This window comes from Lissotriton vulgaris, chromosome 9 (assembly GCF_964263255.1).
Source record: "Lissotriton vulgaris chromosome 9, aLisVul1.2, whole genome shotgun sequence".
Taxonomy (NCBI): Eukaryota; Metazoa; Chordata; class Amphibia; order Caudata; family Salamandridae; genus Lissotriton; species Lissotriton vulgaris.
Window position 1 is genome coordinate 770,633,506 of NC_141697.1, and position 288,358 is coordinate 770,921,863.

The following is a 288,358-nucleotide window of genomic DNA, read 5'->3' on the forward strand; positions in this document are numbered from 1 at the left end:
TTGTGCATAGATGTGTGAGTGGGTAATTCACAGTGTTTATGGGTTCAAGAGTACATCTGTGAAGGGCTGTATGGGTAAGTGAGTATATGTATGGGTTCATTGGTGAGTGTTTAGATCTCTCAGTGGTACATGTGTGAGTACCTACATATGTGAAAGGCAGTATATGTGAGTGTTGGAGTATATAAATGACTATATGTGAGAGTGAGTAATTGTGAGAGTGTGTGCTTGTGTTATTTATTGTATAAGAGTGTAAGTATGTTTTAGTATATGTTTGAATAAGTAAGGTGGTGTATGTATTACTGTATATGCAAGTAAATGGGAGTATGATTGATTATTTGCATGACTGACTAGGTGTTTGCATAACTCTATGGATGAGTGGCTGTGTGTGGGTGTCTTTATAGGTATGTGAGCGCATATAATAGTGTTGTATTGATGGTTGACTGCATGGGTGAATGAGTGGACGTGTGTGTGTGTGTAGACATAGGAATCAGTGAGTGGGTATGGAGTAACTGGTATTGGTGTATCTATGGTTTTGAAAATGGTAGTCTGTATTTTAGAGTGGGTGTATCAAAGGTTAATATCAGAGTATGAGGAGGTACATCAGATTACCACGTGGATAATGTCATAAGTGATGTCATCAGTGAGGTCACTGACCATGTCATGAATGAGGTAATATGTGAGGTCATCAGCAGTGCATTCGGGGGTGCGAGTTCTAGTTGGCTGAACTAACTATAACAGTCGAATTTCTCTGGTTTTGTACGAGTGAAATGTCCAACTAACTATAACATCCCTGAAACCTATGGATTTTTCAGTGGATTTCCAAGGTTTTTTAAATGCTAATTTCTAACTATAACATCACTGAAACCTATGGTTTCTCAAGTGAATTTCAAAGGTTTTTTAAATGTTAATTTTGAACTATAACATCCCTGAAAACCTGTGGTTCTTCCAGTGATTTTCAATTTTTTTTTCAAATGCTACTTTCTATCTATACCTACAGAGGTAGGACATGTGCAGAAAGAGGAAGAAAGGCTCAGAAAGAAGCAAGAGAAATGCAGAAAGAGGCAACAGAAGTCCAGAAAGACGAAGAAAGGTACAGAAAGATGCAAAAGATGTGCACAAAGAACCAACAGAGGAGCAAAAAGAGGCCTTTTTGCAAAGTTATCCAGTGCCCCCAACTGTTTGCTGACGGGTACTGGTGGTAACTGACTCTGACTAACCAGGCCTAGAGACAGTGCTATGCTAAAATACACTTAAAATACAGTGAAAATACCTACATACACTAGGGAACACTATGTGTTGGGGTACCCCTGTGATTGGCATGACCCCTGTAAGGCCCTAGTACATAATAGGACAGGTGGATTAAAGCTACCTCTAAGTCAGAGGTGCAGAAAGATGTATTTTTAACTAGTAGTCACGTTTGCAGAGTGGGGGAGAAAGGGTGCTGGGCCTCTGACCAGCGCTCAGGAATTCCGCTGCATAGGACTTAAAGGAGGTACCAAGAGGGCTTCTTGGCCCCCAAAGTCCCTCAGGCGTAAATTGGACTTCATCCCCTATCCCCTAGTCTGCCAGTAGGCATGTTTGCAGAGTGGTGGAGAAAGGGTGGAATGTCATCCTTAGACGTCCTAGCAATCCTACTGTGTGGGACTTAGTACAGGTAACAAGAGGGATAGTTGGCTCCCAACAACAACCTTGGGGGCCAACTACCCCTCCAATTACCTCCAGTAAGTCCCACACAGCAGGATTGGTAAGTTCTTATAACAGGCCATGCCCCTTTGCCCACCACTCTGTAATCACGTTCCCTGTTGCACTCTTGGATGGGGATTGAAGTCCCCTTTAGGGATGGGACCAACTAGCCTACCTCTTACCTCCAGTAAGCCCTACACACAGTGGGATTGCTGAGAGGTGGACACAGGCCATGCCCCCTTTCTTTACCACTCTGCAAATGCACGCCCTGGCGCGATTTAAATTGGGTGATTAAGTCCCCTTGAATACTGACTGTCCCTGGGGGCCAACTAGCGCCCCAGGTACCTCCGGTAAGCACCACACAGCTGGATTGCAGAGATGTGGTCCGAGGCCACGCCCCTTTTTACACCACTCTGCAAACACGTCTTTTGGCACACTGCTGGTAGGGCGATGATGTCCTCGTGTGTCCTGAGGGCCCCCGGGGCATGACCAGAATGTTTTTTTTAATTTATATTTGGAGGGGGCCACGTGGCCCCACTCCTAAGGCCAATTATGGCCCCGGTGACCCCATCCCTTGGGGCTGGCCTTTCCGTTTTTTTTTAAATAATTTTTTTAATAATTGGGGAGGGGGGCCGTGTGACACTCATCCCAGGCCACTTCTGGCCAGGCCCCATCCCCTGGGGTCTGGCCTCACCGTTGGTGACCGTGGCGGGATCCCCAATGCCCTCACGGTCCCGCCGGCTCCCCACCTGACATGCAGCTCCCCTTGCTCAAAAGCAATCCTGCTTTCGTTCATTGAAGCGAGAGCAGGTTTTCCTGTTCTCGCTTCAACAAAGCAAACCAGTGTTTGCTATGGCAGGGAGGGAGCCGTTCTTCCACCCTGCCATAGCAAACAGCAATGTCCCAGGGGTGGGAACCCCAGGACATGCAGGAGCTGGGGGTTGGCGGTCCAAAGGGCCATCCAGTGCTCCTGGAGGGGGGCCACGTGGCCCCCCTCCCAATGTTTCTAAAGCCCTGGGGAGGAGGGGGACCCGGGGCTTTGGGGGGCCCACGAGGCCCCCTGCAAATAACTGACAAAAGCCCTAGGGATGTGGTGGCCCCCACGGCTTGGGGGGTCATGAGGCCCCTATACCAATTTATTTATTCATTTTTTAGCCCCCGGGAGGTGGGGGTCCCCGGGGCAGCAGGGGCCTTGTGCCCCCGTGCCTATGTAAATAAAGCCTCGGGAGGTGGCAGTCCCCAGGGCTGGGGGGGGACCTGAGAGGCCCACCGCCTCTTACTAAAACAAGCCCAGGGGAGGTGGCGGTCCCCAGGGCTGCGGAGGCCGTGTTCCCCCACATATAAGTAGTACATTCCCAGGGAGATGGCGGACCCTGGGGCTGCGGGGGCCCCAGCAGGCCCCTTGGCCCCCACTATAGAATTTGTCCGTGCCTCCGGGACCTGGTCCACCCAGGGACTTACAAATAACGAAGCACACCCAGCAAGAATTCTGCTAATTTGTATAAAAAGAAAATGCTTTTTTGGGCCTGGGGGTCCATGTGGGACCCCATGAGCAGGCCTAGTAGCTATGGTGTTTCTACCCTGCCCCCTTTTCTTGTTTTTCAACATTTTTTAACCCTTTTTCTTGTGACTCAGTTACTAAGTCATAAGATGGCTGCCAATACTTCCTGGTTTGGAGTGTTGGCAGCCAAATCAGAACTCAGCTCGTGCACGGGAGGAGCCGCGACTCCTCCTTGATGCTCAGATATTGAAAGTTTACTTTCTGTAATTTCTCAGGAACTATGGAACAGATTTACAGCATTTAAAAATAGGGCACTTTCTGAACCAAGAGCTACCTTTTTGCCAAATTTGGGGTAATTCTGTTCAGCAGTTCAGGCTGTAGCCTTGTCGAAGCGCCCCATTAGTTTTGAAAATGTTGCGAAGATTCGTCTAACGGCTCCAAAGATATTGGCAAATCAAAAAAACGCTTTCCCTATGGAAAATAGGTTATAACTATAACTATAACTATATATATATATATATATATATATATTTTTTTTTTTTTTTTCTCGGCCCCCCCTTGACGAAACCCCCCCAAATTTTCAGGGGCTGCTCAGAAACAAAATGTGCCATTTTCCTGAAAATTTCAGTCAATTCCGTCCACAAACACCAAAGTCATTCGACATAGAATTTTCAGAAATCCCATAGGAAAAAAAATCCTAACTATATATACCTACTGGCGACCGCCAGTAGGTAATATATATATATATATATATATATATATATATATATATATATATTTCCTACTGGCAGTTGCCATTCCATTTGCCAATAACTTTGGTATTGTTTGATGAATCCTCATGAAATTTTCAAATCTAGTTTGGCAATCACTTCAGCTGGTGATCCGTCTAGTGGGGACCGAGAAAAAGGGGGGGGGGAGTCCCAAAACGCGTTTTCCCCACTGGAACTTTAGACATGGCTACAGCCAGAACTGCTGAATGGAATTACATCAAATTTGTCAGAAAGGTAGATGGTGGTTCATGGAAGTAGCTTTTTGTGATTTGGTGTATATCTGTTCAGTAGTTGCACAGCAATTTAAAGAAAAGAAATCTCCAATTGTATATATAGGGATGCAGAGGATCTTTGACCCCTTCTGATCTCGTGCTGAGATTTAATTGGCTGCCAACACTTCAAACCAGGAATTGTTGGCAGCCATCTTGGTACTCGGCTTGAGCCATGTCCCAGAAAAAACATTTAAAAAAAATAAGGGGCAGGTTAGAAATATCCTGATGCCCTGGACCGTGCAGGGCCAAAAAAGCATTTAAAAAAAATTCAGCAGAATCCGCAGATCCTGCCAAAATCTTTTTTTAAATGAAGTACAGGCTCCTGCTCTTCGTTAATTATCAGCCCCCTGTTGAGCCAGGTCCTGGGGGCATTTTTCAAATAGGGAGGTGCATGGTCTGCCCCTCTTTGGGACCACCACCTCCCAATAACATGTTTAATGATGAATGGGGGTCCTCTTGGACCCCCTGGGGACCACTAACTCACCTGGGCAGTATACAAACAACAAATTGGGGGCCCTCAAGGACCCCCTGTGTCCAGGGGACCACCATCTCCTCAGGGTTTATGCATTCTATGAGGGAAGCCTCTTGGACTGCACCCTGGCCCAAGGGACCACCATATCTCCTGGGCCAAGTTTTTTTTTATGGCAAGGGGGTGAGTGGGCCCTCTCCTGGGTTGTTCTTATCCTGGGGACTGCCACCTTCCCGGGGCAAGCCCTACAAATTTTAAAGTAGGGGGCTGTGTGGCCCCCCTACTGAAGCCATAGATGGCCCTGGGGACTGCCACCACCCAGGGATGGCTCCTGCTATGTCCGGGGTGCCCACCCCAGGACGTAGCTGTTTGATATGGCTTGGCAGAAGGGGTTAGCGCTCCCTCCAACCCATAGCAAATGCTCCACTTCCAGCAAGCGAGAGCATTAAATGTGCTCTTGCTTGCTGGAAACAGAGCAGAATTGCTTTCACAGAGAGAGAGAGCTGCAAGTTTAGCAGCTCCCTCTCTCTGAAAGCAATGCCGGCTACCGCAGGAGATGTGGAGCTGGCAGAGACTGCGGGGTCCTTTAGGCTTCCCAGTGGTCCCTAACAGTTGTGAGTTGGTGCCCCGGATGAGACAAGGGCACCCAAAATAGAGGCCAGGTCCCAGGGCAGAAATTTGATTTGATTTAAAAATAAATAAAAAAGCTGGGCCCAGTGGATGGGTCCCCGGGGCTGAAATCAGTCTAGAGAAGGGGGATGCCATGCCCCCCCTCTCATTAAAAAAGGCCTGGCCCTGGGGGATGGGGTCCCTGGGGCCGAAATTGACCCAGGGAACCGGGGCCATGCAGCCCCCTCCATTAATAAATAAGTGTAAAAAACACAGCTGAACTGGCAAGTCGTAGGAGGCCCTCTTTCACCACCACTCTGCACATACGCCTCTTGGCACACTACTGTTTGGGGTATGAAGTTACTCTACCCAGCAGCTGCTATGCCTCGCAGCTGCTTCGGTAAAGAGCCCTTCCATTCGCAGGGTTTGCTCCGGCAGCCCGGCACTGCGCCTCAGGTTTTTCCACTTGCCTGCCGTTCCTTTCCTATATCCGCATTGTTGCTTATTTGTGCCTTTTGAGCTTACTGTATTATAGTTATTCCCCCGTAATTTGGTGTCATTGTTGTGCTTACTGTAGTATTGTGATTCCCCAGTATTTCTGTGGTCACTCTTCCTGCGGCTGCTGCCCCTACAGGCCCTCCCCCGACACAGCCCTGCTCTCGCCTCCCTCCTCTGGTGCCGCCCCCTCCCCTACTTTATGAAGACCGCTGCTGGGGAGGGCGTGTAAAGCTTTGACCCCTGGCCAAGGCCAGCACTCTCCCCAGCAGCTGCTCCACCTCACAGCCACTTCAGTAAAGAGCCCTTCCAGGCGCAGGGTTCGCGCTGGCAGCCCGGCCCAGCACCTCAGGTTTTCCCACTTGCCGGCCGTTCCTTCCTTATATCCGCCTTGTTGCTTATTTGTGCCTTTTGTGCTTACTGTATTATTGTGATTCCCCCTTAATTTGGTATCATTATTGTGCTTACTGTATTATTGAGATTCTCTCATATTACTCTGGTCAGTATTCCTGCCGCTGCTGCCCCTGCGGCCCCTCCCCCCAACACAGCCCTGCTTCCGCCTCACTCCCCTACTTTATGGCGACCAGTGTGCGGTCCCGCAGCAGATGCACCGAAGGAGAGCCTAAGACAAGCCCATCTGCGCCTGTCCCCGTCCGGACCGCAGCCAGTGCCAGGAACCATGGCTCTCCCAGGCTCCACCGCTACGATTCCACCACCTTCCACGTACTTATTGCCGGAAGACACTCTGCCTATGTAAGATCCTCGCCGAGCACCACCCATGGACACTTCTCGTGCAGACCCTGCCACAGATCCTTCACCATCGACAAAACCGCCACATCCAACGAAGGCCCACCTGATGCATGCACCACCGAGTCCCTGACTTGCATCCTCCTCAACGTGCGCTCCCTGCTCCGACACGCCGTAGAGATCTGGGACCTGATCGACTCCCTCTTGCCCGACATTGCCTTCTTCACGTAAACCTGGAACAACGCCACTGCCATCCCCAATGGCTACAAGATCCAGAGAAAGGACTGCCCCCACCGCCCAGGTGGAGGACTCACCATCACACACAAGAGGCCCCCCCAACTCCCCACATCCAGCACAAATGAACCCCACTCCAACACAGAACACCTTCACTTCCAGATCCACACCAGCCACAAGAACACTCTACGCCGCACCCTCATCTTCAGACCACGGGACCTCGCTCCCATTCCTTGGCCACCATAGCCGAGCTCGCTGCACCCCACGCCATCACCTCCATGGGTAACATTCTACTCGGGGACCTGAACTTCCACCTCGACAATTGTAACGACCCCGACTCCACCACCCTCCTCTCCAACCTCGGACTGAAGCAGCTGGTCAACATGCCCACTCACAGTGCTGGACACACCCTTGACTCTATCTTCACAGAAGGGACAAACATCTGCTTCAGCGCACCACCCTGCCCAGCTGGACGGACCACCACTGCGTCCACTTCACATTCAACACCACCACTGCACCCAAGCCCATCCAGCGCCCGCCACGACAAAACTGGAGCAAAGTCACAGAGGAGGACCTCAGTGGACCCCAGAGCCATGACTGACACCAACTCTGCAGCCACTGAACTCCATCGATGGATCTCCTGCTGTGCCAACAAGCTCGCACTACTCTGCCATCCCGCCAAACAACTCCCTCTGAAGGCCGCCTGGTTCACCACGGAACTGCAAGAAGCCAGATGCTTCTGCAGATGCCTAGAGCAAACCTGGTGAAATAGGAAAACCACGAAGCATGGGACAACCACAGGAGCACCCTGAAGGAATACCATCAACACCTAGGAGACACCAAATGGACATTCATAAGAGACAAAATCCAGACCAACGCAACCAACGCAAAGGACCTGTTCAATGTCATACAGCAGTTTTCCAAACCCCCAGCGAAGCCACAGATGTCACACCCTCCCAGGAACTCTGCAACAAGCTCAGCTCCTACTTCCATCTGAGGATTAAAGTCCTCTCGGACAACTTCAGCGAACAGATGCTGGACACCCCCCCCCCCCAATGCAGCCGTTAAACCAACCATCCCGGTCTGGAATCCCACCGCCGTTGAACACATCACCCCAATCATAAAGAAAACCCACTCAGGAGCCCCAATGGACCTGTGCCACCACAAATATTCCACAGGGCCGCCGTAACCATTGCACCCGAACTAGGACGGACCATCAACGCCTCCTCCTTTATGTCCGACATCTTCCCAGCCAAGTGGAAACGAGCAGAGGCTAAACCCATCATCAAGAAACCAACGGCCGACCCAACAGACCTGAAAAACTACCGGCCCATTTCTCTCCTCCCCTTTGTGGCCAAAGTCTCAAAGAGACTCGTAAATGCCCAGCTGACCGCCTTCATCGAAGAGAACTCTATCCTAGACACTTCCCAGTCTGGATTCTGCTGCAACCAAAGCTCCGATATCGCCCTCCTCGCCACCACAGACGACATCCGCATGCTACTTGACCAGGGACACACTGCGGCCCCCATCCTTCTAGACCTCTCGCAGCCTTCGACAACGTTTCAGATTGCACGCTCGCAACCAGACTTTACGATGCGGGGATAAAAGGACTCAACCTCGACTGGATCCAATCCTTTCTCTCCGGCAGAGCCCAGAGAATCAGACTCCCTCTCTTCCTCTCCAAACCCACTGATATCACCTGCGGAGTACCCCAAGGATCATCACTCAGCCCCACGCTCTACAACATCTACATGACCCCCCTCGCCGCCATCGTTAGACAGCATGGGCGAAACATTATATCCTATGCTGACGACACCCAGCTCATCCTCTCTCTCACAAAGAATCCTGAAGACACCAGACTCTGCTTCCAGGAAGGAATGAAGAATGCGGTAGCCTGGATGAAAAACAGCTGTTTGAAGCTCAACTCAGGGAAGACCGAGATCCTCATCCTTGGACTCTGCACCTCCACCTGGAACAACACCTGGTGGCCCCCCGCCTTCGGGATTCCACCCACCCCTACAGCCCATGCACGAAACATCAGCATCATCCTCGACTCCTTCCTCTCCATCAATTGGCAGATCAACGCAGTTGCTTCCACCAGCTTCAACTGCCTGCACATCCTCTGCAAGACCTTCAAATAGACCCCCCCGACTTCAGAAGGACCGTCACCCACGCACTCATAACCAGCAGACTGGACTACAACAACGCCCTATATGCTGGAATCAACAGAACTATTCTACACAAACTCCAAACCATCCAGAACGCCGCAGCCAGACTCGTCCTAGGGACACCGCGTCACAAACATGTGACCCAACACCTACGAGACCTCCACTAACTCCCCGTCGAGAAGAGGGTCACTTTCAAACTCCTCACCCACGCCTACAAATCCCTTAACAACATCGGGCCCAAATACCTCAACGACAGAGCATACTTCCACGTACCCAGGAGAAACCTCTGCTCCGCCGACCTTACTCTGGCCGAGGTCCCCCGCATCCGCATTAACATAACAGTCTGGAAAGCCTTCTCCTACATCGCAGCCAAGAACTGAAACGAGCTCCCAGTCAACATCAGATGCTCTCCAACCCTGCACATGTTCAGGAAGGACCTACAGACCTGGCTCTTCGACTGACCCAGAGCTGGCCCCCCTTCCTGCGCCTTGAAGCCCTCATGGCTGAGTAGCGCACTTTACAAACCCCTGATTGATTGATTGATATGAGGTGGGACCAAATGGGCAGAACTTCTAGGCAACTTTACATACTTCTAGTTTTTTAATTTTAGAACAAGATCTCTAGTCTCAGCAGTAGATGACTGCCAGCACTTCCTGGTTGAAATGTAGGCAGCCTATCCAATTTGAGCAAGGGGTCTGTTGTATCCTCTGAGGAACAACGTCACTAGATATACAATTTTTTTTGTATTTCCCCAAAACTACTGAACTGATTTATATGAAATAACAAAAAGCACTCTTTCTGGACCAAGAGCTAGCTTTCTTCCAGGTTTGGTGTTTCATCCAGCAGTTCAGGCTGTAGTTGTGTTAAAGATTTCCTTCGGAAATGAACTGTGGAAAAACACTTTTTACCCGGGCCACTTTTTTTCAGCCCCTTCTTGACGGATCAGACTGAATCTTTCCATGTAAAAAAAAAACTTTCTGAGACAATTTTTGGGGATAACTTCTTGAAAAATTGTGATGTGGTGCCAAGTCAAAAAACGCTTCTCCTATGAAACTAGGAGGCAGTTGTATCAACAGGATTTTTTGTCTCAAACGCTGCAATTCGCTAAAAAGCAGAGTTTGAGACTAAAAATCAGGAAAACTGATGTATGAAGGAAAAGGCATCGCAAAAGTAAGGAATCGCAAAATTTGCAATTTCTGAACTTTGTGTAAGCATTTAAGGAATCGCAAAAAGTGATTTCTTAAATGCTATGTAAGAAACACTTAAGTTTTGCGAATTCACCTTAAGAAATCGCAAATTACCATCAACTTCAAATTGGTGTTAATTTGCGATTTCTTTTACAAATGTACTTTTTGGCGTTTGTAAAGGTGCATTGTGGCGCGAATACATGCCCTTGCGCACACATGTAAATTTCAGGGGTGCAGCAGAGTGTCCTAAAGACACCCTTGCACCCTTGAAATTATTCTCAATTTGCGATTCGCAAATTGCGAATCGCAAATTGAGAATAACTTCCCGTTCCTTCCTAGGGGCCTCCTGGCCCATAGAAATGAATGGGAAATATTCCTTAATTGCGATTCGCAATTAAGGAATATTAAGAAATTGCTAAAAGAATTCGATTTTCTACATACATCCCATTTTGCAATTCTCAAATAGCGATTCTCAAAAAATCGCTATTTGAGAATCGCAAACATGGATGTTGATACATCTGCCCCTAGGTCCTAACTTTAACTACCTGCTGGCAACCACCATTAGGTAACATATACATAATTTATTTATGCATTACAGAGATGTCAAAAATGCCTCTGTAGTTATGGTTATATCAGAGTTTGCCTTCAAAGGGCATTTTATTGGGGGTTTCTGAATAACTTTTGCTCCTGAGTCAAAATTTGCACAAAAGTCTCCCAAAAAAAAGCACATCCTCTTGGTTCTTCGTGATAATAACTAACATACCAAATGCATGCTTATGATCTTAAAATGTTTATTATACTAAAATCAACACTTAATAGCAAAATGTAATTAAACAACAACGCACACTCCAACCAATAAATTATACTTGATTTATAGAAGTCTCTGTTAAAGTGGCAATAGTAATGTGATATATAATTTCATCTGTATTATTTACAACAATTGTAATACTCTATTTCATTAAGGGTGAGGTTCTGAGCATTGCATTTGGCATGCAAGTTATGGACTACATGGCTGTTCGAGTTTATGGATTATTAATTTATGAATTTCAGTGGTTTATCGTTTTTTGTTTGCAAACATAACTGCACATTAATTATATTTTTAAGTGAATGTCAAAGATTCTTTTTAAACATGTGTTAATGTTTTATAGTCACAGTTAAACCCAACTTCACCTAAAGGGTATGCAGACAAGTAATTGTGTTATATGGTATATTATTGCCATTGAAGGGGTCTGATGACATCATAAAGCACAAGTCGCATAGTTTTCAAATATCGCCAGAACCCCAAGATGGCAATATAGGACCGTAGTACACGTTACCGCTTACGTATTTTTTTTATTTTAGTTATTTTTGGGGGTGGTTAGCTTGAAAACTTAGTTTTCTTCAAAGTGCAGCTCACAATTATCATGGGTTGCAATTAGAATGTTTAACTTTACCACTTATGAATATATTGGTGATAAAATATTGGACAATGGGCAGGGTTAGTAGATATATATAATTCTGTGGCTGCACTAAGGGCCCGATTCACAGAATGAATTTAAGACTAAATCCTAAACTTACTACTATTTGGTATTCACAGAATGCACTTACTACTTTCGGGATTCACAAAGTGAACTTACTACTTTCGGGATTCACAGAATGAACTTACTACTTTCGGTATTCACAGAATAGATTTAAGACTACTAACTTTACGTCCGAACTCGGGCCGTAAATTCCGGTCCGGAGGCGGAGTTTCTGGCTTGGGGGCGGAGCTTACGGCCCGGAGGTGGAGCTTACGGGCCGGGGGCGGAGCTTGCGGCTTGGAGGCGGAGCTTCCGGCCCGGAGGTGGAGATTTCAGCCATGACTAAATACCCACCTCTGAGCCGGAAGCTCCGCCTCCAAGCCGGAAGCTCCGCCTCCGGGCCGTAAGCTCCGCCCCCAAGCCGGAAACTCCGCCTCCGGGCCGGAATTTACGGCCCGAGTTCGGACGTAAATTTAGTAGTCTTAAATCTATTCTGTGAATACCGAAAGTAGTAAGTTCATTCTGTGAATCCCAAAAGTAGTAAGTTCACTTTGTGAATCCCAAAAGTAGTAAGTGCATTCTGTGAATACCAAATAGTAGTAAGTTTAGGATTTAGTCTTAAGTTCATTCTGTGAATCGGGCCCTAAGTAATTATCTTATAATTATGGATTTATATTTACCACAAAAATTGCCTCACAGTTTGCATATTTTGCCAGTTTATGAGACATTACTAGCTCAAGGTACATATAACACTTCTAGAGAATGCTCCTCATAGTTGTGCTTGTTTAGATAACATTGGTGCATTATTCTTGTGGCCCCTACAATAGTAAACCTTTGAAGAGTGATTTAGTGGCTGTCTTAAAGATGATAAAATTCATATTACTCAGGGAACTGTACTGAGTACCTGCATTTCTTAAATTGATAAAGGAGAGTGCCTGCACTTACCAGCGGTGCCGTACTTGCAGTGGGAGAGTAGACAGACTGCATGGTAACAAACACGTTCTCTGGAGCATTTTCTAATTCCATTTCAAGCACAGCCACAATCAATACATATTCCCTTCGTACTCACCCTCTCTGGCTTCGATTTTGTCAACTCTGGCGTCTCACAATTTAGGGTCCTTTCTCTCTTTGCCTTTCTCACTTAGACACTTACCCATCTATTTCTCACCCTCCCTGTGTTAACCTCTGTTTCTCCACCTGTCGTTCTCATTTCTTGCCATATGAATGATGTTCCCTTTACTCTGTTACACTTATCTCAGTCTCCTTTTTCTAACGCCCAGTCACTTTGCCTCCTACTCACTGATTCTGACCCTCTCACTCTGTATGCCTCGCACACCTTTTTTTAAAGTCTTGCCTGCTGACAACATACGTGCTGTTGCTGTAAGGGGTATTATTTACTATAACGGGTTTGTAGCCCACCCACTGCTTATCTTTCATTGGCACTCTTGTTTGCTGCCTCCTAATTGGTCAGTGTAGGCCATGTGTCACTTACTTTTCTTTGTGTGGAGCATGGACCTGATTGAATCATCTTAGTAATTGTATATCCGCTGTTCTTGTTGTGATTGAGGTACTGATGCCTCTTCCCCCTCTCAACCACTCACTCTCTGTGTTGCCTCTTCCCCCTCCCATCCACCCCGTCTCTGTGTTGCCTCTTGCCCCTAACACCCACCCCTTCTCTGTGTTGCCTCCTCCACTACCCATCCACCCCTTCTTTGTGTTGCCTCTTCCCTCCCACCCTCCCCTTCTCTGTGTTGCCTCTTCCCTCCCACTCACTCCTTCTCTGCGTTGCCTTTTCCCCTCCCACCAACATCTTCTCTGTGTTGGATCTTCCCCTCCCACCCACCCCTTCTCCATGTTGCTTCTTGCCCTCCCAACCACCCCATCTCCACGTTGCTCCTGGCCCTCTCACCCCTTCTCGGTGTTGCCTCTTCCTCTTCCTCTCCCACCCAACCCTTCTCGGTGTTGCCTCTTTGCCCCACCTACCCCTTCTCTGTGTTACTTATTCCTCCCACCCACCCCTTCTCCATGTTGCCTCTTTCCCACCCACCCCTTCTCCGTGTTGTCACTCCCCCACCCACCCCTTCTCCGTGTTGCCTCTTCCGCTTCCCACCCACCCCTTCTGTGTTGCCTTTTCCCTCCCAACCACCCTTCTCTGCGTTGCCTCTTCCCCTCCCACCTACCACTTCTCCATGTTGCATATTCACCTCCCACCCACCCCTTCTCTGTTTTGCTTCTTCCCCTCCCACCCACCCCTTCTCTATGTTGCTTCTTACCATTCCAACCTCCCCATCTCCATTTTGCTCCTACCCCTCCCACCCCTTCTCTATATTGCCTCTTCCTCTCCCAACCACCCCTTCTCAGTGTTGCCTCTTCACCTTACTCACCCCTTTTCCGTGTTGCTTATTTCCCCACCCACCCCTTCTCCATGTTGCCTCTCCCCACCCCTTCTCAATGTTGCCTTTTCCCCACCCACACCTTCTCTGTGTTGTCACTCCCCCACCCACTCTTTCTCTGTGTTGCCTCTTCCCCTCCCACCTACAGTTTCTGTGTTGCATCTTCCCCTCCCACCCACCCCTTCTCTGCATTGCGTCTTCCCCTCCCACCCACCCCTTCTTTGAGTTGCCTCTTCCCTCCCACCCTCCCCTTCTCCGTATTGCCTCTACCCCACCCACCCCTTCTCTGTGTTGCCTCTCCCCCACACCCGTCCCTTCTCCATATTGCCTCTTCCACCACTCACCCCTTCTCTGGGTTGCCTCTCCACCACACCTGTCCCTTCTCCATGTAGCCTCTTCGCCCCACCCTCCCATTCTCCATTTTGCTTATGCCCCCACCCACCCTTTCTCCATGTTGTCTCTCCCCACCCACCCCTTCTCTGTGCTGCCTCTACCTCCACCCGCCCCTTTTCCCTGTTGTCACTCCCCACCCTCCCCTTCTCCATGTTGTCTCTCCCCCACCCAACCCTTCTCTGTTTTGTTACTCCCCCACCCAACCCTTCTCTGTGATGCATCTTCCACTTCCCACCCACCTCTTCTTTGTGTTGCCTCTTCCCTCCCAACCACCCTTCTCTGTGTTGCCTCTTCCCCCACCCACTCCTTCTCTGGGTTGCATCTTCCACTTCCCACCCACCCCTTCTTTGTGTTGCCTCTTCCCTCCCACCCAACCCTTCTTTGTGTTGCCTCTTCCCCCACCCACCCCTTCTCTGTGTTGCCTCTCCCCCACCCAGCCCTTCCCCATGTTGCCTCTCCCACCCCTTCTCCATGTTGCCTCATTCTCCATGTTGCATTTACACCCACCCACCCCTTCTCCATGTTACCTTCCCCCACCCACAGTGCTACTCCATGCAATACATTGCAACTTCAATTGATGCCACAGAATGCCACTACATTATATGCCACTGTACACAATGCCACACCACTCAATGCCATCCAGTCCTCACAATGCCATTCCAATCCATGCCACACAATGCCTCTCCACTCTACAGCACTCAACTCCACACAATGCCACTCCAGTCCAGTCACCACAATGCCACTCTGCTCCATGCAATGCCCCTGCACTCCATGCTCCACTCCACACAATGCCAATCCCCTCCACACCACATAATGCCACTGCTTAGCTCTGCATGCCGCATTATGCCACTCCACTCCACACAATGCCACTTCACTCCCCACCAAGCCACTCCACTCCACTCCAACAAAGCCAATAGATCTCCCCTAGACGAGACCTATTAGCTTTGTTTCTCTGTTTGTGGCCTCAACCCAAGTTGTGAAGAGGATGTGGCGTAAGGCTTCAATGAGAGAACTTCTTACTGTGGAACTAGGGAACCAGGTTTGAGTGTCTGCCTCAGCTCAATATTCTGTGATTCTAGGCAAATCACTTAGGGCGTGAATACGAGTCTGGTGGTCCATGGATCACCAGACTCATGGGGGCGCAGCGGTGCCAGTCACCCAATAGTCTTCTTAGGAGTTGGGCAGTTGGACTGCCACAGCCCCGCCACAGCTGCCGGGGAACTGCTGTTCCCTGACAGTGTTGAGGCAATTTTGATCAATATGCTTGGCTGGACTGCCACAGTCCCTCCAAGTATATTAGGAGTTTCCTCTCGGCCAGGGTTTTCATGGCGGTTCCTCTTCCATGAAAACCCTGTCAAAAAGGAAACAAAGGGGGCCCTGGCACCTCTGCGCCCTGATGGGGGCACAACATATGCTCCTGTACGTTTCAGATCACGCTGTGCAGGAACTGTTTTTGGCGTTTCCTTTAACACCTTAGCAGCTATGGAACGTCCAGCTCCAGTGCTGAACGTTCCATTGCGCAGGTGAGGTTCGAACGTCCAACGGCCGATGGCAGCACTCCCGAGGTAGTGGTGCCGTCAACCGTTGGACTAGGCGCAGCACTTATGAGGTTAACGTGCCTGTGTTTAGAGGCACCGCTGTGGGAACGCCAAGAAAAAGCCCGCCAGACAGGGGGAAACTTCTAGTCTGCCATGCGACCCAATCACACCGCCAAAGTCGTAATCAAGGGCCCTTAATCTCTCCCTGTCTACCAAAAATGAATGTGTCCTTGTGTGATGTAACTGATGCTCATATAAAGTGCATCAATACCTTCGGGTGAGTTTGCACTATACAAAAACCTCATAAGAAACGAAACAAAAAAAATCACTCTCAAGCCTTTTCTGTTTATTTCTCAAATTGCGTTCACTGTACTGTATCCCCATTTCTATACCTCTCCGTTCCATGTGTCCTCGTGTCTGCCCTGTTCTCTAACTAATCCCAAACCCCTCCTGTCTGTGCAGCTTTCTACCCCTTTTAATATGAAGTTCACACTCTGCATTTCAGCTGTGCTTCCCCCTGTGGGATCTCACGCCCCACGCAAGTGAAAATTAATATGTTCTGAGTGAATAAAACCCCGGCTGCCTTCTTTTCTTTAATAGCTCTGCTAATGACTTCTGTTCTCCAACTCGCAACTCAAAAATAACTTTATTCAACTCAATTACCGTCAAAACAAAATCACTGCTATCAGCACATCTCCAAAGACCTGCTTTTAGGGCCGAAAACCAAACTCAGTGAGGTCGAACCTTTCGGGCACTGATAATAATAATAATCTAATAACACTTTTCGCCGTTTATTGAGGACAGAAAAGAAACTGAACTTTGTCCTGACGTTTAATTAAAAGGTGTTTTCGTGACCCACCTACATATTGCTCATGGTATCAGTCCAGAAAGGCCGAAACATTAGTCACAGCACTGACAGATCACTGCATACGATGCATTAACCCTCAAATATACCTTTCCGATTGGAGGTGTAAAAACAGACCTACATTGAGTTTATTTGGATGGTTTTTGTATTGCCACGAAAGAAAAAACCTTAGTACCTAGAAACAGGAAAAAGAAAAGAACTTGGGGACATATTATCCAGGGGGTTTATCTCCGCTTTTTGGTTTAAAAGCCAAGAAAGCGGAGATGAAATTATCTCCCTATTACCAAGCTGTCGCTAACTGGTGTTAGCTAGTAGGAGATAGCGACCATCTTGGGCTCCGCTTTGCATGTCAGTGATATTTATCACTAATGACATGCAAAGTGGGCGTGCCAAGATGTTAGCGACTGAAAACAGTTGTTAACATCGCTATCTCCTATTACCAACTTTTGGAGATATTCGCGCTAAGCGCAAATATCTCCAAAAGCTAACACCTGCCCCTGAGCAGTTCTTAGCCATGTTATCCAATGGTAGGTGGATACCATGGCTAAGAGCATTAGCACGGTAATGCATGAATATCGCTGACTTATCATCGATATTCATGCATTTCGGCCGATTTTTATCGCTTAGGAGATATACCTTGATAATAGCAAGGTTCCTAAGCGATAAAAATTTGTCGCTAAACCAACATAGCGATAATTATCGATAGTTGTTGGTAATATGCCATCTGGATTTTTAAGTAGTTTCTCATGCCCCATTCCTGCCATGTCTAAGCGCTGAAAATGATAATAATATACTGAATTTATTTATTTATTTATTTTTTATTTTATTAAGTTTTATATAGCGCGAACCAGATCCCGAGGAATAGATCTTAGGAAGAATGAAAGAACTAGACCCTCATTACGAGATGGCTGATAATTATCCATATCTGAATTGAGTTTTTTTTTTCTTCACCTGGAATATATCAAGTCCGATTTAAAAAAATAAAAACACATCCCCTGTTAAGTTTTGACAGGTTAAATCCGCCGGTATTTAAAGGGGGAAATGCTCAGTATTTAGTGATCATGGCCAGACTGGCTGTAGCGGGCACCGGGCGTTTTCATAGTGGGTCGGAAGGGTGGGGTGTTTGTTTTGTGTTCAGTGCTGCAATATTGGCCCCCTGTAACAAAAGCAGCAGCAGCGCTAAAGCAGCCGGCATTGCTTCTCACAAGCAACCCTTCCCCCCCCACTGACCAGTGCTGGTCCAATTGAATTGCAAGGGCTGGTTTGTGTTCCAAGTCTGGCCCTGTTAATGAGACGTGCGTATTTCACCAAAATCTGCATGTTATACCACACCTTAGTGAAAAAACTCATGGTAGATGCTTTTTATCACACTCAGTAAAAAACGTACCCTGCGGTATTGTTATTGTTCAGGTGCGATAAATAGCACACATATCACTGGGACACTCTTCATGAGGGCCTATATGTCATTGTTTCGATCCATACTTGTGATCTGGAGATTACCTTACATTTAACCACAGGCATTCATCTCACCATGCCCTCCTGCACATACAGCACTGCTGGCTTTTGTATTTTTATTATTTTTATTATTACTATTACTACTATTATTATCCCCTTAAGCGCTGCCGTCCGCCAACGGTCGTCGCGAGCACTACCTTGCCAGTGCTGCGCACGACCGTTGGCTGACGGGCCAGCGCTCGTTATTCGTTCGACGCAGCTAAGAGGTTATTATTATTATAATTATTATAATTATTATTATTATTTTTATTATGCTTGGATCACTTTTGGTAAGGGAGTGGCGGGGAAAAAGAGAGTAGAGACATTAAGAACGAGACAGAGAAGTAGCTAGAAGCAGGCCAATTGTGCTTTAAGTCATTGAAGGCAACAGCCTTACAGAACCAATGCAGATGGCCACCAGAGGCTGCCATAATTGCTACTAATTATTTTAAAAATAGCCTTGTTGCTAGCAGAGAGTGAATACTCAAATAGAGGGCCTGATTGCAAGTGCCCAGGGAAATTGTGATCCCTGTGCGAACACCTGCCTGCGCAGGAATCGCAGTTAAAAGTAATACGATGTTTATTGCACCCAATAAAGACCAGAGGGCCAGATGTATCAAAAGGTTTTACCCATTCTGTGTCTATGGGAAAATGGGTTTGTACATATGGACCAGAAAGTGATAAAGTTCACACCCTCCCATAAATTTAAGCGGGGTAAACCTGCTGGAATTTAACTAGGGAAAAAGACCTGATATTTAATGACACGTGCAGATTTTGGTGCAGCACTAACATCCACAAGTTAGTCCTCATTAAAGGGAAAGTACTTGCACTAGGTACTGTTAATCACACTAGATAATTTTTGTACTTGGGTTGTCAGATTCTATTTGCTCTGTTAAATTCTATCCAGCCCTCCTGGACACTCATAATCAGACCCATAATATAGCTGGTCTGAAAATTCATGGACCAGAACTGGCTATGTGTATGTGCTGAGAGGATGAGGGAATAGAGGGTTGAACAGGGAAGAGAAGAGGGGCCAAGATTAGGAGGCACACAAAATGAATGAGCTAGAGATGCCCTGTTCAAGAAGGAGGTGGAGAGAAGTTACACAGAGGGTGAGGTTGTAACACTAAGACCCACATAGTAGGTTTTCCACTTTTGTGGCAGGTGAAACATGCTGAGATTTATTTTGGTGAAATCCAGGAAAAAGGCAAGGCATGCATAATTGACTGTGTTAATAACAGATTCTGCATGCCAGCGGTGGTTCCTCCGTGGCAGTGAAGGAGCGTCGCACGTAATACCAGCCCCCGCCTCCCCACCCCCACTACTGGCCAGAAAGTGACAAAAACGAAATGGTAATAAAATTATTTAATTACTATTTTATTTTTGACACTTTCTGCTAGTAAACAGAGTGCGAGGGCAGGGCGGTGACAGTGTGGCACTGCTGTCAATGGTTGACAGCAGCTTGGAGTGGCCACTTAAGTTTGGACATGCATAATTCAAATCTCTCTAACCCGGCTGACTTGGACAGTTGGGTTGGAGACCAGGCACAGGACTATAGTGCCTTTTGGAACACAGAACCAACCCTTTCCATCCAATCAAGATGCTTTAGAACAGCGTCTTGATTGGCTGAGAGTTGGCTATGGGCTTTGCACTTGGAAGACGTGCTGCAGAACAACCAGGAAGTATTGCCAACGATCAACAGTGTAAGGAAAGTGATACATTTTTTAAATATGTATACTTATGTTAATCTGTATATTAATGTGTGTTTATTATGTGTTTGTGTATATGTGTATGTGAATATATATATGTATATGTGTGTGTATATATATATATATATATATATATATATATATATATATATATATATATATATATATATATATATATATATATATGTGTGTATATATATATATATATATATATATATATTCCAACAACGATTTCCGAAGAAAACCAATATATATATATATATGCTACCTACAGGTAGTTATAGTTAGGACCTATTATGCATAAGAAATCCGCAACATTCTATTGCCAATAACTTTGGCGCTGATTCATGAATCTTTTGGAGATTTTCCAAACTTTTGGCCAGCTCAGTTCCGCTCCCTCCCTGAACGTTTGGGGGTGAATCATCAAGGGGGGGGCCAAGAAAAAAGGGGGTCCCAAAATGTCTTTTCCCCATGCAATTTCCCATAGGACCTTTAGCCACGGCTACAGCCCAAATTACACCAAATTTGGCAAAGAGGTAGTCCTCAGTTCAGACTTGTGCCTTTTGCTTAAATGGTGTTAATTTGTTCAGTAGTTCCTGAGAAAATTATGGTTAAAGACATTTATATATTTATGGGCGCGGGGGATCCGCGGATTGTGTGAGGATTGTCATCGTATCATAAGCGCACTGTCCCAATCACGCGCTCAATGCTAATTGGCTGTCAAGCGGTTGTGAACATTCGAAACCAGGAACCTTTGGCAGCCATTTTGTGCATCGGTAGAAGCAAGGCTGAGAAAGTTAGTGGAATATGTGTTCAAAACTGAGAAAGGGGCAGGGTAGGAATACATGTACCCTCTAGACCTGCTTAGGCAGTCCCAGAAGGACCCCCAGGGCCCACATTTATTTATTTTTTTAAACCGGCAGGTGCGTGTAGGGTGCGTGGACTGTGCCGTAAAATAAATAAAATAAAACAGATTTTTTTTAAATAATTCGTCTCCGGAGGGTTAAATACCGTGGGAAAATTTATTAAATTTTATGTTGGGGCCCAGAGGGCCCCCCCACTATTGGGGATCGTCAGCCCCCGGGTTCTAAAAAGATAAAAATTGTGGAAGGAGGGGTCAAAGGTCCTCAATGCCGCGGGGACCATCACCCCTCTGGAGTTTATGTATAGTGGGAGGGGGACTACGTGGCCCCCTCCTGGAGCACTCGAGGGCCCCGTAACCCCTCGGGCTACAAAAAAAATCATGGCTGGGGAGGAGGGCCTGTAAGGTCTTCAAAGCCCCGGGGTCCATCCCGGGGCTTTATGTATTGTGGGAGGGCCGGCTTTTGCAGTGTCCCGGGGTGCCCATCACGCCCTCTCATAGCAAGGAAATCTGTTCTCTGTTTCAAAATCTAAATTAGATTGCTTTTCCACATGGGGAGCTACATGTTAGTAGCTGTGTTGTGCATCAAAGGCACTGGAGTCGCGCACCCTACAGATTGTGAGTCGTGCATCCAGGGCGTGCACACCAGGGGGCGGCACTGAGCGCTGCGCTGGGTGTGCAGATTTTATTTTTTTGTTTAAAAAATAGCCCCTATCAGTACTTTCTAATATTCCCGGGGATCGTATAAAAAATGTTGGGGACCGTGAGGGGAGCCACTATGCCCCCACGGTCCCGCCAGCTTCCCGCGTTCTTCGGGAGCTGGCATTGCTTTTCCGCAAGGGGATATGCTAACTTGCATGTGGAAAAGCAATCTCGTTTGGAATTTGAAAGTGAGAACAGATTTCACTGCTCTGTCTTTCAAAATGCAAACTAAGTTTGATATGGGAGGGCGGGAGCCGTAAGAGTCCCGCCCTGTCAAAGCAAACAGCAGTGTCCCGGGGTAGGCACCCCAGGACACTGCAGGAGTGGGCCCTCGGGCGTGGCGGTCCCCAGGGCCCTCGAGGTCACCAGGCGGAGGGCCACTTTGCCTGCCTTCCACAATACACAAATCCCCGAGGGGGGGCGGGTGGTTCCCGCGGCTTGAGGGGTGTTGTTGAGGCCCACACACTTCTAATTTTGTAGGGGGGCCTTGGATGCGAAAGTGGTGCAAGGGGGTTATAAATCTGGTACAAACTTTTTGTTTTACTTTGCTTTCTTTTTTTTCTTGTAGAGGATCCAGGGTTAATATAATGGTTTTTGTACAGCCAGTACCTTTGAACCCTACCCCCAAACGGCTTACTGCCTGTTACCATAGTAACAGTTCATTAAACACTTACATGAGCATAGTGGTTAGAAGTTCGCCATACTATGTTGTTAATGGAAAAAGTTACTGTGCTGGAGTTTTAAAACTTTTCCATAGGAACCGTTAGTCGTAGCTATAGACTCTGGTAAAGAGCTGGTAAAGAGTTAGCCTCAGAATTATACTTCAAATTATAAATATAATTTCTATTGGGGACCGCTACCCCCCCTCAAAAAAAGACGTATATACTTTTTTAAAAATTAACTTTAATTATAACAATAAATAACTGGAAACTTAACTTAAAGATAACAATATAATAAATACCTAGAAACATAACTTTAACAAAACAATATAATAAACAACATGTGATATGAACTCCAATAGTAGTACAGTAGGTAATATGCAAAACAAAAAAGAAAATTAGTGTTTAAAATTAGATCGATGTGACTAAATGAGGTCAAACATTACAAGTCAAAGTAACACTTGACGATATTTCCTTATTTTTACCTGTGCAGTGTGCCTGATGCATTTCACTTGTCTTATAGGCCCACGTTCAGGCGGTGTCTGTATGGAAGTGCCTACTGTGTCAGATTTGCATTACAGATCAACAGGTCTTTAAAATGATTCAGAGATGAGACAGAATTAGGTGAGAGATCAAGTCATTATGCAGGACAATATTCTATAGGGCTTATTTATAAGACTGTTGCGCCACTTTTGTGTTACTTTTCTCATGTTAAAAGTGAGGCAAAAGTGGGGCAAGGGGCTTGTAAATAAGCTCTTTTAATTCTAATGCATTTAATCGGAGGGATTGTAAATGTAGGCCGCTCTGCTTACCTTGTGTAAACACTATGACCAATTGAGTTCACAACTTGAACTCAGCTTTGGTTCTACTCATCAAGGTGGACAGCAGTGTCCATAACTTTAAAAAAGAGAGAGAAACGATGTGAGAGAAAGTGAGCGAAAGAAAGAGAGAAAAAACTACATTAAAAGTGTGAGAGAGAGAAAGTTATAGATGGAGCAGTTAATACTGGAGAAAATACTCGTAGCTTACCTTTTGCCTCCATTCTGTGTCCAAGGACATGCTGCTTCATAGTGCACCCTCCAGTTTAGATACACTCAGGATATTATATTACAACAAGTTCCACTGTAAGGAGGTATCTGTGCACTGTTTTTTTCCAAAGTACTATATCCCATGCACTCCCACTGCATAGCAGTGAGTTCTCAATATTGGGTATCTAGACTGTTGCACCCCATTGACTCGCAGAGTCCGGAGGTGAGTGTTTTTCTTGGAAAGTCAGAGGCAGATTTAGAAGCTCCTTGCACCACTTTTCCCATGTTAAAAGTGACCCAAAAGTGGCTCAAGGGGCTTGTAAATCTGTCCCTCAGACTGTTGGAACCTATATATTCTCACTGCTCAGAGGTAATTGTACATCCCTACGCAGTGAAGCCGCTGCACACTACCCACTTTCTCCTTTTACTGATGACATGTGGTTGTTTCGTAAACAAGCTTTTTTGCTCACCTTGTGCCATTTTCGTGATTCAAAGAGGGTGCACCACGTGTCAAAGCAGCTTTCTCAGAAGTTGTTACGATGGCTACGCATCATCGCAGAATCCTTGTACGTTGAGTTTTAAAGGTGTGGGGGGTGCGCCAATTTGTGAAACACAACCTGTAAGATAAAAAGGAAGTTAACATTGTGTGTAATTTTTCATCAAAGGAGAGAGGAAGTGAGAAAGTGACTGCAAAGAATATTCGCAGCTCAACTTTCTGTCATCAGTGTGTTTTTCACTACGTGCTGGGACATAATGCACCCTGAAGCTCTACATCTAAAAGATAGTAAAAGAAAGATGTTATGATTGGTAATTGTTACTATCTTAATGTGGAGTTGAATAACATCGCCCTTTCACACACGTTCCCTCTCATATTTAAAAGAACTATTTGTATTGTTTATATTCTGGACGTTCGAGCGATTATAAAAACGTTCCTGCTATTGGAAAAAAATATATACATGTCATTTGAAACACTTTATAGGACTGCGTTCGTCTAAATCACTGCGTCGCTTTTTTGTATCCAGTCTGCGGCACCCCATCGACTCCCTCCGCCACCCAGGCCTCACTGCTCGCCTTTTTGTGGTTAGGACACCTTCTACATCATGTAGTCCTGATCTGCCACTAAGAAGTCTCACATATGGTGCAGAGTCTTGATATCGGTATGGCTAACACCATACTCGTGCTCCCATCACCATCATCGCAGGTTCTTCACCCAGTCAGTCCTTCCGGCACCACTAACTCAGTGACCAAAAAGGTCACGCATGTAGTGGTGAGCCCACTGTTCGGTATTTCGGGTCTACATGAGACGTCCGAACCACAGGACGGGCCATCACAGCGCATGCGATGGGAGCAACCCTAAAATGGCATAGAGTACGTGCGCCCCGTCTTTTTAATAGGTAGGGTCACGTGTGTAGTGACGGATGCGTTGGATGGGTGTGGTGTGGGTGTAAACCAGCCATGAGGGAGTGTGTGTGCCGTTCTGACAACTAGACCAGGAACTAAGAAATCACTACAATGGAAGTCTGGGCTATGTAGCGATGTTGTGTTTTCCTGGAAGCATAAGTGCAGTGGGCTAGCCTGATGTATGCCAGTGCTGCGTGAGTCTCTGAACCATGACTCTGGAGCTATGGGAGTGGTCCCATTAGTGAGCTATATGAGAAATTAAGTTATTTGGGTATCCCTTTTGTAGTGCTGACCTCACCCTGGTCTCAAAAGCGAATGTGTCATTATATCTGTAAAGTTCCACAACTTGGTCAACATGGAAGGTACAGGGTATCACTGACTCTATATTTGTTCATAGTTGCATACATAAAAGATGGTGGACATGACGCATTTCTGTGATTATGAATGTTTGTTGTACATTCCATAGAGTGTTGTAGCTGTAGTAATACAGGGCTGTGAAAGGTTTAAGTTGTACTTTTTGGCACATGAAGGGCAGCTAATTTATATACGTATGTGGTCATTCAGGTACACTGTACAACTTGATGCTGAAAATCAGTGTTCGAGTCTCAGAGTTGCATGCACATCCTGTTATTGTAGAGTAATGATGTAACGTATGTGTCCCTGAAAATGTATTGTAAATATGGTGCTTATGTAAATACCTGGTATAGTTTTGGGTTGATATTGCGCTATATAAATATACTTTAAAAAAAAGAGAAATAGCCCACATTGACTGTCACAGGTAAGTTTGGTTGCATTCGCTATTTAAATTACAATATAAAGTGATAGGGCGGAGGAGCAGCATTTTACAAACACAATAAATACTCAGAGACAGATAGATAGTTGAAGTGGGTACGGGCAGGTGTGCTCGACTCCATTTAATTACTTTGTTGGTGGTAACAAGTAGAATAGTAATCATGATATCATATACAGATATTTAATCATTACGGTTTATGACTTCTGTTGTACAAAGGTAGGAATATTGTATGTGAAATAATGTTAAAACATTCAATTGTAAAGGGTTCATAAGTTGTGGCGCACTGAAGTAGGTGCGGTTTGTGTAGAGCCTACGATGATGCGTGGTTCAGGCAGACCGTACTGGCAAAAATGTGTTTTTACTATTGAATTTTGCCTTAACAAGGGCACTGGCGATTATTTACGGTGTACTGAGTTAGTGGTACGTGTGGTGTTTATGGTGTGCTCACCCTGCGATGATGCGTGGTCTGAGCGGGCTGCACTCAAACCATTCAGTGTTGCATACTGGACTATATGAACTTTGAGGGGGGGAACTAGCATCAATGGTTATCAATTGTTCTGTAAACTAGGTCTACTGATTGCCCCCATAACCAATTAAACAATTATATTTCACGTAATGCATTCTAACTTTCTCAAAATGGGGACGTATGTCTGGTGGCGATGTTGAAGGTGATGTCCCAGAAGTACTTGGTATTGCCGGTGGTGGAGGTACGTTTTGCCGCAATTTTCTACATTCTTTGTTATCATAGTTCACAGAATGCAACGATTGAAGGAGCTTTTGCATATTAGCATTGCAACAGCACTATGTTTTTCTCTACTTTAAATTAATCGAGGCTGAATTTAATTCTGTCTGTAGTGTAGATGAAAAGGTAAATTCAAGTTGTGAATCCTACTGTGCACAGTGTATAAGGAAGCTAGTAGTCAGAACAGTTATAGAACAATGCTTTTTTTCACCTGTTTTAACAAAATCTGAATGCATACAGTATAATTGTCTCTGCATTAAATAAATCAAGGTTGAATTTCGTACTTTCTGTAGTGTAAATGCAAACGTGAATTAAATTTGTAAACCCTGCTGTCCGCAGTGTATATCTTAGGGTGGAGTGCATCATCAGCAATCATAGTGGATGTGGAAGATCGAACATGTATGCAGCATGCATTTGATTATTCAACTAAATCTATAAGTGATTTTTTTTAAAAAATTGAAGGAAGCATACTAAAGGGATATTGTCTTGGTGTTGATAGGTGTTATACTTATTTTGGTTTCCACTGAGTTAGTGGTACCTGAAATAACAAGGTTCTGTGGAGTCTGCGATGATGTGTGGACTGGGCAGGACGTACTGATAGTAATGTTTTTTGTCTTGTATATTCTGGCTTAGTAAGGGCAAGTGGCGATTTTGTGTAGGTTTGAGGGAGGTTACATTATTTGGTACTGCACTTTATACATAATGAATGAAGAATCAGGTAAATTCTGCCTGAATATGGCACTCAAAGAATTGAATGTTGCATACGGGATTATATGTATTTTGAGGGGGGAAAAAAAGTGCTATAGATGGTTATGAATTCTTCAGCAACAAAATTAACAGAATCAGATGATTCTTCCAGTGGTGTAGCCATTTTTGTCTCCAAAAAAGAAATTCAGGTTTCCAATGAAGAAAAAGTGAGGTTCAAATTGTGACCTATGCTATCCACAGTGTAGACTATCATTAAGTGTACATTTGCACTTGCAGCATGAAATGTATTATTCAAGAAAATCTATATGTGACATAAAAAAAGTTGTTACAGGAAGCATAATAAAGGGATATTGTATAGGTTTTCATAAATGGTATACTTAGTTTGGTATTGTAGTCTGCAAATAATAAATCAACAGTGGAATTAATTGTAAGCTCTGATGACCGCAGTGTAGGCAGGAAGCAGCGCTTCGCAAGAGCCCACGACTATGTGACATTGATTAGAGCTGCACAGTATTGGAAATTTAGTACGTGTGCACACAGCGATAAGTGGTGGAAAGAGTTAGTGGCACCTGAAGCAACAAAGTTCTGTGGAGTCTGCGTTGATGCATGGTCCAAGGAGGACGCACTGGTAGCAAAGTCTTTAAAATCAAGTTTTCTAATAAATATTGGTTGTCCATTCAAAGAAGTAAGTTGAAGTATATCTCCAAAAACTATGATATATTTTCTTCTAAATAAGTAATCGTATTCATTATGGTCACGTGGCGATGATTCCTGGTGCACTGAGTTAGTAGTACCTTTGGCGCTGAGCTTGTAAATACCCGGCGATGATGCGTGGTTGGGGGGTGGGAGGCACAGTAATTGAAGTAATGTCTTTTGTCGATTGAATTCTGCATGAATTCCATTTAAAAGTGACAGTATGCCTCACTGTGACATAAAACTGTTCTCTCTTCTTTGCAATGATTTTTGGTGGACTGAGTTAGTAGTATCTTTGGCGCTAAGCGTACCCTGCGATAATGAGTGGTAAAGGGGGGGCGGCCTTCTGACCAATGTCTTTTCTCTATTGAATTCTGAAAACGGCCACATGGCGATGACTTATGGTGCACTGAGTTAATAGTACCTTTGGGACTGAGCGTGTACGTAACCTGCGATGATGCGTAGTCCAGGCAGGCCGTACTGGGAGCAATGTTTTTTGCCTAGTGAATTCTGCCTTAATAAGGCCACGTAAAGATGACTTGTGGTGCAGTGAGTTAGTGGTACCTAAAGAACTCAGCGTATGCGCACCCTGCGATAATTCGTGGTTCGGGTGGGTCGCACTGGTAAAATGTCTCCTGGCTATTGGAATGTGTCATGTGCAATCCCCATTCCACCTGAATCATGAGCCCTCACAATGTAGATCGAAGGCAGTTGTTACAGACGGGAGACTGCACACCGCACACAGAATTTGTCGAATGCTGGGATTTTGCTGCAGTCGGCGAATAATGCCAGATATATCAATTTATGGTGAAAGACCGGGACGTGACGTGAAAGTGAAAGGAATTGTGCTTTTGGATCCATTGTGAAACGGACTAGAACCCATGTGTGGGTCGGACTTAACACCACATTTAAAAATCACGTACTTGGACAGAATAGCCTTGAGGAAGTCGCGGGATCACACCCTGTTGCGACCAGACACGTGTTGGTTGTGGCTGAAAACACTAGAATAAAGCGTGAACAAGAAAACTGAAAGAAATTGTGTATATCCTGTCTATATTTTATTGTATTTGCTTGTTACTAAGAGGGAATCCCAGCTATATTTTGAAACGTCTGCTTGGGAGTAGAACTTTAGTTGAGAACTTCTCGCTTGCCCTGTGCAGTTTAGTAGTTCTCCACACCTTTGAGCACCATTAACTTAATTAGGAAACAGAAAATAATAAGTGCAATTCAACCCTGTGGCGCCAAATTCCCTATACGCATAATCACTTCTCTTGTATTCCGAAGGCAGTTGTTAGCACAGATATCGACGAATAATTTTTGTGACTTATGTATAAAAAATCTGAACATATACAGCAGAATTGTCTCTACATTACATAAATCAAGGCTGAATTCCCTACTATTCATAGTGTAGATGGAAAGTTGAATTCAAGTTGTGAACCCCGCTGTCAGCAGAGTAAATTTTGGCAAGTGTCCACAGAAACATCGACGAATGCTTTTCTGACACATATGTTAACAAAATCTGACAACACAGTAGAATTGTCTCTGTCCTCAATAAATCGAGAATGAATTCAATGTTGATTGTAGTGCTTCACCGCTTCTGGTATCAAGTGGTGAACTCTGTTTGGTTCGCAGTGCACACGTGAAGGTAGTACTTAGTACAGACATAGATGAACGTTTTTTGTGGCATCCATTAATAAAATTGACTCTTCCTTTCATAAATCAAGGCTAACTTGCATGCTGTCCGTAATTATCTCTGTATTAAATCAATGAAGGCTGAATGTCCTACTGTTCAAACTTTAACAAAATCTGAGGAAATAGTGCAATTGTCTCTGTTTTAAATAAATCAAGACTGAATTCAATGTTTTCTGTAGTGCTGATGCGCAACTGGTATCAAGTTGTCAACTCTACTGACCGCAGAATAGATTGAAGGCAGTTCTCAGCACAGATACTGAAGACAAATTTAGATCCAAAGGTGAATTAAAGTTGTGAACCCTGCTGTCCGCAGTGTCGATGGAAACCACTAGTCAATACAGACATAAGTCTGCGGTGTTTTGGCGCTGAGTTCGCAATCGGCCTGTATCAAGGAAGCACACGGTCATGACGTCAGCCACGGGGCAGGGTTGGAACCTTCGCTGCGGCGTAGTCTCTTCTCTTTGCAGAAGTGAACCACGCCCAAGGCGTAGCCTCATTTTTTATAGTCTTACGTTGATGTTGTTTACGTTGGACTAGCCCATTCCACTTCTGTTTCAAAGGAGGGGGGTGAACACAGGTACATGACCGTAATATTCCCCAGTGTCTGAGATAATATGGTTGCTTCCACTATTCAGTACACTACACGTATCAATTGTATATGTACACACTGAAAAGTTTTTGATTTCTATAGTGAATTGTGTATAGTATTTCACCGATAGTCTTAGCATTGTGTACATTATTGTTGATGTTTGAATTCCTTCCCTTATACATACTTGATTGCCACTTCTCTGTAGATTGAGCTAGTGTGCTGTTGAGGAGATATATTATTTTGGAAAGGTCCGTAGTACTGTTTTGCGCTGCCTCTGAGGTAGTAGGGGGGAGGGCTCCGTGGGTATGGTTGTGGTGATCTTGGCGCTGGGTATTTTGATTTTGTTGGGTGTGGGAAGTGTATCATTAGAAACTCTATCACATATTGCTCTTTAAACATGGGTGTGAGTTGAATGCAATTCAAGCAGTACATACTCGAAGGTCTTGCAGTACTTAAATGTTGATGTTAATTTGTTAGTGGTAAGTGGAACTATTGCCTGATTTTTAGGTAGCATTGTAGATTTGGTTACTTGTTGAAAATATGGGAAAGTGGTCAACATTATAAGTAGGAATTGTCATTTAAAACATCTTCGAAATTCACTGAAAAAACCATAGGTTTCAAGTAGGTTATAGTTAGGAATTAGCATTTAAAAAACCTTAGAAATTCACTGAAAAAACTATAGGTTTCAGGGGTGTTATAGTTAACTGGACATTTCACTCATACAAAACCACTAAAATTCCTTTGTTATAGTTAGTTGTACTAACTGTAATTGTCGCGCCCACAATGCACTGGTGATGATGTCACATATTACATCATTCATGACATGGTCAGTGACATCACTCATGACATCATCCATGTGACAACCTGATACATCTCATCATACACTAGTGTAACCTTTCAACACTCATTATAAAATATGGAGTACCATATTTGAAACCGTTGACACATCAATACAAGTTTCTAAAAACCCACTCAGTGATTCCTACATCTATACACACATCTAAACACTTACCTATATATTCACTCATACATGGTAACAGAGATCAATAGAACACTATTAAATATACTTATACACCTACATCAACATTACACACCAGCACACATCCTATTCACTTATGCAGTCATCCTACTCACTTATGCAAACAATTGATCATACTTATATTTAATAAGCTACATATTTATACAAAAAACACTTTATTTATTCATATAGATAGTAACCCATTCCTAGTGTGTTATAAAATCACTATTACAAGTTTACAGTTTTCGCTACAGTCACTCATACAATCACTGAGTCTTATGTATACTTATTTATATACAGCAACTGTCACATACACTGCCTTTTATATTTCTACTTTGTTGGACATGTATCATTAAGAAATATATTTACTCATCACCACACCCATAGAGTTTCACTCACCCAAACAACTGTTTCCACATGCAGTCTAAACCTCATATACCTACTAAGCCAACTATTTACACATCTTTGGACAGTCACACACCTCCCACCCAATCACACACACATTCACCATACCAAACTATTACTCACTTAAGTATTTATTAACTAATATAGACTTTTACATAGCTAGTAACCAACTTATGTAGTAGTTTACACAACAAGAGATAGAGTGATACAGATATGCACACAGTTTAATCACTATCCAATATATTTAGTGAGTCACTTTAAATTAGTCACTTAGACAGTCAATCACACTGCTACTAAATTCTCCATCCAGACACTTATACATCCACTCAGTCTTCAATGCAGATTGCTATATATATAATACTTGTTTAAATATCGAACCAAACCACATTCACTGGATGATGTCATCAGTGATGTCATTTGAGATGTCATCAGTGATGTCATCAGTGATGTCACTGACTATGTCATGAATGATGTAACATGTGACCTCATCACCAGTGGATTGCGGGCGCGAGAGTTACAGTTAGTACAACTAACTACAACGGGGGAATTTTAATGGTTTATATGGGTGAAATGTCCAGCTAACTATAACACCCCTGAAACCTATGTTTTTTCAGTGAATATATATATATATATTTTTTTTTTTTGGAGGGGGCAGGGGGTCTGCCAATAAATCACTTTTGAAAACGGATTACCAGAGTGCTGTCTAATTTCGTTGCGTGGGAAGGAAACGGAATTGTTACGAAAATTTATCGCGGCTCACCACTGCAAGATACAAGCACCCAGGACCTAGGAGGAACGACGGTGGTGACGAGGATGGTGCACCAAGCTAATTTGGCCGTTTGCCCCGAGGCACGCAGGAGATAACTATCGGAACACGGATCAGTGTTAAACGACAGACAAACAGAGGAAAACTGACTGTGCTGAAGCCGGACTGAGAAGGACCAGGGGCGCCGAAAGGAAGACTGTGGGACTCCAGTCCGGGTGAGTGTTGCATACATGAACCCCTCCAGAATTGTATCTTTGATTTATCGTGCCACAGTCCCGAATTGTGGTTCCGTAGTGGCAGACCCCTGTCAGTTTTTGCCCCAGAAGTAAAAACAAATAAACGCTGAGTGTGCATATCGGCTCAACTGAATCTGCTAAGTATGTCCAGCATGGACGAACGAGAAAGAGAGGCGGCTGATATATTTAAAAGTATTTCGGAGATCACGATAAGAGCGGAAGGAATGGTGATTGCAACTGCTCCTACCAGCAACCTACATATCCTATTCCAACAACTTGAAAAAGCCCAGGAACGGGAAATCCGAAAGTGGTGGGTGGCAACCTCTTTCCAAAGATACGTGGAATGCAATAGAGTACCAAGAGGGCTCCGCATATTCACAGTACCATCATAGGAAAATCCGGACCCGCAATTATTAAAGGACTGGGCAGCATATACAGCGTACTCTGCCAAAGGGATGTTACAGATGCTCATTAAATATGCCTGGAGCTACAGGGACAAGGCCCTGGCAGAGATACAATGACTGGAGGACAATATCAGTAAGGACAAGGACACAAAAACTGGCGAAGAACTGCACAAGGAAATGAAGAAACGATTGAACGATTATGAGTCAGGCATTAAAAAGAGATGAACAAGATTATCTGACAGGACGAATACTAACATTCGCACGAAAGCTTGATGCCACAAGAAAAAGACTGGCACAAGGTACCCAAAACCCTTCTAGCAGAGATACCTCAGAATCAGAGGCGGAAGCCTCAGAATAAGAAGAAGCCAGTAATAAAGGAAAGCTCAAGGGCACAGAGAAAACATCTGTGGTTCCTTTTTTAGACGAATATCAAGTAATGAAGGAAACACGGCAGCGGTGCCAAACAAAGACACAACAACCTCAAAAGCCAATACAAAAAAGAGGAGGAAAACAAGGCGAGGCAGGAGAAGGAGGCGCAAAGGAAGCTACCCCGATGGTTACTCGCAGCAAGGGCAGGAGCGGAAGATGGTGAAAAAAGCGAAAAGACAATCATAAACCTCTCAGATAGAAAACTCACTACAGATGAAGAAACTGTACTTAAAAGAGGTTTGACTTTTTGCCCAACAGCGAAGTACGACCATGTACAAAAAAAATTCGTAAATTAAAACTACAAAAAATATTTGCAATAAATCCTACAAGTGAAATAAGAACAACCTCAGAACAAAATGACAATGAACAACTTGGACTGAGAGATAATGGCCCAGAAACTCTGATGGCGGCGCAAAATCTGGCTGGTAGGGAGGACATCCCTAATTCTATTGAAGCATTGAGAACAGAGGAGATCAATCCGGAAAGAGATCCCACTAATCTCAGGAGAAAATCACGGGTTCTCCTTACACCACACATGATGTAGTGGATGTCTTCAATGATGCAGTTCTCTCAGATCTCCAAAAAATGGCGACAAAATCTACAGAAATAAATAAGAGGAATTTTAACATCACAAGAAAAGAATGGGAAGCCATCAGATCTTAAAAGCTGGACACTAATATTGAAATCAAACCCTCCGATAAGGGTGGAAATATAGTGATCTTTAGCAAAGACAAATACAAACAAGAAGCAATGAAGCAATTACAAAATAAAGACTGCTATGAAATAATCAACAGGATGGACTATGTGAAATGTACCCTAGAGTATCAAACTTTGTTGGAGGTATGGAGAGATGAAGGCATGATCAATAAAAATGAATTTGACTTCTTACAGTCTCACAGAAACATGGTTAGAGGAATCTTCAGCCCCTGACATCATAGAGACGATACCTTTGAGTTATAGCCTTCTAAGAATCGATAGACCTAAACAACGTGGAGGTGGGATTGCACTGATTTGTAAAAAGGAATTACAATGCACACTCACTAATACAGTTATAACAAATAGTGAATGTGGAACCTTCTCTATAAAAATGACTCCATCGTTGACTATTACTGGCCTCCTTATATATTGCCCCCCTGGCAATGCAACTTCTTTCTGCAATCAGCTTATAGAATCAGCTACTCAACTAGCTATAAAACACAATAATTTCATGATTTTAGGTGATTTGAACCTTCATTTTGAAGATAACAACGCCAAAGAAGCTCAAGTACTTAGGACTGCTTTACACGCGATAGGAGTAACATTGCTATCAACCTCCCCCACGCATCAACAGGGTCACCTTCTTGACCCCGTTTTTGCTACCTGGGAGGGCATTGAAGTGTCCCCCCCAATACCAATTATATGGTCCGACCACCACCTAATAACTTTTAATATCCCCATTAACAAAAGTAAGTTAGCCCCCAACAAACCTTTGTTTACAAAACGTCGAAATTGGAAAAACTACACCCCTGAACGCATGACCAGCGAATTACTGAAACACACCCCGCCTACAGGAGATTCCCTACAAGACACTTGGAATAAATATGAAACATGGCTGAGTAAGGCACTAGATACAATTGCACCTTGGACTTCCAAGCCCCCAGTCAGAAGAACCAAATCTGAACCTTGGTACACAGAAAAATTAAAACATGCAAAAACACACTGTAAAGCGACAGAACGCAAGTGGAGGAAAAACTATTCTCCTGAACTTAAGGAATTATACAAACTGGAGTTAAAATCATACCAGAAAATGGTTAGAGAGGAAAAAAGCTCCTTCTATCAGACAAGAATTGAAGAGGCAACCAACCCCATGAAAGAACTGTTCAGCATTTACAAGGAACTAACAGATACCACCACCTTAGATATGCAGGACACATATTCTAATGACATATGCGAACAGATAGCTGATTTCTTTGTCAATAAAGTTGAGAGAATACACGCCACTTTTCCAAAATCTGTTTCAGAAGGAAATAAACCACCCCTTACCCAAAAGAGCATTCTTACCTGCTTTACTACTCCTGACAAAGAAAATTTGTTCAGCATTATCAATAGTATCCACTCAGGATCCCCTAATGATGTGTGCCCTTTAGCTAAATGTAAAGACATCATGAACAATGTTCTTATTGATCAAATTAGACACTTGATCACCCTGTCCTTCCAAGAATGCCATGTTCCTGAGGCTTGGAAGACAGCACAAGTTATCCCTCTCAAAAAAAAACCTAATATTCCGGTGACCCAATATCAAAATCTTAGACCCTTCTCCCTCTTGCCGCAATGCGCTAAAATTATAGAAAAAATAGTCAACAAACAACTAATGGCTTTTTTAGAAGAAGGAAACATACTTCATTCCACACAATCAGGTTTCAGACGTGGATACTCCACGGAGTCTGCGGTTCTTTACTCCACAGAGTGTATTCGCAAGATGGTAGATGAGGGGGAGACAGCTGCACTTGTCATGCTAGACTTAAGTGCAGCTTTCGATACTGTGCTACATGACACTCTGCTGGCCCGACTCTCGGACATTGGAGTGAGGGATCATGCTCTTGCTTGGTTTAAATCTTTCCTCTCCAAAAGATCATTCCAGATATATTGCCCACCCTTCCAGTCATCCTCTCGCGACGTCAGCTATGGGGTTCCACAGGGCTCGAGCTTGAGCCCTACCTTGTTCAACATCTATATGGAACCCCTGGCTCGAGTCGTAGAGAACTTTGGGGTGGGCATTGTCAGCTATGCTGACGACACCCAGCTCATGTTCAAGCTCACTCCAGATAGCGAGACATTTGCCATCAATTTCTCTAGCTGCATGGCTGCGGTCGCCACCTGGATGGATAATAACTGCCTCCGTTTAAATGGTGACAAAACGGAGGTGCTAGTGGTAGGGAACAAAACCTCAATATGGTCCCAGGCTTGGTGGCCTACTACACTGGGTGAGTGCCCCCACCCAGTCGAAAAAGTCAAAAACCTAGGGATCATGATTGACTCGGATTTGTTGGGAAAATCACAAGTCAATAAAACAATAGGCAAATGTATGGGCACGTTAAAAATCCTGAGAAAAACTATCGATCTTATTCCCATTGAAGCAAGGAAAACTCTGGTGCACGCACTAATAACACCTCACCTGGATTACGGAAACGTTCTCCTGTTAGGTGTGAACCAAAAACTACTACACCAGCTTCAATGCATTCAAAATGCTGCCGCCCGCATGGTACTGGGTTTACCAAAAAGAACATCTTCCATAGCGGCCTTGTCTAAGCTGCATTGGCTCCCAGTGAGAGAAAGAATCAGATTCAAGAGTCTTTGCTATGCCCATAAAATTGCACACAACAAAGGTCCTACCTATTTAAGAAATCTTCTCACTATCCATCGTCCTACCAGAAACCTCAGATCCTCGGGTATGTTACAATTTAAACTTCCCCGGATCTATAGAGCAAAATTGGGTGGCCGCTCCTTTCGATTCCTTGGAGCAAAACACTGGAATGCCCTCCCAATTCATCTGAGAATGGAGCCGTCAGAAACTCTTTTTAGAGCTAAACTAAAAACCCATCTCTTCCCCCATTAATACTTTTCTGTACTCTGTTCCGGTAGGCCGTAGGGAGTTTTGTCAGCAATTAGCGCGGGGATACACAGTTGTGCAGCCATGCGCTTTATAAAACGCTTTATTATTATTACAGTGAGAACATCCAGTGATCCCCACTTTCTATCACCTTCCCAAGGTACACAAAGACACCAAGAACCCCCCAAAGGCCGATAGTCTCTCTCTTCGATAGGCAGTCTCTTGGAGAATACATCCAGATTTATTGACACATACTTGGCACCCTTTGTGAAAGATCTGTCCTCCTATGTGAGGGACACCCACCCAAGACATCCTCAGGTTGATTTATGACATCAGGTGGGACTCAGACATGCTTCTGATCACCCTTGATGTCGCCAATCTATATACCTGTATTGGCCATAAGGATGTTATCTCCTCTGTGAACTGGTTTCTAGGCAGAAAACCGCTTAATCGACATAACCGCATGCTCCTAAAAATGACTGAATTCTGTCTCGAAAATAACATGTTTCTGTTTGCGTGTACCCTGCACAGACAGACGAGGGGGACAGCGATGGGCACGTGCTTCGTCCCCAGCTACGCAAACTTGTTAGTGGGCTGGTGGGAGAAGCACGTGGCCTGGGGTGGGACCAACAAAAAATGGTTGGATCAAATTATGATCTGGGCCAGATACATCGACCATCTCTTTGTTGTTTGGCGCAGCGACAGGTTCTCGGCTGAGGAGTATGTGGCTGTGCTAAAAAATAATGAGCTAAACCTGAGGTTCACTAGTACCATCAGTGAAACCTCGGTGTACTACCTGGACCTAGGGGTCTATGTGGCAGGAAACACACTTCACACAAAACTCTACAGAAAGCCCACAGCAGGCAATACCGTGTTACACGCGGCAAGCCACCATCCCAAAAGCTTGATTTGAAATTTTCCATTTGGAGAATTACTCCATCTAAAATGTAATTGTTCAGGCAAGGAAGATTTCATGAAAGTCAGGGATGACGCCACAGCAAGATTAAAAAAAAGAGGCTATTCAAAAACAGTGCTAACGAATGCAGAAAGTAGAGTTGGCCTGATTGACAGATAAGACCTTCTGAAAGAAAAAAAGAAATCTGAATCAGAGGGTATAATACGGATTATCACCAATTTCAATATGAGATCGGGTGAACTGGTACAGGTATTTAATAGAAATTGGCATATTTTACAAACTGATGCCATTTTAAAAAACATCATACCTGTACATCCGTCCATAACATACAGGCGCTGTCAGTCTTTAAATGACCATTTGATACACAGTCACTTTGAGGTCCCACCAAAAGCCAGTATGATGAAGCCCATCAAAGGTTTCTTTCCTTGTATGCACTGCAAGGCGTGCAAATACAGCAAAAAAAGAACTAAGTACGAAGGGAAACCCAATGACCCACGTGCCACTAGAGAAATGATGAAATTTCTCATTTGCAACTCAGACTTTTCTATATATTGTCTAGAATGCCCTTGCTCCCAAAGACTATTGTGCATTGCTGCCTTTGCCTGCTTAACTTATTTGTGCCTGATTGTGCCGGTGCCACTGCCCATTTCATTGCCATTAATAAGCTTGTGCCCCAATCTCGTCCTGTTTTGGCTTTTGGCTAGCTGCCATTTTGTTGTTGTTGTTGTGCCTCCCAGCCCGGCTCTCCACCCCGCTCCCGCCTCCCAGCTGCTCCTCCCTCCCACTGAAAGTTTAGCCTCTACCCTCCAGAGTAAGCGCTGTGACCGTCCTGAGTTCCTCAGAAGCGGTCGCTCCCCACGCTGCTCCCTGCTGAGAATTTGGTATCGTAGCGCTATTGTGCAAGACAGCTCTTTGCTTTTGAAATCAATAGCGCATTGCTCGCATTGCTCCTGAATTAATTTGTGCCTGATTCCTGATTCGATTTATATCGTAGCGCTATACTGTTAAACTGCGCATTAATTAAGATACTATTGTGCATTGCTGCCTTTGCCTGCTTAACTTATTTGTGCCTGATTGTGCCGGTGCCACTGCCCATTTCATTGCCATTAATAAGCTTGTGCCCCAATCTCGTCCTGTTTTGGCTTTTGGCTTGCTGCCATTTTGTTGTTGTTGTTGTGCCTCCCAGCCCGGCTCTTCACCCAGCTCCACCCTCCCAGCTGCTCCTCCCTCGCTCCGCCCCCTCCACTATCCACTTATGACAGATGCATCTGCGCGCAGCGTTCACGCTCAGCGGAAGCGCCCCATGCGCGCCAAAAGTGCGCCAAAGGTAAGCCCGTCTATGCCCGTCCGCGCCTGGACCGCACCCAGCGCCATACCCCCTGGCCCCCGCAAACTCCACTCCACCCGCAGATCGTACGACGTCGCAACCCTCTCTGCACTTAACCCTGGCCGACTCACAAACTGCAACCAAGCCGCTCCAGGGCACACCCATGGACCCTTCACCTGCCACTCCTGCAAGTTCGATTGCATCAAGATCCACACCAAATCCACAGACTCCAAACAGAACTCCGACACTAACCACCTGAAGTGCATCCTGCTTAATACCCGCTCGGTCCACAGACACGCCATTGAACTTTGGAACCTACTCGACACCACATCGCCGGACGTCGCCTTTCTTACTGAAACCTGGATGAACGCCTCATCAACGCCCGACATCGCCATAGCCATCCCGGAAGGCTACAAGATCATCCGAAAGGACCGCATCAACCAAACAGGAGGAGGCATCGCCATCGTCCATAAGAACACCCTCCGCATAACGACCAGTTCCGATGACAACCTCACAACCGCCGAACACCTTCACTTCCAGATTCACACCGACCCTAAGACCACACTCAGAGGCACCCTCATCTATAGACCACCTGGACCCCGCACACAATTCAGCGAAGACATGACTGACTTCATCAGCCCTCACGCCCTCCCCTCAGAGGACTACATTCTACTGGGAGACCTCAACTTCCACCTGGAAAAGAACAACGACAGTAACACCACCACCCTTCTGGACAACCTCGCCAATCTCGGACTCAAACAACTTGTTGACACCCCCACCCACAATGCCGGGCACACGCTCGACCCAATCTTCACCTCCAGCAAGCACATCTCCTTTAATCACACCACAGCTCTCCATTGGACGGACCACAACTGTGTTCACTTCAACTACAAAAAGACTAAAACCCACAACCACCCACAACCAATTCCCCAGAGAAACTGGAACAAAATTACCACCGACCAGCTCTTCACATTGCTTCACCAAAACCCACCTGCAAAATCTTCGGACCCAAACCAAGCAGCCACCAACCTCACACAATGGATCACCCACAGCGCTGATGAATTAGCACCCATGAAAAACCATCAAATCAAGCAAGGCAGCAAAAAAGCCCCCTGGTTTAATGATGACCTTAAGAAAGCCAAGAAGATCTGTCGCACCCTCGAGAAAGCCTGGCAAAAAAACCCAGCCACTGACAACCTGGCCACCTTCAAGAACGCCACCCGCAAACACCACCAACTGATCCAATCCACCAAGAAATCAGCATTCAAGGATCGTCTCGACAACAACGCCCACAACGGCAAGGAACTATTCAACATCATCAAAGAGTTTACCAACCCCACCGCCGGCAACAATGACATCACTCCTTACCAAGACCTCTGCGACTCTCTAGCCTCGTTTTTCCACAACAAAATTGCTGACATACATAACAGCTTTGGAGACCAGTCCACCCCACCCACCTCCGAACTAAAACCCCCCTCCAACAACCTTTACGCCTGGAACCCAATCACCACTGAAGACACCATCCGCCTGATGAACACCATCCACTCAGGATCACCAACCGACCCATGTCCCCACCATATTTTCAACAAAGCAGACTCCATTATCGCACCCCATCTCCGAGACGTCATCAACTGCTCCCTCAACTCCGCTACCTTCCCGGATAGCTGGAAACATGCTGAACTCAGCGCCATCTTGAAGAAACCCACAGCAGACCCCACCGAACTCAAGAACTACCGCCCCATTTCGCTCCTCCCTTTCCCTGCCAAAGTCATTGAGAAAGCCGTCAACAGTCAACTCGCCGCCTTCCTCGAATCCAACAAATCCCTCGACCCTTCACAGTCCGGCTTCCGAGCCAAACACAGCACCGAGACCGCCCTCATCGCAGCAACAGACGACATTCGAACTCTACTGGACAACGGAGAAACAGCCGCCCTCATCCTACTTGACCTCTCCGCAGCCTTTGACACAGTCTGTCATAACACCCTTATACAACGCCTCAGCAACGTCGGAATACAAGGAAAAGCATTGGACTGGATCATCTCGTTCCTCGCCGGAAGAACCCAGAGAGTCCGCCTCCCCCCTTTTAGATCAGAGGCCACCGAAGTCATCTGCGGCGTACCTCAAGGATCTTCACTCAGTCCCACCCTCTTCAACGTATACATGAGTCCCCTCGCATCCATCGCGCGCCAACACAACCTCAACATTATCTCCTACGCAGACGACACCCAGCTGATCCTCTCCCTCACCAAAGACCCTAATACCGCCAAAACCAACCTACACGAAGGGATGAAAGAAGTAGCCGAGTGGATGAAGAACAGCCGTCTAAAACTGAACTTGGACAAAACGCAAGTCCTCATCTTAGGATCATCCCCCTCCGCCTGGGACGACTCCTGGGAACCGCACCCATACCAACGGGCCACGCACGTAACCTGGGCTTCATCCTGGACTCCTCCATCTCGATGACCAGACAAGTCAACGCCGTCTCATCATCATGCTTCAACATCCTACGTATGCTCAAAAAAATCTTCTGTTGGATCCCCACCGAAACAAGAAAGACGGTCACCCATGCACTGGTCACAAGCCGACTGGACTACGGAAGCACCCTTTACGCCGGAACCACAGCCAAACTACAGAAGAAACTCCAACGCATCCAAAACACCTCAGCGAGACTCATTCTAGACATTCCCCGCCAAGCTCACACTTCCAGGTCACCTGAAAGACCTCCACTGGCTCCCCGTCAACAAGAGAATAACGTTCCGTCTCCTCACCCACGCACACAAAGTCCTCTACGACCTAGGACCCGAATACCTCAACACGCGCCTGTCCTTTTACACCCCCACCCGCCAACTACGATCGTCCAATCAAGCCCTCGCCGCAATCCCACGCATCCAAAGATCCACCATGGGGGGAAGATCCTTCTCCTACTTAGCGGCCAAGACCTGGAATTCTCTCCCCACCCACCTCCGCCTTACACAGAACCACCTCTCCTTCAGAAAACAACTAAAAACTTGGATAAGTAAAAGTTCCCCCCTCCTTCAAGCGCCTTGAGACCCTCTGGGTGAGTAGTGCGCTATACAAATTTAAACTTGACTTGACTTGACTTGGCAGCACAATCAACCAGGCAAAAAAACAAATATTGGGGCACATGTGTGCAATAACAAACCGGGACAAGAATTATCCTGTGGCACGCCACTTCGAAACACACCACAATAGTAACAGAGATCTACTCCCTTTCTTCTGCCTGGATGTGGTAGATAGAAAAGAGAGAGGTGGGGACCGGGTCAAAGCCTTAAGGGTGCTGGAATCAAAATACATAATAGACTTACAGAGCAAATATCCAATAGGGCTAAACAACGATGAGGAACTGTGGGTCCACTTAGAATAAAAACGAGATGTCTAAGACAAAAAGACATAGGATCCATGCAAATGAAAAGATCAGTGAAACACAAGAACTGAAAATTGGTTTTCAAGTCGGACCACATTGAAAAACTGAAACTCAATAGGATAGAGCAATATTAGTATCACAAAGCTTTATTCGATTTTAAGAATTAAAATCATAAAAGCATACAGACAAATACCACAATACATTCTAAAAACATTTTAAAATAAATCTCATAATAGCTTTAGATTTGCACAGTTAACGCATTAAGCATACTTTACACAACCTTTAGGCAACGTTATAGGTCACAGTATTCTAAAAGATTTAGTAATTACGACACAAAGAACTGTAAAACGACGGTTTGGGACAGTTAGGAGCCAGTGAAAAACTACTGCCATTACTTAAATGGGTTCCTCTGCCCACTGGGATGTTAACAAAGCTCCGGGTACTAGGTGAAAGCTTATAGGGCGTATAAGGGTAAAAATCATATAGATCCCAAATAGAGATAACACCATCTCCATTTTGAGGTAGCCATGTTTGCAAGTGTGGCACAATGTGTCTGCTCCTGAATCGTATCAGGATCAAATCCCCCAAGATGTCTTTTTTAAGGCGTCCAAGCCATCCCACCCTCCGGACACTTATTATACGGCCATCAAGGTGGTAAGGCAGAGGTCTGTTTTTTGATAACCAGAACTTGACATTATTCATAAGTTCATTGTGTCTCTCAGTTTTGCCTTTTGTTAGTTCAGGGACTTCCGATAGAACTATTACAAAAGGCGCTGCTTCTGGCGGTAAATGTATATGGGTGGTTCGCACGTGTTTAGGTGGGATGTGGCGTGGTGTTGTCACTTTCTGGGGGCCTGTGGGATTGGTGGGCAACAAGGAAGTGGTGGTTGAGAATTGAATAGGCGCCGCATCATAAGGAGTAATCGGGTTAGGTAGATTTGTGAGGGCGGTTGTCGGCGAGCAATCAGTAGTTACAACGTGGGCTGTTGGTTTCAGGAAAGATTCAATGGAGTTCTCCAGCCCCGTGAGCTTATTCTCCAGCGTATTAATTTTATCCATCAAGGGGTGTATTAAAGATTTCAGCAATTGCTCGATCATGGTCAGGAGGGCCTGATGGGGAGGTGGTGACAAATCGTCCAGATGAAAAACAGGTGGCACAGTAGAAGGAGAATTAATTAAAGGTGGAATTGGACTTACAGAAAGTTTATCAGATGTTTGAGATTTAGTAAGACTCCCATTATCTTTGTCCCCCTCGATCTTCCTTTTGGCCGGCGTGACCCTGAAAGGTATAGATTTTGTATCCGGAGGAGATTTCAGCTCCCTTGTAGGTGATAGTAAGCTGCTGCGTTTTCGCGTGGGGGAGAGTGCTCCTGGAACATATTTAACCTTGCACAGACTATTTAGGTCATCCAGCCATGGGAAGTTAGATGGAGAATGTGCGAATATATCATCTGGGATTGTATTAGGCATTTCCCCTGCTTTGGGCTTGGGCATGTGTTTGTGAAATACAAGTCGGTAAATTACCTCAGCAAACAGCCAAAAGGAGTGGCCCGTCCCCGTCCTCCTATGTCCGATGAGGGCCGTAGAGGGCCCGCCCTTTGCCCGGGCTTAGCCCGGCGCCCGCCCGCGCGCGCGTCCCGCGGGGCCGGAAGTGAGGGCTGACTGAAATAGGCTCCGGTAGTAAGTGGGTGTGGCCGTCGCCTCCCGAGTCCTCCTGCTGCCTCCACGAGTATCCGTGCACTTCACTGTGCACGCGCTGCGCCTCCCGCGAAGCGGGAGACGCGAGGTCTGTTTTGAAGTCCCCCGGTTGCAAGGGGGTGTGGCCGCCGCCTCCCGAGTCCTCCCGCTGCCTCCACGAGTGTCCGTGCACTTCACTGTGCACGCGCTGCGCCTCCCCAGAGCAATAATAATTATCCACCAGTCTCTGAAACAAAACGATGACAACAGATTTTGAATTCACTAATTAGCCAATTCCATTCTCGCAAATCCGGTGACCTAATACATTTGTACAACTGGTCCATACAGGTCTCCAAAAAACAGTTGAGCTGGCCCATGCAGGGCTATATACAGAAACATACACAAACAATACAGATGGGGATTAATATATGAATTTTTATATATCCTGAGCCAGTATGGCAATAATATATGCAATGGTACAGATATTCATAATTTCATCAATGAAAGGGTAACGTATATTTTTTTCATAAAAAAAGATACAAGTGAACTATCCTATTAGAGAATACTGTCTTTAGGAATCAGTACGTTTTTACAGAAATGAAATGCAAATTATTATATTTTTTTTTCCCCTAGTATGATCTGTGTTGATTGTATAAGAACATAATTAACAAAAAGATCTGTGTGAAAAAACATTGTTTTTAACATTGCACTTGCACTTTTTGAAACCATTATTTTTATGTAACCAGTGAACCCATGTCCTACCTTCTAGTACACTGTAAGATGGCCACTGTTGAGGATATGGAGGGGTTGTCCGCTCTCACTTTCTATCAGAGAGATGGGGTAATGGCGCACAATATAATGGTTTCTTTATGACACACTGGCCGACACTGACAAAGCTGCAAGGCGAAACGCGTCTGTTGGAGGGGGCAGGGGGTTTGCCGATAAATCCCTTTTGAAAACGGATTACCAGAGTGCTGTCTAATTTTGTTGCGTGAGAAGGAAACGGAATTGTTATGAAGAAAAAAATAAATAAATAAATGAAATATATATATATATATATATATATATATATATATATATATATATATATATATATATATATATATACATATATATACATATATTATATCTTCACGCCCTCCAATGTGATTTGCCAATAACCGCCACTAATGCATGCTATGCCATCTTTCTGTTGAAAACCGGCAGTAGGACGTAATTACCACACATGGTTAATGTGGGGCGTGCCCCCCTGGGGGCTGTGCCAGTGTTCTGCAGGGGGTTGCTAATGCCTCAGCAAAAACTTGTAAATGAAAATGGCCTGGAAGCACACATTTGTTTATTTATTGCGTTTCCAGGCTGTCTTCATTTACAAGCAGCAGCTGAAGTGCATGGCAGGGTCAAATACATTATTTTAAAACAACAGAATATTCTGTAACTATTTTGGTCTGTTTTTTCACCTGCAGGTAACTGCAGATAAAATAACACACCCCTTAAATGAAAAAAGTTACAAGTTATTACTTATGAAACCTCAGTTGGTTAATGCAATAACTGCAGATGTCTCTGTGTTAGGCCTAAGAGTTACAGAATTAAATAATGATGGGCGCAGTGGGGAAAAGAGGCTTGTGTTTATATAGTGCTATGAGGTCCCAGCCTGTAACAGAAAGCACTGTGAATGTGAATATGTAAATCATTATTTTAAAACTATATGACACACAATTTAAGATAGGCAGCTGCAGAATGGTTTAGTCAGAGCCACTGGAATTATGCAGCAAGTGAGCACCAAATTATGCAGCAGGGTTGATGAAATTATGCAAACAGAAAGGCAAATCCCACAGCATATTTTCTGATGCTATTGCTTCAATATTTTGTACATTTTACACATGGTAATACTATTTGGACAAATATGTTACCTCATTAGTACCAGTTTAACAACAAAATACAGAAATAAGCAAATGAAAGGTGACCAGTTAACCTTTGTGAAGGGCCTTCCACTGCATGTGAATACGTCATCAAATTTTAGTAACTTTTGATGTGACTTAGCTAGAAACTATTTTTGTCTAAAATCTGCAACCTATGCACCAGATGATGGATTATGAGATCCATAATTATGCGAAAAAGTCCACAGAATTATATAATTCCAGTTGCTCTGGGTTTAAGGTCACATGTATCAAAATTGGAAATTGCGATTACCTAATTGCAATTTGCTGAGAATCGTAATTAGGTAAGCGCAATTCCAATGTATGAAACTCCATGAGTTTCATATACCGATTCATAGTGGGTCGCAAACAGACCTACCTCGTTAATATTTATGAGGTGGATCGCAATTTGAGACCCCTGGCAATTGCAAAATTCACAGTGATGGTGGCCTGCTGAGATCAGCAGTCCACAATGTCTGTGATATTTTTAAATAAAGCAATCTTTTATATGTAAAGCAGCATGTTTTCCTTAAAGTAAAACAGGACGCTTTACAAAAAGAAAAATTAAAATGTTTCATTTAAAAAAATGCTTCTACAAACATTCACAACGGGAAGGGGTCCCACAATTTGCGAATGGGTTAACACCTACTTGAAGTAGGTGGTAAAATGCGAATGTTTTGCGACCACATTTCGGTCACAAAACATTTATTCATACTGATGCAATTCAGTATTAGGAAGGGACGCCCTTAACCTGCCCCTTCCTAATGCCGAATCGTAAAATCCAATTTGTGATTCAGTAACAGGTTGCCGAATCGCAATTTGGGTTTGGTGAAAAGCCTTTTATGCATTTGCAAATGGGCCGATTATCAGAATCACCTGTTTGCGAATTCAAAAAGGCTTCATACATGTGGCCTTTAGTGTTTTAAGATAAACATGTGCTTTCAATCAAAGCATATATTTAGCAATAGGTAATCAGAGTGTACCTAGTGCAAGTATTTTTATAAGTATCCATTAAAAGGACACTTTCCAGAAATCAACACCCTTATGTCACTTGTCATCATGAAACTTGAAGTGACTCCACCAATTAAGGTTTATACTAGGTCCCAAACAACCCTTACATTCACTGATTAACCACTTGCACACATTTACATTTCTTTTAGGTAGCAGCACCTTGGTCTGTCCCGCTCTCAGGTTCACAACACATGGCAGCCCAACCCTGTCCCTTTTCACTTCACCCAGAGGCACTGTCAGGTCCAAATTAATCTTTCAAGGTTGATTGTTACTTTTTTATTTAGCAAAAAATATGGACACTGTTTTTGTGAAATAAAAAAAACATAGACACATCGGCTCCCACAGACCCTGCTCACTTTGACATGCAAATGTCTTTTCAGGTACGTTGAAGAGTAGCCAGCATAGTCACGTTCACAAGCAGAGCCCTGATCATCCAGACCCCTGGGGCCTTAAAGTAATGGCCCAGGTGAAAGAGGAAAAGAGCGAGTTCTATGGATAACATCAAAGCCTTGGCCGTTGGAGGGGTGCTATCTGGGGGTTAATTTTCATCTATACATGGACAGACACAGCTCTTTCTTACAGAGATGACCATAGGAAGGCGAAAACATATAAGGGCTATTTTTAATGAAAGCCAGCACTACCATTAATGGCCAAGGGTGTGAGGAGGGGGCTACTGCACCGTAGTTATAACTGTCTTACTTGCAAAAAGTGGAGTGGAAACCCATTTTCCTTGCTAGTATTAGGGTCTAGGTCACCATTGTAACACAAGAAATGAGACCCAGCACCAGGTAAGGGAGGGCAAGGGGTGGGACTTTGTTCCCTTTTTCTATTACACTAGCAGCCCGTCCCAACCTTGTCCGGGAAGCAATGAGGCTTCAGGGCCCCCGCCCCGACATTGTCCGTGGGTCCCCCGGAGTAGAAGCCAGGCCCCCGCCCGCCTGCCCCGACATTGTCCCTGGGTCCCCTGGAGCCTTACCTCAGCCGCCGCTCCTCGCAATGAGTCTTCAGGGCCCCCGCCCACCCCGACATTGTCCCTGGGTCCCCCGTAGTAGAAGCTCGGCCCCAGCCCACCCCGACATTGTCCCTGGGTCCCCCGGAGCCTTACCTCAGCCGCCGCTCCTCCCCCGCGCTCTTCAGTTCACCGCTCCACCGCTCCTCGCCGCTCCTCCCCGCGCTGATGTCTGCCGCTCCTCTTCCACTCCTGCACACCGCTCCTCCCCGCGCTCCTGATGTCACCACGCAGGTCGCGGCCGGCGCTACTTGCAAGGGACAACTTTTTTTTTATCTTCAATTTTTTAAATAACGGATATATATATTTTTTTTTTATATATAGCCTATGTCCATCTGCACACCCTGACAATTACAATGATGTATCAGGTGTGTGGATTGGCGCTGTGGTTCCCGAGTTTACCCGCCTCGAACGTCCAAAGTTCTTGCTTTATTATAGTAGTATAGATAAAGGGGCAGACAGCATACTGTGAGCCTCGGGCCTGGGAATAATGGCTCTGTGTAGTGGGCATAGGACAAAGCCTATTTCGTAGGACTGTGGGGTATCATTGATGCTGCATTTGCAGTGGGACTGAGGCCCAGTGGTGTGAGGGGCCAACTAAACCCAAATTATGTGTGTTTTACTATCCATCCTTGTTTACATTAGGCCCCAGATCACCTTACCTTTGCAACTGTTTTTGGCCTCATGCCAATGGCCCAAAGTAGGTGAATATTGAAGTAGAGGAGACAGCTTAGCGTGGGCTTCGGAGAGATGACAGTAGGGGTATGATGCAAAAGTGAAGCCCATTTCTTAACAAAGAGCAGAGGAGACTGCCTGTTTCGCAAGGCAGTAGCTATCATTGATGCAGCAGGTAAGTGGCACTGGATCCCAGGTATTTGAGGGTCCCACTGCATCACAATCATGAGCAGGGGGCCTTGCTAGTATTAGAACGAAGAAAACTATTGCTGAGAAGTGGGGGCAACGCGTGGGTGCTAATTGTTTTTTAAAGGTCAGAGAGTCTGTTCCAGGACTTGAGTGACTGCCAGGCATGAAGGGAAAGGCAGAGAGCAGCCTGCTAATCAGTGTTGCAGATATAATTACTGCAACAGGTACAATTGCATTGGGGCGCAGGAGTGTGAAGGGCTCACAAAACCCTAATTATGTCGGGTAGAGTTTTTTGGTCAATTTTTGTTTTTGTGAGACATATTTGTTCTTTTATACTGCTCTCATTTAGTTCAGAATTAGAGCTACAGAAAAGAATCTCTGAAATGATCTTGTACTCTGAGCCCCCTGTGCTCAGCCTCACCACTCCAGCTCCCACAAATCTTGCCATAATGTTTTGGAGGTAACTGACTCCAAAATATTTTCCTTAGCGGGGTTCAAATCAAAACGGTTTGAAGGCCTCTGCTCTAAGATAAGGACTCAGATTAGTTAGTAGGAATTAGTAAACTGCCTATTTGTAGTCGTGGAACCAGTGAGGAAAGATGTACAGTGTAATGGCATATACAGTATGGAATATATAATTATCCTACTGAAAAGGTGACATGCTCACATAAAAACCGTAAACTTATCTATTCAAAACATCTCACAGAAGCGTTTTGACATAAAAAACATAAGGACAAACGTAATGTTCGCTGCAAAATATCAAAATTACAAATCCCATAAAAGACAGGTTGATGGATTCTAGGGGGCATATTACCAAGGGCCTTATCGCCGCTTTAGCGGGAATTTTTCCCGCTAAAGCGGCGATAATTCTATCGCCCTATTACCTAGCTGTCGCTAACACCAGTTAGCGACAGCTAGTAGGAGATAGCGATCATCTTGGGGCCCACTTTGCATGTCAGCAATATATATCGCTAACGACATGCAAAGTGGGCATGCCAAGATGTTAGCGACTGGAAACAGTCGCTAACATCGCTATTTCCTATTACCTACTTTTGAAAATATTCGCGCTAAGCGCGAATATCTCCAAAAACTAACGCCTGCCCAGAGCAGTTCTCAGCCATGTTAGCCAATGGTAGGTGGATAACATGGCTAAGAGCATTAGCTCGGTAATGCATGAATATCGCTGACTTTTCAGCTATATTCATGCATTTTGGCCAATTTTTATCTCTTAGGAGATAAACCTTTATAATAGCAAAGTTTCTAAGCGGTAAAAATAGGCGAAGCACGGCGATAAAATTATAGCCGCTAACCAAGCTTAGCGATAATTATCGCTTATGCTTGATAATATGCCCCGAGATTATTTTCCTGTGGAGTTTTTTCAAAGTGTCTAATACCAGTTCTTGACTAAAGGTAAAAGGATCACATTGAAAGTTCAACATGGGACACTGTGCACAACCATGATGCTGTGGAGTAAATCCCCTCAAACACGGAAATGTCCATGCTGATCCGTTTATCCCAGGAAGGGCCATATTGTCAAGAAAGGGCGATACATTATCGCCGCTTTTATCGGCAGGAAACTGCCGCTAAAGCGGCGATAATGGGCTTGATGATATGCCCTTGTGAATTCCCATAGAAGCCCAGGTTAACACCAGAACCTGGGCTTCTATGGGAATTCACAAGGGCATATTATCAAGCCCATTATCGCCACTTTAGCGGCAGTTTCCTGCAGATAAAAGCGGCAAAAATGTATCGCCCTTTCTTGCTAATATGGCCCTAAGTTTGTTAAATGGGAGCTTTAGTTTACTTGCTTGGTCTGGCCTGGTCAAAACACAGGCGATGATTTATCTACTGGTACAAAATTTGCATATGAACACCCCTGTCCAGTGCTCACATATTGCCTATCAGATACAACAAGCAGGAAGAAAGTCTTAAATGACAAGAAGTGGTGAGGCACTGAATAGGACCGGTTTCACCATTGGTTAAAATGAACCAGTAGGCTGCTTCAGTTTTACAAAATTGAGAAACACTTAACTCGGGGCAAATCGTCAGTTAAAAATCATATTAACGTTCCTTTACAGTGATTTGTCTTACTTAGGAAAGAAAAAAGCTGTTGACAAAAATAAATAAAATAACAGCAGCCTGACTTCAAGGCCAGTCTTAGTCTTTGAAGTTACTGAAATTTGCATTTTGATTAGTTTTGCAGGGACGCATGGAAACCGGGAAACCACAGCACTGGTGAAATTTCATTGCTGTTTGTAATGCGGCTGCCTCCGGTGGCTACCGCGCCCGAGGTTGCTTGGAGGCTCTTGAAAGGAGATGTCGAGTGACAGGCTGTTCCCTGAACAGCAGTGATCAATACCAGATGAACCAGTACATGGCCAGGCAGCCCCACCGTTTTCAAAACGAAGATCCTGCTTATGAGAGCAGCAGCTGCTTCTTAACAGCACAACTAGCTGCCTTCCTTCTTTGGAGCCACAACCTCATCTGACACTTTGCGAAACGTTGAGCTGCGTTTTGATTTCAGTTATCTTTCAACAATTAACCCCTTAACTGCTGAAGCCTTTTGACCCTAGTATCGAGCCTTTTTTTTTTGCTATTTGGGGGTACTTAACATGAGACCTCCATAACTTTTTTTTTCCCACATAAGATGATCCACAACAAATGTGTGTCCTTTTTTTCCCAACATCCCGGGTTTTCTAAAAATGCTCATAGTTTGTGGATTCCCATAGAGGGGACTGGGAAAACAGAGAAAATATAGCAAGATTTAGAATTTTTGGGGAAAAATAGGAAAAAAAATGTGCTGCAAAAAATTGTCTGTTTTTTTTTCTTTCCTAATAATGGCATCAACAAACAGTGCTAAAAACACCATCTTTCCAGCTTTCAAGAACATGCAGAGCTGTATAGGAAAACCAACTTTTTTTTACCTCAGTTTTGTCGTTTTTTTTTGTAGCGGTAGTTCATTTAACCAAATTTTTGTAGTTTCAACCTACTTCCACTTTGTGGTGGATACCGAAGTGAAACCCATGGGGCATCCCAGAATGCTACACAGATGTAAAAGTAGACAACATTCTGTATTCAGCAAGGGGTCATTTCTGTAGATCCCAAAAGGTCTTTCCAAAAAACCTGAGGGCCTCATTTATGAGGCCTTACTGTCACAATTGCGCTGCCAGAACACCACTTTTTTGATGTTCCGGTGACACAATGTGCCACTGGCATATTTATACGGCCATCTAAAGCCATGTTACATGGATTTTGAGGGCCTTATAAACATTTGTACCTTTCATGCAGAAAACTGCATGAAAGGGGCGTTCCATGGGTGTACACTCCCAGCAAATATCCATGGCTTTTCGACACTGCCCCAGATTTACAAGAAATCGTAAGTCTGAGGCAGCGGCAAGAACTAACGCTTCCCCAGGGGAGGCGTAAGGGAGGGGCAACGAGGAGAAATATATTTATTTCTCCTTGTTTTTCCTCTTTATATGTGTGGTGTGCTCTGCACTACACAGAGAAAGAGGAAAAAGCCTCTTGTGATTGTTTTTATGCAGGAACGTTTGCCATTCTGCACAAAAATAATGATTCCCCCAACGCAGGCACCCTTGCACCACGGTGTAGAGGTGCCTGCGTTGGCTCACGGCAGCCCATTGTTCGCCAGTGGAGTGGAAAAGGCCAGGAATGTGCCATATCTAATAGATATGGTGCATTTCTGCCCTTTTATTTTGCCACAGGGCAGTGCAGCAGCAAGGCCCCCTTGCACCACGGTGTAGAGGTGCCTGCGTTGGCTCACGGCAGCCCATTGTCCGCCGGTGGAGTGGAAAAGGCCAGGAATGTGCCATATCTAATAGATATGGTGCATTTCTGCCCTTTTATTTTGCCACAGGGCAGTGCAGCAGCAAGGCCTGCTGCACTGCTCTACAGCAAAAAAAACATAAATGAAGCCCATATGGTTTGTGGGTTGTCCAAGAACCTGAGGTACACAAAGCTAACTAAGCTGCACCTTACGATGGTTTTTCATTGTGAACCGAGCATAAATCGCTAAGTATGGTAAAATATAAAGAATGAAAAATGGATATAAAGTAAGCCTATGTATTTCTAATTGTACACCAGATTCTGAATTTAGGAAGAGTGATTATGCATACATCTCTCAATTTGCGGGTACCCATTCTAGTATGTGATTCAGTAGACTTTTTTTAAATGTCTTCTTTCCTACACACATTTTCTTACATTTGGAAGGCAGAAATGCACTTGGTAATAATAAATATTCTACTATTCTCTATTTCCAGGTCTTGCAATAAAAATGGTACCTCAGTTGTGTGGGTAGGGCTAGTGCCCACAAGAAGAAAGGGCTCAACTTGCAACAAGGGCACCTCACACTTTTCCAATAAAAACGGACCCATTTTTCCAAAGGGATTAGCTGTGGATTTTGGGCACTAGCCCAAGTGGCATTTAGGGAAACCTAGCACACTTGCATTTTTGTGTGAAAACTAGACGCCCAGGGGAATCCAGGGTGGAGTGACCTACATGGCTATCACCAGGTTTTCCTCCACAGAAGCCATTGCAAACCTCAAACGTTGACAAAAAACCCACATTTTTCTCACATTTCTGTGGGGAAAACTACTGGAATCTGTGAACTGACAAAATTTACTACCACACAGCATTCTCAAAGCTTCTTAATAAAAATGGCACCTCACTTGTGTGGGTGGGCCTAGTGCCCGCAACAGGACAGGACAAAAAACTTAACATGGACATGTCAAATGTTTCCATTGAAAACTGACCTTTTTTTGCAATGTGGGTAGATGTGGACTTTGGGACCTAGCTCAGCCAGCTCCTAGGGAAATGTAGCAAACCTGCACATTTTTTAAAACTATATACCCAGGGGAATATAGGATGGGGTGACTTGCTTAGCTCTCATCAGATTTTCTTATCTCCGAAGCCGCAAACGTTGACAAAAACACACATTTTCCTTGCATTTCTGTGAGGGAACCTTCACAAATCTGTATGGAGCCATAAATTGCATACCACACAGAGATCCCACATCTCTCGATAAAAACAATACCATACTTGTATGAGTGTGCCAAGAGAACATAATAGAAAAGGCCATAAAGCGTTACATGGTGAGATCAGCGGTAGGGGTAGTTACAGTATTTGGGGCCATGCTTGGCCGCTACCAATGGAAATCTACCAACCTTGGAAATTTTTAAAAACTGGACATCTAGAGGATTCCAGGGTGGTGTGCCTTGCATGGATCTCACAAGACTTTCTTAACCACAAGTCCTTTCAACCCTCAACCTTTGTCTAAAATCACACATTTTTCTTACATTTCTGTTAGGGAAACTTCCTGAATCCACAGGGATCCAAAAGATTCCTGCCACCAGTGTTCCCCCACTTGTCCGTATAAAAAGCTGCCCTACTTGAGTGGCTGAGCCTTATGCCGGCATTTTTATCAGAACAATCAGGGGAAAGGTCATTGGAAGGAATTTTCATCTAGAAAATGTAAGGAAAATGTATGATTTTAGGCAAGTTTTGAGGTTTGCAGGGAATTGTGGTTAAGAAACTGCCATGGGATTCATACAAGGCATACCACCCTGGACTCCCCTTAATGTTTAGTATTCAGAAATGTCTGGGTCTGGTCGGTTTCCCCAGGTGGCGGCCTACTCAAACCCAAAAAGTGTGCGGCAATTAACCATTGCAATTAGGATGATATTGTCATTTAGCTTCACTCTCCTGGCCCATATGTAAAAACACCACTCAAAACAATCAAATGTCCTCTTACTTGCGAATTGGATAGCATGTTTTAGTCTGCAGGTGAGCAGAAACAATGTTGATGTTTAATGAATGAGGGTGAGGCCACATGTCAGTATGGACCAGCCTCACCCCCATAATATTATAAAAAAACAATGTATTCTTGCCATCCTCCTGGCTTTCAGACACCGGGGGCAAATTAACACAAACTCCCTGTCCGCCCCTGGGGGGAGGGGGACAGAAACACTGTTTTGTCCCTTTTGGGTTGGGGTTATGGCCAAAGGCCAGAGTGCAAAGCCCGCACCCATTTCTTTTGCCCTAAATACAAAATCCCTGGTGTCTAGTGGATTTTTGGTTTCTCCCCGGGTAGATTTGAGGGCAGCCTTCCCAACTGGGAGAAATCTCTTATCTGCCCCCAGGGTGGCAGAAATACACTTTTGCCCTTCTGGGGCGGGGCCAGGGTAGGCTGTCCCACAATTTTTGTTTTGGTGATATTTCAAAACCCCCAGTGTCTAGTGGGCTTTCTGCACCCCTGGGGGAGGTAGATTGGGGCAAGTCTCCAGTCTGCCCCCAGGGGAGGCAAAAAGGCTGTTTAACCATTTTTTTGGGGGGGAAGGCATGGCTATCCCAATAGTGGGCAGCTCCCACCCCTATGTTTTTTTTAATAACTGTTCCCTGGTGTCTAGTTGCCAAGGGAGCCACCCCCAAAAAATAAAATACTTCATAAATGCAGTCAATGGTGTCTAGAAGGCTTTCTGCACTGGGAGTGAGGGTAGCAGAAGGTCCAGTTGACCCCAGGGTGGGAAAGCACACCCCATGACCACAGGGGTACCCCAACGCCCCCTATAAAATATTGTGAAGCTGCAGTCTCGGGTGTCTAGTGGGCTTTCTGCCCCCCAGGGGGGGCCCATTAGGGATGACTACCCCTATACTATACACCTCATGGGGGCAGCAAGTTTAATGGGCCATCGGTGGGGCAGGACGCGGGCCTATACCCAGGTGACTGCTCCTACCCCCCCCAAACAAAATTGGATAATCTGCAGTCGGTGTCTTTGACCAATTTTGCACGGGAGCAGAACGGAGGCAGTTCACACTGCCCCACTACAATTCCCAGGCTCACACGTTTTAACTCACGTGAGCAACCACAAGAACCACAGGGGGAAAGGGGATGGGAAAGAGAAGAGACAGCCACCAAATATACTATTGTTCTTCCATCAACGATTAGCCTTCTCTTGTTTCTTTTCTGCTATTTTGTCTTGGCTGCAATGAACTGCAAAGGAAAATGTCATAAACAACTGATCTTACTCTAAACAATTTATCTTAAGTAAACTATTCTTTTGGTACATACCCAGTTCTCTCGTGACCTATGCCTCTTTTCTTTTTAATGTTAGTCTTTTTCCTTGTTACTTGCTTACTGTAAATGAACGTTAAACAATTGTTAATTTGTTTGTTTCAGCTCTTCCCTATCTAATTTCTTTTGCTTCTCTTATTTATTTTCCTAGGAATTCTCACCTTAATATACAGACGATTCTACTGGACTTCAACTCTGGCACTGGTAAATATTAATTTATTATATATTTTTTAATCCTGTGCGTACTTTGCGTAGTAGCGCTACACGTAGCTACGCGAAGTGCACTTTGCACTACGCGAGCTACGCAAACTGCGTAGTGCACTGTGCGAAATGCTGTTCGCATTGATTGCAAAGTGCCGGATGCTTGTCCGCACTATTCAATCAGTGCAAACCGCATCTTCCACAGTGCAAGTGGTTGTTTTCTGTCGCTCAAGTAGATTTCTACTCGAGCAGCATTTTTCTCAACGCGGATTGGTAGTTTCTCATCGCCAGCGGTTGCGAGCATACGCGCACACTCGCAACGAGAAACCTGACCTCCCGGTGTTGAGAATCTCGCCGGGAGGCTTATTTTCCATGCTCGCAATCGGCAACTTGATGTTGCTGATCGGGAATGAGGAAAGAGTCTCGCCGGGATGTCATTTTGCTCGCTCGCTGTCGCCAACTTGCCGTTGAGTACCTCGAGCAAGTTAAAAATTACTGCTGTACTACGCTACGCGTGTTTGCTCTGTGCTACGTGCAATTCGAGTAGTGCAAAGCAGTGCAAACTTCGCAAACTACATGAGCATAGCGTAGTGCTTTGCACAGGGTTAATCTTTTTACATATATATTCTAACTGAGTGCAACTACTGGAAAAACTCCCAAAACTCTAGGAAACCCAATAGCAGACTCACTCCAACGCTTCTCAGGATTTTCTCAGAAAAAGGTAAACAACCGCTATTGTTGCTTCAATACTATTCACAATTGACATTCCCAACAACTGGGAACCGACAGGCTCTTCAGTTACCAGCTGTGAATGCCCCAAACAAGACAACAAATGCTTACTAACAGATAAGTGTAGACTCTGCTGCTCTCACACTAGCTCCTGAACTCAAAACGCGACAAACGCGTTGAACAAACACCCTACACTTATTTTCGCTGCAAGACTATAGATACTTCCTATCTTCCTCGAATCTCAGGTGAAGTGCGCGCTAATGCAAGCTCTTCACCTGAACATTCCAAACTAAAATACAAACTTAACCCGTTAACCGCGGCGGTAATTCCGCCGCGGTGCAGGCGTTTTCGTGCAAGGGTGGGGCGCCGTCGGCCAATGGCTGACGGCAGCACTGGGGAGGTAGTGCTGCTGTCGGCCATTGGCTGATGGCAGCAGGGAAAGGGTTAAAGATCGTTTTCTGGCAGCCATCTTGTGGGGTGCTTTTCCTCCTGCATTTATGCAGTAAATGAGCTTTCCTTGCTTTCAAAGAAGCTGTGAGGCCAATTACACTAACTGAGAAGCCTTTTCTCCTGGGTGGCTGACTGATCCTGGATCTTTCCCACTTGGGTTTGTTAGTAGATTTTCTGTGAAAGTCCCTAATTAATCGAGGAGCATGTACATCAGAAAATAGCTCCCAAGACTTTTCTTCAGGACCATAACCCTTCCAGTCTATCAAATAGTAAATTTGTCCCTTTGTTCCTTTTGAATCAAGCATTTGTTTCAACTCAAAATCCTCTCATTTATCAGTTTGAATGGATTTTGGGAGTTTGATTATTCTTAAATCTCTCTGTGGCTTTTTTTAAACAAAGAAACATGAAATACTGGATGCACTTTTAAACTCTTTGGTAACTTTATTTGATAAGGTAAGGCACCCAGTTTCCTTTCAATTACATGTGACCCTACAAATCTTGGTTACAACTTTCTGTTTCATTTGAGTCTAAGATTCTTAGTGTTTAACCAAACCCTTTCTCCGACTTGAAGATCTGGTTCTTTTCTTCTCTTTTTGTCAGCATACATCTTGTAACTTTTCTCTGCTCTTGTTAGATTCTCAGTTGCTAAACTATGTACCTTAGTCAAATGTGCTACCAAATCTGTTACTGCAGGGACATCTACCTCTTGAAAGTTTAAAGATTGATTTGGGAGTCTACCTGTGTTCAAGTAAAATATGGAATAACCTGTGGACACATGTTTGGCATTATTATGTGCAAACTCTGCAGCTCATAGGTATTCTGGACAGTCTCCCTCTTGATCTAATAAGCATAATCTAAGATACTGTTCAAACTCTTGATTTGTTCTCTCAGCTTGGCCATCAGATTCTGGGTGATAGCTAGTAGTGTATCTAGTCTCAATATTCAATTTCTTAGTGAAACCTTTCAAAAAATGAGACAAAAATTGAGAGCCCCAATTGGATACTAACACTTTTGGAATTCCATGAGCTCGTACTATTGTCTGGCTAAAAGTGTGTGGTAACTTTCTTGCTGTAGGTACCCCTTTAAAGGGCACAAAGTGGGCCATTTTCGTGAAAGCATCTACACAGACCAGAATTGTTTCAAACCTTTGACTAGATGGTAATTCGACTATTAAATCTAATGTGACTGTATATCATGGGTAAGGTGGTGTGGGCAAGGGTTGCTATAGGCCTTTAGGAGCTTGTCTCTCAGGTTTTTCCCGAGCGCAGACTTCGCAAGTGACCACATACTGACGAATATCCTTGTTCATTGTCGGCCACCAAAAACAACGTTTAATCAGTTCATCCGTTTTCAGGATTCCTTTATGTCTGGCCAAATATCATTGTGACGCTCTTTTAACACCTTCAGCGCGGCGCGAATTCTCGCGCTGTGCTGAAGGTTCTAATGAGCCAACGGGCTCATGACGGAACGGTTCCGTCATGAGCACAGCTCAACCGATGCTCATGACGGAACCGTTCCGTCATGAGCATCGAAGGGGTTAAGGCCCTCTTTTGTAACTCTTGGGTGGGCAAATAGAGAGCTCCATCATCAAATAGCGGTTTTCCATAAATCTCCCGACTGGGATCTTGTCTTGCCCATTATCTCATTTCTTCCAATCCCTTTGAAACGTGAGCTGCTCCTTCGTTAGCTTCTTTCAACACCGCTCCAATGACTTTTCTTTCTGCTATGATATTTTGATCCTTGACCTCTTCTGAAACGCCTTCAGTGCCCAACCGGGATAAGGCATCTGCTTTACCATTCTGTGCTCCTGGCCAGTATGTGATAACAAAATCATAATCAGTGAAATACAGGGACCAGCATAGTTGCCTAGGAGTCAAGGTTCTTGCAGACTTTAAACATTTCAGATTCAGATGGTCAGTATGTTTGGCACCCATCAGGTAATGTCTCCATTCCTTGAACGCGCCCTTGATTGCCAATAACTCTTTCTCTGTTATTGTATAATTTACTTCTGCTGGATTTAATTTTCGTGAACGGAAGGCTACAGGGTGCAACTGTCGGGTAGTCTTGTGTCTTAGAGACAGAAATCCTCCCAAGGCTAAATTAGATGCACCCGTTTCTACAAAGAATGGCTCTGAAGGATCTCTATGCAGCAATATTGGAGCAATGGTGAAATCCTCCTTTAACTTAATGAAAGCTTCTTCCACTGCTTCAGACCAATGGAATTTGACTCATTTTCTTAACAGCTTGGTTAAAGGAATCAATTTCTTTGAGAAGTCTTGGATAAACCTCCTGTAAAAGTTGGTGAATCCTATGAAACTCTGGACCTCTTTTACTGTTTTAGGAGATTCCCACTCTGTACCTGCCTTGATTTTATTTTCATCCATGGTGATACCATTGGGTGACAGCACAAATCCTAGGAACTCTACAGTTGGGAAATTAAATGCATATTTCTCCAGTTCGTCAAATACATTGTTTTCGCGCAACCTCTGTAGCACTCTCTTTACATGTTCCTCATGTTGTTCCACTGAATTTGAATAAATCAAAATATCATTGATGTATACTATTGCATTGCGTTTTGATCAATAAACTCCTTCAATACATCATTAATGAAATGTTGAAAAGCAGCTAGAGCATTGCAGAGACCATAGGACATGACCTGATATTCACATAGTCCATGCTCGGTTCTGAAGGCCGTTTTCCATTCATCTCCTTCTTTGATTCAAACTAGATGATATGCCCCTCTCAGATATAGCTTGGTGTAAATTTGTACTTCTTTTACTTGATACAGAAGAACAGAGATTAAGGGTAACGGATATCGGTTCTTGATAGTTAAGCGATTGATTGCCCTATAATCGATGCAAGTTCTTAACGTACCACCTTTGTTCTGAATAAAAAAAAGTGGCAAAGGAAACAGGGGCTTGCGATGGTCTGATAAATCAATTTCTAAGATATTTTTGGCACATACTCCTTTAGATGCTGGTCTTCTTTTTCTGTTAAAGCATAGATTCTGCTGCAAGGGAGATTTGAACCTGGTTCAAATTCAATTTTACAATCAAACTCCCTATGTGGTGGCAATTTCTGGGCTTCGGTTTCACGAAACACATCTTGATACTCTTATGCTGTAGGTATTTCTGTCGTGTGAATCACACAAATCGTAGCTCCTTCTTCACATAGAAGAAACACAGGTGTTTTTGCATGGTCTCTTCAGCAACTCTTATAACAATTCTCCCTGCAGTACTCAGAGTCTAACGAGATGGAACGAGCACTCCAATCAATGGTGGGGTTAGGCTCCGCAAGCCATGGCAGACACAATATCAACTGAAACTGCGGAGCTTCTATGAAATTGAATTGTAAAGTTTCTTGATGCCCTTCTACTGATTCTCATTCCTCTGGTTCTGTATGGCTCACTATGGGCCATGATGAGATATTTGTCCCTTCAACTGCACATACTGCTTCACTCATTTCCTTCCGCATCACCTTCAATCCAATCTTTTCAGCAATCTTTACGTCGCAGAAATTGTCCGTGGCTCCAGAGTCCACCATCACTGTGATCTGTTTCAAGATGGTATCTATGAACCTAAGCATCATGACCATTACCAGATGTGATGAACAAGACTGTAAGGTGTTAGCCAATGAGTGGTATTTTGGAGCTGTTTCCAATTCTGCGACCACCAGTCCAACTCCATTTACTGGTGGTGCTGAGCATTTTCCGGCGACGTCTGCTTGGGTTTCTTTAGGCAATTTCGAACAAAATGGCCACTGCCACCCCAATAAAGACATTGCTTGTTGACCCTTCACCTTTCCTTCTCCTCTTTGGATAGTGGTCCTCGGATTGTTCCAATTTGTATGGGCTCCACTCCAGTTTGTGAATCATTTCCCTTACCGACTTCTGTTTGAGCTCGGTCAAATCTTGGAATACTTGAGCGGAAATTGCTCTTCTTCTATCCCTTTCTTTCACTTTGTCTAAAATAATTTTCGAGAACTAAATCTATTAGCACCGAAATCTCTGTGGGTTTGTTTGGCATTGCGCCAAGGCGTCCTTCAATTCATCCTTTAATCCGCAGTAGAATACTGCTGCTCGTTTATTCTCTGGCCACTCTGTTTCCACAACCAATTTATTGAACTGAGCCAAGTAGGAAATTAGGTCACGATTGCCCTGTCTAATTTCCAATAGTTTATTGTCCGTTGCTTGTGAAGCCTTTCGTCGCGCAAAGATTCAGAGGAACTCTTTTTTGAAGTCTTCAATATTATATAAGATGGGATCATTTCTGGTTACTAGAGGCATGACCACGACGCAGCATCCCCACTTAAGTATGATAGAATGAAGGCCACTCCCGACTGCGCATCAAGGAAAACCACAGGACATCATATGAAATGAAGGATGCATTGTGTCAAAAACAGTTGTGCTTTCTGTGGAGCTCCGTTAAAACGTTCTGGGGGGGCAATGGAATTACCGGGGATAAAGAATGTATGACCTGAGTAGTAACTTTTGGCTGAGGAGCAGTTGGATCACTAGAATATCCCTCCTGTGAAGCTGGACATTTTAAACTAGATTCCGATACTAAACTGTTCATTTTCAAAGTTAGGTCTGCAGTCTCTATCCTAGAGGAAATTAAACCCTGCCTAAGCTCCCTATTTTTTTCCCTGACTGTGATTCATTCTTTTTGGATTCCCTCCAGAACTTCTCCTAATTTCTTTAAGTCAAAACTGTCTGCCATTCTGCTCAGGTCCAAAAATCAACGTGGGCTCTTCACTCTGTCAGGTGTCTTCCACCAATTGTGCACAGGAGCAGAACAGAGGCAGTTCCCAATGCCCCACTGCAATTCCCGGGGTCGCACGTTTTAACTCAGGTGAGCAACCACAAGAACCGCAGGTGGAAAGGGGATGGGAAAGAGAAGAAACGGCCACTAGATATACTCTGGTTCTTCCTTCAACGATTAGACTTCTCTCGTTTCTTTTCTGCTATTTTGTCTTGGCTGAAGTGAACTGCAAAAGATAATGTCATAAACAACTTATCTTACTCTAAACAATTTATCTTAAATAAACCATTCTTTTGGTACATACCAAGTTCTCTCGTCACCTATGCCTCTCTTCTATTTAATGTTAGTCTTTTTCCTTGTTATTTGCTTAGTGTAACTGAATGTTAAACAATTGTTAATTTATTTATTTCAGCTCTTCCTTAACTAATTTCTTTTATTTCTCTTATTTATTTTCCTAGGAATTCTCAGCTTAATATACAGACGATTCTACTGTACTTCAACTCTGGCAAGTATTAAGTTATTATATCTTTTTTACATGTATATTCTTAGTGAGTGCAACTACTGGAAAAACTCCTAAAACTCTAGGAAACCCGCTAGCAGACTTTCTCTCCAACTCTTCTCAGGATTTTCTCAGATAAAGGTAAACAACCGCTATTGTTGCTTCAATACTATTCACAATTGACATGCGCAACAACTGGGAACCGACAGGCTCTTCAGTTACCAGCTGTGCATGCCCCAAACAAGACCACAAATGCTTACTGACAGATAGATGTAGACTCTGCTGCTCTTGCACTAGCTCTGGAACTCAAAACGCGACAAACACGTCAAACAAATACGTGACAAAAGTTTTCCTCACTAACTTTCGCGGCGCAACTCTGAGAAACATCCTATCTTCCTCAAATCTCAGGTGAAGTGCGAGCTAATGCAGGCGCTTCACCTGGACATTCCAAACTACTATTAGCCACCTGAGCACTAGTATGCTGTCTTAAAGATCGTTTTCTGGCAGCCATCTTGGGGGTGCTTTTCCTCCTGCATTTATGCAGCAAATGAGCTTTCCTTGCCTTCAAAGAAGACTTGGGGCCAATTACACTAACTGAGAAACCTTTTCTCCTAGGGGGCTGACTGCTCCTGACACCCTGGTGTATAGTGGGCTATATGCCCTCTTCCCCCGGGGGCACACTGGTCGTAAATGGCTACCCCTATCTACCTCCCGTTAGAGGCGGAAAGTCTAATGGGCCCCAGAGTGGAGGAGAACAGGGGTCTATGCCCCCTCCCCCCCCCACAAACATACTGCATGAATGCTGTCTCTAGTGGCTGGTGGTCTTTCTGCCGCCCGGTGAAGGACATTGGAGAGTACTCACACCCACCCCAGCGGGGCAGAAAAAGTAAAGGGCAAAGGGGGTTAAGTGGAATGGGCCCATAGTTTGGGGGAGCTGTCCCCCCAAAAAAACAAGTGGGCTTTCTGCACCCAGGATGTGGGCCAATTGGGATGAATACCCACATCTACCCCATGGGGCTGAAGTTTAATATGCCCCAGTGTTGGGGGGGGGTGCATGAGACCAGGCCCGCTTCCTTCCAATAAAATAGTGCATAAATGCAGTCCCTGGTGTCTGGTAGTCTTTCTGCTCCCCCTGGTGGAAGATTGGGGTGAGTACCCCTAGCCACATCCTGGGGGAAGAAAGTCTAATGGTTTCTGGGGCAGTGACGAGCATGGGAGAGCAGATTAGTGATGAATAACCCTCTCTACACCTGAGGGATGGGGAGTCTAATGGACCCTGGGATGAGATGAGCACGGGCACATGAATGGGGGACTGCCCCACTCAAAAAATGCAGCATAAATGCAGTCCCTGCTGTGTAGCAGTCTTTTTCCCTGTAGGAAAGGACATTGGGGCGAGTACCCAATTCCCCACTCCAGGGAGACCAGAAAGTCTAATGGTCCGTAAAGCGCAAGGGTTAGATTAGGGTGGATACCCCCATCCACCACCCAGAAGGGTTCAAAGTCTTTCTGTTGGGGTCCCCAAGGAGAAACCCACGAGGGAAAGATGCCATTGGAAAGGGGACACTGCCCACTTTCCCCATTCTAACAATACCTTTACTATAAAAATTGGTGCATGTGACCCTGAATAATAACCCAAGCCTCAATGCAATGAAAATTAAATGAGGCGATCCGTTCATTTAGCTTTCACTGAAATAATGTTCGTCGTCCTTTCAGGTAAAAATAAAATCCTGTAAAATAAAGAAAGGAAAACCTCTGGTGTGAGCACCAGAGGGCCCTTTGAAGCCTTCCCCAGAGTCTGCCAATGCCCATCGCTCGCACTGGGGAGGTAGTGTGGGTATCAGCCACTGGAAGACACCTGCACTAAAAGGGTTAGTTCAATATTGTGGTCAAACGTGGTGTTTTTTAGTTACACCTTCCCAAAGCTGTTCTACATTAGCTGACCCACCCAGGCTGTACTCCGTTGGTTACAGTATCCACAGACTAGACTACTTTATAAAACAAGCACTTTCAATACAATAGGTCTAGCATTTTTGAAAGTTAGAGCTGTTGGCATTGTAAATGACAAATTACCTATGTGTTATGGTTCGGAGTTTAGTTGATGTATAAACAGAGGCATAACCATTGGTCTGAGTATCCACAGACTGGACTACTATATAAAACAAGCATTTTCAATGCAATAGGCCTAGTATTTTTGAGAGTTAGAGGTGTTGGCATTGTAAATGACAATTTACCTATGTGTTATGGTTTGGAGTTTAGTTGATGTATGAACAGTGACATAGATGCAGCACTGCCTAGAGGACTTAGAATGGGGAATTACCGCTATGACCAGAGATGCAGCTGTAGCACTGCCTAGAGGAGTTAGAATGGGGGAGTTGCTGACTGGACCAGAGAAGAAGCTAGCAGCACTCTCTAGAGGACAGAAAATTAGGAATTACCTCTGGGAGGGGAAGTGCAGCTACATGACCTGTCTGAAGGACTTAGAATGAGGAATTACCATTGAGATCAGGGAAACAGCTAGTACCTCTGTCTAGAGGACTTAGAATGGGGGATATGCTAGTGAGACACAAGAAGCAGCTACAGCACTGTCTAGAGGACTTAGAATAAGAAATCACCAACAGGATCAGTGAAGCAGCTATCAGCACTGCCTAGACGACTAAGAATGAGGAATTATCACTGTGACCAGAGACACAGCTGCAGCACTGCCTAGAATATTTAGGATGGGGGAGTTACTGACGGGACCAGAGAAGCAGCTATAATCACCCTCTAGAGGACTAAGAATGAGGATTTACTGTTGGGACTAGAGAAGCAGCTGCAGCACTGTCTAGAGGACTTAAAATGTGGGAATAACTTGCAGGGTCAGAAAAGCAGCTGCAGCCCTATGTAGAGGACTTAGAATGAGGAATTACCAATGGGACCGGAGTAGAATCTAGCAGCACTGTATGAATTTATCAGAATGTGGAATTGCTGACAGAACTAGAGAAGCAGCTAGCAGCACTGTCTAGATAACTTAGAGTGCGGAATTACCACTGGGACTAGAAAAGCAGCGAGCAGCACTCCCTAGAGGACTAAGGATGAGGAATTACCACTGTGACCAGAGACGCAGCTAGGCACTGCCTGGAGGACTTAAAATGAGGAATTACAACTTAAACCAGAGAAGAAGCTAGCAGCATTGCCTAGAAGACTTAGAATGAGGAATTACCAACGGGGTCAGAGTGAGAGCTATCAGCACTGTCTAGAGGACTTAGAATGAGGAATTACAGACAGGACGAAAGAATCAGCTACTGCACTGTCTAGAGGACTTGGAATGAGGAATTACTGACTGGACCAGAGAAGAAGCTAGCAGTACTGCCCAGAGGACTGAGAATTAGTAATTACCACTGAAAATAGAGAAGCAGCTGCGGCACTGTCTAGAGGACTTAGTGCTACAGCTGCTTGTCTGGTCCCAGTGGTAATTTCTCATTCTTAGTCCTCTAGACAGTGTTGCAGCTACTTCACTGGTCCCAGTTGTAATTCTTCATTCTTTCTAGAGGATTAAGAATGAGCAATTACCAGAATGAGAAATTAACACTGGGACTAGAGAAGTAACTAGCAGTACTATTTAGAGGACTCAAAATGAGGAATTGCCACTGGAAGCAGAGAAGCAGCGAGTAGCACTGTTTAGAGGATTTAGAATGGGGGATTTACTGATGAGACACGAGAAGTAGCTGCAGCACTGTCTAGAGTATTTAGAATGACTCAGGGTCGAACTGGCCATAGTGGGCACCGGGCATTTCCCTTTCTATTTCGCCTTCTAAACCCTTGGATACAAATTTTTAAAGGGACATTATTGAACTGAGAACCGCATCCTCCCGGCCTCGACCTCGGAGTGGCTGCTCCATAAACAGAGGTCGACTCCCACGGCATACGATGACTATTTTCTAAAAGAACCAATCGACCCTAATTCTTTGGTCGCATGAGTACCAACGGATACATTCCACGCCCTGATGAGAATCCGATGATTCACACATTGGCATTCGAAACGCGTTGGTATTTAGCATCATTGTTTCGCCCAGAGTTATTGGCATGTCCTAATTGATGTTGGGTTTTCCTTTTTCCTGTATTCACACAATTATAATTCCATAATAAATAGTGTTACAGGAGGTTGGGCAGGTATTGAATAAGACGTACCCCCAAATCTGTTCATTATCTCATTATAATTTACGAAAGTCTGTTGTTTACTGTATTGTTACAATTGCTCAATCACTGTTCACAATGTATATGCACTTTTTGGTGATATGTTCACTATAATTCACATAATTATGGTTTACACGTTGTTTGTTATGCTTTTTCCCTTGCAAAAATCTTTTTTTGTGTGTTCAATGTAAAGTTGACTATGTATTTTTCTCTTGTCGTAAATCATGGACAATTTATGAGTTTCGAAAAATAATTGACATAAATCAATTGTCTGAGTTAACTAACAGCGTGGTTTTCTCTTTGAGTCACATTAAATGTTGCAATCATGTACATAGAGGCATAGGTAAATCGTACTTTTTTGGCATATACTGGATACAGCATGCCTCACAGAGCAGTGCATGCACGCTGTTGGGCTCGACCTAAAAGGTGTTGATGGGATGTCAGCCACTTCCAGTTGCTTAGGCTGCATCCCAGTCCATGGTTTTTAGGTCTTGCTGTGAGACTTATTGTGTACTATAAGGGGCTTGGAGCTCTATCATTGCTTACCATTTGTTGGCTTTATTGACACTTTTATTTGCTGCCTCCTAATTTGCCAGTGTTTGCCAAAGTCACTTCCTGTTCTTTCATTTGAAGCATGGACCAAGTACTGATTGGTTTACTTTGATTAGTGTCCTTCTGCTGTCCGTCCACTGCTATTCACTTTATTCATTCCATCCGTGTTGCTTCCTCCCTTCTCACTCCCATTGCTTCTTTTTCTCCCACCCCAAACCCACTGTTATTGTTGCTTCTTCCCTTGCCACCTCCACTCTTGTCCATTTTGCGCTCCCATCTTTTTCTATGTTGCTTCTTACCCTTTTTCTGTGTTGCTTATTTCCTCCTACTCTCCCGTTCACTGTGTTGCTTCTTACTTCCCACGTGTCACCCTCCTATTATCGGGGTTGCCCATTCACCCACCCTCCATGAGAAAAAAACAGCGATGACACGTCATTGTGTTTTCTTTACTGTCCCATGGAAGCTCCCGCTCACCCTCTCTTGATCTCAGTTGCGAACCCACACCCACCCTTCTGTTGTCTGTGTTGTCCACCACACCTGCCCTTGCGCATGCTGTGTTGTCCATCCCATCTGCCATCTCGTTATCTGTGTTGCACACCCGAACTGCCGTCCCATTGTCTGTGTCGCCCTCCCAAAGCGCTATCACATTGCCTGTGTTGCCCACCCTCCACCCACCTCCTCGTTGTCCGTGATGTCTACTCCAACTCGCCATAACAAAACTAGCACTGTGATGCGGCCAACTCTGGCCACATTATAGTGCTTTTTTTCTAACTTTGCATTTAGCCATGCTGCACAGCCATGCGACTGTGGTTAAAATACATTGGCATAATGTTTAAGCCAGGGCACCAGTCCTAAAAAAAGAAGTGGGGGACTAACCAAGTTAGGTAGTATTCAAGAGACATCAAGGCGCATGACATCACGGCACATGTCAATGCACTTGGCATCAAAGAAAGTGACTTCACAACCCATAACCTCACAGGAAGTGACATCACAAGGAGTGACATAAAATATTAACACCTAAGACATATATTTAGCAGTTCTATATTGAGTATATTTGAGCCCAATACAAGATTTAACTAGTGGGATTTTACATCTCGGCTGTGTTTAAAAAGTGACACAACCCCTACACAAAATCTGGGATTCAATTTAAAAAAATGTTTCTAACTGCCACAAAGAAATTGGCAGCAAGGAGAAATGTGGCAATAGATCTGTATCTTTTCTGCTTAATTGGTTGCAAAATCTACCTTTTAAAATGTAATATGAGGTTAAGGCACCTGCTTCAGAAATCTTTATGTATGCAGTAAATCTCAGAGAATAATAAAAGTGATAAATATCTCCGAAAGTTAATGCATTTGCTGGACTGATCTGTGTTTTGTCTAGTCCCAATTTTGCATCAAAGTGGCATAGAAGGTTAATATATATCCTGCAAAGCACATCAAGTAACATGTGGATGACAGATTTTTATTTTATGTAACTAATGTAAGCTGTGTAAGAGGGTTGCTGTTTTTACAACGAAAATCCCTTTGTTAGTTGTAGTTAATACTTTGTAATCCTTCTAATATAGCTGATTGAGCTCTGAAGAACATGTGACTCCCACACCTTGTATCCCTCACTATCTTATGTAAAACATCCTGTACATTGATTTACACACATATGATTTGCTGACAATGTATAATGTTTAGGTGTGACGTAAAGCGCTCTGATACCTTGCATTGGGATGAGTAGCACTGTGAAAGTAAGACACAAACTAGTGGTATTTAAATTGTTATTTGTGTAAATACTAGGACAAACCAACACATCTGACATTCTTACAGCACATGTAAATCTCTTATGTACAGGGACTGAAAAAGTCACAATCATGCCCTTTTCTTAAGTACCTGTAAAGTAATGAGCTGTGAGCCTTTAGTTCCTCTCCATTGCACGGCCTGTTCGGTTCAAATGCTCATAAATAAGGTGAAAGGGTGGGGGGGTGAGAATATGGATGGATGGATGGGTGTGTGAGTGAAAGGGTGGAAGGGTGGATGAGTGAAAGGGTGGATGGGTAGATGAATGATGAATGAGTCAAAGAATGGATGTAGGGTTGGTTGAGTGAAGTAATGAATGGATGAGTGAAAGAGAGCGGATAAAAGGGTGACTAGATGGATATGTGAAAGAATGGATTGATGAATAAAAGGGAGGGCGGATGGATCAAAGAGTGGATGGATGGATGAGTAAAAGTATGAACGGATGATGAGAGAAAGTATGGATGCATGAGTGAGTGAATGTGGATGGCTGAGTGAAAGGGTGGAGGTATAGATGGATGAGTGGAGTTATAGGGTAGATGGAGTGATAAAGTGAAAGGGTGAATAGAATGATGAGGGAAAGTATGGCTGGATGGATGAGTAAAACAATGAATGCTAGGGCACCATGCATTAGCAGCTACAGTGGGGATGAAGTTCTTGATTTAACTCTTCTATCTGCAATTTGGCAGACAAAGGTAAGTGAGTGATTGGATGAATGGATGGATGTGAATGAAAAGGTGGATGGGTGGGTTAGGGAAAAAATGGATGGGTAGATGGATGAATGAATGAAAAGATTGTTGTAAGGATGAAACAGTGTAAGAATGGATACATGAGTGAAAGGGAGGGTAGGCTGATAATGAGAGAAAGAATAGGGGGTGAGTGAAAGGGAGGGTGAATAGATGAAGGATAACAGAGGATGGATGAATGAGTGAGAGAAAGGGTGGATGTATAGATGGATGGATGGTATAAATGTAAGGGAGGATGGACGTATGGATGAAGTTATAGGATGGATAGGTGAAGGAAAGGATGATTGGATGACTGAAATAAATAATGAATGAGTGAAAGTGGTGGATGGTAGGATAGATAAAAGAGTGACTGTATGTGTGAAATAATGGATGGATGAGTGAAAGGGAGGGCAGATAGATGAAAGGACGGTTGTAAGGATGGGTGAGTGAAAGAATGGATACGTGAGTGAGAGGGAGGGTAGATGGAAGGACAGATGAGTGAAAATATGGATGGATGAGTGAGTAAAAGGATTCATGGATGAGTGAAATGGTAAATGGATGGTGGATGAGTTTTGATCAATGGGTGGAAGGGTGGATGGATTAGTGAAAGGATGGATGGCTGAGTGAAAGGATGGATGAAGTAAAATAATAAATGGGAGAGTGAAAGGATAGATGAATGACTGAATAGATGGATAGATGAGTGAGTGAAAGGGTGGAAGGAGAGATGGATAGGTGAAAAAGTGGATGGATAGATAAGATTAATGGATAGGTTTAAAGATTGATGGATAGGCATCGGTATGGATGGGCGGGCAGACAGAATGGTGAAAGACTAACTGATGAATGAAAGAATGAATGGATGACAGAACGTAAAGGTGAAATGGTGAATATCAGCTGCTGGATGGAAGGATGAAAGGATGAATGGATAGATGTTTGGATGAAAAAGCTCTCCTGGGGAGGTTCGTGATGACTTGCTTTGTTTGTTTGGTGCAATGAGAGCATTGGTTTCAAGTGGGGGTAGTTTAATTTTCTGGCTACTCCCTTGCAAGTAATGGCCTAACCAGGTCATTTGCAGATTTGAATATTTGAGTTGATCCAGGCTCACAGACCCTTTCCACTATGTAGAGGAGATGAACTAGGTACTTATTCATTTGGCCAAATCCAGGGTTCATTGCAGAGTGAAAGATGGGCAGCAAAGTGAGAGACGTGTCAAAATGTGAGATCGGGTCTCAGATTGAGAAAGGGGAGCCAAATGAGGAATGAGGTGACAGCATTTGAAATGGTAAAGGCAGAGTGATACATTGAAGATGGGATATTAGACAAGGATGTTGAATGAGAGTTTAGAGTGAACAATGTGGAGGCAGTGGAAGCAACACAAAAGAGTGTGAGTTATGAGAGGGAGTTCTTGAGAGTTTTAATCAATAACTGGAAAAGCCAACAAATTCCTCCTTTGGAACCTTTGGGATTTGCCAATAAATTGGCAATGCTGTACAGCACTGGAAAAAGAAGCTTGTGATGACACAACTGCTACTTGCAGTTGTGTCATTCCACTGATGCGCACATGTGTAAGAATGCACGAGAGCACCAACAGAATGACTAGGGGACTATAAAAATCTATAGACAAAGAGAATCCATAGTACGCTCACCCGTGCTGTAAAGGGGCACATCTGATTGGGTGAGGAAGTAGCCTGTTTACTTCACAACAAAACACAGTACAGCAACGACAATTACAGAATGTAAGTTTATGAAATAGATAGCAAACTTAAATTAAATTGCCCTCATTTCCTATTTACAGAACCCTTAGGGGCAGGCTGAACCCAGCAAATATGGCATAGTACAAAACTGTTGAAGACCAAGGTAAGGCATTACATACCATATACTTTTCCAGGGACAACAAAGTGCCTTTTCTCTGCTAGGACACTGAGTGAAATCTTAGCCATACCCCCATGTAAAATCAGCGAGACCGGAGGTATGGTTAGAAGTCTGTGACCATCAGCAGGCCAATCACCCTTCCAACTATCCCCATCCACTAATTAGCCTCTCTGAAGAAAGAGCTGATCACACACCCTAGTACTTTCCAGGATCACACTGCCATTTCAGGCATATTTGGGCAGCTATATTTGAGCAAGTACAATTTCTAAAGTGGGAGGGTGGATGTTTGCTGGACTTGGCCCTTCTTAAACGAATTTCCCTAAAACTTTTAGCTTTTTGTCCTCCTGGTTTTTGCCAACTCTCTTTCCATGACCCTAGGACTCTGTACACTTTCCTATTGTACTGCAGCTTTAAAGTGTGTATGCCCTTCCTACACATGCCAGGATGGGGTGCTTCTTGATTGGTGTAGGTGTTGTACCTCTGTGTGCCCTGTAAAAAGGTACACCACATACCCAGGGCCAGTGCTACACTAGCTAGGAGGGGGATGCCGCAATGATTGTGCCACCCACCAGAATAGCCTGCCAAAAATATCTCCTGCTCAGTTTGGTCTGTCTCACTCAGTAGCCAACCTTGAGGGGGCCCTCACTATCACCAGACTGGGGAAGGTGAGTGGATGGGTGGATAGACCTGCATGTGCACTGCCGGGTAGGGACGAACCCCGATGTGAATTTTCCCTACCTAGGGGTCAACTCTACCAATGGGACACCTGTCAGGTGAGACAGATTATCTTGTTGTGGCCTCAGAGCCTGAGGCACTTTCCCACTGTAAATGCAGTGTGAAAGTGTGCACGCCCTTTCTACAGACTTCAGGAAGTGATGCTTACATAGGTCAGGTCTGTCATGGAAGGCCTATCATGGAAGGCCTGTCCATACGCACTCTCACCTATGGTGGTTGTAAACTGGTGTCCAGTCTGTCATTGTAGGCAGGTGTACGCACTTGCACTCATGATGTTTTAGAACTTGTGCACACCTTGCCATTCCAGGCTGTTCGGCACATTTGCACCAATGGTGTTTCTAACTGAGTGTCCAGCCTGCACACATTTGCACCTATGGTGTTTCTACACGTGCCATTGCAGGCAGGTGTGAGTTTTGCATTGATGGTGTTTCTACAGATGTCTGGCCTGCTATTGCTCGCTGGGGTGCGTTCTTGCACCTATGATGTTTGAAAACCTGTGCTCAGCCTGCATTTACCTGTTGTTGTGACTTTGCACCAATGGTGGTTTTAAATGTGCCCAACCTGCCATTGCGGATCTGTGTGTGCACAATTGTACATCTCCCAGGCAGGCCTGTTAAAATCACTAGCCATCCAGAGCATGTCGAGGGTACGCCTTAAGGGGTGAAGCGAGTGTAGGGGAAAATCTCGACAGGTACACATGCGTGTTCTCTGCCCTGGTAGTGTGGAATACCCATGTGTGTTTGCACTGCCTATAAGGTCTGCTCTTCCCATAAGCTAACATGGGGGTATGGTTGAAATGTCTTCAGGCTGCAATAGTGGATTGCATTGGTTCAGCATTATAATGTTTCTTATAATTGGATTCGCAGTGACAAATCCTTGATTTTTTCCTGATTCGCAGAGAAATGCCACTATTAGGAGGTGTACAAAAGGGGAGTTAGGCCCACGGGACAGAGAATAGGCAGGGCCGTTAATATATGTACAACTAGGAGTAAGCCTATATCTTTAGGTGTAGAAAAGCTTAAATGGTTTGGGCTTTTGGGACAGACACCTACAACTTGTGTTTATCCTGATACATTTATTTATACCTCTTCACTTTATGTCTTTAGTTGAATTTTCACAATTTCATCACATGGAAGAATGAAAGCAATGTCTTTCAGTATTAATTTCACAAAAGGCATATCCTAAATATTTACACAAATGGAAAACATTTACACTAGTAAAAAAAGACAAGACATCACATTTTACAAACAACTTCGCATCACGTTTTCAAAATAGACAATTCATATGACAAACAATTTATGAACAACAGATATATTACAATGAAACAGCTACTTTTTCTCCTATTGCCCTATTCTTAAATGTCCGCTGGAAAAAAAAAATCTTTTAATTTATCAACTCCATTGGACAATGGAGTTGATAACAGTGCGGAGTGAGAGTGTGTGTGTGGGAGTGACCGTCTGCGGACCACCTGTAATTCACGACACTGGCAGGCGGTGTTGCCTTACACATTGATTTCTTTCCAGAGGAACAATACGTTTGACATTGGTTTTACCTGTGGGGCCTAGGCCTGCGGTGTAGTGTAGTTCCTATATTCCCAATAGGCTCTGCGCATTGGAATAATATATGCTAACGATTAGACGTACGACTGAGGTCTGCTAGGTCTCTATTGAATATACTAGACTTAATTGTGAGTGCCAGCTAGCTCAGAGGTCACTATCAACTTTTTCAAATTAACAAGAAGGGATTCGTTTCTGACAACCGCATTGTCAGGAACCCCTGTCAAGCAATCGACAGAGTCCCCTGCATTCTTTGTCAACACCCATATGGTGTGAATATCAATCATATTGCAGTGTTCCTACAATAAGTATTTTAACCAATGTTTGTTTTTTCTTTAATGTATTTGCTTTTGCCAATCTTTATTCTTTGTGTATGGACCTTGCCAATGCTTGTTAGATATCTGAGGATCAGGGGGCACAGGTGCAGCTGCTTCAGTTGGTTTAACACTTGAGCTGTAACTGTACTGAGCACATGGATTGAACACGTCCGGCAACTCCCAGGATCTTGGCTATAAATAGCTTCGATCTGAAGATTCCTGTTGCTTGGCTTTCTGTTTCCTGCCACAGGCTTTCCTTGGAGCCCCAAGTCATCGGAGCCTCAGCTGAAGAGAAGGATTTCACCTTACAACCATTTTGAAAGGAAGTGAGTAGCTGTCTGTCGAAAGCCCTTGGGTCACAGATTAAGGTACGCCTTGAGTTAGTTATATCTGGAAGACTCGACTTACAAGGTAAGGGCACGGACGACGCTGCCAAGCTTATTTTTTATTCTGTACTTTTGGCACGACGAGAGATCTGTAAATTGTGGGTCTCTCCGGTTCGCCTATAGTGGCAGATTGGCTGCGTGCCATGAGATACTAGCGAGATTTGGTATTTCGGATCAGACGAAAAAGAGATATACATTTTGGACTCCTTTTTTTACTTGTTTTGGGTGAGAATGGGGGGGGGGTTGGGATTTTTTGATGTTTGGTTCGCACAAAGCATAAATCCAATGATAAAGCCTTAGCTTCCCTCTGCTGGTAAGACCTTTCTTGTTGTCAAGGAGATGTAGGGTCGGGCCTGATGTGCTGCAGAAGTGGACCCCTTAAATTTTACCAGGCTTGTCCTGGATGGGAGTTGCTACGGCTAGGCGCGCTATTGGACCTCCCCCCCTCTCTATCACCAGCAAATAAGGTGGAAAGCCCAGGGTGGTCAAGTTGAGTTATGGGCAGCGAAAAGGCAAATGAGGATAAAATAAAAAAGAAAAAAAGAAAAAGAAAACTGCTTGATATTGTTGCACATGTGTTTGATTGTAAAATAGGCAACAATTCTTCCTGATGTTTTTGAAGCTTTCTGATGCTTGGTGCACATGTTTTCTGGTTGTGTTTGGACAACAACTCTCCTTGTATTTTGAAATTGACTGATTTTGGTTGTGCACTTCTTTGGCAGTAGTAAGTGGTCATTCGATAACATTGTAAAGTGCCAAGGACTATATGTAAAGTGCGCATTTCCTGATATTGTTGTGCGCAATTGCGTTTTAGTGCGCCATTCTTAAAGTTGCTGGATATTTTGGGCAGCATTTTAAGGCACAGTTGCTTAGTGTGTTTTCAAACAGGCTTGGATTGAACTCTGGAAACATATTTGGAAACGTCTTTGGAAAAATCTTATGCACAATCAGGTGAGATCATAAGGTGTTACAAAAGAACAAATATACTATGTGAATTCATAAAATAGAATACACAATACAAATTCCTGTTTTATATTCATAGAAACCTGTAAATACATTTTTTAAATACTTATTGAGAGACAAACTGTTTGAAGCACCATCACGCCTAAAAGGTAATCAAAAGTAGTATTTATTATTATTATTATTATTTAATTTTATAGAGCGCGTAGTCACCCATAAGTATCCCAGCGCTAAAATCAGTACAACTAGGAGTCAGCAAGGGAAGGGGAGAGACCGTTTAAGGGAAGAGGTGGGTTTTCAATTGCTTCCTGAACCGTAGGTAGTTGGATTCGGTTCTCAGGTAGTGCGGTAAGGCGTTCCAGAGACGTGCGGTGTGAACCAAGAAACGTCTTCCTCCTGTTCGGGTCTTCTTAATTCTGGGGGTGACAATGAGGTGTTCCTGGTCGGAGCGGAGGGATCTAGGGGCTTTGTATGGTTTGATAATTTTTTTTAGGCTTGGGGGACCATTGTTTTGGAGCAGTCTGTGTGCTAGGCAGAGGGCCTTGAACATCACGCGTTCTCTAACCGGAAGCCAATGGAGACACTTCAGCGCTGGTTTGGCTGAGGCTCTGGCCGGGGTGTTAGTAAGGATCCGGGCAGCTGCATTTTGGACCCTTTGTAGTTTATTCAGGGTTGCCTCTGGGGCCCCTAAGTAGATGGAATTACTAAAGTCGAGCCTAGAAAGAATCAGTCCTTGGATCAGCAGTTTTTGAGAGTTGTGGGGGAGTAGGGGCAGGATCTTTCGAATTGACCTGAGCAGTCCGAAACACGTACCGGCTACCTTTTTTGCCTGTGTTGCAAAAGATAATTCCTTATCGAGCCAGACACCCAGGCTTTTTACCTCTGGTTTCGGATCTGGGATCGGGCCTAAACAGGGTGGCCAGATGTTATGAAGTGAAGTGGGTCCCTTCTGGCCAAGGAGGAGAATGTCAGTCTTTGAGCCGTTGAGTTTCAGAGACGATCTATTCATCCATCCTTGTATCTGCGTCAGACAGTTGTAAAGGTCCGCAGGTTTTTGTTTCGGATGAGAAAGGGACATCACTAACTGAGTGTCATCGGCATAGCTGATGATGCTCACTTCGAACGGGATAACAACCTCCTCCAATGGGGACATGTAGATGTTAAATAATGTGGGGCTCAGGGAGGAGCCCTGAGGCACGCCACATTGGAGGGGAGTGTCGGAGGAGCAGGTGTTGTTCTCCCAGATTTGAAAGGAGCGTTGACTCAAAAAGGAGGATATCCAGGACAGAGCAGTTCCTTCCACACCGACGCTCATGAGTCGTTGGATGAGGAGCTGATGGTTGACGGTGTCGGAGGCCGCAGTGAGGTCGAGGAGGATCACTGCCACTGATCCTCCTTCGTCTAAGAGTGCTCTGGCCTCCTCCACCGCCATGAGAAGGGCAATGTCGGTGCCCTGCCCGGGGCGGAAACCCGTCTGCGAGTTTTTTAGACGGTTGTTGTTCTCCAAAAATTGTGACAGCTTTCTGTTCACCATTTTTTCCGCGATCTTGCTGGTTCCCGGGAGGAGGGAGATTGGTCTATAGTTTGCCAGGTCGACAGGTTCAAGGGAGGGTTTTTTTAGAAGTGCCTTGACGACTGCCGCCTTCCAGCTAGGGGGGACGACTCCTTGTTGAAGGGAGGCGTTGATGAGGTGAGTGAGAGAAGGGGCGATCGAGGGTGCTACCTTTTTGAGAATACGTAAAGGGGCAGGGTCCCTGGGAGATCCGCTTTTAATAACTTGCAGCGTATCTTCGACTTCTTCTACTGTCACTTGTCCCCAGGAAGTGATGCATGGGAGGGTAGGAGAGTTGCTGGCTTCTCTCTCCTCGCTCGAACTAGTAGGTGGAATAGAGTCGAGGATTTTTTGGATTTTCTCCTTGAAGAAATTAGCCAGCTTGTGGCACTTTTCCTCATCAGCTTTGGGGTCTGGTGGGTCTCTCGGTCCCGAGTCAGGGACTTTGAGGAGTTCTTTTAAAATGGTAAAAGATTCTTTACTGGAGCTAGCGGAGTGTTCTATTCTCTCTTGGAAGAATAGACTTTTGGTTTTGCGGAGGGCGGTTTTGTAAATTTGTGAGGCGGTGTGATAGGCTTCCTTATTTTTGTTAGATTTGTCCTTCCTCCAAAAGCGTTCTGATCTCTTGCATTCCTGTCTCAGAGATTTGAGCCCCGGAGTATACCAGGGAGCGGGAGCCACTCTTCTTATGTGTTTAAGAGTGGTGGTTTTCGGGAGGAGTTGGTCTAGTGAAGATGTGAGCCAGGAATTGAATTGTTCGTCGGCCGTGACCGGATCCATGGAGAGGGCAGGTGTCGAATCTGAGAGTAAGCTGGCCCACTCTGCCGGTTCAAGCTTGTGCCAACGTCGGTCCGTCACTCGGATTTTGGGGGGTTGGGGGAGTGCTGTGGCAAGGTCCCAGGAGATGGGAACAAGAAAGTGGTCTGACCACGGAAGGGGGATGGGGGGATCTGAGGTGATATCCCAAATATTGGTCAGGACGGGGTCCAGAAGGTGTCCTTTGTCGTGGGTGGGTTCGTTGTTGATAAGTCGGATGTTAAATGACCTAAGGTCCTGCAGGAGATCCAAAGCTAAGGGATCGGTGGGGTCGTTAAGGTGAAGGTTGAGATCGCCCACGAGGAGGAAGTTCGAGGCAGAGGAGGCTGATTGTGATACCATGTCAATGAGGGCGTTGAGGAAATTCCCTGTTGTCCCCGGAGGGCGATAAATCAACAGTCCTGAGATGGAGTGTGTCGGGGAGATTTGAAGGGCGAAATGGCAGCTTTCGCAGTCTGCAATGTTGGCGTTGCTAGTCCTACAGGCGAGATGTTCTCTGTGGATAATTGCCAGCCCCCCTCCTCTCCCTTTAGGTCTATGTAAAGTTTGAATGAGGTAGCCTGGGGGAAGGGCAATGACAATATCCGAGTCCGTGCTAGCAGAGAGCCAAGTTTCTGTGAGAAACAGCGCGTCCAGGCCATGATCCTGTATCAACAAGTTGATTTCGTGCGCATGCTTAGGGAGGGAGCGGCAGTTAAGGAGGCCACTCTGAAGCCCCGGCTTTCCCAAGCCTTGTTCGGCTGGGTTACATCGTACACAGTTGGCGAAGGGTTTACCTTCAGTGTGGACGTAGTGACAGTCCTGCTTTTTTTCCTTGCGAAGGGCTCGAAGCATGTCACTTGTATACACCACACGTTTCTGCAGCGGATCCGGCAGAGTTCCTGGGCCTGGGGCCGGCTGGGCCCGAACGGGCCCAGACGGGCTTGCCTTTGGCGCGCCTTCGGCGCGCTGACGGCGCGCCCGCTGCGCCCGTCCGCTGCGCGTCCGGGTGTTACACATAGTTTTATGCAGAGAAAAGAACGTAGTGAGGTGTGGCCTGGAGAAGTGGGCGTGGCCTGTGAGCAGGCTCGCTCGCTGATGGCGGTGCTTGCAATTTCCTACCCCGTGGCAGCGTTCAGATCGGCTGCACGGGTAATTAGTAACAGGATGAGTGCCCCAACCAGCCTGGCAGGTGAGGGAAAGAAGCGTAAATTTTTAAAATCAATTCACACACAATATTTTTAAAAATGACACAATTTCAAACAGAGCTCCCGGCTGTGCCTCAGGAGTACAGATTCTGGGAAGGGCTGGGCGTCGGCGCTTTATATAATCAAAGGGGGCGTGGCCTGGAGAAGTGGGCGTGGCCTTTATATAATCAAAGGGGGCGCGGCCTGGAGAAGTGGGCGTGGCCTGTGAGCAGGCTCGCTCGCTGATGGCGGTGCTTGCAATTTCCTACCCCGTGGCAGCGTTCAGATCGGCTGCACGGGTAATTAGTAACAGGATGAGTGCCCTAACCAGCCTGGCAGGTGAGGGAAAGAAGCGTAAATTTTTAAAATCAATTCACACACAATATTTTTAAAAATGACACAATTTCAAACAGAGCTCCCGGCTGTGCCTCAGGAGTACAGATTCTGGGAAGGGCTGGGCGTCGGCACTTTATATAATCAAAGGGGGCGTGGCCTGGAGAAGTGGGCGTGGCCTGTGGGCAGGCTCGCTTTATATAATCAAAGGGGGCGTGGCCTGGAGAAGTGGGCGTGGCCTGTGAGCAGGCTCGCTCGCTGATGGCGGTGCTTGCAATTTCCTACCCCGTGGCAGCGTTCAGATCGGCTGCACGGGTAATTAGTAACAGGATGAGTGCCCCAACTAGCCTGACAGGTGAGGGAAAGAAGCGTAAATTTTTAAAATCAATTCACACACAATATTTTTAAAAATGACACAATTTCAAACAGAGCTCCCGGCTGTGCCTCAGGAGTACAGATTCTGGGAAGGGCTGGGCGTCGGCGCTTTATATAATCAAAGGGGGCGTGGCCTGAAGAAGTGGGCGTGGCCTGTGGGCAGGCTCGCTTTATATAATCAAAGGGGGCATGGCCTGGAGAAGTGGGCGTGGCCTGTGAGCAGGGTCGCTCGCTGATGGCGGTGCTTGCAATTTCCTACCCCGTGACAGCGTTCAGATCGGCTGCACGGGTAATTAGTAACAGGATGAGTGCCCCAACCAGCCTGGCAGGTGAGGGAAAGAAGCGTAAATTTTTAAAATCAATTCACACACAATATTTTTAAAAATGACACAATTTCAAACAGAGCTCCCGGCTGTGCCTCAGGAGTACAGATTCTGGGAAGGGCTGGGCGTCGGCGCTTTATATAATCAAAGGGGGCGTGGCCTGGAGCAGTGGGCATGGCCTTTATATAATCAAAGGGGGCGTGGCCTGGAGATGTGGGCGTGGCCTGTGAGCAGGCTCGCTCGCTGATGGCGGTGCTTGCAATTTCCTACCCCGTGGCAGCGTTCAGATCGGCTGCACGGGTAATTAGTAACAGGATGAGTGCCCCAACCAGCCTGGCAGGTGAGGGAAAGAAGCGTAAATTTTTAAAATCAATTCACACACAATATTTTTAAAAATGACACAATTTCAAACAGAGCTCCCGGCTGTGCCTCAGGAGTACAGATTCTGGGAAGGGCTGGGCGTCGGCGCTTTATATAATCAAAGGGGGCGTGGCTTGGAGAAGTGGGCGTGGCCTGTGGGCAGGCTCGCTTTATATAATCAAAGGGGGCGTGGCCTGGAGAAGTGGGCGTGGCCTGTGAGCAGGCTCGCTCGCTGATGGCGGTGCTTGCAATTTCCTACCCCGTGGCAGCGTTCAGATCGGCTGCACGGCTAATTAGTAACAGGATGAGTGCCCCAACCAGCCTGGCAGGTGAGGGAAAGAAGCGTAAATTTTTAAAATCAATTCACACACAATATTTTTAAAAATGACACAATTTCAAACAGAGCTCCCGGCTGTGCCTCAGGAGAACAGATTCTGGGAAGGGCTGGGCGTCGGCGCTTTATATAATCAAAGGGGCGTGGCCTGGAGAAGTGGCGTGGCCTGTGGGCAGGCTTGCTTTATATAATCAAAGGGGGCGTGGCCTGGAGAAGTGGGCGTGGCCTGTGAGCAGGCTCGCTCGCTGATGGCGGTGCTTGCAATTTCCTACCCCGTGGCAGCGTTCAGATCGGCTGCATGGGTAATTAGTAACAGGATGAGTGCCCCAACCAGCCTGGCAGGTGAGGGAAAGAAGCGTAAAATTTTAAAATCAATTCACACACAATATTTTAAAAAATGACACAATTTCAAACAGAGCTCCCGGCTGTGCCTCAGGAGTACAGATTCTGGGAAGGGCTGGGCGTCGGCGCTTTATATAATCAAAGGGGGCGTGGCCTGGAGAAGTGGGCGTGGCCTTTATATAATCAAAGGGGGCGTGGCCTGGGGAAGTGGGAGTGGCCTGTGAGCAGGCTCGCTCGCTGATGGCGATGCTTGCAATTTCCTACCCCGTGGCAGCGTTCAGATCGGCTGCACGGGTAATTAGTAACAGGATGAGTGCCCCAACCAGCCTGGCAGGTGAGGGAAAGAAGCGTAAAATTTTAAAATCAATTCACACACAATATTTTTAAAAATGACACAATTTCAAACAGAGCTCCCGGCTGTGCCTCAGGAGTACAGATTCTGGGAAGGGCTGGGCGTCGGCACTTTATATAATCAAAGGGGGCGTGGCCTGGAGAAGTGGGCGTGGCCTGTGGACAGGCTCGCTTTATATAATCAAAGGGGGCGTGGCCTGGAGAAGTGGGCGTGGCCTGTGAGCAGGCTCGCTCGCTGATGGCGGTGCGTGGAATTTCCTACCCCGTGGCAGCGTTCAGATCGGCTGCACGGGTAATTAGTAACAGGATGAGTGCCCCAACCAGCCTGACAAGTGAGGGAAAGAAGCGTAAATTTTTAAAATCAATTCACACACAATATTTTTAAAAATGACATAATTTCAAACAGAGCTCCCGGCTGTGCCTCAGGAGTACAGATTCTGGGAAGGGCTGGGCGTTGGCGCTTTATATAATCAAAGGGGGCGTGGCCTGAAGAAGTGGGCGTGGCCTGTGGGCAGGCTCGCTTTATATAATCAAAGGGGGCATGGCCTGGAGAAGTGGGCGTGGCCTGTGAGCAGGCTCGCTCGCTGATGGCGGTGCTTGCAATTTCCTACCCCGTGACAGCGTTCAGATCGGCTGCACGGGTAATTAGTAACAGGATGAGTGCCCCAACCAGCCTGGCAGGTGAGGGAAAGAAGCGTAAATTTTTAAAATCAATTCACACACAATATTTTTAAAAATGACACAATTTCAAACAGAGCTCCCGGCTGTGCCTCAGGAGTACAGATTCTGGGAAGGGCTGGGCGTCGGCGCTTTATATAATCAAAGGGGGCGTGGCCTGGAGAAGTGGGCGTGGCCTGTGGGCAGGCTCGCTTTATATAATCAAAGGGGGCGTGGCCTTGAGAAGTGGGCGTGGCCTGTGAGCAGGCTCGCTCGCTGATGGCGGTGCTTGCAATTTCCTACCCCGTGGCAGCGTTCAGATCGGCTGCACGGGTAATTAGTAACAGGATGAGTGCCCCAACCAGCCTGGCAGGTGAGGGAAAGAAGCGTAAATTTTTAAAATCAATTCACACACAATATTTTTAAAAATGACACAATTTCAAACAGAGCTCCCGGCTGTGCCTCAGGAGTACAGATTCTGGGAAGGGCTGGGCGTCGGCGCTTTATATAATCAAAGGGGGCGTGGCCTGGAGAAGTGGGTGTGGCCTTTATATAATCAAAGGGGGCGTGGCCTGGAGAAGTGGGCGTGGCCTGTGAGCAGGCTCGCTCGCTGATGGCGGTGCTTGCAATTTCCTACCCCGTGGCAGCGTTCAGATCGGCTGCACGGGTAATTAGTAACAGGATGAGTGCCCCAACCAGCCTGGCAGGTGAGGGAAAGAAGCGTAAATTTTTAAAATCAATTCACACACAATATTTTTAAAAATGACACAATTTCAAACAGAGCTCCCGGCTGTGCCTCAGGAGTACAGATTCTGGGAAGGGCTGGGCGTCGGCACTTTATATAATCAAAGGGGGCGTGGCCTGGAGAAGTGGGCGTGGCCTGTGGGCGGGCTCGCTTTATATAATCAAAGGGGGCGTGGCCTGGAGAAGTGGGCGTGGCCTGTGAGCAGGCTCGCTCGCTGATGGCGGTGCTTGGAATTTCCTACCCCGTGGCAGCGTTCAGATCGGCTGCACGGGTAATTAGTAACAGGATGAGTGCCCCAACCAGCCTGACAGGTGAGGGAAAGAAGCGTAAATTTTTAAAATCAATTCACACACAATATTTTTAAAAATGACACAATTTCAAACAGAGCTCCCGGCTGTGCCTCAGGAGTACAGATTCTGGGAAGGGCTGGGCGTCGGCGCTTTATATAATCAAAGGGGGCGTGGCCTGAAGAAGTGGGCGTGGCCTGTGGGCAGGCTCGCTTTATATAATCAAAGGGGGCATGGCCTGGAGAAGTGGGCGTGGCCTGTGAGCAGGCTCGCTCGCTGATGGCGGTGCTTGCAATTTCCTACCCCGTGACAGCGTTCAGATCGGCTGCACGGGTAATTAGTAACAGGATGAGTGCCCCAACCAGCCTGGCAGGTGAGGGAAAGAAGCGTAAATTTTTTAAATCAATTCACACACAATATTTTTAAAAATGACACAATTTCAAACAGAGCTCCCGGCTGTGCCTCAGGAGTACAGATTCTGGGAAGGGCTGGGCGTCAGCGCTTTATATAATCAAAGGGGGCGTGGCCTGGAGAAGTGGGCGTGGCCTGTGGGCAGGCTCGCTTTATATAATCAAAGGGGGCGTGGCCTTGAGAAGTGGGCGTGGCCTGTGAGCAGGCTCGCTCGCTGATGGCGGTGCTTGCAATTTCCTACCCCGTGGCAGCGTTCAGATCGGCTGCACGGGTAATTAGTAACAGGATGAGTGCCCCAACCAGCCTGGCAGGTGAGGGAAAGAAGCGTAAATTTTTAAAATCAATTCACACACAATATTTTTAAAAATGACACAATTTCAAACAGAGCTCCCGGCTGTGCCTCAGGAGTACAGATTCTGGGAAGGGCTGGGCGTCGGCGCTTTATATAACCAAAGGGGGCGTGGCCTGGAGAAGTGGGCGTGGTCTTTATATAATCAAAGGGGGCGTGGCCTGGAGAAGTGGGCGTGGCCTGTGAGCAGGCTCGCTCGCTGATGGCGGTGCTTGCAATTTCCTACCCCGTGGCAGCGTTCAGATCGGCTGCACGGGTAATTAGTAACAGGATGAGTGCCCCAACCAGCCTGGCAGGTGAGGGAAAGAAGCGTAAATTTTTAAAATCAATTCACACACAATATTTTTAAAAATGACACAATTTCAAACAGAGCTCCCGGCTGTGCCTCAGGAGTACAGATTCTGGGAAGGGCTGGGCGTCGGCACTTTATATAATCAAAGGGGGCGTGGCCTGGAGAAGTGGGCGTGGCCTGTGGGCAGGCTCGCTTTATATAATCAAAGGAGGCGTGGCCTGGAGAAGTGGGCGTGGCCTGTGAGCAGGCTCGCTCGCTGATGGCGGTGCTTGCAATTTCCTACCCCGTGGCAGCGTTCAGATCGGCTGCACGGGTAATTAGTAACAGGATGAGTGCCCCAACCAGCCTGGCAGGTGAGGGAAAGAAGCGTAAATTTTTAAAATCAATTCACACACAATATTTTTTAAAATGACACAATTTCAAACAGAGCTCCCGGCTGTGCCTCAGGAGTACAGATTCTGGGAAGGGCTGGGCGTCGGCGCTTTATATAATCAAAGGGGGCGTGGCTTGGAGAAGTGGGCGTGGCCTGTGGGCAGGCTCGCTTTATATAATCAAAGGGGGCGTGGCCTGGAGAAGTGGGCGTGGCCTGTGAGCAGGCTCGCTCGCTGATGGCGGTGCTTGCAATTTCCTACCCCGTGGCAGCGTTCAGATCGGCTGCACGGGTAATTAGTAACAGGATGAGTGCCCCAACCAGCCTGGCAGGTGAGGGAAAGAAGCGTAAATTTTTAAAATCAATTCACACACAATATTTTTAAAAATGACACAATTTCAAACAGAGCTCCCGGCTGTGCCTCAGGAGTACAGATTCTGGGAAGGGCTGGGCGTCGGCGCTTTATATAATCAAAGGGGCGTGGCCTGGAGAAGTGGCGTGGCCTGTGGGCAGGCTCGCTTTATATAATCAAAGGGGGCGTGGCCTGGAGAAGTGGGCGTGGCCTGTGAGCAGGCTCGCTCGCTGATGGCGGTGCTTGCAATTTCCTACCCCGTGGCAGCGTTCAGATCGGCTGCACGGGTAATTAGTAACAGGATGAGTGCCCCAACCAGCCTGGCAGGTGAGGAAAAGAAGCGTAAATTTTTAAAATCAATTCACACACAATATTTTTAAAAATGACACAATTTCAAACAGAGCTCCCGGCTGTGCCTCAGGAGTACAGATTCTGGGAAGGGCTGGGCGTCGGCGCTTTATATAATCAAAGGGGGCGTGGCCTGGAGAAGTGGGCGTGGCCTGTGGGCAGGCTCGCTTTATATAATCAAAGGGGGTGTGGCCTGGAGAAGTGGGCGTGGCCTGTGAGCAGGCTCGCTCGCTGATGGCGGTGCTTGCAATTTCCTACCCCGTGGCAGCGTTCAGATCGGCTGCACGGGTAATTAGTAACAGGATGAGTGCCCCAACCAGCCTGGCAGGTGAGGGAAAGAAGCGTAAATTTTTAAAATCAATTCACACACAATATTTTTAAAAATGACACAATTTCAAACAGAGCTCCCGGCTGTGCCTCAGGAGTACAGATTCTGGGAAGGGCTGGGCGTCGGCGCTTTATATAATCAAAGGGGGCGTGGCCTGGAGAAGTGGGCGTGGCCTGTGGGCAGGCTCGCTTTATATAATCAAAGGGGGCATGGCCTGGAGAAGTGGGCGTGGCCTGTGAGCAGGCTCGCTCGCTGATGGCGGTGCTTGCAATTTCCTACCCCGTGGCAGCGTTCAGATCGGCTGCACGGGTAATTAGTAACAGGATGAGTGCCCCAACCAGCCTGGCAGGTGAGGAAAAGAAGCGTAAATTTTTAAAATCAATTCACACACAATATTTTTAAAAATGACACAATTTCAAACAGAGCTCCCGGCTGTGCCTCAGGAGTACAGATTCTGGGAAGGGCTGGGCGTCGGCGCTTTATATAATCAAAGGGGGCGTGGCCTGGAGAAGTGGGCGTGGCCTGTGGGCAGGCTCGCTTTATATAATCAAAGGGGGTGTGGCCTGGAGAAGTGGGCGTGGCCTGTGAGCAGGCTCGCTCGCTGATGGCGGTGCTTGCAATTTCCTACCCCGTGGCAGCGTTCAGATCGGCTGCACGGGTAATTAGTAACAGGATGAGTGCCCCAACCAGCCTGGCAGGTGAGGGAAAGAAGCGTAAATTTTTAAAATCAATTCACACACAATATTTTTAAAAATGACACAATTTCAAACAGAGCTCCCGGCTGTGCCTCAGGAGTACAGATTCTGGGAAGGGCTGGGCGTCGGCGCTTTATATAATCAAAGGGGGCGTGGCCTGGAGAAGTGGGCGTGGCCTGTGGGCAGGCTCGCTTTATATAATCAAACGGGGCATGGCCTGGAGAAGTGGGCGTGGCCTGTGAGCAGGCTCGCTCGCTGATGGCGGTGCTTGCAATTTCCTACCCCGTGGCAGCGTTCAGATCGGCTGCACGGGTAATTAGTAACAGGATGAGTGCCCCAACCAGACTGGCAGGTGAGGGAAAGAAGCGTAAATTTTTAAAATCAATTCACACACAATATTTTTAAAAATGACACAATTTCAAACAGAGCTCCCGGCTGTGCCTCAGGAGTACATATTCTGGGAAGGGCTGGGCGTCGGCGCTTTATATAATCAAAGGAGGCGTGGCCTGGAGAAGTGGGCGTGGCCTGTGGGCAGGCTCGCTTTATATAATCAACGGGGGCGTGGCCTGGAGAAGTGGGCGTGGCCTGTGAGCAGGCTCGCTCGCTGATGGCGGTGCTTGCAATTTCCTACCCTGTGGCAGCGTTCAGATCGGCTGCACGGGTAATTAGTAACAGGATGAGTGCCCCAACCAGCCTGGCAGGTGAGGGAAAGAAGCGTAAATTTTTAAAATCAATTCACACACAATATTTTTAAAAATGACACAATTTCAAACAGAGCTCCCGGCTGTGCCTCAGGAGTACAGATTCTAGTAGTCTACAGAGTTTTTTAGGGCATTTTGTACTTATCTGCCTCTGTATATTTTAGGGAAAGTTAAGAGTGGTTCGATGTGTCAAATTCCAGAACCTGGCTGGCCCAGGCGGCACACACCCTCTTCTTGGCAAAGCGTGAAGAGTAGCAGTCTCTCTCTTGTCTCTCATCCCAAATCCCCTTCCCTCTTTGGGCACCTGCCAGGGCTTCTGTTTTTTGGTCAGCAGCACTGAGAGGTGTTCAGGGGGTGTTGAGGAACTTCATCGTCCCTGCAGATGGACCTGGCTTTCAGGTGAGTGTCTGGACTCACGTATGACATAAAGCCAAGCCACAAAAACTAAGTCTGCCTGGACGATGGACATCACCACAGACGAAAACACCATGACAGTACAAGATTTGTCTAGAATAGTTTTGAGTTTACAGCAGGAAGTCACCTCATTAAAACAAGAAAACCACAATCTACACTGCGAGTTGCAACGATATAAGCCATGAGAAAACCCTTGGGATAACACCCCAGTCAAAACCAAACCAGTGGTTCAACCGCAGCGCTTTATGTTCACCCCATTGGCTACAGAGGGAGCAGGGGCGGCCCAACCCGTGAATGTCAATGTCACCACTCCTACTCCAGTTCCATTGGCTCCCCCTGAATGGTTCTTTGGAGACCAGACAAAGTTTAGCATTTTTATGAATCAACGCCAGTTACATTTCCTCTGTAAACCTGCAGCTTTTCCTGATGAAGCCTCAAAAGTGGCGTTTGTCCTATCCTATCTAGGTGGCACGGCGGCCCCATGGTCAATACCATTCGTAGAAAGGGATGACCAGATTTTACATAACTTTCACTATTTTAAGGAAACAATGCAAAAGCTTTTTGCAAGGCACCAGTTTATACAGGCAAGCGACAATGAGCTGCTGAACCTGCGTTAGGGCAATAAGGATTTATTGTCTTATATCACGTCCTTTAATAGGCTAATTGCTGAGACACAATGGCCAGATGATAAAAGAACATCACTTTTCTATCGTGGCCTTCGAGAGGACTTAAAAGATGTTTTGGCGCAAATTGTTGACTTGCCATCCGATTGTGTTGAATTTATTGACTTAGTGGTACGGTTGGATCATCGCCTCGGAGAAAGGAAGAATGAAAAGACTTGTGGCGACATTCCCAGAGTCGTTGTAGTTAAACATGAGAAAAAAGACACATCCAATGCCAATACTTCGGCCGATCATACCGAGCCCATGCAGATTGGGGGACTTAGGGGGCCTTTGTCCAAGGAGGAAAAAGATAGGAGACGTTGCCTTAATCTTTGTTTATATTGCGGGAAGTCTGGGCATTTCGCCCGGGATTTTTTGAGTAAAAATGCCCCCAAAAAGGCAGTCGCTGTTATTGACTCCCCTCTTCCCATCGTTGAAACTAAGCAGTTGGTAAACTTCCAGGCCCAATAAGGATTGAGGCCCCCTTATCGAGCACAGACAACAAATTGGCCTCTTGCCATCATTTAGGAAACGCTATGACTGCTGCACCTCGTCATTTAACCTTAATAGTTACCTTGCTCTTTTCTACCTAGACCAGAAAAGTTATTCCCATACTGTTGGATTCTGGAGCTACCGGAAATTTTCTGGACATAGGTTTAGCTAAAACCTTAAACATTCCAACTGTCAAGAAAGAGGTTCCAGAGCCTGTGCCTGCTGTAGACGGCTCAGAATTATCTTCTGGTTTAATACTATTTCAGACCTCTCCAGTAACCATGATCTGTGCTGATGGACACACCGAACAGATGCATTTTGATCTTATTGACACCCCTGTCAATATTGGGTATAGCATGGCTCCAATTACACAATCCTAAAATTGATTGGCGCAAACGCACAGTGACATTGGATTCCGCACATTGTTGGCAGAAATGCTATTCCACTGATCAGCATCCACAAACTCCCTTGCACTGTGCCTCCATAGTGGACAACCCAGCTTTGATACAAGCGGAGGAATCCGAAATCACCTTACCAAAACAATACGGTGACTTTAATGATGTGTTCTCTGAACAACAGGCAACCCAGTTACCACCCCACCGGTCGTACGACTGCCGTATTGATTTGCTCCCTGGAGCCTCTCTACCGTGCATTCGTGTGTATGCCTTTTCTGAGCCTGAGACCCAATATTTGGGCGAATACTTGGACGACTTATTACTAAAGGGGTTTATTAGACATTCTACATCCCTCGTTAGTTCGCCACTCTTCTTCATCCCTCAAAAGGATAAAGAACTTTGCGCCTGCATAGACTATTGCGCCTTAAACAAGGTGACAGTAAAAAACTGTTATCCACTCCCATTAATTCTGGTATTATTAGATCAGGTACGGCATTCTACTATTTTTAACAAATTAGACCTGAGAGGTGCATACCACCTAATTAGAGGAAAAGATGGGGATGAGTGGAAGACCGCATTTAGGACTAAATTCGGTCTTTTTGAATGTACAGTGATGCCCTTTGGTTTGTGTAATGCTCCTGCAGAGTTTCAGTTTTTCATCAATGATGTGCTGCAGAATTTCCTGGATGTCTTTGTAATAGTTTACTTAGATGATATCCTGATCTTTTCATCAACAACGAAGAACATATTGAGCATGTCCGCACTGTGTTACAACGGCTAGGAGTCCATCAACTATTTGCTAAGTTAGAGAAATGCGTCTTTCACGCTACCCGCATTGAGTTTTTGGGTTACGTAATATCTCCCAAAGGTATAGCTATGTATGATTCCAAGGTTCATGCCATTTTGAAATGGGAAACACCCGGCTCTTTAAATGATATCCAGAGGTTTTTGGGTTTCACCAATTTTATCGGCGGTTTATCCCTCAGTTCTCCTCCGTTGTTTCTCCCATTACTCACCTTCTCAAGAAGGGGGTTACTTTTCATTGGTCCTCAGCAGCAGAAGAAGCATTCCAGAAAACTCAAGCAGGCCTTTACTGAAGCCCCACTGTTACATCACCCAGATCCTTAACAACCCTTCAATGTGGAGGCCGACACATCTCAAGTTGCTGATGGAGGTATTTTGTCCCAGAGAGATCCTACATCAAGACATCTACATCCAGTGGCCTATTTTTCTAAAAAACTCTTGCCTACTGAACAAAATTATACGGTGGCAGAACGAGAACTCTTAGCCATCAAACTTGCCTTTCATGAGTGGCGCCACCATTTGCTAGGAGCCTGTCACACTACAACAATTTACTCAGATCACCGTAATTTGCAATTTTATCACAAAGTTAAAGCGCTAACTCCACGACAATTACGTTGGCTATTGTTTTTCAACTAATTTGATTTTGTAATCACATATAGGCCATGAAAAGAACAGCAGAAGGCTGACAAACTATCATGATTATATTTTCCAGCTCCGGACAAGGGTACTGATACGCCTACTGCTATTATCCCAGAACATAAGATCATTGCATTGTGTTCCTCCGACGATTTCATAGAGCAGGTCCAAGTAGCCCAACAAAAAGAGTCCACACCTCCTCATACTTTTGAAAAAAGAGACCTCCTGTATCATGATCACCAGTTGTACATTCCCACAAAGGAGTTGCGTGATACTGTTCTGAATTGACATCATGACTCAGCATTTGCTGGTCATCCAGGTGTAAAGAAAACAGTGAAATTATGCCAGAGAGATTTCTGGTGGCCCAATCTAGCATCAGATGTTGAAAGCTGCGTCAAAACCTGTCCAACCTGTGCACAATCCAAACCTCTCCATGTTGCTCCTGCTGGACTACTCCAATCAATGCCCATCCCACCTGCACCTTGGCATACTATTAGTATGAATTTTATCACGGGTTTACCCACATCAAATGGTTTCTCCATTATATGGGTGTTGGCAGATTATTTAACCTAAATGGCACACTTTGTTCCTTTAACTCCTTCGATGCTCAGGACGAGCTCAGCTCGTCATGAGGCACGGTTGAGCTGTGCTGATGACGAGTTGAGCTCGTCATGAACAATGGGAAAACATAATAGTCAGCATAGGAGGGGAAAACCATAAGCAGCGATGGTGTTAAAGCACATGCTGTCAGCAAAGGAATTAACAGACCTGTTTATACAACGTGGTCAAATTACATGGCTTACCAACAGCAATTGTGTCCGACAGGGGATCACAGTTTGTGTCTAGGTTTTGGCGAAGTTTTAGTTCCTCTATGAAAATTGATGTTTGTCTTTCCTCCGCCTACCATCCTCAAACGGATGGACAGACAGAACGCCTTAACCAGACCTTGGAACAATCATTGCGTTGTCTTCTTGTTACCATGACCAGTGAATGGGATAAGGCGTTACCACTGGCGGAATTTGTGTATAATAATTCAGTTCATGCAGCTACTGGAGTCTCACATTTTTTTGTGTATTCGGTTACCACCCTAGAATGCTCCCACTATTGCAGCCATATGTTGTTAGTCAGGTCCCGGCAGTCCATGAACATCATCGCCACTTAGCACAAATCCAGGCACAAGTTAAGAAACACTTAGAGTCATACCAAAAACAAGTTAAAAAACAAGCGGATGAACATAGGCTGCCAGCCCCACAATATGCAATAGGAGACCAAGTATAGCTTTCAACTGAACATTTGAACAGTGACGGATCTCATAAGTTAAACCCAAAGTATCTGGGACCCTTTATCATTACCAAAATGATCAATCCGGTAACAGTGAAATTAGAGCTCCCATCAGAATGTCGGATTCACCTGTTTTTTCACGTTTCTCTACCATGGCCCTGCTCTCCCTCTACTCGGACAGGACCAACCCCACCCCCAGTGAAGGTACATGGAGAATGGGAGTTTGAAGTAGCCAAAGTTTTGGATTCTAAGAGAATTCGGGGAGTGTTGCATTATTTATTGGCATGGAAAGGGTACAGTACGGAAGACACTTCATGAGAACCTGCCTCTTCTGTTCATGCTCCTCGATTAGTGCGACAATTCCACCAACAAAATCCCTTTAAGCCACGACCACTACCACGACTTTTGAGAGGGAGGACTGTCAGGAACCCCTGTCACGCCATCCACAGAGTCCTCTGCATTGTTCGTCAACACCCATATGGTGTGAATATCATTCATATTGCAGTGTTCCTACAATAAGTATTTTAACCAATGTTTGTTTTTTCTTTAATGTATTTGCTTTGGCAAATGTTTATTCTTTTTGTATGGACCTTGCCAATGCTTGTTAGATATCTGAGGATCAGGGGGTGCAGGTGTAGCTGCTTCAGTTGGTTTAACATGTGAGCTGTAACTGTACTGAGCACATGAATTGAACACGCCCGGCAACACCCAGGATCTTGGCTATATATAGCTTCGATCTGCAGACACCTATTGCTTGGCTTTCTGTTTCCTGCCACAGGCTTTCCTTGGAGCCCCAAGTCATCGGAACCTCAGCTGAAGATAAGGATTTCACCTTGTGACCTCTGCCAGCAGAAATTCTCACTATCTTTGAGCCCTCAGGAGTCAGATAAGAACATTTCTGGGCTCATTTTAAAAGTGCTTCAGAGCTAAGTGTTAAATTGAAGCTTTACATTTTTTGTTGTTATTGTAAATGATCAAGAGCTAAGTGTTCAATTGAAGCTTTACATTTTTTTAATTATTTTAAAAGATCATTAGTGCTATTTAAGTGAAGAACTTAGCTTTTAACTTAATGGTATTGCTTTTGAATGCAATTTGAAAAACTGCTTGATATTGTTGCACATGTGTTTGATTGTAAAATAGGCAACAATTCTTCCTGGTATTTTTGAAGCTTTCTGATGCTTGGTGCATATGTTTTCTGGTTGTGTTTGGACAGCGACTCTCCTTGTATTTTGAAATTGACTGATTTTGGTTGTGCACTTCTTTGGAGTAGTAAGAGGACATTTGATAACATTGTAAAGAGCCAAGGACTATATGTAAAGTTTGCCTTTTCTGATATTGTTGTGCGAAATTGAGTTTTAGTGCGCCATTCTTAAAGTTGCTGAATATTTTGGGCAGCATTTTAATGCACAGTTGCTTAGTGTGTTTTCAAACAGGCTTGGATTGAACTCTGGAAATATATTTGAAAACGTCTTTGGAAAAGTCTTATGCACAATCAGGTGAGATCATAAGGTGTTACAAAAGAATAAATATATTATGTGAATTCATAACATAGAATACACAGTCTAATACAAATTCCTGTTTTATATTCATAGAAACCTGTAAATTCATTTCTTAAAAGCTTATTGAGAGACAAACTGTTTGAAGCGCCATCACGCCTAAAAGGTAATCAAAAGTAGTAGAAGACATAATGTTGGTATTGCTAGTAGTCTAAAGAGTTTTTAGGGCATTCTGTACTTATCTACCTCTATATATTTTAGAAAAAGTTACGAGTGGTTCGCTGTGTCAAATTCCAGAACCTGGCTGACCCAGGCGGCACACACCCTCTTCTTGGCAAAGTGTGAAGAGTAGCAGTCTCTCTCTCTTGTCTCTCATCCCAAATCCCCTTCCCTCTTTGTGCACCTGCCAGGGCTTCTGTTTTTTGGTCAGCAGCACTGAGAGGTGTTCAGGAGGTGTTGAGGAACTTCATCGTCCCTGCAGACGGACCTGGTTTTCAGGTGAGTGGCTGGACTCACATATAACACGCATAAACATGTCAACTTTGTTTCCCCAATATAAAACTGAGAATCAGAGTCGTGGAAACAATAGATATATATTTCACTCAGTCATGCTTCATTTCACCAGAGTTGCAGAGAAATAGACGGGCGTTTTCAATAAAAAGGTTTGATTGAACAGTCTTCTTTCTCAAGCATAGGAAATGAACTGCTTCAATCGTAAAACTGGTTGTAAAATATAATGCATACAGTATAAAGAGAAGAATAAAATAATACTGTAAGAGCATTGTATGGTTCCTAAACCATAGAGAAATACATACATAAATCACAGAGGCTAAAAGTACTCAACTGGTGCTTCTAAAATACGCCTACTCCGGTGTACCTGACCTAAGCTTAGTACGGGGGAAGATGTAAGTGAGGTGTAGCATAAATGTAGTATTCTTTTGCCAAGAATCTGTCCAAGATTTCTCCTAGGGTCTAATCAGCTCCGTACCTTAGTTTGGAATAGAGAAGGTCAGTCTCGGGACTCGATTTCCCAACAACCCGCAAGGGTAGCTTGGAAACACTGGAGCTGGATTTCTCGGCAGGAGAAAAGACAGCGTCTCTCTCAGTGCGTCTGCTGGAGGGTCTGCTTCCTTCGGCACTTGCTGTAGCAGGATGCGTTGGGCAAGTAGATAGTCAAATTGCTCCAAACCATTGTGTCTTCGCTATGGCAAGTGTGGGTATATTTATACCTTGAAGTTGCCGAGTTTGACGTAAAGTTGATGTTCTTACTTGCTGTGTCCATTTTAATGTGTTTTCCATCTATCAGCTTTCCCAGGTTTATAACAAGAATGAGCCATAGCAGGAGAAAAAATACACCTAACCCAATCCAAAATTCAACCCATGGTGCCACCAAATATGTTTTAGCAAGCTCTTGACCAAGTTCTGTTAATTGTTCCTTGAAAGGTTTGTTTGTCTGTGCTGTTTCAGGTTCACTGGGATCCTCAGAAAAGGTATCAAAGTTGATAAAATAGCCAGAGGCAGTTCTGTAAATTGCTGTTATTGCATCCAGACTCTTTGAAATAGCTGGAGTTGCTTGTTCCCTTGACATGGTTGTATAGTCAGATGCTACTTCATTGTAGAAGGGAGGTTCTTGACAAACTGTTATTTGGGTTTCAAGAGGCACAAGTTCCATGGCTTTGTTGCATAGTCCTTTTTTTCTCACCTTAGAATCTTCTTGACGAACTGTTATTTGGGTTTCAAGAGGCACAAGTTCCATGGCTTTGTTGCATAGTCCTTCTTTTCTCACTTTAGAATCTTCAAAGGTGATGAGTCTTTCAGTTTGAACCTCTTGGATGGTAGCAAGATTTGGTCGTCTGCTACATCTTGGGAGCCCACTGGGCCTACTACTTATTATTGGCCACATGGTGTGGTTTTACCAGGTCAATTGCTACAGACCGGTTCTCCTTTCTTCCAGGAAGGGGTGGTAGTAGGATTGTTCTTGATCCGTGGATTGCTAGAGCAGGTACTGGTTTTCTGTAAGAAGGCCCAAATTCCTTCTTGTCTGCTATTTTCTCCCTGACTAGATACCCAACCTTTGGAATCCATACAGGTCTTGCTGGGAAAGGTGGTTTTTCTACAGTGGTCGTTGGCTTTTCACTGGTGTTGCTTAGACTTCCTATTGTTTCATTTAAGTCCTGTAAAACAGCCAAACGATCTTTGATATCGAATGATTTTTGTTCCACCACTGAATTGTGACGATCAAGGTCTTCAACAAACATTCTAGTACCAAAAAGGATTTCATATGGAATGATTCGACCCAGAGAATTTCTTGGCAGTTTATTAACACTACGTTGGACATTTATTAGATATTTGACCCACCCATCACCCGAACCTAATACCTTAGCTGTTATAGATTGTTTTATGTCACAGTTTTTTCTCTCCACAACCGAATTTCGATCAGGATGGAATGAACTCGAAAATCACAATGCAACGCTCAAGCTGGTCATGGCCTTCTTGTAAGCCCTAGAGCTAAAAGCAGGACCCTGGTGAGAATGTAGCGTGCCGATTGGGTATGTGCTGAAAAAGACTCCCAAATCTTTTATAACAGTTTGAGCGCCAGCCGATCGCTGAGGCCACATCCAAATGAATCTTGTGAATGAATCCACTGCAACCATGATGTATTTAAAGTTGCCATCCCTTTGTAAGGGACCACAGTGGTCCAGGTAAACACATGCTAATGGTTTATCTGAAATTAGAAGAGGCCTTTGCGGCGGGCGTTTCACTGTTGTAACTTTCATTTTCTGGCAGATTTCACATTCCAAAACATAGTTTATGGTTAGTTTCCTCATGCACAGCCACCAGTATCATTGTTTTAATAATGAAACTGTGGCAGAAACACCTGCACGTGCAGAGGCAAGACCTTTGTGTGCTGCTAAAATTAGTCCTAACCTGTGTTCCATTTTGGGATTGCTCTATCCCCACTCCAGGGATTCGAGCAAACGGAACATTATTTGCATCAGTTATATATGAGTACTTGAGTGGATAGCCTTTTGGTAGTGTTTTACCACTGTCTTTTATTGAAGCAGTGACTGCTTGCACTATTTCGCTGTTTATTTTCGTTTTTGAACAAGTAATTGCAGCTACGTAAGCCGTTTGCACAGCTGCCTTCGCGGCTTTATCAGCTAATGAATTCCCTTCCACGTGAACTCCATCACGCTGATGACTCAGTGTATGGATCACGTGAGTCTTTTGTAGTTCTTTCTGTAAAAGAACTACTTGTTCCCAAAGCATTTTATGGTTGATTGTGGCACCTTTTACGTCTTTAAAAGCATTCTGAACCCAGTTCTTCAGATATTCATTGTAAGATTGGACGCAGTAATACGAATCGCACACTATGAGTGTGGGGAATTCGCGATCGGTATTTTCAAGCGCCATCCTGAAAGCTTGGAGTTCAGCTTGCAGAGCTGTACAGTCTCCTAGAGATTGAGTTTTTGTGACCATAGGTTGGAATTTACCATTGCACCAGCGACATTTAACAATCGCGCACGCTGCACTATAAGCTTGTTTACCCCCAATTGCGGGCTGTGCTGATCCGTCTGTATAAATTATACAGTCGTAATGTTCTAGAGGTAGAAGTTCAGTAGGCAGAGGACATTCTTGTTCGTATTTGAGAAATTCTTGTGTTTTTAAGTAAGGGTAAAAAAGATATTCAACGTCTGTTGCAGCAAGAGACTTAACCCATTGTATCCATCTTGGATGTAGAGCTTTTGCATTTGGAATGCTTGCCTTTGTCACTGCCTCTAAGGCAGGTACAGGTGTAATGACTTTTATGTGCTTACCCTGTGCGAGGGCTCTCTCCTTTGCTACAGCAGTCTGAACCGCTGTCAGAATTTTTTCTGATGAAGTGAATTTAATTTCGGCTTGTGTGTACAAGTGTGATTTGTGAGCTATTGGTACCTTTTCACCTTCATTAAAGGTTAGGTATGTGAATCCGCATCTCCCTGGGATGATTTGGATTACAAGGTTGCGTACATTGTCGCGTGTTTGTAAGTGTGTTGTTGCCAACATGTCTATTTGCACGGAATGCAAAATTTCTGTGTGTTTTTGAGTCCAATTAGTAGGTTTGAAATCAGGTTTGATTAATTCGTAGAGAGGTTTAACCCTTTCTGCATAATTCAGAATGTAAGTTCTTCCAAAGTTTAGGAATCCTAGAATTGACTGTAAGTTCTTCTGCGTTTTTGGAGGTTGGAGCAGCGCACATTTTTCTAAAAAGTTTGCTGCCTGGCTTTTGCCGGCACTTGAAAGTTTGTATCCTAAGAATAGGACATTTAGGTGGGCAATTCTTGATTTTTTAAAGTTGAATTTATACCCTTCAGAGGCAAATCCAAGTATTATGATGTTCACCCTGTTCACGTGCCTGTCCAATTCATCCTCTCTAAGATAGATGTCATTGACATAAGATAATGCCTCATCATCGTACGTTTGTAGTAACTCTGTTACTCTGGCTGAAAATAATCCAGGTCTGTTCTTGAATCCCTGGGGGAGACAAAAAAGTGTTGTTGTGTCCCCATTATTGAGAAAGCGTTCAAATACCTGCTTTCTGGTGCAATGTTTTGACAGAAGAAACCGTTTGAAATATCTAATGTAGTTTTATATTTTTTGCGAACAATGTTTTTCATCAGTGCTGCACTGTGTGCATTTTGTACTGCAAACGTTTTGCAACAAGAGTTTAAATGTCTGTAGTCCAAAACTAGACGATATGTATTGTCTGGCTTGGAGACAGGAAACAGTGGATTGTTCATTGACGAGGTGCATGTTTCAATCACCCCTTGGTATTCAAGTTGATCTAAGATCTTGCTGACTTGTTTTTTAGCTTCCTGCTTTACTGGATAGTGCATCTGAGCAGTAGGTTGATTTTTCAACTGGATTTTATGGTGAGGAGTTTCCTCATCCCATCCCACATGATTTTTATATAATGCTGGAGCCTGGGCCACAGCCCATTTCCTGGCATATGTATATTTTTTATGAATAGAAATATGATTAGAGAAGGCTGGCATAATTATTTCTTCACCATGTGGGCACTCCCTGACAAATTCAGGTGGTCAGTCTTTTTCAGCCAGAAGGATGTCATAACTCTTAGATAATTTTTCCCAAAAGAGTGCTTTTATTTTTCTAGTTATGTTCCCTCCATCCGGAGTGTTACTTCATATAACTTGTGGGGTACACTAACCCTGGTGTCGGCAGTTTCAACCTGAATGTATTCATTCAGATCCACTATCTCCAGATGATCCTGCGAGCTATGGTGACCTCTGCTGCGCTGTCCAGGATTGTCTGGGTCCACTCCCCGTTCTTGAGTTGTGTCCTCAAGATCCTTGGCATGTCTGATTTTAATACTTGCTACCTTCTTTTTGGAGAATTGAGTTTTCTTATTTTTTTTTGGGAACGTGTTGATCGTCTTTGGACTTCACGCGTTCTTCTTTGGGTTCTGATCGTCCTCTTCTTTCTGATTTCTGCGAGGAAGTCTGAAAGGTATGAGAGGATTGTGTATCAGTATCTTGATATCTATCAGGTTTTCTTAAATTATTCCTATTTCTAAGGTTATACCTTTTTTCAGAGTACTCCTTTTGAGGAGATCTACCTCTAGACTGAGAGCGCTTCTCTTTAGGAATGACTGTCTACTATTTTCCCATTTCTTTTTAGGAGTAGTTAGATTATTTTTGATAAAAACTTTTTCAGGATTTTCTGTTAGTTCAGGCTTCACAGGTTTCCCTCCCAAACTATCTCTTCCTAGTTCTTCATAGGATTTTTCAATAATTCTGGAAAGTTCATACGGTTGCTCAGTAATATCATGTTCTTTTAATTTTTGTCGGATTGCCACTGATGTTGCTTCACCTTTAATGTTAGCTAATAAGATAGCTGAGACCTGTTTAAAATCTTTCAGTAATTTCATACCAAGATTCAAGGCTGGTTCTGGACCGTATTCATTTTTTACCTGTCTCAGAATGTCTGGTATTACCGCCATAGACAGGACACCATGTGTTTTTGTGTAGATTGAAGCAAATACTGTACCCCAAGTTTTCACAGTCCTCTACGAGTGGTGCACTCCCCATGGGTAAACAGGTTGTTAGAATCCTCTGTTTTTCATGAGGTACACTATTGGGAAATACTGCCCCTATTTGAGTAATTTTCTGGGCTAACTAGAATGGAATGTGTTTCCTTTTAGCAGGCAATTTACCAATGACTGATTGTATCATCTGTGATGTGATTTTGTTTGTGTACCCCTGATGAGGGGTGTGTTATGGAATTCTTATAGCAGGTTGGACTGTTAACGTCTGCATGACATATTGTACCAATTGTCTATGTATTTTAAGTAATTGTTTTATCTGAGCTAACAGTTCTACATCTGACATTCTTTCAATGTTAGGATGTGGGGTATAGCTGGCTAGTACCAGCCATGTTGCTCCTGGTCTACCTAGTGGACCGAGCCTGGTAACATGATTTTGATGTTGTAGGGTGCCTTTAAACCAGAGCTGATGCTCTTGGTAAGTTAGTGGAATTTCAACGTCCTCGAAAGGAACGTATTCTGCTGGATTTTCCTCCATCTTGTAGAAGTGGAACACAAGTGTTGTTGGATTTGCTTGTGGAAAGATAATCCATGAATAGAATACCTCTGTCTGCCGATATTCATGTGCCTCTATGACAAATATGACTCTACCACCTCTTTGTGATAGGCCATTTTTTATAAGCTTTATAGCTATTAAGCATGGGCGGAAAATCCGTAACGCTCGCAGATTTTGGGGATTTTCGGTAAATTCGCAATCCGCGAGATTCGCGAATTTCCCGCAAAATCCGCAAATTTGCACGCAGCGGATTTTTTTTCTTTGCCGTGTAAGTTCGCAATTGCGAACATGTAGGTGCGGCGGGCAGCAACAATCTCGCACTCACGAAATTACAAAAATTGGAATTCCGCACAAGAAATCTACTGGCAAGCAGCATAGACCTTCTGAAAATGATTATTTTTATCAGAATAACTCCTCAGGTTGACATTTGCCTGCACTTTTTTTAGATTTGAGGCCTTTTGATTTTCTTTGGATAACTTTTGGATTAGAAATCAACTTTCTCATATAAGCTTGGTGGGGCATTAAAGTTGCTGTAATGCTGCTCTGCAGAAAAACGAGTTTTGCAAAAGTGAAAGCAGGTTGAAAAGTTCAAACTCATCATTAGTAACCGTTCCCTGTAGTGCTTCCTGACAAGGGCCCCTCCAAAGTTCAGTTGCTAGTTGCAACAATTGCTCAGTTGCTAGTTGCAACAATTGTATGACCCTGCTCTGACCCTCACAGCAGGCTCATAGAATAGCTACAAGTAGGCCACAAAGGTCCTGGAAAAAAAAATTGCACTGCAACAGAAAGCAAATTACAGATAAGGATGCAGGTGCCAGACTGGAATTTTAAAACAGTGACACATTAATAAATCAACCCCAAATTAATTCATGTCAGTTGAAGCAGGCAGGTGTGCTTGCTTTTTCCCCCCATAATCTACAGTGATGATGAACCAGAGGGTGGCATAAGGCATTGATGTACCAGAGGGTGGCATGGGTAAAACAGAGGGTGGCAGGGGTGAAACAGAGGGTGCTGGGAACCTATGATGATGAACCAGACATAGAAACAACATAATCGTGACCGTTGCGAGCCGACATGTAAGTTCGCGATTGCGAACTGTTACAAAACCCTCGCGAACTGTCAGAAATCCTTGCGAACACAAAAAAAAAACGCGAGAATTCGCGGATTTTGCGGATTGCAAGTTCGCAAATTCGCAAAATTCGCGAACGCCAGATTCGCAAAATTCGCCCATGGTTAATAGCTATGGCTTTCCGCACATTTTCCGGGATGTTTATAGCATCCACATCGTCATGTCGGAAACCTGTAGTGTCAAAACCTGGTTGGTTTGCATTTACTGCAGTTCCACTGGCCCACATGCATCATTGTGTCATTTTGCATTTCTTAATTTGCGAAAAATAAGGAATCGCAAATTAAGAAGTGCAAAATGCTATGCATCATTTTTTTCGGTATTTCTTTGTGATTGCGGTAAAAATCGCAATTTTTACCGAATCCCAAAGAAATACCGAATTCTTAAGTTAATTTTCGCAATTCCCATTGATTCCTACGGGCCAAAAGGCCCATAGGAGTCAATGCAAATTGCGAGTGGCACTTAGAAAATTTCATGGGTGCAGGGGGGGGGTCCAAAGGACCCCCCATGCACCCCTGAAATGTATTTTTCGCATCATGTTGCACACACACATGTCCTAAGGACATGTGTGTCCGTAACATGAATGTTGGAAAAAAAGCATTTTCAACATTTTAAACACTTTTTCCAAATTTACCGAGTGGTTCAACCACTCGGTAAATTTGGAACCCTAATTGCGAATTTCCACTTGTCAAAGTAATGATGCATTGCTTTTACCAAGTCGCACATCTGCGACTTCTTAAAAGCACCCGCAATTTTAGAACTCGCAACAATGTTGCGAATTCTAAAATTGCTTCATGCATCCCAAAAAGCACTTTTTCATTCGCAAACGGCCGATTTTAAGGAATCGCACCGTTTGCGAATGAAAAAGTGCTTGATGCATGTGGGCCACTGTCCCCAGGATTGTCTTCGTCTGACAGTTTGTTTAAGAAGTATGCAGAGCAAGTTTCCATGAAATAAAGATAAGGTGCAAAATATTTTGGAACACTGTCTCCTTCAACGTTGAACAAAACCAAAACTAATACATAGGATTTTTCGTCCTACTCAGTTTATGGCGGATATTTTATCCTTTAAACCACTACAGACGTGTATTGGAGGATTTACGAGATAAAGGGTTCTCTGTGAAAAGCACGACTGAGTTACTCTAGTATTAGTGTTAAATTAGTGCCTTACCAAACATTGGGCACCATGTAGTGTAGTTCCTATATTCCCAATAGGAATAATATATCCTATAGATTAGATGTAGGAGGTCTACTAGGTCTCTATTGAATATACTAGACTTAATTGTGAGTGCCAGCTAGCTCAGAGTTCACTAGAAACATTCTCGAATTCACAAGAAGGGATTAGTTTCTGACAACCGCATAAATATTACAACTTTTTTCCCCAAGATAAAACTGATCATCAGAGTTGTGGAAACAATAGATATATATTTCACTCAGTCAATCGTGCATGCTTCGTTTCACTGGAGTTGCAGAGAAATAGATAGACGGGTGTTTTCAATAAAACTGTTTCATTGAACAGTCTTGTTTCTCAAGCATAAGAAATGAACTGCTACAATCGTAAAACTGGTTGTAAAATATAACGCATACAGTATAAAGAGTAGAATAAAATAATACTTTAAGAGCATTGTATGGTTCCTAAACCATAGAGAAAACATACATAAATAACAGAGGCTAAAAGTACTCAACTGGTGCTTCTAAAATATGCCTACCCCGGTGTACCTGACCTAAGCTTAGTATGAGGGAAGAAGTAAGTGAGGTGTAGCATAAATGTAGTATTCTTTTGCCAAGAATCTGTCCAAGATTTCTCTTAGGGTATAATCAGCTCCGTACCTTAGTTTGGAATGGAGAAAGTCAGTCTTGGAACTTGATTTCCCAACAACTTGCAAGGGTAGCTTGGAAACACTGGAGCACGATTTTTCGGCAGGAGAAAAGACAGCGTCTCTCTCAGTGCGTCTGCTGGAGGGTCGGCTTCCATCTGCACTTGCTGTAGCAGGATGCGTCGGGCAAGTAGATAGTCGAACTGCTCCTAACCACCGTGTCTTTGCTATGGCAAGTGTGGGTATATTTATACCTTGAAGTTGCAGAGTTTGACGTAAAGGTGGACATAATAATGTCATTAAAGACTCTCAGTTCTTTGAAAACTCCATGAGTTCTTGGACAAGTCAGTTCTCGAGCAAGGGAAAGTCCCTAGCTGCAGAAGCCAAGTTTTCCAAGAAATCGTTGTAAATTTTCGGAACTAGTGGAAATAGCCCTGCCGTAGTTGGACTGCATTTGCTATGCCTAATATGGTTATGATTTCTATGCCTATATACGGATATGGTGATTTATACCTATATAAGGGCATCAATCGAGAAATTTACAATAGTGTCCTAATATTGTTTACAACAGCGGTGCTGCTAAAAAGTGGTATAATTCTGTGTACGCACATATTTCTGCTATTGTTGTGACCTGTGGTGCACCCGCTAACTGCATGGAATTGAATTATAAGAATTATTAGGGTGGGCCTAGGATGGGCAATGTGTTGCACTGCATAAGGATACTGGGGGTGGATGTAGATTAGGATCTTTCCCAAGTGTTACATATTGCTGATGTCATTTGAACATGGTTGAGCCTAGTTTCTAAAAGTGATTTATGCCCAGAAGTACATGATGGTCATGTTGTGTTGACTATAGGTGTGCTGAATACAAACATTTTTTACATACATCGATCAATCATTTGTATAGCGCACTACTCACCCGTGAGGGTCTCAAGGCACGGAGGGGGGAGTGTAACAGCTACAGCTCGAACAGCCAGGTCTTGAGGTGTCTGCTGAAGGTCAGCGGGTCCTGGGTCAGCCGCAGATGTGTGGGGAGGGTGTTCCACGTCTTGGCGGCGAGGTAGGAGAAGGATCTGTCGCCGGTGGTGGTTCTGTGTATGCGTGGGATGGTGGTGAGGGCAAGGTCGGCGGAGTGAAGTTGGCGATTTGGGGTCACTTGAGAAATCCCTTTTGCGATGCTCAAGGTATTTATTGTGAGTGAGTGCTGAACCAATGCTTTACAAATTGCCTGTGTGGTAAGCCTGACTACTAAGTGCCAAAGTACCCAAGGGTAAGTGCAGTTTATACAGCGTGTGTAATCAGCCGCCCCTGATGGGAGTGGCAGGTTCTGCCTGGCTGGGGCATCGTCTTAGCCAACAATGAAGTGCCAGTTCCAACAATGTTCCTAAGCGACTGGCAAGTCGTTGCATTCAGATGACAAAAAGGATGCCTAGTGGTCTTCACCCCTTATAAACCTGTGCTCCTGTCACCTCTTTATGGCCATTTTCGATCACTTATCTGGCAACCTTACCACATGGGAATATCAGTGCAATGGGCTAGAGGCAGTGGCCCTGTCTGGCTATAAACTTTAGGCTGGCCCTTTCCCTCCACGGTGGATTAATTAATGGCACCCTTCCATTTTTTGCTGGGTGCTTGCTCCATAGTACACTCACTTGTGCAATGCTACTGGTCCAACCTGTGCTTGCTTCTTTTCCCCACATACGTAAAGGACACTTCTACTAGGCTGAGAATGAAGCAAGTGTTCTTCACAACAAAACATAGTACAACAATGACAAGTGCAGAATGTGACTTAAGGGGGACAAAGACAGATAACCTTGAAGTCAGTATAAATCAACTGCCCTCGTTCCTGTTTACATCTCCTTAGGGGCAGGCCAGACCAAAAGCCCCAGCAAACATTGCATTGCACACTAAAATCATGGTAAATCATCACTTACCATATATTCTTCCAGGGACTGCATAGGGGTTTGTCCCCGCGGGGGGCACCTCATGACATTTGAGCCACACCCCGACATAAAATTAGGGGTACCTTAGGTAGGGCTAAGACTGGGAACACCAGCATGTCAACCACCCTGCCAAGCAGTCTCATCCGCTAATTAGCCTCTCCTGAAGAAAGTGCTGACCTGAAGAAAGTGCTGACCAGGCCCCCTAGTGCCTTCCAGGAAAAGGCTTGCATAGCCATTTTCACCTATATTCTGGCTGGAGGGCAAAAAGGTCTCTGGTACCTATGCCTTCTTCCCACCAATGCTATTCCTAGCTCTGTAATCGCCCCCATCCCCAGACACGTCTGTAGCAGTACATTTCATGCAGTGCTTGCCGAACGCAGTGGGAAAAGGGTCCTGGGAGAATCCGGAGGGCAGAGAGGAAACCTCCATGCCAGTAAGGTAGCCAACTCCCTTCATGCCCCAGACTCGAGATGAATGTCGTCTTCATCGATGAACTCATATGTCAGAAACAGCAACTGAGGCCTGGTGGTATCTATGGTGGCCATCATCAGAAAAGCTTGCAAGACATTGATTCAATATAGCCTCAGGGCTAGCCGGGCTGGGAAGAGAAAAGCTCTGACCCTAACAGCAGGACACCTGACAAAAAAGTGGCATAGCTTGGTAAAGATGGATATGAGCCCATTGTGGACACCCAACCACCTAAAAGGGATCATGTGGTTGCTCCCAACGTAAATTAACAGGATGTCGGGCTGGGAATCTGACCCGCCTCCGATGCCATCCCCCCCCCCCCCCCCCCTCTGGGAGGTTCCCTCACTTGAGACCACCCATCCAATCAATTGTGCTCCATCCCTGGCCCGGGCGGCCCCCTTGAAAAGGCTGCTGCAATCGACTCACACTGCCGCCCTGTTGACTGTTGAGTCCCCACACCAAAACACCTTCACTGCCCTTTACCTAGGGTGACCATGCTTCCTGGTTTTCCACAGCTGTTCGGGCAGATTTGGGCGTTTTTTTGGGCTCATGTCTTTTAGAGCGGGTCAGCTAAAAACAGTGAGAGGCACTTTTTAGGTGTTTTAAAGCAGGGCTGGTTAGCAGCTGTTGTAAGTAATCCCTTTTATTAACAGGTATGATGCTGATTTAAAAAAAATACATTTTATTTATTTGCTTAGTGCTCCTTCTGCGTTTCTGTGTTGATGAGGACTGTTATTCTTTGCCACTTCGTTGATGTAAAATTGTAGTCCTTCCTCTATTTTTGCTAAAGGTCCAGGTTTTGGGGTCATAAGATCTGGTCATCCTACCTTTAGGGCGAATACATTGGGGAAAATGAGGGAAATGTAAAGCTAGGAAGAATCCGGTGTACATTTGAAGTTGCTCTCAAAGTAGCCGGACTTTCATCACTCACTGGCCGCCTTCTGTATCGTTCCCAATGGTGGCTGCGCCTGTTGTGTAGGAATGCGACGTGGAACTCATCAGGGTGAACCCCTAACAACTCTAGTGCTCTCTGCCAGATGTGCATGAAAACCCGCGTGTGCCACTGTGAACTCCATCCTGTGCATCAGTGAATTGGCCGGGGTACCCATCATGCGGCCTGACCCACAGACAGTCTCTGTCGAGAGACACCCAGCAGCACGGCGTTAGTGGCCACACACCTAAGCGGCCCCAGACTCCCTTGCTTCTCGTATCTGCCGTGGACAGACCTCCTCAGCAGTGCATCCAGAAGGTGCCATCTCCCCTTGGACTGAAGCCGACCTGGCATGTCGCTGCACCTCGGGGGTCGCCTCACAGTGACCACTAGCAGTCACGTGCCTGGCTACCTGGCCAGATGTTCGTACCAGTGCGCGAGGCTGGGGGCATTGGTCCTAACCGCCCTACCCTATCATGAACCTTAGGACAGCCTGCCTGCCTTCCATGGTGGAAAGGCTCACGGAGCCCTGCCGCCATTTGCGGTCGGCATCCTCCGGGATTGTCGGTGGGTGTGCTGGGGTAAGGAAGCATGAAGGAGACGAGGATGGAGAGAGAGGGGTGGGGACGAGAGGATGGAGGAAGGGAGCGTGAGAGCACGAGTGGAGGAGGGAGGTGGCAGCAGGCTAAGGAGCGGGGAGGAGGGGCTGTAATGAGTGCGCGCTGCCACAGGATCCGCCGCTTCTTGTGAATAATTTCTCATTTACATGAGGAGAGTGTGTAGGGCCCGTTATGATTTATAAATTAATCAGCCGTCTTACTACGGTCGCCGCAGTTTTTACGTAATGTGAGTTTATTCCTTGAAATGTGCTCCAGAGGGGAAACGAGAAATCAAACCCGTGACATATTTATGAGACAAGGAGCGATCTCCTGGCAAAATGACAGCGACATTGGAGAAAGAGAGGGAGAAGGACACCGCGATACATCTTTTACACGATCTGGATATAGAGACATACACATACACCGAGGGAGGGGCACAGAGAAAGAATTAAATGCACAGTGAGAGACATAACAAAGAGCTGAAGTATGGTCCCACCTAGACAGTATACGTGTGTGTGTGTGTATGTGTATGTGTGTATATATATATATATATATATATATATATATATATTCAATGAAAAAACCATAGGTTATAGTCCATATATAGTTAGGAATTAGCATTTACAAAACCTTATTTTACTCGCATAAAACCATTGAAATTCCATATATAGTTAGATGCGCTAACTATATATCGCGCACCCGCAAACCACTGCTGATGATGTCACATATTACATCATTCATGACATGGTCAGTGACATCACTGATGACATCACTGATCACAACATCCAGTGACTGTATGTTTCTGTAAAGTTAAAATATGTCTTACATATTGAAGAATGAGTGGATGTATAAATGTCTGGATGAAGGATTTAGTAGGTGCATGACTGATTGTATGAGGGAGTGATTAAATGTGTTTCACTGAGTGCATGGGTTAGTGAATAAACTATATTAGTTTGTGCATCATTATATCTGTTGTTCTGTAAACTGCTGCATGTGTTGATCAGTAGCTATATGAATAACTATATGGGTTATTGATTGGTTGCTCAAGTATTTGTATGGGAGACTGAGTATATGTGTGAGTGGCTGGGAGGTGTGTGACTCTGTGCATAGATGTGTGAGCAGTTGATTCACTAGATGTATGGTTTCAAAAGTGCATGTGGAAACAGCTGTATGGGCGGTTGACTGTGTGCATGAGTGTATTGGTGAGTGAATGGATATCTCAGTGCTACATGTCAAAGTAAGTACATATGTAAAACACAGTACATGTGAGACTTAACATATATAAATAACTGTGCATTAGAGCCAGTGAATGTGTGAATGACTGTATGGATCATTGTGAACTTTTATTAGGGATTATATAAGAGAGTAAATATGTGTTAGAATATGCTTCAATAAGTAAGGTGTGTATAACTGTATAGTTGAGGAATTGGAGGTGTGATTGATTCTTTGCATGACTGTCTAGGTGTATGAGTAACTCCATGGATGAGTGACAATCTGTGAGTGTCTGTTTTCACTGAGTGTATCTAAGGATATATCAGAGTCTGTAAAGGTTCATCGTATTAACACATGAATGATGTCATCAGTGATGTCGTCAGTGATGTCATTTGAGATGTCATCAGTGATGTCATTTGAGTTATCATCAGTGATGTCATTTGAGATGTCATCAGTGATGTGATTTGAGTTGTCATCAGTGATGTCATCAGTGATGTCACTGACCATGTCATGAATGATGTAATATGTGACATCATCAGCAGTGGTTTGCGGGTGCGCGATATATAGTTAGCGCATCTAACTATATATGGAATTTCAATGGTTTTATGCAAGTAAAATAAGGTTTTGTAAATGCTAATTCCTAACTATATATGGACTATAACCTATGGTTTTTTCATTGAATTTCAATGGTTTTTTGAAAGCTAATATTTGTATCTGTAAAATGTATTCTTCTTTAAATCATAAAAATAAAAACGGCCACAATGCATGAATATCGCTGAACAGTCAGCGATATTCATGCATTTTCCAGCAAATGCTCTTAGCCATGTTATCCACTTCCCATTAAATAACATGGCTAAGAACTGCTCGGGGCCCCATGAGGAACGCTTTCCATTTACAAAGGGAAAAATAACATCAAAAACACTAAAATGCCTTCTAAATATGACCCCAAACAACCTATGAAGCTCTAACAGTGCATATCCTGAAATTTATTTGATTTCAAAATTCGTTTTTAAACACAGCATATAAATCAATTGTATACCTGCATTCATAAAGAAATGACTAAAAATGTCCTTGAGACACATGAAAGTGTTTTCTGGAATGCCCTAGCACCATTTTTGGGACACTATTAACATGGCTAGGTAACTCCCATAATCAAAATCTAAATTTGCCAAGCGCAAGTGGGAGCGTATTTACAAGACACTTGCCCCAAGAGGAACACTTTCCATTTAAAAAGGTAAACATAACATCACAGAAAAGTCAGCGATATTCATGCATTTTCCAGCAAATGCTCTTAGCCATGTTATCCACTTCCTATTAAATAACATGGCTAAGAACTGCTCAGGGCCCCATGAGGAACGCTTTCCATTTAAAAAGGGAAAAATTATATCAAAGACACTAAAATGCCTTCTAAATATGACCCCAAACAACCTATGAAACTAATGCTATTACTATATCACTAGAGACAAAACCACATTTTAAAAACACAGCTTTCTTCATCATTTTCTCCTTAAATCATACTATTCTCTATCTAAATTAAATAAATCTTTTCTCACCTTAGCAAATATTTTGAGTTTTGAAAACAGTCAAAGAAATACACCAAATTGTCTTCAGCAGAAGAAAAAGGATGCACTCCAAAGGCTGCAGCTATTGAAAGCACAGAAATACAGATATTCCTTTCACATATCTCTCATAGTAGCCAATCATACCTCTTCCCTCACTTTTTTCAAATCAAAACCCTTCCCCCCTCTGCCCTGTCTGCCTTGTTTCCATAGCAACCACCTCCTGGAAGACCTCTCATGTTTGCAAGTTCACACAACAATGTTTCAATTGAACTCTGAACTCTCAGTGCACCTGCGTATCCAGTACAATCTTTCATTAAATGTTTCTTCCTTGACCATTCAAATTACATGTTTCAAAGAACACATCCATGCACCCTAACTTTCTGTTTTCAGAAATGGAAATGCACCAATCACTGCTAATGATTCATTAGCATTGTAAATCCACAGTTTTTTTTCTTTAGAAACTCCTACTGTTTCAACTGCCCTTTCATTACCACACTTCATCTGACTGCAGAACAACCTTCTCCCACCATGTTTAACGTCTGGATTGTTGGACATAGTTACATCCACTGGGCTCAAAGGTATGCTGAGAACAGAAATTTACCTAACCTCAATTTACAAGATGTGGAAATTAAGTGGTTGGGCCAAAGAGGATTAAAATGTCACCAATTGATACCATTGGTGAAAACCTTTATGCATTTGCCAAAACCTGACCTGTTAATTGTGCACTGTGGAGGTAATGATTTGGGCACTTTGACAGGGGTAGGTCTGGAAATGCTTTTAAAGGACACCTTTGAGCAATTAATGGCACTTTTTCCTCAAACTGCCTTGGTATATTCCAATATATGCCAAAGACAGAAATGGAAGTGGTCCAACCAATTTTGTCCACAAATTGAGAAAGCGAGGAAGCATGTAAACAAATCTGTTTCAGCTTTCATGAGAGCCCATGGAATGGGCTCTCTGTACAACAATAACTTGCGTTACTACATGCAAGATATCTACAGAGGAGATGGAGTTCACTTCTCAGATGAGGGCAACAGAATTTTCATTCTGAATTTAAGACTGTGCATTGGTACCTACTTATAAGTACCTAAATGTACCATAAACCCAAAAGCTCTTCTCAGAGCTACCCTTCATCTGATCACTCACAATTATTATTTTTTTCTAATTTTTTTCATTAATTTTCCACAAAATACGCTCAAAGACCGCTACCCGGTTCGCGAACCGAAAGCTAACCTCGCGGAATTTTTTTTAAAAAAAATGTTTTTTTCCGCACATGTAAGCCTCCTCAGCCACCCTCAGAAAACCTAGAGGGTCAAGATAAGTCTACCATGACCCCTTCTACCCATTCTAAACATTATTTGCCCTCCATCTTGTATCTTAATGCGACCGAAACACAAAATGGTGGACTCCCGTGACGCTTAAGGTTCGCTAACCGGGCCGCTTCCCGGAAAGCGGTCCAAAAAAAAGGTGGGAAAGTAATTTACAGAAAAACGACTAGAGACACTCTCACCAAATATAGATTAGCTCATACTACATAACAATCCCTTCCATTCTCACAAATTTCATTGAAATTTCATTTAGCCATTTAGCCTGTAGACCTCTCCAAGTACCGTGAGGTAAATTACTTCACAAAACACATCTGAAGTGTTGGAATTGACAACCAATGAAAATGTTACTTTCATTTTCTACTTTTATTACCTGACATTTGATTGGTTATATACCTGAATATATATAAAGGAAGAGAAGGAAACACAGCCATTTTGACTACTACTTGTTGTTGTATATATCATTTAGAATATCACTAATAACATCAACTTGTTTCTAAAGGTAAGTTGTTATTTTTAAAACTGAAGTATATTGTGCACTATAAGTAAATATGGTAAACTTTTTCAGATAGTTATATACTATCCCTCTGTAAGAGTTAGACATTGAGAAAGGCTTCTTTATTATAATTATGGACTGATTTAGGTTTCTGTGGTATAATTATGAATTTACTTAGGCTTCTTCACAGGCACTTTTTAATAGTACTACTTCACGCCTGAAACCATACAGTGCCCATAGATTACTTCTCTGTTATAAACTCACAAGTGCCTGTCTGAACTTAAACCCAACAGTGCCCTATCTCTACTGATATATTTATTTTTTATGCAAATTACAGCAATAAAATGGAAGGTGAGCAGAATGTTTCCTTCGAAATTGTTCTGGAGAACAACACAGAAAAAGTTATTGAGGACAATGATGACTCAGATTTCATGGATGAATCACGGGACCATGAATTAGTTCAATGTGTAGAATCTGTGGATCATTTACATCATTATGATGACGGTCAAATGTTGGAACTTATGTTCACTGAACAAGAACACATATCAGACAGTGAAATGCTAGACGTTGTATTAAATTTTGAAAAACAATCCGAAAAATAAAATTGTATGTAATATTAAAAAATTGTTTGAGTCTTTAATCATTTTTATATGTAATTCATAAACTAGTTAAATGTTAGAAATGTTATTAAATTTTGAAACACAAAAAAGCTCACGCACAGAGCAGTTTTTAGCCATGTTATCCAATGGAAGGTGGATAACATGGCTAAGAGCATTTGCTGGATAATGCATGAATATCGCTGCCATAAACTACATCCGCAGGGTTAGGTGATAGCCTGGGACCAGCCTGGCATCTAAAATGGCTGCCGTGCACGACAAAATTGTGGCATTCGAAAAAAGGCAAGATGGCGCAGCCGCTGGAAGAGATGTATCAACATATATCAGCCTCCTCAGCCACCATCAGGAAACATAGGGGATTAGGATACGTCTCCCGCACCCCCTTATACCTAGTACTTTAATTAACGAAGCACAAAATGGCGAATTCCCGTTTCGCTACCAGTTTGCGGCCCAGTTCGCGGCCCGTGAAGCGCTTCTACCGTGAAAAATCAATTTTTTTTTATTTTCCCCACGGGACCCTTTAATAACCCCAACAACATTCCTAGGGGGTCAAGAGGGGGATACCTTGCCCCCTTTCATTAAATTCCCCTTTCGTTTTTCACCTCTTCTTCTCTCTCGATCCTACCGAGAGATAAGATGGCGGCCGCTCCGGACTGTTTAGAATGTTGACAGACACCGGAGAGCCAATCAGCTTTCTGCGCGCAAAGTTCCGATAAGCGAAAAGTAAGCGGACCGGATCGCTGCCCAGAGCGCTGTTACAGATATATATCTTGGTTTGAACGTTAATTTCTCAAAAACTACTGGAGCACATATATTGAGACCTAGCAAAGGCACATCGGGCTAACAGTCCCTACAATTTTGCCAAGTTTCGTGCAAATCCATTCAGCCGTTCGAGCTAAAAGTGAGTCCAACCGCCCTATGGAAAAATGAATGGGAAAAACGCGTTTTGGGACCCCCCTTTTTTCTCAGCCCCCCCTTGACGAAACTCCACCAAATTTTCAGGGGCTGCTCAGAATCAAAATGTGCCATTTTCCTGAAAATTTCAGCCGATTCCGTCCACAAACGCCAAAGTTATTAGACATAGAATTTTCAGAAGTTCCATAGAGAAAAAATCCTAACTATATATACCTACTGGCTATCGCCAGTAGGTAATATATATATATATATATATATATATATATATATATATATATATATATATATATATATATATATATATATATATATATATATATATATATATATATATATATATATATATATATATATATATATATATATATATATATATATTTATATATATATATATATATATACACATATATACATACACACATATGTTTAAATTATATATATGTGTGTGCATGTGTTTATATCTATAAATATGTATACACACATATATATATATATATATATTGATAGATATATATATATATATATATATATATACACACACACACATATATACATGTGTGGGTCTGTAGCTATACATATGTTTAAATTATATATGTGTGTGTGTGCATGTGTTTATATCTATAAATATGTATACATATATGTTAGAACCGGCTGTCTCTAGTTGGCAGAGGTATGCACTTCTGACAAATAGGGACACTCCTTTTCTAGTCAGGGCAAGGGGATCACACCCTTCGATAACCCCTGCTCACCCCCTTGGTAGCTTGGCAGAGCAGAACAGGCTTATCTCAGAGGCTGTGTGTTAAGCAATTATGACCACATACAGTAATACAGTGAATACACTACAAATGGACACGACACAGTAGTATTATAAAAATAAGTATTTTTATATAAGACTTAGCACAAGACCACATAACGGCCAAACTGTACACAATCGGAATAAATACGTTTAGGAAGGAAAAAGGATAGTTCAAAGGTAGTTTCTTCTTTAGCATAAAAGTCTTTAGTATCAAGCAATTCTTCTTCTTGGAAACACAGTTCTTAGCAACAGGGTAACTCACACGGGAGCTACACAACGCCGGGGCAAAGATAATCCACAGGTTCGGTGTCGACCGCGAGGAGCGCTGCGCCGGGCCTGGAGTCACACGGACCCCCAACAACACAGTACCTTAGGAAAATGAAGCACACGATGATCAGCGGCGTCGAGCAATCCGGCGTCGCGTCTTCGGTGTTGATCAGGCCTCAGCAGGCGTTGTCGATGATGCAGTTGCACAGAGTGAGCAGCGCTCACGGCGTCGAAGGGCACACGGTTGATGCGATCAGCAGCGGGGCAGACACGAGGTCCTCTGGAGTTAGAGCCGTACTCCTACTCACTGGCGTTGCTGCTGGCGTCGGTCGGGCCCAGCGTCCGATCGTCGTGATTGCTGGTTCTTTCAGAGGTGCTGGATTCACACTTCCAGCAAATAGCACTTTCAGCAGATGAAGTCCTTTAGCCCTGTGACTTCAGCAGGAGACTGGCACTCTTCCAGTCCTTGGAGATTTTCTTAGCAAGCGTGAGAGTACACACACAGTTCCTCTCTCCTGGTTCCTTGGCAAAAATAAAGAAGCACTGCAGGATTCCCCCAACAACAGCACACTGGCAGAAGGGGTAGGCAGTCCTTTTAGATCAGCAGGCTTCTTGTCCTTGGTTACAGGGTTCCTTGTCAGAAGTGATCTGATTTCCTAGTTCAGGGGTCCTTCTCTTATACCCCTTTTCGTCTTTGATCCCTTTGTCTATGCCGGGGGTTTCCCAACACCCTGGGTCTGCGGTGGGTGGAGCTAGGTAGTCGCACCTGGCCTATTCCTTGAGCCGGGCCGGGTCCTCAGACGCCCCGCAGGAGGTGGAGCCAGCATTGATACTGGCAGGAGCAGAGCTATCGCCCTCCTGGCAGGAGGTGGGGCTAGGATCGTCCATGGCAGGCACAGAGCCATCAGTCGCTTAGCAGGAGGTGGAGCCAGCATTGTATCAGGCAAGGCAGGCTATCAACAACTACTCTCCCCCTACTCTCAACGTAAATGTCCCACTCATCCCACACTGACTCATCCAGACCTGTGGAGCCACCCAGCTCCTGTCACACACACGCAAGACCAGCAGAAACCAGATATGGTTAGACAAGAAAATAGACACTTTCTAAAAGTACTACTTTCGAACCCAGAGTCCAAAAACCATCCACACCAACGGATGCGTAATTAAACCCCGAGTTCAGGGATACCAAACTCGACATTGCACCATGCTCCCCGAGCCAGCTAGGATTATAGCGTTAATAATCCCGGCGGCCCATCCTATCCAACGGAGAGCAGGCTACCTTGCAATAGTGAAGCACTAAGATGGCGGCACTTTACTATCAGGACATGCCAACTTGGTCAGACGTGTCCTACCTTACACTTACAATGCACCCTGCCCATGGGCCTACCATAGGGGTGACTAACATGAAGTTAAGGGAAGGTTGGAGGGGCTGGCAAGTAGGGATACCTGCGCAGCCGGCGTGACAGTACAGGACTGCACGTGGGTCTCGCAATGACCGACCCGTAGACATTCTTTTACAAGGCCGCTCCTGTGGGTGGCACAACACGTGCTGCAAGCCCACGAGCGGCATTTGTATTTACAAGCCCTGGCACTCCTGGTGCACTAGACTAGGGACTGACAGTAAACCAAATAAGCCAAACATGGATACAATAGATACATCATTTTAACATAGGGAGCACTTGCGCTATGGCACTGATCAGCAGTGACACGGCGCCCAAAGCATATACCAGCAAAACATCGTAAAACAGTAGAGGCAAACAGAAAAATGGAGGAGAGACTCAAGCCAATGATGTCAGGTCTAACAATATATATATATATGTGTAACTCAATGGCCCGAAAGCATTGAGGACACACTCCCAGTTGATGAAATCTCTCGATTTATTGAAAGGACACCAGCAGCTTCATTACGGTATTTGGATCCATTTCATTGTTCCTTGTTTCCTTGCTTTTGCTGACGCGTTTGGAGGCTTCAGCCTCTTAATCATAGCTTAATCATAGCTGGCTTGGAATCTGCTCGGAAGGACTCTTTGATGCTTTAATGATTTGGGAGTGCGTCCTCAATGCTTTCGGGCCATTGTGTTATACATATATATATATATATATATATATATATATATATATATATATATATATATATATATATATATATATATATATATATATATATAAAATATGTTTTTGTCCATATATTTGAGGCTTACAAATAAATGCATATACATAATGTATACATTACCTCTGTAGTTAAGCTTGATTGTGAGCCAGTATGCTCTCCTTTTAACTTTGGCTTCTCCTTCCCCAAAATTTACAAAACGAAAATTAGGTAATTAGGTACACTCATTAGGATTTTGTTAAATTTGGTGTAGAATGAAGGGGGGGCGCGGGGGGGGGGATTTAGGGGAAAAATCTTTAAGGATCTTCAAAGTACCATTTCCACTGGAAACATTCATTGGGAATATGTTTTACCGAAATAGACAAGACAACAGAACAAAAGTGCACCACATTTTGCAAGCACACATGAGCAAGTGGACTCAACCTTAAAAGGGAGTTCTTAAATGTTTTATTTTGTAAGGATAAAAACAGAGGTCCAGATATAGAAATGAAAAATACCTAACTGTGCACCTAAAAATGTTTCTTTTATTAACAGGAGCCCTTGGTATGATTAAAAAGAATATCTGTGTGGTTTAGTGGTGACATTAATGGATCACCTAGCCATATATAATTGGCAACATGTTTGCCTACAAGTTTCAACGGCTTGTAAAGCCTACACTGGTCTACGATTTTCATCAGGGCTCGTTGGCCCCTTTAACATGGTCTACACTCAGTTCATGCAAAATAATGAGACGTGTGACTCTCATACCTGTCTACTGTGATTCATAGTGATACCTGTAGGTAGGGGTAGCTCCTCCACTAGGGCGGAGGAGCGTCGCCCCACTGTTTTCCCGCAGTGCAAGAAAGTCAAAACATAAAATGGTAATAACTTTTGGTTATTACCCTTTTATGTTTCTTTCTACATTGCGGGCGGGTGAGAGGAGCTGCCCGGACAGGGCATGAGTATGCATGACTGGTTTGGTCGGCACGCTCAGGCTGCCCAAACCAGTCATGCACACTTTGCAGTTCTCCATACAGGCTGCATTGCAGCCTACATGGAGAACATGCAATCATCCACAGCTCTTGGCTGGGCGGGGTCCCGACCAATCACAACGCTCTATTGGAGCACTGTGATTGGCTAAGGGGAGGGAGGGTGCCTGCTTCCTGTTCCTGCCGGATGCAGGAGAGCAGGAGCAGACCGAGCAGTGAAGACGCGGGACCCGATCCGGCAGAAAGGTAGGTTTTAATTTGTAATTTTTTTATTATTGAACCCCCCTCCCCACGTGACCCCCCCTCCTCGCGACCCATCGACTGCCCCCTACCTCGCGCGACCCCGCCCCCCCACCCGTGAGTCATGTCGGCTGCGACTGCCTGTATGCTAAAGTCAAAATCAGCGAGAGACTTAAAAGCTATAAATCTGGTATAGACTTCTTCTGTAATAGCAGTAATCTGTGTGGATGAAATATTTCCTAAAGTTTACCTGTATCAAAGCATACTCACCCTACCAGTGGGCACTGCAGTTCTCTTAAAAGGTGTGTATTTCAAGTATAAAAACTTAAACTGTAAGATTAAAACAGTGCAAATTACATGCAAGTGTACGCAACTTAAATCATGCTTACACAATCCAGGGGACTTGCCCTCTCGTAGGGTTCGTTAATGCTTCATGTTCATGAGTGGGGTCTGGGCGTTTCGTTGTAGTCACACACTAAACATACTGGAACAAGACTCTTGTAACAGGATCATTTAACGGATTCAAATGATGTACAAAATGAAATTTGCAGCACACTCTCTTGTCTGATTATACATTTACATAGGGCCATGAAAAATATATGGAGTGTTACACTGATGTTGAAAATTCATTTTAACTAAAGAATTGATCAATTTTTTGAACAGTGAGTGACTGTGAAGAGAAAGGTAGACAAATTAGCGCCTTCATTTCTGTATTGAAAATTTCCTTTCTAATGAAATACAAAGTGCTGTAGATCTTAATGCTAGATCCTGGAACTATACCTCATATCGACCCAAGGCAGGTCAATGTATAAAACCTCTTTGGATCCCTGATAGCATGCACACAGACAAATACAACATAGAGAAACACTACAATGTTGATTCACACACATGAAAGAATATCCTTCTAATTGTACAAGACAGAAATGCGCCAAGAAAGAATATATCGGTTAAGAGGCAGATAATATACCCAGGGGAACCTCTAAAGTGTCTCATGAGTTTAGCGACACAAAGTAAAAAGACACCTCATGGTCTCAAATAAGGATCATTTTGATCATACAGATGTCTCCTTTGAATTTTCTTCACCATAGTTGGTATGTATATTAAAAAGGAGGGGACACACTTTCTTCATCTAGGTATTGGCTGCTACACCTAGCCAGCCCCCATTCTGCTGTAATATGAAGTCTGTATTCCAAACAGTGGAGTATTTAATGCCGGCTGCCTTGCTAAGGCGTCCACGTGCAAAGACGTGTATGTGATGACATATTGCATGGGGGTGGTAGAGGGGAATAGATGGGTAAGGCATTACATGTAGGTCAGAGTAAAGTTTAGTCCAGTTTAGCCCTGTGGTTGATATTACCAATTCATCGTACAGTAGCTTCTTTGACATGTTTGTGCTTTTGGACGGCACCTGTTGGGCCACTACCCATTGTAAATCCTTCTCTAAATGATCCTTTTCCAAATAATGTTGAATCGTTTTTGTTGTCTGTTTGCACCACATTGTGCTCCTTTTTTTATTAAGGGTGGGCAGAGTTCGTGGAGTTCGCCTTGTGGAACTCTGCGAAGTGAGATAAATACTCTGTGGAGTTCTGCAAGCGATGGAGTGCGATGTGAACTGCTTTTCACCCTGATCTTCCTGCTGCTCTGGTAGAAATTCTACCCGAGCAGGGAAAAAAACCCTGCTGCTCTACGCGCAGTGGAGTTTTCTGTACTTTGAAGAAAAATCAGCAAACTCCGCAAATGGAGCGGAGTTCCCCTCCCAGGCCTTTGTTTTCTTCATTCTGATTTTGACCTTCTGTGTTGTCTTCCCTTTATATCTTAGGTCACATGGACATGTGATCCTGTAGACAGCATTCGCAGAGTCACAGTTAGTAAAATGTTTGAGAACCCAGGGAGTGTGCATCCTTATCTTGAGTTGCTTCACTCTTTTCCTATATTCAGTCAGTCAGTCAAAAGCTTTTATTATCGGTTGATAACCATTAAAAGACATATTTACATTTTTACAATCAAAAATAAGAATATTTACAAATACAAAAATCCTCAACGGATACGGAGATCAAACCGAGTTTAAAAGGATTAAGAAAATACAGACGTATTTAGGTCAATATACAGTACAGATGGGACTCGTGATGGGAAAACCCAAGCAATTTATAGTAGAAAAACCTCCCAGCTGCAGTCATCATACAATCCCAAGAACAATAGATGATGGTTTAGCATTTTTTGATATATTGCACACCTTGAATACCACATCGATAAAAGAAATCTTGCTGTTGCAAACATTGTCAAAGGAGTGGTATCAAATTTGACAATTCTGAAGACCTCCCTATAGTCCCTTAAGCCCCTGGACTTACAAAGTTAAATATTCCATTTGGCTCTTGTCCTGGTGTACGAGGGACAGAAGAGCAGAACATGCAGATCTGTCTCTCTGCTACCCGTACACCCTGGACAAGAACTCACAGAGGGGGAGGCATTTGACCACTTGTGGGTAGCATCCCTAAGGGGCAATGAACCGTGCCTGAACTGGGTATGAAGTTTCTTGGCCAGGGGGGGCTGGATGTCATCCAGAAATTTCTCAAAATTAGGGTAGGCCTTAAAACCTAAAAAGGTGTTAGTCAGCCTGCCCATAGAGGAGTTTGTAATAAAAGAACCCTACAGTGCTGTTTTAGTGCCGAGATTTTTTGGAGAGCAGGGCACAGGCCACCTCGGGCGACGACCACAGGTCCCCCATTCCAAGAGCCTGGGAGAGGTGCTTAATGTGCTTTAGCCATGGGATCTTCCCCACACCCTCTCTGGACAGAAGATCCCCCAGGTCCTCCCTGTAGGTGACGAGCTCCGGAGTGGACAAGAGTCGTCTCCAGTATTGGAGCGGGTGGTTCAAAACAATTTCCTGAATGGGTACCAGGCCTAGATCCAACCTTAGGGGAGTTGAAGGGGTACTCCGGGGAAGTCGCAAGAGACGTCTAATAAAACTATTCTCGGTGAGGTTTAACGAGGTAACGCTGACATGCCCCCATAAGTCCGCACCATAGAGCACACCCCCTCTCGCCTGGGCTTTATAGATTTCAACGGGCGGTCCAAACGATTTAAAAGAGGATTTGTTAAAGACCTTTAAGATGCCACCAGAAGATTGGGCCGACTTCAAATTGGCCTTAGCCATATGAGAACCCCAGCCAATTCTATCGTTTAATGTAACCCCCAGATATTCAAATGTGGACACTCGGTCCAGCGCCATTCCATCCAAGTGTGGGTGGGACAATTGGGTTGCTTCGTATTGTAAACCATATACTTGGTTTTAGAGGGGTTAATCTCTAAGCCCCTCAGTTTGCAGAAGCGGCAAAAGGCCTCCAAAGTGCGCTGAATGCCCCCAGATTCTTTTGACAGTAAAAGGGTGTCATCAGCGAACATTAGGGCCGGAAGTTTCCGCCCAGCTAGGCTGGGGGAGTCCAGATAACTCACTCCCAGCAGATGTACAATCAGGCCATTGAGGAATAGGGAGAAGAGCGTGGGGGCTAATACGCACCCCTGCCTCACTCCCTTTTCCACCGGGAATGGAGCCGATCGTTCCCCTCTTCCCATACCTCACCCTAGCGTACGTGCCCTGATGCATACTTTTGAATAAATCGCACAGGTAGGCTGGGGCACCCGTCTCAAGTAGTATTGTCCACAGCTTGTCCCTCTGGACCAAGTCAAATGCGGACCGAAGGTCCACAAAGATCAAATACAAACTACCCCCCCCCCCTAAGGTAACCGTCCTCCAGTATACTACCTGTAATCTAAACAGCTGGTCGGTCGTAGAAACCTTTGCCCGGAATCCTGCCTAAAGGGAGGTTAGGAAGTGTTGGTCATCCATCCAACTCTGCAACCTAGTTAGGAGGACACGGGCAAAAAGTTTCTGGAGGACGTCAATCAAGCTGATGGGGCTGTAGTTTTCCGGGTCCAGGGGAGAAGCTTTCTTAAAGATGGGTATGATTTCGGCTCCCAGACAGGTTGGGGGAATTTCCAAACCCTTCATCATGGCATTAAAAAAGACACAAATATAAGGGGCCCAGACCCTCTGCTTGCCCCAGAAGAGGTCACCAGGAATCCTGTCAAGGCCCGGTGCCTTCCCCGGGGTCAGGCTTTTGAGTGCCGCCTTGATTTCCAAGAGCGTACAGGGGTAACTTTCATGTTCCATACCCTTCAGATAGGCTGACTCAGGAAACAACCTTTACAACGCAACTTTTACAACGTACTACCATTACAACAAAACTTTTACAACGCAACATCCATTACAACAGATGCATTTACAACGCAACCATTACAACGCATGACACTACAACGCACATCACTACAACGCATGCCATTACAGCGCAGTCATTACAACGCATACCATTACAACGCATAGCATTACAACACATAGTATCCTTACACTATCCAACACTTACCCTACTGTTGCACCCCCTGGAGTTAGAATAGTAATTTTTACCCCTACACTATCCAACACTTACCCTATTGTTGCACCCCCTGGAGTTAGAATAGTAATTTTAACCCCTACACTATCCAACACTTACCCTACTGTTGCACCCCCTGGAGTTCGAATAGTAATTTTTACCTCTACACTATCCAAAACTTACCTTACAAGCAATGTAATGTTATGGGTTGTAATGGTATGCGTTGTAAATGTAGTATGCGTTGTAGTGGAATGCGTTGTAAAGGTAGTTTCAAAGAATTCGTTGTAATGTCATGCGTTGTAATGGTATGCGTTGTAATGGATGTTGCGGTGTAAAAAATGCGTTGCAAAGGTAGGCGTTGTAAAAATATGCGTTGTAACATCATACATCCGGCTGACTCTGGTATGGATAATTGGTCGGGGATTACCACAGGAGGATCCGAGGGTCTAAATGAATAGAGGGGCTTAAAATGGCCAAGCCAAACCTCTTCACTGAGATTAGGGATAATAGCAGACGACCCTGCAGCCGAGCCTGCACGGACCAGATTCCAGAAGCACCTGTAGTCACGGGCGTCAAGCGTCACTCTGATTTTTTCCCATCTATCGTCCTCCCGCTCGGACCTGGCCTCTCTAATCAATTTTATTGTAGGTTTGCCTGGCATTTCCGATGCTAGTTTGGGTCCCCAATTTCACCTCATTTATCAGGGTAGTTTTCGCCTCCCTACAGTTTTTTTTGAACCAATGGTCATGCTTGGTTACCCTAGGCCTACCAGTCTTAGTGGAAGAAAAGAAATCGGCCAATGAGCTAATAAGCGTATTATGAGTGCGCTGCAGGGCCAAAAAATATGAAGGCTCACATTTGCCACTGAGCAGGTCACATACCAGTGCTAGGGCCCCTGCTACATGAATATATATCTCAGCTAACATGTCCGGCACTTGCGCGTCCTTCGCCCACCTAATGCGTCTGCCTCCTGCCGCTTGGAACAGGTTCAGATTAGTGGAGGCCTCTGGTCCACCCCGTACTTTTTGATACCCCAAAGAATTAACTAATTCCAATGACAATAACTTATGGTCACTATCGACCCTTGGTATTACAGAGAAGGCTTTTGCATGGGCCCAGAATTCCACGTTAACCAAAATGTAATCAATCGTGGTACTTTTCCCTGGTCTATTGAAAGTACATGAGCCCGGAATATCTCGAGGGAGTCTGCCATTGCAGGCCCTTAGGGAATATGTTACAACCACTGTTGGAACTGGCGGCCCTTTTTGCAGGGTCATCCCCAAACTTTTTGCTTCTTCCTCCCTTATTTTTCCTGACCCGTGGCTGTTGGCAATAGGACTCTGCGCACTTTACCACTGCTGATCAGTGCTAAAGTGCATATGCTCTCTATGTAAATTGTTATTCTGATTGGATATACATGTTTGGCATACTTGTATCACCATGAAGTCCCTAGTAAAGTGCACTGGGTGTGCCAGGGCTGGTGATGACAAATGCTACTAGTGGGCCTGCAGCACTGATTGTGCCACCCACAGGAGTAGCTCTAAAAATGGTGTCTCAGGCGTGCCACTGCAGCGCCTATGGGCAGTTTAGAACTGCCATGTCCTCCTGGTCAGTGTCCCCACTGACCAGGCCTAACCCTTCCCTTTTCGTGCACATCAGTCACCCCTATGGAAGGCCCAAGGTACCCCCCTGGGCAGGGTGCAGTGTATGTGAAAGGTAGAGCATGTACTAGTGCAGGTGACATGCTCTGGTAGTGAATTACAGCCATTTTCGTTTTTCACTATTGTAAGGCTATCTTGCTCCATAGGTTAACATGGGGGATGCTGGCTGCAGTGGTTAACAGCATTTCTTCCCATAGGGACAAGATAGGACATAAGTATCTAGTATCCCTGAACTCAGAATTTAATAATACATCTTTTAGGAAAGGTGTTTTTTAAATCCTGTGTTTGAGAACAGCACTTTTAGAAAGTTGCTGTTCTCTTGTCTGACCCTTCTGTGTGCCTGGGCCTGTTTGTGTATTGACTGTCTGGTTTGTGAGTGACAGGGGCTGGGGAATTCCCCCAGAGGCTGGATGAGTCAGCACTAGGCTGAATGAAGCAATTGCAACCTGAGTGGTGGGAGGAGTTAGCACCTGGGCTGAATAGGGCTGTGCCTGCCTGCCACAATGCTGGCTCCACCTCCTGCTGGGCGGCTGAGGACCCTGCCCCTCACTCTGAAAGGAAAGATGCAGCCAGCAAAACAAAGTGCTCAGGATCCACCCAGAACTGGTTCAGACCGGGCTCAGGGCCCACATGCACAGAGAGAACAAAGACTTTAGGGGTATAAGTACAGGACCCCTGACAACAGAAAATTAGATCATCCTGGAAATCAAGAAGAAACCTCTGCCAAGGAGAAAGCTGACTCTGAAGAAGGAAGACTGTCCTGCTGTTGCTCTGCTGGACTGACCTGCTGTTGCTTTGCTGCCAAGGAGAGGGGAAGGACTTTGCTGTGAGCTGTGTCCCCTGTCTTGAAGGAATCTCCAAGGGCCTGATAAGAGCTGGCTCCCTGTTTTTGAAGTCCCAGGAACAAAAGGACTTCACCCCCAGTTTCCCTGAACTCTGCTGAGAGAGTTCTGTCCTTCCTAGAGTGCTTGATCCAGTTGTGGGGCCTCTGGAAGTTGAACCTGAGCTGGGAAGCTTGAAATTAAGCTTGAGAGACTTTTGAAGCTGAAAAGTGTCGCATCGCTCGCTTGCGGTGCGCATCCCCGACAGTGCGAGAAGTTTCCCGCCGCTACGAAGGTCGAGATCGGCGCAGCGCCTGACGTCGCTGCCGGAGCCGCCGCACCCTTCGTTTGCGGGACGCACCAGACCGGTGCGGGAGAATCGAACACACTGCGAGTGTCGTCGCAGAGCCTGTCGTCGCTGGGTGAGATCACCGCACCGCTTGCTTGCGGACCGCATCACGTCGCTGCGAACATCATCGCAGAACCATCGCATCGAGGAGCTGCGAGAGAGAGGATCACCGCTGGACCGCGCATCGTCGCCCCGGAGATCGTCGCAGCCCCTACGAGATCATCGCATCGTGCCTTTGCGAGAACAGACTTCCTACGGAACCTACGCACCGGAATCCACGCAAGCGGCCTTCCTCCCCATACAGACCGGATTCGTCGCAACACGCCCGCTGCTGCAGCGGGGCTGTGGCATCGCCTCCCCAGGGTCTCAGGAGTAACGCATCGCTTGTTTTCCACCGCACCAGCTTCCTGCTTGTGGAACTTTGTTGCATCTAAAAGGTACTGTGAGTAAACGTGACGCAACTGTGAACTTTTCACGCATCTGTGGATTATTTTAACGCAACTTAAAGAACTTTGATTACAACCTGAAGAACTCTTTTTGAAACCATAACCTTGCATTGTGTATGTTGGATTTTTGCAGTTTTGGTCTTGTGTAGTTTAGAATAAAATATCTTTTTTTTCCTAAACTGTTGTGGAATCAGTTTGTGGTGTTTTCACTGTGTTACTGTGAGTGTTGGTACAAATACTTTACGCATTGCCTCTGGTTAGCCTAGACTGCTCAGGCCAAGCTACCTAGAGGGCGAGCAGGGGTTATCTAAGAGGGTTATCTCCTTGCCCTGACTAGAAGCAAGGGTCCCTATTTGGACAGTGGTACCTACCTCTGCCAACTAGAGACCCCCAGTTCTAACATTGGTGGTCAGGCGGTGGGATTTGAACTTGTATTTGTACTTGACCCACAGTAATTGGTGTACATCACTAGTGAGTGCAGACCACTACGCCAACGCATACTACTGGTTTTTGATTTTTGCTATTTTTGATCGTAACCCTGAAAGAATCCAAGCATCATGTCTCAGAATGGTAAACCAGCAAGTGATGTTGCAAAACTGGAGTTTGATATTGAAATGGTAAGTGATTACAAAGTAGGTCAACTCAGGCAGTTCTGCAGGAACTTTGGATGCCCCATGAAGCGCCGCTCCAAGAAGGAGGAGCTACGGGAGGCCTTAAGGGCCTGGTGGGAGACCAAAAAGGCTGGGGAGACAGATGATGCAGAAGTGGATGAGGATGCACAAAGGGATGGTTTCAGGCCACAGGATCTGCCTGTGTCCGGAGCAGCCTCAAGGGCTGGCAGCAACCATTCAGCTGAAAGTTTTTTCCCAGAGGAGTTGGAGGAAAACCAAAGGGCTAGAGATCATAAATTAGAAATGTTGAAGCTTGAAATGAAGATGAAGCAAATGGAAAGGGCGGCGGAGGAGAGCAAGCATGCCCGTGCCCTGGAGGAATTGAAATTGTCCTTGGCCCATGAATTAAGAATGAGGAAGCTTGAGTTGGAGCTCAAGATGCGTGAGGCTATGAGGGTCTCAGCTGAAGAAGAAACATGGGTAGCTCAAGAAGTGAGCTTTGCTGAGTTGGAGGTGGAGTCCAGCTCAGATGGTGGCAGCAAGATTATAGTTTCCAGTGCTGAGAGAAAGGTACAAACACCCAGAGAAGTGGCACCTGACTTGAGGGAGGGGGTCAACATACACCAGGGGGTTCAGGTTTATGATGTAGTTCCAGTGGAGTGCAGTGTCCCTGAAGTGGATTGGGGGACTGGCACAGGGGACCATATTCCCAGTGGTGGGAGGGACACTCTACTGACTCTAGATGAGAGGTACAGGGAGAGGGGTTCCCCCGTGGTAGAAACCTTGGTGTGTGTGAGTGAAGACCAGCCAGAAGAGTGTGGGTTGTGTGACAGAGACAGTCAGATACTGTCTTGCCAGTCTCAGGAGAGTGGTGTGGGGTACTTGTGTGAGGCACTGGAGGGTGAGGCAAAGGGTAGCGTGGTTAACAACTGTGGGGGGCTGTGTGATTCATTTGATGGAGAGCATATTTTAAGTCCCTGTTTTCCAGAGCTATGCCAACACCCGGTGGAGTATGAGTTCTCTGACCCCAGAGAGCTTGCGTTGGAGGCAGACCTCTGGTGAATTCCAGAGAGTCTGAGGAGGCATTGGGGAGTGATCCCAAAAGGAGTGGCTTAGATATCTTCCAGACCTGTGAGGTGGAAGAGGTTCAGTGTAGCCCGGTTAGGTCCCAGTGTAGTGGGAGGGGTGTAGGGGCTCATGTCCGGTCTCAGTGGAGAAGGAATGAGTGTGGGACGGTGTGTCTCACGGTGCCCGAAACCCAGTCTCAGGGCCTGGAGGGTTCCTTAAGGGAACACCAGGTTGGGGACCTAGACTGTACTTGTAGGCCATTTGAGGAGGATCTCCCGGTGTCTGTTGAACGGGGAGTGCCTGTAACCAGGCCTCCATCAGTTCTGGTGTTTGGCAGTGCCGCTCCATTTGGGAGGGTACAGAAGTCCAGACTGAGGGGTGAGAGGGGGAAGGAGTCCCCAGTGGGAGAACCAGTGGGTCAGGGACCAGTCAGAAGGGCTGAGTCTCCCAGGAGTGACCATGGTGACACCACTTCTGTCCTGGGGGATCTTCCCGCACTGTCAGGTGGACAGGGGTCGGGAGATCTGCGCCAGGCAGACTGTCACAGGACACATGAGTTGTGTGTCACCCTCAAGGGGGTACTATGTGAGTCTCCAGAAGTCCTGGCGTGCCAGGCGAATGCACAACCGCAGGTTTTGGTCCCTGGGTTGGGAGACCAGGATCAGGATCTGCCTGACCTGGAAGGGAGGACATCTGTAACCAGTGTCCTGACCAATATGGTTCCCAGGGGTACCCCTCCAGTAGGGAGGGTGCAGCGCTCTGGAAGGGGGTGCAGAGGGAGGGAGCACTCGCCTCTGACCCCGGTGCAACCTGAGGGGTTAAACCCTAGGTTGGGAGACCAGTTGCTGGAGGGAGGTCCTGAACTGGTAGGAAAGTTGTGTTTTTGGTTGTCTTGGTGGACGGATACAGGTCCGGGACTGGTGGGTCAGTGCCAGAGTGTCAGACCTGAACTGACAAGAGAGAGAGTGGACAAAGGGTGCCAAGCACCTGGGGCTACTGCCCCCCACCCTCTGATGCCACAGGGGTTTGAGAGCCATGAGAGGCAGGAGGCCTGGGTCTCATCCCTGATCACTGTTGGTGGTCACTGTGGCTTGCTGTTGGTCTGTTGGGACACACCTGTGAGGAAATTAAGGTTAGGTGCTGCACAGGTGGTGTCCACAGGTGAGGTGAAAGGTTCCACATGGATTGGCATGGTGGACCCCGAGAGTATGGATAGAGTGATACAACTGGGTTTAGGATGGCGTAGAACAGGACTGCCCTGCTTTTTGGGCCAGGTTCCGTGTTCTATCGCCTTAAGCAGGGAATCCCATCGAGGTATCGTTTGGTCTACCCTGGCTTTAGGCTGGAAGGGGGTTGTGTTGGAACTGGCCCTTTTTGCAGGGTCATCCCCAAACTTTTTGCTTCTTCCTCCCTTATTTTTCCTGACCCGTGGCTGTTGGCAATAGGACTCTGCGCACTTTACCACTGCTGATCAGTGCTAAAGTGCATATGCTCTCTATGTAAATTGTTATTCTGATTGGATATACATGTTTGGCATATTTGTATCACCATGAAGTCCCTAGTAAAGTGCACTGGGTGTGCCAGGGCTGGTGATGACAAATGCTACTAGTGGGCCTGCAGCACTGATTGTGCCACCCACAGGAGTAGCTCTAAAAATGGTGTCTCAGGCCTGCCACTGCAGCGCCTATGGGCAGTTTAGAACTGCCATGTCCTCCTGGTCAGTGTCCCCACTGACCAGGCCTAACCCTTCCCTTTTCGTGCACATCAGTCACCCCTATGGAAGGCCCAAGGTACCCCCCTGGGCAGGGTGCAGTGTATGTGAAAGGTAGAGCATGTACTAGTGCAGGTGACATGCTCTGGTAGTGAATTACAGCCATTTTCGTTTTTCACTATTGTAAGGCTATCTTGCTCCATAGGTTAACATGGGGGATGCTGGCTGCAGTGGTTAACAGCATTTCTTCCCATAGGGACAAGATAGGACATAAGTATCTAGTATCCCTGAACTCAGAATTTAATAATACATCTTTTAGGAAAGGTGTTTTTTAAATCCTGTGTTTGAGAACAGCACTTTTAGAAAGTTGCTGTTCTCTTGTCTGACCCTTCTGTGTGCCTGGGCCTGTTTGTGTATTGACTGTCTGGTTTGTGAGTGACAGGGGCTGGGGAATTCCCCCAGAGGCTGGATGAGTCAGCACTAGGCTGAATGAAGCAATTGCAACCTGAGTGGTGGGAGGAGTTAGCACCTGGGCTGAATAGGGCTGTGCCTGCCTGCCACAATGCTGGCTCCACCTCCTGCTGGGCGGCTGAGGACCCTGCCCCTCACTCTGAAAGGAAAGATGCAGCCAGCAAAACAAAGTGCTCAGGATCCACCCAGAACTGGTTCAGACCGGGCTCAGGGCCCACATGCACAGAGAGAACAAAGACTTTAGGGGTATAAGTACAGGACCCCTGACAACAGAAAATTAGATCATCCTGGAAATCAAGAAGGAACCTCTGCCAAGGAGAAAGCTGACTCTGAAGAAGGAAGACTGTCCTGCTGTTGCTCTGCTGGACTGACCTGCTGTTGCTTTGCTGCCAAGGAGAGGGGAAGGACTTTGCTGTGAGCTGTGTCCCCTGTCTTGAAGGAATCTCCAAGGGCCTGAGAAGAGCTGGCTCCCTGTTTTTGAAGTCCCAGGAACAAAAGGACTTTACCCCCAGTTTCCCTGAACTCTGCTGAGAGAGTTCTGTCCTTCCTAGAGTGCTTGATCCAGTTGTGGGTCCTCTGGAAGTTGAACCTGAGCTGGGAAGCTTGAAACTAAGCTTGAGAGACTTTTGAAGCTGAAAAGTGTCGCATCGCTCGCTTGCGGAGCGCATCCCCGACAGTGCGAGAAGTTTCCCGCCGCTACGAAGGTCGAGATCGGCGCAGCGCCTGACGTCGCTGCCGGAGCCGCCGCACCCTTCGTTTGCGGGACGCACCAGACCAGTGCGGGAGAATCGAACATCGCTGCGAGTGTCGTCGCAGAGCCTGTCGTCGCTGGGTTAGATCACCGCACCGCTTGCTTGCGGACCGCATCACGTCGCTGCGAACATCATCGCAGAACCATCGCATCGAGGAGCTGCGAGAGAGAGGATCACCGCTGGACCGCGCATCATCGCCCCGGAGATCGTCGCAGCCCCTACGAGATCATCGCATCGTGCCTTTGCGAGAACAGACTTCCTACGGAACCTACGCACCGGAATCCACGCTAGCGGCCTTCCTCCTCATACAGACAGGATTCGTCGCAACACGCCCGCTGCTGCAGCGGGGCTGTCGCATCGCCTCCCCAGGGTCTCAGGAGTAACGCATCGCTTGTTTTCCACCGCACCAGATTCCTGCTTGTGGAACTTTGTTGCATCTAAAAGGTACTGTGAGTAAACGTGACTCAACTGTGAACTTTTCACGCATCTGTGGATTATTTTAACGCAACTTAAAGAACTTTGATTACAACCTGAAGAACTCTTTTTGAAACCATAACCTTGCATTGTGTATGTTGGATTTTTGCCGTTTTGGTCTTGTGTAGTTTAGAATAAAATATCTTTATTTTCCTAAACTGTTGTGGAATCAGTTTGTGGTGTTTTCACTGTGTTACTGTGAGTGTTGGTACAAATACTTTACGCATTGCCTCTGGTTAGCCTAGACTGCTCGGCCAAGCTACCTAGAGGGCGAGCAGGGATTATCTAAGAGGCTTATCTCCTTGCCCTGACTAGAAGCAAGGGTCCCTATTTGGACAGTGGTACCTACCTCTGCCAACTAGAGACCCCCAGTTCTAACAACCACCTTGTTGATTGCAAGGGCCAGGGGCAGCAAACGCTTTTCCAGATACATAGTCCATTCTGGGATAAGTCAAGTTTCATCCTCTTCCGAGGTAACAGAAGGAATCCCCATGAGCGGTTCAAAGTGACAGTTAAGATCCGCACCAATGATTTTGTGATAAGACGAGGGAAAGGAGAGTAGGAGCGCCTCCAAAGCCTCTTGGGTGGATAAACCTAACTGATGGGGGTTGGGGCGTAAGTAGATGTTTATCACTGCCACTGCCATGCCATCCTTGAATGTAAGTAAATACAGAGGATGTCGGGGCAATTGGAATCAATTACCTTAACTGAGCACCCCAGATGTATTGCCACTCAAATACTCAACCCCCCGATGGCCTTTCCCTAGGTCCCTGCACTCCCGATGTGTGATAGGATGCAAATCCAACCCTAGCAGGGGCAGACAGGAGCCAGTTATCTTGGAACAGGCAAAGATCGTAACCATCCATCAACTCTCCCCACTCCGGGTTAACTTTGTCCCCAACCCAGCCACATTCCAAGACCCAATCAGTGAACAGCGGGGCGCCGCTTGCGCTGGAAGAACCTCAACAGGCTGCAATGCACCGAGGGAAATAGGTGTTATATGTGAATGTGTGACCGGCACCCGTCCTCCTCCTAGAGAAGTTGAGTTATGGGATGATGGGAGAGTCGGTGTACTGTACACCATTGGGCTGGGGAGAGGTTCCATGGGCCCTGTCACACCACTTAGGCCTCCCACCACATATCTCACAGATGTATTGAGGGCATTGAATCAGCGCCCCTGGTTAATGGTAGTCAGTCCATATTACTCAGGGTCCTACATCTGTTACCCACTGGGATGTTATACTCTGGTTCATAATCACCATAAAAGGAAAAGAGTTGTTCAGACCTGGCTGGTACCAGAGTTAGTGGGTAAAAGTAGTACCCCAAGTGGCTAGTGAGTATTGTACCCTCAGGGGCAGACCCACCACTGCCTAATATGTGTTTAACCACTACAGGATCCCTGAAGTGCATGATAACGTAATCACCACCGATATCTTTAGGTCTAGTCCTCAACCAGCTAACCCTTTGTACGAATAAAATCTCCCCCTGGATTGATCCCGTTAGGGGTATGCGCCTGTTTAGCCAGAAGATGACCTTATTCTTTAACTCGGGAAAGGTTTCACCCTGAGCACTGGCCAGAGGTGGTACTCCCGTAAGCACCACCACATACGGTGCTGCCTCTGGGGGAAGCTGGGGGCAGGGAGAGTTTTTTTTTAGCTAGTTTTGTGAGGTTTCGGTGGAGAAATAAATTCAGGTCTACTCTTGACTGGGTGTGGGTTTCCTGATGCAATCGGGGTGGGGGGGGGGGGGGGGGCGGGGACCGCACGTTGTCAGACCAGGTGCAAGTAAGGGCGCGTTATGGCAAGCGGAAGCACCTGAGTTGGGTGGTGCCGCAATGGGTTTCTGCACAATTACAGGAGCCAGGACATTTGAAGGTTTCACAGTGAGAGTACTGTCACCTGGCCTCATATCTGTAGGGGCTGTCATGATAGAACCCGAGCCCGCTCTAGTGACAGAGCTCCCCGATACGTTAGTTGTCTGGGCTCTCCCTAAGCCTTTGTTGTTAATAAGTGAGGCTAACCTATCAATCCTGGAGGACAAGGATTTAAAATGGGAGGTAATAAGCTGATCCATGTGGGCCTGAAGGTCTACTAATAGATGGGTTGCCCACACTGGAGGCCCGTTAGGGGGAGAAGAGTGACCAGACTCGGACTGCAAACAAGCAGGCGGAGAGGCTGTTTTATTAGCTTGTTTTCTTGCAAGTTTCGGCTTTAGGCATCTCGAGTAGGGTTTAGGAGCCTTTCCGCTTACTGGAATTGGGGGGGGCGGGGAAGCCACTGCAGAGACATTAGCTTTGGTTACCATCTGGGCACAGGGTAGCTCCGAAAAGGAGGACATAAGGAATGGAGTATATTCGGAGGGGTTAGCTGTAGTTACAGAAATATCCCCCACTGACTGAGGGGGGCGATGGCAGGGGTGAGAGAGAGTCGGATCACTGACATATTATCGAGGGACAGAATATTGACTATCAAAAATATCGTGGATAAAATATCGACAGACAGAATATCGAGTTTGTATCTACAAACATGTAAGTACAAAAATCTCGAGTAAAAAATATAGTGTACTAAAATATAGTTTATAAAAATATCGACTTTATTAAAAACAATGTTAAATTAAAATATTATTAAAAAGTAATTACTAAAATATAATTAAAATACTTAAATTAACTTATAATAATTAAATAATAAATGAAAGTTATAAAAAAATGTTTTTTATCATAATTGTTAAAACATATATATATAGTAACATAGTATAATTAAATAATATCCAATATTATTACCATACAATAGCAGAAGTGTTATAATTACTATTCCCACTCCAAAGAGTGCAATCTTAGGGAAAGCGTTGGATAGCGTAGGGGTTAAAATTACTATTCCCACTCCAGTGGGTGCAACAGTAGGGAAAGCGTTGGATAGCGTAGGGGTAAAATTACTATTCCCACTCCAGTGGGTGCAACAGTAGGGGAAGCGTTGGATAGCGTAGGGGTAAAAATTACTATTCCAACTCCAAGGAGTGCAACAGTAGGGAAAGCATTGGATAGGGTAGGGGTAAAAATTACTATTCCCACTCTAAATAGTGCAACAGTAGGGAAAGCGTTGGATAGTGTAGGGGTTAAAATTACTATTCCCACTCCAAAGAATGCAACAGTAGGGAAAGCGTTGGATAGCGGAGGGGTTAGAATTACTATTCCCACTCCAGTGGGTGCAACAGTAGGGAAAGCGTTGGATAGTGTAAGGGTAAAAATTACTATTCCCACCCCAAAGAGTGCAACAGTAGGGAAAGCGTTGGATAGCGTAGAGGTTAAAATTACTATTCCCACTCCAATGGGTGCAACAGTAGGGAAAGCGTTGGATAGCGTAGGGGTTAAAATGACTATTCCTACTCCAGTGGGTGCAACAGTAGGGAAAGCGTTGGATAGCGTAGGGGTAAACATTACTATTCCCACTCCAGTGGGTGCAACAGTAGGGAAAGCGTTGGATAGCGTAGAGGTAAAATTTACTATTCCCACTCCAGTGGGTGCAACAGTAGGGAAAGCTTTGGATAGCGTAGAGGTAAAATTTACTATTCCCACTCCAGTGGGTGCAACAGTAGGGAAAGCGTTGGCTAGCGTAGGGGTAAAAATTACTATTCCCACTCCAAAGAGTGCAACAGTAGGGAAAGCGTTGGATAGCGTAGGGGTCAAAATTACTATTCCCACTCCAGTGAGTGCAACAGTAGGGAAAGTGTTGGATAGCGTTGGGGTAAAAATTACTATCCCACTCCAGAGAATGCATTATTAGGGAAAGTAAATACTTCAAATATTATTTTTTAAAAATTAATTAATATCTATAAAAAATTATTAAAAAGTAATTACCAATTTAATATAATATAACAATTAATCTATTAAAATTACTAATTAACATCAATTATTACAATTAGTTACCTATTAATACAAATTAATTACAAATTAACAATTAATTATTTAATAATTACAAATAAATTAACAATCAATTCGAATTAAATACAATTAAATTAATTAAAATATTTAATTAATTATAAGTAAATTACTTCCCACCCTATTCCCCTATAAACCAACAACCAGCTACAGAAAATAAATTAGTAAAATTAACATAATTAGCAAATAATCAATTTATTTAAATTAATTACAAATTAAAATATAATTAATTACCAAATATAAATTAATTAATAATTAATTATAAATTAATACCAATACATAAATTTACATATTTAATTAATTATAATTAAATTACTTCCCACCCAATTCCCCTATAAACCCACAACCCGCTACAGAAAAAAACAGTAAAATTAACATAATTAGCAATTAATCAATTAATTAAAATTAATGACCAATTACAATTTAATTATTTACCAAATATTAATTAAAAAATAATACCAATAAATACATTTACCAATTTAATTAATTATAATGAAATTACTTCCCACCCTATTCCCCTATAAACCCACAACCCGCTACAGAATTAAATTACGCAAAAATTATAAATACAAAATTCATTAATAAAAATTAATTATAACATAAATACACACTTTTCCCACAAATAATAACATAAAAAACACTATAAAAAAACTCGATATTATTAAAAAATCGATAATTTAAATAACTTATATTATATACTACGATATTTTAACTATCTATATTTTTAACATTCGATGTTGCATTACTTACCTTAAAAACGATTTTTTTGATATTTATATTCTGTCCATTCGATATTTTGTCCAATCTATATTTAAAACTCAATATTATATCCATTCGATATTTTGGACTCGATATTTTGACTGTTCACCAGAGAGTCGCCTTTCGGTGTTTTCAATAGCCGTTGCTACTATTCCTATTGTTTTTTGGAGCATTTTATCAATGGCTGTGAGGGTTGGGAGCGGCTGGGTCGTGGCTGCTAGTTGCCCAGTCATAGGGCGTGAGGTGGAGGTCTTGTTGTTTTTCCCCATACCGCTCATTGTAAAATCTGGGAGGACGTACTCCCCACTATGCTAAAATTGGTAAAAACAAATTAGACTACACAATAGTGCAACAGGGTAAAATAATATGGTAATCTGACCCAACTCGTTAAACACAACCGAATAGGGGCAAGCTTTGACTGTTTGGATAAAAAAGAATAGAATGAGTAAATAAGTAAATTACCACAACAAGGGAAGACCAATTGGTGAAAGTACCAAGACAATGGTGGTCACTACCAGGGAGGATAAGGGGAGTAGCCCAGCCCAGCCTCCTTCCGCCTCTGATGGCCGCAGACGGCCCGCTCTTTGCCCGGGCTTCGCCCGGCACGTCCCGCGCACGTCCTGCGACGCGGGAGCTCAGCCTGCCTTTCAAGCGCCTCCAGGCGCGGAAGTGGGCGTGTGCGCCTGCGTCAGAGCGCAGGGAGTCGTGGTACCTGCAGTCTCCCCTCCCAGCGGCCGCGCATATGTCAGGAGCAGCGGCGGCGGGGGAGACCAGCAGGTGGTGCTGCCGTGTGCTAGGTAAGTCTGGGGCAGAGTTCAGGGTCCCCACGGTGATGGCGGTTTTCAGCTCTGGCTACTTGCAGCAGCAATCAACCACACAGTACTTGGTGTTGCTTCAACGAAGCCCCGTTGCTTCACTCTTTTCGTATATTTACAAATGTTAAAGAGGCCACAAGAGAAACAACCTACAACTGGCATGTGCTGTTATTACTTTCTGAGTGCTGGATATTTTTATCGGTTGTGTGTGGACTAACGGGTCTTTAAGGGAATTTCCCTGTTTAAATAAAAACATGGGTTTCACAAAATTAAGTGATGCAGAAGTAAGTGTCTGCCAATGCTTGCAGCTTATTGTTGATTTTATTTATGCTGTTTGAATGTATCCCAAATGTGGTGACACAAATGAGGCATTCAGTCTCAGATCTACGATACTTTTCAATGAGAAGATTTCTCGGACTATTTGATGCCCTCTTGACCGCTTTTCTTATTATCCTCATAGGGTATTTTTCCTCCTGCAATTTCCTGGTTAATAGATCCGCATGGAATCTATAATCGTGTCTTTCCTTATAGTTTCTCTGTAATCTTAAAAATGATTCCACTGGGAAATTGATACAGAGATGTTTGGGATTAAAACTGTCTTACTTCAGAATGTTATTATGAGCCATTGGTTTATAGACTAGTTCACATTTGAGGCTTTTTCCCAGCCAAGTAATTTAATGGCATCTTCCATTGAAGAGCTCATCATGCCCTTAAATTGTAGCTTTACATGCTTCCAACAGATTTGAATGGTGTCCTCATACACAATCTACCTGCAAATGTTGCCATCTTCTAAATTAATTCTTCTAAAAATTTGGCATTCGTGGTCCTTCGGACTACATTTACATTTTGCCCATGCAATACTACATTGTGTACATGTGCTTGCAAGTGGATACCTCAGCACAGCAGCACACTTAAATTGCTGCTCAGTTTGGCATACAGCATCCGTATTATGGCAGAATGGGGGATGACTAGGTTTGGCGACATCTGTGTATTTGAAACAATCCTTATTTGAGACTATAAGGTTTGCTTTTACAATGTGTCCCTAAACTTGTGACACACTTTAGAGGTTCCTCTGTGTGTACTATTCACCTCTTAACAAATACATATTTTTGCTGTGTATCCCGGTGTGGGGGGGACACACTTCTCCCCAAAGTAAGCATTCGGACACTCTGTAAGTCTTATAGGTTCTGTTTATTTTTCAAATGTGGAACACAAGGAAAGTCCGGTATTCAGGAGTTGCTCCTGTTTTTCACCAGTTCTGGGAAGGTCTGGGGGGATCCCACTCAGAGTTCCGTGGTCGTCCAGGTAGTCGGGGGAAACAAAACACAAAAACAAGCCACGGGTCAGTGGACAATATTCATGAGACCTTATTACAGGGAGGGGAGTGTGAGGGACCACCGAGCTCCGCCACCATGTGGAAACCAGAAGAGAAGCCTCGAGCAGTGTCCACCCCACAGAGCTACCCCTTCCCTCCCCATGACTTAGTGAGCCCCTGTAGACGACGATGTACCAGCTCCAGCCACACTCCTCCTGGAGTGTGGTGGTGCGAAGCATGGTGTTGTTGGCCTCCAGTAATATCTCCGCTTTCAGGGACCTTCGGTGGGACTCCAGGATCACCAGTTGCCAGACAAACTCCAGAGGGCTTCTTAGGCGTCTTCTTCTCTTCCTTGTTTGTTCCCGTTACCTCCTCGGCGTGCGCGCCTCCACTCCCGACTACTTCCTTCTTGTTCTCAGCGTCTTGCTCTGATAGGAAGGTCGAGGCTGACGTCACTCCTCCAGACTCCTCCCCTCGTAATCTCTCCAAAGGAGATTAAAGGGACCGTCCTCAACCCACACCTGGAGCAGCAGGACATCTGTTTCAGTGGAAGTCAGAGAGTCCTGTTCCCTGGAGTCCTCCCTACAAACCCCACACCCCATTTCCCTGATCGGAGGAAAGAGGGAAACCGGACATAAAATCAGCGTTTCCATTGAAAAGGTTACAGTGGCAAAAACCACCTGGGCACCCGGTCGTTGCAACCCTTATATCTGTGGAGCCAAGTCAGAGGAGTGTGGTCGGTATACAACACAAAGGGCCTACCTTCAAGATAATACCTCAACTTCTCAGTACCCCCATTTAACCGCTAGGCACTCTTTTTTGATAGTAGGATAGACCCGCTCTCTAGGGAAGAGTTTCCGGCTGATGTAGAGGATCGGTCTTTCTAAGCCCTCGTTGTCATGCTGGGACAGAACCGCGCCTATACCCACCCCGGAAGAATCTGTCTGGAGAATGAAAGGCTTCCGGAAATCAGTTTCATCAACACAGGTGAGGTGGTCAGGGCTGTTTTCAGGGTTCGGAATGCAACAAACTCCGGGGTCGAGAGGGAGTGGATCTGTGAGGCAGTGGCTGGCTTTTTTAAAAGGTCTGTGAGGGGAGCGGCAATGTCTGCAAATTGTAGGATGAAGCACCTATTATACCCCACTGAACCCAAAAAAGGCTCTGAGTTCATGTTTGGTGGTGGGAAAAGGGGTTTCCTGTATGGCGTTCACTTTCTCTGTTGGTGGTTCTATCAAGCCCTTCCTCAACACATACCCGAGGTATTTCACCTTCTGAAAGGCAAACCTGGACTTCTTTGCGTTGATGTGTTAACGTGCGGCTCTGAGATAGCCCCCAGTTGAGTCGTATGTTCCTCTCATGTTTTGCTGTACACCACGATGTCATCTAGGTAGTCTGAGGAGTAGGTCAGATGTTGGGCTAGGAGAGTGTCCATCAGCCTCTGGAAACTGACCGGAGCACCCGTGTAATCCGAAAGGTAGGACAGTGAAATGATTTATATGATACATTTGGGTCTTGGTTGAAAAAAGACCCAATATAGAAGTGGTTTTGCCTATTTTCCTCAGTATTGGAAAATTGCCTTGCCACTCCTTTCTTAGTTTGTGAGTGGATGAGGGAAGCAAGGCCAGTGCCCAATCGCCTACTCTCAACTCTCTCAAGCGTTTGTCCTTGTCCTAGAAATGTTTTCGTTTTTCTTGGGCCTTCTTTAGGGACTCTTGGTTCTGGGTTCTCAGTTTATGGAAAAAAAACTTAATTTCAACAAGGACTAAGCTTCATTGGCACCGTCCTTTTCCCAACTTTCTACATGGTCTCCTCCCAAAGAGGAGTTCAAATGGGGACACACCCAGGCTACTCTGTACTTGACTTCTGACAATGAACAGGGCCAAGGGGAGGAGTTGGTCCCAATTCTTCCCATCTCCTGTTAGGAGTTTCTTAAAGGTGTGCTTGAGATTACCATTATAGCGTTCTACAAGGCCATCAGTCTGTGGGTGTTACCCAGATGTTTTTATGTGTCTGATGTTTAGCTGCCTACAGACTTGTTTCATTAGCTTTGATACGAAGGGGGTTCCCTGATCTGTTATTATGTCCCGGGGAAAACCCATCCTAGAAAACACCTCTATGAGTCTCTGTGCTATGGTGGAGGTGGTTGCAGACCGTAAGGGAAGGGCTTCTGGATATCTGGTTGAGTAGAAAACTATCACAAGGACATACTGATAACCCCTGGTGGATTTGGGGAGGGGTCCTATAAGGTCCATACCAACCCGGTCAAAAGGTTTGCCAATGATAGGAAGGGGGTTTATGGGCGCTTTTGGGCAGGTATAAGGGTTTCTTTTTTGACAGATCGTACACTCTTGGCAGTATTTCCTTATCTGAGCGTGGACCCCTGGCCAGAAGAAATTCCGTAGTATGGACTGTGATGTGTTTTCTGCCCTGCAATGACCTGCGATGAGATGGGAATGCGCAAAGAACAGGATTTGGCCCCTGAAACCTGCGGGCACTAGCAATGGGTACTGTTACAGAGTTGAACAGTCTTGCCAAGAGCAGAGCGTGTGGGATGTGTATTTGAAGACGTGCAGTTGTGCAGGAATTTGTATTGTATTGTGCATAGGTGAGAATTATGAGTTCTTACTATTGGCTTTGACATGGTTTAATGTCATTCTGTTTTCTGACTTTACCTTACTTTATGGCAGTGCTTACTATTTATTAGCTTTGACATTGTTTCATGTCATCTTGCTTTTCAATTCCATCTTGCTTTGGGCTTTTCTGTGTGTATGGCCTAACTAACTTCATTTTCATGACTGAAGCTATTTTCTGTGCTTACACATAGCTGCAAAGTGGGGAGGGCATGTTCTGCTCTTCCTCCTGTTTTTCACACTTTACTTACTAGAGAAAACCGGTTCTTATCAAAGGAATGTACATGGTCCGTCTTGAAGCTATAGTAAAGGCCTGATCAACCAATGCAGTGGCCTTGGAGCAGACTGGCACAGGCTCTCATGAGAACGAGGGGGCGAGGCTTGCTAGAAGCTTTCTTATGTTCGGATTTGTATTAGAAAGGCGAGCCTCCACTGGTCTGGCGGGAGTTTGGATTCCAAGCGAGGGCAGACGTGTCTAGCTCAGATTGAACCCTGATTGATGAGCTATGATCCTTGGCTGTGTGAAGACTTCCCCCAGCCAGAAGTGGGCAGTGTATGCATCAGGTGATGTATTGAGTTTTGTGGTTATTGCCATTGTGATGTGAGCCAGTGGCTGTGATCGTTTGAGGTGTTTTCTTTGTGGTGTGGGAGGTGCACATCTAGGGAGATCCTCTACTGTGTATATATATATATATATATATATATATATATATATATATATATATATATATATATATATATATATATATATTACCTACTGGCGGTCGCCAGTAGGCAGTTATAGGTAGGACCTAGTTTCCATAGGAAATCCTCAACATTCTATTTGGAATAACTTTGGCCCTGGTGGATGAGTCTTTGCGAATTTCTCAAAGAAGATGGCTCGGTCCGCTGCGCTCCTTCCCTGAAAGTTTGGGGGGGATTGGTCAAGTGGGGGCTGAGATATAAGGGGGGTCCCAAAATGTGTTTTCTCCATGTTATTTCCCATAGGACCTTTAGACTCGGCTACAGGTCGAACGGTTGAATGGATTTATAAGAAAGTTGGCAAAACTGTAGAGTTCCGTTCGCAGATTACGCTTTTTTTGGAATGGTGTAAATCCGTTCAGTAGTTGTTGAGAAAATTAAAGTTAAAGTCAATTATATATCTATAGGCGCGCACGCGTGCGCGCACTCAAGCGGCTGCGCGTGAGCGGAATTTTTTTTGCTGCGTGACGTCTGTTAACGTTTGATTCGAAGGAAATCAGGAAGTTTTGTCTGCCATTTTGTCACTGCGAGTAAATATATTGTTCATTTCAAAGCGTTGAAACATGGAAAGGGGAGAAGGTAGAGATTGTTTTGCTGCGTAGGTTTTCTCGGGGTGTGCAGTAAGGCCCTTAAACGCGAAAAGATATAATTTTTTTTCCGAAAAAAAATACGGGGTGCGCGCACCCGGTCGCGCACACCTATTTACAAGAGTGTGAAAATGGAGATAAATCAGAAGTTTGAGTGCTTAGATATAAGGTGGCTCTGAAAAGAGCTCTTGTGTTAATTGAGTGTTTTCTGCATTTATAAGTAAGTACCGATGCAGAGCCTGATGTTGCAGAGGAAGATTCTGTTTCCCTCATTCCTGAAATGAACACCGTCTCTCCTATAGACGTCTTGCATGTGGTATCGCAAGTTGTTGTGGTAAATAGAACCCATGCTATAATCTCTGAGGAACGCAGAAACAGATTTATTTACATGTCTCCTTGCTTTCTCAAATTGTGCACAATGTTGATTGGACCAATTCCATTTCTGTCTTTGGCATATATTGGAATATACCAAGGCAGATCGAGGAAAAAGTGTCATCAATTGTCGAAAGGTGTCTTTTAGAAGCATTTCCAGACCTACCCCAGTGATTGTGCCTAGATCGTTCCCACCACAGTGCACAATTATAAGGTCTGGTTCTGGGAGATGCATAAAAGTTTTCACCAATGGAATCAATTGGTGACATTTCAATCCTCTTTTGGCAATCCATGTTATGTGTACATTTGGTAAGCCGAGGTTGCAAATTCGTCTGCTTACTGCATATTTTTCACTCCAGTGAATATAACTGTGTCCTATTAGCCAGACCTTCATTTTCAAGGGATTTGTAGTCGTCCTCCGATCGGTTCTGGAAGTGGAAAGGTAGTTAGAAGTTGAAATTCTAAATAAAGAAAAAGGAAGAGGCTGGGCGTGGTTTAAAAAATAAAAATGATTGGTTGATTGTAAGAAGTGGAGATTGAACAGTACGTTGCATGTTAATGTTTATGTTAAACGAAAAGTACTATTGGGTGTGAAAAAACAAGACATGTAACAGAGCTGTGTATTGGCAGGTGTTTCTGGAGGGAAAATAGTCTTCTTAGTTTGTTGTTGAACGTTGAGACATGAACTTTTGACCTGTGCCTTCAGCAAGGTGCAGAATGAGGTGTAACCATGGAAACAGCCGGAGATGGCAGTTGGTGATGGGTTCACTCTTTGGTGCCTCTGCATCTGACTCTGTTCTGTGGTGGCAGGCGGAGAACTGTTTGTTATTGTGGAGATGAAAGGGTGATAAGGAGAGAAATACGACATAGCGTCTGGCCTGTAGAAGCGTGGGAGCAGTGATTAACTCTGAGTGAAGCGGAACTGTGTCGGTGCTTGGTAACAGTAAAAAAAAAATGTTAACAGTGGTATAACTGTCTTTACGGTGCGCGACCTACTAAGAAAGAGTTCACGGGCCGTAATTGGCTTGCAGGTTCTAGTATCAGTAAGTGAGGTCGAGAAAAGAAAACATTCAGGACTTTATTTATGAATGCCTTGCACCACCGGTGCGTCACTTTTTCCCATTTTAAAAAATGAGGCACTGGCGGCGGAAGGTCTTTATAAATAAGGTCCTCAGTGTCTACAGTTAAGGTTATGTGGAACCCATGAATAGTTTTTCAATATGAAATCATTTCAGTTGAGATTATGGATTAAAAGAGAAACCGTGAATATTTGAAATGTTTATTTAGAAATGTACTGTTTTAAAGGTAAATCATTATGTAATATGAGTACAGAAATTGCAAAAAACACAGTAATTGGTATTGTCAGTAGTACATGGAATACAAACGCTATAGTTGAAGAAAAATGAATATAGTTGGAAAAAAACATTGTACACTCTTATAAGGAAGTATATTATATTTTAATAAATGGAAGAAGGTCTCTGGCCTTTCAGTTTAGGAACAATTTATGAAAATGCAAGTGGTTATACATCATTACTTTATCAATCAGCTGTCTACATTCGAAGCACTATCTAGTTTGTGTTATGTTACTGTGTACGGGGAAAAAAAGGCGGCAAAAGCGACAAAATGGCGAGAGGTGCATGCATGTAATCTGTTGGATGCTGCGCAAATCAGTATTGAGGAGAACTACTGTATTGAGATATCTCTTGAAGGTTGCAGTATTGCATTTGAAATACAGCACAAGTAACAATGGAAATATTGTTGAAAGAACATATTTTTCTGAAAAGTATTTAAAAAAAATAATTTTATAGAAAATTAAAGGAGCAGAGGCGTGTGAGGCGGAAATAAGCGTTTGAGATGCGAAATGGCGTTTACAGTTATAAAAAACTCGTTTAAAATTTACACATTAATTAGGGTACATGTAGCATATATTAGCGAGTTTTGCATCGAGTACGTTTGAAATAACCTTAGATAAGATATGCAATAGAATTGTTGAGATTAGACTGTAAAAAAATAAAGTTGAAAATCGAGTAGCTGAAGAAACAAATGTAGTCCACATAAAAGACCAAAATTTAAACAACACGAAATCATAATGTCCACTGTTAGTAAAGCCAATAGGTCTGTTCTTCAAAAGCAAATATGGAAAAGAACGTGAAGAATATAGGGAACCAAAAGGAAATGAGGACGTCAATGGCTTGTATAAGAGTTATTGAAGCATTGTTTAGGCAAAATAGGTAGCTTCTGCTTGTAACAGGAAATCAGTTTTATCATTTGAAAGTATGTCAGCTATCCAATGGAAAAGAGTAAAGCAGTACTCATGATCTGTAAAAATCGGAGCCTCTTTTATTATCAGAGGGCAGTTCGGTGGGTTTTCGATGTAGTTCTCTGTTAGGAAAGAGTTAACCGTCCATTGTGTAGGCAAAGTATGCAGCAAGTGCTTCTAACATGAAATCACTGTTATCATCTGAAAACATTTCAGCCATCCAATTGAGAAGATGAAAGGAGCATTCATGATCTGTCATTATTGGAGAGTCTTTTACCATCATAGGTCAGCTCGGTGGGTTTTCGATGTAGCTCTCTGTTAGGAAATCTTGCGCCGCTGCGAATATATTCCAATGACCCAGAACTCCTTGTATCGCTGCAAAGGCCATAAACCCTCCGTTGTAACAAAGCTGTTCATGATCAAGTAATGGATTCATGAGGTGATTGTAATTCGGTTCAGGAGGTACCAAATTGCAGAGACATAAATCCAGGGCCCACGTGAAATCACAACTCAGGCAATGAAATACAGGCTGCACACAGGTGAAATACGAATATCGAAATGATAATCGATATGAAGTATTCAAAGTTGAGAGTGGTAAGGTGCCGTACTACAGAAGCATTCTCTGTCAAAATAGTTCTAAGTGGCCCGGCTCGTTTGCGAAGGCAGGAGGGACATCCATTTTGAATTTCCCAAGATGGTAAAGGAAACGGCGCAGCACTGCCGGTTGTATAGCAACTCCACAGAATTAGGTCGCCGGCTATGCAGTGGAGAGGAGCAGAATGACTTGATAAATTTTCTAGGAGTCTAGTCACTTATATATTGCTTAGTAGTTATCGAAAAAGTAGCTTTTCTTGAACTGGAGGATGCGTTAAAAAATAAGGGAGTGATTTGAGGGAGTTGTAAAGCAAGGTCAATTTCTTTTTTACATCAATGCTGTTTTCTGTGAATGTTAGCTAAGTGAAAGATATGTGTGTGAGCAGATGCAACGTTCAGTTTTAAATGTGACAATGGCGCTCTTGTTCATGTCTTCCGATTCAAGGTCGGTATTCGCTGCCAAATACAAAGATCAAGAAACGCATGCGTGGGGTAGATAGTCTGCATTCTTAAAGGAAAGCAAATGAAGGGTTATTTTTACCGCGTTAGCATTGTCGTTTAAAAAGTTACAGTGATTTTCATTATATGTTAAGAAAGTGTCACTGATGAAGACTGAAAATAAATCCTTATAAATAACAGGGACTGGTGTATTTTAGAAAAGGTGTGTAACATTACATGAATTGTGAAAAAAAATAATGTAATTGAAAGTGTATGGTTTGAAAATGAAAAGTAGAGGTTTATAGTTCACGTTTTGAAAGCAGTTCTAGAGGGTCAGATGCATGATAGATTTATAAAAAATAGAACATGTTTTTAAATAGTATTATGGAAAAAATATGTGCCTTTATGTACTATTTACATTATCTGCCTGTTGCCTATTCTTTGAGTGTTAGTAATCCTGTGTCTTATAAGTTTTCCAGGGGCGGTTTGAGGTTCATGGTGGGTTTGGGCAGGGAGGGAAGGTTGGGGGTTTGTAATAGGGGGTCCCGGTGGGGTGGAGTGCGGAGTTTAGTGAAGAGTGAGGGGGGCGGGGAGTTAGGGTGTTTGGTAATGGAGCAGAGTCAGAGGACGCCACATTTCTGTTATGGGGTGCCACGGAAATATGTATTTATTCTCAGAGGTTTATTATATTAAGGATATATATCAACATGGTGGCTCTTGTCGTTTTGTGGTTCTGTGCATGTTTATAATGCTGGCCCTGTAGTTTTTGTTTATGGACCTTATTACGACACACAGGGGAGCCACGTTGCACAGTTGGAGATCAGAGACTTAGGAAATAAAACTGTATAATTGTAAGGGCTCTAAGCGATACAAATCGCCCGTTCTCGGTGTAAAAAATATCACCGCTATTGGTGGTATTTTCTACGGTGTTAGTGCTCGAAGGAGAATAGTAACATATATGTGAAAGCAAATTCTGTAACAGGCTCAGCATTTCACATTATCGCGTGAAAACAAAAGTTGCTCTTACATAGCAATAAGTCTCTTATAATTAAGGCACTGAGTGTATATAGTGCTATTTAGTACTCTGCTATGTGATTGATGTCGAATATTTCATAAGAGGAGGCTTTAAAAGTTTTTCGATAAACTGGTTTTCTAGGGAAGTGGGTGGAGTGTTCCGTGTAAATTGCAGAATAGAAACTAGTAAGAACCAATTGGAAGTGTTGTTTTAAAGTCACATGACTGCACATGCGTGTCTCAAAGCCTGTACGCGATATGTGGGTGCGCGCACCCGGTCGTGCACTAAATGAAAGCGGCGAAAAAACATCTCATAATATGCTCTTGGAGCTCGTTTTGGTAGAAAGAGTTAGTTCTGAAAATAACTTTTTTTTTTTTTTTGGGAAACAAGTGTTATGATGCTTTTGATTTCTTAAAGTTGCTACGACATTTTTCAGTATGTCATACTATCCAAATAAAGTGAAGAAATTTAACTTTTCTTGGAGCATTTATGACTCTCAATTTTGTGTTTAATTAGAGTAAAGCTTTGCTCTCCGTATACAAGAAGTTTTCCACAGTTCGTGCATTTCATGTGCACGTTCGCAAGATATAGTCTCAAGTCCATTTCAGCACTCGATGGAGATACAGGTCGTCCACCGGAAGATGTGCTGATTACTTCTGATGGTAATAGCGTGGCCTCCGTTTTTCTTGTCAAAGGTGGTCGCTCATTTCCTTCAGATTCGGAAGATGAATGCGGAACGGTAGCCATTGCAGTGAAGTCTTCGGGAAGATGTTCGACGTTGTTCTCTCTTGAGAGTAGAAAAGAAAGTGATGGAAGTGGGTGGAGTGCTGCGTGTAAATTCCAGAATAGAAACTACCAAGAACCAATTAGAAGTGTTGTTTTGAAGTCACATGACTTCACATGCAAGTGTCAGGTCCTGTACGCGATAGGAGGGTGCGCGCACCCGGTCTCGCACTAAAATAAAGCGGCGAAAAAACATCTCATAATATGCTCTTGGAGCACGTTTTGGTAGAAAGAGTTAGTTCTGAAAAGGACTTTTTTTTTTTTTGAAACAAGTGTTATGATGCTTTCGATTTCTTAAAGTTGCTACTACATTTTTCAGTATGTAATACTATGAAAATGAAGTGAAGAAATTTATCTTTTCTTGGGGCATTTGTGACTTTCAATTTTGAGTTTAATAAGAACGAGGCTCTGCTCTCCATACAAAAGAATTTCTCCACACTCGTTGCATTTCATATGCACCTTCGCAAGATATGGTCTCAAGTCCATTTCAGCACTCGATGGAGATACAGGTCGTCCACCAGAAGATGTGCTGGCCACCTCTGATGGTAATAGCGTGGCCAGGGCTCTTGTCGATGCTTTTGCATAATGCTCAGGGTGCCTTTGTTTAACATGCCGCTGCATGGTGTGTATAGAAAAGGAATATTTTCTATTTGGATTTCCCCTTGAGAGCTCCGAATTGCATATCGTGCAGGTTACTTTTGGCGCATTCACTTTCTTTTGATCTTCAGGATAAGTAAAAAATTGCCAAATGAAAGATTCCTTTTTTCTTCTTAACGGTGGTCGCTCATTTCCTTCAGATTCGGAAGATGAATGCAGAAGGGCAGCCATTTCAGCAAAGTTTTCCGGAAGATGCTCGACGTTGTTGTCTCTTGAGAGTAGAAAAGATTGTGAGGAAAGTGGGTGGAGTGCTTCGTGTAAATTCCAGAACAGAAACTACTAAGAACCAATTGCAAGTGTTGTTTTCAAGTCACATGACTTTACATGCGCTTCTTAGGATGTGTAGGCGGTGACACTATCTAGTTACGAACGTGATTTCATACTTAGGAACTAGCATTCAAAAAACCTAAGAAATTCACTGAAAAAACCATAGGTTTTACACACGTTATAGTTAGGAAGTAGCATTTAAAAAACCTATGAAATTCACTGAAAAAACCATAGGTTTGACACCAGTTATAGTTAGCTGGAAATTTTACTGATATAAAACCAATGAAATTCCACGTTATAGTTAGTTGGACTCACTATAACTTGCGCGTGTAATGCACTGCTGATGACATTACATATTACATCACTCATGACATGGTCAGTGACATCACTTATGACACCATCCAGTGAATGTGTGTCTTTCTAAAAAATAAATATGTTTTATATATGTATATGTAAAGGTCGAGGGAAGAATAAATGTTTAAATTATTATCTTAATGAATGTTTTTTTTTAAAGAAATGATTGGATAACTGGCTTATTAAGTGTATATTAGTGAATACATATATTAGCGAGTAATGTTTAAATATTTCAATATATGTATCAGTGTTTCACTTTGTGAATAAGTGGCTGCATGGGTTGATGAGTACCTACATGTGTGTGTATATGAGTTATTAGATGTTTTTTTAGTATCAGTATGAGTGTCACTATGGTTTGGTGGGGGTGTTACTTATGATATAGATCCATCAATGACTGACTCACTGTTTCTATGTTTTTTGAAGACAGCATATGTGCAGGACTGTATGGGTGGATGAGGGTGTATATGTTTGTGTTAGTAAATGAATGACTGTCTTACTATTGTGTTTATCAGTAACTACATATGTTTTAATCTAGTATATATGATTATTGATGTATATAAGTGAGTATATGTGAGAGTGAGAGATTGAAAGAGTTCCTGTTTAAATAAGTATGTGTTTCTATAAGTGATTGTTTAAGAGAGTAAGTATGTATAAGTTTCCTTAGAAGTAACGTGGTAGTGTGTGTATAGTTGTATATGCAAATAAATGGATGTTCAATAGTTTATTTGCATGTGTGAGTATGTGTGTGAGTAACTTTTGGATGACTGTCGGTGTGTAACAGGATGTATAGGTGTATCACTACATATGATGAGTGAGTATATGTATGAGTGACTATATAGAACTGTTGGTGAATGACAGAATGTGTATATAGATGGTGGAATTACTGAATTGGTTGTTGTAACTGGTATGGGTATCTCCATTTTTTGGAAAATGTTAATTTCTATTTTCCAATATGTGTTTTAAGGGTTACATTAGACTTAAAGGAGGTCTGTCATCAGTGATGTCATGAGTGATGTCACTGACCATGTCATGAGTGATGTAATATGTAATGTCATCAGCAGTGCATTACACGCGCAAGTTATAGTGAGTCCAACTAACTATAACGTGGAATTTCATATCAGTAAAATTTCCAGCTAACTATAACTGGTGTCAAACCTATGTTTTTTTCAGTGAATATATATATATATATATATATATATATATATATATATATATATATATATATATATATATATATATATATATATATATATATATATATATATATATATATATATATATATTTATATATATATATATATATATATATATATCTCTCTTGCAGGACGTCCAGTGTATTTTATAATTTATCAGTTATTGCTTGCTTATCAATCAGTATAATTATTGATTCATGCCATTCAGATTATAGTTTGCTACATATATTTTAATCTTATGCATTTGGTATCTGAGATAGCCTTTGTTATGAGAGTACTATGTAATAAACCCCAAGCCTCATTCTAAAAGTGATAGAGCCTTTGCATTTTGTTAAATAAAACCCCTTTTCAAAAGATGCTGTTTGTTTTGTGTTGAAGTCTTGCTGTGCCAGGAGTGGTAAGACATGCTCAAAAGTGTATATTATTCAAAGGTGCAGTGGTATATTTGCCTCCCAAGTGGGAGTGCAGGGATTGGGTGTGGCTTATTGGTGAGAAGCCACATTCAAAACAGCTAGGCGGTTCTAAAGTGGGTATCTATGGCCCAAGGTTCAGAGGTCAAAAGGCTGTTGTGGGGGTGCTGTACGGTTGAGCTATCCTTGAGGTTCTCAAACAGTAGACTGGAAAAACAGGGGTTTTCTATGCCTATGATGAGAGGCTCAGGAAGATATGGTAGGACCCCTACATTAGTCTCTATTTCTAGGCCTTGATCGGTTTGTAGTCTTACCCTGGCTATTGGGTAGTTCTTAATGTTACCATGCACACATCTAATGTTGACAAACTTCCCGGGTAATATAGAGGATTGGGGAACATACCCTACAACTGAATGTCTACATCCAGAGTCCAGGAGGGCGGTTATAGGGCAGTCATTCAAACCCAAACTCACGTAGTAAACTGGACCAGTTTCCTGGGCGTACATTATGGACCGGGGCAGGTAACTGACATCCATAGGTTCCTCCTCCTGTTTCTCTTTCCTCTTCCTGCAGAACTTGGCGATATGCCCCTACTCTCTGCACTCAAAATACTGGGACGAATGGAAGGAAGGGCTTATAGTCGGCCTGATCGCGGTCTTGGGGGCTCAAAGGGGGGTTTGACTATTTTCCTTTAGTTTCTTCAGCTTTGTAGGGGTCTTATGATTCTCTCAGATTCCTTTATAAGGCTCCTGTTATATGCCCTGGCGTAGGATGTGGCCATTTCCAATGCATGTTGACAGTCAGACCGACATGCTGGTGCAGCCACCTCTGTGTCCCATATTATAATGACTAGATATTGTTCGAGATAGATCTTTTCCATGATCTCTTACCGAGTGGACTCCAGAGGTTTGAGCCAACGATTCTCCTGTCGCACCGCGCTCTTGTCGGAACCTAAGGAGGTGTGCCTCGTCATCGACCCCTAGTCGGTCAAGTATAAATTGTTTAGCTTTGGTACCATCCTGGATGGCTATCTGATAGGCCAAATACAACACAAAGTAACTATGGGTCGAAAAATGTGTCAGAAAATGAGATGTGTCTAAATGAGTCAGTGTGTGCTGAAAGTTGTTAGAAAAGCACACAACCAGACATCGCACTGTCTGGGAAAGAAATCCATCAGTTACTCGTCCTTTGCCGCCCTTTCATCCTTCGAACCACTTCCCATAGTGGAGAGTCCAGGTTGTTGCCATCTAGTCAGGGAAAGGCTAGTGTTGTACAATATGGTGCAAAAGGAAGTGATGTATTGTAACTGAGGAGCAGTGCAAAAGAAAGTTGTGAAAATCAAAAGAGGAAAGGATGTGCTCTAGGATAAAATTGAATAATGAACGCAAAAAGACTTTATTCTGGTGCCGTTCATTTCCAAAATTAAAACAATTCAGTGCAAAATAGTATGTGATTAACCCTAATAGTCACTGACCCAAAGTGTTGGTCGACATGTTTCTGCGGTGGTTTAAAGATCACTAAGTATCTCCCGCTTCTTCAGGACCTATAACATTTGCTACTGCTCAAAAGTGCGATATAAAAAGGATTTCTGATACAGATATCACCTGCTCAAACCTGGTTGTCCTCTCAATTCTATAGGGTAAGAGGAACGTGCCACTCCTCGCCTGGCCACAGCTCAGGAAGACAGTACACAGCTCTGCCCGTCGGTACACTCAGCAGCCGTCTGGGCTGTCTGGGGAGGTCTGATAGGCCGCCTGTGCCTCACCAGTGAGTAATGGCACTAGGTAGAAAGGCCAATGGTCTGTAGGCCAAGCGCTGGCCCTTGCAGCCCATTCCAAATTCAAGAAGAAAGAGACATCCCTGGAGACATATTTCTGAAGCGGTATCACCGTTCAGGGCAGTGCAGAACCTCTCCCTTGCCCCAAAGCCCATGAGTCTTTAGAAAAAAAGAACACATTCCATACCACACAGTCTCTAGCCAATCAGGGGTCTCCTGGCTCCATAACTGACAATGAGTCCTGCAGCGCTTCCTCTTTCTTCGCTGCTGCATTCTCTGTGTCAGTTAAGTACCTCACTTCCTCAGAGGGTTGGGGTTGTATTGTGGCCAATATATCTAGCACCTTACTTTATGGTTTCTGTTGGCTATCTGTGTGCTATTTGGTTTATCTTGAATCTTCTGCTTCTGAAGCGGCCGCGGGAACGGTTTGTCGCTCTTACGTGGCCGCATTCTTTAATTACTGGTTGAGGGAGCAGCGGTCCGCCCGCCGCCAGAGGGCGCGCGCCTCTCGCATGAATTCAGATGCTTTTAGCGCAGCGGGCACGGGACGAAGGTCGCGTCAGTTTCAGGCTTCTGCTGAGCACCTCCGTCCACGTCTGTTTAGCTCCCGGCTGCCTGGTGTGTGTACACCCCTTGTGGGGGGAAAAGATTAGCAGGTTATAGAGCCTGTTTCTGAGGGCTGTCCGTGTAATATTAAGGGTGTTTTGGCATTGTTGCTGACAGAGTGTCTCCTGTCAGCCCCAGTGTAAGGCAAGTGTTGTTTTGTACCTCAGTGGGCGGTCCCAACCCCTTCCCATCCTTGCTAACATTAAATACACCCTTGTCATTGTCCCTTAAGCCCGGTGCTCTCGCCCAATACAATTAGCCCTCTGACCTGGTGGGTAGCCACCGTATTTACCTGATACTCACCTTCTTGTCCTCCATTTCTTCAGGACAGCGAGGGTCATGGACGAAATCGATAACTTCTATTAGGAAGGTGAGGAGGCTCAGTATTTCCCGCTCACAGAAGATTTTTGTGATGCGATGGACGCCTCCATGGTCAGGGCGGACTCAGAGGCGGTGGCCCCTCTGGAGAGGAGATTGACAGAGCTGGCGCAGAATTGCCTTCAACCCCTCCAAGCGAGGGAAGAACTTCCAGGGCCCTTGGACCCTCGACCCCCAGAGCAGGCCACCACACTCCCCTCTGAGAAACTGCGCAAGCGACCACATCCCGAAGTAGTGGATCTGGACGCTTTTGCCAGGCTGAAGCATACGTTCTTGGATACCAAGTTGCCGTCCAAGCCTGTGGCCTCGGCCCCTCAGGATATCCCTCCCCCGGAGGGGTGGATGGCAGTAGTGTCGCTACAGCGCTCAGACGATTCCCAGGGCGGTTCAGACAGAGTCAGACCATAGCCAGTCTTGGCACCCAGCCCCTTCCCTCACGCAGGATTCTCAACAGACCTCGGATGCAGTTGCGGATCCACAATTGGATCTCTTGGACCAAGAGGATCTCCTCCACCCTAGATCATCGGAATGGGCCTCTTGTGAGAAGGTAGCCAAATATGTGGTGAGCCGACTTCGAAAGCCCCTAGACCAGGAGGTCCGCTCCCGCCTCAGGGCGGAGTGCCCTCGCCCTTCCCTTGAAGGTAAGGTAGCCCTTACTCCAGAGATAGAGGCCAGGATGGCGACGTTCCTTACTAAGTATATTAAGGACCCCAAGAAGGGCATTGACAGGTCCTGGAGGGCATGCAAGGACAAGCTCCTGGATGTCACAGGTCCTCTGGTGAAAATATTCAACAAGGCAGAGGACACCAAGGTATCGGGAGCCCTCATTCCCCCTGAGGTTTTGTACAGTTGGCTCAGCGAGCCATTATTTTTCTTGGTAACACAAACTGCGCCATCTCATGGGCTGCTCATCAAACTGGACCCAAAACTGGGCAAATTGGTCACTTCCGAAGTGGGTCAGGTGGCCCCTGGGATCTATTTGGAGACCCCTTCATGAAGGAACTTAGTAAGTTTGTATCCACCTTCAACTCGTTGGACAAGGCCCAGTCCACCGTTAAGCAAATTTTTAATGCTCTGGTTTTTGGCAGGTCCGGTCGTGGTAGGGGGTGCTCGGCTTGCCACTCATCACAGGTAGCCTCCGGCAGAGGACAGCAATCGTAGAGAGGACAGTGGCAGGACTCCTCTCGCTTCGGAGGTTTCTACCCCACCAGGGGTCCCTCCCGGTGCAGAGGCCAGCGTAACGGAGCCTGGGGTGGCAGAGCTCCCCCAGATCATGGTAAGTTCTGATCTTATTTCTTGTTGAGCTTTGGGGGACGGCTGGCACTGTTTCTAGACAATTGGCATTCCCTTACGATGGGCGCCTGGGTTTTGCAGTTGGTTCAGGGTTTCCATATGGAGTTCTCCGGTTGCCCGGTCCAGGTCTCTCCCCCAGCCCTGATAGGTTTCTCCAGCAAGGTGGCCGGATTGGTTCAGCAGGAAATCCAGGAGCTCCTAGACAAACGAACGATCCGCCGTTCTTTTCCACCGTTCTTTTCCCCATCCCCATGTGGTGAGTTCACCACTGGCGGAGGGTGGTCAGCTGAGGAGCAAGTGTTGCACATCAACTGCCTCGAGTTGATGGCAGGGTCCTTCGCAGTCCACTGCTGGACCAAGGACTGGGCTCAGTCCTGAGCCCTCCTAAAATTGGACAATGTGTAAATTACGTGGGCGGAATGCAATCTAAAGCCCTGGTGGACCTACCCAAGGAGTTCTGGGAGTATTGTCTGTTGCATCAGGTCTCAGTGACAGCAGAGCATCTTCCGGGGTTGTTCAACCAGGTAGCCTACTGGCAGTCATGCCATCTCCGGGACTCGAGCCTATGGAAACCTTTTCCTCCAATGTTCTAGGCCCTGCAGGATCTGTGGGGACCATTCACGATCGACCTTTTTGCATCACGTCTGGACCACCACCTTCCCTGGTACTTCAGTTGGAGACCAGATCCGAGGGCAACGGACACAGATGCGTTCCTTCAGCATTGGGTGTCGGAACGAGGATACGCCTTTCCCCCCTTTGCCATAATCATGCGGCTCACGACACAGGTCCAGCACCAGCAAGCGGAGCTGATAGTGATCACTCCAGTTTTGAAAGCCTAAGCTTGTTTTCCAGATCTGATGGAACTTTCTTAAAATTCTCCAATCCATCTGCGCCCACTCCCTCATCTCCTGAGCGATCCTGCGGGCAATCCTCACCCTCTGATCACGAACGACTCCCTCCCGCTCATGGCATGGCGGATTACCGGGATAGATGGATGGTCGCAGGAATTTCAAGAGAAGCTGCGGATCTCCACTCGAGACCCCGGTCAGACGGCACCATTAAACGGTATAGGTCGACCTGGTCTCGATTGATGGGTTGGTGCTTGCAACGGAGTCTGTATCCCATGGGGGCAGACGTTGTCCATGTCCTGAATTTTTTGGTGCAGCTAGTTTCTGAGGGCTTGGCCTACAGGAAGACAAATACCTTCCGGTGCACCATATCAATTGGTCATGTCTCCGTGGCCTGCCATCCGGTGGGAGAACACCCATTGGTGACAAACTACTACAAGGTATCCGCCTTTCTCTTCTTCCGGAACTGAGATACTCGGTCCTCTGGGATGTTAAAAAGGTCCTGTACCTGTTTTCCGCTTGGCCTAGTAACAAATACCTTTCCAGTAAACAGTTGTTGGCCAAGTTGGCCATGTTGTTGTGCCTGGTGTCTTGCCGAAGGGTCTTGGATGTCAGGGCCCTGGATGTTTTGGGGAGGTTCTTTACTCCGGATGGAGTTTCCTTCCATGTGTCATTCGCGGGTAACTTCCTACCCAGCCTTTCCAGAGGTTCCCAATCTCTGCGTGGTAAGATGTATCAAGGCTTACAAAAGCATGACTGAAGAGTTACGCCCCATGGAGTGCGCCAACTGCTCATTGCTCTGAGGAAACCCTTTAGAGCAGTCTCTTCCCCAACAATCGCAAGATGGGTTCGTTGGGTTATGCTCGAGGCTGGCATCGACATACAGGTGTTCGGTGCGCACTCTGCCAGAGGAGTGATGACCTCGAAAGCTTTTGTGCTAGGGGCCCGCTTTGAGGACATTCTGAATCCGGCCGATTGGTTGTCAGATTCCACTTTTAAGAGGCTTTATTTTAAACTGGTCTCCTCCATTGCGGTCCTAGTGGTGGATAAGCTTACAGCCCGCCTAATCCTCGCCTCCGTGTCCTGCCATAGAATTTTCCTAGTTTTCATAATGGAAAGTTTCAATTCTATTAAGGACTCAGAGGCAAGGATTAGCCCGCCCGTAGAATACTTCTAAACCCACCCGGGTTTTGGAGACATACGTAATAATGTAAGTAAAGCGTTTTCCTGCTTTAAGGGTCTGCTTTAAAATGTATGAATTAGTTCCCTGCACGTTGAATGTTACGACTCCATTTATTTATCCATAGGTTCGGGGACGGAGAAGCAGGAGTGAGGATCTTCAAAAGTCGGCTTTGTCGCAGGAAGAAAGAGGAAGCGCTGCAGGACTCATTGTCAGCTAGGGAGCTAGGAGACGCTTGATTGGCTAGAGACTCTGTGTTCTGGAATGTGTTGTTTTTTCTAAAGACTCATGAGACATGTAGTCTTCAGTGTTGTTCCTGTTTATTTTGAGATGGCTGCTGTTTAAATAATTGAGGAAAGAAAAGTCTAATCCTCGCCTCCGAGTCCTTATAGAATTGAAACTTTCCGTTACAAAAGCTAGGAAATGTTTAATTTGTCAGGAATAAGTCCTATATATATGCCTAGCTAACCTTTTAACATCCCTAATCTGCAAGGGAAGTTCAGAAATCTTACTGAGTGTTTACTCATGCAGCCTTCCTTTGTCCCAGCTAGTACACTTTGACAGTTCCCAAGTTTGACAGTGACTTAGCCTTTTTTATGGGAAGGAGCATGGCAATAAAAAGTGGTCTAACCATGTAACATCTATGTTTCCATGGTTGTCATTTTGAAACTGTGTTGAAATTAGTTTAGAAAATAACAAGAATGCAGACCCAGGTAAACTAACAACAACAATTATCCACTGAATAACTGCAGCATAATGATTTACAGTACAAATAATGCATTATGCTCTGTTTGTCACTCCAGTTGAAGTAAGTAGCTGCCTACAGAAAGCACTGAATTGACCAATTCACCCAATAAGTCTGTAAAGGTTTCAAAAGACAGTTTTCCCCCTAAGCCCAACCACATCCACTTTGGCCCTCATGCTGGTGCCATTACATGATCTTGTCTGACAAACTTAGTGTTAAGTATTCTGCAATAATCACAATAAAAAAGATTTCGTAGATACTTATTGTACAGGGGTGGCCGGGGCCGAAGAGACTGAGTCAGAGACTTTCAATAGAGATCTTAACGAGGGCTTTATTTTTATATACGATCTCCGTTTCCTGCTGGTTAATTCGTTCTCGGGCAAACGCTGCCGGGTCTGTTATGGGCTTCCGTTGGGAATCCAGGATGTCTCTTGGTGGGTGGACAATCTTCCATCAGGCACGGCAACCGGGAAAGAAGGAGAGAAATAGGATCGGGTTAGGGAAGGGTTTTCACTAGGAAGAGTTCAGGGCCGGGAGTGAGGAAAAACCACGTGTAAAAGTGCCATTAACCCTCGTCGTTGTGATTTAGAAGTGCTGGTGAGGAGGATGGGGTGTTACCAAGACTATACACAACACAGGGCTTTACACTATTTACACGTTACTCAAAAGGTTGGGCACGCCGTCCCACCCAGCCCGCTACTTTGCCACGTACCTGTTGGAGTCACGCCCCTCGCGTGGGAGCGTGGCGGGACGGCTCGTGAAGTCGGTGGCCTCCTGGCTTCTCCTGTGCTTCTTCGGCAGTCTCCTCTTCCGTGGTTTCTCCTCGTCCTCGCTCGTCTTTCTCCTTCCTTTCTACTCTCGTTCTCGCTCCTCCTGGGAAACGCCGTCCGTCGCTTCCTGGGTTCCTCCCCTTTTTGACATGGGTCTAGACGTGACGTGGGTTAGGGGCAGGTTCTCGCCATATGTGTCCTCCCCCTTAAAGGTATCCTGTTTGAAATCCTCGGGGTTCCAACGATTTATGTCCTCTTCTTCCGGCCAGTCCTCGTGGATACAGGTTTCAGGCTGCTGCAGAGAAGGGACAGAAGGGAGTAAAATGGGGGCGACTGTCCATCAGTTTGAGTCCGGGGTTTGTCCCTCAGTCGTTTGGCCTGCCCCGTCTCACACCATCCCCCCTGGATTCTCCCTTTCGGGGAGAGGAAAGAACCTTGACAGACAGCCTGCATTCCCGTTTTTATCCCCTTTTTTGTGAGTTACTGAGAAAGAGTAGGGCTGAAGGGACAGGAACCAATGGAGTACGCTGGGATTGTGGGGTCTATTTCTGCTCCTGTTCCTCCTCTGACTCCCAAGTGTCCTTTGTTATTTCCAAGAAAGATCTGGGAAGGCGACAATATAAAAGCTCAAAAGCCGAGCATCCTAGGCTGCTCTGCTTTTGCGCACGTAGTACGTATAGTGCTAATGGTAGCAAACTATCCCAGTCAGGACCTTCACACGTCAACATTTTCTTCAGCATGATCTCAAGCGTCTGGTTATAGCATTCAACCAGACCGTCCATCTGGGGATGGTAAACCGACGTTTTTAGGTGGCGTATACGGTTTTGCATACCTCTTTAATTAGTCTGGATGTGAACGGGGTGCCTTGGTCGGTAAGTACCTCTTTGGGAAATCCGAATCTCGCAAACAGTTCCACAAACTTCTCTGCGATGTTAGAGGTATTGGGGGTTCTTAATGGAAAGGCCTCAATGAATCTGGTGGCATACTCCACTATGACCAGAGCGTAGAGGTGTCCTTTGGTAGTTCGTGGCAGCGGTCCTATTAGATCCATGCCGACCCTTTCAAACGGTACTCCAATGATAGGCAGGAGATGCAGAGGGGCTGCGGGAGGGCGGTGTGTATTTCTTCTCTGACCTATTTCGCATTTTGCACAATAGTTCTGGACATCTTTATATATTCCGGGCCAAAAGAAATGACTTAGTATACTCTCCTTAGTCTTTTCCTTCCCAGCATGGCCTGCAGTGAGATGTGCGTGTGCAAAGAACAACACTTGGTCACGAAAAGACAAGGGTACTAGCAACTGTGGTTCGCTTCCTTCATGTGATAGTCGATACAGTAGGTCCTTCTTGATAACGAATTGGGGGAATACTGGTTGGGATGCTCCCTGAGAGGAATGAGCGCTTTCCCAGGCATTATTCAAGGTTCTATCCTCAACCTGGGCAAATCTAAAACTGCGGTCGATGACCCATGGTTCTGGTGTTATGAGAGCGGGAAATGGACCACCCCCTTGGAGCTTGGACTGGTTCAGGGACTTTCTAAAGAGAGAGAGGAACTCCGGGTTGTCAACCCCTAGAATCATGTCCTCTAGGAGGGAATCTACTACTCAAACCCTAACATTACAAGAGCCTTTTTCTAGGTGGGTCAGGGTGAACAAGGCAACAGGATAGGGCTTAACATCCCCATGGACACAGAGTATATGGACAATGGTTTCCGGGACATACTGACAGGGCCTCACAAACCTTTCTTGCACCACTGACTGCCTACACCCTGAGTCAAGGAGGGCTCTCACTGACTGGCCATTCATCCTCATACTCACGTAAAATGAGGCCCCCATTTCGGCGGTATATAACACAGTCCTAGGAAGATAGCCCACTTCCATCGATTCCTCAGGGGGTCGTTGTCGGGGGCACAGCCTTGCAATGTGGCCCCACTCGCCAGAGTCGAAGCATTGTGGTCCTCTTGAGAGGGGGGATACCATTCCCGAGGGGTTAGGTCTCTGTGGTTCCAGACCTAACTTGGGTTTCTTGTCTGTTTTTGAGGGCAGAATGTGTTTGTTAGCTTTTTCAGGTTCCCAACCGGTGGACCTGGGCTGGGCCCTGGCATAGTGAGCAGCCATTTTGATGGCCTGTTCGATATCAAGTCCTGCTTGTTGTCGAAGCCACCTCTGAGAGGCATATGGGAGGGCATCCATGAATTGTTCCAAATAGACTTTGTTTAGAATCTCTTCCTTTGTACACACCTCTGGTTTCAGCCATTTATCGGCAGCCATCTTTAAACGGGAAAAGAGGGTTTTGGGGTTCTCTCCGGGTGTCCCCCTTTCCTTCCTAAACCGGACTCGGTAAGCCTCTTGGTCTAATCCAAGGTGGTCCAAAATGACCTCTTTTATCACCGTATAGGGGGTATTCCCCACGGGGTTGGCAGTCTGGTAGGCCGACTGGGCCTCGCCGGTTAGGAGAGGTGCCAGGAAGAAGGGCCACTTCTCCTCTGGCCGCCCCAGAGCCCTGGCAGCCCTTTCAAAATTCAGCATAAAAGCTTCAGGATCCTCGCTGGATACATATTTTTGCAGCGCTATACCCGTGGGGTGTGGAGTATGGCTCCTACCGTCTATTTGAGTCACCACAGTTGGAGGCGGCACACTCTTCATGCTTTCGAGATGAGCAGTAATAGTGTTCTTAAACTAAACATGTCCCGGTCAGCCTGGGCTGAAGTTAATTGTCGTTCTACTGCCCACTAGAGCTTTTCCTGTCCTTTAATAATGTGCTGGATTAGGGCGTCCATCTCACTTTCACAGATGGGCTGAGGTGGAATAGATCCCACTTCTGACACCGCTAGTCAAGGGGTGGCCGGGCCGAAGAGACTGAGTCAGAGACTTTCAATAGAGATCTTAACGAGGGCTTTATTTTTATATACGATCTCCTTTTCCTGCTGGTTATGCTCTCTCGAGCAAATACTGCCGGGTCTGTTATGGGCTTCCGTAGGGAATCCAGGATGTCTCTTGGTGGGTGGACAATCCTCTGTCAGGCACGGCACCCGGAAAGAAGTAGAGAAATAGGATCGGAATAAGGAAGGGTTTTCACTAGGAATAGTTCAGGGCCAGGAGTGAGGAAAAAACACGTGTAAAAGTGCCAATAACCCTCGTCGTTGTGATTTAGAAGTGCTCTAGAGGAGGGAGGGGTGTTACCAAGACTATACACAACATGGGGCTTTACACTATTTACACGTTACTCAAAAGGTCGGGCACGCCGTCCCACCCAGCCCGCTACTTTGCCCCGTACCTGTTGGAGCCACGCTCCTCCCGTGGGAGCGTGGCGGAGCAGCTTGTGAAGTCGGTGGCCTCCTGGCTTCTCCTGTGCTTCTTCGGCGGTCTCCTCTTCTTCGGGTTTCTCCTCGTCCTCGCTCGTCTTTCTCCTTCCTTTCCACTCTCGTTCTCGCTTCTCCTGGGAAACGCCGTCGGTCGCTTCCTGAGTTCCTCCCCTTTTTGACGTGGGTCTGGACGTGACATGGGTTAGTGGCGGGTTCTCGCCATATGTGTCCTCCCCCTTAAAGGTATCCTGTTCGAAATCCTCGGGGTTCCAACGATTTATGACCTCTTCTTCCGGCCAGACCTCGTGGATACAGCTTTCAGGCTGCTGCAGAGAAGGGACAGAAGTGGGTAAAAAGGGGGCGACTGTCCACCAGTTCGAGTGCGGGGTTTGTCCCTCGGTCGTTTGGCCTGCCCCGTCACACTTATATACTCTCTAACTTCTGCAATTGACATGCATCGAAATTATAAACTGCCAACAATCATGAAGGCCAATCTACATCCATCCCGTTTTGACAAGATTGCAAACAAACACTGGGTCTACCCAGTTCTTGAGGTAAACCTAGGTATGTAGACTGTAACACAAAAGCATTAGCAAATAATTGGCAAAAAATATATAAAAAATGTGTGATGATACCAGACACAGTGCAATGCATCATGACACTACTCATGCCTGCATCAGTCAGTGAGCATGTGCTTGCACTATCTGGTATGCATGCTCCTATTGAATGACACCTGCACCTTTTATAGTGATGTCCATTCTGGGTCCACTTTGGTTCTCACTTAGTTTAACATATTAGAGGCCCGATGTAGGTAATTCCGATTTACCTACTCTTAAATACCGAATCATACCGATTCGGTATTTAAGAGGAGGTAAATTGGAAGTAGGCAGATGCAGGTAATTTTCCTATTACAATTACCGATTCTGTAAGATTCGGTATTTACCGATTCGGTAAATACCGAATCGGTATTTCCCATTGATTCCTATGGGCCTTGAAGCCCATAGGAATCAATGGGAAATACCGATTCGGTATTTACCGAATCGGTAAATACCGAATCCTGCACGGGGGAACGGGGTGTCACTTTGACACCCTGTAGCACTCCAATTGCAGGCTTTTGTGCAATGTGGCACACATCCATGCCCTAAGGGCATGTCTGTGTTTCACATGGCATAGGTGTACATGCACAGATGTGCATGTACACTGGAATTCAGTATTTTACCACCCAATAGGATTGGGTGGTAAATACCGACTCCTAAAGGGCCTGTGGCACTCTTTGAAGTGCTAGCTACATCTGGAATCACCAAATCGATAAATATACTGATTCGGTATTTTACCGAATCGGTAAATTTACCGATTCGGTACATTTACCGAATCGGTAAAAAATAGGCCCCCTACATTAGAAAACCCTAATGCCGGTCGGTATTGGCTGAATTCGGCCGTTACCGACCGGTATTGGGGCTCCAACATCTAGCCCCAGATGTTTTAGGCTGCTTCTGCTTGTACAGCCACACATAATACATTTGGTTTTTGTGACAATATTTTAGAAATATGTGGTGCATGTTCTTTTGTTATTCAGTGACTTCAAATCAGATAATCTTTATTTGGTATACAAAAAGTATAACCATAAAAGCATACATTCATATATATGTTAAAATCAATAGATTCCATAAGGAATTAAAACAGCAAAGTAATTGTCATGGCAGAAAAATCTGTTAAAAATAATTGGCTGACTTTAGACTCTACCAGACCGCCTTCCTGGCCAGGCAAGGTGCGATTTGGCTCACGCCACAGCCTGATTACACACCCGAGTGGTTGCACATCGAAAAATCCCTAGTGGAAGGCCTTGACCCCTCCTCCCTCCTTACCATCAAAGTGCGTCCCGATATTGACTCTAATATCATATTTAAAAACACCAAGAACTCCCTCCTCCATATCAGTAAATCTCTACCCCATCAATTTCGTAATTCAAAATGGGAATCTCTATGGCGGAATAACACTATAACATACAAAGGTAAACCACTGTATAATCCTTCTTGGATCAGGAATGGTATACACTTCCCTCACCAACTCTACGTGGGCCAGACACCACTCACATTCAAGGAATTACAGGACAGATTCCAACTCGAGAACATCGACTTCTACTATTTTCTACAAGTTAAGGCGGCCCTAACCAAAGCAAACTTGGGCAACACATCCCCCTCACTCCCTGGCCTTTTATCCACCCTTAATAGACTTGGCCACCAGGTATCCAGAATGTACAAAATGATCAAACCGCAGAAATCTAACCTGGTCTCTGCATTACAATCCTATTGGGAATCATATTCTTCCACTCCCACATCTGATAACGAGTGGGCCAGAATTTGGGAATCGCCCACAAGACACAAAATTAGCCCGACTCTATCCCAAACTAAATTCTGGCTCCTACACAAAGCCTTTTGGACCCCCAGGAGACTTTTTCTGCACAACATCAAAGACAATGACTCCTGCTGGAACTGTTTGGAAGCGGGAGGGGACCTTGAACATCTGATATTTAAATGCCCCCGGGTTACCACATACTGGGACAGGATATTTGACTTTGTCAACAAAGCCCTGCACATTTCTCTCCCGAGAGAATTTGCTACTCTAGTTATGGGCTCTTCCAAAGCTGTCACTTTAAATGAAAACGACAAAGCCCTACTTGATCTTTTACTGACAGCGGCGGTTAAAGTCATAACGTCCAACTGGAAAGATACAGCCAAAGCCTCCTTCCCCCATTGGCTCAACTGGGTTTCTAACCTCAGGGGTGCCGATACCATTGCACTTGCCTCTCACCCCTGGCGCCCACAACACAGGAAAATATGGGCCTCACTTGACGCTCACTTTGATCTCTTCAAATCTCCGTGAGTCACCTAAAACTTTGTTATCGCAAGCAATTTCTCATTATGTTACTTGATGGTCGTGCTTCACCCTACTGTGCTATATAACCGATCTATCTGCCTGCTGACATATGCCTTTGTGTTGTAAGGACTTGATGCTTAACTATAATTTTCTTTATTTACCTGTTTATTTTTCCCCCCGCATGTTATGTTACTCCATATTATGTTACTTCACCGCTTCTCGATTTATTATGTACCTGTACCATGAACTTTATCTGCTATTATTTGTTCTGTTCATATCACTACCAAACTCTCTCAATAAAAATTTTGTGAAATAAACAAAAAAAAAAAACACGAATTAGCTTATCATGTCGCAACACAGTAATTTATATTACAGTTTTATCGACTGGTATAAACAGAGCACCATAGAGGTATAGTTCATACTAGTGAAGTAAAAGAGTTTAATGCAGTTGCAAGTATCTAAGGGAGAGTTTTTGCTCAGTACAGAAGATCCAGCTTGGCACTATTCTGTAGCTAGAGCACCGTAGAGGTATATTTCAGACTAAACCCCAGCATAGCAGAACAAATGTGCAGTAAAAGAGCTTAATGCAGTTGCAAGTATCAGAGGGAGAGTGTTTGCACAGTACAGAAGTTGCAGCTTGTCCCTCTTGAGTAGCTCTGACTACAACGAATATGAAATGCAATTGTTTATTTCCCCACAAGCTTTCTCAGACTGGTAGCAGCTAATAAAAGTTTGAAGACTATCTGACAAGTAAATTCTGTCTCGAAAAGCTGTTAGTAACACAGGGCTGATCTACAACTTCTAATATTCTCATGCCTCAATAAAGGAATCAAATTTTTTTTTGAAGTACAGTATGTAGTTTACGGAAAAATAAAATGTGTAAAAGAGACTGAGCCATTACTGAATCACACGGACAGAAGTCTAAGGGCCTGATTACGAGCATGGCGGTCTTGCAACAGCCAGACTCGCGGTAGCACGGGGGTGGCGGTCCACCATTTTGCGGATTACAACTTACAAAGTCGAATCGGCGCTAGACCACTGGAACAGTCATTACCTGGTGGTGGGGCAGCTGCACCACAAAACAACTGTCAGGAATCAGAATCAAGGCGCCTTTATGACAGGTGGAAGTAAGACAGTGTTCCTAATTAGGAACAAGTTACACAATTGCTACAGTTTCCTATGTTCGTTTCCTGTCCTTATGGGTCTCTGAACTACAATTCCCATGAAGCAATGGGGTTTGTAGTGTACTGGCTAGGGCCTAGGAATCAGAGGCTGGAGGACACACGTGTGGTGTTGGTAGCTGGCACGTAACTTGGCCACGCCCAGAGCCCCGGGCCTTTTATTAACAACCTTACGTGTCCAACGCTTACGCTGGGCTAGACCAAAGCCCCTCTACGCTGGAGGGGACAAACTAAGAGCAACAGTGGGAGGGAGCGTGTGCTGCAGTGGTACACCCCATTGCCAGCAACACTACATTCCTCCTTTACCTGGGAATAAAACAAAATGGAGTACAATAGCACACAAATCGCTTGCATAGTCAGTGGGTGTGCTGTAACAAACATAACGTACTGTCTTTAACAGTCTTCACCAAGCATGTCGCTGGTAGAGTCTCTGGAACTACTGTGTGACCCACAACATACAGAATATAAAACAGAACAGTCTTACTTTGTTCTCGGCGGGGTCACCATCTTGGTCAGCTCAGCGCCAGCACTGGGCCACAAAGTCCCGATACCTCTGGGAAGGTTTGGGGCATGGACGTAGACTGTACTTTGCTTGGCTTCGCCCTTCCGCCGTGGTCAGGGATGGTTTTTCCGAGTCTCTGGTTTGGTTGACGCTGGGGCCTTCTGCTGGTCCCTCGGGCTCCCCCTCCCTCGGGGTGACGTTGCCGGACTGGCTTGTCAGGGTCTCTGTTCCAGTTGGTTCTGACGGTCTGCGCTGGGGGGCTGGGTGCCAGTCGTCCAGTTCTGGATCATTACCTCCTCCGGGTATTTTTTTGAAAAAGGACACATTCCTTGTTACTACTTCTCCGTTTCTGACAGCGGTGACCATTGTCCCATTTATCTCCGTTACCCTCCAGGGGTCAAGTTCAAATGGTAGATGGAACTTCCCGCCAGGATGGCGATCTTTTACCAGAACAGTGTCCCCGACTTGAATGGGCTGTCCGCCGCCTTCCGTGTCCGGGACGCTTCCTGGTTGTTCTTGGCGCGCTGTTCCATGGACCGGTTCCTGGGGTCTGGGGCTAGCTCCCACGTGGGATGGTGCGGGATGGTGTCTGCGATTACCCGGTTGAAGGAGAGCCGACTTGGAGAGGCTCCAGTGGTGCAGTGTGGAGTCAGGCGATATTCTCGAAGAAACTGATAGAGGGCTAGCTCTAGACTGTGGCCGTCGGCTATTGCAATTTGGATCGTCTTGTTTAGAGTTCTCATTAGTCTTTCGACCTCTCCGTTGGCCTGGGGCCATCTTGGTGTTATTCGTTTATGTTTGATGCCATGGCTCTGCAGGTATTCTGTGAACTCGCTGCCATTGAACGGGGGTCCATTATCTGTGCGGACTTCGTCCATGAGCCCATGGGTAGCGATGATTTTTTCGAATTTTGGGATCACTTCAGACGCCGCTGTCGATGTCACGATTTCCACTTCGGGGTAGCGAGAGAAATCATCTATCACGACGAGCATGTACTTGCCTCCGGGGAGGCTGCCGAAGTCTGCGCTCGCTCGCACCCACAGGGACGTTGGCCCTTCTTCGGTGAGTATGGGTGCTGGGGGGTTAGGTAGACTCGTCGCTAGGCACACTGGGCATCTCTGGACCACTTCCTCGACGGTTCTGTCAAGCCCTGGGAACCACAATTTGCTTCGGAGTCTGTTTTTGGACTTGACAATCCCCTGGTGTGATCCGTGTGCCAACAAGGCGGCTTGTTGGGCAAGGCTGTTGGGCAACACAAGGCGAGGGCCTCTCAGGAGACATCCTTCGGCTGAGATGGACAGCTCATGTCTGACTTGGTATAGGGCTCTCAGGATAGCTTGGGCCTCTGGGGTGCGAAAAGACGCCGGGCTTTGGAGCGCCTTCCAGTCGCCAGATTCTATGGCGCGGATTGCAATTTGGAGACAGTCGTCATCTTTGGTGGCTCTCGCCACTTCATCCAGGGACATCGGCCGTGGTCTTGACCGTTCAACGATTAGCCGGACGTATTCTTCTGTGGCTGCTTCCTCGGCTGCTTCAGCATCGGTGACCGGACGGGCGTGCCTCGATAGGTAGTCCGCAGGGTTTCGGGTGCCGGGTCGGTATTCCACCGTAAACTGGAACTCTTGCAACTGCAGCACCCATTTTTCGATTCTCAAGGGTGGGCGAGAAGACGAGCCTTGGAAGAGCGGGATGAGGGGTTTATGATCAGTGATCACTGAGAAAGGATGTCCATGGAGGTAGATATGGAAATGGCGGCACCCCCATAGAATGGCGATGGCCTCTCTTTCAATTTGCGAATAACGTTGTTCAGTAGGTGTCAGGGTGCGGCTGGCGTATGCAACTGGGGCCCACTCCCCACACGCTTGTTGTTGAGACAGAACAGCCCCGAGGCCTGTCGGGCTGGCATCGACTACCAGTTGTGATTCTTGTCGCGGGTTGAACAGGGCTGCTTTGGTCTTTGCAAATGACTCCTGTTGTCCCGGGCCCCATGTCCAGGCGGTAGTTGACTTGGTGAGGTCACGGAGGGGCCCTGTCAAGTCCGACAGATCCTTTATGAAACGCCTGCAGTATGTCACCATACCCAGGAAACTGCGGACGGCTGTCACAGATGTGGGGGCTGGCGCGTTGTGGATGTCCTTGACCTTCTCTGGGTCTGGGCCTACTCCTTGATCGGAGAACTTGTATCCAAAGAAACTGATGTCTTTGCGTAGAAATTCACATTTGTCCTTGTGGAGGGTCAGTCCTCTCTCTTGCAGCCGGTTGAATACCGTTTGGAGGCGTCTGATGTGTTCTTCCAAGGTCGGGGCGTAGACCAGACTATCATCGCTCACATTGAGCACTCCATCGAAGCCTTGCAGGACATTGTGGATGATGTTTTGAAAAACTTCGGCTGCACTAGATATGCCGAAGTTGAGCCTGGTGTATCTCCAGAGGCCAGCGTGGGTGGAGAAGGTCGTGATTGAGCGTGAGTCTGGGTGAAGAGGAATCTGATGGTATCCCAAACCTCAGGTCCATCTTGGAGAACCATTTGGATCCTGCGAGCTCTCCGATGATGTCGTCAATGGTCGGCGTCAGGTGACGTTCTCTCTTGATTGCTAAGTTGGGGAGGCGCATATCCACACAGATTCTTACTGCCTCGGGTTGCTTTGACTTTTTGGCGACCACAATGGGGGATACCCATGGTGTGGGCCCCGTCACTCGTTCAATGATGCCAGCTTGTTCGAGCATTCTCAACTCGGCTTCGACTTTGGGCCGGAGGTGAAAAGCGATCCGTCTGTGCCGGAGGGCTACTGGGGCCACTGACTGGTCGATGTGGAGTCGGACCGGGGGCCCTCTTAGACATCCGATGCCCTCGAACAGCGAGGAGTGTTCCGATACTAGGTGATCCAAACCATGGGCTTGTACTGTTAGGGCAAAGTGTATGAGCCCGAGCTCCCGCGCCGTTCTACAACCAAGAAGGAACCCTGATCCTTCTTGGGATACGTAGATTTTTGTCTGCAGCTGCGTCGAGTCGTGGGACACAGTAGTCCGGAACACACCGCACAGGCGCAGCGGGAGAGTCCCATAGGCGAAATCCTGCACTCTGGTGGGGTGAAGTGTAGGAGCATTCTCTAGGTTCTGGTACACGCTGGCGGCCATTAGGTTTATTGTCGCGCCTGTGTCGATGAGAGCTATGATTGCTTGGCCATGCACTTGGACGGTGCACATTGGTTCGGTCGAAGACGTGGCTGCTAGAGTATTGAGCATGCGCACCACGTGGACGGATGCGGCGTCCTCTTCATCGTCATCCATGTCGCTGCTGTTGGATGTGTTCGGTAGCGGTGCCATCTGCCGCACTCTCCTGGGTGGGCCACTCTGCTTCTTCCTTTGCGACGACAGGCAAATGCTCGCGAAGTGATTGGCTTTGCCGCAAGCGCTGCAGATTTTGCCTTGGGCTGGGGAAGCACCTTTGTGGGGAGTGGCGCCTCCGCACCACATGCATGCTTGATCGTGGGCGGATTGGGCCGGCTTTGGCCGCCCTTTTTGGGGAGGCCTCGTCCGGTTGTCTGGAGTCTGCGACTTGATGGCGCACACGGGTTCCGTCTTGACCGTGACAGCTGGTTTTGGCTCCATGTGGGCAGCACGGGCTTTGGAAAGTTCTTTGGACCGCCCCAGGGCTAGGATGTCGTGCATAGACATGGCATCCATTTCTAGCACCCTCTCCCGCAGCTTCAGGGAGGCGCACCCCTGTATGAATTGGGCGCGGATTTCGTCTTCCGCATCCGGGAGGGTGCACGTGCTGGCTAACTTCTTGAGCCGAGCGTAGAATACGTCTACGGACTCCTCCGGGAGTTGACGGGCTTGGCGGAGTAGAAAGCGTTCGTAATCCGCACTGGCGAATGGTTCAAAGTACCTTGTGATGGCGTCCCGTAGGTGTTATACGTATGAGGCGGGTCTCCCTCCGTGATGTCATTGGAGATGTCGTGGATTGCTTCTCCCCCTAGGTGTAAAAGCATTGCGCGACGTCGCGCCACGGCTATGTCCGCCGCGATGAAGTAGTTTTCGAGACGCTCTACCCACTTCCTCCACCGGGCAGCTTGCGAAGGGGATGTCCCTGTGACAGCGAACGGCTCCAGAGGTGGCACGTTGGCCATGATGGCTGAAGCACAGCGGGGGGGGTCGACAGGTGGGCTCTAGACAGTTGAACAGTCTCCTGCAGACAGCAGATGTGGATCCAGGCACGGTGGAGGGCTCGTAGGCCTCGTCCCGGGAGAAGCGTGAGGTTTGGCAGGGTCCGCTTACACGCGCAATGCGTGAGGAACAGCAGGGAGGCCGCGAAGCGCGCCAGAAGCGTGGTGCCGGGCGCACACAGCGCATGCGCGGGGACAGCCGTGGAGCCACATGGGACCGGGGCCGGGGAACGAGATGCAGCTTGGGGCCGGAGGCCGCGGGGAGCAGCGGGCAGTCTCCCTGGGGTACCTGTCGGCAGCGCTCCAGTCCACGCAGCAGAGGAGGTCTCTAGACGGCCCGGGAGGCAGGTCGAAGGCACTCAGGAGCACCGGTGAGCGGCGCAAACGGCAGCAGCAGGCAGTCAGGCAGGCTTGTGGCACCTTCGAGGCGGGCTACCGCGGGCTGTCGGCGGCTCAGGGGCACCGGGCAGTGCGCCTCGTGCAGGCTGGCACGGTGTCGAGCAGCCGGGAAGAGAAGTAGGCGGTGGTGGTGCGGCAGGGCACGCAGTGGGGTGGACACTTGACCACCTCGTCGCCAGTGTAGTGTCCTGGTTAGGGCCTAGGAATCAGAGGCTGGAGGACACACGTGTGCTGTTGGTAGCTCGCACGTAACTTGGCCACGCCCAGAGCCCCGGGGCTTTTATTAACAACCTTACGTGTCCAAAGCTTACGCTGGGCTAGACCAAAGCCCCTCTACGCTGGAGGGGACAAACTAAGAGCAACAGTGGGAGGGGGCGTGTGCTGCAGTGGTACACCCCACTGCCAGCAACACTACAGGGTTCTTGTAGTTTGGACACGTTGACTCCAGGGCTTTAAAAAAGGACATTGCATGTCGGCAAGCGTGCATAATTCCTAATCATTTAATCCTAGGCGCGGAACTGCCCAAGACATTTTCCCGCGGCCCAGAGGATTTTCCTTCGTCAGACTTTAGTGCCTTGTGGATTGAGGTACTCCGTATTGTGGACGCTGAAGTTCAGTTTTTTTTCCATACCTCCCAAACACTGAGGAGAATGGGCGTCCGCAGGGGGGGCAAGGAGGGGCGCTTGCCCCCCCTCCCCCCGAGCGACCCTCCTTGCCCCCCCCTGCGGACGCCCATGAAAACCATGACTTCAATACGGGGTTCTCACCTCTCTTTCCTCTCCTTTCTTGTATTTGCTTCCTTGTGAAATGGATCCAAAAAAGAGACGCTTTTGCTGGAAATGTTGCATTTTAATTCCAAAGTGCAGCATTGGGAATAAAAGGCTAAAAATATGAAAAATAGATAAATAAATAAATAAAGTAAAACAAAGTGTTAGCAAACTGGCTAAACTGATTTTATTCACACTGAAACACATTAGCGCCACTTTTACAGAGTTCGCCAGTGAAGCGCTATTTTTGTTTTCTTGACTTTCAGGCAAAAGCACTCACTGATTTCTGAATAGTGAGTGTAAAAGCATTAAGGTAACCATGTTGTTCCTGCTTACATTTCCCATGGTTTGCTAAATTTTGCATTCCCTATAAGTGTTTGCTTTTTCCAGGATGTTGTTACTTTTTTTTTGTAGGCCGCATATTGCTCTTGTCTAGTGCGTAATTTAAATTGAGCTGCATACAGGTGTTTATAGCGGCGCGGGTAACAATTGGGTTGTAGTTGTAGACAGTGGGAGTTTTTCTCAGTGGGGCAGTACGGTGTTCAGTGGGGGAGAGGATGTGGCACTATGGTCAGAGCTGCTGAATTTTGGAACTGGGAATCAGGTTCAGCCTTAATAACCAGTCCACCAGACCACTCTCCTGCGAGAGCACAATCGCATGCTAGACCTTAGAAGGCTTTGCAACACCTTAGAAGTCCTGGTGTCTTTTGCACAAGCAGGTGGACCCTAGCATGACAAGTGTAGGTTAAGCTTCAAGGCTTGTCCACCACTATCCATACTGAAGTTCACCTCCAGTCTTGCGGGCAGGCCTATGAGGCAGCACACCCTAGAACAACAGTCACTGAGGTCACAGGACCCTTGAGAAGGGCCAGCTCTAGGGCGGTGCAACCAGTGTGACAGCACCGAGTACTGACTTTAGGTGGAGGCATCATGTTTGCAAGTATATTATGGTTTTAAAAACGCTTGCTGCCTCCTTCCTTGTCTCCAGCACTTTTCGGCAACAATAAAAATGTCATGATGACTCCGGTGATTAATGTTCTTCCTAGAGAGAGATCAGAATTTTGTCTAGTGGAAGTTTTGACTCATGGAAAGGTAGCTCAGAGGGTTTATGTACCGGCTGCAAAGAACATGCGCTATGCAGATCACAAAGTGCACATAATGTAAATAGGTCAATGGACTACTTCTTTTGTCAGAGAGATCCTTTTGTTACTTGCAGTTTATAAGGTCAAATTCTAACTTAGAACAGTGAGCTATTAACTGTCATCTAAGAGCTGCATACAAACTGCAAGGTATAAATTAGAGCGTTATGTCCCCCCCCCCCCGTCTTTGACTATCCTAATGTCCAAAAAAGTGTTCTTTTGGACAGAAATCAATTCTGATTATTAAGGAGAACCCCCAACCATGGTATAACGTTTTAAATTCCGGGTATTGTGTTTTTCCAGACCAATCACTATAAAACTATCCCGGCTACTAGTATGGTTGTCATGTGACTCCTACACCTTGTAGTCCCTAGTCTTATGTAACATTTTCTATACAGTGATTTACACACATATTGATTGTCTCTGTGTAATGAGTGTGATGTAATGTGCTCTGGCACCCTGGTATAAGTGGCACTGTAAATCAAATTAAATGCATCTGAGAAAGAGTGGTTATGGAGACTTGGAGAGCACAGTTAAACGGTGGTAGTGAGGGAATCCATGGCAGAGGTGGTCATTGGGGGGCACTAACGAACATTAATGCACAGGACACCACCAGTGCTATGGCTGGCCCTGCCCTTGAGGCCAGTCTGCCTCACCGATAGATACCTCCATTGGCCTTGTTTCAGCAGTAGTAGCTGCAACTCACCAGGGATTGGCAATGTAGGATTTGCACACACACCAAACTAAGTTCACAAACTTCACAGTCTCCCTGCTTCATTCACATGCACTTTTAATATGTGCTGCCTGCTGTGGGGCCACTGGAATTAATTATGTAGAAAAGGATGACAAAATTATGCCATAGTGTTGACTAAATTATGCATTAAAAAAAAGCCTGCAGCGTAATGCAGTATATTTTCAGATATTTTATTATTTTGACGTGTGTACACATGCTAACAGTCTCTGGAAAGATTTTGCCTTATTAGTACCACTGTAACATACAAACGCAGCAGTGAGAAAGGTGACCAGTCAACCTTTACAATAGGCCATCCACTCCGCAGCAACACACGTCACAGTTTATATTAACTTTTGATACGTTTGTGCTACAAACAATTTATTAGTTTAAATGGTCAGATCATTCAGCAGATCTTGCATTATGAGGCAAATATGGCAGAGCCATAATTTTAGAGAAAACATTTGCAAACTAGGATATTTTGCCATTCATGTTTGAACTGCTGTTGTGGGAAAAGGGAGAAGTGCTGATGACAGAAACTCCATGGCTCGGAGACAAATGGCTTGTGTTTCCACTTTTTATCGTATTTGGCACATTCTGTGATTATTAGAAGCATATCCCACTTTGTGAATATATTTTAATGTCAATAACTCATTATAACCTTAAATAATCATGTGTATCCATTGGTTGATTAAACTGGCAGTGAAATACCAAACAAATACTAAAAATTGGGATGTCTGCGCATTCTGGCCACACCTCTGGCTCCACCCACAGATCCAATCCTTGGGTTATTCCCGCCCTCTGATTCTCCGCCCACTGTTCCCCTACTTTTTTTCACCACTTCGACTACTGTGTAAGACTCAGCATCCCTGGACCTGTAATGTGCCACCGCTGCGGGCACCGCATGTGCCACACATTTACGGTGCTGGGCTTCTGCATAAGAGAGCTGGCCATTATTGTATCCCTAAAGGTGCGCATGTTGTCAGTTTGACATTGACTACCCGTAAAGGGACCCTTAAGTTTCTTTTAAAAAATATAGCTAACATTTGGATCTATACATTTTATTTTGTATAAATTAATTGAATGTGTGTAAAATTTAGCAATGCCCAGGGAATTTTAGTAAAGGGAGTACCCATTGGCGAATCACTAGCGTGTGCGATTGCTGCATTCTTTATTACTAACTTTGACGTTGTGCTTTAACTTTGGATAAAAGTTATAATGAATTCTAGCACCAAGAAGCCAATATTGGTGAATATGTGTTCTACAAATAATCCCTAACATACACTGTGCATACAGTATATTTAATCTGGTGCTTTCAATCAATCAATCAATCAATCACAGACATTTATAGAGCGCACTACTTACCCAGAGGGTCTCAAGGTGCTTGGGGGGGGTGCTGCTACTGCTCGAATAGCCAGGTCTTGAGCTTCTTCCTGAAGGAGAGGTGGTCTTGGGTCAGGTGCAGGTCGGTCGGGAGGGAGTTCCAGGTCTTGGCGGCCAGGTAGGAGAAGGACCTTCCTCCTGTTGTTGTTCTTCGGATGCGGGGGACGGCGGCGAGGGCGTGGCTGGCTGATCGGAGATGACGTTTGGGAGCGTAGAAGTTGATGCGGTTGTTGAGGTAGCTCGGGCCTTGATCGTGTAGGGCTTTGTGTGCATGGGTGAGGAGACGGAAGGTGATTCTTTTGTTGACGGGGAGCCAATGCAGGTCTCTCAGATGTCCGGAGATGTGGCTGTGTCGTGGGATGTCGAGGATGAGTCTGGCTGAGGCGTTCTGGATCCGCTGGAGTCTCTTCTGGAGCTTGGCGGTGGTTCCGGCGTAGAGGGCGATGCCGTAGTCCAGTCGGCTGGTGACGAGGGCCTGGGTGACCGTCTTCCTGGTCTCGGTGGGGATCCACCGGAAGATCTTCCGTAGCATATGCAGGATGTTGAAGCATGACGAGGAGACGGCGTTGACTTGTCTGGTCATGGTGAGGGAGGAGTCCAAGATGAAGCCCAGGTTGCGTGCGTGGTCAGTCGGTTTGGGTGCGGTGCCCAGGGCGGGGGGCCACCAGGAGTCGTCCCAGGCGGGGGGCGAGGAACCCAGGATGAGGACTTCCGTCTTGTCTGAGTTCAGTTTCAGGCGGCTGGTCGTCATCCACTCGGCTACGTCTTTCATCCCTTCGTGAAGGTTGGCTCTGGCGGCGGCGGGGTCGTTGGTCAGGGAGAGGATCAGCTGGGTGTCGTCAGCGTAGGAGATGATGTTGAGGTCCTAGGCTGTTTTAAAGTATTCTGATAAAAATCGAATCGTGCTGAGACAGCCTTGATTAGTGTTGGATCGAGTACCCGGAAGTCTGCACACCTAGCAGACAGAGATAAAGCGCCTTGTCAGAAAGTTTAGCATTTTCCCTACAGGTGGTGTTTGTTGGCCTGTGGCAGGGTCAGTCACATATCCTGGATTCCTGGCATTTAATTGAGTCTATCTCAGTTCTGCGCCCAAGTGTATCTTGTGCTCCACCTGGCACACATCATGTCGGAGGATGGTGATGACGTTAACATTTTGCCCCCCCTGGAAAAATTTCTGCGGACGCCCATGCTGAGGAGGGTTCAGAGTTATCACTAGTGAGACGAAGGGTGTCATTAGCGCGTCAAACATGGGACCTATTTAAAAGTTTTTGCAATCTTATTCCAGTTCTTGCAATAAAACACAAACGTCAACATACAGGACCAGTAGCTTCCTGGGGCCAACCTATGTAGCGGACGCGCTTGATTACTAGGCGCTGCTGGGGAAGTATGCTCATCGGCATTTCTCGTGCTTTTAAAACTTGTATTTGCAAATAATTGTGTACTGTGTATTTTAAACTTCTGAATCCTTACCTGCTAATAATCTTCCGGTCGGCGCCCTGTCCCACCGCAGCAAGTGTCGTTTGTAGTGGAGGGCGTTCACGACCTGGGCCCGACCCCTGAGGGTGTTTACATTGCTAGAGGCGGGAACGGTGCCTATTTAGGTATCTCCTCACCTTCCCGCGCAGCGGACACGCGCGGCGGGTCGCCAAAGGCGAGCCCGTCTGCGCCGGTCTGCCGCCTGGCGCCAGGAGTACTGCCCTATAGTACAACAATGGCCCCATACACGCAAGGGGAGCTATTGGCCCTTCGCAGGAAGAGTGCCTGCATGCTCCACCTATGGCATCCGGGCACTCTCAGCCTATGGTGCAAGCATTGTGGCCATAGGGCCTCGGAGGCCCTTATGACCCCTCTGTCTCCTAGCTGCACAATACAATAAACTGAAAAACTTAAGATCCTTAGCTTAAACTGCAGATCTATGGCTAAACACGACGAAGATATCTCTGAACTCCTTTTGGATTATAATCCTGACTTATTACATTTTACTGAGACGTGGTTGTCTGAGGAGTCTGGCGCTACTTTAGCCATAGCGCTACCCCCAGGTTACTCTATTCGGGCCCAGAACAGGATAAAGGGGAGGGGTGGAGGACTGGCTATTATCTTTAAATCGAGTCTTGCCTGCACCCTTTCCCCGGCTAACATAGCTGACTGTGAAAGTGCCGTATTTAAGATCAGGGTTTCGGACATTTTCACCCTCACAGGTCTCCTAATATATCTCCCCCCCTGGTTCAGTTGGCACTTTTCAAGACTCCCTGGCTGCGGCTATGTCCACTCTTATACTGCAATCAGCCAACTTTAGTGTCCTGGGCGATTTAAATCTTCATCTTGAGTCTCTTGACTCCCCTGCCATACTGAATTTTGTGGGCGACCTGGAGGCCTGCCAACTAATTCAGCTGGTTAGGGGACCCTCGCACTCTGCAGGTCATTTGCTGGATCCCGTATTTTTCAATATTCAAGACATCATTGTACACCCTCCCCTTCCGCTTATCTGGACGGATCACCACCTTATTCACATCTCCATAGGGATACCAGCGGGCCCTAGGCCCAAACCTCTTCCCCCCCTCTTGAGACGTCCCTGGCACAAACTCGATGGTGGCCTATTTGAATCCAGACTCAAACTCTCACGGCCTAAATGGCCTAGCAATCTGGAGGAGGCTGATAAATCCTATAGGAAATGGATCACTGATGCACTGAACTTATTTTATTCCCAAGAAACTGTCAAGGCCATTTTGCAACCAGGCTCACCCGTGGTACTCGGAAGAACTAGCTATTGGGAAAAAACAATGTAAAATTCTCGAGCGCAAATGGAGACGCTCATATGACCCCATAGCAAAAGCCAGCTATAGATCTGCTACCAAACTGTATCACAAGCAGATAAAAAAGGCTAAAGCCATCTACTACACCAATTTGATTAACTCGAGTACCAATCGCTCAAAAAACATCTTTTCCCTGGTAAATGACTTGTCTAAAGACCCTGAGGCCATTGAAAGAGCAATAGGATCCAATACACAATGTGAAGAGCTAGCTTGCTTTTTCGTGGGAAAGGTTAAAGGTATTTACAACACCTTAAATTTGAATGCCCCGACTACGCCCTTCTCTGAAGCCACAGTCTCAACAGCCCTATCTTACTCCCTCTTAACTTTCCCCCCTTTATCCCTGGCTGAGCTGGAGTTTACTGCCGCTAAAGTGAAGTCTGGCTCTCCGGACGACCCGGTCAAACCCGAGATGTTCCGACTCCATCGCCACTCCATTTTGTTGGAGGGTCACGAGCTAATAAATCAATCTCTCCAACTAGCCACGGTTCCCAGCTCCTGGAAGCATGCCAAGGTGGTCCCTCTGCTAAAAAAATCTACTTTGGGCCCCTTAAGGCCGGATAGCTACAGGCCTATCTCCGTGCTGCCGTATTTGGCCAAGGTTATGGAATCCTACGTGAATGCTGCCCTGACTAGGTATTTGGAAACAAATGATATTCTGGCCGAGTCTCAAAATGGCTTTAGAGCCAACCATAGTACAGAATCAGCCCTCCTGGCAGTTACCGAACAACTGAGGGTGGCACAAGATCTGGGCAACACTTCTGCCCTCATTCTGCTGGATTTGAGTGCGGCCTTTGACACGGTCTCCCACAGGATCCTGCTTAAACATCTTGGGGAGATCGGAGTCGGGGGCGGCGCCCTGGATTGGTTCGCGTCATTTCTATCTGACCGATCCTTCCAGGTACATGCCACTCCGTACTCGTCCAGCAGACACCCTCTCAGCTGTGGGGTCCCTCAGGGCTCTGCTCTCAGCCCCACGTTGTTCAATGTGTACGTCAGACCCCTGGCTATACTAGCTAGAGAACGGGATATCAAATTAACCTCTTATGCTGATGACACTCAGCTTGTTTTCACCTTCTCTAATAACGTTGAGGCTGACCAAGCTAAATTTGGTGAAGATCTTGTGGCCATTGCCAACTGGCTATCTGATAACTGCCTACAACTTAATGCTTCCAAATCAGAGGTACTCATAGTTGGTCGGAACCCACAGAAGTGGGCCGAGCACTGGGCCAGTCCCCGACCCCTAAGCAAGAAGTAAAAAATCTAGGAGTCTTGTTGGACAATGGCCTGGCTTTGGATGCCCACACAAAAAAAGTGGCAGGTACTTGCTATGGGCGCCTTTGCGCCCTCAGACCCATCCTATGTTTTTTCGGACCTCCTATCTGGCAGATAATAGTCCAGTCCATGGTCCTCTCACATCTGGACTATTGCAACGTTCTCTTCCTGGGCTCCAATCAGACTGTCATTAAAAGACTTCAGCGGGCTCAGAACGCTGCAGCCCGCACTCTGCTCACCTTGCCAAAACATTGCTCCACTTCACAGGCTCTTGTTCGGCTGCACTGGCTCCCTGTGAAACAGAGAATCCTATTTAAGACCCTATGTGTAGCTCACAAAATTTTACATGGACAGGGTCCTCATATCCTGAAGGGACTCTGCACCTTCTATACTCCGACGCGCGATCTTCGCTCTGCAGATCGCCACCTGGCCTGTACTACGAGGATACATAGGAGCAGAGCGGGAGGTCGCTCATTTAAGACAAGGCTCCACTACTTTGGAACTCTATCCCTCTACAGGCACGATCCACTACGCATCACCAGTGTTTCCCCAAGCTAATTAAACCTGGCTATTTTTGTCAGTCTAACCTGCAGTGTCGTGGAGGCCGGTATTACACTCCCTCCCCACACGTAGCCTCGATGCCGCTCTGTCATGCACATCTGGAAAGCGCTGGGACGCCCCGTTGCTGGGGTAGCCATGCGCTATACAAGACAACTTAACATAGCATAACATAACGTCAACCTCTTCTACATTGAGAAATTCTGCGACTATTCTTGGAATTTCGTCTGCACTTTTCATACAGGGACGTTTAGAATACATAACAATATGTTGTACTATTTTCTGCTCGGTCAGCAGCAGCTCCTCACATTTTAGACAAAACATGGTAGACAAATTGCAACTTTTCCAACACAGCAGTTTTATCATTTAAACTGTGTTTTGTCCCTTTGTGGGCATGGAGGAGAATACTGGCAGACAGACCTATCCTCGAGCGAATGCATGCCAGATATAAGATCTAATGCTAATCTCAGAGATCACTAACATATTCTTTTACTTACACAGTAAGAACAGTCCCAGACAGATTGATAATTTGCCATGGTTGGATTGTTCATTGTAAACAGTCTGCTAGTAATGTTGATTACTTCGCTTAATTGTGTTTGTCCAGTTTTGGCAGCACATCTTCTTCATAATAGACTACAATAGGTTCTGTAAATGTATTGTAAACTTTCATTGTGTCTTTCCTTTGTTTACTAAGAGCATGCAAGAGTGAGATACGAAAGGCAATCATCTGGTTCCATGGTTCCCTTGGGGACTAGAGATTTGTGTTAAAGGTTTATGAAAGTCACCTGTTACTTTGGGAAGGTTACGAGTTCTGGTGAAGCACTGTGAGCTAGTCCAGATTTGGGCTGCCAGGTACTGACATGGTGGACAGACACAGTCCTTACATTTTGACATCTTGTCACCCCAAGGCAATGTTTTGCTTACCAGCAGAATCCCTGCAACACTTTTTTAAAGGCAGATGCCACTTGCTTCACTAAATAAAAAAATAATTGAACGCAGCAAGTGGTACAACCCAGCAGCACATGGGAGCCACAGGCTGTCCAATAAATGTAAAAAACTAAAACAACATTTTAAGGACCTCAACGGGTGGAGAGAAGCAACAGGGAATAAGGGGGAATAAATTAAAAATAAAGATGGATTCGATAGGGAGCTTGAAAACACGTTCACTCAGATAGAGCGTTTAATGAAAAATAAAAAAGTAGGGCTACTCTCCTGGTGCAAGGGAGTAACCTTGATGTAAGTGTGACAAAAGGTGTCCCTTCCCCTTGGTTGGACTCACGAAGCCTCATTTTGGTTTTTACCATTTTTAACAGGCATTTTACCAATTTGTTACTGAATGTATATGGATTTCTTTATTTTTATTTTTTCTACGGTGCACTCAATATTGAGTATTTGACAGGAGTGGTATCAGAGAGTATTCCTTGGTCCTGAAGAAAAGCCTTGGGGTAGGGTTTGAAACATGCAGACCGCAGAAATTCTGGGGCATATCAGCAATGCTTTGCAATAACTATTGCAAAGTGTGCTTAGCGCTCCTTTCCCTAACGCCCGCTATAACAGGTTTTTATCGTGGAGATATCGCGTTATTAGCAACACGTATCTCCAAGGCGATGAAAATTCCTGCGATATCGGGGAAAACGCTGTTTTGCTGGGAACATTGCTGGTTTTCCAGCGATGTTCCCAGCAATACGGCGATAACCTTGCTGATACCACCCTGTGGAATCCACCCCCTATGTTAGGGATGGCTTAGTCAAGAATTTAGCAGACGTTCGTTTTTGGAGAAAATAGCAGTTTTCTCCCAAAACTAACGTCTGCTAAAATGCTAGGGCATCCTTGTTAATAGCGCGAAGCCACGCTATTGATGTCCTGACATTTAGTGTATGCCAGGAACAGCCTCTTTGCATCTCATTAGAGATGCAAAGGTAGGCGTAATGCAAAAGGTTACTAACATGCGAATATGCATGTTAGCACCCTCTTGCTGATAGGGTGATTGTTTTATCTCAGTTTTTCTGGATTTTAAAGCCAAAAAAGCGGAGATAAAGCCCTTGCTGATATGCCCCTCAGGAACTTAAGTCTATGAGTTTCTCCTTTTTTTCTCCAATTTTTAATCATACCGGATAGAGGCACAAATACAATTTTATTCCTACTAGGCAGGTATTTTTATTTTTCATTTTCCAAGTATAATAAACCCCCTCCACTCCTTTTTGTCCCTGATAGACGACATCCATAAGTGCTTCCACAGGTCGTGGCACACCCCGCTCCTCCGCGGAATGGGAAGAACCCAATGATGAAGCATGCCACCAAGAGGAAACCCAGCTGGGTGAGGGCTATTTAAAGAAAACTGTCTGTTTCCACTCAACATCTGAAGTGGAAAGATAGTCAAAGAAAATGCAAACCATATTTTTGATAGTGATCAATAAATGGATAACAAAAATTGAATAAACCACTTGGGTCAGCCAATCCTGCACTGGATCAAACATCACAAATATAGAACTTGTTTTGGAGCATTTGAAAATAGTCTATTGATGGGGGCAGAGCTTTCCCGCTAAACATTCTGAGAGCTAACTAATACCGTGCCTATGAAAGAGTTGTGACAAGAAAAACATGCAAACTTTTTCTAACATGTTTTTGAACTGCCCACTGGTGGTGTCAGGCAATGTTCCCATTGTGTTTAATTGAAAACTGCACATGGAGTACTAGCAATAGTGGTGAGCATGTTGATGATTACAAAACACTTCACCATTAGTAGCATAATTTAAATGCAAATCTTCCATTTCGAATACTGTATAACATTCTAGTTCAGAAAGCATGCTCTTAACAGTCTCTAAGTCTGATTTGTCAGACAAAGAACCAGGAGTAAATATTTCGTCCATGGCGACCTTAAATACAAGGAATTTGTAAAGTTTCTGTAAGACCAAAAGTATCAAATGGGACCTTATCCCAAACAATTCCATTGGAGACTGAAAATGCAGAAATGTTAACAAGAGACAGGTCTCTTTGCACTTTATGTGAAGAAGAATGAGGCTTCAGTACTTTAGCTACCAGTCCTGCAGCAGGGCGTTCTGGAAGGTAATGTCCATTCAGAAGCAAAAAAAAAAACTGTAACAAATCCAATCCAAATTAATAGGAAAAGAAGTATAATGGAAATCCAAATATAGGACCATGGAAGAATCAGATTAGTCTATTTCAGCTAGAGAAAATATGCACATATGCCCTGTAGTTTAGTGTGCAAAGAATCTGAAGAAAAATCATCAATATTGGCAGAGTAACCACAGGCAGTCTATACATAAACGGGGACCTCTCCTAGTAAATGACAACTGGTAGACACCTCCAAAGCTGGTTGGTAATCAACAACGTCCTTATTAGAAGTATGAGTAGAAAACTGTAAATTCATATCTGATGTGCATCGTGTATTCGCAGTAGTAACAGGAAGTAGTAAAAACTCAGCAACTGAAGACCCCATCTGGGTAGAAGCATTTTTTGTATTATTCAATGCTTTTAGAGGGATTTCCAATATGGTAGTGAGAGGAAGCAGGTAACTACAAATGAGCCCTTGTGGTCTATTGTGTAGGACTGGCCACATTGTGTAGCTTGATCAAATGTACTGAAACAAAAAGTTTGTTTCTACAACCATCAAGCTGTGGCAAAAACACAGTTCTGGTACTTTGAATGCCAAGGATTGGCACCAGTGCTCGGTATGTTGGGCTGAATTCTTACTTGTCGGTAACCTTCTCCCAAACTAGATTCTTAACTTTCAGGAATCCAGGAATCAGTTACTGGTTGTGCCTTCACTTCATCAGTAGCAGAACATTTGGAAATTTCATTTGAGCGCTCATCTTAGAAATCTTACAGTTCCTGAAAGACAGCACAACATTCATTGATGCATAAGGACGTATCTGCCTCAGCTGTGCCAGGGTTACCAAGATCTGGAATGTACATATGGATGTCAAAAAGGACCTTATACAAGGATTATTTAAAGCTCTCTGGACTTCATACAAGTGATGGATTGAACTATGACTTAAACAAATACTCTAGCTGTTAAGGACTGCTTTAACTCACGGTTCTTCCTTTCCACTATCGATTTTCCCTCAGAATGATAGGGGAAAGAATAATGCCCAGCAACACCAAGGGTTTCCATGGTATCCCAGTAAGCTTAGAGGCAAATGCTGGCCCCTGGTCCAGGTGGAATGATGCTACGGCATATGTCCCGAGAAGGACCAGCAAATCTTTAATAACAGTTCAAGTGTCTGCCGATTGCAGCCATGCCCATAGAAATCTAGAACATGAATCAACGGCCAATAGAATACATTTAAGTACACCACCTAAAAGCAAAGGTCGGCAGTATTACAATTAGACACATTGTAGAGGTTTGTTTGAAACTGAGAGAGGTGTCTGCATTGGGCGAGCAGTGGTGTAACTTTTAATTTGCTGACACATGTCACAACTGAGGACATATCGTTTGGTCTGCTTATACAGACCATGCCACCAATAGCGTTTCTGTAGTAAGGAGACTTTGGCCGCCTCACCTACATGGGCAGACACTAATCCTGCATGAGCAGCTCCGAATAATTTTATCCTGCGGTCCTGGTAGGGTATCACTCGATCACCCACCTTGAGAACATGAGCAAAATTTATGTTTCAAGCACTCAATAGATAGGAATATTTTGCTGGATATTTCTTAGTTAATGAAGTGCCACTGTGTGAAGCAGTGACAGCAACCATAATGTCTTCATTCACCCTCGTGTGTGAATGAGTAATTGCAGCTACAACAGCAGTCTGAACAGTCACTTTGGCACCTTCATCAGACAGTGAATTTCCTGCAACTTGTATTCCAACACTTTGATGACTCAATGTATGAATTACATGAGCCCTTGGCAAGCAATCTTATAGATGGGACACTTTTCCCCCAAAGTAATTTATGCTTGATGGTGGTTCCTTTAGAATTTCTGAAATCCATTTGCGCGCCAATAATGTAATTTTCCATTAAAAGACTGGCCACAGTAATACGAATCTCACATTATGAGTGTAAGGAATACAGGATCAGTGTTTTCTAGTGCTAGAATTAAAGCTTTTAATTTAGCCAGCTGAGTGGTATAATCGCTGAAGGAGGCTGGAACTCACGATTTATCATGGCACTGTGTATCGCTGCACATGCAGCTGAGAACTGCTGTTTAGTGCCAAGTGCAGGCTGAGCTGAACCATCAGTATATATTATCTAATCTTACTGATCAAGAGGCAAAACTTCACTGGACACAGGGAATTCTCGTTCATATTGGAGAGATTCTTGTGTTTGCAAGGTGAGATCAAAGACAGTCAGCATCAATAGCTATTATTAAAGTGGTCCATTGTATACATCTTGAATATAAGGATTTTGCGTTAGGAATGGTTGCCTTCTTAATCTTCATAAGCTCTATATTGCCTTGTTGCTGCAGCTGGAGTGTATGTGTGAAATGCCTGTGAAGTTGGATTGACTGCAGGAAAGTTAACCCAAGGACAAAATACCTTGCATTTATATGCTTTGTAGTTCTCAATCACAAAAGTTACATCTCCACTCCTAACAGGGAGCCCTTGAGCCAGTAATAGTGCTGTAACAGCATGCCTACAATTAATAGGAATGATAACTGATTTTGCCATATTTTATCAATGAAATTCAAAGGAAGGAAACCCCTATAGTGGGGTAACCTTTTTAAAGATTCAAAAGTGAGCAACATATAGACAACAATAGGTGTTTCATATTGAGCGGAGGAAGATTACACCATGGACATCTCTAAATAAGGTGAAAAGCAAACCTTGGGCACATGCAAGAACTACTCAGGAGACCCATTAAAAAGTATCTGACCTAGAACATTGATGGTGCCATGTTATATTGTAGTGTAGTTCCTATATTCTCAATAGGCTCTGCACATTGGAATAATATATCTAAGCATGGGCGGAAAATCCGTTTCGCTCGCGGATTCTGCGCATTTTCGGTAAATTCGCAATCCGCGAACGCTCGCGAATTTACCAAAAATCCGCAAATTCGCACGCAGCGGATTTTTTTTTCTTGGTGATACAATTTTGCGGCGTGCGGCATTCACTTACCGTCATTCAGCGTTTGCCGAGTTGTTTTTCTCAATATTTTGCGAGTGCTGCGCCATTTTGGATCTTGCTGCGGGATCCCGCGGGAGTTTGGCAACGCATCGCAAGAGTTCGCAATTGCGAACATGTAGGTGCGGCGGGCAGCAACAATCTCGCACTCGCGAAATTACATAATTAGCAATTCTGCACAAGAAATCCACTAGCAAGCAGCATAGACCTTCTGAAAATGATGATTTTTATCAGAATAACTCTTTAGGTTGACATGTGCCTGCACTTTTTTGGATTTGAGGCCTTTTGACTTTCTTTGGATCACTTTTGGATTAGAAATCAACTTTCACAAGTAAGTTTGTTTGGGGCATTACAGTTGCTGTTCTGCAGAAAAACGAGTTTTGCAAAACTGAAAGCACTCAGCAGGTGCAAAAGTTCACTCATCATTAGTAACCATTCCCTGTAGTACTTCCTGAGGGGCCTCTCCAGAGTTCAGTTGCCTATGTTTGGGGCATTACAGTTGCTGTTCTGCAGAAAAACGAGTTTTGCAAAACTGAAAGCATTCAGCAGGTGCAAAAGTTCAAACTCACTGGGGCCCCTCCAGAGTTCAGTTGCTAGTTGCAACAATTCTATGACCCTGCTCTGACCCTCACAGCAGGCTCATAGAATAGCTACAAGTAGGCCACAAAGGTCCTGGAAAAAAAATTGCACTGCAACAGAAAGCAAATTACAGATAAGGAAGCAGGTGCCAGACTGGAATTTTAAAACAGTGACACATTAATAAATCAACCCCAAATTAATTCATGTCAGTTGAAGCAGGGCAGGTGTGCTTGCTTTTCCCCCCATAATCTACATTGATGATGAACCAGAGGGTGGCATTGATGTACCAGAGTGTGGCATGGGTGAAACAGAGGGTGGCAGTGGTGAAACTGAGGGTGCTGGGAACCTGTGATGATGAACCAGACGTAGAAACAACATAGTCGCGACTGTTGTGAGCCGACAAGTAAGTTCGCAATTGCGAACTGGTACAAAACCCTCGCAAACTGGCAGAAACCCTTGCAAACACACAAAAAAATCCGCAAATTCGCGAGAATGCGCAGATTTTGCGGATTGCGAGTTCGCAAATACGCAAATTCGCGAACGCCAGATTCGCAAAATTCACCCATGCTTAAATATATCCTATAGATGTGACATAGGACTTATGTCTACTAGGTCCCTATCGAATATATTAGACTTAATTGTAAGTCCCAGCTAGCTCAGAGGTCACTAGAAACTTTCTCAAATTCACAAGAAGGGATTAGTCTCTGACAACCGCATAAACATGACAACTTTGTTTCTCCAAGATAAAACTGATCTTCAGAGTCGTGGAAACAATAGATAGATAATTTCACTCAGTCAATCCTGCATGCTTCGTTTCACTAGAGGTGCAGAGAAAATAGAAAGACGGGCGTTTTCAATAAAAGGATTTATTGAACAGTCTTCTTTCTCAAGCATAAGAAATGAACTGCTACAATCGTAAAACTGGTTGCAAAATATAATGCGTACTGTAAAAAGGGTAGAATAAAATCATACTGTAAGAGCATTGTATGGTTCCTAGACCATAAATAAATACATACATAAATGACAGGGGCTAAAAGTACTCAACTGGTGCTTCTAAAATACACCTACGCCTGTGTACCTGACCTAATCTTAGTACGAGGGAAGAAGTAAGTGAGGTGTAGAATAAATAGATTATTCTTTTGCCAAGAATCTGTCCAAGATTTCTCTTAGGGTCTAATCAGCTCCGTACCATAATTTGGAATGAAGAAGGTTAGGCTCAGGACTCGATTTCCCAACAACCCGCAAGGGTAGCTTGGAACACTGGAGCTGGATTTCTGGGCAGGAGAAAAAGATAGCGTCTCTCCCAGTTCGTCTGCTGGAGGGTCGGCTTCCTTCGGCACTTGCAGTAGCAGGGCCCGTCGGGCAAGTAGATAGTCGAACTGCTCCAAACCATGTGTGTTTGCTAAGGCTAGTGTGGGCATATTTATACCTTGATGTTGCTGAGTTTCACCTAAAGGTGGACATAATAACGCCATTAAAGACTCTCAGTTCTTTGAAAACACCATGAGTTCTTGGACAAGTCAGTTCTCGAGCAAGGGGAAGTCCCTGGCTGCTGAAGCCGAGTTTTCCAAGAAATCGTTGTAGATTTTCAAAACTAGTGGAAGTATCCCTGCCGTATTTGGACTGCATGAGCTAAGGCCTAATATGGTTATGATTTCTATGCCTATATAAGGATATGGTGTTTTATACCTATATAAGGGCATGAATCTGGAAAATTACAATAGGGTCCTGAAATGGTACACAACACCTACTCCAAGTTTGAACCAAGAAAAAAGTGGCAACAGAGGAGTCATACCAATTGTAACTCCAGTAACGTCATCTACCTAATTAATTGCCCTTGTGACCTGAAATATGTTGGGATGAGCACCAGACGTGTCAAACAGCGTATTGGCGAACATCGGAGCAACATACGCTGTAGGGGAAACACCACTAAATTAACTACACACTTTTTACAGCAAAATCATACACCGAGTGATTTAAGATGGACGGTCATTGAGCAACTAGCAGGACATAATTTTGTTCAGGGCGCGTTGTTCGAGAAGGAACAACGATGGATCTACCGCCTTTCATCTCATCTCTCAGGACTGAATGATGACATCCCTTGGGGTACTGTATTAAACAGATAGGAGCATCAAGACAAGACCACTGACTGAACATATGGGGTAGGATTTATCCACATACCTCTGCTTGCCCACTTTAGTTCTCTATCACCGGCTGAGTGCCAGTTACCTGAAGGAGAAGAAAAAATGTTCCTTTTTTTATCTCCCGTTTTTAATAAAAATATATTTTTAAAGAAAATTATTAGAACTTAAATGGCTATCTGAGTGGTAAATATTAACATCTTCTGTTGACCCCCTCCTTTTAAGACACACCTCCATGGATACTAGTTGACTGCTGATTATTTTCCATGATCAGCGATCACTGCTTGTCAAAGTGGCTTTTGTAATGTAATCATAGCCTAATGCCCTTGTAATAGGAATCGCAGGTCCGGTTTTAATACCAACGTTATTTTATGCTTACAACTGGTGTCAGGCTGGACACCGAAGTAAGTTGGGACACTCAAAAATAACCAGTATAGAGACGTGCTTGCTCGAGATATTGGCACCTTGGTATAATGTAGGAATGCCTTACACGTCATTGCGTGGATACCTAATAAAGTTCGGTAATTCAAAAACGGACAGCAGAGAGGCGTCTTTGCTCGAAATATCGATAGCCTGTCTAACACCCGGGGCGCCGTACACGTCACGCAGTACAGGTCACGACATACACGTGACATTGATCACGTGATCCGCTTTGTGGGCTTCTTTTACTTCCGCGTCCGAACTAAGAGCTACCATTCGGGCCGCGGACGTGATTGATGTAGGTCTACAGCGGGGAGTCAGGAAGAAAGAAGTAAGTGTTTTCCGTGGGGTTTAAATACTTCAGCCTGTTTAAATACTTCGGCATGTAGAGTCCGATACTGGCAAAGTTAATCCTTTTGAATGGGTCCGTGTGTCGATAGCGGGTTTTAACGCACCTGACTAAAAGCGGGCTTTCCATTAAATATGAGTTTGTGAAACGAGCTCCGTGGGGTCTAAATACGTCAGCATGTTTAAATACTTCGGCATGTAGAGTCCGACACTGGCGAAGTTAATCCTTTTGAATGGGTCCGTGTGTCGAAAGCTGTTTTTAACGTATGTGACTAAAAGTGGGCTTTCCATCAAATGTGAGTGTTTGAAACGAGCTCCTCGCCCAGAGGGGTCTGCACTAAAAATTGAGACACAGCATTAAATAACGTGAGACATAACATTAAGAATCTGGTTATTGTCTGTGACGGGGGATGTTTTCTACCGTTATTTTCTACAGAATATCCTTACTGTGAAGAATACCCCTGCCGCAGTGCCCAGGGAATATTTTTCTAATCTTTTGAAAGTAAGTTGTTCTCTTCTCTCGTTTTTCAAGTCCTACATCTGTTATTAAGGTCCTCCATTTTTATGTTATTGGAAAATACTGGTGGTTGTCTATTTGGCCAGGTTTGGTTTAAGATAACTGGGGATTTTAATGTTTGCTAACCCCCAAGAACAAACTATTTAGTCTTGGCTGAGGGGTTTACTACTCAGAAGTGAATTGAAATTCTGAGGGATGATTATATGTCTGAATTAGATCACTAAAACATTTAGTGAGGAAAATTCGCTACTAGATATACGATTGAAATAATTTTGTGTCTACTAAACATTTAGTTCAGGTTATGTTGACTAAGTTGATTACACTGGACCAGTAAGAATCTGACCATATAGGAAGCATTAAAGTACAATGCAGGAATACAAAAGTTGATTTTGTTGTATTTAATTCATGTACATATTTTTCTTTTGTTTGAATATGACATTACTTCTTGCAGAGTGGTAAGGTCTGGGAGTTCCAAGACTAAACAACATCCGTGTAAAACCGTGAGTTTTTTATCACTATACACAGTCCCAAGGTTAGGGTACGCCTTAGGGTGCGTATACCGCCGGGGGATTTCCACTAGTTTTTGGTCCTGATGAAAGCAGAAACATGTCGACCTTTATTTGCACATAGGACATATTTGACTCAATTGTTGGTCAATAAGGCCCGTTCACTATTTTTTAACAATGTTGGCCTGACTCTCTATTAAAAAGTTTGTATTGGAGTACAGTCCACCATTTTTTATTTCACTTATCACCAACACTGTCACTTCACAATTTATTGATACCAGCTCCGCTGTAATACAGGCGTGGTAGAATACCTGGTAGCATACCTGGGAGACACTCTGTCTCCCGGGTAAAAACCCTATGATGAAGCATGTCATCAACCATGTTGATGAGTGAGGGTTTTATTAAAAGATACTAAATGCTTCCTAGTCTAGTATTATCCTCTTGTGTGAAGAGTAATATCGTTAAAACAGCGTTCTCGTGATTTTTGTCCAGCAATTTCCATCTGGGACATATTTAACGTTTGTTATCAGGTCTTGTCACTCCACCGTTGTTTCTAAATATACTGTTTGGGTAATAGGAGTGTTGTTTATCCCTACCCCTCTTGTTGTTTGTTTATTGTGGGCCAGATTAACCATTTTTTCCATTCAGGATTTGTTTTGTTTTGTAGGAAAATTTAATGTACGTCTACCTCCTCATCTGCAGTTAAATTTCTATCAGGTGTGGGTTTAGGTATGGACGGTTTGTTTAAATCCTTTATCTTAGGCAGGCCAAGACAAGATGTCTGTTGAACAGTGTCATTTAAAACATAATTTGTTCTGGGATGATGCAGGCTCTGAACAATGCTTCTAAACCTTGTACCTGCCAGTCTTTTGTGCCCCAAACACTTTTTGTCTCAATGTTGTCTTTCCAAAAGTCAAAGCCTAAGGTGGACAATTGAGCAAAAAAGGCGGCAGAATAAATGTGTTTAGTATTTGTCAACATACTTTTCATGCCTGTCTTATTAACATTTTTAAAGTAAAAACGTTCTTGGTTTGTAACATTAAAACCTGTAAAATATGGAAATGTTCTTTCAATTGTTTTAGAACTACCTTTTGGAGGTATTGGACAATGTTCCCATTGATTATAAGTTAAAACATTTCTAGGTTTTGCAGATTTGTGCAAGTAATGATGACTAAAATGATTAAAACAATATATTTCTTCATAATTAGGTGAACCTTCTAAGTATTCATGTTTTCTACATTTTGCTGACATTTCTAAGTCTGTCATCATGTTATTAACAGTTTCAAAGTCCCAATCATCAGGAAATGTGCTGGGTGAAACGAAATCACTCAAGGAATCCTTAATTTGGTGTGGAATTTTCAGCAGCTCGACAGGGCCACAAATGTCAATTCAATTCAAATTAGTCTTTTATTCGACTGTTAGTCATAAAAGACACACATTAACATATTAAAAATCACATTTCGTTAACATTACATTCTGTTTGATATTAACAGGGAAGTACATCATACGATCTTCAATTTAAGATTGCCACATACATGGTATTCAAACTCGACCAGTTAAAAAAAAAAAAAAATACTATGTTTTGGTAAAAAACATTTTTAAAAAATGATATTCGACAAAAATACCACAGTAAATTTATAGGGGCTGCAATACTTTCAGTTTACCACTACGGATTGTCCACATCCATTTAAAAAAATTTGCGATCGCAATCACCATAGTGTCTGAACAGTCGGTTTGAAATATCCTCAATGCTACTGTCCCAGTCTGAATCCCCTTTTGGATACAGATCGACCTAATCCATTTGTGGCGAGGAGCTTTGTACTCTGGGCATACAAACAGGACATGAGTTATACTTTCCGAGTGTGTTATACAGAAAGGGCACATGTGGTCATTTTTACTAGTTGTCCATTTGCAAGTAACCGTGTTAAGTGGGAGGGTTCCTACCCTGAACTGATGAAACAGTTTCCTATCGTATGGCGTTGTAATGAGATCCCAATACCTCTCATACGAGGGAGTATATTTCAGCTCCAAAAAACCCTTAGTAAACGATGGAGCAGTATGTGACTGAAACTCCTCTTGGGATATCAATGCCCAGTTGGCTTCTTTTAGCTTTTGTTTTGAAGGGAAGATGCTCTCCTGGGGATTTTCCCAAAGATCCTCCATACCTAAGGCCTTAAGTAGGGATCTAACCTTCCTGAACCATAACATTTTACCCCCAGAGTCCATGTTTCACGTTTCCAAGAGTGCTAGCGCGTAATGAGAGAGTTCAGGCGTCACCCAAAATCTCCTCCAGTATGCAATTGGTCTAAACCTGCAAATGTCCTGTATGCTATGACTCCACAAATCCATGCGTAATGGTACAAGTGGTGTTGAATGTGGGAGCCTGTTATACAGCGGAGAAATGTATTATGTGCATTTTTTAAGCCTGTTATATCGGAAACCCCCCACAATTCTGCTCCATACAACATGGAAGATCTCACTTTGGTGTCATAAATTTTAAGTACTGGGGCCATTGGTTTGGTAGCTGAGGACTTAAACTCTCTTAATAGAACACGAGCCAACTGTGCGTGCTTGGAAGCTAAGTATGACATATGTGGCTTCCACTGAAGCCTGGAGCCTAGTGTTATGCCCAGGTAACTTATGCTCTCCGTCTGTTCTAAGAGTTCCCCGTTCATGAAAACTCTGCCCCTGATGTTCCTATGCTTATGCATTACCATGAATTTTGTCTTTGATACATTAACAAATAGGCCATAGTCATTGCAGAATTTTTCAAAGCAGCCGATTGCTTTCTGAAACCCTTCCTGAGTTTTAGATATTAAAAGGGTATCATCGGCAAACATTAACAGGGGGACCGAAATACCGTTCTGTTTAGGTGCATCTGTGTAGGAGTCCCTATAATAATCTGTGACCCGGTTAATATATAGAGTAAATAATGTGGGTGCCAATACACATCCTTGTCGGACACCTCTTGCTGTCGGAAATCTATCGGTCACCTGACTCTGGTTACCCCATCTCACTTGCTCATAGTTATTATCATGAAATTTAATCAAAACTGCGAGCAGTGCAGGAGGCATGCCTTGTTCATGAAACGCTCGCCACAACCTGTCTCGGGGGACAAGGTCAAACGCCGCCTTCAGGTCAACAAAGGCTGCATAGAGTGTACTGCCCCCTAGGATCACCCATTTCCAGTATATTGTGGAAAACCTAAAAACTTGATCAACTGTACTGGTAGAGGGTCGGAAGCCAGCCTGTAAAGTAGACAAGACCCCCGATTCCTCTATCCAGTTCTGGATCCTAAGAAGTATCATCCTAGCCACAACCTTTTGAATACAAGCTATTAGGCTAATCGGCCTATAGTTAGCTGGATCTGCGCGGTCCCCCTTTTTAAAAATAGGTATGATTTCAGCTCCCCGCATGTGTCCGGCAAGGCAGTGCCTCTCGCAATGGCATTTGCCAACAATTCTATGTACGGGACCCAGACTTCTTTATTATGTAAGAAAAGATCTGCAGGAATTTTGTCTAGGCCAGGGGCTCTTCCTTTAGGTAATAAATTGAGGGCATATTCAACGTCTTTCCTTGTGAACACTAGTGGGCTTGTAGGTATGGAACAGCTGATAAAGTCCAGAGCTGTTATAGGTACGCTGTTTACGTTAGCAAACTGGGACTTAAAATACATTATCCAGCATTCTGGAGGGACGTGGTTTTCGGGCTGTGGTTTTTGATTCCCCTTGCCCCACCTCACAAGGTGCCAAAAGCCCGTCATATCTCTGGACTTGCTTGCTTCGTACAGCTCATCCCAATATTAATTGTCCCAGGCTTTTTTTGCAACGTATTGCATCCTTTTATAGTGTTTCCTAGCGCCCTGTATGACCTCCCTGTCAGGAGATCGCACTGCTAGCGCTAGGGATTTATATGCTGACGTACAATGTTTATCATACCATGACTTGGGTTTCCGTCTTCCTTTGCCAGAAGGGTTCTTTTTTGGAATACTAAAAAATTTGCCGAGTTTAAAAAAAAGGGTCGAGTGAATATGGACTACCCTGGTGTTGCAATCTTCATAGGATAACTGACCTTGTATTTCTACAATTGCTTCTTTAACCAAAACATCCATTTCATTAATAGAATGGGGATTTCCCAGACACTCGGCCCATCTTAACCGCCTTGTATCATTTGTCATAACAATATCATCTACTATATCGACTTTCGGTGTTTCTTGTCCCTTAAGGAGCAATATCTCAAGGCTGAGCGGGTTGTGATCACTCTCTATTCGTTGAATTATAGTCATGTCACAGACAGAGGACCAAAATTCAAGATTCACTAATATATAATCAATTTTACTTGTACTCAAGCCATTATTAAATGTTGGGTTGCCCTGCTTGTCCCCTCGCGTTCTCCCGTTAGCTGCTCTTAGCCCACATTCAAGACTAAAGGTCTTGAGTTGAAGGGCTGCTTGGGTCCACCTTTTTATTGGGGGTATATTTAATGGAGGAATTTGCCAGCAAGTGTCTTCAACCTCAGTGAGCTCTAGGTCGCTGTGATCCAGGGGCTCAAAGGAGCAGTTAAAATCTCCACATATTAATACATTAGCACCTCCCCTCCAGGTTCTTACATAGTGTCCCAGTGCCACAACTACCTCTGGCATTTTCCCCCCTGGTTTCCCCCTGGCATATACATTAAAGATAATTAATTCACCGAAAATGGGGGATTTTAACTTAACCACCAATATGTCCTTGGAATTGGTTACAAGTTGGGTTGTTGTGTATCTATCATCCTGCTTGACCCATGTGGTCAGGCCCCCCATTGGTCTTCCCTTACTAGAATAGTTTGCCACTATCGCAAAATGTAGACACCCTGGTCTATATTGTGGTTCAACTGCCCAGGTTTCCTGCATAGTGACTATCATATGATTATCAATAAAGGTGGCCCAATCCCTGGAAGCCATCTTATTCTTAAGGCCTGCCACATTCCAGGATGCCAAAAATTGACCCCCGTGTGTGTCTGTAATACATTGTGGACCTTATTGCCCCATATGCGAGCTTCCCCGTGGAGATCATTATGCCCCATCTGATTCTGGCTAATATCCTGCAATCCCTCTGTCACTATTTCTCTTTCCTCAACCAGAGAACTAGTTAGATTGACATTACCTATGCAGAAATTGGGTATAGCAATCTCGGTTTCCCTGACACTGACAGCGTTATTAGTCGAATCATACATTATTTTCTTGACTAAACAACTAGATTGATTGTCATTTTCAATAGAATAGTTGGGTGTGACATTCACTATCTCTCCCACTCTATTGGGGTCGTTGTTTGAGTCAGGGATTCCAGCTTCGTGCCGGGGGAAATGGGGTGAATTTAATGCTTCCTCTGATGAACTGGTTGCAATAGTTAAAATATCTACCCTAGGAACTCCTTTCCCTTCATCCACCTTGACTCCTTCTAAACTAGGAATAATTGCACCTCCACTCTCTTCCCCTCTGTTAGGTAGTCTTCAATCGCATTCATCCAGACCACTGAATATGTCATATCTGTTTATTGTCTCCAGTGGCGTGAATGGCATGAGATAGTCCATTCTTCTATGTGCAGTTGTATTAAATCTGGGGGGTATGGTATTCCACCCAGGTGTGTCAGGAGCTGGTACTGGATGATACATATAAGAAGAATTCCTAGTGTTCTCCATATTTGGAAAGTAATTAGTGGAGAAAGCATGACTGTGTATTGTTTGAGATGGGAATACTACAGATCTCGGATAGAAATATGTTAAAGGGCGGGGGGTTATACAGTTGTTAGCATTGCCCTGTGGCCAGTTTAATATGTATTGACTGCATTTTGGTCCCTAAAGTTAACTACAACCACATCTCCCCCGATATCCTTAGGTCTTTCACCTAACCACTGGAGGCGGCGAACATGAACTATTTCGCCATTAATGTTGCTGGCTATTGGTCTATTTTAAGTCAGCCAATGCATTATCTTGTTCTTCAGTTGGAAAAAACCTTCCCGCTTATTCTCAGACAACTCTGGGACCCCGGTGAGAACCACCACATATGGTACAGCTTCCTGCGGAAGTTCTGTTGGTGGTCTCCTGCCTTGTACCCCCCTGGAATGCCTAGAACCTTCCTCTTCCATTCTCGATAGCCCAATTGATGGAATGCCCATATCCCTTACAGGCTTGTTAGCAGGAATGGCGGGAATGCGGTTGGGTTTTGTTACCAGCTTTGTTATAGGTACGTTTGGCTGATTTGTATTTGAAATGTGGGGGTGTTTGGGTGCAGGTGTTGTCCTTGTAGATGGATGGTTGGTGGCAGATGGTGCAGCTGGTATCGTATTGGTGAGTGAGATAGTGGTAGAAGGTACTACTTTGGTGACTTCTGGTAGAGGATTATGGACGGATGTAGTGGCTTGAGAAGGGATTGATACAGTTGTTAACTCTTTATTTTCTACTATCCTGATGGTATTTCCCTTTCTTCCCAAGTCTGCCTCCATTTTCCCTAATCTATCCTCCATAGTTTTTAGTCTTTCTACTATTGCTAATGTGTAACTTCTCATTATAAGTTCAATACTATCCAATAGGTCACTAGTGTGAGCTGGTTGTGACCCATCGACCAGTCGGTCATGTTCGGTGTTATACATACACAACAAACAATGGGAGGAGGGTCTGAGGGCAAGTTTAACGACCGACCAGGTACATGCCCCAAACACAATATTATAACAACAATTTGTACCTGGGAGTCATACAGAGTAAGTCAATCAAATGGATCACAAAACCAATACTACGCAGACAACACCCGTGAGAACACCATGCATGCTGGTTTATGCAGGCCAAGTCAAGGCTCGAGAGCATGTGGAGAAAATAGTTCCCATCAGAAGCCACACTGTACCGCCCTCTTTCTCATCATTTGGGTTCTCCTTACCCAGGAGACAAAACGGCCGGTCTGATGTTACCGTGACCGATAAATGTGACAAGTGGGTAGTATGTGTTATACAAAAATCAAGGTGGCTACTGAAAAAAGCAGTGTATAGTGGAAGGAGTGAAAAAGTGAGGGGTTTTAATAAAATTAGGTGAATCGGGTAGAAAAACACATTTTATTAGTATCTCCCAATCCCTAAGGTTAAAAAGCAAGTGCAAGTGCGGGTTTGAAATAATAACCGTACTTGATGGTGGTCAACATGTTTCTGCATCATTAGAACAAATTTTCAAATGCATTCTTCAGGACCTTGTTATACAACACTACTGCTTAAAATAAATGGTAATGAAAAAATATCACCTGAGAGTCCCAGGTAGTGTACTCAACCGTATACTGTTATCGCATAGTAACGCACGGTATTGGATACAAACAGAAAGACAAACAAACAAGAAAACAAAAGAACATGAATGTATCATATTCCCGTAGTTTTTCAATAAAAACCACAGTGTGATGGATTCACATTCACACATACTAGGAAATGAATTCCAATATAGACACTCACCCATGTGTGATGGTTGAGAGGCTTCACCCCACCTGGCTGCGGCTCAGGTATGAGGAGCACCGCTCTAAAAATAATTCATGAGTTGTTTTTAACAATGAATTAAAAGGGGTTTACACAGTGGAAAACAAAGATGGCTTAGTTACTCCATCAAATAATACGTTGGTTCATTGTAGGTGACCCCACCTGCACTAGACCCCAGCAATCAGACTGATGGCTTCATTTAAATTGTGACACAAATGTTCGGTAACGTGGAGAAAAATCCACTAAACATGTTCACAAATATCTAGAGCCAGGCTTAGTTAGGAAAAGTCGAAGTTTAAAAGAAAACGGGAAGCCGAGACTGCATTGAAGGCTTACGCTGCTTGTCTTATGCGTTAGTATAGACAAGATTCGTCAGTCTTGCAGCGCGCGCGCAGGCATTCGAGTACTGTGCAGCAGGCTTACCTGTCCGTCGATGTCTCCTGGCAGTCATCCGAACTGTCTGGGGGGGCACCGGCGATCGCAAAGGAAAGCTGTTTGTACGTTCGTCTTCAGCTAGACAGAGTCACGTGATCGGTACGGTCACGTGATACAGGGCATGCTGGGACATGTAGTTCAAGACAATAGATGGATATTTGTCAAAGCGTTTGGGAATTAATTGCTATAGAAAAGGCATATTATTATCTTGGCAGTGGTTACGCAAGGGAAAAGACCATTGCTGTATAACAGTAACAATCATTTATCTAGAGTAGGTTGGAACCTCTAGAGAAAACCCGAGCGTATTTGATAATTTTAAAATGGTTATGTACATTAACAGAATTTCAGGAATTCTTAGTATCTGTAGTGCTGGAAGAGGCTGAGAATATGGATGTATGAGAGGGTAGTTTAGAGGGACATCCAGGGTATCGGCTCATTGAGACCCTCCTTATCACTGTTCAAACGGTAAACCCATTTTTGTTCAATTTTGAACAGGAAACGGCTGATATCAGTGCAAAAATCAGGAATCTGCGGTTGTTCCAGGACTGTCCAGCAGAAATCATCAGGGCCATGTCCTTTCTCCAAAAAGTGTGCAGTAAGGCGAGTGGCCTGTTTTCGGCAACGCACTGTGCTTTTATGTTCTTGTATCCGTGTTCTTATTTTTCTGGTTGTCATGCCAACGTATCGGAGTGGGCACGGGCATGTTATCAGGTACATGAGGTGACTGCTGTTGCAGTTTGTGAATCTATTTTGTGTCCATTGACGGTTAGTCCCTATGTCAACCACGGTGGATTTACAAGTCTGGGGACATACAGTACACGCCCCACAGGGATGGTGATCTACAACAGGGGGCAAGTCCTAAAGTGTGCCCACTTGTCTTGATTCTTTTTTCCGTGGGCGTGTATGGACAAACTGGTCCTTAAGATTTTGTCCTCTTTTAAAGGCAAAGATTGGTAAAGCGATGTCATCACCTCCAGTTTTCAAAATCGACCAATGTTTCTTTATGATCCTTTGTACTTGGTTTGATATACTGTTGAATATGTTGACAAAGGCAATGCGGTTGGTCTTTTCTTTGGGAGGGTGTATCTCCAGTAGAGACTCTCTGTTATTATTAGATGCCCTCTTTTTGGACTGACGGATAATTTTCTTTGGATAATTTTTCTCACTCAATTGAGCTTCCAGATTTTTTGAGTGGATCTTAAAGGCCTCTTTACTAGAACAGTTTCTCTGTACCCTGAGAAACTGGCCGAAGGGCAAGTTGTCCCGTAGTGCCCGTGGGTGACAACTGTCATATCTCAGCAGTGCATTTCTGGCCATCGGCTTGCGATAAAGCTCTGATTCAATGCCGGTTGGAGTTGCATGTATCCTCAGGTCAAGGAAAGCCAAGGACGTTCGGCTGTATTCAATGGTGAATTTAAGGTATGCATTACTATTGTTCAGGCATCCATGAAATGACACGAGATCTTCTTCCGTACCTCGCCACACCACCAGGATATCATCAATGTAACGTTTCCATACATGTAATGATGGTAAATAGGGGTTGGCGGGCGTCAGGACTTCTTGCTGTTCAAAATTATGGATGTAAAGATTCGCCAGGCTCGGCGCGAAAACGCTGCCCATACTGGTCCCGGATGTTTGCAGGTAAGTAGTGTCCTCGAAGCGAAAATAGTTTTCTTTCATGGCAATTTCCGCTAGATTCATAATGAAATGTGTTGGAGTGATGGACTGATGGTTGCTATGTTCAAGCAAGTCCCCTACTACCTCCAGGGTTTCAGTTTGCGGGATCGAAGTATACAACGACTTTACGTCGAACGATACAAGAATATCAGTGTCGATGTTAAATTGTACTGTTGGAAGAAGTCTCAGGACATCTTTCGTATCCTGCAAAAAAGTAGGCATAGCCTTGACCATAGGATTCAAGAAGTGGTCGACAAAGGTCTATAGAGGTTCCAAAACCGAACCAATGCCTGAGATAATGGGCCTTCCAGGTGGCGTCCTCTGGGGTTTGTGCACTTTAGGAAGACAATAAAAGTAAAGTATCGTAGGATATTTAGTTGTTAAGTATTGTCCTTCTTGTGGCGTAATCCAACCCTCAGTGGGTGCTTCCTCTACTAGGTTACTTATTTTGGTTTGTATTTTCTCTGTAGGGTCTTCTTTCAGTGGGAGGTATGATTTCTGATCACTCAACTGCCGAAGGCATTCAGTTCTGTATGTCTCAGTGTCCAGGATAACAATGGCACCGCCTTTATCGGCCGGCTTAATGATAATCCTGTCGTTAGATGACAATGAACGCAGAGCCAACTCTTCGTCTCGTGAGAGATTCATGAAGGGCCTGGTCTCTGTTTTGTAGAGGCGTGTGATATCATTTTCCACGGCCCTCTTTTTGGACTGACGGATAATTTTCTTTGGATAATTTTTCTCACTCAATTGAGCTTCCAGATTTTTTGAGTGGATCTTAAAGGCCTCTTTACTAGAACAGTTTCTCTGTACCCTGAGAAACTGGCCGAAGGGCAAGTTGTCCCGTAGTGCCCGTGGGTGACAACTGTCATATCTCAGCAGTGCATTTCTGGCCATCGGCTTGCGATAAAGCTCTGATTCAATGCCGATTGTCAACAATGCACCACGTCTATTTCTTGACGATAAAGACTTTCTCAAAGACTGGTCAATGATAGCCTGGAGGTGCACAAGGGACTGGCTGGTCCTAATCATAAAAACCGCAAAAAGAGTAGCGGATAAAATATTAATTGAGATCCAGGTACTTGAAGGCCAAATAAAAACTACACTAAAAAGTGGATTGTTCAAAAAGGGACAGGATGACAGTGACAAGAATAACAAAGATTTCAAGGAATCTATTCTTTTCACTAAATTAAAAAAGTTCAAAAAAGATTTAGCGAAATTCTCTATGGAAAGAGTATATCCATACACGAGCGGCACATACACAGCACCAACATTCAACCGAGGTGGCAAAAAGGGTGGCTCGACATACGGTACATCAAGCTCAGATGGAGCCTCCAGTGACTCAGACACCTCACAAAATGGGTCTGCTGATCAGACTTCCAGGGGCCGAGGAAACCGAAGAAATTGGAGGAATGGACATCAATCACAGAACTTCAATAATTTTCAACCCTGGTGGCCGGCTAACCCCTGGATGTTCGGACCAAACTATCCTCCTCAAATGGGTCCTTTTGGTCCCCCCCAAATGCAACAAGGCCCTGGATCTTTTCCTTTTTTAGGGTTTGGCCCGAGACGAGGCAGGGGCAGGAGGAGACAAGGAACCATGACATCACAGGTCCACTGGAATACGAACACCACACCACAATCGAGGATGGATCTCCGCAGCGGGAAGAAAGTCCCACAAGACACTGCAGGGACAAGCAACCAGACAGCCTCGTGATGAACCTTAGCTCACATACTCTCTCTCCCAATGAAGAGCGACTTTTGAATAAAGGTCTGGGTTTTGTGGCTACCCAGAAAGGGGATCCTTTTGTAGCTCAAGTTGAATTAGCTAAACTCTTCCGTAAAATAAGATTACACTATTTCTTTTCCAAACCAGGAAATATTGGACCTGTAATTGAAGACAAAAACACTGGACTGAAAAAGCCTTCCACATTCAATCCACCTAGCGCTGTTCTGCCCCCAAAGGAATTGACCTTCGAAACAGCCGTGGAAAATGATATCACACGCCTCTACAAAACAGAGACCAGGCCCTTCATGAATCTCTCACGAGACGAACAGTTGGCTCTGCGTTCATTGTCATCTAACGACAGGATTATCATTAAGCCGGCCGATAAAGGCGGTGCCATTGTTATCCTGGACACTGAGACATACAGAACTGAATGCCTTCGGCAGTTGAGTGATCAGAAATCATACCTCCCACTGAAAGAAGACCCTACAGAGAAAATACAAACCAAAATAAGTAACCTAGTAGAGGAAGCAACCACTGAGGGTTGGATTACGCCACAAGAAGGACAATACTTAACAACTAAATATCCTATGATACCGTACTTTTATTGTCTTCCTAAAGTGCACAAACCCCAGAGGCCGCCACCTGGAAGGCCCATTATCTCAGGCATTGGTTCAGTTTTGGAACCTCTATCGACCTTTGTCGACCACTTCTTGAATCCTATGGTCAAGGCTATGCCTACTTTTTTGCAGGATACGAAAGATGTCCTGAGACTTCTTCAAACAGTACAATTTAACATCGACACTGATATTCTTGTATCGTTCGACGTAGAGTCGTTGTATACTTCGATCCCGCAAACTGAAACCCTGGAGGTAGTAGGGGACTTGCTTGAACATAGCAACCATCAGTCCATCACTCCAACACATTTCATTATGAATCTAGCGGAAATTGCCATGAAAGAAAACTATTTTCGCTTCGAGGACACTACTTACCTGCAAACATCCGGGACCAGTATGGGCAGCGTTTTCGCGCCGAGCCTGGTGAATCTTTACGTCCATAATTTTGAACAGCAAGAAGTCCTGACGCCCGCCAACCCCTATTTACCATCATTACATGTATGGAAACGGTACATTGACGATATCCTGGTGGTGTGGCGAGGTACGGAAGAAGATCTCGTGTCATTTCATGGATGGCTGAACAATAGGAATGCATACCTTAAATTCACCATTGAATACAGCCGAACGTCATTGGCTTTCCTTGACCTGAGGATACATGCAACTCCAACCGGCATTGAATCAGAGCTTTATCGCAAGCCGATGGCCAGAAATGCACTGCTGAGATATGACAGTTGTCACCCACGGGCACTACGGTACAACTTGCCCTTCGGCCAGTTTCTCAGGGTACAGAGAAACTGTTCTAGTAAAGAGGCCTTTAAGATCCACTCAAAAAATCTGGAAGCTCAATTGAGTGAGAAAAATTATCCAAAGAAAATTATCTGTCAGTCCAAAAAGAGGGCATCTAATAATAACAGAGAGTCTCTACTGGAGATACACCCTCCCAAAGAAAAGACCAACCGCATTGCCTTTGTCAACACATTCAACAGTAGATCAAACCAAGTACAAAGGATCATAAAGAAACATTGGTCGATTTTGAAAACTGGAGGTGATGACATCGCTTTACCAATCTTTACCTTTAAAAGAGGACAAAATCTTAAGGACCAGTTAGTCCATACACGCCCACGGAACAAAGAATCAAGACAAGTGGGCACACTGTGGGACTTGCCCCCTGTTGTAGGTCACCATCCCTGTGGGGCGTGTACTGTATGTCCCCAGACTTGTAAATCCACCGTGGTTGACATAGGGACTAACCGTCCATGGACACAAAATAGATTCACAAACTGCAACAGCAGTAACCTCATCTACCTGATAACATGCCCGTGCCCACTCCGATACGTTGGCATGACAACCAGAAAAATAAGAACACGGATACAAGAACATAAAAGCACAGTGCGTTGCCGAAAACAGGCCACTCGCCTTACTGCACACTTTTTGGAGAAAGGACGATGATTTCTGCTGGACAGTCCTGGAACAACCACAGATTCCTGATTTTTGCACTGATATCAGCCGTTTCCTGTTCAAAATTGAACAAAAATGGGTTTACCGTTTGAACAGTGATAAGGAGAGTCTCAATGAGCCGATACCCTGGATGTCCCTCTAAACTACCCTCTCATACATCCATATTCTCAGCCTCTTCCAGCACTACAGATACTAAGAATTCCTGAAATTCTGTTAATGTACATAACCATTTTAAAATTATCAAATAGGCTCGGGTTTTCTCTAGAGGTTCCAACCTACTCTAGATAAATGATTGTTACTGTTATAAAGCAATGGTCTTTTCCCTTGCGTAACCACTGCCAAGATAATAATATGCCTTTTCTATAGCAATTAATTCCCAAACGCTTTGACAAATATCCATCTATTGTCTTGAACTACATGTCCCAGCATGCCCTGTATCACGTGACCGTACCGGATCACGTGACTCTGTCTAGCTGAAGACGAACGTACAAACAGCTTTCCTTTGCGATCGCCGGTGCCCCCCCAGACAGTTCGGATGACTGCCAGGAGACACCGACGGACAGGTAAGCCGGCTGCACAGTACTCGAACGCCTGCGCGCGCGCTGCAAGACTGACGAATCTCGTCTATACTAACGCATAAGACAAGCAGCGTAAGCCTTCAATGCAGTCTCGGCTTCCCGTTTTCTTTTAAACTTCGACTTTTCCTAACTAAGCCTGGCTCTAGATATTTGTGAACATGTTTAGTGGATTTTTCTCCACATTACCGAACATTTGTATCACAATTTAAATTAAGCCATCAGTCCGATTGCTGGGGTCTAGTGCAGGCGGGGTCACCTACAATGAACAAACGTATTATTTGATGGAGTAACTAAGCCATCTTTGTTTTCCTCTGTGTAAACCCCTTTTAATTCATTGTTAAAAACAACTCATAAATTATTTTTAGAGCGGTGCTCCTCATACCTGAGCCGCAGCCAGGTGGGGTGAAGCCTCTCAACCATCACACATGGGTGAGTGTCTATATTGGAATTCATTTCCTAGTATGTGTGAATGTGAATCCATCACACTGTGGTTTTTATTGAAAAACTACGGGAATATGATACATTCATGTTCTTTTGTTTTCTTGTTTGTTTGTCTTTCTGTTTGGATCCAATACCGTGCGATACTATGCGATAACAGTATACGGTTGAGTACACTACCTGGGACTCTCAGGTGATATTTTTTCATTACCATTTATTTTAAACAGTAGTGTTGTATAACAAGGTCCTGAAGAATGCATTTGAAAATTTGTTCTAATGATGCAGAAACATGTTGACCACCATCAAGTACGGTTATTATTTCAAACCCGCACTTGCACTTGCTTTTTAACCTTAGGGATTGGGAGATACTAATAAAATTTGTTTTTCTACCCGATTCACCTAATTTTATTAAAACCCCTCACTTTTTCACTCCTACCACTATACACTGCTTTTTTCAGTAGTCACCTTAATTTTTGTATAACACATACTACCCACTTGTCACATTTATCGGTCACGGTAACATCAGACCGGCCGTTTTGTCTCCTGGGTAAGGAGAACCCAAATTATGAGAAAGAGGGCGGTACAGTGTGGCTTCTGATGGGAACTATTTTCTCCACATGCTCTTGAGCCTTGACTTGGCCTGCATAAACCAGCATGCATGGTGTTCTCACGGGTGTTGTCTGCGTAGTATTGGTTTTGTGATCCATTCAATTGACTTACTCTGTATGACTCCCAGGTACAAATTGTTGTTATAATATCATGTTCGGTGTTAGCCTCACTGTCTGGATATAGAGATGGTGGCAATGGTGAAGGAGCTGACGCTGTTCCTACATCTTCCGTGACAGCTGTGATACCCGTGACATTGGTACTAGTAGGCTTATGCTTCTTCCCAAAATCAGAATGACTCAGCTTTTGTTTGGATAGTTCCACCCTCTTACGTCTCTTTTTAGTTGGCGGTGGGCCATAGATTTTATGTCCTCTTGATCTTACCTCATGCTATCTTACCAGGCATGGGTGTTGGTGAAATCATCACCTTAGATGCACTGGGTGTGCTAGTAGAGTTATGAGGTGAGATACCATGACCAGTTTGATTGGGACATGTAGTGGGTGCCAAACATTCTCTAAGCAAAAGGGGCACACTGTCCATAGATGAAATATCATTAATAGTATCAGGGCAAAGCTCATTATAGAAATTAGCCGCAGGGATTGGCTCTGACAGAGTCCTATTCTTAATACATTCAATCAAGTGGCGGCGCTCAGCCCGCCGTTCTGCTAGGGATTGCTCCTTAGAGCCTTCAGCAAGGGTTTTGATAAAATAATTGTCCAAAGTTCCATTCAACAAACCCCCAGCTCTTTCAGACAAAGCGATGTCCGGACTTAACACAATGGTAGACATTGTAATATATTAACAAAAGATTGCCGGGCAAAAGGATATATGGAGCAACTTACTCTGAAACAGTAGGTGCGTGTAGTCACTCGGCCATGGGGGTGCGGCCCAGTCCAGTCTCCTCAGGCCTCTGAGGGCCTAAGAGGGCCCGCCCTTTGCCCGGGCTTAACCCCGGGCGCTCCCGCGTGCGTCCCGCGAGGCGGGGACTGACGCTTGGTCTTAAGCGCCTCCTGGCGCGCTTCCCGGGTGAGGCACTTCCGGACAAGGAGGCTGCTGGAAGGTGTAGTTCGCAGCCTCCAGGTGCTCACCCCACTCGGCGGCCGCTATAGAATGTTGTAAGCGGCGGCGGGGGGTGAGCTGCACAGCCGGTGATGAAAGAAGGGCTCCGGTGCAGGGGCAACAGGAATCACGCAGATAAGGTTTCTCCTCTCTAATTGTAAAATGAAGCTGGATGTCCCACTCATCCGGGAGTGACGCTTGGTCTTAAGTGCCTCCTGGCGCGCTTCCCGGGTGAGGCACTTCCGGACAAGGAGGCTGCTGGAAGGTGTAGTTCGCAGCCTCCAGGTGCTCACCCCCACTCGGCGGCCGCTATAGAATGTTGTAAGCGGCGGCAGGGGGTGAGCTGCACAGCCTGTAATGAAAGAAGGGATCCGGTGCAGGGGCAACAGGAATCACGCAGATAAGGGTTCTCCTCTCTAATTGTAAAATTAAGCTGGATGTCCCCATAAATTTCATAATCAGCTCTATCCCATGCTATTCCACTAGGTAGAGGAACCGCTGTGATGTTTACTGATGACAGGTCTCGTTTTTCACGATGAGATGATTTGTGTGGTTTCAGGAGCAAGTTGATGTTCTTACTTGCTGTGTCCATTTTAATGTGTTTTCCATCTACCAGCCTTCCCAAACTTAAAACGAGAATGAGCCATAGTAGGAGATAAAAAAACACCTAATCCAATCCAAAATTCAACCCATGGTGAAACCAGATATGTATTTGCAAGCTCCTGACGAAGTTCCGTTAATTGTTCCTTGAAGGTTTTGTTTTTTGGAGGTGTGTCTGGTTCACTGGGATCCTCAGAAAAGGTATCGAAGTTGATGAAATAGCCAGAGGCAGTTCTGTAAATATTTGGTATTGCATCCGGGTTCTTTGAAATTGTTGTAGTTGCTTGTTCCATTGACATGTTTGTATAGTCAGATGCTACATCATTGTAGACGGGAGTTTCTTGACGAACTGTTATTTGGGTTTCAAGAGGCACAATTTCCATGACTTTGCTGCATAGTCCTTCTTTTCTTACTTTAGAATCTTCAAAGGTGATGAGTCTCTCAGTTTGAACCTCTTGGATAGTAGCAAGATTTGGTCGTCTGCTACATTGTGGGAGCCCACTGGGCCTACTACTTATTATCGGCCACATGGTGTGGTTTTACCAGGTCAATTGATACATACCGGTTCTTCTTTATTCCAGCAAGGGGCAGCAGTAGCACTGTTCTTGACCTGTGGACTGCTAGAACTGGTACTGGTTTTCTGGAAGAAGGCCCAAATTCCTTCTCGTCTGTTATTTTTTACGTGACCAGATCCCCAATCTTTGGAATCTAGACTGGTCTTGCTGGGACAGGTGGTTTTTCTTCAGTGGTCGTTGGCTTTTCACTGGTGTTGCTCAGACTTCTTCTTGTTTCATTTAAGTCCTGTAAAACAGCCAAACTATCTTTGGTATCAAAGGGTTTTTGTTCCACCACTGAAGTATGACGATCGAGGTCTTTAACCAACATTCTGTACCAAAAAGGAGTTCATATGGAGTGATCCCACCCAGAGAATTTCTTGGCAGGTTATTAAGACTACGTTGGACATTTATTAGATGTTTGACCCTCCAGTCACCCGTACCTAATACCCTTGCTGTTATAGATTGCTTTATGTCATGGTTTTTTTCTCTCCACAACCGAATTTCCCTCAGGATGGAATGCACTCAAAAATCCCAATGCAAAGCCCGAGATGGCCATGGCCTCCTTGTAAGCCCTAGAGCTAAACGCAGGACCCTGGTCAGAATGTAGCGTGCTGATTGCGTATGTGCCGATAAATACTCACAAATCTTTTATAACAGTTTGGGCGTCAGCCGAGCGCTGAGGCCACACCCGAATGAATCTTGTGCATGAATCCACTGCGACTATGATGTATTTATAGTTGCCATACCTTTATAAGGGACAATAGTGGTCCAGGTAAACACACGCTAGTGGTTTATCTGAAATCAGAAGGGGCGTCTGCGTCGGGCGTTTCACTGTTGAAACTTTCATTTTGTGGCAGATTTCACATTCCAAAACATAATTTCTGGTTTGTTTCTTCATGCGCGACCACCAGTATCGTTATTTTTAATAATAAAACTGTAGCAGAAACACCTGCGTGTGCAGAGGCAAGCCCTTCGTGTGCTGCTAAAACTAGTCCTAACCTGTTTTCCATGTTTGGGATTACTCTATCACCCACTCCAGGGATTTGAGCAAACGGAACATTATTTACATCAGTTATATATGAGTACTTGAGTGGAAAGCCTTTTGGTAGTGTTTTACCACTGTCTTTTATTGAAGCAGTATCTTCTCGCATTATTTTGCTGTCTATTTTCGTTTTTGAACGAGTGATTGCAGCTACGGAAGCTGTTTGCACAGCTGTCTTCATAGCTTCATCAGCCAATGAATTCCCTTAAACGTGAATGCCATCACGCTGATGACTCAGTGTATGTATCACATGAGTCTTTTGTAGTTCTTTCTGTAAAAGAACTACTTGTTCCCAAAGCATTTTATGCTTGATTGTGCCACCTTTTGCGTATTTAAATCCATTTTGAACACAGTTCTGCAGATATTCATTGTAATACTGGACGCAGTAATACGAATCGCACACTATGAGTGTGTGGATTCGCGATCGGTATTTTCAAACGCCATCTTGAAAGCCTGTAGTTCAGCTCACTGAGCTGTACAGTCTACTAGAGATTGAGTTTTTGTGACCGTAGGTCTGAATTTACTATTGAGCCAGCGGCCTTTAATAATCGCACATGCAGCACTATAAGCTTGTTTACCCCCAATTACGGGCTGTGCTGATCCGTCTGTATATATTATACAGCCGTAATGTTCTAGAGGGAGAATTTCAGTAGGCAGAGGACATTCTTGTTTGTATTGGAGAAATTCTTGTGTCTTCAAGTAAGGGTCAAAAACTTATTTAACGTCTGTCGCAGCAAGAGAATTAACCCATTGTATCCATCTCGGATGTAAAGCTTTTGTATTTGGAATGCTTGCCTTGGTCCCTGCCTCTAAGACAGGTACAGGTGTAACGCCTTTAATGAGTTGACCCTGTGGAAGGGCTCTCTCCTTTGCTACCGCAGTTTGAACCGCTGTCAGAATTTTTTCTGTTGAAGTGAATTTTATTTCAGCTTGTGTGTACAAGTGTGATTTGTAAGCTTTTGGTACCTTTTCACCTTCATTTGAGGTTAAGTATGTGAATCCGCATCTGCCTGGGATGATTCAGATTACAAGATTGCGTACATTGTCGCGTGTTTGTAAATGTTTTGTCGCTAACATCTCTGTTTGTACTGAAAGCAACATTTCTGTGTGTTTTTGAGTCAAATTAGTAGGTTTCAAATCAGGTTTGATTAGTTCGTAGAGAGGTTTAACCCTCTCTGCGTAGTTTAGAATGCAAGCTCTTCTGAAATTCAGGAATCCTAGAATTGACTGTAAGTTTTTCAGTGTTTTTGGAGGTTGGAGCAGCGCACATTTTTCTAAAAAGTTTGCTGCCAGGCTTTTGCCTTCCCTCGAAAGTTTGTATCCCAAGAATAGGACGTTGAGGTGGGCAATTCTTGATTTTTTAAAGTTGAATTTATACCCTTCAGAGGCGACTCCAATTATTATGGTGTTCACCCTGGTCAAGTGCCTGTCCAAGTCATCATCTGTAAGATAGATGTCATTGACATAAGATAATGCCTCATCATCATACGTTTGTAGTAACTCTGTTACTCTGGCTGAAAATAATCCAGGACTGTTCATGAATCCCTTGGGGAGACGACAAAAGTGTTGTTGTGTCCCCATTATTGAGAAAGCAGTCAAGTACCTGCTTTCAGGTGCAATGTTTTGACAGAAGAAACCGTTTGAAATATCTAATGTAGTTGTATATTTTTTTCGCACAATGTTATTCATCAGTGCTGAACTGTGTGCATTTTGTACTGCAAAGGTTTTGCAGCAAGAGTTTAAATGTTTGTAATCCAAAACTAGACAATATGTGTCATCTGGTTTGGAGACAGGAAACAAAGGATTGTTCATTGACGAGGTGAAGTTTCAATCACCCCTTGGTATTCAAGTTGATCTAAGATCTCCCTGACCTGTTTTTTAGCTTCTTGCTTTACTGGATACTGACTCTGATCAGTAGGTTTTTTTTTTAACTGGATTTTATGGTGAGGAGAGTCCTCATCCCATCCCACATAATTTTTATGTAATGCTGGAGCCTGGGCTACAGCCCATTTTCTGGCATAGGTGTATTTTATATGAATAGGAATATGATTAGAGAACCTGGCATAATGATCTCTTCGCCATGTGGGCACTCCCTGACAAATTTAGGTGGCCAGTCTTTTTCAGCCAGAAGAATGTCATAACCCTTGGATGGTTTTTCCCAAAAGAGTGCTTTTATTTTCCTAGTTATGTACCCCTTTATGCGGAGTGTTACTTCGTATAACTTGTGGGGTACACTAACTCTTGTGTCGGCAGTTTCAACCTGAATGTATTCATTCAGATCCACTGTTTCCAGATGATCTTTCAGGATCCTGCGAGCTATAGTGACCTCTGCTGCGTTGTCCAGCATTGTCTGGGCCCACTCCCAGTACTTGAGTTGTGTCCTCAAGATCCTCGGCATGTCAGATTTTAATACTTGCTACCTTCTTTTTGGAGAATTGAGTTCTTGTTTTTTGGAGCGTGTTGATCGTCTTTGGACTTCACACATTCTTCTTTGTGTTCTGATCGTCCTCTTCTTTCGGATTTCTGCGAGGAAGTTTGAAAGGTACGAGAGGATTGTGTATCAGTATCTTGATATCTATCAGGTTTGCTTAAATTATCCCTACTTCTAAGGTTATACCTCTTTTCAGAGTGCTCCTTTTGAGGAGATCTATCTCTGGACTGGAGCGCTTCTCTTTAGGAAGTGACTGCCTACTATTTTCCCATTTCTTTTTAGGAGTAGTTAGATTGTTTTTGATGAAAAGTTTTTTCAGGATTTTCTGTTAGTTCGGGCTTTACAGGTTTCCCTCTCAAACTATCTCTTCCTAGTTCTTCATAGAATTTTTCAATAATTCTGGAAAGTTCTTACAGTTGCTCAGGAATATCGAGTTCTTTTAATTTTTGGTGGATATCCACCAATGCTTCTTCACCTTTAATGCAAGCTAATAGAATAGCTGAGACCTGTTTGAAATCTTTCAGTAATTTCATACCAAGATTCAAAGCTGGTTCTTGACCATATTCATTTTGAATCTGTCTCAGAACGTCTGGTATTACCGCCATGGACGGGACACCATGTGTTTTTGTGTAGCTTGAAGCAAAGACTGTACCCCAAGTGTCACAGTCCTCCACGTGTGGTGCTATCCCCATTGGTAAACAGATTGTTAGAATCCTGTGTTTCTCATGAGGTGTACTATCAGGAAATACTGCCTCTATTTGAGTGATTTTCTGGGCTAAACAAAATGGAATGTGTTCCCTTTTTGCGGGCAACTTACTGATGACTGACTGTATAGTCTGTGGTGTGATTTTGTTTGTGTTCCCCTGATGAGGGGTGTGCTGTGGAATTCTTATAGCAGATTGGACTGTTAGAGTCCGCATGACATATTGTACCAATTGTCTATGGATTTTAATTAATTGTTTTAGCTAAGATAACAGTTATGGACCTGTCATTTGTTCTATGGCAGGATGCGGTGTATAGCTGGCTAGTACCGGCCATGTTGCTCCTGGTTTACCTAGTGGACCAAGCCTGGTAATGTGATTTTGATGTGGTAGGGCGCCTTTACACCGGAGCTGATGCTCTTTGTAAGTTAGTAAGAATTCAACGTCCTCGAAAGGAGCGTATTCCGCTGGAGGTTCCTCCATCGTGTAGAAGTGGAACACATGTGTTGTTGGATTTTCTTGTGGAAAGATAATCCATGAATAGAATACCTCCGTCTGCCGATATTCATGTGCCTTTATGACAAATAAGACTCTACCACCTCTTGGTGATAGGCCATTTTCTATAAGCTTTATAGCTATGGCTTTCCGCACATTATCCGGGAAGTTTATAGCATCCGCATCGTCATTTCGGAAACCTGTAGTGTCAAAACCTGGTTGGTTTGCCTTTACTGCAGTTCCACTGCCCCCAGGATTCTCTTCGTCTGAAATTTTGTTTAAGACGTTTGCAGAGCAAGTTTCAATGAAATAAAGATAAGGTGCACAATATTTTGGAACACTTTATCCTTCAACGTTGAACAAAACCAAAACTAAAACATAGGATTTTTTGTCCTACTCAGTTTATGGCGGATATTTTATCCTTTAACCCACTCCAGACGTCTATTGGAGTTTTTACGGGATAAAGGGGTCTATTTGAAAAGCACGACTGAGTTACTCTAGTATCTTGCATTAAATTAGTGCCTTCCCAAACGTTGGGCGCCATGTAGTGTAGTTCCTATAATCCCAATAGGCTCTGCGCATTGAAATAATATATCCTATAGATGTGAAGTAGGATTTATGTCTACTAGGTCCCTATCGAATATATTAGGTTTAATTGTGAGTGCCAGCTAGCTCAGAGGTCACTAGAAACTTTCTCAAATTCACAAGAAGGGATTAGTCTCTGACAACCGCATAAACATGACAACTTTGTTTGCCCAAGATAAAGCTGATCTTCAGAGTCATGGAAACAATTGATAGATATTTAACTCAGTCAATCGTGCATGCTTCGTTTCACCAGAGGTGCAGAGCAAATAGAAAGACGGGCGTTTTTAATAAATGGATTTATTAAACAGTCTTCTTTCTCAAGCATAAGAAATGAACTGCTACAATCGTAAAACTGGTTGCAAAAGATAATGCATACAGTAAAAAGAGTAGAATAAAATAATACTGTAAGAGCATTGTATGGTTCCTAGACCATAAATAAATACATACATAAATAACAGAGGCTAAAAGTACTCAACTGGTGCTTCTAAAATACGCCTACCCCGGTGTACCTAACCTAATCTTAGTACGAGGTAAGAGGTAAGTGAGGTGTAGAATAAATAGATTATTCTTTTGCCAAGAATCTGTCCAAGATTTCTCTTAAGGTCTAATCAGCTCCGTACCTTAATTTGGAATGAAGAAGGTCAGGCTCAGGACTCGATTTCCTAACAACCCAGAAGGGTAGCTTGGAAACACTGGAACTGGATTTCTCGGCAGGAGAAAAGACAGCATCTCTCTCAGTGCGTCTGCTGGAGGGTCGGCTTCCTTCGACACTTGCAGTAGCAGGGCGCGTCGGGCAAGTAGATAGTCGAACTGCTCCAAACCACCGTGTGTTTGTTAAGGCAAGTGTGGGCATATTTATACCTTGAAGTTGCCGAGTTTGACTTAAAGGTGGACATAATGACGTCATTAAAGGCTTTCAGTTCTTTGAAAACACCATGGGTTCTTGGACAAGTCAGTTCTCGAGCAAGGGGAAGTCCCTGGCTGCTGAAGCCGAGTTTTCCAAGAAATCGTTGTAGATTTTCGGAACTAGTGGAAGTATCCCTGCCGTATTTGGACTGCATGAGCTAAGGCCAAATAAGGGTATGATTTCTATGCCTATATAAGGATATGATGTTTTATACCTATACAAGGGCATGCATCGGGAAAATTACAATAGGGTCATAATATGGTACACAACAATACGCTTCCTACGAAACAGGTTTAACCTTTCATTTTTACTATCACATGTCCAAGATAAACACAAGAAAGATATGAATGTGGCTTTTCAAGCTCTTATTGAAGCAATCATATTCATGTGTAGAAAGCAGGAGCTGCTATTAGGCAGACAAAGCAAATGGTGGAAAAGATAAACAATTAAACCATGATAAAATTGATATATGATTATACGCCTATCTAATACTACCTATACTATCAAGAGTGTAGTCGGAGTATCTTCTGCCAGATCCATTGAGATGGCCTAACCCCCATACCTGAGTACAATGTGCCAGGAATCTGGTCTGTGTTAGAACAGGCTATTGTCCTTTGCAGGATAGAGATCACAGTCAGCAGGGCTGTATCTTAGTCATAGTGTACCGCATTACAGGATAATCCCAGCAGAAGTGCACCTCTGCCGTATATAGCAGAGGCTGTTTATATAATAAAAGCCATGTTCCAATCGCACTCTATCAAAGGTGCAGAGCTGATGCAATGGTTTGTCTGGAGCATGGGTACTCACAAACATTTCCTCTGGGGCTGAAATGCTCAGTCTGGGGTATCACTTGGGGCCACATAGATGACTTTTGGGGGGTGTGGATGGTGTTGCGTGGGGTGATCCATGATTGGGGGTAAGTTGGGCGGGACATGGACACTGCAAGTGACACTTTGTTGCAATTAAACCCAAGCAATGAACTCCATGTAAAGGGATACACATCTAAAATTACCCTTTTTTGAGCAATGAGAAGCTCTAAAAAAGGCAGTGCAACTCCTGCAAACCCTCTGAAAAGGTATGTCACCAACCTATTTCTGGTGTAATTTCTTCCGTATGGGCCCCAGTGTTGGAATAACCTGTTAGTGCAAACTTAGTGCTGATCAGAACTACCCTCATTTTGCACATGATGTTCTCTGCAGCTGCCCTTGGTATTCATTAAAATACTTCTGCACCCAAAGGGCCTATCAGCACTAGCCTCCTGCAATTGAGATCTCTCAGTCAATTCTAGTCGCCATGATACTGCAGTATTTGCAGCTGTCAGCTCCCACCTGCATCCCAAAACACAGTGCTGTCAAAAGAGGAGGATGGAGAAAAAATCCTGGGTACCACTGTTACTATTGCCAGTGCACAATTTCTGCAGCAAGACTTCTGTGTATGTGATAGGGCTGGCAAATAGATTCCAAACAGGTTTATTTTCAAGGTGCAATCAATATAGGCGGCTAACTGCAGGAGGACTGAGGATGCTAGGAACATTTCCTGAGTAACCATATGAGGAGACGAGGACTGACATGGGCCCTGAGGCAGTTGTATGTTACTTAATTTTAACAAAATAAACAACTAATCCAGGCTAAAACTGATATCCCTATAGCAAACCAGTTACATCAAGACCTGGCCAGGCTTACACACTCTGATTAGTAAGCTGCTAACTAAAAACCTGCAACCACGCTTTGAGCTGCTGCACTGCACTGCACCACGTACTCTAAATGTGTGACATAGCATATTAGTGTGTTGATGTGGACACCAGCACTAAAATGCGTTAGTAATGATGTCGCATGGTACTTGGCAGGGCTGCAGCTCAGCTCTTACAACAAGCTCAACTGCCTACTGAAGAAAGCTTGTCCTAAAACAATAAACCTGATGTTGCTTAGTTTACTAATGAACTTACTGAAAACAAGACAGTAAGATACAACTTAATAAACATTATCATTAAAACAAAAATCAGCACTCCTTTCTACCAACAGCAAACATGCTTTCCTCTTTTACATTTGCTTGATAATAATTTATGGGTTAAATGACCACATGTTTGATCTTTTACGTGGATTTTCAAAACAGCCCAAATCAACATTTACCTTCCGTATGCCCATCATAGCTTCTGTTAATCTGGAGAAACCTACTAAAGAAAACAACCATGCTTCTGCAAAGCAGGGTCAAACTCAATACAGGTGTCTGTTGAGGATGAGCTCTGTTCCTAAGACAAGCTGAACTCCCTTCAGAAAACAGCCCAAGCAAAAACCAAATGATGTTTGGTGGCTACAAAATGTACAGGTTGTAAACAGGTCAAGTAAATACATTTCATCCCTAATTTGGAATATTATATTAATCATATTAGATCTCATGCACCTGGATCTATAAAATCACCTTATCGGCTCCCTTGGAACTTCCACCATTGCTTAAGCAAATCCACCCTGCCCCCACATCACTATTCCATACATGCTAACATTTCAACTTTGATAAGATGGAGAAATATGCGTGGGAGTGCACGGGGCGAGCGAGCGGAGCGAGCGTCTCGAACATCTTTAGGGGTATTCGGGGTGGTTCTCCCTTTGAGAAAATTTTGCAAAAAGAGTGGGTAAATGGTGCATTTTCAAGCAAATTTGAGAAGCAAGAAGATTAATAAAGCAATTGTGAAAGTGCAGTTATTACAATAATAAAGGGATGTCATAACAACATGTAGATAGAAATGTTTCTGAAGCTAAGCCCTGCCAATGTCACACACCTCTGAGCAATATACACGCTGTGTGCCAGCAGGGCCTAGCGTCAGAAACATTTCTATTGTTATGTTTTTGAAGCTAGGCCCAGTGCTGACACTCAGTGTGTATGCTTCTCATAGGTGCATCATGTGTGGCAGGGCCTTTAGCTTCAGAGTGAGAAACATTTTCTGCACCAGTCTGCGTTCTCACTCTATTGGGAAGGGGCGTGCCAAGGGCGTCCCCTCCCAACAGCGATTGGCACTTCTTTGTACGATTGTTTTTGCAACCGCAATTGCGGTAGCAAAACACTTGCAGGCTACCACCTTCTTCAAGGAGGTGGTAAGCCACTCTCACACAGGAAGGGGTTCTCAGGGGAGCCTTCCCCTTTGTGACTGGCGTGAATATTTGTTTACAAGCAGGCAGTTAGTCCCACAGAACACTGTCTACCCTCAAAAAATGAAACAGAAACGTTTAATTTTTCTTTTTTAAATGCTTCTTAATTCTGCTTATGGACAACAGGCTGCATTTAAAAAACTGCTTTATTTAAAAAGCAGTCAGACATGGTGGTCTGCTGACCCTAGCAGGTCACCATCCCTGTGAGTGCTGGCCACTCCCAATGGGGTTGCAAATTGGGGCCTGCCTCATGGATATTAATGAGGCAGGTTGTTTGCAACTTAATTGGGAAATGCAAACAGTGTCTGAGACCATGTCTGAGACCATGTCGTACACTCCATTCTGCGAGACGCAAAACGTTGCAATTTGCAGCTCCCAAAATGGAATAGTCATACATCGGGCCCTAAGAGGCAAGACAGGTGCCATGTAAACACTGTACAATGCCATGATATTATAGAGCAACATTTTAGTCTATTAAATTAAACACAATATATTGTTTGTAACTGCTGTTCTGAACTCACATATTCGAAAGTGCTTTCATATTCTATAATGAAATAAAAGAAGTTTAAGTGAAATAAAGTATTTACCCAAGAACCATTTAACAGGGGGCGGGGAACCAAGATGGCGGGTTGAAGACGCCACAGAGAAGCAGCTTGGTCAGAGGCCCCCTGCTCCTACGAGAAATTTAAAGGACTACGCTATTGTACAATTGCAGTTATAGCCTAAAGACTGAAGGGAGAGGAAAAGGGAAGAAGAATGAAGAAAAATGAAAGAAAACGAAGAACACAAGAAGAAACAATCCACCTTGTACTGTTGCAGTGGATGTGGCGTTTCTGCCGAGGACAGCTCGGGTGGTGTTGCCGACTGCCCGATTTCCGATCCCGCAGCTGCTCGGGGGGTCGGGGCTCGGCTGGTCGGGTCTCACACTGCGGGCTGCTCCAGAGGCTCCGGAGGCTCCAGCGGGGACACTGCTGCCGCCCGACTCGGCAACTACAAGGGCAGCGACTCGTGCTGGTATGGCACCTAAGAATGTCCCTAGGGGGACTAGCGCTGGAAGAAATGCCATCACCTAACCAGCCTCTGTTAACGAGGGAGCGGGCATTATGATTTCAAAGGCGGTAATGGTGGTGGCGGCTGCAATCGCACCGTCATCATCTTCTTCTGAGATAGCAGTCCAACAACTTGGTAAGCAGCTGATACGTGCCCCAAAATTTGTTGTTTCAGATTCCTCTTCAGCTATTAATGGGAGGAAGCTGAATGTTGGAAACAAGGTTGCTGCTAATAAGAGCCTTAGTAACCTTAGTAACTGTGTAGGGGCAACCACCACTCCAGCCATCATCCCGACGGAAACTTGCAACAATGTTGCCAACCAGACTTAGTCTACTTGTAGCTGCTCTAACCCTAACTCTCCATCACTATGCTGCTTGATGCGCTTGGCCCTATGAAGCAGCCTGCAGCAGACAAAACAATTATGGATCATGATGTAAGCTTGGGAGGGCAGAAGGATTTAGAAAAAAAAACAGGAAAGTGAACATTAATGACTCTGGAACTATTGAATGTGTAGAAACTTCAGATAAGACATTCAACTTGGTGCCTGAGTTTTCTCATGGGACAGATCGGGATGAGACCTTCAAAACACCAAGCTTAGGGGCCCATCCTATAGTTTCTCCTGTTGATTTAGAAGTGAACAAGCTGGCGGTAGGGTTAGAGGCTGAAAAGGTACCACCAGGTGTAGCCGAGATGATTGTTGTCATTGGCGAAGGGGGCGAGGAATGCTTCAACGATGATTATGAGGAATTTGTTGAAGAAGCTGAAGACTCAGTCAGCACCCCTGCAGATGCAGATAAACACACGGGCTGTAGAAGGGTGAAGACTAAAGCCAAAAACAAATCAAAGAAAGGAAAGGATCCCAACATCATTAACATTTCCACCTTAACCTCGGTTTCATGAGGGAAACCTATTATCGATAAAAGTCCTCTTCGGAAATGGATTCAGGCAAAGGGGAGGGTTAAGAGCATGGCAATGCGTTTATCAGGCACTAGCCCAACGGAGGGCGACTATCTGAAAGACCGCTCTCTATCCGATGGCCGTACTATATCTCCATCCTCTCTGTCGATAGTACCTATAGTGCATGCAGGCTCAAAATCAACCCTATCAGATGAGACTCAATCTCCATCTGAGCCTAGTAGCACTACATCAGTAACTGTATTAGGATCTGCCGTAGTGACTGCCTTAGGGGGGAACGGCCATCTCTTATGCTCTGAGCTAACTCAAATGGTCACCTCTTCTACAACCTCGCCTACAACTAATATAAGTAATATAACTAACGAATCAGCTGCAACAGATCCAGAAGATGCAGAGGTCACTCTTTCCCCCCTCAATTTGATGCTACAGACTCTAACTGATCACCGACAGGAAGTTCAGCAACACCTCCTGCAGCTGAGGGAAGGCAATAGGAAAATGCAAAACTCCCTACAGGAGATGACCAGCAAACTCGGTGGAATCACACAGGAGATTGGAGACTACAGCAAAGGGTGGTGGGAGAAGAAGAAGCGTCTGCTCGCACAGAGACCCTGGCCAATCAACATGATGCACAGATCGTGAGTCTACAGATCAAGTTGGAAGACATGGAGAATCGTCTAAGGAGACCAAATTTCAGACTTTTTGGTATACCAGAAGGATCAGAAGGGTCAGACCTGAGGGCGTATGTAGTCAAATTATTCCAGAAGGCCTTTCCGTAATTGTCGGACTGGGATTGGGACTCACAACTCCAAAGAGTCCACAGACTACCTCTAACCCAAAGGAATAAAGGGAGCAAATTCCCTCGTCCCTTTCTGATTTATTTTGGGAACTTTTATTGAGACAGGCAGTTTCACTGAAAGCTAGACCTAATTCCCCTGTTACAATAGAGATTATCTCCTTTTTTATCCGATCTGATCTAAGTAAGGCAGCGATGCAAAGACGTTGGAAGCTGCGTCAGCTTATAGATCCATTTAAATCTCTAGGAAGACAAGTGTTCCTCCAAGAACCAGCTCGCCTTAAAGTAATAAAGGGTGGCCACACATATTTTTTTACAGACGATAGGGAAGCTGAGCAAGCACTCTGTAAACTAATCTAGTACCTTTGCTTGGTAGGCTAGAAGCTTACCTATCATCTGTGGTTAGTTGAAGATCATTAAAGCTGCATCAACATTTGTTATCTGCTTAAAAGGGAACTGGAATTGAGAATCTAGCTTTATGAAGGCTCATTCAGTGGTGACCTGCTCTGTACTACTTCCGAATTCTGCTTGCCTTCTCCTTCTTTCTTCTTGTTCCCTTTCTTGCTCTTTTCTCTCCTTCTTAGCTAGTTTTGATGACAATAAATTATAATTCATTGAAATTGAAATGGCCAGAGAAACTAACTTATTTTTTTTCTTGTATTGGAGTAGGGTGTAGGGGCGGCCTCCGGCGCTGCAACTCTGCAGGACTGCATAAACAGCGGCAGCAGAATATAGAGGGGTGTTCTTCCCTAAGGGACAAGAGGGAGGGGGGATGGGTGGGTGCACAGGTGGTTGGCTTCAAGAGGGGGATAAAAACTTTAAAAATTATAACATGAGTACGAGATTTGTTAAATTTGATAACAAGGAGATAATTACATGTTTGGTCAGAATGGAAGGGGACAATACATCAATGAAATGTATCGACTGAGATGTCTAGCCTGGATCGTAGCAGGCCTCAACAGTAGGAATAAGAGGCGACTAGTCCAGGAGAAGCTGAAAATGTATAACCATCATTTAGCCTTATCATCGGAGACCCATATCTCCCATAAAGACAGGAAGCTACTGGGGCAACTACGTTATGACGTAATATTTTGTTCAGCATTAAATGCCTCAGTCCGAGGAGTTACCATTCTGAAACAGAAGCAATTCAGAGTAGAAATTGTTAAAACTACTTTGGATAAGGGGGGAAGATGGGCTATCACTCAACTAGTCTTGGAAAATTGTAAATATGTATTTTGGGTTATATATGGACCAAATATAGATGATCCTTCTTTTTTTGACCAGTTAAATATCGAATTGCTAGAATGGGAAGGAGAGTGTATAATCATGGGAGATTTTAACTATATAATGTACGATGATTTAGACACTACTAGACGGGGAGCTTCTCAACGGATGCGCAGGTCACAAGCTTCTATCATAGAAGTAGGGCGTATACATAATATAAAGGAGGCCTGACAAACAATATATCCTAATGTAGCAGGGTATACTCATTATTCCGCACCACATAAGCTATGCTCACGCATAGATATGGCTTGGGTCTCGGATAGGATCTTAGAAACTAGTACTATGGAGATATGCCCAAGGGTCACATCAGACCATAACCCAATTCTCCTTGTTTTCAATATTTCACAAAAAAAACAGGACCTTAGACTATTCTCGTTTCCTATGTATTTATTATCAGATACAGAGTTCATCTTACAACTCAAGAATCACTTCATAGAGTTCATTAAAATAAACCTTAATTCCACCTTACCCATTGTAGTTTGGGATGCCTGTAATGCCAGCTTAAGAGGGTTCACGCAACAGTTTGTCTGGAGACAGAATTCAGAAGGTAGGAAAGCGACCAAAATGATGGTTACTAACATATTTGTCACTGGAAAATCAACTGGCAGAGGCTCTATGTCAAGGTTCCCAAAAGACAGCTGAACTGGGTTACAAGTTAGTGAATCTTAAGTCTGTCGTGAAAACTACGATTAGAGAAAAAAGCAGTGCTAAATTGCATAGATATCAACTGTCTCTATATGAGAGCGGGGACAAAATTGGGAAAATTCTGGCATATAAAGTTGCTGATGATAATGCCAAAACATTCATTAAGATAATAAAGGGACCTAATAACACGGCTTTTAACCAGCCTGTACAGATACTGGAGCAATTTGTTAATTATTATAGGACTCTGTATACTCAAGAAAATCATCCTACCACAAATAACATACAAATTTATCTGGATACTAATATAACAAAGAAAAGAGAAACAGAAGAATTTGATCAATTGACCGAGAATATCACTATGGCAGAGATTAGACTCGCAATTGCTGCCCTGCCATCGGGGAAAGCTGCTGGGGAGGACAGCTTCCACTAGAATTATACAAAGTTTGTACTGATGAATTACTCCCCCTCTTCTACCAGGTAATCAATTTAATTGGTGAAGACGGAAAAGCCCCTAACTTGTGGCATATCGCAAAGATAGTTTAAAAAAATAAAAGAACAAACCTGCTGATGAGTGTGGGTCATATAGACCCATTTCACACATCAATACGGATGCAAATGTTTTTGTCAAAGTCTTAGCCACACGACTGGCTCCATTTATTTTGAAATGAGTAAACCCACAACAGCATGAATTTGTTATGGGCAGAGACACAACAGCCCATGCAAATATGGCTATAACAGCATTCGATGTGGCAGAAACTAATTCCACCCCACTTGGTATGGTACTGTTGGACGCTGAAAAAGCTTTTGACTGAGTGGGGTGGATTATCTCTGGGCATTAATGACAACTTTGGCTTTAAAGGCCAGTATTTAAGGTGGATACAGGCCCTTTATGATCATCCAACTGCTAAAATCAGCTATGCTGGTATGATATCCCCTATTTTCACAATATCGATGGGTACTCGACGAGGGTGCCCTCTGTCACCCTTGCTGTTCGCACCTTCTATGGAACCATTTATTTACGCTTTACAGACCCAATCCCGAATAGATCCTTTTGATTTTGGCCTGAACTCTTTCAAAATTACAGTTTACGCTGATGATATTGCGATATATTCAACAGATGTTGGGGAAGCTATTCATGTGATAATTGAGGAAGCCAATAGGTTTGGGGCAGTGTCTCTATATAAATTAAACACAAACAAAACACAGATAATAATGAATTATAAACCCCAGGCCTCCCTACAAGGGATATGCAAAGCGGCTGCATATCTGGGTGTCAAAATCTCATCTAAAATAAGCGAAATAATCACACTCAATTATGAGGCTCCATTAAAAGAAGTGTCTGTCACATTGAAAAAATGGAACAAGGTCCCGCTTAGTGTCATAGGGCCCGATTCACAGAATGAACTTAAGACTCAATCCTAAACTTACTACTATTTTGGTATTCACAGAATGCACTTACTCATTTCGGTATTCACAGAAGGCACTTACTCATTTCGGTATTCACAGAAGTTAGTAGTCCTAACTTTAGGACTCCTAAATGCCTTCTGTGAATACCAAAAGTCTTAAAATTAGGATTTTTCTCAGTTTAGTAGTAGTAAAGTTAGTAGTCCTAACTTTAGAACTCCTAAATGCCTTCTGTGAATACCGAAAGTCTTAAAATTTGGATTTTTCGCAGTTTAGTAGTAGTAAAGTTAGTAGTCCTAACTTTAGGACTCCTAAATGCCTTCTGTGAATACCGAAAGTCTTAAAATTAGGATTTTTCTCAGTTTAGTAGTAGTAAAGTTAGGACTCCTAGCTTTAGGACTCCTAAACTGAGAAAAATCCTAATTTTAAGACTTTCGGTATTCACAGAAGGCATTTGGGAGTCCTAACTTTACTACTACTAAACTGAGAAAAATCCTAATTTTAAGACTTTCGGTATTCACAGAAGGCATTTAGGAGTCCTAAAGTTAGGAGTCCTAACTTTACTACTACTAAACTGAGAAAAATCCTAATTTTAAGACTTTCGGTATTCACAGAAGGCATTTAGGAGTCCTAAAGTTAGGACTACTAACTTCTGTGAATACCGAAATGAGTAAGTGCCTTCTGTGAATACCGAAATGAGTAAGTGCATTCTGTGAATACCAAAATAGTAGTAAGTTTAGGATTGAGTCTTAAATTCATTCTGTGAATCGGGCCCATAGGCCGGATTAATCTAATTAAAATGAAGGTATTACCTAAATTTCTTTATTTATTTAGGTCCATTCCATTACGTGTTAATAACTTTTTTTTCAAAAGGCTAGACAGGATTTTTAGTAGCTTTATTTAGGGGGTATAAAAAAGCACGTCGATCAATCGCTCTACTTAAGCTTCCTTTAAACAAAGGCGGGCTTAATTTTCATGATTTTAGGATATATTTTTTGGCAACTTTTCTTGTTCGCCTCCGTAGTTTATTTAACCTAAATAATCAATATTACTTTCATCAATTTATGCTGGAGGCGGACTCTAATATGTTTTAAGCGAGTGTGAATGACCCCAATTATTTCAAAAGGGTAAAGTTTAAGACTGCAAGAGAGACTGTTAAAATTTGGCTTTTTATTCTCACCGTATGTAAAACTTATTTTTTCATTCTAAACTCCTCTTGTGGGGCAACCCGGGACTTCCTGGAATTTTCATGATGGAGCGGGTTATATATGGGCTACCTTCGGAATAAAAACTCTAGGGAACCTTTATGGTAATGGTGGCTTTATGGACTTTGAAACACTTAGAGTTCTATATAACTTGACTGAAGCTATGCGGTTTAAGCATCTGCAAATCCGCGACTTTCTTATACGTAAGCTGAATCTGAGGGAAATCTCAGATTCAGATATCTGGAACTGCTTCTACTCAGTCAAAACTAAATCATTAATTAGCGAGGGCTAAAAATGCCTTAACTCTTATAAGGATGATGATTGCTTGAAACTTGCTGAGAAATGGAGTACAAGATTGGGCACTAATATAACTGCTAATAAAATCTCTGCCTCTTTTTGCAGTATCAATAATTTAGTACAGTCCTCTAGTTTAAGGCTACAACAATATAAAACAACATGCTTTTTGTACTACACACCAGAAAGAATATCAAAGTGGTCTCTAAATAGCCCAATCAGTGACCGGTCTAAATGCCCCAAATGTGACTTAATAGCTGCCGATTTAGAACATATGTTATTTTCATGCCCAGCATTGGCTGAGTTTTGGTTAGGAGTTGATAATGTTCTGAATCAAAAACTTGTCAGGCCCTCTCCTCTTACTGCATCAATGGTATTATTAGGTGTACAGACGTTGAATAGCCCACAGAAAGACCTAATAACTATCTTACTTTTGTGTGCTAGACTAACTTTTGCCCGTGCATGGATATCCCCGAAACCACCTCCTATCATGGAATGGTGGTCTTTGATCAAAGAAACTTACACTATGGAGTCCGCACTAGCTAAAATAAGAGGAGTGTGATAATTAACCAAATTGGATAAAGTTTGGGGTACTTTTGTTTAAGATCTTATTTGTACTATGAATGTAAATGCTTGTTTTTTTTCTGATCTTTGCTGCTCTACAACTGATTGCTTTTGTCGGTCTGGATAAATTATTTGTATTGATCTGTCATTGGCTTTTCCCCTATTCCATTCTTGTTTTTTCTTTTTTACCCTATTATATATATGCCATGAATGTACTTTCTCGTGTTGTTAATAAAAATTAAAAAAAGAGAAAAAAATGAAAAACAGGGGGCCCAACCCTTGAACCTACCAGGTAGGTCGCTCCCCCTCCGCACAGCACCGCCTGTGTCTCCCAGTTGGCGATGCTGAGGACGTTCGATGGCCCTCCACCATCCGCAGGCTACCACATGTCCCTCATCCCTGGTGGCCAGTGGTAGGCTGTAGGTAGGTTTGCTCCTCCTCCGCTTTATTGCTTTTATTGTTTTGCCTGTATTTTCATTGTTGTGTCCGTAACTGCTGTTGTCTGTCTTCCCCCGCTGCCTGTACGTGGTCCGTGCCCCTTTTTCTTCCCTCTGTTCCCCTTGCTGTCCCTGTGCTCTCTCTGCCCGGTCTTTCCTTCTGTACCCCTCGCTGCCCCTGTGTCCCTGCTCGGTATTCCCTTCTGTTCCCCTCGCTGTCCCCGTGCCTCTCTGCCCGTTCTGCCTTCTGTTCTCAGCTGTATTCTGTATTTTGCCTCTGTGCCACTCGTTTTACTGATATTTCTGTGCCCTTTTTGCCTTCTGTGCCACTCTTTTTTCCCTCGTTTTTGTGCCCCTTTTGCCTTCTGTTCCACTCGTTTTTTGTGCCTGTCTGCCTTCTGTGACACTCGTTTTTCTCTCGTTTTTGTGCCTCTTTTGCCTTCTGTTCCACTCGTTTTTTGTGCCCTTCTGCCCTCTGTTCCACTCGTTTTTTTGTGATCTTCTGCCCTCTTTGACTCGTTTTCCCCTCGTTTTTTGTGCCTTTTGCCTTCTGTTCCACTCATTTTTTGTGCCCTTCTGCCCTGTTCCACTCATTTTTTTGTGCCCTTCTGCCCTCTGTGCCACTAGTTTTTCCTTCGTTTTTGTGCCTTTTGCCTTCTGTTCCACTCGTTTTTTGTGCCCTTCTGCCCTCTGTGCCACTCGTTTTTCTCTCATTTTTTGTGCCCTCCTGCCTTCTGTTCCACTCGTTTTTTTTGCCCTTCTGCCCTCTGTGCCACTTGTTTTTCCCTAGTTTTTTGTGCCCTACTGCCTTCTGATCCACTCATTTTTTGTGCCCTTCTGCCCTCTGTGCCACTCATTTTCCCCTTGTTTTTGAGCCCCTTTTGCCTTCTGTTCCGCACGTTTTTTGTGCCCTTCTGCCCTCTGTGCCACTCGTTTTTCTCTCATTTCTGTGCCCCTTTTTCCTCTGTTACCTTCGTTGTCCCTCACCGTCCTTGCCGCTGCGACCCCTGCGGCCCTGCCCCCCTGACTGCCCACTGCCCATTCGCTGCCCCCGCCTTCCAGCTGCTCCTCCCTTTCACCTCCCCATATATGCTGTCCGCCGCACGGTGAGGAGAGCGACCTTTGACCCTACCAGATAGGTCACTCCCCCTCCCCACAGCACCGCCTGTGTCTCCCTGCCCCAGCTGCCACTGCTGAGGACGTTGGAGGCCCTCCACCGACCGCAGGCTACCACCTGCGCCTCATCCCTGGTGGCCAGTGGTAGGCCGTAGGTAGGTTTGTTCTTCCTCCGCTTTATTGCTTTTATTCTATTGCCTGTATTTTCATTGTTGTGTCTGTGACTGCAGTTGTCTGTCTTCCCCCGCTGCCTGTACGTGGTCCTTGCCCCTTTTTCTCCCTATCTGTTCACCTCGCTTCCTCGTGCTCTCTCTGCCCGGTCTTTCCTTCTGTACCCCTCGCTGCCCCCGTGTCCCTGCCTGGTTTTCCCTTATGTTCCCCTCGCTGCCCCGGGCCTCTCTGCCCTTCTGCCTTCTGTTCGCAGCTGCCCCTGTATTTCTGTATTTTGCTTCTGTGCCACTCGTTTTTCCGGTATTTCTGTGCCCTTTTTGCCTTCTGTGCCACTTGTTTCTCCCTCGTTTTTGTGCCCCTTTTGCCTTCTGTTCCACTCGTTTTTTGTGCCCGTCTGCCTTCTGTGCCACTCGCTTCCCCTCTTTTTTGTGCCTCTTTTGCCTTCTGTTCCACTCATTTTTTTGCCCTTCTGACCTCTATGCCACCCGTTTTCCCTTGTTTTTGTGCCCCTTTTGCCTTCTTCTCCACTCGTTTTTGTGCCCTGCTGCCCTCTGTTCCACTTGTTTTTTTGTGCTCTTCTGCCCTATGTGCAACTCATTTTTTGTGCCCTTCTGCCTTCTGTTCCCCTAGTTTTTTGTGCCCTTCTGTCTTCTGTTCCTCTCGTTTTCTGTGCCCTTCTCCCCTCTGTTCCACTCGTTTTTGTGCCCTTCTGCCCTCTGTGCCACTTGTTTTTCCCTTGTTTCTGTGCCCCTTTTTCCTTCTGTTACCTTCGTTGTCCCTCACCGCCCTCGCCGCTGCGTTCCCACGACTACCCACTGCCCATTCTCTGCCCCCACCTCCCCGCCTCTCCTCACTCCCACCTCCCCATACATGCCGGCCACTGTGCGGCTGTACGCAGCGGGCGTGCCGCTGGCGCACCAGAGGCGTGCCTAAGGCAAGCCCGTCTGCGCCCGTCTGCGCCCGTCTGCGCCGTTTGCGCCCAGCGCCAGAACCCCTGGTCCCCGCATCCGCCACGACGACCGCCTCCACTACGACACCAGCACTCTGCACGCTCTCAACTCCGGACGGAGCCACACCTGCTACAAGACCGCCCCAAAAAGCACACTCGGCCCCTTCACCTGCCGGAACTACAGCTACAATGAATGTGTGTGGGTACTGCACTCTGTGTTACAATTTTTGACAAAATTAATCCGATACGAGTGCGACCTTCGATTAGTGCCTGCAACACCTATTGAAACATGTATTTAGCCTGGCACCAAATGGCTGCCAGGACTCTTGGGTGCACTCTTGAATGAGTAAACTCTTAGTTAGCTTTCAACATTTCAATTCTTGTTTAATCCATTATTTATATGTTATATTGCAACTGTATATCAATCATATTCAAACAATACTGACATTTTTCATCTTAATTCAAAACAAGTTCATCACATTACAATTAATCAACCAAAATATACAATATAAAATACATCAACCCAATGCATTTCGGGACCTTACGGCCCCTTTGTCAGGGGTCTGCCAAAAATATACATGAAGAAAAAGAAGATTAGTAGAAAGAAAAGAAAAAAAAGGAAAAAAGAGAACAAGAAAACTCGTTACTCTCAATGTTCAGAGGTTTTCACAGTTAATTTTATCAATATTAGTATTTAAATGATTTAAACTCTCTTATATTGAGATGCTATCTCTCTCAAAGTTATAATAGGAATTATTGTCGCTTCTACAACACAGGGTAAATTGTATATACATAAGTTTATTTAAAACGTATGTTCAGTTGAGTACTATGCTTTTTACTAAGCCTGCCTACCGTTATTATGAGGTTGTTCTTGTTGGCGAACAGCTTGTCTACAGAAAAACAAAGGATAAATATGGGGTAACTTACTACACCGCATATTAAACAATATTACATGTAATCAATGCTCCTCCTTTGTGGTTACCTGCGAGCCTATGCGTGCTGCGTCGGTCTCGCTTCCGTGCTCCGGACAAAAAAAACTTTCTGATAAAAAAGGAACCAATTAAAATCTGGGTTCGTTCAGAAATGCCTAATGCTCATATATTTATAATGCACCATAGTTTACCTCTTTAAGGAGTCTTATTTGCGCCTTTCTGTTCTTTTATTTAGCCAGCTTGCAACAACCTGTTAAGAAGTTGAAGACGCTATTTTAGTTCGACTTTGTAATAAGATTGAAACGCTAACTACAATCGCGCTCGCTAGCAGTTTAGTAATTGCTAGCGTGCCTTTACCAAAAGTTTGGGGCAGTTTTTACCTGCGGTCCTAGGCAAAGGAGCTTCGGTTCCGCAGAGTTTGTTGAAAGTCGTGGCCTGTAAGAATACAACCGCATATTACAAGGTTGTAGTTTTCGGCATGATTAAAATGCTTGAAGGCATCTCATCCTTTAAATATAACGCTCTCGCGTCTTACCGAGTTGTTTGCTCAGTGCTCCGTCCTACAGGATTCTGTGCTCGATCGCTTCATGCCGCCATAGGACTTTTAGTCCTACATCTATACTAGTGGTCAATGCTATCGTAGAAATAAGTAAAGGACTTGCGAACTATTCGTAGCGGCCATCTTTAAATGTCTAAGCCATATGTTCTCCTCGGTTTGGGTTTTATTCCGCGGTTAATCGGTTCTAATAAAACTATGGGCTTACAAGATATAGGTCTCAAGCAGAAAGAAAAATGAAGGATTAAGAAAAGTAATCATACGTTATTATGAAAATTAACTCAAATTACAAAAATTATAAAAGTACTATTATAAATCTCTCATATACTCAACAATATCTACACAAAAAAACCTTTTGTTATATGCCTGCCTATTTACAATCTTGAGCTCCGTATAGGGTTATTCTGTATGGGTTGCTTTAGTGTGGACATAGTGTTGTGTTGTTGTGTGCTTATTTCTAAAACTTTATGTGTATATTTTACTGCTCAATACATCGCGGGTCTGAATTCACAGGGTATCAGATCTGGCCTTGTTTTATAACTGTTTAAAGAAAACAAACCATCTCCATTTTATCATTGAGCCCGAAAGGGACAAGTGTCTGTAGTCTCCGCATCCAGTAGGCTTCTCTCTGGAGTAGGATCTTCGCGTTATCGAAACCCAGTCTTTGTGGAACTTGTTCAACTATTTGGAATCTTAATTGAGCGATTGTGTGTCTAAATTCAATCCAATGCTGTGCCAGCGGTGACGTGGTGTTCTTGAGTCTTATACGGCTCTTGTGCTCAGTTAACCTCACTTTTATTTTCCTATCAGTTTTTCCTACATATAGGAATCCACATGGACATTTAATGGTGTAAATCACATGTTCAGAATTACAGGTGGTGTTGTGTCTTAGTTGAATTTGTTCACCGGTTCTTGGGTGTAAGATTACACTCCCTGGTATTACATTGTTACAATTTTTGCAATTGTGACATTTTGTCGTTCCTTTGAAAGCTGTTGGTTCAATGTCTCCTTTGGATTTATTGGGTTTATTAAGCATTTCTTTGAGATTCTGAGCCCTTTTGTAGGCAAATAGAGGTTGCTCAAAAAAGAGAGAACCGAAGTCTTTCTCAGCTTGCAAGATTTCCCATCTTTTGTTTATTATTTTCTTGATCTCCCAAGATGCTGTGGAGTATTTTGTCACAAATACCATCCTTTTGTTTGTTTTTTGGGGTTTTTTCTGCAGTAGTTCATGTCTAGGAATAGTTTTAATTTTTTCGACATGTGCTTCGAGAAGTTTTTTTGGGTACCCTCTGTCCAAATACCTTTGTTTTTGTTCTTCAATTGTTTTATCACAGATATCTGGATTTGACGTAATTCTCTTTATCCGCATGAATTGTGACACTGGTAAGTTGTTGATCAGACTTGCGGGATGGAAGCTTCCATATAGTAACGCATTGTTTTTGTCTGTAGGTTTTTTATAAACACTTGTGTGTATAGACTCATCTTTGATTTCTACTAGGACATCTAAAAATGGCAAAGCTTCAGTACTCATGCTGTGTGTAAATTGAATTTGTGGATCAATGGTATTCAGATCTTGAATATTCTTAACCAGCTTTGTCTGTGATTCTTTCCAAATTATGAAGATATTGTCTATGTATCTTTTGTAGTAGACCAGGCCTACTTGCCACTCCGGATGTTTCAAAATGTAGTCTTCCTCAAATTTTGCCATAAAGACGTTGGCGTAGATACAGGCCCCAGGAAAGCCCATGGCTGTACCATTCAATTGCAAGAAGAAATCCTTTTGCCAAGTGAAATAGCTATTTTCTAAACAAAATTCCAATAATTGGATAACCATGCATTTGACCTCTTCTGGCTTTTCTCCTTTTTGTAAAGCCCATTCCATGGCTTCTAGGCCCTGTTTGTGCGGTGTCTCCCTGCCCCAGCTGCCACTGCTGAGGACGTTGGAGGCCCTCCACCGACCGCAGGCTACCACCTGCGCCTCATCCCTGGTGGCCAGTGGTAGGCCGTAGGTAGGTTTGTTCTTCCTCCGCTTTATTGCTTTTATTCTATTGCCTGTATTTTCATTGTTGTGTCTGTGACTGCAGTTGTCTGTCTTCCCCCGCTGCCTGTACGTGGTCCTTGCCCCTTTTTCTCCCTATCTGTTCACCTCGCTTCCTCGTGCTCTCTCTGCCCGGTCTTTCCTTCTGTACCCCTCGCTGCCCCCGTGTCCCTGCCTGGTTTTCTCTTATGTTCCCCTCGCTGCCCCCGGGCCTCTCTGCCCTTCTGCCTTCTGTTCGCAGCTGCCCCTGTATTTCTGTATTTTGCTTCTGTGCCACTCGTTTTTCCGGTATTTCTGTGCCCTTTTTGCCTTCTGTGCCACTTGTTTCTCCCTCGTTTTTGTGCCCCTTTTGCCTTCTGTTCCACTCGTTTTTTGTGCCCGTCTGCCTTCTGTGCCACTCGCTTCCCCTCTTTTTTGTGCCTCTTTTGCCTTCTGTTCCACTCATTTTTTTGCCCTTCTGACCTCTATGCCACCCGTTTTCCCTTGTTTTTGTGCCCCTTTTGCCTTCTTCTCCACTCGTTTTTGTGCCCTGCTGCCCTCTGTTCCACTTGTTTTTTTGTGCTCTTCTGCCCTCTGTGCCACTCATTTTTTGTGCCCTTCTGCCTTCTGTTCCCCTAGTTTTTTGTGCCCTTCTGTCTTCTGTTCCTCTCGTTTTCTGTGCCCTTCTCCCCTCTGTTCCACTCGTTTTTGTGCCCTTCTGCCCTCTGTGCCACTTGTTTTTCCCTTGTTTCTGTGCCCCTTTTTCCTTGTTACCTTCGTTGTCCCTCACCGCCCTCGCCGCTGCGTTCCCACGACTACCCACTGCCCATTCGCTGCCCCCACCTCCCCGCCTCTCCTCACTCCCACCTCCCCATACATGCCGGCCACTGTGCGGCTGTACGCAGCGGGCGTGCCGCTGGCGCACCAGAGGCGTGCCTAAGGCAAGCCCGTCTGCGCCCGTCTGCGCCGTCTGCGCCCAGCGCCAGAACCCCTGGTCCCCGCATCCGCCACGACGACCGCCTCCACTACGACACCAGCACTCTGCACGCTCTCAACTCCGGACGGAGCCACACCTGCTACAAGACCGCCCCAAAACGCACACTCGGCCCCTTCACCTGCCGGAACTACAGCTACACCAGCCTCAGAGCCGACGAACCACCCACCAAGAAAGACCCTAACCACCTCCGATGCATACTACTGAACACTCGCTCCGCACTCAAGCATGCCGTCGAGCTCTGGGACCTGCTCGACTCAACATCCCCGGACGTCGCCTTCCTGACAGAGACCTCGTTTAACGACTCTTCTGCACCTGACATCGCCATAGCCATCCCAGACGGCTACAAGATCACCCGCAGAGACCCCACCAACGGAGTCGGAGGAGGAATCGCCATTGTCCAAAAGAACAGCATCAGGGTCTCGACTAGCACCAACGACGCGCTCAGCACCGCCAAACACATGCATTTCCAGATCCACACAGACCCTAACTCCACCCTCAGAGGCACCCTTGTCTACCGAATCCCCGGACCCCGCCCCAGTTCAGCGACTCCATCACCGACTTGATCAGCACGCACGCCCTGACCTCCACCGACTACATCCATCTCGGAGACCTGAACTTTCACCTTGAGAACAACAACGACAACCGCTCCACAACCCTGATTGATAACCTCGCCAACCTCAGACTGAAGCAACTCATCACAACGCCCACCCACTCCTCCGGCCACAGGCTCGACCCATTCTTCTTCTCAAGCCTGCAAGTCTCCGTCAGCCACACCACCGAACTCCTCTGGACCAACCACCGCTGCATCCACTTCGCCTTCCAGAAACCCACCACACACCACCGCACCCAACAGATCCCCCGCTGCTGCTTGAGCAAAATCACTGAAGACCAACTACACACAAACCTCGCTCTCAGCTCACCCACCGAACCCTCTAACACGACAACGCTGCCCACAGCCTCAGACGCTGGATTGAGGATTGCACCAACACCCTCGCTCCGCTGAAGAAACCCTCCCACAGAGACATCAGCTAGAGGGCCAGCTGGTTGACCCCAGAACTTCTAGCATCCAAGCAAGCCTGCCGGAAACTAGAGAAGAAATGGCACATTGAACAAACTCAGGACAGCCACGCAGCACACAAGGATGTCATCCGTAACCACCACCACCTCATCAGGGTGGCCAAGAGGACCTCCTTCAAAGACCGCCTCAACAACACTGCACACAATAGCAAGGAGCTCTTCAACATCATGAAGGAACTCTCCAACCCCAGCTCCAACACCAACGACATCACGCCGTCGCAAGCCCTGTGTGACTCCCTCGCCACTTTCTTCCACCGCAAGATAGCAGACATCCACAACAGCTTCAACACCCAGACAGCCCCACCAGACAGCAACAAAACAGACCCTCCGCACACCATCGACCCGACCCTCTGCTAGCCTGGGCCAGTGTGAGCATCGATGACACCATCAAGACCATGCACACAATCCACTCCGGCTCTCCGTCAGATCTATTCCCGCAGTACGTCTTCAACAGAGCAAGCAGCTCCATTGCACCCCACCTGCGCAACGTCATCAATCGCTCCCTCGAGACCACAACCTTCTCAGAGATCTGGAAACACACCGAAAACAACGCCCTACTCAAAAAACCTAAGGCAGACCCAAGAGACCTCAAGAACTTCCGACCCATCTCTCTGCTTCCCTTCCTGGCCAAGGTCATCGAGAAAACTGTCAACAGACAGCTAACCCGATACCTCAAAGAAAACAGAATCCAGGACCCTTCCCAGTCAGAGTTCCACAGCAACCACAGCACCGAGACTGCCCTCATCACCGCCACCCACGACATCAGGATCCTGCTGGACAACGGCGAGACTGCAGCACTCATCCTCCTAGACCTCTCTGCGGCCTTCGACACCGTCTGCCACCACACACTATGCGCACGCCGCAGGGATCCGAGACAAGGCTCTGGATTGGACCACCTCCTTCCTCTCCGGCAGAACCAAGAGCATCTGCCTTCCCTCCATTCCGTTCCTAAGCCTCCGAGATCATCTGCGGCGTACCCCAGGGATCCTCCCTCAACCCGACACTGTTCAACATTTACATGGCCCAGCTCGCACACGTGGCCCGACAGCACAACCTCAACATAATCTCCTACGCCGACGACACTCAGCTGATCCTCTCCCTCACCAAGGACCTCATCACCGCCAAAGCCAACCTTCATGAGGGAATAAAGGCCGCCGCCGACTGGATGAAGACCAGCTGTCTGAAACTGAACTCGGACAAGACAGAGGCCCTCATCCTCTGCACCAACCCTTCAGCGTTGGACGACTCGTGGTGGCCGACGGCACTGGGGGCAGCCCCGACAACCACTGACCATGCACGCAACCTGGGATTCATCCTCGACTCAACGCTCTCAATGACCAAGCAAGTCAATGCCATCTCCTCCTCCTGCTTCGAACACCCTCCGCATGCTCTGCAAGATCTACAGATGGATCCCGACAGATACAAGAAAGACAGTGACCCATTCCTTCCTCTGCAGCATTCTCGACTACGGAAAAGCCCTCTACGCGGGAGCCCTGACAAAGCTCATCAAACGACTACCACGCATCCAAAATGCCTCGGCACGGCTGATCCTCGACGTACCACGCCACGGCCAAATCACCATCCACCTGAGAAACCTGCACTGGCCCCCTGTCTACAAGAGGATATCCTTCAAGCTCGTCACCCACGCACACAAGGCACTCCACAAGACCGGCCCAGCCTACCTCAACAGATGGCTCTCCTTCTACATCCCCAACCACCAGCTACTCTCCGCCGACCTCTCACTTGCTACCATCCCGCGCATCCGAAGAACAACCACCGGTGGGAGATCCTTCTCCCACCTCGCCGCCAAGGTATGGACCACCCTCCCACAGAGCCTACGACAGATGCAAGACCTGCTGACCTTCAGGAGGATACTCAAGACCTGGCTGTTCGATCAGTAGCACCCCCCTCAGCGTCTTGAGACCCTCGCGGGTATGTAGTGGCCTTTACAAATGATTGATTGATTGACAATTTACAAATCAGCTACTAAATAGGTATCCATTTGTCTTTACTTATATTAATGCTTTGTTTTCAACGTGTTCATTTTTCATATAGCAGACATGACCTGAAGGTAAAGGAGTGCTTTACATGAGCTCCAATTACATTACGCAATGTCACCACTCATTTCTGATCGGGATGGGGAGATTAAATTATTTATCCAGAATCACAGGATGATGAGCCAACTCCAGGACTTGAACCTGGTTGCCTATTTCTGAGTCTGCAACTGTGGCAATAACACCACATCATGAGTATGGGGAAAATCAGCATTTTGTTTTGGCGCTAATAAAAATTGAGTTTTAGACTCTGTTTTTATGTGCACTAATATGTAAAACTGATAAAAATAAAAATTTGATTCTCATCACATGCTCCTGTCTCCCCCTCCAAGAATGAAGGACAAAGCATTAAGCTTAGATGTCTGAGGTAATTCTTGGAGAGGGAGATTAAAGCGTGTGTGAATGAAGAGTGGCATCAACATTTAATTGTTGGCAGTTTTACAAAGTGTTCAAACAAAAACGGAGTATTTCTCAGTTTTACTGAATGTTATTGTGTCTTACCTTGACTTCTTAACCTGTGTCAGGAGCAGGCTATAGCAGTGACTGGGAGCTTGGCAATATATTGTGCACTGGCCTGCAGGAGCATGTTACCGGCAGTACAGTACTTCCAGTCTGTCACTCTCACTCACAGAAGATGCCTGCTGTGCTGAAGCCCACCAAGTAATACTTATTACGCAGGGTGTAGGAGGCAGGAAATGATTTGTTTCCGGAGTTGTCAACCCTGGGCCGCCCAAGCTCACCTTTAAACCAATAGCTTTTGGGGCGGGCTCAGGCGATAGTAAAAACTACTGAGACTAGGTGGGGGGGGAAGTCCAGAAGAAAAGAGCAGAAACTAAAGCCGGACTCGTTTTGAGCGCACTGCTTCTGTGTTATTATAAGCAGCCTAGAGCAGCAGGTAACCTAATTAGTGCTGGCATCGGGTTTCTAGATGGATGAATCGGGAGGCGGGAGACTAGCCTTTAAATCGGTAGTCTCCCGCCTGAATCGGGAGGGTTGGCATGTCTGCTATTCTTTAGGTGCCTCCCATCCCCTGGCAAACTGACTTACTTTAAAAAATGAAACACGGCTGAAGATCCTCGGTTAGGTGCGTGAGTTGTACTTTCTCAGTCAAGTGCCCTTCTACAGGCAGCTAGGCTTCAGAGATTCTCAAGGTTGATCATGTGAGAAGCAACACTGTCTGTGACCCACAGGTTGCGGCAAAGGTCAGTCCAAATTCAGGTCTAATCCTCTGGCGCGGCAGGGCTGACAATAATGCACAGCTGTGGAGCTAAACGCGGGTGGTGAGGAAAGGCTGAGGGCAGGTAAGACACGATGTCTAAAGTGGGCTGGAAAAGAAAGCCAGCAACCTCCATTCCCATTTTAGGTCTCGGCCTGCGTAGGCTGCGCTTGCGCAGTCTCGCCGGCAAGATCGTATGTTTCTTAGTGTGGGGCCTTGAATCCGCCCCTCCTCTCCATTGGCTGGCTGCCTGTCCATTTAAGCCCCGTCTTTTTGGGATTGAGGGGTGTGTTTTTTTGTTTCTTTCTCTCCTCTTCCCATTGGCTGGAATTTTACATTCCAGCCAATGGGAAGAGGAGAGAAAGAAAAACACGCCCCCCAGTCCGAAAATGATGCTGCGTTTCTCCGAGGCATTTCTGTTTGACCTCGGAGAAACATAGTGATGTAGAGCGCTCCTCTCTTCCCTTCCGGAGATGGCGAGCGCTTGTTTCTATCATTTAACATCGCCACCAACTGAAGAACGATAAAGAATCCCGTAGCGAAATGGCCGCGGTTAAGACTTTGGACTACTAGCAAGTACCCACCCAGATCCTGGATGGCTGCAATAAAATGGATTGGGAAGAACCTCTGTAGAAATGACCTAGAGCTCCCCATACCAAGATGGCCACGGTCGCATGCGCAGTGGCTCAGTTTAGATTGCAGTTCTAAGCTTATATTTGTCTGCCACACAGAGTCCGTCTCCACACGCCATCTCTTTGTTTGACATAAGTTCTGGCCTGAGATCAGCTCAGTTCCCATCACGGGTTTAGAGACTGCTTTGTTTTTAGTTTCGGGCTGCCTTTGGTTGCAGGCAGGGACAACCATAACCGGAGCACCGAAAGGATGAAAGGGCAGGGTGATGCCAGTGGCGCTGCCGGACAGCGTCCAGAGAAGCACCTGGGGACGTGTTGAGAGGTTGGACGGGGTCTTGAAGGATAGAGACTCACAACTGCGAGTGAAGAAAAGCTGTCAAGTACAGGATGCTGGGTTTCACAGATACTGGGGTGAATGAAGGTCGGGTGTTCACGGGGGCATCCAGGGGTGGCAGACATCTAGCCGGTAACAGCCAAACTAATGCACCCAAAGTGTCATGTATTTTGGATGAAACTTATCCGGGGGAGTGGGGTGTCACAGCTCCATAATTGCTCAGGCGTTGGCAAACGTTAATCTTTCAGGAGTTCAGGCTGTGGCACAAGGAGACTTAAATAGTGTAACATTCAGAGTGTCACCGCTTTCAGGGTACCTGATCCATTGAGGTAAAAATGCTAGTGATGAAAGATTAGACATCCAGTACATTACTGGTATATATACCGGGACGGGACGAGACCGGGACGGGACCGGGACTTCTCTGAAGTGGACGGATGGCGAAGTGTAGTGGAGTGCTACGAGGCCTCACAAGTGATTGCAATGCGCTATACCGACAGATGGCAATTAATATTAACCTCTGTCATTCATGCTCGATCTTTGATTTTGTCAGTCTCCAGCTCTTGGCATTTCGACTTCTCCTTCCCCTCCTTCCATCATCCTGTATTCTCTTTGGTGAACGTTAATCTTTCAGGAGTTCAGGCTGTGGTACAAGGAGACTTAAATAGTGTAACATTCAGAGTGTCACCGCTTTCAGGGTACCTGATCCTTTGAGGTAAAAATGCTAGTGATGAAAGATTAGACATCCAGTACATTACTGGTATATACACCGGGACGGGACCGGGACCGGGACGGGATGGGACCGGGACTTCTCTGAAGTGGACGGATTGTGAAGTGTAGTGGAGCTCTACGAGGCCTCACAAGTGATAGCAATGCGCTATACCGACAGATGGCAATTAATATTAACCTCTGTCATTCATGCTCGATCTTTGCTTTTGTCAGTCTCCAGCTCTTTGCATTTTGACTTCTCCTTCCTCTCCTTCCATCATCATGTTTTCTCATTTCTCAACGCCCTTCTTCAGTTGCCTTCTTTTCACCTTCTTGGTTCTCAGTCCTCTCACTTGCACCTTCCTTCCCCTGCAAGTTCTCCACCGCTACCTGCTTTTCTCACTCTCCCAGGAATCTCTGTGTCCTCCCACGCTTAATAGCCTTCATAATGGTGCAATGTATATCTCTTGACAATGTCTACTATATACATGTGTTGTATAAATATGGCTCTCTGTGTGTGTGTGTGTGTGCATGTGTGTGTGTGTGTGGCTCTGTGTGTGTGTGTGTGGCTCTGTGTGTGTGTGGCTCTGTGTGTGTGTGCAAATGCAATAGGTCTCGCATTTGCGAGAGATTAAGCTATTGCCATTGTAAATCACAATGCCATTTAATTATCTGTTTTCAAAACCAACCCATAAATAAAAAGTTTGTCATTTACAATGCCAATAGCTCTAACTTTTGCAAAGGCGAGACCGTTGCATTGTAAATGCTTGTTAAAAGTGTCTTCCTCTGCTGGCCTCAAGCGACTGACATCACTGAGGAGGGGGGGGGGAGCGCAAGTGAGCAGGTAGACACTAATGTTCTGAATGTGCTCTGTTGTTACTGTTTTTCCACTGTGAATGCATTCCAGAGGAATGAACAACAGGCAAAGTAGTGGCTGCTGTGTCTACTGTTGTTTTTCACACTGGAGTCGCAGGGAACGGTCTGGCGGGTCGCAAGTGACCTGTGGACTGTACTTTGAGTATGATAGGTCTGGAGCCTTAGAGCTGTCTCCAACCGGACTACCAGATACAATGGCATTGCGTTCAATGTGCCTCGCCTTGGAAGTGTACGAACAACATGATAGTTATACTTACTAAGAAATTAACTGCATGTACAATAACTTCTCTGTACGATATTGTGTAAGTGTAAAACATATAAAAAATCGCCATTAGAAAAAGATGTCAAGGTAAAATGCGAAACTAAAAAGAAGGCTAAGAGTGGGCCCTGGTGTACCTCACTACAGTGGTAAGCACAGAGAAAGTGTTGTTTCATCCCTAACGCCTGGGATAGCTTCAATACTACAGTAGACACAAAATGTTTGCCCTTGTCACCTCCCTGTGCTATCCCTCCACTTAGGGATCCCTTTTACAGTTCTGTTTCATCCACACCTATTTCTCAGCTTCAGAGGTGCATTTCTGTAATTCAGATAAATCTTTTAAAGGTGGTGTAAGAAATTGGAAAGTCTGAGAAACATACAAAGTAACTTATAAACTTGAAGACAAAGCATCCATGTAGGCAATTATGCTTGCAAAAGCCCCTCCCCTAAGACTGATATGTGGTGCACTTACAACTGCAAGTTTAAATATTAGCACAATAGAACCAAATAATCCTTTGATGTAGGTTCTATTTTTAATTGGGATTCCTGCTGTTGTGAGGATATCCCATTGCATCAAGAAGAGCCCAAAATCAATGCCTACAACCAATGCATAGTTTGAATCAGTAATTGTAGTGTCAATCTTTCGGGAAGCAAGAACACAAGCATGGGTAAGAGCAACTACTTCAGCAATTTGAGCAGGGTGCACCTGAGGTAAACATTGGCTTTCTACAACTTCATAGGTACACATATGTGAATACCAGCCACCAATGAGCCACATGTATTCCTGAAACGTAAACCATTAACATAATAGACAAGATCGTAATTAGGTATTACAGCATCTTAGAGCTAAATAGGGGGCTTAGTAAGATGAGCAGTTACAATGAGATAGTCATATAGCTCATGGGCCTGAGCTGTGGGTACTAAAGATGGATAGAGGGTTTAAGACAGGTATCAAACTGGGAAAAACAAACACTACCAGTAACATGCATCGTGCCACAGCCTGTCCTCAACTGTTAACTTACCAAAACAGACTATTTGTTCTTGACTTATCAAGATTAGCTCGAAGTCCTCTTAGACCCTCGAGGCCAAAAGGAGCTGAACTTTCATGTGACTGCTGCATCCTTCCCATGCTACTAACTCACGCTCCAACCCTTTTCACATACCCTCCCTGCAACAGAGGTGCTGCCCAGTGCTGAGCTTCGCAGGTAGGCGATAGTGAACACCTTTGGAAGTGCTGGCTTGAGGGGGCCCTCTGCAAAGTATATTGACCCCCCCCCCCCCATGCCAGTCAGGAGCTCTCATGTACCTTTATTGTGGTACGCACAATTGTTATATTATAAAGTGCTTAAAGATCTCTGGGGTTTAATGCAGGGTAAAAATAGAGCTATAGTTTTATTTAGACTGGCAGGGAAACTCAGGGCCCGATTCACAGAAGTAATCTGAGACAAAAATCTAACTTTACGACTTTTGGTATTCACAAAGGGCATTTACGAGTAGTAAAGTTAGACTTTTGGTCTAAATTTAGAACAGAAGTCTAACTTAGTCCAAAAGTCTAACTCTACTAATACTAAAGTTAGACTTTTAGTCTAAGTTGAGACCAAAAGTCTAACTTTACTACTACTAAACTTAGACTTTTGGTCTAAACTTAGACCAAAAGCCCAACTTTAGTAGTAGTAAAGTTAGACTTTTGCTCTCAACTTAGACCAAAAATCTATCTTTGCTACTTGTAAATGCCCTTTGTGAATACCGAATGTCGTAAAGTTAGACTTTCGTTTGAGATTACTTCTGTAAATCGGGCCCAACGTGTATTAAGTAGTGGTAGCAAGGACGGCCCACCGCCTGTGCACAGTGCTAAAGGGGGCCCTCCTGCACCTTGGGGCCTGTGACGACTAATGTTACACCTCTGTCTACATGTCTTGTCAATCAACCCATCAGAACTGCTTTTTGCCTCTGCAAGAAGCAAAAGGTTGGAGGCAGAAGCTTGGCCTCAAAGTCTGTCTATAGACTGAGCTGTTCACTTGAAAGGGTGTAAAGTCATATAACTCTGTTGGGTGGTTGGATCCCACAAAGCTTTTGTTTTGCTAATGCATGTAATAGTCCTAACTGGGGTGTTGAGGCTCTCTTAGAATCGGTGGCTGGTGTTTGGGATGCTCACCCATTTGTAGTGGTTTGTCTGATCTAGCCAGTGCCATGTGTGCCTTCATGCAACAAGTGTGGTGAGTCCACATGTAGTTTGTGTGTTTGTGCCACCTGGTGAGTGTTCTGTTTCTGTCATAATTGTCTGCACACATGACTCTAGAGTGCTGGCATTGAATCTCCTGTCACAACTAGGTGTTTGTGGCTTCAGTTCTCCCCACATCTCGCACTACAAGTGCTTCTGTCGACCCATGTAGTCCCTTACAGCCATAAGAGGTCCTTTGCACTTGTGCAAAAGTAATACACTCAAGGGTTTCCATCAATGTCTTACTGCCCTGTGGTAGAGCTCTCTCTGTCACTGTGCTTCATTTGTGATAGAAAGAGTGTTGGTGCGGGAGGCTATGGTCAGAAGCTGGCGGCTGGTGCAATTAAACATCGGCGTGCCGAATACCAAGGCCATTGGTCTTTAATCCACTACTAAACACACTCTGCCTCATTTTCTCAAACTTTCAGGTTCCTGCTTTCTGTTTGTGACTGTCACCTTTTTCTTCCTTCGTCTTTCTGGTCTGTGTGTTTTTCCGTATCTTTCACTTTGTAAATATCTGATACAGGAAAAATAAGTGCTGCCCCCTCCCCCCTACAGGCAACCACCCGCTCAAATTAAGCACTGCAGTGTTGTCGCAAAGCCCCCGCTTTAGCAGTTACAGCGGGGTAGGATTTTTAAGGGCCTCTTCTGTCTGTAACTCAGCAGACAAAGGCTCATAATTATTGCTGAAATACAGCATCCATAGAAGAGCATCAGAAGCGAGGAAGAACTACAGCTGGGTAAATAGAACAGGAAAGGAAAGAGAAGAGTATAGGAAGGGAGAAGAGAAGGAAGTACGGATGAATGAGTACAAGGATGAATGAGTGGATGAAAGGATGAGTGAATGATAGGTGGATGGACAGATGAAAGGATGGTACAGTAAAGGGATGGGTAGATAGATGAGTGAGTGAATGGATAGATGGATGGACAGGTGAAAGGATGGCAAAGGGAGGGATGGATGAGTGAATGGATAGGAGGATGGACAGGTGAAAGGATGGCAGAGTAAAGGGATTGATAGGTGGATGGACAGGTGAATGGATGAATGAGTGAGTGAAAGGTCCGGGAATGGATGGCAGAGTGGATGGATGGATATCAAAGTGAAGGGTCGTTGTCAGAGTTAATGGTTGGATTATAAAGTGAATAAATGGATGGTTGGATAGCAGAGTGGATGGATGAGTTTGTGAATGGATGGATGGCAGAGTGAATGCATGAAGGATGGATGAGTGGATGACAGAGTGGATGGATGGAATGGGTGGTAGAGTGGGTTGATGGATGGCAGAATTGATGAATGGATGGATGGCAGAGTGGATGGATTGATAGATGAATGGCAGAGTGGATGGCAGAATTGATGGATCATAGATGGATGGATGGATAGTTGGATGGATGGACAAACGGACGGACGGAAGGGACATGGAAGCAGTTCTATGGTGGGATCGACTCACTTGCTTGTTGGCATGAGTGCTTTAGTTCAAAGCGATCAAGAGGGCGGTGGTCTGCACACCGCCCCCCTCTTGATGTATTTGAATTGTTCGCCTAACGTTGGTTTGCACCCGAAAGAGAAGTCGAAAAAAGTAAAAGTTATGAAGATGGAAGGACTTTGTCAATATCTTGTAATCCACCACTGTTCGAATAGCAAATTCTTTTTATGATAAGAAAAACAATGTAGAATGTTGGTTTAAAGCATAAAGTAATTTCTTAGTAACGTTTTTTACACGACCATAGTGAAAATGTGGACACATACGAACCGCTTCTGTTAGATTTCTTCAACGTGACACGATAATTGAACGCAGAGGACTGTGGTTAAGGCAGTTTATCTAAACACAATGTGTCATGTGATTAATTAATGCACAGAAGGGGGAGGAGTAGATAGGTTTAAATTAGAAGGTCCGTTAGGAGGAAAGGGAAGCAACACTTGTCACACATTGTGCGTAATGGAATCTCGTGAAAATAGCAGGTATTGAGTTTTGTGACCACTGGGGAACATGCAGAAATATTACGTTTGATAATAGATTAACCTGTGGAAATGTGGGAGGATGGTAATGAGATTGTTAAAAGACTTGCACTAGGATGAAGTGATTTTTGTGATATGTTGTTTTTAACGGATCGGGAGGGTAGGGAAAGGGTACATTTTTTATAAATGAAAGAATGATTAGTACAGATGAGTACAACGGGTTGTGTTTACTTGGTGACGGGATGGAGTTAAAAATAAGAGGGTTCGTATTAGTTTTGAAAAGTGCTACACAGATTCACTGACGTGTATATTTAGCACATTGTACATGAGAGAACACTGAGGTAATGGTGTTTTTTGTCATTATTATTTCAAAAGCTAACCCCTGACGAAGGGCGAAAGATTTGCCCGAAATGCATTGGGTTCTATTAAAGAATGGCTGCTTTGAATTTTTTTGGGGCATGGAGTGATCATTTTCTCGACGAGGCCTTATGAGCACACGGGATAACGTGAAACACAACAAAATGCACTTATCGGCAAAGGTGGATTAGAATAGACAAAAGGATAAACAGATGAAATATTGTGAAAAAACATGGATTATAGGAATCAACAAAACGTGATTAACTTTGAGACACAGATTTGTGATATAAGACTAGGATCTGATGATCCTACTAGCAGTGCGGCCGGAAGCGGGGCGTGGTTCAGCGCTCCCCACCTTCTGATTAGTTCAAAGCGAGGCTATTTTAATTTTCTTGCTACTCCCTTGGAAAGGATAGCCATCTAGTAGCGGAACTGGACAATGCCAATCAAGAAACCTAGGATCCATCACGGCATCCCTCTTGACCAAGCTGTATGATCAGACAATTACTTTATTTCATTGGCCTCTTTTTCCTTCCTTACATGCGAGAACACCTTGAAATGCATAATTTCAAGATGTGCCATGTACAAACCTTGTATTGGGTTTAGTTTAGCACCCATATTGCTTCATCTATACCAACCAAGGCACCATTTAAGGGTCATCAGTTAACTTACTTGCCTTTTGATTCATTAATGTGGTGTCGTGATTAGGACATTGTGGGAGAGGGTGGTATTTTTTAATTTAATATTCAGAAACTATACCTGCTAATAAATGCCGGTCAGTGCATTGATACAATCTAAGGTGAAAAGCTTAAATATAGAATTTTTTTTTTTTTTGCTGAAGGACGTTTGTTGAATGATTTACAAGCCAAATATTTTGATGGCTCAGCTCGTGCTCTGGCTGTTACAGCCAGATTAGACCCTTGGCTCTGCTCTTACTCTTCCTATAAATGTGCCCACCTGTAGAAAGAACTTGCTGGAAGTATTAAGAGGGAAGGACCAATGGACTAGAGGGGGGTGTTAGCAAAACGGTAGGACCAAACGGAAGCAAGGTAACGCAAATTATAACAAAAACATATTATAAAGTGATATTTGCATGACATCCCATCACTACCCGAGCTAGGATGAGTGTTCATTAATTAAGGAATCGCATTGCTGCACACATTATGCAGAAGATTAATGACACGCACTTATCCATGATAGAGCGTCCTAGGAGGCAGACGCTTTCAGAATGCGCGGTATTCCCAACCAATTGCGAAGCGTGACACTAGAACTGTCTACACGCATGAGCTGAGGCATTCCCGCGCTCTCCCTGAGGTGTGCCCAAATATTAACACGCTGCCACAGCCTGCTAATAACGCCAACAGTGGAGGCAACATCTATCGCCTCGCCTCTGATTTAATTTTCTGTTGTCAAACGTTGATCAAAACTGCGAAAGGAAAGGCGGTGAGCGGGGAATTTGAGGCAGCGCGAGAGATAGGCACGCGCGTGGAAACGGGAGAAAAGCTGAGGAGGTGCTGTGAAGGGAGCAAGATAGATAAAAAAAATACCGTAAAAGTGGCTTCTATTGAAAGGTGATGAAGAAGGATGTAGAGTTATGAGTTACTAGGTTTCCATATGTACTAGGAGTGTTTCCTCCCGCTCGGAAACCACTGGACGAAACCTGCCGCCGAATTAGGCATGGATTGGCACGAAGAGGAAACTATGACAACACGTCACGTAAGGTAGTGTTCGTCTATTCATATACTACGTTTGAATATGGGAATATTAAATTAGCACAGTTTACATATATAGATGTATTTGTGTTAAGCTGCCATTTTGTGTTTAGACATTTTGGATGTCTAGTCGACCTCTTTTAGTTTGGTAGTGAGCCAATTCAAAGCTCCTACCTGAAGACGAAACATAGTCACAATAAATAAGTGATACAGTAACACAGGAAATAGGTCATGTGATCCAAACTTTACCGTTTCAAAAAGAAAAATAAGAATGCATTAATTAGCTTTTCATTATTAAAGTAACTGCTGGCTTTAGCTCTGGTTGCGCTTGGTGTTGCAGTCTTTATTAATACGCCCCCCCGCCCCCCGTGACGTCCTTCTCCACATATTCCCACCCTACCTTCCTCCAACAGTTTCCCCCATGTCTCCATAGACCCTCATTCACATGCATTTCGTTTGTTTTATAGCGCTACTCTTAACAGTGTAGGGTGTCAGAGCACTCTGACAATGAATGAAGCAATAAATTAAGCACAAAATCATTTTTTAAAACTTAACAGTTTTTGGGAGTAGGCTTTAGCAATAAGAATTAATTTCTGCCCAAACAACCCCTTTTTAGCAACATTGTGCTAATGAAAGACTGGGATAAAACATAACTTTCTAAGTCATTCCTTGCAGTTTGGTTGCAGATCTTTGATGACAGTCCATAATTCACTGTTCTATGTTAAAATTGTAACTTATGAACTACAGGTAATAAAAAAATCTATGTGCCAAAAGCTGGAACCCACTGAGCTATCCACATAAAATAAAATTCAGCGCTCTGCATGGTACACGTTTTTTACAGCAGGCATATTAACCCTCTGCAGTACTTCATGATGAGTCAAAATTGGCACTAGACAAAACTTTGATCTCTCTTCAGCTGGTACATTAATAACCAGGGTCACCTTGACATTTCTATTGCTGTCTGAAAGATGCTGGACTCACAATTTGCAATTTTAAGTTTATTACATAGTTAATAAAAACCAGTACATAACAATCAAGCAGCCGCATTTTGATACCATAATTATATGCATAGTAAGATAAAATGTTTTAAATATTTGGCAACTTGTCAATAAACTCTTCCTACATGTAAAGTGCTATAGTTGTTTAAACCAGCCAGTAATGCTCTTGGCAGAATAGTTTTGATTGATAGAATGCTGTTATCAACGTTCACACTGTCCTTTTGTACCCCTTCCTAGTGCCGGGTAGATAAGAACCCATGCACAAAAAGCAAACAGCATTAAAACCATAGATATACAGAAATACAATGTGTATATAAAATGTTCTATACAATGTTAGGCAACCTATTCTAAGACTTTTACTTAGTGCGAAGTGTTGTGCAGTAAAGTTGTATAAATCGACCATTAATGCTCCTGGCCTGAAGGTTGGATAGATAGTATATTGTTAATATTGCTTACTCTGTCATTGGTGTTCTCATACCTAGTGCGGGGCCGGTGAGCAAAGCGTGCTGATACTTTGTGGCTCAGAACAGGGCTTTGGGGGGGGGGGGCGGCCGACCAGCGGGAGGCCTGCCACCCCCGGGGGGGTTTTGGGGCCGGGGAGGGGGGGGATAGAGCCAGCACCGTATGTGGGCTGGTTTTGGGCTAATTAGTAGCCTTGGGCTGGGGTTGGGCTAGTTTTGGGCTGCTTTTGGGCTGGCCCCCTTTAAAACCAGACATTTTGTGTTACGGGTCACCATTTTGGTGACTGGTGACACAGCAGCCGGGCGGGGGGTTTAGCGGAGGTAATTATTTTGGATAATGTCCATTCCTGTTAGAGTTTATGTATTGTGTGGAATCGATGCGCGGGCGTAACGGTACGGCATTATTATGGTGCATCTCTTGAGGATGGGTGCGTGCGTGTACTTATGCCACTTCATGGTGTTAATTTTCTTCTTGTCCCTGGTGTGTGCAATAATCGTGATGGATGCGCTAGTACGTTTCATGGTTGGTTCCTTGGTAATGCGGTGTCATATTTGCGGGGGCGCACAAGAGGTTTGGGTCTTTCGGGGCCCCCCCCCCCCCCTTCCCCTTTTTCTGAAGATGCCGTGGCTCAGGTCGGCGGCTGCGGACTGGATACGATGCTGGGGCTCGGCCTTGGGTCCATCTTCCGGGTGTGTCTTGGCTCTGGAGCTTGCTTCCGCTGCGCGGGCTTGCCGCATGTCCTATTCCCCATAGCCGCTTCAGTGAGGGCGATCGGAGTCATGAGACTGTCGCTAGGCACCAGTTCTCTCGTGGTACTAAGGTTGTCGTGCTTCGTGACGCAGTTTCGTAAAAGGCATGTTGTAGGTGACTCTTGGTAGCTGGATTTACACAGGGGAACGGATGGGGGGGAGGGCGTGGGGGGGTGGTGTCCCAGAGGGGGAGGTGAGCACAGTGGGGGCATCGCAGGTCACTGTGTCTGCGGGGGGGGGGTAGGGGTTGAGGGGGGGGATGGTGGGACTGGGTGGGGAGCTGTTCTGCGGCGAGTGTGCGATGGGGGAGTGAGGGGTGGGGTGCGGGGCGAGTGGGGGGGGCAGGAGGTCCTGTTCAGGGGGAGGCCTTCGAGTGGGGGGGGGTGGGGTGTCCTGCGGGGAACGGGGGTTGGGCAGGTGCGGGGGGGTTTGGAGGCGCGATGAGCGCGGAGGGGGGCTTTCGGCAGGGGGGTGGGAGTTTTTCGGGGGCGGGAGGGGGGGGGGTTCGTCCCTGGCATGCTGGACCACACCTCTTGTTCTGGACAGGGATGCGGAGATCGGCGCTCTGGAGAGCAGCATGCGGCTCCATTCGACCGAGGGGATGGGCCGGCTCTGCCTGGTACGGGCGGTCGTGCTCCCACGATGTACCATTCTTGGAACGCGCAAGTGGAAGCGGGGCTGTGCGTCCCCCGCCACTCCCACCCCGAAGGGTCAGGACGGCTGCCAGGGGTTGGGGAGGAAGGCAAGAGACTATTGATCAGATGCTGATTATTATTTATTTATTTATGCATTTTATAATAAGAACGGACCGGATGCAAGGGCATTTCCAGTGAATGTGTTGCTTAAGCAAGGTTACAGTACATGAGGTATCAGGGACAGGCGTGTGTAAACAGAATATAGGAGGTAGCAATTGGGCGTCGTAGGAGGGAGAGTGGCATGTATACTGGTTACAAAAGCGAAGTGCTAGTAGAGGTAATAATGCGGTGAATGGAGGACACTCGATCACAAGAGTGAGGGTTACGTGGGCATGGGGCTCCCGTGAAGGTATTGGAAACGAACAAAGGTAGGGGGTGGAAAACGGGGTGGTACACTGGACCCGTGACATGTGCATGTTAATAAGAGTCCCAATCACTGGTGCTGAGTAGCGCTGCAATTATGGCAGTCTCACGGAACACGCGTACCCACTGGAACGGCACTTCCATAGTTGGAGGGTCAAGGACTTTTCTATACAACAGAGGATTTAACTTTGGGAGGGCCTTGAGGGAGGGGAACTTTGAGATCAGTTTTGAAAGCCGGGGAGGAGTTGGTTGGGTCGATAGATAGCGGGGGAGGAGGAGGGGGAGGCTTGGGGGGTGGGCAGAATTGCAGTAGTCCAGTTTTGGTGAGAACCAGCGATGGGACCAGGGTTGTTGAGGTCATGGGGCGGGAAGGAGCATGCTTCCCACTAAGAGGGTGCAGTTGGTGTCAAGCAGGCTTGGCAATTGCGGTATTAGGGTGGGTAGATTGTGTTGTGGGACGATTAGGACCCCAGGGTTTTGCGCTGTCAACAATGATGGGTGTGTCGTTTTCATAGATTCAGCTGGTCCATCCATGACTGCACCGGTGGAGGAGACAGTACAGAGGAGGGGAGGGGGAGGCCGGAGGTGGGAGGACGTGGATCGGGGATTTGATGTGGTTGTGTCAACAGGTGGCAGGGTGGAGTAGGACGGAGCCATGAAGGGGGGGATTGGGGGACGAGTTTATTTATTTTATGCAATTTTATATAGCGCGGACTTTACCCGAAGGTGTCAGAGCGCTTCACAATAGGACCAGTAATGATAGAGGACAAGAGGAAACAATTACATATGAACAAATTACAAAAGCAAATGTTGTGTTGATGGGTCAAAGGTGACAATAGTGAGCAACCAAAATACATGAGGTAGCAACCGGTGCGTTACAGGAGGCAAAAGTGATGTGTGCAGGTTACAAAAACGTACAAAGTACCAGTGACACTCCGGCACAAGAACAAGCGTTACCTAGGCAATGGTGGCACTTTTGCAAGTATCTAAAGCAAACAAAATGTGAGGGGTGGCCAACAGTGTGTTACAATAGAAAGGTGGAAGGATGGGCCCAGTGCTGGGCAGGAGGCCATGGGCCGTTGAAACTTGTGGAAGATTCTGAGGAGGAGGTGCAGAAAGGGGATGAGGCCATGGGGGCAATTGAGCTATATGGAGGATTCGGAGGAGGGGGAGATGCGAAAAGGTGGGGAGAAAAGTAACTGTGTTGGTAGTGTGTTTCAGGTATGCCCACGGCAAGGAGCGCCGAGGTGACGGCCCCCCCCGCGCCTCCGCTGGTTAGGCGGCGGGATCCAGTGGCGACGCCGGCCTTGACGCCAGGTAAGGATGGTGGCGGAGTAGGGGAGTGGTTTGAGTAATCCTCGGCTGTCGGTTGGTGCGGATACCGGGGATCCTGGGGGGGCGCCGGGGAATGGCGTGGTATGGAGGGGGTGCCAGGGGGGGTGCGGGGAGGGGGGAAAGGGGGTCAAGGTTCTGGGCATAGGCTCGTCGCCAGTGAGGGTGGTGGAGTTGAGCCGTCAATGCGACCACAGCGCCAGCGTGGGGCAGGTGTGTAAGGAGGAGAGCGGGGCAGGGATGGGGTGTTCCCCCCTTTTTGGTGTGGAGCGCGGTCGGGTTTGTTTGTTTCCCCTATTGGGGTTGGGCTCAGGAAGGAGCCCGGTCAGTCTCGGTTGTCCCAGCACCGTGCGGGGTCGGGATGAGTCGGTCGGTGACTTTGGCGGCAGAGCTCCCGGGGGTGTCGTATACTATCAGGGACATAGCGCGGAGGAGCCCGGCGGCGGTGGGTGAAGGTTTTTGGGCAAAGTGCGAGGTTAGGTTGGCGTCCTGGTGGTTTCGGAGGCATCCGGGGGGATCACCGGTCGGTGGGGACCCGGTTTGAACAGGGGGCACTTGTGGGGGACCATAGCATGGGGGTTCGATCTCGCGGGCGCGTTCGGGCGTTTCAGTTCTTTGTTGCAGTGGGCTTTTTCCTGGCGGACAGGCTCTGAGGCAGACGCACGATCTGGAGGACTTCCTGCTGGTGGGACGGCCGGGTTCAGCGGACTGCCAGTGGTTGCTGGTCAGTTATGGGCCTCCTGGTTTGCCTGGGGGCACCCCTGGCACCAGAGAAGATGTACGGTCCCAGTACGGTGCTGTCCTTGTTTGGTATAGAGCTCGACTCCGGGCCATGGAAACACGCCTGCCAGAGGACGAGGGGGCGGCGAGGTTGGCATGGAGGGCGACAGCACTGCCCATGGGATATTCAAATTTGTGTGCGCTGGGTGCGCCATTAGGTGAATTTTGCAGTGGGTTTTTCCTGGCGGACAGGCTCTGGTCGGTGACGCACTATCTGGTTGACGTCTTGCTGGTGGGAGGGCCGGGTTTCGACAGACTGCCAGTGAAGCTGGACGGTTTTCCGGGCCTTGTGGCTGACCTAGGGGTGCCCCGGGCGCCAGAGAAGAAGCACTGTCCCAGTTCGGTGCTGTCATTCCTTGGTAGAGAGCTCGACTCCGTGGCCATGGAAGCACGCCTGCCGGAGGACAAGGGGGGCGGCAACGTTGTGGTTTTGGTCTGACGCTGTCCGTTGTGACGCGGCCGGATCCTTGAGTACGTTTGTCGGTGGGGAGGAAGTGGACTTGCGTGGGACAGGCGTTCGTGAGGTATTTCCATGGTGGCATATGAGCGGGCATAGGAGGAGTTGCGGCGGTCGGGAGCAGGGGGCAGGGGGATAGGTGGTTTCCGCAGGAGCGGGTGTTGCGGTTCAGGTTGAATTTGATGGACGGGGGCTTTCGGGGGTAACGATTCACTGTCGGCGGGGGAATGGGGGACGCAGCGGTGGGAAGGTGGGGCGGGGGGTTGGGTCGAGAAGGAGGTGGCAGGGTGCATGCGGCACAGGTGTTGGGGGTCCTGCGGCACGCCCTATGGTGTATGGGTGAGGACCCAAAGGCGTTACGGAGGCATTCCGTCTGAGTGGGGGCGGCGACGGAGGCTGCGCGGCAGTGTTGGGGAGGGCCTCGGGCTCTGGAGGTCGGACTGTTAGGGGCATCTGTCAGGCTGCGGGGGATGGGAAGTGAACGTACGACATAAAGGACATTTCCCGCCTCTCACATGTGTGTCTTTTCAGGTGCAGGGGTGGGGCCAATTGCAGCGGCGCTGGAGAATTACGTTGGGGAACTCATTGATAAAGCAGGCAAAAAGGGGGGCTGGGTCAAACACCAGAATCAGTGGTTGGAAGCGGACGACCGGTTGTTACATTGTCAGCGGCTAGGAAAAGGGCATGAGCTAGCATGCGTTTGCAGGCTTTGTGTGCAGTGGTATAGGGGAGAGTGTGCTTGGCGTGGGCTTGGTACCGTGCAAAGGGTTAGCGTGGGTTAAACAAGTGAAGAGGGACCTGTTAGGGATGCGGCGCGGGTAGGCAGGGTGTCAGGTCATTTGGTCAGAGTTTCGGTTCCAGGTGGGTTGAGGGGGGGGCTGAGAGGCCAGCGGCCATTGATAGGACCTGGAGGAAATTTACAAGGAAATGAGGGTTTTGAGGAGATGGACGGTTGAAAGGATGGAGCACCCGGAGCTTAGGTGCGGGGCCGTGGAATTTCAGGGAGGATGGGGTTTCACCTGTAGTACGGGAAGGAGTTAGGTGCTACATTTGAGGGAGGCTCTGGAGCGGGGCATTGGTTCGCAAAAACCCGGAAGTGCAGGAGTCCTAGGGGGGGGTCGAAAGCCGTTAACACGCCTTAAGAGTGGCGGTTCTTCCTAATATATGGGGGAAGTGTAGGAGATCTGTTGTTGGATTATCGGGGGGTAGGTCAAGCATAATAAAGGATTTAGCCAGGTGGAGAGGCAAATTGACGTTTCTGCTAATTGTTTACTGTATTTGGATTGGGGGAACCAGTTAGGGGAGGGGGTGGGGGGTTTGTCAGGAAATTGCATATTTAGTGAGGTATAGTTTTGTACGGCGCAGGCCAAGGGTTTTTCATTGTTCAGGGTGCACCTGCTTCTAATAAAGCGGCCTTTATCACACCAAATTTTGAGTCTCTGGTCGGTGCTGTTTTCCTCCCCCCCTCCCCCGTTTGGCCCCAATCTGCAGGGGCCGGGGCGTCTATGTTCCTGTTCCGTGCCTGGTGGCACGGAACAGCATTAGGAATTTTATCAGCCTACAGTTAAGCTGCCGGTCCTCGGGCAAAAAACAGGCAAGCACTGCTTGCCTCAGGGAACAAATCCCACTTTAGTTAAGAGGAGCCTTGAGCAGCTCCTTATTTCCTCCAGCAGCTCCTTACAGGTACATAGCACGTGCATCTAGTCTTCTTTTCCATTGCAGCATAAGCATCAGGAAGTGTGTGCTGAGTCCCTCAACCAAGGTGGAAGAGTCAAGGCACATGGAAGTAATCCCAGGTGGTGCCCCAGGAATTTTGTTTTAGTAGATCTAGGATAACCCTTGTTAAAATATTTCTGAGGTGTGAGAGCTCTGTAGTTATTTTAGGTCATCCAGGCGTGAGCTTGAGCTGACAAAATGACCTTGTCCTCCACAAGTGAAAGCTGTCTTACTGTTTTCCATTACAGTTTTTTTGCAGCCTGTATGGTGCATGTGTATGTTCCAGAGAGGAAACAGCCCATTTATTGCCAGGGACTCCTGGAGGTAGCTTCTAGCGGGTGATGTATCTCTCTTTAGTAATTCATGCCATAATAGTTGGTTTAAGGTGTTTGGTGCAGCATTCCGGATCCTATTTCAGCAGATAATGTAAGCTCCATGCCTAGCCAAGGATAGTTTTAATAGGCCGAACGCCAGCCGAATCTGAATTGGTGAGCTGTAATTTGGGAGAATGAACATGATTTTGTATGCTTTGACTAGGGTGCTGTCCAGTATTTTGGCGTCTCTGCCTCGCATGGATTCAATAGGTGATTGTTGGAAGAATTTTGGCTTGTGAAATCCTGAGGAAGGGACTTAAAGTGGGCTCCATCAGTTTTGATTTAAGGTTTTTTAGTGTTACTGCAATCCCCAGCCCTTTACTTTTGATTACTTCTTTCTGTCAGGCAAAGACACCTTCTTTGACCATAAAGAAGGCCCAGGAACTTATATTCTTCTGCTGGTTGTATTTGTACCAGGACCAAAGCATCAGCATACAGGGAACGGGTTAAGGTCTTTCCTCCCAGCATTGGCACATGGGAGTTGCTGATGTTGAGTTCCTGCGTCAAGTTGGCCTAAGGTAGATTAAATAAGGTGGGAGCGAGCACACACCCCTGCTATATACCTTTGGTTGTTGGTACTTGTCTGGAAAGGTAGGTGCCTGCTCCTAGTTTCACCTGTACCCATGTATTCTTGTGGAGAAGTATCAACATGTTTAGTAGAGGTTGGGAAATTTCCCAGCAGGCCAGCTTACCCCAAAGCCTTGCCTGATCAACATTGTCAAAAGGCTGCGCTGAAGTCAGTGAAGTATCTGTGTAACAGGCGATTAGAGGCCTTTGCCGCAACTAATGAGCTGGCCAAGATGTTTGTTGACATGACCGACGTTTTGCAGAGTCCTGTCTGGTTAAACAACATTACTGCGTTCTCCGTTGCCCCGTTGTGAGTTCTGCTTGCACAGTACCTGCAAAATATTTTGCCTCATTGTCGATTAAGGCTACCAAATGGTAGTTTTGCCATAAAGACTTCTCTCAGTTTTTGTGGATTGGAGAGATCGTTGAGCCTTTCCATGCTGGAGTTATGCCGAGAGATCTAACTACCTAGAAGAGAGGGCGAAGGATTTAAACCCAGCCACCTGCCCTGTATTTGAAAAGCGCTGGCAGAATGCCATTTGGACTCGGGCCCCTTCCTTCCTTCTTTTTGCTATTTGTTGCCTAATCAGGTGTATACTGAAACCATGGCTTCATACTCCTGTGCGTCCGCTACGTCCGGCATGGGTATGTTGCCCTTCTTTAGGAGGTCTCCTGTGGTGCAGTACTGTACCGTTTTCCTGGATGTCCGATTTGGTGGTTGAAGTGGTCACTTAAAAAAGTACAAAGGTCTCCTCCGAAATGTGAGATGCAATTACTCCGTTGTGCAGGCGCATTATCTTATTAACCATCCAGCAGAAGCGTGTACTGTGATTATGGTTGATGTCATGCAGTAACTATTCCCAAAATTTGACCTCCCGCGCTTTGTGAATGCCCACTTCAGGTTTTTGCATGAGGATCTTAATTGTCGAAGGAGTGTGTGGAGGATTATTATCCCCGGGATGTATCGCAGAAATCTTATAGTGCTTTTTATGGCTCTTTTAAACTGCTTTAATTGTATCCGTTGGCCATTCGTGATCCTTTCTTCCTTTGGTGAAGTCCTGATAGGGGTTTGTTTTTGGTGATGTGTCATTTAGGTCTGCCAGACTAGCAGTAAAGCATTTCCATCTGATTATGTGACTTTTTCATGCTACTGTATGCGCTTGTAACAAGTCCATTGCTGATGCTGACAGGGTCTCAATGTTTGCTCCCAAAAATGGGATTCTATTAAAGTTGATCATGTAAATGGAGTCCAGGGCCTCTTCTCTAGATGGTAAAATGGGTGTGTGGTTGCTAATAGGTGTATTTCTCCAGTATTAGGGGTGTCTTTCATAGATTCACATGCTGGAATATTCCCCGTCGTCGTAGTGGGAGTCCCACGGTACATAAAATAGCAGTAACATATGCATGTATACATGAAAAATATCATAAATAAAAATATACATACATATAATGTAATAAAATTGTAAATTTTAAAAGTACCATAGAACATAATAGGCTCATTGAAAAGCCTAAGGGAGAACTCACTTTAGTAGCATATTAGTGTCATTATGTGTAGGTTCACATTTCAGCCAATCAGGCTGTAGCCTCCTCTAGAACCTTCTCCTCAGAAGCCCAAGTCCTCAGATTTTCTACCGCACGTCATGTGAAGGGAGTCTCCCTGAGCTCTGCTCAGTTTCTCTTCAACTCTAGCTGTTTGTTTTCTTCAGAAAATGTCTTCAAATAGGAAATCTTTAGTTAAATCCTGCCCTTCTTGTGGTAAACTGCGACTTTTCCATGAGGATCCACACAGTAAATGCATTTACTGTCTCTACCCAGACCACGAGGTGAAAAACTGTAAGTACTGTCGCACTTTTCCTCCCAAGACTCTGAGGGATAGAGAGGCCCGTCTCCTTCTGTGGCTACAGAAGTTGAAGATTTCAGAGTCTGTGGTTTCTGAGGTAGAAAGTTTGTCATCTGGTGTTTCAAAATCCTCTCAGAAGCGTGGGTCTGAAACTGAGGTTCCATCTCCTTTTCTGAAGAAAAGTAGACTGTTGGAGTCCTCCAGGATTGTTTCCCCACAAGATTCGCTTCAGGGCACGTCTACGGGACCTGGTTCTCTGACATCTGCGCCCAAAGCCTTGCCTTCCACTTTTAAATCTGGCATTGGCTCGTCGACGGGCTCGTCGACGCGTCCGTCGACGTCTTCAGCGATGACGAAGTCAGTGACTGTAGCCTCTACGTCGACGACGACATGTACTATGTCAACCAGTGCTGCGTCGACGATGATCACCTCATCGACGACAGCCCAGGAGATGAGACCCATTACTTCTATTGTGGAGATCTCGTCGACGAGTGTCAAATCAAAACCGTCGACGAAGAAGTCATCGTCAGCGCTTCCCTCGTCGGCGCGAACCCCGTCAAGTCCTCATCTAAGAGCAGCTCGTCGACGGGCCCATCATCGTCGACGGCTGTCTCGTCGACGGCGCCTCCGTCGACAACCATCATATCATCGTAGACGACTTCGTCAACGGCTGTCATCCCATCGACGTCTACATCATCGTCGACGAGTAAGGCTCCAATCTCGTCGACTGCTCCGTCGACGGAAAAGAAATCTTCGTCGACGAAGAAAAAGCCTTCAATTTCAGCATCGATTACACCTATGGCGATGACGCAGACACCTCGGGTTGATTCTAAGACTGCTGCATTTACGTCAACGGGCTCGTTGACGTCTCATCAACCTTTGGCCACAGCTGCCACTTTTATAGTGGTTACTGCTTCTTCTTTGAGGACAGTACCTCTCATTCAACTGAGTCCAGTGAGAATTGGAACTCATCTTCCAGACTAATTGTTTCAGTCTGGTGAGGAAGAATCCGGAAACGATTCAGAGGTGGAACAACTATTCGGACAGGCATCTAGCCCATCTGATTTGCACATTAAGTGCCAGCAGTATAGTGATGAGGGTGACGAAGGGGAAAACGTCGAAGATGGGAACAAATTATTTCCTGTTGAGGAATCAGAACCAGTTACTTCGGAGCCGGTTACGCAAATACCATTATCTTTGGTCATGAACCTGCAGCACATGCTAGATGACTATAACCGCAGGTTTCCTCCATCTACACCTGCCTCTCCAGCACCACAACTTCCTCCACAGCCTCAACCTCAACTTCCTCAAGCGCCTGCACCTGTTCCAACCGCTTCACCGGGGGGTTCTCGTCCTGACACCGACAACGATGATCCTGATCCTCGCAACACTGATGACGACGACAATGACGTCGATATGAATGAGTGGGACAATTACAGGGCTTAAACACCTTACACTCCGCCCACCTCACCTCTAGCATCCCCTCCAGTGGACATTGCAAATTTCCATAATTTGATGGTCCGTGCTGCAAAGCATTTTCATCTCACTGTCGAAAAACAACAACATGAAAGTGAATGCTTCTTGTATGATTTTAAGGACCTTTCACAAAGGCAATCCCACACAATACCAATCATTGACTTTATTTGGCAGGAGGGCCTTAAGTTAATGGAACATCCAAATTCGGTACCTGCAGTTTTGCCCAGATTGGACAAGAAATATAAGGCTCTGGCGTCTGCCCCGGCCTGTTTGGTGTCACAACCGAAAGCAGATTCGGTTATAACTCAGGCAGCACAGAAAAGATCCCGCAATCCTGCTACACCGCTCACGTCTCCTCCTGATCAGGAAGGCCGCAAGTTGGACTCTATAGGCAAAAAATGTACAACAATGGCGGCTACTACTGTGAGGGCGGCTAATACCTTGGCTATTTTGGGCCGTTACGACCACCAGATGTGGCCCGAGATTTCCGCATTGATTCCTCAAATACCCAATGTCATCCGTGCAGAAGCGCAGGCCATTATTCAGGAGGGAGAGATAATTTCATCCGAAATTATTGAATGCGCGCTCGACATTTCCTCCACAGGCTTTCGTCAATTGGCTGGGGCTGCAGTCTTGAGGCGTCAAGGCTGGTTGAAGTCTACCACCTTCCGTCCAGAGGTACAAGCAAAAGTCCTGGACTTGCCGTACGACCGGGATTCGTTGTTTGGCAAGCATGTAGATGATTCCCTTGAGGCGATTAAAAAGGACACAGACACTGCAAAGTCCTTAGCTACCCTCCAGTACAAGAAACAGCCCTTTTGGGGGGTACGAGGTAGAGGCGGAGGTTCCTCTACTTTTCGAGGATCAGGTCAATATCGTTCGTACAACACCTACAACGATAACCGGCAGAGGGGTTCCTACCAATCCCAGAATCGTCAGTCCACCACCAGACCATACCAGCGAAAAACAACATATAGAGGTGGCTCAAACAATAAAAAGCAGTGACAGTCTCAGTTCCTTTCTTCTGCCGACTGTAAATCTTGGAGGTCGCATCTCAAAGTACTTTTGCAAATGGTCCGAAATCACCTCCGACCAATGGGTCCTGGACGTTATCTCAAAAGGACATACCCTGGAGTTTACAAAATTCCCTCCCACTCGTCCACCTTCAGGGCCACCCTCTCCCCATCTCAAAGAACTTTTGGCCCAGGTAAAATTGACGATCAAAAAAGGAGCCATCGAGGTAGTGCCGCAAGGTCAACGTGGGAAGGGGTTTTATTCCAGGTTCTTCTTAGTCAAGAAAAAGTCGGTAGAATGGCGTCCAATTTTGGATTTACGGGCCCTGAACAAATTTATCATTTCAAAAACTTTTCAGACGTTAACTCTACTTCAAATTCTGAATTATCTAAATCCAAGGGAATTCTTTTCAACGATCGACCTCCAAGACGCCTATTTCCATGTGCCAATTCACCCCAGACACAGGAAGTATCTACGCTTCACAGTCGGACAGCTGCACTTCCAATTCAAAGTCCTACCATTCGGCCGTCGATCAGCGCCGAGGGTCTTTACCAAGATCTTGGCCCCAGGACCTGCCTTCCTGCGTCTGCAAGGCGTCAAATTTTATCCATACCTGGATGACTGCCTCATCAAGGCCAAGACTTTTCAACTGACGGAGCAGCACACTCAGCTCTGCGTCTCCCTTTTCCAAACCTTGGGGATTTCAATCAATTGCCAGAAGTCACACTTTCATCCGTCGCAAAGGCGAGATTTTCTCTGAGCCTCGCTAGATTCTCGACGGGGGAAAGTGTTCCTTTCCCAAGAAAGACAGGACCGCATGGTAAAGATGGTGCAATTCTTACCGTCAAAACTGTACGTTTCTGTTCGAATGTTCAAATCATTCCTTGGCATGGCTTCCTCGTGCATCCAACTTATCCCCAATTGCAGATTGCACATGAGGGCTCTACAGGAGGAATTAGACAAACAGTGGAAACAGGTGTCAGGGTCATTCGAGGACAAAGTCCTTCTAACACCTCGCATCCAGAAAGCGCTGGAGTGGTGGGCTCACCCTCCAAACATATCAACAGGCCGTTCATTCCAAGACGAACCTTCGACTCTGACGCTTACAACAGACGCGTCTCTCGAGGGATGGGGAGCGCATCTCGACTGCATGTCTGTAAAAGGAAAGTGGACGGCGACCCAACGTACTTGGCATATCAATCGCCGGGAACTCCTGGCGATTTTCTTGGCCTTAAAGTCCTTCCAGAGGTTAGTGCAGAGACACACTCTGTTGGTGAGGACAGACAACACCACCAGCATGCACTACCTCAACAAGCAGTGCGGCACGAGGTCTCTACTACTTTCACAACTGGCACAAGAATTATGGGATTGGGCGATTCAACATCAAATTAATCTCACAGCCATCCATGTGCCGGGTGTGGCCAATGTTCTGGCGGACTCACTCAGCCGGGCGTCGTCAGACAATCACGAGTGGGAACTCAACCAACCAACCGTCAATTTCATCTTCCGGCGGTGGAGCCAGCCGGAGATGGATCTTTTCGCGACAGCTACCAACAGGAAATGCCAACGCTTTGCAAGTCGGCATCCCCACAGAGAGTCGAGCGGAAATGCATTTTCGATCAATTGGTCGAACGACTTCATCTACGCTTTCCCTCCACTTCCTCGCCTGTTACACAGGATGAGGTTTCAACCTTGCCACATCATCCTGATTGCACCCAAATGGCCGAGGCGTCCATGTTTCACGGACCTGCTCCTATTTTCACAGTCCGACCCAATACCGCTTCATCCTCTACCTCACCTCCTCACGATGAAGCAGGGACACATCTGTCACCCGGATCCGGCATACCTCCAACTCCATGCCTAGAACCTGAATACAATGAATTTGCACGTCTGAATATCGACGAGGACTGCAGAGAGGTGTTACCGCGCACTCGCGCTCCATCCACCATTAAAACCTATCAATTAAAGTGGAAACGTTTCTGTGTCTGGTGCCGCACTAAAGATTTGGACCCCATGACTGCAAAACCTGAACAGATCTTGCCTTTCTTTTTATCCCTGGCGAGATCAGGACTTTCACAATCAACTCTTAAAGTGTTTCTGGCGACGATTTCCCGCTTCCGTCATGATGGTTCTACATCTCTATGTTCCTCGAGAATCATTTCCACCAATCACTTTGTTCGCCCTAAGTTGGCAGGGTATGCTCAGACGTGAGTCCCTTGCTCACTTGGCCACTGGATTCAAGATAGCCTGGCTGATGAGGATTATGAATCCGAAACCAGTCCCAGGATGCTTGTTTCCGGTCCAGGAAAGACATGGCTTGGAAGTTCGGGCGAGACTGTTCCCATGAGGCACAGGATCAGACTGATTTGCATATGGCCATGTCTGAACTGGGGTAACTGAGTGAGCTAAAGAATGGTGATGGATTAAACCCAGATCAGTTGACTGGGGGTGAGTGTTTGATTGGCTCAAACGCTCCGTCCATCATCCCTTTTGTATCGCTTTGTTTGCCATAAGTTGGCAGGGTATGCTCAGACGTGAGTCCCTTGCTCACTTGGCCACTGGATTCAAGATAGCCTGGCTGATGAGGATTATGAATCCGAAACCGGTCCCAGGATGCTTGTTTCCGGTCCAGGGAAGACATGGCTTGGTAGTTCGGGATGGACTGTTCCCATGAGGCACAGGATCAGACTGATTTGCATATGGCCATGTCTGAACTGGGGTGGCTGAGTGAGCTAAAGAATGGTGATGGATTAAACCCAGATCAGTTGACTGGGGGTGAGTGTTTGATTGGCTCAAACGCTCCGTCCATCAACCCCTTTTGTATCGCTTTGTCTCCCTAAGTTGGCAGGGTATGCTCAGACGTGAGTCCCTTGCTCACTTGGCCACTGGATTCAAGATAGCCTGGCTGATGAGGATTATGAATCCGAAACCGGTCCTAGGATGCTTGTTTCCGGTCCAGGAAAGACATGGCTTGGCAGTTCGGGCAGGACTGTTCCCATGAGGCACAGGGTCAGACTGATTTGCATATGGCCATGTTTGAACTGGGGTGGCTGAGTGAGCTAAAGAATGGTAATGGAGTAAACTCAGATCAGTTGACTGGGGGTGAGTGTTTGATTGGCTCAAACGCTCCGTCCATCATCCCCTTTTGTATCGCTTTGTTCGCCCTAAGTTGGCAGGGTATGCTCAGACGTGAGTCCCTTGCTCACTTGGCCACTGGATTCAAGATAGCCTGGCTGATGAGGATTATGAATCCGAAACCGGTCCCTGGATGCTTGTTTCCGGTCCAGGGAAGACATGGCTTGGCAGTTCGGGCTGGACTGTTCCCATGAGGCACAGGATCAGACTGATTTGCATATGGCCATGTCTCAACTGGGGTGGCTGAGTGAGCTAAAGAATGGTGATGGATTAAACCCAGATCAGTTGACTGGGGGTGAGTGTTTGGTTGGCTCAAACGCACCGTCCATCATCCCCTTTTGTATCGCTTTGTGTCCCTAAGTTGGCAGGGTATGCTCAGACGTGAGCCCCTTGCTCACTTGGCCACTGGATTCAAGATAGCCTGGCTGATGAGGATTATGAATCCGAAACCGGTCCTAGGATGCTTGTTTCCGGTCCAGGAAAGACATGGCTTGGCAGTTCGGGCAGGACTGTTCCCATGAGGCACAGGGTCAGACTGATTTGCATATGGCCATGTTTGAACTGGGGTGGCTGAGTGAGCTAAAGAATGGTAATGGATTAAACCCAGATCAGTTGACTGGGGGTGAGTGTTTGATTGGCTCAAACGCTCCGCGTATCATCCCCTTTTGTATCGCTTTGTTCGCCCTAAGTTGGCTGGGTATGCTCAGACGTAAGTCCCTTGCTCACTTGGCTACTGGATTCAAGATAGCCTGGCTGATGAGGCATATGAATCCGAAACCGGTCCCAGGATGCTTGTTTCCGGTTAAGGGAAGACGTGGCTTGGCAGTTCGGGCTGGACTGTTCCCATTTGGCACAGGGCCAGACTGATTTGCATATGGCCATGTCTGAACTGGGGTGGCTGAGTGAGCTAAAGAATGGTGATGGATTAAACCCAGATCAGTTGACTGGGGGTGAGTGTTTGATTGACTCAAACGCTCTGTCCATCATCCCCTTTTGTATCGCTTTGTTCGCCCTAAGTTGACAGGGTATGCTCAGACGTGAGTCCCTTGCTCACTTGGCCACTGGATTCAAGATAGCCTGGCTGATGAGGATTATGAATCCGAAACCGGTCCCAGGATGCTTGTTTCCGGTCCAGGGAAGACGTGGCTTGGCAGTTCGGGCAGGACTGTTCCCATGAGGCACAGGGTCAGACTGATTTGCATATGGCCATGTCTGAACTGGGGTGGCTGAGTGAGCTAAAGAATGGTGATGGATTAAACCCAGAACAGTTGACTGGGGGTGAGTGTTTGATTGGCTCAAACGCTCGGTCCCTCATCCCCTTTTGTATCGCTTTGTTCGCCCTAAATTGGCAAGGTATGCTCAGACGTAAGTCCCTTGCTCACTTGGCCACTGGATTCAAGATAGCCTGGCTGATGAGGATTATGAATCCAAAACCGGTCCCAGGATGCTTGTTTCCGGTCCAGGGAAGACATGGCTTGGCAGTTCGGGCTGGACTGTTCCCATGAGGCACAGGGTCAGACTGATTTGCATATGGCCATGTCTGAACTGGGGTGGCTGAGTGAGCTAAAGAATGGTGATGGATTAAACCCAGATCAGTTGACTCGGGGTGAGTGTTTGATTGACTCAAACGCTCCGTCCATCATCCCCTTTTGTAAGGTGCAATTACAGGCAGTCATGTTTTGGTGCAGGCAGCGGGCATGAGTGCTGGGCTGAAACTAAATTCATGCAGTTATAAACACACGTGTGCAAATCGGCATAGTATACAATCAGTGTAGATCTCCTTACAGACAGTTAACAATACAGGATGCATGGAAACGTTGCATAATAGAGAGTCATGGTGCCGTTAGAAGTGTAATGCTGAAATTATGATGATCATGCGCAGACACGCACATCTGTGGATAGAAAACAAGACATACACGTCTGCATCCCTAGCTAGTCAATAACACAGCACAACATTGCGTTGTGCAGCAACAATGCACACAGTTACTTGGATAGATAGGTGATACACGGGGCCTGCTGTTCGGTGCTGGGCGGAAAAACATATCAATGCAGTTATAAACAGGCATGCGAGTAACTTTAGTGTCCAAATCTACATATTATACACACAATATCAATTCGCTTTCAGTCCAATGGCAATTAGTGCTATACGGGAAAACAACATGATAGTGAGTCACAGTGATGTACTAAAGTGTGATGCTATAAATATGAGCATGTGCGGACAACCATATGTCAGAGTAGATAGCAGAGACATCTGTCCAGTAGCTGGTTAACAGGCTGTGACGTCCTGTAGTAAACATGCACATGGTTACAGGGATATACAGATAAATGGGACGCGTGTGTGGAGACACATGTGGTGGGAGCACTAGGTCTGACAGATAACAGGGAACATCAGGGTGTTACTCCCGTAATGGAGAATTATAGGTATTGCGTAGATTTCAGTTTAAGGTTGCTACAGGGCTTGTGACTCAGGTAACTGGGGTAGGCGGGAGCACGACCTGTCCCAGCACCTGACAACCCCGTTCAGGGCTCCAACTTGGGACTTGGAGACTCAGGCTCAATGGCTGCAGCTGCGGTGTGCTGCGTCTGTGGCGTGGCAACGTGTGACGTCCGCAACAGGCGCCAAACTTCAATTTGCTGGACTCACAAGGAACTATGCAGCCGGAGCTTTTAAACCCATAACATATTTTTTTTTTAAAAAGCACCCTGAGCGCGACACCCTGTGCAGTGGCACTAGATGCACAGACCTAAAGCTGACCCCGATTAAAATACACTCAAACCATGGCAATCGGAATAAACTAAAGCAGGGTAATTGTTGCTAATTTGCAGCACTTAGATGCAGCAGTGTTTGAGCTTATTTGCAATAGGTCAAAAAATGTGAAAAACTGATTTCCATCCGGTGCCCGGGATTAGCTATGGTCCAAGAGTGTATTTGGTTGGCATTTGATGGAGCCGGCGGCAGGTTAGCCCAGCACCTTGTGATGCTGGACAATAGCTTGCGTAATCTTCCCGACGGCCCCAAGCTCTGGAACTCCACGCCTGAGATAACTGCGCTCTTTACAGATGCTGTTATTATTATTATATATTGATATAGGCTGGTGGCAAGAGCTACAAGCAACAAAAAAACAGAGTTTGCTTTGATCAAAAGTTGAAGATTTCTAAACAGAGATAAGTGCAGCTTCCTGCTGTGGGTCCTGTTTTTGCAACCTTCTAGATTCACCCAGTTTGGACTGATCAATGTGTTAGGTTGGTTCCAGCCTGGCAGTACTACAGATGGCCACCAGCTTTTCAGGTGAAGTTAAGTACCTCGAAAGGAAGAACATTAATTGCATTATTTCAGGGGGAAATACATCAGAACAAAGGAAGGAGGAGATGGCAGTAGCCCCATCCAAACAGGGAACATTTGTTTTGGGGAGAATGTCCTGAGCGTAGACATGCAGACTATCAGGTCCACCTGGACAAAAGCAGCTTGTAGGGAGGTTGCAATTATGTGCACCAATGCATACAGTGTCCAAATGGATTTATGCATCAATGCAGGACAGTTGTGTGACAGGAAAGACTGAATTATACAGCAAGAAAGCACATATCTTAACAGTATATAGGCAAGCTATGCAGGACATTCTATGGAATGATTGTCTAGCTGTTATAGAAGTTTAACGCTCATAGAGAGTGGTACAACATTGATATTTATTTGGAATTTTGTAGAGCAGAACTTAAAATGTAGACCATAAAAACTGTACATTAGAAAATAAACATCATTTCAGTTAGTCAGTTGTAAATAAATCATTCAGTAATCTATACTAATACAATAAAGAGAGAGCCCAAACCTTTGAGGCGGGTAATCTCAGGAACCACAGCACCAATCACAACACCCAATACAGCGTTGGAAAGGGCAGTTGCAGCAGAAGGACATAGGCTAAGCAGACGCCCATCATATACATTTAAAAGGTAAAAGAACCGTGCCAGCAAAGTAGTCCCTTGTGGGCATGTCTGCGTTGTACGGTGGGCATGTGCTGGGGGCGTGACAAACACTGGGGGCGTGTGGTACGTTCCGCCCTTCATGCCATGTCTCACATCGTGTGCTAATCCCACCCTGCCCCCCTTAAATACCCCTGCACCCCATAATCATAACCCACCCTTACTCCTTAAAATACCCCAACACCCTTAAACACTAACCCATCTTAACCCTATATGTTATATTTACATTGTGCTCTTATCTATATTACCCTGTGTCTCGCGCTGAGCTCGTGACCTGTTTGTGCTGTCACGCATTGAGCGTTCGGACTAACGGCGGTTAGATGCCCGTTTGATCCCGGTCTTTCTGGTTGGGTTTTCTCTACGTTAATACTTAATAAAACAAAAGCCCAAGTGACCTTTGTGTACAGCTTGTCTTGTTTACAACATTTTATGGCGACATCGGCTTGAAGAAGACAGACGAATGACACATCGGAAAGCGGAACATTTAACGTGAGACACAGAGGAAAACCCGACAACAGCGTGAGCATCCTACGATCCCATGACGAAAGATCATTTTATTGGCCACAAGTGAAGTAAGGCTTGCTGAGAGGTATGTTCCTAATTTAAAGGAAAAAACTTACCGGGGAGGTTTCAGACTGTCCTCGAGGCGTGACGGAGCTCAACTTAACTGAAAATTTTCAGCTCGTCAACGCGGACAACAGCACCCCTAACGGAGGAATTAAAAAGGGAAATATCCTTAAAGGGGAAATATACTGTGAGCAGGCCCACCGTTAAAGAAACGCGAAATGAGGCTGTAAAGGGCATACCACGACATAAAATTGCTGGCATTGTTTAAAGAAGAGCGTTTTCAAGAGCATTGGAATTAGGCTATAACTACAGTGACACACACACTTTAATACTTCCTATATGCAGTGTGTCACATACCTACAGCTACGGTACAATGACAGTGACACACACACTTTAAAATTTGGCGTATGAAGTGTGTTACAAATCTACAACAGTGATACACTCACTTTTGGAAGACTGAAATATTTTAGCTTAAATATTCTGTTCTGAAAAGTTTAAGGTGTTTATATTACTGTAAGGGGTCAAATATTGTTTTTAGGTTCCAAAATAAATGTAAACAATACAATACAAGCCCCTGTTCCTTTTCTGAGTGTCCCAGGTGAACCATCCATGGCATGGGATGATTGGTGTGAAGTGTTTGAAAATTATATTGTAGCGTTGGATGGCACAAAGTTTTCAGCTGTTAGAAAGAAGGCTTTGTTAATGGGTGCTTTAGGAAAGGAGGGACAGAGAATTTTTAAATATTTACCAAGTCCACCTCTAGATATTGATGATGTATATAAAGACGCGTTGTTTAAGTTATATACTAGATTTGCTAAGAAGAAAATGTGATAATGCGCAGACATAAGTTTTACACTGCTCCTCAAAAAGAAAATGAGACAAATGATGACTTTGTGTCTAAGGTTAAGAGAACTTTCAGTGAAATGCCAGTTTGGAAACATACAAGATGAAATGATTCGAGATCAATTGATCATGCAGTGTCTTAGCAAAAAGACACAAGAAAAATTATGGGCTGCTAAGAACCCTACTTTAAGAGAAGCTATCACCATTGCTAAAGTTGCAGAAGAAAGTGATAGATGTATGAAAGAATTAAAAAGAATACAACATGGGCATGCAAGTAGTCAAGAAATTGCAACTTTAGAAGGTGATACTTTGGAAAGTATTGGTTTGATACGAGGGAAACAAGTGTATAAGGGAGCGAAAGCCACAACATCCTATAATAAAATTGGTGCAACAAACAAGTTTAGACAAAATACACGTTCTTGCAACAGATGTGGTAGCCCTTTTCACCTAGCTGACTCTAAGAATTGTTCAGCTTTGTCTAGAGATTGTTTGAAATGTAGGAGGAAAGGGCATTTTGCACGCATGTGTCGAACTAACACTTCTAAGAAGGTTGCAATGGTTGAAGATGAGGCCACGGATGATGAAGCGGAGGTAATGATGATTACGTGTGCAGATAGTCAAAAGATAACGGAGGAAGTTGTCTTATCTCGGCCTAAGGCGGATTTTGAAGTAAATGGGGGTATTCTGAGCCTAATGGTGGATACCGGATCGCTATATACGATTATTCCCAAGAAATGGTATGATTGCTCTTGTACGACGTCTAAATTAGTTACGTCTGACATTATACTGAGAGGTTATCAAGGGGTGAGCATTGGTGTACTTGGTTTCTTTGAAGCTAGTATTACGTTTAAAGAGAGGATTACACAAGGAAAGGTTTATGTATCTCCACATGGTCCTGCAATATTGGGGTGGTTACACCAGTACAAACTGAATATTAGGGTGGATACCAGGGCAGATCCACCAGTAATGTGTGTAGATGGTGAAAATGAATGCAATAGCATCCAAGAGAATTTGGAAGGTATCTTTAAAAAGCATGAGAACATTTTTAGTGAGAAATTAGGAGAAGCCATTGGTTACCAACATATCATAAAGACCAAGAAAAGTGTTGCACCTGTAAAGCATACTGCAAGAAAGATACCTTTATCTGTGTAATGGGGTGGGCTCTTCCCTGGGCACGGAGTCTTCCGATAAGCAATGGTGGACTGTCACCCCGCTTTCACCTACTTCCCTCCCCTTATCTCAAAAGCCTGCAACCGCTCCTCAAGATGCGTGGGAGATAGAAGCCCCGGACCGGTGTTGGAGGAGCAAAGACTGGACGGAGCCCTTTAAGTGGGAGTATCCAACCACTGAGGACACACCCTCCGTATGCGGCTCGACGTCAAAGGAACGGCGGATCCAGGAAGGGACGGACAACGTTTCCCCGGAGGAGGAAGTCGGAGTGTACTACACGGAGACTGGAGACGTCGGGCAGCAGACCAGGAGGATCTCGGCGAAGCCAGGAGGCCAACGTTCCTACGAGCCGCCCCACCACGTTCCCGCGGGAGGAGCGTGGCTCCATCAGGTACGGGGCAAAGTGGCGGGCTGGGTTGGGCGTATGCGTAAGCCTAACGTGTAACCTACACTGTGACAGCGGCGCGCAAAGAGAACTTCCCGTACCCCTCACGAGCACTCCTCACGTCCGCTAGCTAGTACACTGTGCACTACGGTTACCCTCACTCCCGGCCCTTTTTCCTGAGCCCTCAAAACCCTATTCTAACAACGTCCTTTCTCTCTTCTCTTCTTGGATTGTCCCAGGTAGGCGTGAGCCCCGGCCGCCTGAGCTCAAACACTGGAACCCTCGAGAAGACCACCCCTCGACCCAGCAGCAGCAACAAGAGAGAGACTTGCGAGTAGAAGGCGAAAAACCTATATTAAAATAAAACCCTCACTTAGAACCTTCCTGAGAGTGTCTGACTCCGAATCTTTAACTCAGTCTCCTCCTCCCTCTCCCAACCCAGGACAATCTGCTAGGGATGAGGTGAGGAAGATTATTAAACAATTATTGGAAGATGACATAATTGCACCTGTAGAGGCCACACAGTGGTTGAGTCCAGTAGTGATCACGCAGAAACCGGACAAGTCTTTGCGTTTCTGTGTGGACATGCGAAGTTTGAATAAGGCAGTGATAATGGATAGTTTTCCGCTTCCCAATATAAATGAAATTGTATTAAGTTTGGGTGGGGGGAAGATATTTTCTAAATTGGACCTTTGAAGCGCATACCATCAGATAAAACTTCATCCAAACTCCAAGGAGTACACGTCGTTCATCTACCAATTCAGGAGACTCCCATTTGGACTGTGTTCAGCAGCGAGTGCTTTTCAGAGAATCATCAGTGATGTTCTCAAGGACATTGAACGGGTTGTCTTCTTCCAAGACGACATCTTAATTTATGGTTTGAATTCTAATGGTCATAATATGATTTTGGGTAAAGTTTTAACCACTCTTCAAGGGCTGGTCTAACATTGAGAAGAGAGAAATGTGTATTTGCTGTTGAGGAGGTAGATTATTTGGGATACCATGTATCTGGGCGTGGAATACAACCAAAACAAGATCTCGTTAGCGCAATATGTAATGTGTCTGAACCTGATGACAAAGAAAAGTTGAGATCATTTATGGGCATGGTAGAGTACTATGCAAAATTTGGTAAAAATTTCGCAGACAGCTGGGGGTACAGGCGGGGGCAGTTAACAACGCTGTAAGGGGAAAAGCTGTAACGTCCCGGATATGTTTATGGGAAGATCAACTTCTGTAAAAAATGGGACACAGGTTCCCCTTCTAACAATAACCTCCCCCACTGATATAAGTGTAACTGAAACAAGAACTGGATGTACTGATGATCAAGGCACTACCCCTGAGTTACAAAAAAACGGCAATGGGGGCAACAAGAGTTTGGGAGACCAGGAAAAAGCCACTCTAGTTGCGGAACCCGCACCAGCTGTTTGCAACGAGATAAGAAGCGGTGAGGGGTACGATAATACAGCAGTATTATTAAGTCCCCCTGAGAGCCAGTTGCTGGAGGAGGGGGTGTCAGGTATTCTCCAGACCCCAGCAGGAGAGAAAGCGGAACCAAATTATGGCAACCTGTCGGAGGCTCTGGACGCGGATAGCTTCTTCTCAGTGGCTGAGGAGTCTGAGGGGGAGTCCACTGGGGGTTCCGTAAGTGGGGATCTGTCATCAGACGAGGACAGTGCTAGTCCACCAAATACAGCGGACACACTCAAAAGGGCCACACCTCGTCACAGTAAGACAAAGCTCACACCCATCCAGGTTTCAGAGGAGGTAGATAGTGAAGGGTCCGAAATGAGCCACAACCTCCAATGGGACTACGCCCCGGCTACCACTAGTCTTACAGGATTAGGGGGGTCTAAGGCCCATGAGAAAGAAAAAGATCGTAATGAAACTAACTCCCCTCCATCCAATACTCTGATCTATGCAATGTTAAAATCGATACAAAGCGAAGCACGCCAGGAACACAAGAGTGCTCAGCTGGCTACAATGAAGATTCAGGGTGCTATCCGGAAAAACACCAAAGCATGTTCCGAAGTTATTGCTAGGACGGCTGCACTCGAGGAAAGGATTGTGGAGCTAGAGACAGGGCTACAGAAGACCGAGACTCAAACAACGGCCAATGACGATAGACTGACAGATATAATGTGGAAGTTGGAAGACTCCGAAAATAGGCTGCGAAGGAATAACCTCAGACTTTTAGGAATTGAAGAGAAAAAAGAGGGTCAAGATATTAGAGGTTTCGTGATAAAATTGTTTCAAGCTGCTTTTCCGGAGCTTTCTCATTGGTCATGGGACACTGAGACTCAAAGAGCCCATCGATTTCCCCTTACGCAAAAAAAGGATCCTGATCCAGGAGCAAAACCTAGGGCCATCCTAATTTTTTTTGGTAATTTTTTATTAAGGCAAGGTATTTTTGAAAAAGCACGTCCTGATACCAAAAGAACTGCTGAAGGTCATACTTTCTTTGTGCGTCCGGATTTTTGCCATGCAACAGTGGAACGGAGGTGGCGGCTCCGTTCATTGATCACCCCTTTCCAAAAGAAAGGGTGCGAGGTGTTCTTAATGAACCCCGCACGGCTTAAAGTTATTTTTCGTGGCAAAATCCGGGTTTTCACTTCTGAGATACAGGCCGAGGACTATTTAAAAGAAATACCTGTGGGCTAAATGACTCTAAGTCTATCAGTATATTTGTAGATTTAACATGCAGTGGTTTTTGATCTCTTGATTTGATTGATTTTCCCCTGGGTAGATCTACATGGGATTCAATTCTATTCTATTTGGGAATGTTCGCTCACTTTTGTATGTATATAGACAGGGAGTGACCAGGGCACACTCGGGAAGTGGGAGGCATCACACGGGTCTGAGGACCTATTTTGCCTGTGTTTGGAGGGGGGGGGGTCAGGGGGGGTGGGGGGGAGGGGGAGGGGGATCTGCGACGAGGGGCACAAATGGTAGGATTTGAAACGTTATCTTTTGATAAACTCTCCGTATTGAATATTATTATGAAGTGCTGGTTATACATGTTTTCTAGAATATCTTTTTTAAGAGATGGCTAATATTAGAATTGTATCCATAAATATATGTGGGCTTAATAATCCGATCAAACGGCGAAGAGTGAGGGAAGATCTGCGATTCTTGCAGGCAGATGTTCTCTGCCTGCAGGAAACGCATATGGAAGCTAGTCGTCATAAATTGCTGGAATTTGAGGGATTTCAATTAGTCTCTTGGACTAAACTTGAGGCTAAGACTAAAGGAGTTGCAATCCTAGTAAGACGAGGGAAGGTGAATATAACTCGATCTCTGGCAGATAGTTTGGGTCGCTGGGTAATTGTATATGGTGATTTTCAGGGCAAAAATATCACGCTCTGTGTTTTATATGGCCCAGTTTTGGACGACCCAGAATTGTATAAATGTATAAATGGCTCAGCCTGGAGCTGATAGGATGGCCATCCCCTCTTATAATTTGTGGAGACCTAAATATCAATATGGACTGTGGATTATTGAATCAACCAGAGAGCGCATACACTGGGAGAAAGCCTATAGTATACAAGGCTCTACGCTATCTGATAGAGATTCATGGGCTAATTGATGCTTGGGCGTTTTTTAATCGGGGTGATCCGGGTTTCACTTTTTTTTCAGCACCACATAAAATCTGTTCCAGGCTTGATTATTTTTTTATATCACCAGCTCTTAGTCAAGGCTCTAGTATCATTAGATATCCTCGAGTGATGTGGGATCATAATCCGCTCGTACTGGTGATGAATATACAGGCATGTAAGAGCAAAAGTGATGTCTGGACGTTTAATCGTGGCCTGCTTAGTGAAAAGGAATTCGTGGATACTATGTCCCCCTGGATTTTACAGTTTTTAGAGGAAAATAAGGGTAGCACAGGTATTCAGAATATTTGGGATACTCTTAAGGCTGCGATCAGGGGTGAAACTACAAGATATGGCTGGGATGCTCAAAAAAAAGAGAACACTAATTTACAGAGGCTGTATAAAGAATTGGAAAAAGCAGAAGTGAATCTGTCTCGCTCGATACAGACAGGTGGGGATAGCGATTTAGCCCTAACACGGATTGCTATAGCAAAATCTGCAATTACAGAACGTTCACAGGCGAAAGCTGCTAGCAAATTTATTGCTTGGAGATCTAAAATGTTTGAGAGTAGTGAGCGAGCAGGGCATTTGTTAGCCGCAAGAACTAAAGACAGAGAAGCAACTATACGTATCAAGACGATTCAGGATCCGGATTTGGGGCCTGTGTCTGAGGAGAAAACCATTGCTCTTGCATTTCAGAAGTTTTATCAAAAATTATATTATGATGATATTTGTGATAACAATGCCCTTCAGGTGGAAATTCAGGAATATCTAAAGGGGATCGGGGTGGATCCGCTAACCTCAGAAGAACGAGAATCACTAGACGCAGAAATTAGTATTGAGGAGCTTTGGCAGGCTATAGATTCTCTCCCGAGGGGCAATGCTGTTGGCCCAGACTTTCTGCCGGGAGAATTTTATAAGATATTTCGACCTCAGCTCACCCCGGTCATGTTAGAACTATTTCGTAGAGTTCAGGGTGGGGAGGCTCCTCCGGAGTCCTGGCGAGGTGCCCGAATTATAACTTTTTAAAAAAAGGATAAAGATCCATCAGAATTAGGATCATACCGCCCTATCACGCTCATCAATAGTCATATTAAAATTTATGCCAAGATATTTGCCAATAGAATTTCTGGGGTAATTAAGAAACTTGTTTCTGTCCAACAACATGGTTTTGTGCCCGGGCGAGAAACTATAGACCATATACGCCGTGTTATTTTGCTGTTTGATTTTACTAAGGTTTCAGGAGACCCTATGGCCCTAATTCTATTAGATGCAGAGAAGGCCTTTGATAGGGTCTCCTGGCCTTTTTTATGGGCCGTATTGAGATATTATGGCCTAGGAGAAGGAATCATAAGGGCTATCCAGAGCATGTATAAACAGCCGACGGCCCATATTTCAGTTATGGGGATCCAGACGGGTTCAATTAATATTTTAAGAGGTACACGCCAGGGTTGCCCCTGCTCCCCTTTATTATTTGCAATTTATATAGACCCACTTATTAAAAAAATTCTTTTGAATGATTTGATTTGTCCAGTGAGATCCAGGGGTGGTAACACGAAAATACTGGGGTATGCAGACGATCTAGCCATTCTGACAGACACTCCTCAGGCAGCACTGTCAGAGATCTCAAACTTAACTTCACAGTTTGGCAAGTTGTCTGGATACCATTTAAATAATTCCAAGACTCAAATTATATGCAATGATAAAACCATGTTGGTTGATCCTCGGGTTATTGGCAGGGCCAAATACCTAGGAATTGTAATAAGCTCTAATCCCGAGGAAATTGTCGAGATCAACCTTAAACCACTGTTAGGAAAGATAGAAAAAGATACTAGAAAGTTTAACAATCTTCAATTAACACTGATGGGTCGCTGCAATGTTGTTAAAATGATTTTTCTACCAAAAATATTGTATCTTTTTGGGGCGATCCCTGTTTTGCTTGAGCAAGTATGGTTTAGGAAGCTAGAGCATCTAATCTCATGGTTTGTTTGGGCAGGTAAAAGACCTAGACGAGCCCATAAATATATGACGTTACCCAGGGAGAGGGGGGGTTGGTCTTTACCAAACTTTCAGCTTTATTATTGGGCAATTACATTAAGACACATTGCTGTATTAATGGACTCTGTGGACTTAGAGGTCTCTGAGCTTTCTACGTATTGTTTAATTTATGGGGAAGAGGTCAAGGGGTTACTATTCAGGCATATCGATTTTGCGTATTTCAAACGTGTGAGGTTTAAAGTCTTACTGGCAGCCTTAAAGTCTGGACCCCTGTGCGGAAACTATTTAATATAGGAAGGATACATGTGTATACTCCGGTAATGGGTAATACCCTCCTGCCTGAAATATTTGCAGACGGGTATTTCAGAGAATGGACTATACATGGAGTTATAATGTTGGGGGATTTGGTCTCTGCTCAGGGGGTGCGGACATTTGAATACATAAAACATAAATTTTGTATTAGTAACCAGCATTTCTTTAAGTTCTTACAGATTCGCGACTTTCTCTCCCGGAAATATGTTAGTTGGACCCCTATCCCACTAGTTGAGGCTATCAGAGGGGGGCACTCTAATATCTCTATAATCTATAAAATGTTGAATGAAAGGCGGAGTGATGATCTACCTAAACACTTTAACCGATGGCAGATTGGTTTACAAGCTGGGCAGGGGGTTTGTGAAAATTCATTATGTTTTAGTTATACTGCCACTATATCTGCTAACCTCCAGGTACAATGTTTTAAAACATGGTTTAATTTGTATATAACTCCACGCCGTATACAACAATGGGGCGGGATCACGGGAGTTAATTGTCCTAGGTGTGGGGAGATAGCAGCTGACAGTATCCATATGTTCTCTTCTTGCCCTAGGTTAACTCCACTGATAATTAAAATAGAACAACGGTTGGAGCAATTGTTCGGTTATCAGATACAACTGTCTTCGCAAGCCATTATATTGGGGGTGGCAGATATAAGTATGACGTTGCCAGAACGGAAGCTATTTTATATAGCTATGGCTACATTTAGATTATGTCTAGCAACAGTGTGGTTAGATCCTTCTCCCTCCTCAGAACATGAGTGGTTTAATAAGTTTTTGAATGTTGGGAAGTGGGAGCTGTTGGTTTTCAAGAGGAGAGGTATACGGGCTCGAAGAGAGGGCGAATCAGTTTGGGAACCGGTAATTAATTGGCTGGATAATTTAAACTAGTAAAAAAAAAAAAATCTTCATTGTATATAATGAAACATAATGGGATTCACCTGTTTCATAATATGAGTTTATCATATTTTCTTTTCTTTTCTTTATTCTCTCCCCTTGTAGCGATCCCTGGGTGGGTGGGTTAGGGTGGGGTTCTGGGGTATAATACAAAAATGGGTAGCAATGACACAGATGTAATGCACTATGTATTGTATATTTTCTGTTTTATCTTCTGTTTATATGCCGAAATGTGATGTCTTGCTACTCTTTAATAAACATTAAAAAAAAAAAAAAAATTCGCAGAGAAAGTAGAACCTTTGAGGAAAATTTTGAGAAAAGGGAAAGGTTTTGTTTGGGGGACTGAACAAAGCAATGCATTCAAGTTAATCAAACAAAATATTTTGGATGCAAATATACTTTCTAGTTTTATGCAGTCATTGCACACCATTCTCACTGTGGATGCGAGTTCTGTTGGAATCGGAGCGGTTCTAACACAAAAAGGTTCAGGAAAACAAAACACTGTTGCGTTTGCATCGCGTTCTTTGACGAGACTGAGAGAAATTACTCGGTCATAGAGCGAGAGGCATTAGCAGCTGCATGGGCAACAGGGCTCGACAAATCCGAAAAATTGTACTAGTCCTGCTGGTCTAGTACCATGGAAAATCCCCTCGACCTGACTGCAACCCACTTGACCTCCGTCTCTGAAAACGGAGCAAAAGTGACAAGATAACAAGATTTAAAGGCATTTTTATTGCTCATTCCCTTCATGAGCAATAAAAATGCCTTTAAATCATGTTATCTTGTCACTTTTGCTCTGTTTTTAAAGACAGAGGACAAAAGTTAGTTTGACTTCCTACTCGCCAGAAAGGGCGAGTAGGACCTAAAAATAGCTCGTCCTCATTCATTCTCCCTCGCAAATGCGAGCGGGCGAGTGGATTTGTCGAGCCCTGGGCAACACGCTACTTCAGGGTGCATTCATGGGGAATTTCATTTACACTAAGAACTGACCACAAGCCTCTATTAAAAGTTTTGGCTCCGCGAGGAATTAGAAATTGCTCTGGAAGGTTAGCAAGGCTTGCAGTTAGTGTGCAAGAGTTCATATGCAATGTGGAATATTTACCAGGATGGTGCAACAACGTTGCAGACTGTTTATCAAGATTGCCAGAGACAAAGGTAAAGCCAAAGGAAATGGTGACTGAAAGTGTTGTCTCATACTTAGATGATTTGGAGAGTGATTTACCTAGACCTATATCTAAGCAGGAATAGATGGAAGAAATGGGAAAAGATCTTGTCATGGAAAGTTTAATTAAGATGTGTAGGGAAGGTGTGTCCAGACAAAGTACTGTCTCGCCTAGTCTTAGGCCTTACGTACAATTACAGGATGAGATTTCATTGCAGGGCGAGTTCATTTTAGTAAGGGGTGAAAAGTATATACCACCTACATCTCTTAGACCCCGTATTATTGCTTTGGCGCATGTGGGCCATTTGGGCCAAACTCTCACGGGTAAACGCATTAAAGCTAACTTTTGGTGGCCGGGAATAGACGCACAGTTCAAGACTTGGGTAGAGCAATGTCAACCCTGTAAAGAATCTGAGAAGAGGTTACAAGTTCGTACAAGTCAAAATCCTATGGGACAGATTGTATCGGAGGAAGGTGTATGGCAGAAAATTTGCATCGACTTCATAGGTCCATTTTATGACTTGATGGATACTGAGAAATTTGCTTTGGTGTTAGTGGATTCAGTCTCTAGATGGGTGGAGGTTGCTTTCATGAAGGGCATCACTGCAGAATCCACTGTTAAGGTTCTGGGTGAAATCTTTAGGCGTGAAGGAATCCCTTCTACGATTTTAACGGATAATGGCACACAGCTCACTTCTGGGGTGATGGAAGATTATTTTACATTTTTGGGTTTAAAGCATTTACGTACATCACTTTACAACCGACAAGGTAACGGACTGTGCGAGAGGGTGAATAGGCTGGTTAAGGGTACCATGCAACTTGCATTAGCCTCAAATCGTTCAGTGCAGAAAGAGATAAAAGAAATGCTATGGGCATACCGAACAACAATACATAACAAAATGACTAAGACACCTTTTGAACTCATGAGAGGGAGATCAGCGGGTACAAAGCTGATTCCCACTTGGCTACACGGAAAAGTGGTAGGGGTGGATCGCATTGTGTCAAGTAAACACAGTAGTTCTACTAACATGGCGGAAGGTGACTTGGTTAAAGTGAAACCTGGCGGAAATCAGAGAATGTTTAACAAATTTCGAGGGCCTTACCAAGTGAAATCGGTTGTTGGTAACTACATAAAGTTACAGAATGGACAAACTTGGAATCTCTGCAGGGTAGCACTTTACCAAAAGAAAGACAAACCAATATTTCCAGTATCGGCCACTAAGAAAGTTGTTGGGGAAAAGTTATCCAGACAACTGCGTAAAAGTGTTTCACCTGCTTATTTAAAAGATTTTGTTTAATGTTTGTTATTTAAGGAAAGGAGTGGGGTTACATTACATTATTCAACAAAATCTTGAAACTTTGTACTCTATGATGTTCAAGTTAGAGTGGTAACCTTTGTACATCTTTTGTCTTTTATGGGGTGTGTGAGAATATTCTTTCGTCTTATGTTTAGATTAATTTTATGTTTATTCATATTGTTTATTGTTAAAGGAAAAGAGATGTGTTATATTTACATTGTGCTCTTATCTATATTACCCTGTGTCTCGCGCTGAGCTCGTGACCTGTTTGTGCTGTCACGGGTTGAGCGTTCGGACTAACGGCGGTTAGATGCCCGTTTGGTCCCGGTCTTGCTGGTTGGGTTTTCTCTACGTTAATACTTAATAAAACAAAAGCCCAAGTGACCTTTGTGTACAGCTTGTCGTTTACAACACTATAAATATACCCTGTACCCCAAACCTATCCCTAAACCCTAAAAATACCCCTGTACCCCAAAACCCAATCCTAGCTCTGAACCCTATAAATACCCCTGTACCTCAAAACCCAAACCTACCCCTGAACCCTAAAAATACCCCTGTACCCCAAAACCCAAACCTAGCCCTGAACCCTAAAAATAACCCTGTACCCCAAAACCCAAACCTGGCCCTGAACCCTAAAAATACCCCTGTACCCTAAAACCCAAACCTAGCCCTTAGCCCTTAAAATACCCCTGTACCCCAAAACCCAAACCTATCCCTGAACCCTAAAAATACCCCTATACCCCAAAGCCCAAACCTAGGCCTGAACCCTAAAAATACCCCTCTACCCCAAAACCCATACCTATCCCTAAACCCTAAAACTACCCCTGTACCCCATAACCCAAAACTATATCTGAACCCTTTAAATACCCAAACATCCCAAACATATACCTCAGTACCCCAAAACATATACCCCTATACCACAGTTCTTCAAACTGTGGGGTGCGCCCCCCTGGGGGGGCTGGATGGGTTCCCAGGGGGGCGCAAAGGCATCTGACAGCACATGTAAATGAAGACGCCTGGAAGTGCAGCGATGTTTATTTGCTGCATTTCTGTCTTCATTTACTCTGAAGGCCTCAGAGGGCCCTGGGGCCAGAGGTCAGTGGGTGTGCTGCTAGGGGCTCGGCTGGGCAGTGTCTGGAGTCTTATTAAGACGGCAGCACAGCCACGTTTTTCACAGGTCTTTAAAGACCATTTGCATACATTTGGAAATTGATTACCTAAGCTTATTTTTTTAATCTTCTTTTTCCAGTACCCCCTGGGCCCCTGCTCTCTATCCTATTCCTTACATTTGCATTTTAAACTTACTGCTGTAGTGTGAAGATGCATTTCATGAAAAGGAATACAAAAAAAGGGTTGCCAATAGAAAAAATGCCAGCCATGTATGTTTAAAGAGCCTGCAAAGACCTTGCTTTGACACTAAATAGGGTCTTAAATAAAAAAGTATGTATTCATTTGTAATGTGACTTTTTGTCTGTTCCTTTTATTTTCAGTCATGAATCATTCAGGCAGCCCTAGAACACATTTAAAAGTACTTTATATTTGCTTTTCGAAGTACGCACAGATAAGTGCTGAAAATAGGGCTTTAGGTGACTGTTTATTTTTGTGCCGTCTGCAACATCAAAATAATGAGCTGGCAACCCTGATCATAAGACTGGAAGTTTGTTGCAGGATCAGCACATTATTTATTTCCTTCAACCCCGATTCCCTGATTAATTCCATAATAGCAATAGTTTAACTTATGTCTGAAACCCTGCGCCCCGCCAATAACATGCTGATTAACTTCAAGTGTCTGGGAATTCACCCTGCATTCTGACAACTCACTCCTCATTCTCACCCTTGACTTTCACGCTCACCCTGAACTTACAGCTCACAGTTATGGTTTTCCCGCATTTGCCACATAATCTATTGTCTGCTGCATAATTTGCAGCAACACGTTACCTCACAGTGGAAGGCCCTTTCTAAAGGTTGACTGGTCACCTTTCTGTTGCTTATTGCTATATGTGGGTGTTAATGTAGTACTTATGAGGGGCAATAAAGGCCAGGACAATGTTAACAAGTGTAAAAATAGCAAAATAGTGCAGTAATGCTATCAAAAAATATGCAGAATAATTCGCCTTTCCTTGCTGCAGAATTTAGTCAACCATGCTGCATAATTTGGCCTTCTCCTGCCGCATAATTCCAATGGCCCTGTTTATAGTGCTAAGAAGTCCCAGCCTGTGGCAGAAAGCACCGTGAATATGTAAGTCATTATTTGCGATTGCAAGATTAAGAAATCGCAAAACAAATGCGATTTTTTACATACATCCCGTTTTGAGATTTCTAAATAGCGATTCCTTAAAAATCGCTATTTAGAATTCGCAAAACGGAACTTTGATACATATGGCCCTAAGCAACTACAAGATTTCCACTGCTCCAAAACACTTTGTCCGTTTGAGCTAGAATCAAGTTTTTTTCATTGAAATTTGACGAATATGTAGCAAATGTAGTAAACTGATAACTATGTGGAAAGCGCTGCTGCTGCATAAACTCATAATTCCAGTGGCCCTGTCTTTAAGTGACTCAATCAATTAATGGCTGGTAAGAAGGCCGGTTTCTTTTGTAACTTTCTGCACTACCACCACCCACTTCAATTTCAGGCACAGGCATGCCAAAGTCAGTATTAACCATTCAGGGGAAGTTTTTTGTGTGAAAGCTGAGTCCATGGGGTAGCTGGTAGAAGGCCAGTAGGGTTGCATTCAGATACAGAGCCCTAATCCTCTCGATCCTTGGGGCCTCACAGAAATGGTCTAGGAGACAGAGGAAAGGATCGAGATTCATAGATATTGTCAAAGAGAAGGCCCAGAATAGTGAGCACACTATGCAAATGTTTACAAAAGGCCAGAGACCGCTTCTTTAGAGAGATACCCCAAAGAAGGGGACAATTAAGTTTTCTTTTTTTAAAGGGACATTAGTGAAGCTGGTACTGCTACCAAGTCTGTAAGTGGCCACTGCTGGTTATCATAAAGGAGTAGATGCAGATGCAGATTGATTGATTGATTGATTGATTGACTTGGGCCCAGGGATTTGGGGGACCCACTGCATCACAATTATGACTGTCTCCCTTTAAAAAAAGGGGCATTCGAGCGTATTGTCCTTTCAAGCATAGGACAGAGGTGATAAACCATCATGGTGGGGAAGAGGTAAAAGAGGCAGAGGAGGTAGCCTGCTACTCAGGACTGCAGTTATAATTAGTGCAGCAAGTATAGTTGCATTGGGGTCAAAGTGTGTGAGGGGCTCACAACGCCCAAATTATGGGGAACAGTTTGTTTGGGATATCTGTTTTTGTTTGATGCATTTGCTGCTTTATAAGTTTCATATTTGGTGTGGTTCATAAGCTATAGAAAACGTATTCCTGAAATCATCTCATAAGCCCTGCTCCCTGCACGCAGCCATGTCCATCCCGTTCCCAAAATCCTTGCCATAAAGTTTTGGAGGGGGGCCCGATCTCAAAAGATTTTGCTTAGGGGGGCTCAGAGTAAAAAAGTTTGAAGACCTCTGCCCTATACCCATACTTACCTTATCCAAACATTAAAAAAAAAACATGCTTTTACCATTCATGCATTTACAACGAATTTCGTTGTAAATGTATGCGTGGTAAAAGCATATAAAATGTAATGCCATGCATTATAATGGCTTTGCGGAGTCATGGTACTTTCGTAATGAAAGTATGCGGAGTGATGGTATGCGGAAAGAAAGTTGCGGAATAATGGGTGTTTACCCTCCTCCGGTAAGTACATTGGTGGCACGGCGGCCCACATCTCCAGCAACATACTCATATTTTTTCACCACCCATTTGAAAAATGCACAGGTCTCTCTCATTGATGGCCAGCACCGACATACACTTTTAGACACACCTCCCACCACAAGTTCTAGAATTGCGAACTTTAGAGCTGGGGCGCTACGTTCGAATCTCGGCATCAGCTCAACATCCTGTGATTCTAGGCAAATCGCTTTGTCTCCCGTGCCTACCACAAATGAATGTGTTCTTCTGTAATGTAAATTGTGCTCATGCCATGTTGTCGAGTTTGCGCTATATAATATTGCAAGAAAAAATAAAGTAGGGAAACTCGAGTTCACACACTACTGAACGCGCACTCTTAAGTGCATCAGCAGTGCACTGTGAATCGGAGCGTTTCACAGGCCTGTCACATATAAGAAATGCTATCAAAACGAAATCCTACAAAACAATATACTACTGGCGGCAGCAATTCATACCCGGACAGCGTCGGGACGGGCTGCTAGTAAGTAAAATGAAATGTTGCCACATATGAAAGAGAAGTTAATTTCACCATTTAGAGGCTGAGTAGGATAATTTATTTCCACCCCAGTGTACTTTTCCTATTCTCTGCACTTGTACATTTTTGTCTGTATTTGACTGTAAAGTTCTCGTGGGAGAGAACCATTTGAAAATGTCTTGAAAGCATGGACCGTGTAGGTACAATCCTTTGTGGACCCAGCAAAGTGCTTTACATTGAATGCGTGTCCTAACATGGAGCCAGTTCAGCTCTTTCACTGATTTGGACACTAAACAGAATTTGGGAAGATTTATTAAAACTCTAGCAGCCACATTCTGAAGAGTCTGAATTTTATTCAAGACTCAAGATTAGGCCCCTACCAATAAGGCATTGCAGTAATCAATAAATTATACCGTTTGTTCCAAACAAGACCTACCCTTTTCAAGCATACTTAAATACAAAATAATGTGGTACAGAGTTACATCCAAGTGATTGCTCAAGGACCCCTTATCCCATCCAGGTTTACCAGTTTAAAAGCAATCGGAAATGGGGCCAATTTAACTCTGTAATCCTCAAAAGAGTAGAACCTATGCCAGTGTTTCCCTGCCTGTAGGCCCCTACCCACCTGATTTTTGGTGAGTCACGTAAATGAGATCAATAAATAAAGATACCTTTAAGTTCTGTGTTTAACTTGTCACATTTGCCAGATTCAAAGAAAGAGGTCAAATGTCATGGTGCTTTATTCGTTTTGCATGGGGGCTGGTCACTGTGTTTCTCTGACTGCAAAGTTTGAGGAGTTTTTAAAGTGAATTATGTTACGATGTAGGGATGTTGTTTTTTGGCAACACGCAAAAAAATGTGAATACCTCTAAATGAGCGGTACGTATGCAGCATTGAGGAAAGCAAAAATTAAGCACCTACATTTTTTTAAAGTTCTGCAAACAGGGATTTTAATAGGATCAAAACATATCAGGACACTAATTTGGTTTTACACAAATTATAGATATTAATAGAAACTGGATTTCCATATACCATGTATCTGCTATAAAGGTTTATCATTAAAACTGTATGTCTGTGTCTATGGGTCTAGGTCGTTATGCCATCTGGAGGGAGAGAAACTATAATGTACCTTGCTATACCTGTAATATATGCCAAAATCCACATGGTATGATGGTGTCGACATGCTGTACAGTTTACCTTGATTTTTCTAATTTCTTTGTAAAATCAATAACATTGATTATCGAAAAAAAAACTGTATGTCGGTGCACATTTAGTGCCATTTTAATGGAAAAGTGCTTGCTGTAATTGACAATGCGCTACCAGACGATGCTTTAGTTACATAAAAAAAATATCCGGCCTCATGTCCATTAAAGGTAGATAGGTTGCAAAAGTTTGTTATTTTAAAAAGTAGGTTGTGGTTCTAAAAAGCTTAAGAACCAATTAATTCTGCTGTATGAAAGAGACGCTTTGATCTACTCCATAGTGTAAGGAGCAATTTACCGATAATTGATCATTTGAACCCATTTGGGCTCTAAATTCTTCCTGAAAGAGGACACCCATCTTCCCTTCTATTAATGACTACTGTTTGTTGCACAGAACATTAGATCACATAAAGCAGCAATGAAATATTTGATGACACTAGGAAAACCTTTTTTATGTTATAACTTTGAAATCAATCGGTGTGAGGAAAAGTATCATGCAATATTGCAACAAATTAATTTCTATAATCATTATTGTATGCATTGTATCCAAACGTTTTTAACTGTTTTAAAGTGTTATTTTGTTTGTACTTTTATGTCTGTTTTTGATAGCTGAATACAGTTTTATGAAGCAAAACAACTATTAATCATTTTTGAATGTCTTAGGAAAATTTTTACTGTGATGTGCAATTTGCATGCGTCTTAGTGATAATAGAGCCTAGTAGCACCTTCATTTCCCCCCCATGAAAAACACTTTTCCTCATAATGGTGAATTATCTTTAAGCCACACATTTCTAGCAACACTAAACGATCACCTAATAGCTAATTGTCCAATAGGTACAAAGGTAAATTCCTTACAAAGAGCCCCCAAAAAGGCATATTGAGAAAGACCAAGATCTCCTCATAACCGTAGTATCTTCAATTCGTCATACTGACCAAATATCATTGCTATAAAAGAGTTATCATACTCGTTTCTTGGCGTAGGCTTCGAGCTTCTTAGGACATAAGCGTAGCCAACCATATTCTTAATTAAACTTACTTAAGCTTTCTTAGTTAATATCATTTCTGCTCACTTGATACTAAATGGGAACTCAAGGGTAACCAAGGAATAGTTAAGCAACCTAAATATTTCTACATGCTTACTTTCTCCAAATAAGTCCAGAAGTGACCAAAGAATATATGGGCCTTAAAAACATTTGTACTTGTTTTTCTACTGTAGATTTTAAATCCCCTTTTCTGGGTACATTTTTCAAAGTTATATAGCTGGGCATATAAAGCATACAAGGAAAATCACAGAAAGATAGTATTGTCAGAACATTCACAGCAGAATAATGTGTGTCTATTGTCTTGGGCTGGTCTATAGAATTTGTAACTAAGAAAGCATCAACACACCAGTAAGCACATACAATTTAGAGGGATCAAAGATAGCCTTTTTTACCTCTTTCTAACTATGGTGTTCTACCTAGACTTTCCCTCTTCAAGGTCCTTTACACCTGTGTTTTAGTATTCAACAAGGCAATAGAATGCAACAATTTGGAAGCATACCTAATTTGTGTAAGGTTTCCGCCAATGCGGTCAAAAGCATTGTATTAGAGGCATTGCTTATATCGGGGTTCTCCAATCTCAGACCTGGAGGGCCAGCTCTCTGCTAGATGTTTAAGATAACTACATTTATCTAAATGTGAATATGCTAAAAGTCTGGCATGGATCCCGCCCTCCACGGCTGGCATTGAAGAACCCTGGTTTAGATCCATGAGACAAGTATGGTACTTAACCTTTATAAGTATTACAAATGGTAATGAATTAATTATATATATTTAAATAATTATGTATTAGAAGCCTTAGCTTAAAATCCCATTTCATAAGAGCAATGTGATTTGAAACAGTTATCCAATTCCCCATCTCATTTAGCGTCTCCTTTGCAAATAGTATACAGGTGTTGGTACTTGTAAAGGAGATTATTGATAGAAATTTAGGTATTTTCCTCAACCTTCTAGCATAAAGGAATATGTAAACAGTTGAGCAAAATGTATTCATTTTCATACCGATTGCAAATACTCTTGCTAAAACAGACCACCACCAAGCTGTAGTGGCCTGTAAAATTAAAATTGGCCGGCCATTTGATCTTGGAGGACCCATTGATATGAAAGATTTTAGCACATTTCAAATTTCTTTTTGAAACCATAATCCCACTATTAGATAAATAGACAACTCCAGATTTCTTTTTTTAGCAAAATACTTCGTTTTTTTTAATGTCATTTTTCAATATGTTCCCAGTATGTCACTAGTCAACTAAGCGATTGTTAAAAAAAAAAACATTTCACCATGGTGACATTTATTATAAAATCAGTTCCATTTGATGTATCCTTTATAATGCCATTGGAACCCACTCCCCTAATTTCTGCAGCACTAACTAAAAAGCTGCATATTTCTCAAATACATAAAGGAACTCCGAGCAAACCTAACAACACATTTATTTTTTCAAGGTACATGGTCTCTAATTTCGTTTCAAGGAGCCTACCTCTTTTAAGATAGTTATTACTAAAGAAAGATTATAACTTCTCTTGCCTCAACAACTCAATATTAGTAAAAAAAATAATTATTAAAGTAATTGATTGAATGCAGAAAGTTCTAGCTACTGGTGAAACTTCAACTTCCTACAGTACACGATCACAAATTCAACCAGATAAACTGAGAATTTGTGCCCAACATGGATTTCATACATTGGAAAAACCCTATTGTGACGATGCAGAAAATAAATTATCCTCTGTAATTGAAATGGATCATATTGCTCAGCAATCCAAATATCCTCTTTCACATAAAATGAAATGCACAGTGAAAATAGCCTCAAAGGAGCTCTTTTCAAATAGATCAAACATCACCTGAAAACAAGTCTTATTTATATTAGTTAATCTGTCTCCCCACTTATCCGTAAGACTTACTTACTTAATGAAGTTACTATTTTGGAATATGACAGGATTAAGATCTAAGTCTTGGGATCCTTGCTGGCGTGTATTTATTGAGCAATTCTACATATGGAAGAAACACACAAATGTTTTTAGAAGGACCCTCACTCACCAACCTGGTTGGTGACATGTTTCATCATTGGGTCCCCACCGTATCAGCCGAATAGCGTTCCGGTGTGCTACGATGCCCGCAATTGCAGCGGAGCGGGTTGTGATTTCGTGCAAGTGAAGTAGTGCAGATTAAAAAGTAACCAAATGTTCCCTGAAAAATACTTTATTTTAGGTGATTTGGGTACTAATAAAAACAAATGACAGATCAGTACCAACTGAACAATGGAGCTGGGAGATCCGATGGAATGTTAAAAATTGGTCGGCATGAATATGTTTCTGCTTGTATTAGCACGTTCCGCTAAGCATTCATCAGGACCTTGAAAATAGTGAGACCATGGCGGTATATGCACGCTAAGGCGTACCCTAACCTCTGGTCGTATGTGAAAAACTCAGTTTTACCATGAACAATGGTCTTTAGGTAGTTCTTAGACCGTGGTAACCTGTAAAAGAAAATGTGGGGACAAGTTGCTCCTCATAATTCTGTCATGTCATCAGCTTTCTCACAAAAGCGGTTTACAGGCATATCAACATTGAGTGTTTCCTTTAATAAAAAAAGGAAAGGAAAGAAAAATGCACGTCCCATCCGGGGCCACTGCTCTATTCAAAACCGTGGGTATCTGGGCAGCTCATTCCTGCCCATTTTAAAAAAAGGCTAACCACCACTGCTTTTTAGGTAGTTACCACTGCCCCCTTCCCTTATGATGAGGAAAAAAGAAGAAATACACCCGGCAAGTTACTGCCTCGTATTGTCAAACGCGGCTCAAATATTTATATCTGTAGCCCTTTAAAAAGAAAGAAACAACCCAGGCGCCACACGTAGTTAAGGCAGATGGTCGCCCTGTGTTTATAGCAGAGCAATGTACTAATAAAAACGTCGGCTGTGGAGAAAAAAGGCTTACTTGAGTCAAATGCACAAATTACTTCATGGAACACAGACCGGGGGCCTGATTGGAAGTTCTGTGAAACAAACAGTTACAAGTTTATCATCTACAAGGTGTCGAGAGAGAGGGGCCCCTCTCCCCCACAATAAACGGACAGCACTTACTTCCAAGATTTCGGGATCCCACCAGGTGCCTAGCCGTGCATGTCTGGCTCCGAATATTGTCGTTCTGCCGGCAGAACCTGGAAGAAAAGGACATCGGTCCGAGTCACGTGTGACTGCGTTGTTGGGAACGTCACTACGTAGCGTCAACTTTTCATTTCAAAAACTAGAATGCTGACCTTAATATTCATGATGTTTCCATTTCCAGACTAATAAAGCATTTTCGAAAAACTTTATTAAGTATACCTCAAGAGTGCAAACAATAGTCATTATGTCGGTTGGTTGCTGGACCATCAATTCAGCCCCGAAGTCAATAAAAAGTGTAGGCGAGAATAGCCACAGCAATACGCGACATTATCTCGCTGGCCAACATTCGAAAGGGAAAGGGAACAAAGTTCCACAAACGCAAAAGCAAACTCGGCAAGGGAGTCTATCCGCACTGGCTGGCAGGACAGAGTGCGATGTCTTGTGGTTCATGTCTTTTGCCAATTTGTGCTGTGTGTGTTTTAAACCCCTACCTGCTGTTCCGCTGTGTGCGTGAGCGTCTTACCGGTCCCCCTGGGCCCCGGTCCACCGCGGCTTGCCAGTGCCGATTGTAGTGGAGGGCCAGGTCGGGCGCCATTTTGGTAGTCCCGGTTCCCGGCTGGACTCGAGTTAGCGGTCCAGCTCGGGGAGGGGCTTGGGCTTTAAATAGTATAGGGGCTGGTGTGACTGCGCGTTTGCTCAGGGTGGTGGCAGCACCTTGCTAGAGCGCTCGGATCGGTGTGGCAGACTGCGAGGGAATTCTCTTCTGTCACTCGCCTCACGCTGGACTTTTCTCCTGATTTTTTAATTAATTTTAAAAACACCTCCAATTGATTGACAATTTGTGCTGTGTGTGTTTTAAACCCCTACCTGCTGTTCCGCTGTGTGCGTGAGCGTTTTACCGGTCCCCCTGGGCCCCGGTCCACCGCGGCTTGCCAGTGCCGATTGTAGTGGAGGGCCAGGTCGGGCTCCATTTTGGTAGTCCCGGTTCCCGGCTGGACTCGAGTTAGCGGTCCAGCTCGGGGAGGGGCTTGGGCTTTAAATAGTATAGGGGCTGGTGTGACTGCGCGTTTGCTCAGGGTGGTGGCAGCACCTTGCTAGAGCGCTCGGATCGGTGTGGCAGACTGCGAGGGAATTCTCTTCTGTCACTCGCCTCACGCTGGACTTTTCTCCTGATTTTTTAATTAATTTTAAAAACACCTCCAATTGATTGACAATTTGTGCTGTGTGTGTTTTAAACCCCTACCTGCTGTTCCGCTGTGTGCGTGAGCGTTTTACCGGTCCCCCTGGGCCCCGGTCCACCGCGGCTTGCCAGTGCCGATTGTAGTGGAGGGCCAGGTCGGGCGCCATTTTGGTAGTCCCGGTTCCCGGCTGGACTCGAGTTAGCGGTCCAGCTCGGGGAGGGGCTTGGGCTTTAAATAGCGATGTGTCCTCGAGCGCGCAGCGGTCGCGCGCAGCGGGCACGCCGACTGCGCGCCGAAGGAGCGCCAAAGGAGGGCCCGTCTGTGCCCGTCCGTGCCCCGGACGGGCCCAGGGCCAGTCACCCTGCCCGGCCTCCTTTGGTGCTGACTAGCTCAGCGACGCTGCAATATTCGCGCGCTGATCTCCTGCGACTTGCCCCTCATAGCAAGGGCTCGCCGTGCACGCGCGCAAACCTAGCTAATGCTCTGGGAAGATGTACTACGTGTGCATTTCAGCCCCAACCCTTTCCCTCTCCACGTTCAGCCAGCAACGCCACCACTACCAACATCAGGGCGGGACTGATCAATGCCAGATCGGCAGTGAAGCATGCGGCTGATATCTTTGAACTACTTTCAGATGGCCAACTGGAGCTGCTGTTCCTCACGGAGACTTGGCTGACTTGTACCTCCGCCCCTAGCGTTGAACTCGCGATCCCCAGGGGGTTCAAGATAGCTAGAGTGGACCGCCCCCTGGGTAGAGGGGGCGGACTAGCAGTGGTGTTCAAGGAGGGATGGAGCTTTGAAACTGAGCCTCTCACTGAGAATCTAGGGGGTGAGGTTCTCCATTTCTCCATCAAAACCTCTCCCCATTTTACCTTAGGTGGATCTTTGATCTACAGGCCACCAGGCTCAGCCACCCAATTCCTCAATTCTTTAGAAGAATACTTAGTTCCACGGGCATTAGGTTTTCCTAAGTTTCTTTTGGTCGGGGACCTATATGTTCACATGGATACCCCTGATTCCTCCGAAGCTCGTGGGCTCGGGGAAATTCTGGAGCTTGCCCAGCTAGTACAATGGGTGTCGGGGCCTACGCATGTGGGTGGCCATTTACTTGACCTGGTATGTACGAACTTCCCCATCCAGCCAGTGTCGGTGGAAAAAACATCCTGGTCTGATCATGACCTGGTCAGGTTTAGTTGGGAGTTGGCAGAGTCCAGCCCCCCGCCCCCCACATGTCATCGTCAAAAAATTAATCTACCTGCGTTCAGACTTGCCCTGTCTAACACTCGCCCACATCTCAAGGGATGTTTGGACGATGTAGTGGGGGAGTTCAATGAATGGATAGGGCAGGCGGCGACTGCATCTACTAAACAAACAGTGCTGACCAGAGCCAGACGCGCGCCCTCCCAACCCTGGTTCTCCCCAGAATTAAGAGAGCTGAAGCAGGGCTGTAAGAAACTAGAACGCTCATGGAGGAGAGAGTATAGCCCCGAGGCTAAATCCGCCCTTCGACTTGCTCAAAAAAACTATTATGGAGCCATTAGGGACGCAAAAGGTCTCTATTATGCCGGGCGCATTAACAAGGCCAACAACAACAGCAGAGAGATCTTTGCGATCGTCAAAAGCTTTGTGTCCCCTGTGGCGGAAGCCATGCC